At 42.1% G+C, this 277,610-nt stretch overlaps 12 protein-coding genes and 2 long non-coding RNA genes across 34 annotated transcripts; 5 read left to right on the top strand and 9 right to left on the bottom strand.

Moving 5' to 3' along the window:
* Window positions 1–18,672: 18,672 nt before the first annotated feature.
* Window positions 18,673–21,972, bottom strand: LOC143527130 (uncharacterized). Its single transcript, XM_077022116.1, has 6 exons — window positions 21,817–21,972; window positions 21,648–21,731; window positions 21,352–21,474; window positions 19,458–20,981; window positions 19,318–19,380; window positions 18,673–18,853 (listed from the first exon to the last, which is right to left on the bottom strand). Exons 1-6 carry the CDS (start codon window positions 21,884–21,886, stop codon window positions 18,777–18,779), a joined length of 1,941 nt encoding a protein of 646 aa, XP_076878231.1. The 5' UTR covers window positions 21,887–21,972; the 3' UTR covers window positions 18,673–18,776.
* Window positions 21,973–33,152: 11,180 nt separating this feature from the next.
* LOC143527129 (solute carrier family 23 member 2) lies at window positions 33,153–64,869 on the top strand. 3 transcript variants are annotated; one of them, XR_013134038.1, is made up of 14 exons: window positions 33,153–33,281; window positions 33,365–33,451; window positions 37,033–37,173; window positions 40,314–40,471; window positions 41,457–41,628; window positions 44,169–44,350; window positions 50,355–50,472; window positions 51,211–51,367; window positions 53,585–53,838; window positions 56,090–56,254; window positions 61,487–61,595; window positions 62,268–62,434; window positions 62,974–63,069; window positions 63,353–63,384. XR_013134038.1 is itself a non-coding variant. In XM_077022114.1 (13 exons), the coding sequence occupies exons 3-13, from the start codon at window positions 37,057–37,059 to the stop codon at window positions 63,538–63,540; spliced, it is 1,716 nt and encodes a 571-aa protein (XP_076878229.1). In that variant the 5' UTR covers window positions 33,153–33,281; window positions 33,365–33,451; window positions 37,033–37,056; the 3' UTR covers window positions 63,541–64,869. The 3 variants fall into 3 exon arrangements, 2 of the variants coding, with proteins under 2 accessions (XP_076878229.1, XP_076878230.1); XM_077022114.1 differs by lacking the exon at window positions 62,268–62,434 and having other exon boundaries at window positions 63,353–64,869; XM_077022115.1 differs by lacking the exons at window positions 61,487–61,595; window positions 62,268–62,434; window positions 62,974–63,069; window positions 63,353–63,384 and adding an exon at window positions 56,993–57,441.
* A 16,432-nt stretch (window positions 64,870–81,301) lies between these two features.
* On the top strand, window positions 81,302–100,563 carry kitlga (kit ligand a). Of its 2 annotated transcripts, none has more exons than XM_077022113.1 (10): window positions 81,302–81,535; window positions 91,449–91,556; window positions 93,118–93,174; window positions 93,262–93,417; window positions 95,690–95,888; window positions 96,496–96,531; window positions 96,998–97,098; window positions 97,223–97,332; window positions 97,462–97,509; window positions 97,622–100,563. In XM_077022113.1, exons 1-9 carry the CDS (start codon window positions 81,521–81,523, stop codon window positions 97,487–97,489), a joined length of 810 nt encoding a protein of 269 aa, XP_076878228.1. In that variant the 5' UTR covers window positions 81,302–81,520; the 3' UTR covers window positions 97,490–97,509; window positions 97,622–100,563. The 2 variants fall into 2 exon arrangements, with proteins under 2 accessions (XP_076878228.1, XP_076878227.1); XM_077022112.1 differs by having other exon boundaries at window positions 96,496–96,564; window positions 97,622–100,562.
* On the bottom strand, window positions 88,295–95,702 carry LOC143527128 (uncharacterized). The gene is made up of 3 exons (XR_013134037.1): window positions 94,913–95,702; window positions 92,602–92,702; window positions 88,295–90,113 (listed from the first exon to the last, which is right to left on the bottom strand). It is a non-coding gene; the product is annotated as an uncharacterized LOC143527128 (long non-coding RNA).
* Window positions 100,564–118,626: 18,063 nt separating the features above from the next.
* On the bottom strand, window positions 118,627–140,368 carry tmtc3 (transmembrane O-mannosyltransferase targeting cadherins 3). Its single transcript, XM_077022107.1, has 14 exons — window positions 140,024–140,368; window positions 139,181–139,394; window positions 138,482–138,700; window positions 136,634–136,733; window positions 133,698–133,813; window positions 131,393–131,565; window positions 129,698–129,950; window positions 126,993–127,141; window positions 126,625–126,745; window positions 126,370–126,481; window positions 125,213–125,316; window positions 123,641–123,810; window positions 122,740–122,966; window positions 118,627–121,558 (listed from the first exon to the last, which is right to left on the bottom strand). The coding sequence occupies exons 2-14, from the start codon at window positions 139,370–139,372 to the stop codon at window positions 120,693–120,695; spliced, it is 2,802 nt and encodes a 933-aa protein (XP_076878222.1). The 5' UTR covers window positions 139,373–139,394; window positions 140,024–140,368; the 3' UTR covers window positions 118,627–120,692.
* On the top strand, window positions 140,298–165,860 carry cep290 (centrosomal protein 290). Of its 7 annotated transcripts, XM_077022101.1 has the most exons (54): window positions 140,298–141,022; window positions 141,158–141,277; window positions 142,648–142,725; window positions 143,926–143,995; window positions 144,094–144,140; window positions 144,533–144,676; window positions 146,299–146,352; window positions 146,683–146,703; window positions 146,886–147,032; window positions 147,303–147,485; window positions 147,595–147,684; window positions 148,120–148,242; window positions 148,867–148,990; window positions 149,340–149,512; window positions 149,813–149,975; window positions 150,097–150,197; window positions 150,529–150,595; window positions 150,842–150,960; window positions 151,104–151,188; window positions 151,302–151,432; window positions 151,868–152,032; window positions 152,225–152,374; window positions 152,479–152,594; window positions 152,682–152,784; window positions 152,926–153,156; window positions 153,263–153,436; window positions 153,519–153,627; window positions 153,878–154,083; window positions 154,179–154,330; window positions 154,440–154,551; window positions 154,772–155,227; window positions 155,458–155,622; window positions 155,875–155,982; window positions 157,351–157,485; window positions 157,656–157,919; window positions 158,477–158,584; window positions 158,921–159,120; window positions 159,438–159,651; window positions 159,912–160,049; window positions 160,311–160,532; window positions 160,871–161,002; window positions 161,343–161,488; window positions 161,626–161,781; window positions 161,948–162,071; window positions 163,316–163,450; window positions 163,543–163,629; window positions 163,741–163,905; window positions 163,971–164,093; window positions 164,210–164,367; window positions 164,539–164,680; window positions 164,757–164,830; window positions 164,950–165,044; window positions 165,115–165,173; window positions 165,256–165,860. In XM_077022101.1, the coding sequence occupies exons 2-54, from the start codon at window positions 141,185–141,187 to the stop codon at window positions 165,442–165,444; spliced, it is 7,326 nt and encodes a 2,441-aa protein (XP_076878216.1). In that variant the 5' UTR covers window positions 140,298–141,022; window positions 141,158–141,184; the 3' UTR covers window positions 165,445–165,860. The 7 variants fall into 7 exon arrangements, 6 of the variants coding, with proteins under 6 accessions (XP_076878216.1, XP_076878219.1, XP_076878218.1 ...); XM_077022104.1 differs by lacking the exon at window positions 142,648–142,725; XM_077022103.1 differs by having other exon boundaries at window positions 140,298–141,277; window positions 143,926–143,974.
* Window positions 165,627–168,550, bottom strand: rlig1 (RNA 5'-phosphate and 3'-OH ligase 1). Of its 3 annotated transcripts, none has more exons than XR_013134036.1 (8): window positions 168,269–168,550; window positions 167,968–168,085; window positions 167,651–167,746; window positions 167,415–167,531; window positions 166,884–167,081; window positions 166,636–166,805; window positions 166,096–166,403; window positions 165,627–166,002 (listed from the first exon to the last, which is right to left on the bottom strand). XR_013134036.1 is itself a non-coding variant. In XM_077022109.1 (8 exons), the coding sequence occupies exons 1-7, from the start codon at window positions 168,356–168,358 to the stop codon at window positions 166,209–166,211; spliced, it is 984 nt and encodes a 327-aa protein (XP_076878224.1). In that variant the 5' UTR covers window positions 168,359–168,550; the 3' UTR covers window positions 165,627–166,002; window positions 166,206–166,208. The 3 variants fall into 3 exon arrangements, 2 of the variants coding, with proteins under 2 accessions (XP_076878224.1, XP_076878223.1); XM_077022109.1 differs by having other exon boundaries at window positions 166,206–166,403; XM_077022108.1 differs by having other exon boundaries at window positions 165,627–166,403; window positions 168,269–168,549.
* A 158-nt stretch (window positions 168,551–168,708) lies between these two features.
* Window positions 168,709–171,398, bottom strand: borcs5 (BLOC-1 related complex subunit 5). Its single transcript, XM_077022111.1, has 5 exons — window positions 171,039–171,398; window positions 170,760–170,828; window positions 170,049–170,192; window positions 169,631–169,788; window positions 168,709–169,365 (listed from the first exon to the last, which is right to left on the bottom strand). Exons 2-5 carry the CDS (start codon window positions 170,815–170,817, stop codon window positions 169,138–169,140), a joined length of 588 nt encoding a protein of 195 aa, XP_076878226.1. The 5' UTR covers window positions 170,818–170,828; window positions 171,039–171,398; the 3' UTR covers window positions 168,709–169,137.
* A 1,341-nt stretch (window positions 171,399–172,739) lies between these two features.
* Window positions 172,740–184,430, top strand: bmal1a (basic helix-loop-helix ARNT like 1a). 3 transcript variants are annotated; one of them, XM_077022100.1, is made up of 19 exons: window positions 172,740–172,878; window positions 176,317–176,368; window positions 176,743–176,887; window positions 177,058–177,078; window positions 177,997–178,035; window positions 178,121–178,159; window positions 178,433–178,590; window positions 178,709–178,788; window positions 178,892–178,984; window positions 179,073–179,190; window positions 179,434–179,583; window positions 179,916–180,162; window positions 180,660–180,766; window positions 180,888–181,038; window positions 182,201–182,289; window positions 182,531–182,639; window positions 182,745–182,838; window positions 183,155–183,248; window positions 183,720–184,430. In XM_077022100.1, the coding sequence occupies exons 2-19, from the start codon at window positions 176,356–176,358 to the stop codon at window positions 183,875–183,877; spliced, it is 1,905 nt and encodes a 634-aa protein (XP_076878215.1). In that variant the 5' UTR covers window positions 172,740–172,878; window positions 176,317–176,355; the 3' UTR covers window positions 183,878–184,430. The 3 variants fall into 3 exon arrangements, with proteins under 3 accessions (XP_076878215.1, XP_076878214.1, XP_076878213.1); XM_077022099.1 differs by having other exon boundaries at window positions 176,740–176,887; XM_077022098.1 differs by lacking the exon at window positions 176,317–176,368 and having other exon boundaries at window positions 172,752–172,878; window positions 176,740–176,887.
* Window positions 184,431–184,871: 441 nt separating this feature from the next.
* Window positions 184,872–195,602, bottom strand: btbd10a (BTB (POZ) domain containing 10a). Of its 5 annotated transcripts, none has more exons than XM_077022095.1 (9): window positions 195,445–195,602; window positions 194,678–194,833; window positions 189,499–189,707; window positions 189,134–189,371; window positions 188,924–189,026; window positions 187,872–187,992; window positions 186,667–186,864; window positions 186,370–186,480; window positions 184,872–186,129 (listed from the first exon to the last, which is right to left on the bottom strand). In XM_077022095.1, exons 2-9 carry the CDS (start codon window positions 194,788–194,790, stop codon window positions 185,813–185,815), a joined length of 1,410 nt encoding a protein of 469 aa, XP_076878210.1. In that variant the 5' UTR covers window positions 194,791–194,833; window positions 195,445–195,602; the 3' UTR covers window positions 184,872–185,812. The 5 variants fall into 5 exon arrangements, with proteins under 5 accessions (XP_076878210.1, XP_076878212.1, XP_076878211.1 ...); XM_077022097.1 differs by having other exon boundaries at window positions 189,499–189,704; XM_077022096.1 differs by having other exon boundaries at window positions 195,492–195,599.
* Window positions 195,603–195,769: 167 nt separating this feature from the next.
* LOC143527652 (uncharacterized) lies at window positions 195,770–197,499 on the bottom strand. 2 transcript variants are annotated; one of them, XR_013134209.1, is made up of 4 exons: window positions 197,359–197,499; window positions 196,924–197,218; window positions 196,630–196,730; window positions 195,770–196,513 (listed from the first exon to the last, which is right to left on the bottom strand). It is a non-coding gene; the product is annotated as an uncharacterized LOC143527652 (long non-coding RNA). The 2 variants fall into 2 exon arrangements; XR_013134208.1 differs by having other exon boundaries at window positions 196,924–197,490.
* A 4,478-nt stretch (window positions 197,500–201,977) lies between these two features.
* Window positions 201,978–204,756, top strand: LOC143527117 (uncharacterized). Of its 2 annotated transcripts, none has more exons than XM_077022091.1 (4): window positions 201,978–202,276; window positions 203,014–204,049; window positions 204,142–204,215; window positions 204,554–204,756. In XM_077022091.1, exons 2-3 carry the CDS (start codon window positions 203,017–203,019, stop codon window positions 204,198–204,200), a joined length of 1,092 nt encoding a protein of 363 aa, XP_076878206.1. In that variant the 5' UTR covers window positions 201,978–202,276; window positions 203,014–203,016; the 3' UTR covers window positions 204,201–204,215; window positions 204,554–204,756. The 2 variants fall into 2 exon arrangements, 1 of the variants encoding a protein (XP_076878206.1); XR_013134032.1 differs by having other exon boundaries at window positions 201,988–202,276; window positions 203,014–203,963.
* LOC143527118 (phosphatidylinositol N-acetylglucosaminyltransferase subunit Y-like) lies at window positions 204,466–204,727 on the bottom strand. Its single transcript, XM_077022092.1, has one exon. It carries the CDS (start codon window positions 204,725–204,727, stop codon window positions 204,512–204,514), a length of 216 nt encoding a protein of 71 aa, XP_076878207.1. The 3' UTR covers window positions 204,466–204,511.
* A 4,176-nt stretch (window positions 204,757–208,932) lies between the features above and the next one.
* Window positions 208,933–260,063, bottom strand: galnt18a (UDP-N-acetyl-alpha-D-galactosamine:polypeptide N-acetylgalactosaminyltransferase 18a). 2 transcript variants are annotated; one of them, XM_077022089.1, is made up of 11 exons: window positions 259,560–260,059; window positions 233,155–233,350; window positions 232,330–232,496; window positions 231,110–231,293; window positions 229,946–230,143; window positions 229,161–229,275; window positions 225,511–225,696; window positions 224,882–225,019; window positions 224,245–224,340; window positions 213,330–213,494; window positions 208,933–210,066 (listed from the first exon to the last, which is right to left on the bottom strand). In XM_077022089.1, the coding sequence occupies exons 1-11, from the start codon at window positions 259,792–259,794 to the stop codon at window positions 209,920–209,922; spliced, it is 1,827 nt and encodes a 608-aa protein (XP_076878204.1). In that variant the 5' UTR covers window positions 259,795–260,059; the 3' UTR covers window positions 208,933–209,919. The 2 variants fall into 2 exon arrangements, with proteins under 2 accessions (XP_076878204.1, XP_076878205.1); XM_077022090.1 differs by lacking the exons at window positions 208,933–210,066; window positions 213,330–213,494 and adding an exon at window positions 216,314–219,848 and having other exon boundaries at window positions 259,560–260,063.
* Between the last annotated feature and the right edge of the window lie 17,547 nt (window positions 260,064–277,610).

Genomic DNA, 277,610 nt, shown 5'->3' with positions numbered 1-277,610 from the left:
AGAGAAAGAAGAGAATGGCAGTTTTTTTTTTTTTTTTTTTTTTTTTTTTTTTTAAATGGACTTTCAAAACTACTTAAAATTGCTTTGTACCCTAGCTAGTACTGTGGAGTCCAAGATTCCATTGAATTAGGTTACTGCTAGACGCAAGAGTCAATGCTGATACCTAGAAAGAATTACAAAATGAGAATGGTACAATACGAAAAAGTCCATACACGACTAACAATATAAGGGTATATTTTAATCAAGAAAAGTGTAATGTGTCCTTAGATGTTGGATAAGTGGTCATTTAAGTGACAGCGGTTTAGTTTTAGAACTCCCCTTCTCTGCCTGTACTTATGTAGAACCTATTTGTATACTATAATAGACTCCTTGACACGTGTGTGTGTGTATAGAATACTGGCCTAAACGTGTTTTTATCAAAGTCTTTCTATCAGCTAGTAAACCCCACCTCCTGTGGCTTCCCTGAGACTGTTTCAGTTGAAAAATATGACGAGTTTGCTATATTTTTTTAGGGACAAGATTACTAGTATAAGGCAGAACATGGCAACAAGCCCTAATAGACCATCAACCCTTACATCAGTTACTCAGCCTAACTTTAATATGTCTTATTTCCAAGAAGTTGACATGGTAACACTACTTGATGTGATCTCATCACTAAAATCCTCTACTTGTGAACTGGACCCTTTACCAACATGCTTTTTCAAACAGGTTCTGAGCTCATTAGCAAATGAAGTTCTAACGATTGTTAATCAGTCTCTGCAATTGGGTGAATTCCCTAAAATTCTTAAAACTGCAATGGTTAAACCATTATTAAAGAACAGAAATCTTGATCCCACAGTTCTTAATAATTATCGACCTATATCTAACCTTTCCTTTCTTAGCAAAATAATTGAAAAAGTAGCGTCAATCCAGTTGAATGACTATGTCAAAGTAAATCAAATAAATGACACTTTTCAATCTGGTTTCAGAGCTCTCCACAGCACTGAAACAGCCCTAGTTAAGGTAGTAAATGACTTGAGATTGAATAAGGATGCAGGCAAACTCTCAGTCCTTTTTCTGCTAGATTTAAGTGCCGCTTTTGACACCGTTGATCATGAAATACTTCTTGATCGACTACATAGCTGGGCAGGCCTTAGTGGCTTAGTTTTAGACTGGTTTAGATCGTACCTAACTGGGCGTGATTACTATGTAGCATTAGGTACCTCTTCCTCCACACGTCAAAAAATAACTTGTGGCGTCCCCCAAATATCAATTCTTGGGCCGTTACTAATTAACCTATATATGCTTCCGTTACCACACATCATTAATAAACATGGTATTAGTTATCATCAATATGCAGATGACACTCAACTTTATATTTTGCTAGAACCTAAAGCCCTAAAATCAATTTGCTCACTGTTTGACTGCATAGATGATATACAGACATGGATGTCTGACAATTTTCTGCAGTTAAATAAACAGAAGACAGAGGTTCTTGTTCTTGGCAGTGATTCACAAAGGAATGATGTCCAGACTTATTTAAATCAAATGAATCTGAATGCCAGACAATGTGTCAAGAACCTGGGCGTCACCTTTGATAATGAGCTCAGCTTCAAATCACACATCATGACTACATGCAAGACAGCTTACTTTCATCTTCGAAACATTGCTAAGGTCCGAGATATGCTTTCTCCTGCTGACAGTGAAAAACTTGTCCATGCATTTATCACATCAAGGCTAGATTATTGTAACGATGTTCTATCTGCTCTTCCAAAGAGCTCTATTTCGCACCTACAGCGAGTTCAGAACGCGGCTGCAAGGGTTCTGACCCACAGGAGAAAGAGAGATCATATTACACCTGCACTCCACTCACTGCACTGGTTACCTGTCAGCTTTAGAATAGATTTTAAGGTTCTAGTCATGGTTTTTAAATGTCTTCATGGTCTTGCCCCTCTTTACCTGAGTGAAATGATGGTTAGATATGTTCCAGTCAGGTCTCTCAGGTCTTCAAACAGTAATCTACTGATGATTCCTAAAAGCCGATTAAAGATTGGCGAGGGTGCTTTTAGCCACTATGGGCCAAAGCTCTGGAATTCTCTTCCTGAAGAGCTCAGAGGCATTTCATCCCTGCATAGTTTTAAGAGCAGTCTCAAAACATTCCTGTTTAGATCCGCTTTTAGTTAAGAAACTCTATCTTAATAGTTTTATCTTATTTACTTTACTTTTTATTATCTTATTTACTTTACTTTTTTACTTTTTATGTTATTTTAATATTTTTATCTTTAATTTCTTTTAACATTTTCTTTTTGTCTTATCTCCTTTTAATGTTTCTTTTTATTTATACTGTAAAGTACTTTGAGTTACATGTATGTATGAAAGGTGCTATACAAATAAAGATTGTTATTATTATTATTATATTACCTACCTGGTCCTGGAATCCATGTGCTTAGAATGGAGGCGAGTAGTGGTTTGTAGTAGTTGGCTTTTTGTGACATTTTAGTATACATTTACTACACTTGCATATTAGTATACATTTATTACACATATTAATTGCCAATCATTCACAAATGGAAAACTGTGATGCTCATCTGACAAGAATGTGAACCTGTTTTTATGCATCAGCGATTGTTGCTTGAATGTGATATATACTGATATATAGGCCTATATATAATATGAGAGATCGATATAACGAATGTGATCAGAGTTGGGCCGGAGATTAGTGTGTCGTTCGCGAACGATTCGTTCAAATGAATGAATCATTTGAGTGAACAAACTGAATCGAATCACTTCCTCAGCTGATTCGTTCCTTTTTCAGTTCAGTAGTTGAGCTCAGCAGTGACCGTGCAGGCCGGCAGGGGAACTGCTGTGTGGTCTGCGAATCTGGAGGCGGAGACATTCATTGCGAGGGAACTGCACATGTATGGTGTGATTTTTGTTTCAATAGTTCCACAAAAGCAAAAGTAAATCCAAAAGCAGAAAGTATATGTTATGAATGCAAAACAGAAAAAAATATATCAAAAGTATATATTTTTTATATAATTGGTTATTTGAAACTTATTTTCGTTTGCATTTTGACAAGTTTTTGGTTCCATTGTTTTTGTTTTTTTGGATTTTCCCAGTAAGGTCTTTTGCTTCTGGAATCTCTCTTTGCTTCTGCTTCGTTTTTTGCTTCTGACTTTTGGAACACATTTCACGTGTGGGAGGGTCTTAGATGAAGGCGTTCCTCTGCAATCTCCATTGGTCACTGATTATACCACAGGGATTTTCTTGAGTTTGTGCTTGAGCCCTTTGTTGCAGGATACCTGAGTGAAGATGAAAAAAAAACTGAAAAACAGAACTGGAAGTTCCAATGCACCGGTTTATTAAGTCCACCGTGAAGAGTGCCTTCAAAAACCCAACATACATTAATAAAGAAAGGGGAAAAAAAGAAAACAAGTCAACATAAACTAATCAACTCAGTACACATGTATGAACAAGGCCCTAAAACCCATCTTCACTCCAAGCCAGCTCTCTCTCTAATCACTCTCTAATCAGAGTTCTACCTTTTACAATCCCATTGCAATCCCATTACAAGCCCATTGGCTTCAACCACCCACAAGTTTTAAAATGTACAAGTTCTAATTACATGTATCTATTTTAACTTAACTTAAACATTTTATTAATTTAATTTAACTTAAACATTTTATTATTTAATTGATAATAAATTTTATTACATTTCATTTTAGTATGAATATAAAACATTTAATATAAAAACATTCATGCTGGAAACTTAACCCCTTTAAACCCGGAACCATAAAAGCAGGTCCTCTCCCTCAGGCTCAAACATGGGAAATGGAACATTCCACTTAGCACAACCTCAAGACTACATTACCCATCAACCCCCTGGGCTCAGGTCCTTTGACCTGTAGGAGGCTGCCAGCATGCTGGAGCAAACAGGGAAGTTTAACTAATTTCAAAACCCACAATAAACAGTTAAATATGCATGGAATATACTAATCCTCTACACTATCAGTTGGCCACCCTGAATAGTGCAAGATAATCACAGTTGTTTATTTGTTTTTCAGAGTCCTGACAAGGTCCAACTAGTGTTTGCCACTGCAGCCCTGTGGGTACCAATAACAGAGTCTTTAAAACTTTGAGGTTGTCCTGTGATTCTGTCCATTACAATATCTCACAGAATGGGTGAGATACAGGGTGTAACGGACGAGAGCTCCGTTACACCCTTCCTGCAAATATTATTAGAGAGACAGTTTTAATGAGCTAATATATTTACAAAACATATATACATTTTCAAAGTAACATAAAATTTCATTGAACAATGTCTAATTATGGACAAAGTTTAGAATATGGGAATACATAGAAATTTTCTCTCACTAGAATAATAGACAAATTGACAAACAAATCTTCATTTCCACAAAACCTACGGTATTTGGCCAGCATAACAAATGGTTTTCAAGTGGCTGGTGACATTGGCGATGGTCGGTGCCACTTCTGAGAGGCCGGTTACATTTGTGGTTGCCACTTCTAATCGGCACACGATTGCTGATCGGCATGTGCCGATTACGGGTGACGCGTAGCAGGTGCCGATTGTATTCAGCGGTGCTACTCGCTCACAGTGGTTTATAATACGCTGATAGCATGAATAATATTAGCCAGGGCCGGTGTTCTGTCGAGTTGTGCTACTTTGTCGAAAAATGCTTGCAGTTGTGCGTTTCCCATAAAATATAGCCTAACTCAGTATTATGACGCATTGTAATTATAAAATCAAGTACGTGCACTGTATGTATGGCCAAATCCATGGATTTAAATCCATTATAGCTTCCTTATTAACATTTTACATGGATAGCATATCTCGATAGGCTGATATCATACATCGAATAATGCTTCCCTTATCAAATCATGCTTCCAGTACAGACCCATGCACATGCTTGCTAACAAAAACATAATAAAAAAAGATTTATCTTTTCAAAAGATTTAAGTTATCACCTGAACGTAAACTCGACAGAAAGTTAGCATAGCGTGGAAACAAATGACAAGCATGATTTGAATGTTGCGCATGCGCAAAACCGCAAACGAGCACAACTCGATGCAAAGCACAATTCGACAGAACACCGGCGCCACGGGGGGGGCGAATGGGGGCGTCGCCCCCTCAGGCGAGGTGTCCCGCCCCCTCAATGTAAAAAATAAGACCCATTTATTTTACAACAATCGCTACATGGTGCCCCCTCGGCCGCTCGACAATCGTTACACGCACCCCCCCCGCTCAACAACTTACGTTCGCCACCCCCCACTCAACAACTTACGTTCGCCCCCCCGAAATTTTCTGACGCCCCCTCATTGTATATGTTCTGGCGCCGGCCCTGACATGAGCATACACCGAGAAATATAATAAATCCAGTAATATATAATGTCTTCGTTAATTGTTACATTTGTAGTGGCCACTTCTAATCGGCACATGCCGATTGCTGATCGGCATGTGCCGATTACGGGTGACGCGTAGCAGGTGCAGATTCAGCGGTGCTACTCGCTCGCAGTGGTTTATAATACGCTGATAGCATGAATAACATGAGCATACACCGAGATATATAATAAATCCTTTAATATATAATGCTTTCGTTAACTGTTACCAGTGTAGCACACTATATTCCAACTTCGACATGATATCGTTAAACAACATAAAACTCTTAATTTAGAGCTAGATAGCCGGATATCGGCTAGAATCGTTCACCAAACATAAAACGAATGCCAAAATCGAGTGGCACTAGCCACACTAAGTGCCACGATTTTGTGGCACATGCCATTTCTAATCGGCATGTGCCAATGCTGATCAGCATGTGCCGATTGCGGATGACGTATTTTGTGGCACATGCCGCTAGGTGTCACTTCCTGTTGCCACATGCCAAACAAGGACTGAACCCTTACTGCAAAAACAGGGGAAGGAACACTTACTTGACCAATTTTAATGTTGCTTTGTGTTTCAGGTTTGAAAAGTGCTGGAATTTAGGCTAAAGTACTTGAAAATGCTTGAAATTGTAACTACTTCGTTTCACAACAAATAGCTGTCTGACTGTACAGTTCTCCTGTATTACGTTAACAAATACAAGCCTCTTGTAATTCCAGGATGAAACATGAGAACGCGAAGATGTTAAGATTCGGCGTTTTGAAAATAAACAACCATTAAATAATGTGAATAAAAAGCGAATTATTTTGAATCATTTCGAGTATATGTATAAATATTAGTGGTGGGCCATTAATGGCGTTAACGGCGGTCGTTAATTTGATACTCTTATCGGGCGATATAAAAATTATCGCCGTTAATCTATTCTTAAAGTTGGGTTGGGAACTGGGTCAAAATGGGTAAGCAAACTATGATGACTTTCAACTTGATAGTTTAGCTCGGCTGTATTCTTAACCAAATTGCACAGTAGGGGCGAGAACGAGTTTGCAAACCTGTGAATTACAAATCGTACGTGTGTTTACATGGATGCAGCCACTAAGTCGCCAGGTTTGCTTCATGGAAAATTCATTTTTAGGAACGTAAAGTGTTACCGGAGCGGAGCTCAGAGCGGTCGTTTTCTGCATGGTCCTAGCGCTAGATTCGTCGCTATTTAAATATTTCTTTTTAACCGTTAAAACTGCAGAGGACCAAAACTGACTTTTGAAAATTACGTCCGTGAGGTTAAATGTACTAAATGTTGGCTTACATTTCAAATATCATGTTTAGCTGAATAAACATGTTATCAACCCCTTTTAATGTACAGTATGTAGGCTTACAAATTCATGTTTAACTGAATAAATTTTATTGAGCTTGTTTTTTTTTCTTCAAGTAGCCTATCAAAGTAGAACAGCAGTCACAGAAGCAGTCATTGATGCATTTTGGAAACAGGAGATGAGCCCCTGGTCTAATGCACCCTGTAGCGGACCACTTGGATTAATCACAAAAAACAATGCTCGGAGCTTCGACTGGTGTATCTTTATTCTCTCCTCCTTTTCGCTACCGACATTTGACACCATGAAAACTACAAAATGTGGCAAAAAAATAATAATAAACACAAATGCCCTAGCACCATACCTCACAGATAATACGTAGAACAGGGTCCAAACTTTAAATGCGTCAAACTTGCACATGAACTCAACTTTATGTTATGAGCCGCAGCACTTACTGAAACAAAAACAACAATCACATCTCCCTTCGTTTTAAATTAAACAAATCACTCTTTAAGTTAATACAATTTTTCTTCCTACCTCCTTCTGCTTCCAATGGCGCTAAGTTTGAAACTTTGTTTTTACATTTGACATACAACAACACAAAAAACAAAACGAAGCAAACTACAGTAATATATAACAAGGAATATAACAAGTAATTCGTTTGTTCTTGTGTTTTTTCAAACTCTGGAGCAACGTACATCGAACTCGCACAGAAGAACTCGCGCTGAAGAGCTCGCGCTGAAAGTCTCGCGCTGAAAGTTTAGTTCAGCGAAAACAGGAGGTAGCAGAATAAGCAAATATTCAATAACAAACAAACAAACAAATAAATAAATAAGTAAGGCTGTCATTTACACTCCCACCAAATCCTGCTACAATGAATGAAAGAATACACCAACAAACTAAATGAGTTGTACAGGATTTCTTGACTTCTAATAAATGACTCACATTAAACTATCAGAAGTATACAGGCGAACTATACATCACAAACAAACTAAATGAGTTGTACAGGATTTCTCGACTCTAATAAATGACTCACATTAAACTATCAAGTGGTGTGTTTGCTTAAATCAATTCTCAAGGAGAAGTACTAATTTTTGTATAGGCCTCTCAATAACTGAAGGTTTAGAGTGAGGATCTTGTTTTCTGTGAGGCCTTCGTTCTCCTACTTGGACCTTGACTCGGCGGACCAAGCCGTCACTTTCTTGAACAGTCTCCACCACCCGTCCTAGTTGCCAATGATTTCTCGGGAGGTTGTCATCTTTAATAATGACAATGTCATCAACTTTGAGGTTGCGCTGAGGTAAGTGCCATTTTTGTCTCGTGGATATGTTGAGTAGAAACTCCCTTTTCCAACGACACCAGAATTGTTCAATGAGATACTGAACTCTCCTCCATCTCTTTGTGGCATACAAATCCTCCTTAACAAATACTCCAGGGGGAGGAAGGGCAATTTTCGATTTCATCGTGATGAGATGATTTGGCGTTAAAGGTTCCATCGCTTGAGGATCATTTATTCCATCTACTGTTAGTGGACGGCTGTTAACGATAGCCATGGCTTCATAGAACAGTGTTCTGAGAGAAGCGTCATCAAGTCGACCTGGACACTGTACAAAGGTAGCATTTAGCACGTTTCTAATGGTTCTAATTTGCCGTTCCCACACACCACCTGCGTGGCTGGCAGAGGGGGAATTAAAGACAAATTCGCACTGCCTTTCAGTCAGAAAGATTTACAGTAGTTTGGTGTCACACTGTTTAAGTGCTTCCTTAAATTCATTTCTGGCGCCAATGAAGTTAGAGCCTTGGAAGTTAGAGCTCCTCTGAGACTGATGAAGCATCTCAATGCGTTGATGAACGAGTCTGTCGACAAATCTTCAAGCATCTCAATATGGACAGCTCTAGAGTACAGACATGTGAAAATAAGTCCATATCTTTTGGATTCTTTGCGGGCTTTTTTGATAATAAATGGTCCAAAGCAATCCATGCCACTATACGTGAACGGTGCTGAGGCTTCAAGACGCTCTCTAGGTAGTTCAGCCATTTGCTGGTTCTCTGTCTGTCGTCGAAGTTCCTACAAAGCACACAGGTTCGTATCAGCTTACTGACCAGCTTGCTCCCACCAATGACCCAGAATCCATTGGCCCTAAGCTCCATTTGTGTCTGATTTCGACCTTGATGGCATGTCTTAGCATGGTAGTGAGACACTATAAGCTTAGTTGCATGACTATTGTTTGGTAAAATGACTGGGTGCTTGACTTTGTGACAGAGAGATGACTGTTTTAATCTCCCACCAACACAGAGTAGTCCTTCAGACCAGATAGGATTAAGATTGAAGAGAGAGCTTGAGTTTGGAAGTTCCTTTTTGCCTTGAAGCATTTTTATCTCCTGGGGAAAGGCTTGCTGTTGAACAATCCTAATCACGGTCTCTGCAGCCTTCTTACGCTCTTCTACAGTTACATGTTCACTATGTTGTTTTTGTTTAGACCCCAGTCTCTTGATTCTTGCAACCACCTTTACAAGTGTTGTCCATGAGGAAAACCGACTCAGACGCTTGAGGATGTCATTGCAGTTATTGGTCTCAGTTGCAAGAACCTGAATTGTTTTTACTTCAGAATCACCAACAAGTAAGTCTGCTGGACTCCTAGGTGTTATTTGTAATTCACGCTCCCAGAGAAATTTTGGTCCTCGTAGCCAGTTCGCTAAGTGAATGTCTGAAGCATGAATACCTCGAGATGCGTGATCGGCTGGGTTTTCCGAGGTGTCCACATAATGCCATTGATTAGGATCACTGTTATCTCTGATCAGTTGAACACGGTTTGCAACAAATATGTGGAACCTACGAGCATCATTGTTGATGTACCCGAGTACAACTTGCGAATCAGTCCAGAAGAATTCTTGATCTATTTTCATATCAAGCTCACCCTTTAACACGACGCTTGCTTTAGCAGAAACCACTGCCGCTGCAAGTTCCAATCTTGGGATACTTGTGACCTTTGAAGGTGCTACCCTTGCCTTTGCCATCACGAGACTGCAATGTACTTCATCCTTGTCATTTTTATACCTGAGATAGGAACATGCACCATATCCAATGCAGCTGGCATCTGAAAAATGGTGTAGTTCTACTCTGTTAATGTTATGGAAGTCATGTGGGTGATAACATCTTGGGATTGTGACCTCCTTTAGCCTGAGAAGACCTTTTATCCATTCCTCCCACCGTGGCTTTACATCTTCGGGGAGTGGGTCATCCCATTCGATGCCTCTCTGGCAAAGCTCTTGAAGGATAAGTTTTCCACTTAGGCTGAAGGGAGCAATGAATCCGAGTGGATCATAAAGAGAGGCGATGACAGACAAACAACCACGACGGGTTGAGGGCTGATCTTTCAAGCTGATGTTAAAGCTGAAAGTGTCATCTTTTATCAACCACTGAATGCCAAGAGCACTTTGTGATGAGGTTGGATCCCATCGACTAACCCATCGTCAACATAAAAATTTTTCTCTACAAATGCTGATGCCAGAGGATAGTTAGCTTTGTGTTGTCGTGCTAAATGCTTCAGACCAAAATTGGCACATCCTGGAGATGAAGCAGCTCCGAAGAGGTGGACAGTCATTCTGTACTCCTGTGGTTCCTTCTCCAAATCTCCACCTTTCCACCACAGGAACTTTAGATAATTCTTGGATTCAGGCGTGACAGAAAACTGATAAAACATCCGTTCAATATCACAGATAATGGCTACAGCTTCTTTTCTGAAGCGACAAAGTACTCCTACCAGTGGATTGATCAAATCAGGCCCAGTAAGCAGGGTGTCATTCAGAGAAATACCACGGAATTTGGCAGAACAATCAAAAACAACTCTCAGCTTATCCGGTTTTCTGGGGTGGTAGATACCATGATGCGGAAGGTACCACTCTGTCTCTCCCTCAGATGTTGTAGGAGCAGGCTCTGCATCACCCTTGTTAATAGTTTCCTCCATGAATGTTTTGTACTGATCGTAGTATTGTTTGTTGGCTTTTAATTTTTTCTTAAGACACTGTAGGCGAACTGTGGCTTACCTCTTGTTGTTTGGTAGGTTGGGTGGACTTTTGCCTTTGAAAGGGAGGGGCATCTCATAATGCCCATCCTTTTTCTGCCTATTGTGGTCACTGAGGAACTGTATGAAATGAACATCGTCTTGTGACACATATTTGTCCTCATAAGTTCTCTCATTAAAATCTGACTCCAAAGTCTTTAGAACATCTGTTGCTGATGGAACTGGCAGTTCTTTTACTGTTAGCCAATGTACGAAGCTTTGACTTCCTTGTCTGTCTAGGTGGGGGTTTGTTGAGCCTATTATACTCCATCCTAGTTCTGATCTCTGCGCAAACGGCTGATTTTTGTCACCTAAGACAACTTCAAGAGGAGCTAGTGCTGAAGGACAATCATATCCTATTAGGAGCCCTACATCACAGTCTTGAAGGGGTGGCAACTTGTCTGCCAAGTTTCTGAGATGAGGTCACCGAGATGCTGTTTCTTTCGTTGGAATGTAAGACTTATCCACTGGGATGAAGTCACGACTATAGGCCTGCTGTAGTTGAATACAACTCTCAGAGTAGAGTCCTCGAACCTGTAGACCATGAACACTCTTGCTCGATATAATTGTGTCATGGTACTAAGTTTCAGCTTTACTGGCTGGACATCTACATTGAGTTCATCAAGTACATCTTCTAGAACAAATGATGAGTCACTCTGTGTGTCAAGTATTGCATATGTAAGTATCTCTCTGTGTGGTTCTTGTACTGAAGACACAAAGACTGGAACAATACTTGAGGTGGCAGAAGAGTGTTGTGTCGATGCATGGGACAAGACCGTGTGCATTTCTTGGCTTGCATGTTCTTCTGTGGAAGTGGAGCTGTTTGTTATTGTTTCCACAGGTCTTTGGTTCCTGTCTTCATGTAAGCAGGTTGGGTGACGACGATTGCATGTGTTGCACGTGTGTCGCCTCTTGCAATCCTTGGTCATATGACCCTTTCTTAAGCATCCAAAGCAGAGCCGATTTTCATGAATGAATGCCCTTTTATCTTCAACACTCTTTGCTGTGAAGGTGGGACACCTTGTGATGCCATGAGTTTCACTTTTGCAGACAGAACAAGGCAATTTTGGTTTACTGCTGTTAGTTTCTTGTTTCTCTTTGGGACAACTATTTGGTTGTATGCTTGTGTTGAAAGCTTTGGCTCTCTTTGGGATTCTATCATCTACAGGTTTGAAATTTATCACTAGTGGAGAAGCAATAGGGTTACAAGCTATCCGTGCCTCTCTGCTAAGGAACTTTGTGAAGCATGCAAAATCTGGATAGTTGCCAGATGTGTTAAGTTCATCTACAACAATTCGACTCCACTTTCGAACAATCCATTCTGGCAGTTTTCTGAGCATCTTGTGGTTTTCCTCACAGTCGTTAAGAATAGCTAATCCTTTGACGTGTGGCATTGCCTCAGTGCAGCTTTGGAGGAAGTCGGCAAAATCTCGTAGCGCTAGCGGGTCATTTGTGCTGATCCTTTGCCATTTCATGAGCTTATCACGGAAAGCTTTCTGTATGATGAAAGGGTTACCATATCTGTCTTGTAAAACATTCCATGCTCCATTGTATGCATCCTCTGAATCTCTATAAAAGAAACCTTCAACAGAACTTACGGGCCTCTCCAGCAAGATAATTTTTAAGATAAAAAAATTTCTCACTTGCTGGAAGTGGTTTTCTGTCGATCAGAGTTATGAATGACATTTTCCAATCTGTAAACTTTAAAGGGTCACCACTAAATGTGGTGGGTTCAGGGACTGGCAAGCGGTTCATACTCAATGAACTAGCAATTGCTTGTGCTAAACTGGTAGACTCTTGGGTCACAGTTACCTCGGGCACTGCTTGGTGAGGTCGGAATGAGGCAGCGTCTGGATCCAACCGAGGGTGTGTTCTGTAACGAGCTGAGCTAGTTCTGTTGTCAATTTCTTCTTCACAACTGTCATACGCTCGCACACGAGCTGCAGCTATAGCTACCTCTTTTGTTGCTTGCAACTGCTGCAGTTTTGCTCTCTCTCATTCCAACTGTTGTTGTACTTCCACTTCTCTTTGTTTAATTTCTGACAACATTTTTGTCTCTAAGTTTCCATTCACTTTCTAACTTGTGGAGATGTGCTCGTTGTGCTTGAATTTCTTCCATGGCTTTTGACTGTTCTAGCTTAGCAGCAAGCTCTGCTTCTGCATCTACTCTACTGTTATGGATACTGGCTGAGCTGGAGAGTTTGCTTGATTTCTCTGTTGACTCTGATGAACTTACAGTTTCAGTTTTAGTTAAGCCAAACACAGACCCATATTCTTTTTTGTTCAACATTTCTCTTACTCTTTCTTTTTCAAGTTGATCATTATAAACTTCATCAATAGTTTCTAGACGGTTGCTTATGAGGTCAGAGATTTCTTTTGTCAGCACGACACAGGCGTCCATTTTTTTGACAATCTCTGGCGTGGTGTTACAGTTACGTAGAATAGGGTCATACTGCAGTTTTACAGCATCATGCCTTGCTTGAACATCTTCATGTAGTTTATTGAGATCTCCTAATGAACAGAAAGTTTTTAATTTTGTCCTAATCTCCCTTGCTGCTAGCTTCCAAGAGTCATAGGCCTTGTTAAATGTTTTTACACGTTTTTTAGTATCTTGGTCATACATTTCTTGACCTTTCTCTGTTAGCTTTCTTTCTCGTGAGCTAGACCTGAGTGGCGTGTCTATGGGATTGTCTGTCACTTCTGTTGGGAGTGACATCTTGTTTGTTTGTGCAACTGTTTCAAGTCTAGCGTGGCTTTGAATACCCTATGCTTGAATTCACACCTATGAGCTGTAGTTATCTTTACCACAGAGTAAAATCTATATCAAGCATTTACAAATTATGAACATTCAAAGGAATTTTAGCATGAAACAGTAACAAGTGTCATAAATAATCATAAATATATATATATATATATATGAAGAGTTTGGTTCCAAAATGCTATAAATCCATTTTGATGAATTTGAGTAAAAATGTGTTTTCTTTAGCAAGAAAGTGGTAGGCTGAAAACCACTGTTTTCTGTTTCAAACTATCAAATACCATACTAAGGTTAAAAAAACACAAACAAATCAAATCAAGATTTTAATATTTAAAGATTTATTTTTAAAAAACAATTCGTTTTTTCGCAAAACGCAATAAATTCATGCCATGTTTTTTTTCAAAATGTCTTGTATATCCTTTGGCATCAATAGAACATTTTTTTTGACTGAAAATGTGTAAAATACAATAACAAATAACTGTAAATTGTACATCTTAATATAATAGTTTGACCATTGGGCCTAAAAACACAAATTTCAAAACATTTCATTAACGAAAAAGACATTGTCACGCTACAGCCCCGAACTCCTCTCTTCGAGCGTGTGTTAATGTCCGTGTCTTTATATGTACGTCCGTTGGTGTGTGTGTGTGTTCACTTGTCTCGTTAAGACTAATGTTTCACGCGGTGCTTGTTAGGCTACGTGTATATAGTGTGTGTGTTTGTATCGTTTGGTGCTCGTCTTTAACGTGACATTCGTTGTGTGTGTTAAACCGTGTCAGCACGCCGTGAGCGTGTACTGTGTAGTGTATTCTACTGGTGTTATGATGCGCCGTGAGCGTTTACTGTTCAGTGTGATTGACAGCTGTTTCAAGACGCCGTGAGTGTGTCCAGCGTCAAGCTCAATAAACGTCGCCTTTGAACGCACCTCGTCTCTGCATCCTCGACTCTCTCGCACCCGTTACAGACATAAATAGTAAAATAGTATAACTATTAACATAAATAGTATAACTGCTATACGAACAGGCTCCTCTATACTATCAAAACCGTTCATTTTCGCGGATTTTGAGAGTGAAAAACGAGATATATTTTAACAAAGTAGGCTACAAGAAATGCCGGGCGGCTCAACAGGTCGCGTTCTGTGGTGTTTCCATATGTGGTGGTGCGCTGTGGTTGGATGAGTGGAAGACGTGGCGTTCTGTGGGAAATCAGGAGTGGCGTTTGTTGCATTTTGGAAAGAAAGAGAGAAAGCAGGGCAGTATTACACGGCGAATGGGGCGTTTTGATCAAAATTAAATATTGGCTTTTCAAGAGTGGTCACATACCATTCTGATTCCGGCTCTAACTCATTTTTTTTTAAAATGGCGTTTATCGCGTCAAACTCTATATATATATATTAAACAGACATATCATACATTTTTAATCCATAAACACATACTATTTGTAAAGAGTTCGCGTTTGCTCTTCAGCACTCAATGTCCTTTTTCAGAATCAGTAATTGGACTTGTGCTGTCCCTTTTTAATCTTGCCTGTGCAGGATATTGGTGCGAGCAGAATCAGCTGGCTGGTATCAGTTTGGTAGCTGGATTTCGGATGAGATGTCAGCTTCTCTGCGGTGTTGGTCTGTTGTAGCCAAGGAGTTTTCACTGTAGCGGACCACTTGGATTAATCACAAAAAACAATGCTCGGAGCTTCGACTGGTGTATCTTTATTCTCTCCTCCTTTTCGCCACCGACATTTGACACCGTGAAAACTACAAAATGTGTTAAAAAATAAAAAATAAACACAAATGCCCTAGCACCATACCTCACAGATAATACGTAGAACAGGGTCCAAACTTTAAATGCGTCAAACTTGCACATGAACTCAACTTTATGTTATGAGCCGCAGCTCTTACTGAAACAAAAACAACAATCACATCTCCCTTCGTTTTAAATTAAACAAATCACTCTTTAAGTGAATACAATTTTTCTTCCTACCTCCATCTGCTTCCAAGGGCGCTAAGTTTGAAACTTTGTTTTTACATTTGACATACAACAACACAAAAAACAAAACGAAGCAAACTACAGTAAAATATAACAAGGAATATAACAAGTAATTCGTTTGTTCTTGTGTTTCTTCAAACTCTGGAGCAACGTACATCGAACTCGCACAGAATAACTCGCGCTGAAGAGCTCGCGCTGAAAGTTTAGTTCAGCGATAACAGGAGGTAGCAGAATAAGCAAATATTCAATAACAAACAAATAAATAAATAAATAAGTAAGGCTGTCATTTACACACCCTCTGTATTAAGAAACCCTATCTCAAAGACTGACTTTTGGGTAGCACGCATATGAGCCATTTTAAATATAGATTAATCTAGATTAATTTCAAGATTTCAGTGAGATTAATCTAGATAAAAAAATGAATCTATGCCCACCCCTAATAAATATTTAACTTAATTAAGTTTAACGTGCTGGGAAATATAGAAATGGACCTTGAAAGTGACATACAAATGCTTGTAAAGGTGTATGAACCCGGCACACATGACTTTGTTAATTGCGCTGAAGCGCGGCGCACGCGAAGTTACAAACTTCGAGAGGTGTGTTGTGTTGCCTGCTTAATCTAATAAAACCACGTCCAGACTCCACGACTGACTGCTCAACCCTCTTTATTCTCTTCGCGCTCTATGTTTTGCTTAGTTAACAATGGCATTCATTGCCCCCTAGTGGTCAATAAATCTTACTACAGTGGTACCTCGAGTTACGAGTTTAATCCGTTCCAGACCCGTGCTCGTATCTCGAACTGCTCGGTTCTCGAAGCAATTTAACAATGTAAAGTATTGTAATTGGTTCCGGTCCTTAAAAAAGTCACAAAACTAGCGTAAATGTGGAAAAAAGACATGTTCTTTATTAATAAAGGCACACGCAACATGTATAATTAAACAATACGCACAGTAACTTCACCGGTACACACGTACGTACATGCTGAACAATAGAAATTACCGTAACAGAGAACATGTTTAAACTGTAAAAATTACGTACACACATCACATTACCTAAACTTAAAAAGTTGCTTAAACACTCACTCGTTGGTTTTAGGCCTTTTGGGTGAACTTTCGGCATGTTCACTCAGATCTGTTTTTTTTTTCCATTAAAAATCTGTCCAACGAGGTTTGTTTCTTTGCGAGGAGTAGTCGCTACAACAGTATTGAAATATAGTACTGTACTGCCACCTAGTGGTTCATGCTCGTATCTCGAGCGTGCACTCGTATGTCGAACAGAAATTTTGCTCGTCTCGGTGCTCGTATCTTGGATTGCTCGTATGTAGAGCAGCTCGTATCTCGAGGTACCACTGTATATACTTTACTTAACTCAGTAACACAGTTTGGAATATGTGTAACTGAGTTATAGAGAACGTTCCTGGGTGATACGAAATGCCTCTTGGGGCGCTGTAGTGTGTTCGGCCGGTTCTTGAAAAGAAAAGAAGAAAAAGTTTTTTTTTTTTTTTTTTTGCTGCTGTTTTATTGTCTAATTTTTCTGTGATTTGTTTGTGTGATTATCGTTCTGGAATGTTATAAACAGGGACGTTTATATTTGGGGGGGGGACGTATGTAACTGAGTTATAGAGAACGTTCCTGGGTGATACGAAATGCCTCTTGGGGCGCTGTAGTGTGTTCGGCCGGTTCTTGAAAAGAAAAGAAGAAAAAGTTTTTTTTTTGTGGTGGAGAGAATAAAACAGAGAATGGTGCAATGTTCATACTTGTGTCTTCCAAGTTAATTTGTTTTACACTGCGACTCGAACCCCCGAGAAGCTCGGTTACATATGTATTCAAACATTACAAGGTGCACGACTTCGCGAAGAGACAGCGCACGAGGCCCCAGTGTTGTCAACTCCTCAGTAAGGAAAGTAGCTATTGGTTGTCCTAAAAGTCGCTAGAAGTCGCTAAATGACATCACCAAATTTGCATAATATAGGGTGACCGAACGTCCGTATTCTCCCCCCCCCCCCCCCCTCAACTTACGTTCGCCACCCCGAACGTGGGGGATGAAGGTGAGGAGGAAGAGGAGTTTAAGGAGGGTTCACTGTGGGATGAAGGTGAGGGCACTTGGGCAATCGACATTGGGTAGGGTAGTTGACAGTGCTGGGAGCGTTACTTTAAAAAAGTAATTAGTTATAGATTAAGGTAGAGAAGTAGTTTTTCCTTGCTGATTTCACTTCACTGTTGTAATTCTGCAATGTTGTTTTATAAATATCAAAATGTACTTGCAATTTTGACCTTCGCCAGCATCTCTCAGCCTGCCTACAATCTTGCCTGAATTTTATAATAGATGGAGTGTTTCTCCAGGGCATCTTAATTCTATCGGAGATAATTTTAGTTAACATGGTTAGCATCCCGATGGCTAACATGGTATGTTGTGGTGCTCAATTTCTGCTACTCTAGTTGAGGCAAGAGCTTCATCTCCATTACCTACAAGAATGTTCTGTTCTTGAGATGGCTGCACTGGTTTCTGCTGCGTTCCTTCCCCCCGAACAAGAATCCAGCCCTTTTTGTTAACGGGATTAGGAGTTGAGCTTAGGCTTTGCCCCAGTACAACCTAGCGACAATGCAGAGAAGACGTCTTTCTTTGTCACCGGGACAGTTCTCAGCAGTTTGCGTGGCAAGAATAGAGTCCAGATATTCTTCATCCTCCCTTAGAGTGTAAGGTATGGATTTTTTCCTGAAGTTCAATAAACCTTTGAGACAATTTGATACACAGAGCAAATAGATGTGGAAGCATGAGCCATAATCGAAACAATATAAAAAGCACTGGGCACACAAGGCTCAAATATTCAAACTAAGATTCCAAAATGCAAAAATGATACCCAAGAAGTTCTGGCAGGTATGTCACAGCTGGGAACTATCAGCCGCTGACAAAACTATACTATTCACATAAAAAATAATCAAGGTTGAGGCGCAAAAAACAGGTCACTTGCAGTGTCGGAATGTCAAAAATGCCAAATGATCCTTTATAGATGAATTTTAAAAAGCTTAACAAGTGAAGTAATGAATCCCTTTAACTTGTAGATATAACTCAAATGAATAAACTGTATAGAACAAGCAGAGCTAGCAAAAAAGCATCTGTACAGCAGGAAAGCATGAAGTGCTAGATGCCCCATCTATCCACCAACTCAAAGCATACAGCATTCACAGTTCTCTCTTTTATTGTTCAAAATGGTCAGCCAGATCACATAAAATACTAGTTTACATTTGCATGGTTAAGTTCTTGGCCAATCCAAATATGTAAAGCTCAGACCACCTGTTGACCTGGATCTGCCAAGCTGAAACCCTCATCTTCCAGATCAGAAATCAGCGACAGCAGATGCCCTAGAAGAGAAAGTAAATACAAAGTCTTCAAATGCATGCCAGCTCACCACTTTTTGGAGCACAAAGAACTTGTACCCTCAACAGCCTTGAAGTTGAACACTTCAGAGCAACCTCAATCACATTAGCATAAGGTTTCACAGGATTCAATGCAAACTGATCTGAACAAGACCTGGACCCAGGGAGTTGCAATATCCCAGAACCACCATGCACATGGACAAGTGTGGACATGAATTTAACTGCCAAAAGTGTGGTACACCTCCAGGTGTCCGTGGTTGGATAAGGGCAGTAAGGGGTGGCAATTGGACCTAGCAAGAGACATTTTAGCAGCTGTGGTTGAAGTGTGCAGAGAATGTGGAGGTGCAGGGATGCAGACAGTGGCCTACACCTACACCAGTTGAGGGATTTAACAATTTACGACACGCACACAGTTCAACGTCACCATCCGTTTGAGGCACAGTTCTCACCTTGTACAGATGGTTCTACAGATCCAGTAGACTGGGCCTGGAATTCTTCACTCTCAGGAGACACTGTTGGGGAAAGCAGGGAATGTTTGATGGATCAAGAGGCAGGTATTCCAGAGAAGTTGTGCAGACAGTAATCTTACCATTTCTAGAAGGGTTTCCCTGATTATTTTGGCAGCTGGACATCACAGATGGACTCGACACATTCAAATGGACAGGAGGGTTACTTTGCATAGATAAAGTTGCAGAGTTAGACTCCGATGCATTGGCCCCATTCACATCTGCAGGAAACTTCACCTTTCCAGGAGAATCTTGAGAAATGGGTGTCACCGAGTGATTGGATTGAGAAATGGTAGTTCCATTTGAATTTCCAGTAGAGTTCACATCCCCAGCGCCAGGGACATCACCTGAGCCTTCAACAACATAGGGTTCCATTGTAGAGCTAAACAGTGACTCTGCCGTGGTGGCGGCCGCCGCTTCCTCCTTCGGGGCTGCAGCTGGGCTTGCCGTGGCGGCGGCGGCCGCCGCTTCCTCCTTCGGGGCTGCAGCTGGGCTTGCCGTGGTGGCGGCGGCCGCTTCCTCCTTCGGTGCTGCAGCTGGGCTTGCCGTGGTGGCGGCGGCCGCTTCCTCCTTCGGTGCTGCAGCTGGGCTTGCCGTGGTGGCGGCGGCCGCTTCCTCCTTCGGTGCTGCAGCTGGGCTTGCCGTGGTGGCGGCGGCCGCTTCCTCCTTCGGTGCTGCAGCTGGGCTTGCCGTGGTGGCGGCGGCCGCTTCCTCCTTCGGTGCTGCAGCTGGGCTTGCCGTGGTGGCGGCGGCCGCTTCCTCCTTCGGTGCTGCAGCTGGGCTTGCCGTGGTGGCGGCGGCCGCTTCCTCCTTCGGTGCTGCAGCTGGGCTTGCCGTGGTGGCGGCGGCCGCTTCCTCCTTCGGTGCTGCAGCTGGGCTTGCCGTGGTGGCGGCGGCCGCTTCCTCCTTCGGTGCTGCAGCTGGGCTTGCCGTGGTGGCGGCGGCCGCTTCCTCCTTCGGTGCTGCAGCTGGGCTTGCCGTGGTGGCGGCGGCCGCTTCCTCCTTCGGTGCTGCAGCTGGGCTTGCCGTGGTGGCGGCGGCCGCTTCCTCCTTCGGTGCTGCAGCTGGGCTTGCCGTGGTGGCGGCGGCCGCTTCCTCCTTCGGGGCTGCAGCTGGGCTTGCCGTGGTGGCGGCGGCCGCTTCCTCCTTCGGGGCTGCAGCTGGGCTTGCCGTGGTGGCGGCGGCCGCTTCCTCCTTCGGGGCTGCAGCTGGGCTTGCCGTGGTGGCGGCGGCCGCTTCCTCCTTCGGGGCTGCAGCTGGGCTTGCCGTGGTGGCGGCGGCCGCTTCCTCCTTCGGTGCTGCAGCTGGGCTTGCCGTGGTGGTGGTGGTGGCCGCTTCCTCCTTCAGTGCTGCAGCTGGGCTTGCCGTGGTAGTCACTTTCTCACATGGTTCTTGTGTGGCAGTCGTCACCTGGACTGCAGTCAGTGCTGGGCCCACAGTTGTAACCAGGCTAGGCCTTGGTCCAGTAGCATTAGCCTTGCTTGAAGATGTTGCATTCCCAGAAGCACCACCACCAACATGAGGCCTAGCAGTCTTCACCTTCTCTTGAGATAAAGCTCCACCATTAGTGATCTCTTCAAGCAACATGCCTTCAGCTTCCATGTATACTAGAAGAAAAAAAAAAAAGTCTAGTTTAATACAGCAATGGAAGTTGTTTCCATTTTAATACATTAAAAAAACAATCATTTAAGCTCATTAGATACTACACAGTCTCAACATTCGTGCAATGTTCGTAGCATTTTTAGCACACCTTTTAATAATCTGAAGTGTTTCAAGTCTTTGGTTTAGTTGTAAAGCTGAGGCAGCTCCACAGTCTCAAGAACACTTGACTACATCAGTTTGGATCACAACAGGTGCTTTTGTTTTCAAATCATAGTGATCAGTAAAGCAGTTCGAAACTGTACCCAATCATTAAAAGGAGTAGGTACTAAACATGGGACATGAGGTAAAAGGTGTCAATTAAGAGCATATCTGCACCTTTCCGTGCTTTCATAGGATCAGAAACGCTTTCCATTGTCAGCACTACAGCCAAGACGTCCACCACAGTTGATGAATTTTTATTTCTTCCATTAGTTTGAACAGCACCAGCCAATGAAATACCTGGGGTGTTTGAGAACAGATAGAATATTTAGCAAACATAGGTAGGCAAACCTACTCTGTTCAATTAAATTAAATTCTTTATAGTTATCTGTTCAATTAAATTAAATTCTTTATAGTTACAAGACCCAATGTTATACGTTCAAAGAAACTAAACTGAAGAAATCATTGCAAACCTTCGTATTCGGTTCTGTTCAATTGCACGTCACGTTTGCCTGGTTGTGATACGGCTGACTGTTGTCTCATCGGAGAACTGTGTGCTACGAAATTAAATTACGAGTTAAAATGGGTTAGAACGAGACATGAGATTCAAACAAATATTATTCAAATTGAAGTCTAACAAACCTTGGTTTAGCCACAGGCATAACAATACTGAACCGATTATCTTCAAAGACCCCATGCTGACAATACTCATTCAGCCTACGCGAAGACCTTTTAAAACCAATTTGTGAACGCATGAAATAGAGGTCATCTGAATCTTATCAGCGTTGAACGATCTCCGTTTAGGACCTTGAACAAGGCAAATTACCAATCAGAACTGAGATACAAGCCAGTTTATTAAGCCATTTTTTCGAAATTTCTACATATGATATTAATGATTAGTTATTTTAATTGCATATAATTTGAAAAAGACATCTGCTTATTAATGTGTGTGGACATCATTAGAATAAGTGATTAAGCATCGTAAATTATTCATAATTATCATAACAGTGTCTGTGTCTTTTTCTTGTAATGCAGCTGAAGACCTCCTGGGCCTGGACCAACTACAACTCAGTAGTCAGAGAAATGAAGCTCCCACTTCTCCTACTGTTCACCCTTTGCTGTCTTCTGAGGGCACAGCTTTCACTTTTTTCCTCCTTTCTACTTCTACTAAGCACAAATCAAAGGTTTACCCCCTGAAAATCTTCTACAAAGTTTACAGTTAACTACCTTGGAAGAAATAATGCGAAGTCAGTTACGAACTTCCAGAAAAATCCCGATAGACGCGGAAGTAATGATCAGATTTATTTATTTATTTGTGATCAATTTCCAAGTTGAACTATAGCCTCAATGAGTCAAGCAACAAAAACCTACCTGTTTATGTTAAAAGATCAATGATGAACAATTAGCATAAATATTCACATGAACTACTAAATATGTTCCATACGTTTTAAAAATCAAATCTTGTGATTATGTAAGCGTATTGTCTTAGTTTTTAATTCGCATAGTTTTTATTCATTTTTTGTTAGTTTGCATTCACAAAGACTACTTTGTGCTACAATGTTATTCACTATACGGTGTTTTGAATGTATCAAATGACTTGAATTTATTGTAAAGATGTGCTTTCTCTAATTTGACAGTTAATGACTTTTTCAGTTGACACACATAGCAGATTTGTGTGGGTCTACTCCACATTTCTGTCCTATGGAGTCAAATTAGGGACTTTAATGGTGACGAAAAAAAAATAATATCGCAAATATAAGATTAGCATTTTGCATTTTACGTTCCTAATTTGTTTCTGCAATACTTTCTCCCTTTTGCGTTTCTTTCTTTTGTTTGCGCGTCACTGCTTTTCTTTGCGTCTCGCATTTTACGTTCATAATTTTTTTTGCGCTTCTCTTTTCTTTGCTCCGGTTTTACCCTCTGTGTGGGGGCGGGGAAAGAGGCGTGGCCAAGAGCGAAAGGCGTGCTGTGAACGTTCAGCGTCATCAGTTGAACCGTCACACAGCGCGGCAATTTGGTTACTGGTATCATGGCAGACGGTCGCCCAGCTGGACCACAGGTATATGCGTGCAGACATAGACATCAGGTGCTAAAGCACCACCAACTCTGCCCTTTAAAAACTTCGTTTAAAAATATATTATTATTATTATTATTATTAACATTTTACTGAGGTCGGTTTGAAATGATCTTTTGAAAACCTGAGCGAATAAAAACAATGCCCTGAAATGCGCCACCACCTCGCACACACCCCATAGACATATATACATAGACGCCTCATGGAACGCTGAGTCGTACGTAAATGCGTCCGCCATATTGGTGAGGGCAGAAGAGCGATCGGAGAAGCAGCGAAAGATGCCTCGCTCATGCTCTGCGTATAACTGCACCAACCGCTTTTCAACTGAAACAAGATCAATTGGCATAACCTTTCACAGGTAAGAATGTAAATGTATTAATGCTTCTATTTGTCCATTACGGAGTCATTTTACGTACAGATTTTCCTGATTTTGTGTTCAATACTGTTCATCACGGACGTAATACTGTGATTTCCCGCGGTGAAACCAGTCTCAGAACAAACAAAGAAAGTATATTTTTACTAAATTCGACCGAAGTAGGTACTCTGATTATTGTGATTTGTTTAGCAAACGTTTGTCATACTATGTAGGTTTCCAAAAGATAGAGATCTCAAAAGTTTCGCCAAAGATTTGTTATGATTTTTGTTCCCATAAGTTCTCTCTTGGGAGTTGTATTGTTCTGTTATTTTACTGATAAAGCAATTCCCTTTGAAGGTACCTATCTGTAATGGGATTCATCATCAACATCGACACCCTGATGCTGATGATTCCAGAGCTGCTTCAGTGTCAGCGGTACATCTGCACTTATCGCTTTAGCCAGGATCACTTGGAGCTCCTCTTTAATTCAATCAGAGCATCGGGTACAGAGCTGAGATTCTTCTTTCCTCTGAAGATGAGCTTTGTCTTTTTGTCTGCATGTTGTCAGGTTAACTGCATATGTAAGTGTTTGTGTGCATGTTTTCAGGGGGCTGGAATAACAACCCCTCAGCCAACCAGTTCCAGGCCATCTTCAGGCATCTGATGGTGCGGTGCGGTGTGTCTCCAAGTTCATCAGGAAATGTGGTAGCACAGGATGAGACCGTGTCCCAGCCAGCTCTTGAGATGTCCTCTTCTCCAGCAGTAGAAGAAACTGAAGTGCACCCCTCCCCCTTTGTCAACATCTCTGCTTTAGTGTGTGACCATACATATCTACCAACCCGCTTTGGTGCACTGGTTGATAATGCACTGGTGTACATCTCAGGGTTTGTTGTCAGGCAAATTCTTACAAAGCTGTCCTGTGATGTGTGCCGTGGTAGTTTGGTTACTGATGCTACACCTGCATCATTTGATCAGAGCTATCACCTGCTCACATTAAAAAACAAAGGAGGACTGATGATTCCTTCTGAGGGCACAGTGAGGGTGGTCAGATCAGCTGAGCGCTTCATTCGTCAGACGAGGTCAGAACAAGTGGTCAAAGTGGCCTTGATCTGTCAGTTGGTTCGTGCAGAGATTGGGTCTGAGGATGTATTTTTTCTGGGGGGGCACATTCAAGAAACACAATTTGGAATTGACAACCACCATTTCATGTTGATGTCTCAAGTTGTGTCTGTCTTCCACAAACTGAGACTGCACCATATTGCCAAGCTGAACACTCTTAAGTTGCAGAGTGGTAACACACGGAAAAAGCTGTGCAAGACTGTTCTTTTCCAAGGGTATTAGCTTCAAACAATAGAGATCCCAGTATATACAGAGATAGATATAGATCGATATATAGACATATATATAGATATATATATATATATATATATATATATATATATATATATATATATATATATATATATAGATATATAGATATTAATGTGTACATATATATAGATATTAATGTGTACATATAGATATAGACATTAATGTGTACATATATAGATAGATAGATATTAATGTGTACATATAGATATAGATATTAATGTGTATATATATATATATATATATATATATATATATATAGATATAGATATATATATATATATATAGATATAGATATTAATGTGTACATATATAAATAGATATTTTATTTATTATTTCATATATTGATGATGTGTGTGTACATATGTTCATAAATGTTAATTACTGTAAATATAAAAACGGAATCAATTGTATCATAGGTTGACATTTTTTTATTCAGAAATTACAATTAAAATATAATGAAAAGTCATAAATGTTGTCTTTGGTGATTGTTTAATTTCCAAATATATTAACGTTTATATGTGAGTGGGTCGATGACGAACATTAGCTAAAAATACTTTGTAGAAGAGCACTTTCTGAAGTTCGCTCCATTCACTTGCATTAGCCTTACTGGCACATATGCCCTCACCAATATGGCGGACGCTGTTACGTATCGCAGCAGCGGGCTGCCCCACTCGATGAGGCGTCTATGTATATATGTCTATGACACACCCGACCCCTCTCTTCCTTTAACACCAGATGCGCTGCAGCAGCAGTTCAGTTCAGCGAGTGGAAGGAAGCTGAACTGACGCTGAACGTTCACAGCACGCCTTTCGCTCTTGGCCACGCCTCTTTCCCGGCCCCCACACAGAGGGTAAAACCGGAGCAAAGAAAAGAGAGAAGCGCAAAAAAAAATTATGAACGTAAAATGCGAGACGCAAAGAAAAGCAGTGACGCGCAAACAAAAGAAAGAAACGCAAAAGGGAGAAAGTATTGCAAAACAAAAGCAGCAACATAAAATGTGAAACGCAAAGAAAATAAAGAAACGCAAAAGAGGGAAAGTATTGCAGAAACAAATTAGGAACGTAAAATGCAAAATGCTAATCTTATATTTGCGATATTATTTTTTTTTTCGTCACCATTAAAGACCCTAATTTGACTCCATACTGTCCTGCCCCTTTTGAAGACCACATCCATCTTCTTTTTTACGATGTGTTCCTGTCCATGTCCAAGTCAGGATGAGTGGATCTATTCTGTGAGTTGTGTAGGCATCGGGCATCCTCTGGCTACTGCAATAAGTTTATATGGAAACTAGTGGTGGGACTTTAACGCGTTAATTTCGATTAATTAATTACAGGGAAAATAACGAACTAAAAAAATTAACGCATGAGACTTTCGCACCGTGGATTCTCAGTGCACGAGTTCCAGGCGTACACATTATCGCACAATAAGATGAGCATGTTAGAGATGACTGAAGAGGCTACGCTGGTGGATTGGAAATAAATATAAGAAACTTCCAGATGGAAGTACAAACAAAAATAGTGTTATTTGCACTTTATGCAGGAAAGAGTTCGCTTATCACAGGAGCACTTCCTCCAGTAGCGGTATTAACACGGAAAGGCATCGGCATCTTACGTAAAGGTTACGCTGGCATATGCCATTGACATCGGCCTCTCTCGTACAGATGTCAGTGGCATGTGCCACTGACATCGGCATCTTACGTACAGATGTCAGTGGCATATGCCACTGTTATTGGCACAGGTGACAGTGGCACATGACACTCACATCGACATCTTACGTTTAGGTGCAGAGGTGGGTAGGGACGCGTTACACAAAAATGTACTTGTAGGAGTAGTTTTAATATGAAAGACTTCTACTTTTACTTGAGTAAATATGTGATGAGAAAAACGCGACTTTTACTCCGTTACAATCGGATTTGCGCCGCGCTACCGTTACTTTCGTTTTGTAAATAATTCAATCAAATGAAGCCGGTCAATCACGTGATCACATACGCAAACTTTCTCCACCGTAGTAAGAAAGTGACAGAAAAACCTCCCGAGCATCCCTGACCTCACATACAGCCAATGTTTACATTAAAAATGTGTAAAAAGGACAGCTATATAATGCGCTGCAGGGTTGCCAAGTTTCAGGGCCGGCGCCACGGGGGGGCGAATGGGGGCGTCGCCCCCTCAGGCGAGGTGTCCCGCCCCCTCAATGTAAAAAATAAGACCCATTTATTTTACAACAATCGCTACATGGTGCTCCCTCGGCCGCTCGACAATCGTTACACGCATTGTGTAACCCCCCCCGCTCAACAACTTACGTTCGCCCCCCCGAATTTTTCTGACGCCCCCTCACTGTATATGTTCTGGCGCCGGCCCTGCCAAGTTTTCAAGATCTCTTTTAGTGAGATTTAGACCGGGGTGGGGGGTGGGGGTTTGGGTGGTGAACGTAAATTGTTGACGGGGGGGGGGGGGGGGGGGGGGGTGTAAAATGGAAACAAATTAAGTGTTATATCGCGATCGATCGATCGTCAGTGGTTGGCGCCAGAGCGAACTAGTAACTCATTGAATCATAAATATGGATAAGAGGTAAATCGTAGGATGTGTTGTGAAAAGCGCTATACAAATACACTTTGATTGATTGAGGTAAATAAACTAGATTTTGTTCGGCGTGAGAAATCGGATGTGTGGCGTGTAAGCGCGTGAAGACAGTCAAATGCGTGTGTCTCACACTCAATGCGTGAGAGTTTGCAACCTTAGCGCTGCCAATCGTGTCTGCAAACGTGTGGACATTTCAGCCTACAAGAACTCAACATCAAATGAGGAAACACGATGCGATAAGTTTGCTGTATGTATAATTTTGTGTAATGCTATATCTCTGAGGCATAACGTTTGTATGATGTAATTATTAAATGTAACGCAGTGCAATACTACAAACCAGTGTATAGAGTGTATACACTAGCAATATATGATGATTAAGTCTGCTACAAATTGATTCAGTTGGTGTCAAGTTGTAGCTACACGTATTGGCTGACAGTCTCATCAGTTAGTGCCTTTGTGGAACACATTAAAGTTACACAGGCCTAATAATTAGGAACAAACAAAAATACATATTATTTATAAATAATTTATATATATAATATTTATTCAGTGATGGCTAAGTTACCTTGAAAAAGTAATCTGATTACAGATTACTCCTTTTAAAAGTAACTTAGTTACGTTACTGATTACTTGATTTTAAAATCTACGTTAGATTACAAGTTACTTTAATAGTTATATTCTGCAGCAAAATACATTTTTCCAATACTCACTTTATTGAAAGTCCATTTTTAACAGTAACAATGCATTGAAGCAGGTTCGGTAACCGAGGCAGAAATTGCTTAGTCCAAAAATCCAGAGGAGGGAAATTTTATTGGCAACGCTGGCGCGCGTCGTCGCCCCCCCCCCCCCCCCCCCCCCCAGTGTCACTTAAAGGGCAAGACCCGCCGTGAGGAGTAGTAGTCGCTACAGTATTTCCTGACTTTACGTTTGTGTAGCTGCGCGGTATTATTTGTAAATTTATTTGTAAACGTAATACAAGCGAACTGTTCAGTCAAACAGCTTGTGAAACGAAATACCATTACAATTTCAAGCATTTTAAAGTAGGCTACGTTAGTCAAAATTCCAGCACTTTTCAAACGTGGAACACAAAGCAACATTAAAATTCATCAGGTAAATGTTCCTTCCCCTGTTTTTAAGGGGTGTTTCTTTATACTACCACATATCGTTTCGGGAGGACACTGCAAAAAATGACTTGTAAAATGTGCTCGCGCTTTCACAGGGTCGAGCGCTACGGTCAGACGCAAAAGTAGAACTGAGCCAAGAACTTATTAGAACTTATTTGGATAAGTAACTTTAATCTGATTACTGGACTGGAAATAGTAACGCGTTATATTACTCGTTACCGAAAAAAGTGGTAAGATTAGAGTAACGCGTTACTGACATCACTATTTATAATAAATTATTTTTATCATTAAAAGTCATTGTTTCCCGTAATTCAATTTCCCATGATGTAATTTACTGACACAAGACAGTACTCATGCATTTACTCACTACTTGAGTAGCTTTTAATCAAAGTACTTTTTAACTTTTACTCAAGTAATTTTTTGGGATGCATACTTTTACTTTTACTTGAGTAACATTTGGTTCAAGTAACTGTACTTTTACTTGAGTAAAATTGTTGAATACTCTACCCACCTCTGTTTAGGTGTGACCGACATATAACGTATGAAAACGTTCTGAAAAACTTCGGTAAAGTTGGTTTCACATTCGCACATTCGGAATTCTTTCGGAAGATTAGTAAAAGTGCCAAAATATGTAAATTTTTATTTCTGGCAACCAAAACAAACACATACAACTTTGTTTAAGTCAGAAACAGACGCATTTTAAATAGTAGACAACACGTTTTAAATGCACTAATTTCGCCGCTGCAACGCCTTGTGGCCTCCAGGCACCGTCTACAAATGACCTTAACACGGACGAAAGTGGAGGTCATAAAGGCTCCAGAGCACTGCGCATTCTTTTTTTTGCAATAATTTCAATAGCTTTTAAACGGTCCTTCATAAGACCACCAAACAAGTTGTATTACATAAAGTGCATGATGTACGACAATCTCCAACTCTTAGCTGGGTATTTATACCTTGCACCAGAGCCGGAGTGGCTAATCGGGAGATTCGGGAGGATTCCCGATGGGCCGGCTCATGTCAGTCTCTAGTTTGGGCCGATTGGGAGGGAAAAATAATTTTGGGCCGTATTTGGGCATGAAACTCCCGGGCTGAAAAAGTGTCCCACTCCGGCCCTGCCTTGCACCTATTTGTGGTGGTCAGTTAATATCTATTTCAATAGCTTTTAAACGGTCTGTCATAAGTCCACAAACAAATTGTATTAGACTACATAAAGTGCATCTTAAACAACCTACAACTATTTGGTGTGTATGTATACCTTATTTATACATTTCAGTAGCTTTGAATGTTTGTATTTTTATTGAAAATATGCTAGTGATGTTGAGCTCATACTTATATTAAAGGGGACCCCTTTCCATAGGCAAGAATGTGTGTTGAATTGAATCAATGGCAATGGAAATTTTTTAACAAAAACTGCCAACCACAAATAGAGATAAAAGTTATTAATACCAATTCAAGAGGTTGTTGTTTAGGATGTACGTAAATTAAAACAACTTGTTTGGTGGTCTTATGATAGACGGTTTAAAAGCTAATGAAAAAACGCAGTGCTCTGGGGCCTTTACGACCGCCACTTTCGTCCGTGTTAAGGTTTTTGCAAAGAAACAACGTAAATCGCAAATATCATCTGTAGCGTCTTTAAGTGCGTTTAAACGAGGGGAGACGGACTCTGCAGAGGAGTATGAATTCGGCACAACACCGGCATCATCTAATATGGTCCGGAGGTCCATAAACAATGTGGCGACTTACTTTCTACTGGCACCTATAAATGACTTTCAGTAGTTTTCATAACTTTTCAGCAGCGTAAACATCTGTGTGCAAGCTAAACGTAGGCACAAAGTCAAATGACACAAGCATAGGCACGTGCCAGTGTCTGAAAACAAAATGTCGATGTCATGTGCCACTGACATCTGTACGTAAAATGCCGATGCCACTGACATCTGTACGTAAGATGCCGATGCCAATGGCACATGCCACTGACATCTGTACGTGAGATGCCGATGTCAAAGGCATATGCCAGCGTAACCTTTATGTAGGATGCCGATGCCTTTCCGTGTTAATACTGCCTCTCACTTCCACCCTTCGTTACCACCTTAACGCAAAATATGTTGGGGCTAACGCGCAGGTCAGTAATAATAACTTAGCTGCTAAATGTATTCCTAGTATGAGTAAACATGTCAGGGGTCAAATTAAGAAACAAAATGTCAAAGTCCACGTCAGACAAATTGACCAATTCACTGGCGAGATGGATTGCTGAGGACTGTAGACCGCTGTCTGTGGTCGGCTTAATTAAGACGCAGCAAGTTTAATTAAACGCCTCCGCCGTTCGCGCGAGGTGGGCGGAGTCGCGCGCTACTCGTGAAAGTATAATCCAGGCTTTACAAGAAGTGCTGCATACTGCGTCAGCTGATGCAAGTTACGAACTGCCGTCCAGAAAGAAAATGTCGAAGAAAATCCAGCAGCTGTATGATGAGAAAAGGGAAGTAAAACAGGTTATTGTGAAGAGTGCCACAAATGTGGCTCTGACTGGGGATCACTGGACCCCTGTTAGCAACAAGAATTATCTTGGTGTGACAGCTCATATTATAGATGATGAATGGAAGATCCAGTCATTTGCTTTGAGCATGCAGAAGACCACTTCTAGGCACTATGGAGATGCCTTTGGCAGAGGCCTGGGAAATTAAAGAAAAAGTATACCATCTAAAATGGTATTAAAAAAACATCTTCTGATTTACTTCAGTTCTTCTTATTCTTCCTATATCCTGAGCAAAACTCCCAAAATTAAACAACATTTTTGGTCAGAATTTCCAGTGTTCTAAAAACTGTTTTTTTCTGTTTTCTGCACTCATCTTATTGGTCTGTAGTAGACTGGTGGAAAAATAAACAAGATGTTGAAGTTTATGATTATGTTCATTGATTCATTCATCATTCAAACTTAAATTAATATTCCTCATGTTAAATACTGAAATGCGATTAAAATGTGATTAATTTCGATTAATTAATTACAAAGCTTCTAATTAATTCGATTAATTTTTTTAATTGCATCCCACCCCAAATCGAAACCTGCTTCCAATTACATTGACAGGTCTCATTCACCGTCACTAATGCAGCCTTTCTAATGTGTTGTTAGTTCACCTGTGTGTCTGGGTAGTGCTGCACAGCTATGAGTCAGCTAACTTCAGCCCATACAACCCTGACCAAATTGTCATATTGTGTAAAACACAAGCTCTGTATATAATGCATGGCCCAAAGTTACATTATATGGTAAAAGCAGCTGTCTTCGCTGCAGGGCTGTGCTAGTGCTTAAAAACATAAACACCCACATTCCCAGGAGACAAGATGACACATTAAACCAGGACCAGCACTTTTAACCCTGTATGCCCCCACTAGCTCAGGAACATATGTCCTAAGGCAATCAGGCACACACTGTCTAAAAGCAAAAAGGACATAGAGGTGCTAAGGGATTGAGACGTCAATGTCTGCTGCAGTTTTGAAACAAATGATTTAGCATCCTTTAAAGTTCTATTTAGCAAAGACAGGCAGATGTCACACATGCTTCTATAAGTTTATTATATGTGGTGTTAAATTCCATTAGTTGATTGATTTTATTTGAAAATAGCCTTTGTTAAAACAATAAAAATTTGTAATAATTTAAAAATTGGAATGAACTATTTTAAACAGTTGGGAAGTGTCTACATATACAAATCATGAAATCCCTTTCCAAAAAATAAAGCAACTAAAAAGAATATCCGTGTCTAATAGTACAGTGGCAAATTTACCAACTATTGCTGGTATCAAAAGTGTAGAGGTACATCCTCTGAAGTGTCTAAAAGGATTTATGAAACTGAATAAAAGCTTGGATCCAAAGCCATGTCTTTGTACTATTTTTCTGACGTATGGTTGGGTTCAGTAATTGTGCTAAAATGCTGAGTCACAAGCTGAGTCTGCTCACAGGCTTCCTGGTCAAGACTTTTGTGGGATGATACTTTTCAAGAGGATCTGTGAAATTGTACCATTTCAAAGCTATTATACTACTGAAACCAATACCAAAATGCTAAAAATGCTAAAGATCTGAAAGAGCAAGAAAATTGCCAGATAATCACATGCAACTTGCTACTACGTTTCCATTCCATGCCAGGGATTGTAGATAGGTGTATATAGGCTGACAGTCTGAGTGGTGGTTTCTGTTACCTTCTACTTTTTCAGTGTTCAATTTACAAAGTGTTGACACTCTTAGCAGAAATGCCACATACTGTATAAAAGCTCGGTGATAGATGATAGAGAATGTACTACATCATCTATTGTAACAACTTTTGTAACATTATTTTTAAATATCTGTAATGACAGACGCCATGTTAAGCACCGGCTCCATGTGGACGCTGTACCTGACAAAGGTGTTTTCCTTTTCTTCTTGTCTTTTTTTCTCCCCCTTTTGCCTGTCAACACAAACATCCCTCCACAGTCCACTAAGCACTCAAAAAGGAGTGCTTATCCAGACACGTGACGTAGGGGGGGAAAAAAGAAAAAATCCAGCTCAGAAGGATCATGGTCAGGGTGGTGATTCTAATAACACTTTAGTGAACCTTGAGAACCAGCTCAACATAGCCTCTGTAAGCTCCAAAGTCCAGGCTCACTTAGAACGTCTCCCCAAAGTGGAAGCCAAAAAGCTACATGCCTCCTCTGTCTTTTCTAGGCCAAGCCAGGCATTCGTCCCGCTCCAGACGTCCAGGAGGTAGGGGCTGTACCGAGGGGAGCTGGAGCCGCAGTGCTGGCGTTTGAAGTAGGTACAGTAGTCAGTTACACTGCCATTCACACCAAAAAAATGCAAACTCGTGCCAGCTTGCTAGAATTACCCAGAGAAATGTAATAGAAGTTTTAAATCATTCAGCTTGTTTCAATGTGTGATTCATTTTCAGTCTGTTAAAGACAAGAATTGAGAGAGCAGCATGTTTATTAAGTTGATTTCTACATATAGTACATCTGGTCTTTTTATTTGTGAAGGATACTTGATAACCCTTATTCTTCATCATGGTAATAAAGTATTGTTCAGATTATATTGTATGCAGTATGTAGTTTAGTAGTGCTTTAATTACTATATCATGTTATGTATATATATATATATATATATATATATATATATATATATATATATATATATATATATATATATATATATATATGCCAGACATATCCGAGTGTTGAGACTGTGCAGACATCATACTCACAAAAACAAAGGTGATCTCAAATTTGTTGGGTTTATTTTTTGGGAGTGCATCCAAATAGAAGAACTGTGCGCACAACTTATTGCTTTTCTTGAGCTTTTTCTGGATCTACACTGAGCATGAAGAATGCCCTCTTTCAGGTCAGTAAATGGGAGCTAATTCCAATAGATAAGATGTTTCCCTTCAGACTGAAAAGGCCCATTTTCCTTCTTCAGGAATAAGGTTACATATAAGTTGCCATGTAGCTTTAGGCTCCAGTAAGGATGGACAACATGGTCATTTGTGTCCTGTAGATTGTAATATAACCAGCAAGGAATTTGTAATAATAATTAAGTTACTTTTTAAACTAGTTCATACTAGAATTTGCCCCTTTCTACCGCATGACATATGACGTATTTCCATGTAACTGGTCATGCACTTTAAAATGCTTCTAAACACTTAATCCTCTTCACTCTGAATCTGCAGCTTCTAAAGCTTGTAGGCTACTGCTTGGGGTAAAAGTGGAATCATCCGACGCAAATTCAAGAGCTAATGAAGAAATGTCTGACATTTAAACAAGTCCCTCTGCAGCTTGTTGTCACATTAGAATTGACAGAATAGTTGAACAGCAACATGAAATAGACATGTTAACATTCATGTACCCTCGCTGAACTTGCTTATTACAAAGCAGCAACACGTTTTACTGCACAACTGTGGTTTTTACTGTACTGTGTTTTAATGTCGTTAGAGAAGGCATTATGCAGTTTATGTTGCCGGTGCCCAATGGTACCACTTCAAATGCACCACCCCATAAGGCTGGCAGCCCCTCCCAACACTTCCCACTCACCTGTTTCGCATTATCCTTTGTGGGTGAAACCTTTTAAATCAGTAGGTTAGGGTTGGCATATGTTGGAAGTTGTAACACACAATACCTTTGCTTTATTTCGGCATGGTAGGAGCTAAGTAGTTTTATCTAGCAGAGCAAATAACGAGAGCCTTCAAACTACAGCTAACCCTCTTCTTTTAACAGGAAGCCTCTTTAATCTCTACAACATTCAAAAAATTTTTTAAGGTGCAGTGGATTGTATTTGCATGTTAACCACAGACGATAATCTTAAAGTGGCTGAAGTCATTAAAATGTCCTGTCCTGGAGCAGTCCTAGTCATATTCTTCAAAGTGCTGGAAAAACAAAAGAATCATATCGCTGACTGTGGCCGCAGCATCTGTGTGCCATGTGCGGAGTGATTCCGTCTCCCGCCAACTTTAGCATAAAAGAGTCGTTTTTAGCATGCAAGCACCTGGAATGCATCAACAGCAGAAGTTTGGACTCCTCCGGTGCTTTACGAGAATCACGGCTACAGAATAATAAATATCACTTATGTGCATCGTGGCCTGCTGGGTGCTGGATAGCGCAGTGGTGTTCCGTGGTCGGTGCATAACAAAGGCCCGGAGCGCATAGCTTTTATGGACTTGTTCTCAATTAGCCAGGCTAAAACCCAAGTTCAAACACTTGCACACGCATATATATGGGTGCGCATTCGCACAAATACACGGACGTCGTTAGTGGAGAGTTTTAATCTCATTTTACAGTGGCAGATACATTAGGACAAGGTTAATACATATTGTGTCGTCGCTATGTGGTTTGAGCTGTAGTCCATTCAAGGCTACTGAAGGGGGTGCTCATGTAATGCCATACCTCTCTCCAACAGATTATTTAATTAAAAATATGTTTCAATTTGTTAAAAACTTCAGAACAACAGATAGTGATAGCTATGTGTACTATCTGAGGCGGTTGTCTATCTGAGGCATGTCTAAATAAACGGGACGATCACTTTTTTCTTTGCACTTTTTTTTTAAAAAGACGGCATTCTCTGAACCTCCTGATCAAGTTACAATAAATATATAAACAACATAATCCATAATTAAAAGTAGCGGGTTTTATTAACAAGATAACTGTGGCAAATAGACCAACAGCCAGCAGTCAATTTAGTCGCATTTTTAAAATATGTTAAAATATGTCTCAATCACGCCAGGGATTATAAGCAGTGGACACCACTACATTTTCTCTCGTTTTAATCAATTAAGATGATTCGAAATATGTACATGAAGAGAGACGTTTTCGATTACATTTTTAAGATTTCATATTGCAGTCTACATCCAGTGGGTTTGAGTTATTTTAGCAGCCCTGTCATTTTTCACCAATAGATGGCAGTGTATGCTAGGTAGATTTTAAGAAATCCGCTAAGTGAATTATTGATGGCGTGTGTAAGTGTTGGATGTGTCAGCTTGTGCACAGGCGTGCGAATATATGATTGTGTATGAATTATTATTACCATATGAAAAGGTTCTGGTAACTGCATTGCCAATGTACCTCAAAGAACTAACAAGTAGGCTACATATAAGAAACTGGTTTTGTACATAATGAGCAGATTAGCACAAAACATAAAACACGAAACATCCAGTTAAGCTGTTTTACAATTATCATAATTATCTCAATAAAGATTAATGACTGTAGGCAGCTATGGATACACATGGCAGATAACTGTTCCCTTTCATCTCAGTCGCCATAACCACAGGATAAATTAGAAGACTATGACTACTCATATTATCGTTAATCACAAAACTGTAAACATTAGCCTATTTTAAAGAAATCTTAATCATGGTCTCGTCTGCTGCCAGTGATTCTTTCTGAAAAGTCGTATAATGTGCTGATCATGGAAGAGGGCCACCGGCTGGTAACTTGAATGCTGTCATTAGGAACGTGTCATTTTGTGCCTGTCCCCTCTGTGTTAAGATGAGTGACTGGTTTCTCCTAGCTATCATGTGTTCCCGGTGAGCCCCGATGACCTAGTTTACCTTCATGACATGTTATTGACTGAACGAGCACTGTTAAAAGACCCCCGTTTATTTTAGGAAAGAACGATGTGAGAAAATGACACTGAGCCTGCTTCATAATCACAGTTCTTTGCACAATGGGAGATGATGGTCAGTTGAGAAGATTGCTTTAATGCTTTGGGCAAGACTCAACAACTCTACGTTACTGAAACATGCAAACATGCATTATGCCACTTCTGTCTGTCTTACTTTTGATCACTTAGTAAAAGGTGGTGATTTTATATTTACTGGCTGTGTACGTGTGGACTTGATCTTTCTTCCACAGATTTCAGCTGGCAGTCACATTGTCATGGATGAGCTGCAAACTGACAGCCCTCAGAGGCTCGACCCACAGCCCGGAGCAAAGCTCATCTACTCTGTCAACGAGCGCCCACCCTGGTACCTCTGCTTGCTCCTGGGCCTCCAGGTGAGAAACAATCCTTATGTTTGTTGGGCTTTTTTCAAAGAAACGGCCTTATTCTGCAGGAGAGATCATAGCCCAGTATCACACCCACAAATCCGGCTGAATATCCACATTGTGTGTCATTCATTGTGTGTTTAACACTGCTGACTAAGCTAATGAAAATCTGTAGTAGGCATAGCATCTGAAAGCTTGTGCAAGGTGTGTTAAATTAGGGCAGGAACAGAGCTCAACGGGTGGCCTGCTTTAGAGAGATATGTGGCCAGTGATAGCCAGGCGGGGCATGGCAGTCATGTATTTACTGCCACCTTCATATCTGGTGCAGTCCATCCATAATTAATTGGACAGTGACATCGTTTTGTTGTTTTGTATTCCAGCATGGAGTAAAAAAATAGTCTACACAGCCTCCATGTCTCCATGTGTGTGTGTGTGTGTGTGTGTGTGTGTATTTTTTTACTCCATACTGGAATACAAAACAACAAAATGATGTCACTGTCCAATTAATTATGGACTGCACTTGGATAAATGGATAGATAGATAGATAGATAGATAGATAGATAGATAGATAGATAGATAGATAGATAGATAGATAGATAGATAGATAGATAGATAGATAGACAGCAAATATACACATCTGTTTGTAAAAAATACAGGACATTTTGCAGGCAGTTTCAAAGTGAAAGTCAATTTATTTATACTGCGTTTTTTACAACACACATTGTCACAGGGCAATTGTACAAAAGTTTTAATACGTTAGATTTAGCACATAAAATGAGCCTAATATTGCCCAGCTGTCAGTGACCACCCTCGCGTTTATGCGCCTCCCTCTACAGGGTGCAGAAAGCCTAGCTGCTCTCGGAGGATTCGCGCGCCGCCATGCTATGGGCTCCGCTCTGATTAAACCGCGTGCTTAGTCATTTACCACAACAGCGAACGCTCTAGCCACGCTCGAGTCTAGGCTGTAGACAGCCTTCCTTTACTGTGCCAATTTAATGATTTATTATGAGTTATCAAAATTCCATGTACATTATGTAAAAAGCACAGTTAAGTATGGTTATGTATAGCAGTTATTTCAAAACTTTCTAGTAAACTATACAAAAAACAAGAAAAAACCCCAACTCAAAACCATACTTCTCAGAATTTACATAAATAGGGGATAATCGTTTTCAGTACAAAATTTTACTAACAAAGTACCGTATAACCAAAGCTTGGCCTGTTCTGTTATATACAGTGCCAGTGACATAAAGTTTGGACACACCTAGCTCTTTGTTGATTTTTACTGTTTTCTACATTAAAAAATTGAGAATGTATCAAACCAGTAAAATGTGTCATTGTGCTGTGCTAAATATTTACTATTGCAGACTTTCAATTCGCCAGAGTAACTCTCCTACTCTGTAGGCTTCTCCAGCTCTTCGTGCTCTCTGAGCCATGGGACACCCCCGTCCCCCGTGATGTTCCTCCATCAGTCCTGAAGACATTCTCACATATGCACAGCACTTGTAGTTCTCAAAGAAAACTATGTGCTGAGGGTGCATCTAAATCTGTGTGTGTGTTTTCAAAATTATTTCATATATAGGCTAACACCTTTCCCCAATTACGTTTGTCTTAGAACTTAGATTCATTAGATTAAAATGCCTTCATTACAATTAAAAACATTCATTCGGCCAGCTGGTACTGTGTAAGATATGTTCCAGTGTGTCATTGTATGCAAGTTCAATGTTACATACATTGTTTATTTATTTTTTCATTGCTGAGTTTTCGGTGCTGAGCATGTTTTGTACAGCAGGACATTTGCCCTTTGCCTGTAGGTTGCCAAGGAAACACAATATTGCATTGCTGCTGAAACAAACCATGTGTTTAAAGCATGTGAGTGCAAAGTGGATTTAACTTCATGCTTGTTTTGTTCATGCAAGGCAGCGGGTTCAGGTACAGTCTTCCCCCTTGTGCTTGGACAGTGTTTGGGCAGGAGCTGCACATAGCATGCTACGTCTGGCTACAACAGAGGCAAAATGAACTAAATAAGAGCAGATAAACATGACTGGATAAAAATTAAAGATGACTCTAAAATGTAAACATTTAGAAAGGGGTCTGAAGGTAATGCCACTCAACACAGCCTATTCTTAACAAGGGTTTTTAATACTGTGTGATAACTCTGCTTTTTAAAGCCGAGCATATAAAAATGAAAGCAAACCCTTGTGGTGCTGCAGAGCACATTACTCTGCACTGTTCTCCAGTCTGTGGGGAACAGAACACGAGCCAGGCCTTCTCACTCTCTCAGCTGTGGAGCGGATGACATCAAAGAGGAGTCGGGGAGGGGAGGGAGGGAGGGAGTGTGGGGTGTGGAGAGGGAGGGAGTGGGAGGAGAGGGTGGGGAGGGGTAGGGGGTGTGGGGAGGAGAGGGTGTGGTGAGCTGCATCAACATGTGAAGCGTGGCGAGATGTGGCACAAACACAGAGGAGCAAAATGAGGTCTTACTCCTCCCAACAGCCTCGCTTTCATCACTGAAGCAGCATGGAGGGGAGGATAAAGGAGGTGCAGAGCAGGTATTTCAAGTCAGCGCGGGACTCCCGAAGGGCTAGCAGCATCTCTTTCGCTCTTTGGAATAGTGTGTTTATTTGACACCATGTTTTAGTGTCATAAAATATTGTTTTCTGCTTCATAAAACACTTGTATGCTACAGCTTTCCAAATCAAACAGGGCTCATAGAATACAATATTATACTCAAAACTGGGGTGCCAGGAGTGGTCAAGGCATCAAGGCAAACGTCTGACTGCATTCCTCCCCAGCCCCGAGAATCTTTCTTTGGTGTGTCATCTGAGTTTCTTTATTGCGAACCCATGTCGAACCAGACTTGGCCCAATCTGAAGGTTTCCTCATGCCGGCCCCATCACCTCTTCACCTCAACAAATTTATGGATCTTGTTGTTGAGAGAAAAGGGACTATCAATTCATAACAGATTGCCCCACATCTGCCTTCCATTTCTTCCTGTCTCTACGAGTCACTTGACTGGAGCATAAGACTTCAGCTCCATCTTGTTGTGTTCACCTCCTTGCCTACATGCCTTACTTGCAAGGTGTTTCTCAACAAAGCTCTGGTTGGTATGATCCATCTTTCCTTTCCCGACTCTCTGTCTCCTGTACTGGAAGCACTACATCCTGGCGTTCGGTGGCATCCTCTCCATCCCTCTCATACTGGCCGAACCACTCTGCATCAAGGACAACCCTGCAGCCCAGAGCCAACTCATCTCCACCATCTTCTTTGTGTCTGGGATCTGCACCATGCTCCAGACCACCTTAGGAACCAGGTAGGCCAAAAACCTCATTCACTACAGCAGATCTGGATCCTCTTGTGAATATCCTGCCATCTGTCACATGCTCCAACATGTATTGGATCAATGCTAATCTAATTGCGTGCTTTATTTCTTTAGCAAAATACCTTGAGAAATAAATGAGAAATAAATTAGGTGTACATATTCAGAGTGCAGTGTTATTTAAAGTTTATTCATACAATATTCATACATCATGTTGCTTTCTATTTCAACAAAACATAGTCTTTGATTAGACGCAACTGATGTTAGGAACATATCCCCACAACTTTCCGAAATGTCTGATTTTGGCTCCACTATTTTTCATACTCTGAATAATAGAGCATTAGTGTGAAGCAAAAGCACAATCGTTCAAATGAAATATGTTTTTGTCATTAAAACATAATGTATTAAGTGCCTAATGAGAGAAATTCAGTTTTAACTTTGCTCACACGTTGCTGATATAATAAATGTGAAACAATTGACATTTTGAGAAACGAAACAAATAATTCTTATCAAAATAAACGGAAAATAATTGTACTACAAATGTATTTTAAATCAGAGCACTGACAGCATACATCTTGTATTAGTCAGTGATAATAAGCTTACAAACATGACCATAACACTTTTCATGAACTCTTCCTTTCAGTGTCTGCACTAATTTTGTTTCAGTGAATTGTCATGTCTGAGGACTTGATTTCTTAAAGGGAATGTGAATTTGAGGGGCAGCTGAATTAAACGCAACGTCCCGGCCAGCATTCTTCTCTGCAGTTTTCAAAGCAAAGTTACGCCCATGAATCTTTGTAAGATTAATGGGGTGTCTTGTGTCCAGGAGAATATTTCCTCTTTGTGAAGTGGCTACCAAGGGAACATGATATTACATCGCCGCTGAACCAAAACATCTGTTTAAAGTATGTTAGGCTTCATGTAGGTGTAATGTTTAACACTAATGAACGCATCTTCTGAGGAGCTCTCATCCCCTCAGGCTGCCGATCCTGCAGGGTGGAACGTTTACCTTCATCACACCGACGTTAGCCATCCTGGCTCTGCCCAAGTGGAAGTGCCCAGAGGAGGGCCTGACCCCTGACCCTAATTGCACGCTGGTGCCTGCCTCCCTCTTAGACCCTGAGGAAGCGTGGAAGGTTCGCATGCGTGAGGTACTGTATGGGACATCCCACCGTGCACACCGCCCTATGTCAGCAGAACTGAACACCTCTTCACTCTGCGGTTAGTTATCTTACAGGAGTCAGTGTGTCGCATTTTGTTGTGAGATTTAAAAAAGGAGTCATCAACTCACTCCACCATTTCACAAGTTGATGAAGCATATCTGAGATGCTTTGAGAATGAAGAGAAAATCGTTCATTCATTAGTTGAACTTCATTTCAGTAGTGAAATTACAGGAGTATTGAAATATTTCTTTAGTCAAATGCTCACTAAATGCAGTCAGTCATCTAAATGCATTATTTGACTAAAAGAATGCCATTCCATAAAAATACTTATGATGTATTTTAAATGTTGACTTCATAGGATATTATAAAAGAATATCTTAGGGTCAAAAAGGAAAATAATTTATTCTAGCTATTTAGAATCATATATTAGCTCAAGCTAGTAGGTATAACAAGTAAAATTCACATCAATTTATAATGATGGACCCTAACAAATAATAAAGCTAATCGGCGTCTAATAACTTTTTGATTATAAAAAATTATAGCATTGCTTCATAGACATTAATAATGTTTCAGTTTGAATTGAACCATTTACTTCTACAGCTTTGAAATATTAAAATGTAGATTACCACTGAGATCATTCTAATCATTCTGACTCTTTTTTACCAGTTCATTGGGAAATTCTGTGACACAGAGATGCTCAGAAAACATGTCCTGTGTTATATTTACATGCTTCAGTAAGTCTCTACATGCCTCTCAAAGTTTGAATAGGACCTCTCAGTGTCTTATCTGTGTCGAGGACTATTCTTCATAAGTAAGCTTGTCACTGCATCTACCTAGAATACTACTTAATTTTAATAAGGAACTGCAGGAGAATACCACAGTTTATATTATTCATGTTGATGTAAGTATTACAATAGGCCAATCCATCAATGTAAATGTTCAACAGTTCAAAAATGTACCGTATTTATTCATAGGTACTATGAATACTTCAAACTATTAGCTAATAATTGTGCTTTTAATCCATCAAGCTTTGTTTATTGTGAAATCATTTTGGTGATAAAATCCAGGAATTGTACCTTTTGAGTCATATCCTGCACACCTCTTCTGTATCTTGTAAACTGAGCTGGATTTCTGACATGCCTGGATAACGTAAGACAACAGTGAAGATAGCAGAAGGGGAGGTAGAGTCATATCGACTGGTAGGTCTTCATTTTTGGTTAACCAGCATGCAAAAAAATATTGCTGTATGAAATTCTCTGGTGCTCTGCTGCTGAGTAGGACCAGCTAATCACAGATCTGACATGCTGTTGCCTGACAGGTTCTTTACTTGATAGTGTTGATTCCTCAGAAATCCCTTGAGAAAAGTTCCGTAATGCGAGACAGCCATCGTCTGTCTTCAGTTATTGTTGTCTGGGATCTGCAACAGTTCTTGCAGCATATAATTCATTTATAATTTATAGGACCTGCTACTACCTCCATCCTCTGACGTCACCTACCCGGTATGCACCAGCTTAACATTGCTGGAGAGGGAAGATCTATATCTCTAAACTAAAATGCTATAATGTGAACACTGAAGTTTGAGGACCCATTCCTGTACACCATAAAACTCCCCTAACAAATACAGCGCACATAACTGACCCATTAATTGGAATATCTCAATTGATTTCAATATTTTTCAAAAAATTTTGTTTAATTCTCAAAAGTTTTACATAGTTTACATATTTTTATGTAACTGTCGTGGAAATTTCCTGAAAATAGAAGAGGACTCATGGACGTGGTTAAAAGTTTTATTACAAGAGCAAAAAAGCATGAGAGTCTCGTCTAGAACAAGAACTCTGAGGAGAGAGGGCAGTCCAATCTTCTTTAATCCTTTGTTATCACATGTATACAATACATTTGGGCACACTGAGAAACTGAGGGGGCAGAATGCACAGTAGACAGCTTTCGTCTCACATGTGCATTCCCCCTAATATGGATCTTTCCTGTTTCTAGCAGAACACAGAAAGAGCTGATGGTCAGCAGAGGGATGACAGACATAACCTAGTACTTTCTGTCTCTACACATTCTCCTGACGCACAAAACAGGGACATGATTACAAATGAATCACTGAACCGAATCACTGATCAACCTTATTCACAGTTTTTCTGCTAATGTACTACTAAATCACAATGTTCTTATGTGATCTTAAATGACATTAGCAAATTTCTCTCACAGTAACCTAAGGATTTTATAGAGTTTATAACTACAAAACCTCTAGAGAAATCCGGCAAGCAATTCAAATGCAGCCATTTTCTCTTTTGGAACTCTGTCATCTGGACCCCCAATCTTTTTAAAGAACTGGGGGTCCTATATTAACTAGCCATGATAAATAAGTAATTCAAACTCTATTATTGCTGGTTATAACATATCTGAACAACAACAGCCATTAAGTGAGCTATGAGCTAAACCATGAGGTGTATTGGATTTGGCATCATGGCATATTATGTTTTCCCCAGCCATGCTAATAACAATGTGGGTTCTCTTCCCAGATCCAGGGGGCAATTTTGGTGGCGTCATTGCTCCAGGTGACATTGGGGTTCTCGGGCCTGGTGGGGTTGGTTTTGAAGTTCATCGGACCGCTGGCTATTGCTCCCACCATCAGTTTAATCGGACTGTCGCTGTTCATCCAGGCAGGGCAGAAAGCAGGTGCTCACTGGGGCATCTCAGCTTTGTAAGTCCTTCTGCCTCCTTGTTGCAGAATCTGTAGAATCTGTAAAGAGTTTGTATAGAGTCTATAGGGCTTGTCTTAGGGTTTGTCTGTAGGGTTTGTCTGTAGAGTCTGCATGGAGTCTGTAGTCTTTATGGTTTGTAGAGTTTTTATAGAGTCTGTATGGTGTCTGTAGGGTTTGTTGTATAGAGTCTGAAGGGTTGTCTATGGAGTCTCTATAGAGTCTGTATGCTTTGTCTGTAGAGTCTATATACAGTCTACACTCACCGGCCACTTTATTAGGTACACCTGTCCAACTGCTCATTAACGCAAATGTCGAATCAGCCAATCACATGGCAGCAACTCAATGCATTTAGGCATGTAGACATGGCCAAGACTACATGGCTACAGTTCAAACCGATCATCAGAATGGGAAAGAAAGCCGATTTAAGTAACTTTGAATGTGGCATAGTTGTTGGTGCCAGACGGGCTGGTCTGAGTATTTCAGAAACTGCTGATATACTGGGATTTTCACGCACAGCCATCTCTAGGGTTTACAGAGAATGGTCTGAAAAAGAGAAAATATCCAGTGAGCAGCAGTTCTGTGGGCACAGATGCCTTGTTGATGTTTCAGAGTTCAGAAAAGAATAGCCAGACTGGTTCGAGCTGATAGAACGGCAACAGGAACACACATAACCAGTCGTTACAACCAAGGGATGCAGAAGACAACATGTCAAACCTTGAAGCGGATGGGCTACAGCAGAAGACCACACCGGGTGCCATTCCTGTCAGCTAAGAACACGAAACGGAGGCTACAATTTGCACAGGCTCAACAAAATTGGACAGTAGAAGATTAGAAAAATGTTGAAGAGTCTCTATTTCTGCTGCGACATTTGGTTGGTAGGGTCAGAATTTGGCGTCAGCAACATGAAAGCATGGATCCATCCTGACTTGTATCAACGGTTCAGGCTGGTGGTGCAATGGCAGTGGTGAATGAAGTACACAGACCACATACTTGAGTAAAAGTACAGATACCCAAGTTAACATATTACTCCACTACAAGTAGAAGTCCTTCCTTTAGACTTCTACTAGAGTAAAAGTACAAAAGTATTGGCCTTCAAATGTACTTAATTACTGAAAGTAACATTCCATCAGTTAGGCTCTGCCAATAAGGCTTTAATATCCTGTTATCTCTATACCTTGACTCTTGCATAATCAACTAATTCATGTGGACAGGCTCGACACTTTGTACACAAATATTTTAATATTAATTCTATGATTATAGTGGGGTTTTTTTGTTTATTAAAATTATCATAAGCAGAAAACAAAAAAGGCATGTAATTTCTATTTGGTAGGACCAAGTGGCTATGAAGTAACTTTGTGCGAACAAGCAATGTTTTGGTTAAAGATTTATTTGCAATTGCAAATTCAGATATCAATCTCCTTCTATTTGATGAATAAAATAAACATTTCCTGTATTTTACTGCACCAGCCAAATAGGATACAGAATACTTTAGTTATTGCTGTTTTAGCACCATGCTCTGCATGTAAAACCTACTAAATATAATTTGTTTTCTGACGTAAAGTGCTATGTTTAAATGTTTATTATTTAACAATATCAATGCATTTAGCTGCAAGTTCCAAATACTATGAACTACGATAAAACAAATAATTAGCTAGCTAACTTAGCTAGCTACATACCGAGTGCGTTGCTAAGGCAGTTTGAGTATACTAGCAATAGCCTACTTAGCTAGCTAACTAACCATGTATACAATGACAGGGTTGCCAACTTTTCAAGATGACTTGGAGTGATATTTGAACCTGGAGGGAGTGGGGAGTGTAAATGGCTGATGGGGGGGGGGGGGGGGGGGGGGGGTAATTGTTACCGGGGCAGTGTAAAATGGTATTTAAAAAATTAAGTATTATATTGCGATCAATCGATCGCCATTGGTTGTCGCCAGAGCAAACTAGTAGCTCATTGAATCCTAGATATGGATCAGAGGTAAATAAACTCGTTTTTTTTTTTCGGCATGAGAAATCGGATGTGTGGCATGAGAGCGTGTGAAGACAGTCAAATGCGTGTGTCTCACGCTCAATGCGTGAGAGTTGGCAACCCTGCAATGATGTCGGACTTATATTAACATACACAAAGAAACGTTTTGCTGCAAGACATTGTTACATTTCTCATTAAGATAAATTACCAGTAGGCCTAAGAAATTATCTTACCTCTACATACTTCCTTAAATTAGATGGGGAATTTTTGAAAGAAGAAATCGTATGATACTGTGGTAGGCAGAGAAGGCACTTGAAAATGAATGAGTCTTTTTTCCTCGACTACTTCAAAAAAAGGCCATGGATTGTGTGGCGCATACATCAGTAGATTCATCCATTTTAAATAGGTATGTTTTCTTTCAAACTTGTGTGTTAGAAATTCCGAAACCCTTAAATGGTGAGCACAATAAAAGTCAGAAGCAGTTGGGTAAGATAATAAAGTAGAATGATTTATTTTAATCGCCGTAGTCCGATTATTTTAATTTATTTAAATTTATATCGCCGTAGTCCCTTCCAAGTAGAGATTTGGCATCTCCAGCGAGGTCAGTTTTGGGAACACCAGAGGAACATCAGATTAGGCCTCAGCCGAGGCCAGAGAACACACAAACACACATCTGAGGCCTACTGAAGTCACGAGAATGGCTTCAGTGCCATGATTAACACACGTATATGTAAAAAGATCTCTAACCCCTATATCTAATGTGTTTAATGTATACTAAGAAAGCCTGACATAAATGGAAATCACCAAATTTCCACCACACTTGTATGCTGTTGCATACAGCGTGCAGCGCCATTGAACCCAACGCTGATTGGTGCACGTGCTTTGCGCTTCTTTTGTTTTGATGTTACTTTGTTGAACACATGAAGCCTGAAGTAACGACAGCTTTCACATAATGTAGTGGAGTTATAAGTAAGATATTTCACTTTCAAATGTAGTGGAGTAAAAGTAAAAGTTACAAAAAGGGAAATACTTGAGTAAAGTAAAAAAAGCTCAAAAAATTTACTTAAGTACAGTAACGAATTACAATTACTTCGTTACTGTCCACCATTGCAATGATGTGGGGGATACTAGTACCAATTGAGCATTGTGTCAATGCCACAGCCTACTTGAGTATTGTTGCTGACCATGTCCATCCCTTTATGACCACAGTGTACCCATCTTCTGATGGCTACTTCCAGCAGGATAACACACTGTCATAAAGTGCAAATCATCTCAGACTGATTTCTTGAACACGACAATGAGTTCACTGTACTCAAATGGCCTCCACAGTCACCAGATCAATCCAATAGAGCACCTTTGAGATGTGGTGGAACAAGAGATTCACATCATGGATGTGCAGCCGACAAATCTGCAGCATCTGTGTGATACTATCATGTCAATGTGGACCAGACTCTGAGGAATGTTTCCAGTACCTTGTTGAATCTATGCCATGAAAGATTAAGGCAATTCTGAAGGCAAAAGTGGTCCAACCCGGTACTAGCAAGGTGTACCTAATAAAGTGGCCGGTGAGTGTATATAGCTTCTGTATAGAGTTTTATCTGTAGAGTCTGTAGAGTGTGTATAGAGTTTGTAGAGTATGTCTGTATAGTCTGTATAGAATCTGTAAGGTTTGTCTGTAAAGTCTCTATAGAGTCCGTAGTGTTTTTTTGTAGAATCTCTACAGAGCAGTGGCGGATCTAGGATTTTTCTGAGTAAGGAGCCATCAAGGGGCCACAATATTCATAGAGGGGCCAAGTATTTGTCCAACATCCTTGCACACAATCACACACAGTCAATTGTTAATATCCCTCAACTTTTAACTTTCATGGCATTCAGTAACAGTAAGTGAATGAGTGCATAATTCACTGAAATTTAAAGACCATTTACAGAATGAAAAGCATACCATCAGGTCCTACTGGAGCAGAACAATCATTTGACGTCTGCACAGGATTCTGTGCACCACACTGGAAGATGTCTGAAAGCAGCAAATGACAAATTATTTAACATACGCCTAGTGTCACGATACACACGCAATCAGTTATTACTTTCCAAGATAGCCTCTTACCATCAGATCCTGTAGGATCTGCACTGATTGGTGACTCTGGTGGCTCAGTAGAATGGGGGGAGGGGGGGGGGGGGTTAAGTCATCAACTTCTCTCTGCTTGTCCTTATCAGAGAGAGTCCTGTCCCAGTTTGTGGCTAAAACACAAATATATGTCACAAACTATTCAGCAGAAACCATGTTGTCTACAAGAGACCACATTATTATTTATTTAAAACTGAAGGAAAGACTTGAAAGCTTAAAATATAAAGTGAGTTGTGGTAGATGTGGTGATATACGAACCAATAAAAATTTAAGCCATTATATTAAAGTTATGGTAAATCATCACTATGAGGTGTACGAATTCAGTGAACTTATGTGCCATTCTCCTGACCAGCCTCTGGTCTACAGTCTTCTGCTGCCAACCAACTCCTCAAAAGTGCCATCGGTTGTAGATAGAAAAACTTTCTCTGCGGGATCGTGCAAATCTTCTGTAAGCTTTATTCACGCTGGACATTCCGATTTGGCGCCACTAGTGTTTGGGTATGGAATTGCATCCACCTATAATCTAATGATCATCGCTCTCGGGCAAAGGACAGATGAGTGACAGGACAGGGGCACTTCAGGGGGCCAATCATATTTCAGCTGGGGCCAATGCCCCTGTGGCCCCGCCCCTAGAACCACCACTGCTACAGAGTTTGTAGGGTTGGTCTGTAGAGTCTGTATAGAGTGTAGATTTTATCCAGTCTGTCTGTAGACTCTGTACAGTCAGGGGTGACTTTTACTGTCTCTAGTCTGATTTGATCTAGTAATGGCCAAATGAGCACTTAAGTCCTTCCAGCTGCGTGTGAAGCGGCACCAGTGCTTTTACAACCCAGCAGGAACCACGTTGCTCCAGCTGTGTTCTCACACGTGTGTACGGCTCTATGTGTGTGCATGCATTTGCATATATTGATGTCTGTGCATGTACGTGTGTGTGTGTGTGTGTGTGTATGTCTGTTTGTGTGTGTGTGTGTGTGTGTGTGCATTTTTATTCTTGGTGTAAACTTCCGCCACACAAATAGAACACCATTAACTAGACCCAATTGATGTACAAATCCATCTCCTTGACTACTGCTTGGCTAGTGCAGTAATAGTGCAGCAACAGACAGCAGGATAAGACAGTAAAGTTGCCTACTAACAGAGACAGTTACGATACTTTCCTGTTACTGACAGAGACAGTTAGGATAGTTCCCTGTTACTGACAGGGACAGGTAGGATAGTTCCCCGTTACTGACAGAGACAGTTAGGATAGTTCCCTGTTACTCACAGGGACAGGTAGGAGAGTTAATTGTTACAGACAGGGACAGGTAGGATAGTTCCCCGTTACTGACAGAGACAGTTAGAATAGTTCCCTGTTACTCACAGGGACAGGTAGGAGAGTTAATTGTTACAGACAGGGACAGGTAGGATAGTTCCCTGTTACTGACAGGGACAGGTAGGAGAGTTAATTGTTACAGACAGGGACAGGTAGGAGAGTTCTCTATTACTGACAGGGACAAGTAGGAGAGTTAATTGTTACTGACAGGGACAGGTAAGAGAGTTGCCTGTTACTGACAGGGACAGGTAGGATAGTTCCCTGTTACTGATGGGAACAGGCTGGGGGTTTGTAGTTTGTGGATTGTACTTATAGACATGCTGCGCTGTATCCTTACTTCATCATCACCACTAAAATCAGTTGGATTGCTTTAAGTGGTTAAACACACTAGGTATAAATGCAAATAACACATGCATTGGAACAGTTATAAATGCAGCTGTATTTCCTATAGAAATATTGAAGGCAATACATACAATCTAAATATTATAGATTCTCTGTCTGTCTGCCTTGACAGCAGAAAGTTTAAATGATTGAACTATGACAATGTGAAAGGAGTGATAATCTCTTAATGACAGCATGTTTGATCTTTTGTCTGCAGGACCGTGTGCCTTATCTTTCTCTTCTCTCAGTATTTAAGCAAAGTTGATGTTCCTCTAGTCACTTTCAAGGACAAGAAGTGGAAGGTTTTTCGGTACCCTCTATTTAAACTTTTTTCGGTAAGGTTTTTTTTTAAATGCATGGTTACAAGCTGAGGAATCTCTCATCCTTAACTGCATTGTTAAGTGGTATTATGTTATTGTGAATTGTGATAACGGGACAGTCGTCTGTACACAAGGTGCTTTCCCCCCTCAATGTATTTTTACTTGTTTTACTTCAGTTCTTATTTGTGTTGACAGAATTAGGATTGTTTCAAGCAGTTTTAGTAAATAAAACCAGACAATGAAAGCTGATGTAGAGACCTCAGTTTCCTGCTGAATGCCATTTGATTTGAATCAGATCAGTGGATTACAGGCAGTCAGAAAGCCTTGTGTGCAATAAAGGTCTGCCTGTAACTATCAGGAGAAATTTACAAGAGTTTAGGTGATTTAAAAACAAAAGGCCTGCTGGAATTTTTTTTTACAGTGCCTTTGTAACTAAAGCCGTCTGTCAGGGTTTGGAGGAATGTTCAGTGATCTCTGTCAACTCATTCCCCCAAGCTGCAGTAAAACCCTCGATCACCCTAGGCCACTGGCTGCTGCTACGCTCACCACGTTTTACATGTTGTATTATACATTAGAAAGACACTGTTTTGTTGTAGAGCAATATCTGGAGCGTCACACTCGCTGTCCCATTGGGGTCTTTTGTGTGTACACATGGATGTCACAACGGTCGCACAGTAGGGGAGTTAGAAATGTCCCTGTTAAAGAGCGGCAAAATAATGCAGGCGGCTGCTGTTGTTTTGGTCTCATTGGCAGGCTCTGTTTGGGATGTGCGGGGCTTGGCTTCTGTGTTTCCTCCTGACACACTTCAACACTCTGCCCATTTCCCCTGCTGACTATGGCTACAAGGCCAGGACCGACATCAACCTAGACGCAGTCACTAGTGCTGCATGGTTCCTTGTGCCCTATCCAGGTGAGTGTTTGTAACAGGACCTCAAACACCCACGTCTGTCCACAGCTTCTAGTGAACATTCCATCAATGGATTGCATTAACTTTCGGTTGTTTATTACACATTCTGGCAAATTTTGTTGAGAATGAGAATTTTGAGGGGCGGCATGGTGGTGTGGTGGTTAGCACTGTCGCCTCACAGCAAGGCGGTCTGGGTTCGATTCTCGGTCTGGGCTGCTCTGTGTGGACTTTGCATGTTCTCCCTGTGCCTGCGTGGGTTTCCTCCGGGTACTCCGGTTTCCTCCCACAGTCCAAAGACATGCGTGTTAGGTTGATTGATCACTCTAAATTGCCCGTAGGTGTGAGTGCGTGCGTGTGTTGGCCATGCGGTGGACTGGCGACCTGCCCATGGTGTACCCTGCCTTCGCCCGGAGATGCTGGGATTGGCTCCAGCCCCACCGTGACCCCGACTAGCGGGATTAAGCGGTTCAGATAATGGATGGATGGATGGAGAATTTTGAGAAATTTGTAAATACATATATATGTTCAAAGCAGAATGCTACCAGAAAACAGATTTACGATTATGTGAGGCAAGATGTATTTGAAGAGATGAGCAACTTTAACTGTAGGCAAAACCCAAATCATGAGCCATAACCTAGTCTGTGTTCACAGAGCAGACACCACCATGCTGCTCCAGAGTCCTGCCCTCTAGAATCAGAGCCATTCATCCTGGTCTAAAATAAGAACTGTTCTAAAAATAGTGGTGATAACTAATGCTGTGTACACCAGATATGTCTCTCATTAGTCTGGGTGCTTTTCAGAGATCCTTGTGGATGGTACAGTGAGGGAAGTGTGGGCCTTATTTGGTGTAGTTCATGAAGGATCCAGGGACGGTGTAGTTTCAGCTTTCTTGGTACATCTAGATCCTATCAACATTTTCATTCAAATTCAACATGCTTGTCAACATGAAATTGTGATGATTTGGATTCCCTCTCTTTCAGAGCACATTCTCAACAACTAAAAAGCCTGTGTAACCTCTTGAAACAAGTTTGACCAAATAATTAACATTCAAGGAGTTACATTGACAAATGACAAACGTGAGGGCCATTGAATCTCTGGCTCTTGCAGGCCGCATCAAGGAACAGCATTTTGAAAACGTCCCAAAAGGGATGTAAATATATTTGTAAAATTAGCTAGCTAGTTTGTTTTTTCAACAAGATGGCCCTGAAAAACATATAGCTGCTAAGGTTTGGTAAGGTAAAAGATGTATTACAAAGTCATTTTTAATTTCAGGAAACGTAGACTGACTCCCTTTTTGCAGGCTGGCATGGCACAAATAGTCAGGACAAAACTTTACAAAGGTCACACTGTATTTTTGAACAATTGTCAGGTTTTTACAACACAACAATGTTAAAATTTTTCAGTCTGACCTCAGCTATATTTGCCACTCACTGATAAACATCTACATGTCATACATTTTTCTAGACAGTTTAGAGGAATTGAGAATGTTTATCAGAACACTTGCTGTTCCGTTTCCCAGTTAAAATGACCACCTAGTAATCCTGTCAGCTGGAGGCAGAGCTTGTCTTTGCATGTTGGCTTTTGGTTTATGTTTACAAGCCACATGCCAAACTTCTCTTAAATACCCTTATACACTGTGCAGCGTTTGAAGATCTACAACACACACATTGTTGCATTTAACACACCCAAGTCCATGAGCACAAGCATGAAGGTCACTCTCCCCAGAATTACCCCAGGTGTAAATCACAGCATTAGTGAGTTCTGTCTCTGTTGTTGATGGTGGGAAGTGATTGTACCCAAACCTCTAATGTGACCTCAGAAGATTCCTTTATCCACCACAGTGTACTTGATCTTTGTTGCTGTGTTGGCAACACAGTCAGTCTAACCAGTTATGCAGTAACACACACACACACACACACACACACACACACACACACACACACACACACACACACACACAGTCAGTCTAACCAGTTATGCAGTAACACACACACACACACACACACACACACACACACACACACACACACATACACACACACGGTCACCCTAACCAGTTAGCTATATCTGCAGCATCAAGGTCAAGTTAATTTTTACAGGTAACAAGACTTCTTGTGACTCCTGCCATGAGATGCGCGGTAAGCATCCCCTTGACTTGATTACATGTGCGTCCCACATTTTAAGCGCAGTTTGTGGCTCTTTATCCCCTAAACCTCACAGGGCAGTGGGGTCTTCCAACTGTAAGCCTCTCCTCAGTCCTTGGCATGATGGCGGGGGCCCTGGCCTCCACCATAGAGTCTATAGGGGATTACTACGCCTGTGCACGCCTATCTGGTGCTCCACCCCCCCCGACCCACGCCGTTAACCGCGGCATTGCTGTGGAGGGCCTCGGCTGCATCCTGGCTGCTCTTTGGGGCAGTGGCAATGGGACAACATCGTACAGCCAGAACATCGCTGCCCTGGGGATCACTAGGGTAGGTGTGATTTCACTCTCTGTCAACGGTCAACGGTAAGAACGTGTCCTGTCACGTGTGTTCTAACTGTCATCTGTGTTGTCCTGTTTTGTTTTGTTTTGTTTTTTTTGACTTTCAATTTAAACACCCATTCAACAAATGACAGCATGTTCTTTGCTTGTGTAAATACATAAATCTTGTCACATAAAGGTAACGTGTGGTTACAATACTGCTTAAACAGTCTTGTCTAATGTGAAATTATTAAGGTCTAACAGCTATTTGGTGCATGCAAAAACCCAAAAGAAAAATGTGACACTACCATGGCAAGAAGCATCTCAGGTATGGTTAGAGTTTGGGATTCAAACTGTGAAAACAGCACAGTCAAACTACTGTGCAGTAGGGCAGACTATTTGACTAACTAGGTGACAATAGTACATTAAGTGGGCCAGTATTCACTGATATGCAGTACTGGCATGTCTACATTTTACTCTTTGGCGTGCCATGACTTTGTCTTGCATACCAGCACGTCTCACAAGCTCACCCTACTCTTTTATGCCCTCTGTATATCAGGCTCTGGGCGATTCCTAATGACCCTATGTAAACTATATTACCCAGGGGGCAGTAGGTTACACACACCTGTTTCTGTCCTCTCTAGAAATCTAGTAAAAGACGAGTACTGTTAATGATGGACAAGACGAGCTGCGTCAAAGTTAGTTTAATTAATGTTATTGCTAAATAACGATGTTGGCCTGTCTCCAAAAGGACACAAAGAGAACACGTGAGTCAGACAACACAACAGAGCGAAACGCAGGCCGGGATCAGCGGGCTAACGTTAGAGCCACTCCTAGCAGCAGGTGCCTGTGAATGTAGTGTCAGCAAAAACACCCAAAGATACACAGCCAACCATGACACTAATGATAACATCAATATAGACAAACCAGCTGTTGGTCAAGGTGTCTTACACATGCAAGTATTATACATATGTTTAAATTATTGTATAACCTGTTATTATAAATGATGATGCAAATAGTTTGGCAAGTGGTTGTCACTTTGAAATCAATTTAAATAAATGTATGTTGTGAACATCAATGATTTTCCATAGTATGTTTTATTCACTATAGAAATTCAGATTGTAGTATTTAACGTTTCTGATGCTGGCACAGACTGATGTACGTGCCAGTGGGTTTTTTTTTTAGCACCCCTCATCTCCGATCTTTACACCTCACCCATATAATGGTGTAAAGACAAATGTTGCTCCTGGAGATGGAGATTCTCAGACTCCCTGCAGGCAGGGGAATCCAGAGAGAGCTACAGAGCTACTGACGAGAGTCATAAAGCCAGTTGAGTGATAGGATGCAAGCTGGCAATAAAGTAACTAATAGTCATACTAAATCTGAGATATTATGTAACTACTACTGTTATGGTACGGTACTGCAATACAGCATGTAATATCGTGTTTATTTCTCAGGCTCTAGAATGGAAAACTCCAATTAGTTAATGGGCGGGGCCCTGGGGTATACTAGAGGGGGGAATCAGAGGCATGAGGAGTTTCTCTTTTCCCTCTCTTTGATGTTTGTAACCTGGGGGAGATTGAGTCAGGCCAGAGGGAGTCACTCTGACTCTAAGAGTGATTTATTTCATTCACTGCCCGAGGCTGCTTGAGGAATCCAGCAAGAGTTAATACCTACCTAGTTTTTCGAAACTGCTTCCATGGAAACCTTTCCACCTGTTTTTAAAAATGTTTTTATAACTTTTAACACGAATGATATAAAAGAGTAATGAAAACCCTTTTTGCACTGGATTTCTGGTGGGGAGAAATCTTACTATACCTTTGGGATCCCACATCTCTTGTTGCCTGATCAACAAGCACCTGAACATGTGAGCCACTCCTTGATATACTTGATTGTAAACTGAAATATACTCTAGTGTAAACTGAAATATACTCTAGTATGAACTGAAATATAGTGTAGTGTACTGTGGCTCCATCCTAACTTCCTTTTCTCCATCTACACATGGGGAACTTGCCTTTTTATCTGTCTGTTGGGTATGCTACATAGAAATGACTTGGAGCGAATTCTAAATCTCTTCCTATGTTGGTTATGATTTTGTTGCAGATAAGATACCTGAAAAATGTTTAAGTATATACATGCAAACACAGTCTGCACTGCCGTTATTTTTAATACATTCTGGAAAGTGTGTTTGATTTGATACCCCTGAATATGACATGCATGTGGCGTGATTAATAACAGGAGGCACCCGACGTTTTACCCAGGTCGGCAGCAGGCTGGTTCTGCAGACCACTGGCCTTCTCATGGTCATACTGGGGCTTTTTGGGAAGTTCAGCGCCGTGTTCATCACCATTCCAGATCCGGTCATTGGAGGCATGTTCCTGGTGATGTTTGGAATGATCGCTGCTGTGGGAATATCAAACCTGCAGGTAATGGACATATTTCCACTCTGGGGAATTGATTGCATAGCATCTTAAAATAGTTCTCTAAAATGAGTTTAGCAGTAGTTTCTAGCAGTAAAATAAACTGCACTACATGTGTTCAGAATTTGTGAAAGTGCTTGTTTACTGGTATAAATTTTTTGTGCTTTTATAGGTAAATGAAATGTAAGGTGGTCTATAGGTTAAAGGTTAATGCAATGGAAGGTGCTCTAAAGGTTAATGGTTAATGGAATGGCTTTCATTAGAAAACCACTCATGGCTGTGAGTACAAGGACGAATCCACATGTCTATTAGTATACCGATAGTATACTGTTAGTAAACTAATAATGTATGCAAGCGGACGTGTATGGCCCAAAACGTTTAGCATGGCACTGAAATAACAGCAATTACCAGTCCTATTAGGATGGGTTTTGTGTTATGTGGGGTTGTAGGGTACTGTAATTATGTCCACATTCTTCTGTGATTTTGGTCCCCTTTTAATCTGGAATGTCAGTCATTTTAATGGACTGTGCATTGTGCATTCCAGTGCCAATTGGTCATAAATACTACAAAGGTCTTGTGATAAAATGACTTTATGGACATTTGTCGGGAAAACTCGTCCTGTCTGAAAAATATTCCTAACTACTTGGGTTTCTTAACACATTAGATTAATTTAAGTTGCTGTATTTATACTTGACGCTGCAGTGAGACACAAGTCCTGGTTTGGACCGTCTTTATTTTCCGTAGCGCACAGACAGACACAAGAGCACAGAGGTGATCTGGCCAAAGCAAACAGAAACACAAGTGTTACTGGCAGTAGGACTGGAGGCGTTGTGACCCAGCAGAGTAGCAGTCCTAGCAGAAAGCTGGCAGGAAAGTGGGGGCGTCGTCTAGAACACTGCAGCGAGGAACAATGTTTAACGCTGGGTGAGTGCTCCTGTGGGCTTAAATAAGTGAACAAAGTGTCAAATAGGGTACAGGTGCAGATGATCAATAACCCGGAGATTGGAAGTGGAGAAGGAGAGGTGGGTGTGTGTGTGTGTGTGTGTTGTGTGTGTGTGTGTGTGTGTGTGTGTGTGTGTGTGTGTGTGTGTGTGTGTGTGTGTGTGTGAGAGAGAGAGAGAGAGACATTGTCTGATTTCCCCATCAGTGTGTGTGTGTGTGTGTGTGTGTGTGTGTGTGTGTGTGTGTGTGTGTGGGGACCCACCCGAAGGTCTTGTTGACCTCTAACAGCAGGTGACAGGGAGCTGGCTTGAAGATCTGCGCCTGATGGAAGAAGGTCAGCAGCATCTGCAAGGCTCCTCCCAGCTTCTCTCCTGCTGGCTGTGCACCTCCTGATTCACGAGGTGCAGCAGCGTTCTCCTCCACCTACTCAAGTCCACTGAACCCCCTATACCGGGTTCTAAGGCATGGAAAACCGACGATAACCCCTACACCAGGTTCAGAGGGGTAGAAAATCAACGGTCACATCGTTGATGCTACTGAGACGTTGGCTAGATTTCAAGCCGGGTACCATCGGGCCATGCTTGGTTCCACATCAAAATCAGCCCCTGGGTTTTGTAGATGGGGGGGGGGGGGGGGGGGGGGGGGGGGGGGGGGGGGCATGCATTGTGCATTTAATTCCCAGTACACGTGATTTCAGCACACCTTGTTATTTTAAACTGGCTGACGCAGGTGAGGTTGAGAGGCAGCTGTAACATGGAGCAAAACTTGCTATATATAGTGCTCCATCACCTGCTTTTCTTCCTGGGACAGTGAGTCTGTACCTGGTGGTGGTGGTGGGGGGGGCCCTCCTTTGGGCTGATGGCGTATTTGTGGTGAGGAGGTGGCCTTGGCAGGGCTAAATACTTCTGCTAGGTCCCAGTAGGGGGCAGGGATGAGGAAGCATGCTGTGTGCTTCATGTCTCTCCACCCAGGTGGACAGGTAAGGCACAGCCCCATTCTGGAGGCATTGCTGTTGGCAGGAGCATGCCTGCTGTGCAATCTGATTAAGGGATCATGAGATGCATGGGTCATGTGTGCATAACCAGGGGAGGCACTCACATGACAAGATGGAGAATGATGGATGGAGTGAAATACATTAAAAAAGAAATGTGTTCAGTGCGGGCTGTGTCCATTTGTATCCGGATGAGCGGAGTGACATGTGTCATGTGTCCCGTGCCCACAGGACCTCTGTCTAGTGCGTGCATGTGCACCAGGGTTCGCAGGGCAGTCAGCCAGATCCCCAGGATCTTGGCAGAGCTCCGGCCCATCAGGTTGCCTGCCACTCCGGAGTCAAACAGGGCTGAAAGGAGGGGAGAGCGATCCATGTGTGACACCGTCACGACATGCAAAACATCGATGAGGTGAGAGCGGCCCTCACCTTTTCTATTCTCGCAAGGCCTGGTTCAGACTCCGCCTCCTCCCAAAGGCGCTCCTGCCTTTCTCTTCCAGGAAGCAGTCGGGTGAACCATAGCGTTCAGGGTTACTGCCTTCTCTGCAGCTCTCTTCGAAGCCCCGTATTTTCAAGGCACCAATGAGAACTGGTTCATTCTAGTATGTAGCAGGAGAAGGAGTCCTGATCTCCGTAGGATACGCCAAGTAGGAGCTCTGTCTTAGGCCCAGCAGGGCCTGTGACCACCAACCTTACCCTGATGTGGATGGTGGTGTAATGCCTTCAGCTTCTAGACAAAGTCAGTGTTGTCTGACAGCAATGGAGAGGAGCCGAACACCAGCACGGTCCCCCGGTACACAGCCCTCACACTGAACTGCTAGCCCATCGCAGCCTTTACGGTCCACACCACAGACTTCAGAAGTGGCAAGGTGACACTGCGCATGCTCAGAAGCCAAAGTGGCCTGGGTAGCAAGACCTTCAGAGAGGCTCTGCACAAAGCAGGTATGGCAGTCGAGCACAGAACAATGTTCACCTCACCGAGAGCAGTAGCCTGGAAGATCTGGACCTCAGCCCGGTCCGGAGCTCTCACTGCGCTCACCTCTGGTGGCTGCTCATGTAGTCAGGACAGCAGGGAGGCAGTGAGATGCAGGTTTGGATCGTTTTTATTCTCCATATTGCACAGACAGACACAAGAGCACAGCGGTGATCTGGCCAAAGCAAACAAACACAAGCGTTACTGGCAGTAGGACTGGAGGCGTTGTGACCCAGCAGAGTAGCAGTCCTAGCAGAACGCTGGCAGTAAAGTCGGGGTGTCGTCTAGAACACTGCAGCGAGGAACAATGTTTAACGCTGGGCAAGCGCTCCTGTGGGCTTAAATAAGAGAACAAAGTGTCACAAAGGTTCAAGTGATCAATAACCAGAAGATTGGGAGTGGAGAAGGAGTGGTGTGTGTGTGTGTGTGTGAAAGAGAGAAGTGAGTGCACACACACGCACATGCATGCCTGTTTTTGTGTGTGTTTTGTCTCACATTGACAAGTTAAATGGATGAGTCATCTCTCTCTCTCTCTCTCTCTCTCTCTCTCTCTCTCTCTCTCTCTGTGTAAATGTGCCATATTTTGTCAATTGTGATTTTTCACTGCAATCGAAATTTGTCCTCCGCTTTTTACCCATCTGTGCAGTTAACACACCCAAACTAGTGATTACTAGGGGGCTGTGGATCACACGTGCCCAGAGCGGTGGGCAGCCCTAGCCCGGCGCTCGGGGAGCAGTTTGGTCTGGGAATTGAATCCATGACCCTTCGGTCACAAGACCAGTTCCCTACCACCAGGCCATGACTGCCCCGTGTGTGTGTGTGTGTGTGTGTGTGTGTGTGTGTGTGTGTGTGTGTGTGTGTGTGTGTGTGTGTGTGTGTGAGTGAGTGAGTGAGTGAGTGAGTGAGTGAGTGAGAAAGAGAGAGAGAGAGAGAGAGAGAGAGAGAGAGAGAGAGAGAGAGTGAGTGAGAGTGAGAGACATTGTCTGACTTCCCCATCAGTAGAACTTGTACAGTCTTCTGTTTTCTTTTTCACTTACTCTCACTCATGCTTTGGCTGCATAGGTTCACAATATTTATGATTTATTCATTTTAAAGGCATATAAAAGTGAATAATTAATAATCTAATAATGAATACTTTTGGCTCTATGGTAATCCAGGAAAGATTGTAGAATCCCTGTTTCCTTTGTCTTCTCTCTCTCTCTCTCTCTCTTACTTTCTACTTGTTTTGTATCTGTTTCTATATATTTTTCTCTTTTCACTCCTGTTCCCTGTTTATTTTCTGATTTCTCATGTTCTATACATTTCAATAATATCATTACATGTGTATTGTACATGTGGAATAATTCCTTTGAGACAAAACTGCATGTGAATTATGCAATTTTGTTTTTGCAGCTCATGCTAGCAATACAAGCATACAAAATGAGCAGTGCCCCCTTTGGCTATGACCCATGCCTTTGCTTCTGTGGTCTATTATGTGTTAAGTGGTTATAAGTGCCTAGCCCTTAAATGTATGCATTAATACCAGCATAGTGTGATTTTCTACTGCTATCTCCATGTAGTGATCAAGGAAACTCACTGAGAATGGCTTTGACTGAAAATGTTAGATGCTCCAGTGATTGGGAAGATTCAGAGGCATTGTGGGAATTGTAGTACCTGTAGTGAATTCGCATGGTGATAATGTTTGTTAATGTGATTGTTACTGTGATTTAAAAAATAGCTCACATAGCCCATCCGTATCTCCAAGCAACCTGCATGTCCAGTCAGGTGGCAAGAACATCTGCCCCCCCCCCCACCCCCCCACCCCCGCCCAGATCAGGTTACAAGAAACACCCCTCTGCAACAACCCCACCCAGGGCCACTGGCACTGGCCAGCAGCTTCCCAACATGCTTTCAAGCCACAACTTACTAAGGCCTCCATGACAAATCAGGTATTTCTGAGCAGAAAAAATAAGTACCCCCCTCAAAAAAAGCTCTGCAGCCCACAAGCGACAGTCAGGAGAAAAAAAAGGCAACTTGTTTAATCTCGGCTTACAGCCAGAGGTCATCAAGAGCCTAAGTGTTCAAATGGGAGTGTGCCTCATTTTCTCTTCACACCATGTTTAACCTTTTAACTTAAACGAAAATGATTTTTCTCACTGATCTGTGCATTGTGATTTGGAGGCTCTGTATTGCCAAGCACAGAGAGAACCATTAGGGGGCCATTAATGTGCCATCTGAGTCTAAGGACCAGAGGTGCCCTTGTGTGGTTGTTCACAAATTAACAGCATTTTACAACTCTGTAATCTTATGTCCTAACCAAATGCCAAATCTTACAAAAAAAGGTTGCTTTTTGCAGTACGTCGACTTGAACTCTTCCAGGAATCTGCTGATCCTTGGCTTTTCAACCTTCAGTGGACTTGTGCTGCCAACATGGTTTCATTCAAACCCAGACATGATTAACACAGGTAAAAATTAACTGATCTTGAACTTTCTAAGCCTCTACAGGCCCTTGAATTCAATAACAGGAATACCATCTATCCATTGTCATACCTGAACAGTCCCGGAAGAGAACTCTTTCAGAGCATAACAATGTGCACAAGATGGAATGTGTGCCCTGAACTGGGATCCTCTTGGTGTCTTATCGCAGGAACCCCAGGCCAGGGTGCTGTCCAGCTTACATCATCATCTTTAGCTACTTTAGTTACTGAGTGTGACAATATGTTAAAATTATTTCTTTACCTGCAGAAATGAGCATGATATGCTAGCAACCCAATATACGTCTTACCATTTAGACATTTCACACTAACTGTCTTACTTAAAGCTGTTGGATGTTTTTTTCTGTGGGATGTGTGGCACATATTAGAGGCAACACGAAGATGGATACACTTGCAGATGTGCGTTGTTAAATGCAGGAGCACAAACTCCCTGCATGACATGTGTTTGCCTGTCCTCGTACGTCCTTCCAGGAATGAAATGCAAACAAATGAGCCAACCTCATCTTCATTCTTAAAACAGCAATGGCTATTTGCCAAAAAGATTGAATGCTAGTTTCCTGAACATGAATTGGTTGCAATTCTGTTGCAATTCCAGTATTTACTTCCATGTTCGTGTTTCTTTGTAAATGTTTGTCATTCCAGGAAGGGGCAGGTATGGGTTGCCCATAGCTTCCATAAGGGATTTGGGAGACGTTTATGTGGGTCATGGCCCTGATAATCATGGTGGTAATGATGGGTCACCCGGTTCAAGTAGTCCCGTCAGCACAGGCTTGATTGCAGAAGACAGGAGCATTGTGTGAACGTTTAAGGTCAGGCCTGATTATCTGCCAATCCTCTTTAGAAGTCTTGGCTTGACTGTAATCTCCTTACTTCATTTAGGAATGAACCTGCTCTGAACATTTTTGACATCAGTTCCACCTGCCCTCTTAGTGACCTATGGCCTATATTTTCTTTGACTGCCTTGCAAACAGTACTTAAAGGGGCTTCACCTTAAATGAAAGTGTCCTTAATAAGAGGTGCTTAAGCATATTGTAATCAGTTTCTTGACCTTAGCTCCCCAAGCTAAGGAACCCCTGACCACCTGGTTGCATGAAATACTGATCAGGGGGCCAATAATCAGCATCCAAAGGCATTTAACCAGCTTTTTGCATGCATGCATGCATGCATGCGTGCACACACACACACACACACACACACACACACACACACACACACACACACACACACACACAAACTCTTTATGCTCGATGTATGCTTGATGGCTTTTGTGTGTGTGTGTGTGTGTGTGTGTGTGTGTGTGTGTGTGTGTGTGTGTGTGTGTGTGTGTGTGTGTGTGTGTTTTTAACAGGCATAACAGAATTAGATCAACTAATCATGATACTCTTCACCACTCACATGTTCATTGGTGGGTTCTTTGGATTTATTCTGGATAACACAATTCCAGGTAAACCAAATATCTCATAGGCTTTAAAGATTGAAAAACAAACAAAAAACGTACTTTAATAACCTGGAAAACCTGTATTGCCAGATCCGTGTTTCTCTCAAGGAAGATTTTTTCTAAATTCTTACTTCAATACTGGCTTGATTTTCCAAACACAGCCACAGGCTTATTTTCAATCATGAATCACCATGAATTGAATAATGTGAAATAATCTGTAGTCTGGAAACCATCGATTCAACTAAACAAGGCATTGTTTTCCCCCCCTTTCCCTTCTTTCTGTGCACAGGTTCAGATGAGGAGAGAGGGATTAAACGCTGGAGGGAGAATCTCCATGATGGCACCAGCCTTTACTCCACTGACCAGTCGTGCTATGACCTGCCTTTCTGCATGCCCTTTCTTTACAGATACAGGTTCCTCCAGCACCTCCCATTTCTCCCAGTCCTTAAGTCTCAGGACGAGGGGACAGACCTCTAAGAACTGTGACACCATGAACTTCTCAAATAATAAGCAATGTTCTGGTATTACATTTAAACAATTTTTTAGGCCGTTTATTTTTATTTTGTGTTTTCATTAAACTCTCTGCCTATTAAAAGATAGTTTTTACATTTTAGTTTACAAATGTGAACAACTGCAAGATATGTTTTCATATATGTTGAAAATATACAGTATATATATACAATATATATGTAATATATAATATACTGTATGTTGAAAGCTACACGTTTCTGCTTAAAATAATTAATAGTTACAAGTATAAATACAGTAACTTTATCCTGGTTCGTTCTAATATCACTGTTTTCTTAACATTTTCTACAGATTGCTGTATAAGGGATGATGAGGGCAGTCCTTATGATATGTTCTTATTTGCATATCATAAGAAGTTAGCAGACCAAAATTATAATAATGTACAGCACTTTGTACATAACAGACATCTATATTTTAATCCAGATGAATAAAATGGATAATTTTGCCTTTAGTTCTTTATGCATCTGTCGCCTATGGTTTAATCTAGAGATTGTATGTGTTGCATGTCAACATTTCAAAATAGAAAACTTAAAAACGTCACATAAAATTGGTCTCTAGTCAATTGCAGCGTGAAAGCAGTTTATGGGAGTTTTTTACAGGTTGCTTTTGTACTAATCCAGATATTTTTCTCCTTAATGTCTCACCCAAACCAAATTCATGTCTTAATGCAAACATATTCCTTGCCAGAGAAATGGATATTTTAAGTATTTCAAGATTTCAAATCATAAACATCCATATGTTTTGCTTGAGAGAGTTTCAACTGTATTTTTCTGGCTTTAGGTTCTGTTCTTCCTCGGTGTCTCAGTACCAAGTCTCACGTATGTTTCTGATTAGCGCTATCCATTGTGAATGGCTTGCTGAAATAGTGTGAACTGTTGCATTATGTGACCATTTATATGTTTGTGTCCAAATTTACATGGTAAACCAATACATTAAAAATAGAATCATTAATGACCTTTTCCATTTTTTTATACATGGACACACCACAAAGACATTTTTGGAAAGAAAATAATTCTCTCAGTGGACATTCTTACATTTAAACATGACCTTATTGTGGATTTTTGTAAGGCTATCTATAGTTTTATCAAACGAATTTCTTCTCAAAGACCATTATTTAAGCATATACGCAGCTAATGAATTACAAATTAAACTTTATTTATTTGATCAGAGTTTACATATGGAAGTGGGGCTTTGCACTTGCACTTGTGTTTGCAATTGTCACAGCTGTGAATACTCACTATGCTGATTCTGAATTAGGGGAATAAAACCATGAACCACTTTGGGTTGAGTGATTCGTCTCTTTTACTCACACAAATGAAACATTGTGAAAAGCCCATTTCAGTCACATTTCATTCTTCTGCATTCCTTCACTTGAATATTGTGTTCTGATTCTTGGTGTTTAGAGATTTGCTTTTAAGAAGCTTTACTAAGCCTGTAACTGCTCTGACAAATTATTTGGCTTATGTTTGGCTCATTTCTTTCTGATTTTCTGTGTTGTAAGTCTGTTTAAATAATTTCAGCTGATGTTGATATGCCCTGCTGAATAAAAGACCTTTAACCAAAACCCTACACAAGTCTTTGGGATTCAGTTTGGCACAGATGAGGTACATGTCATTACATTTGTAAAAATAAAGGGCTAAATTGTTGTTGAAGAATCCCTTCACAAATTCACAAACTGGATTAAGTTATACTTGTTCAAAATTAAAAGTGCAAAAATATACAGTATATATCATACTTAAGCAGAGACGTAAAGAAATGTTGTTGTGAAGGGTTGAGGATGAAGGGGATTACGCACTATATGACCTTACTTTGCTTTATTCATTTTCCATTATGTCCATTCTGTTTCCACTGTAATTTTCATCAACACCTTCAGCAGATTGCAGGACATGGAGCACTGTGATGTTTGAGTCAGATGGAATTATAACACCATGAGTCCTGTGACATTTGTTTCAGTGGCATACAGGAATATCTTAGTTAATGTGTTCCAAAATCTCAGGAATGTTTTCATTTGTGGAATAGAAAGAAAGCTAAAGTCTGGCAAACCAATTGCCAGTGAACCACATGACATCTTTCGATTTTACTTCAGATCAACAGATACTTCAATTTCTTCATAAGCATTTTTTTACTTCTGGGTACCTTTGGTTAAGTTTCCAATGCCATCGAAACAAACCACAGCAGTAATGCAATAATCAATAATCTACGGTACACTCACACACAGGTTAAGACAACAATGATCCACACCTGTGCCTTGTTTGACTGTAATTAATGTCTATGTATAAACAAGTTGGTTAGCACTTGTGAAATGTTTGGTTGTTTCATCCAGGGCTGTGGTGACTTTGATGGTTACTGGAGCATAGGGAATGCAAAAGACCTGTCAAAGTACATTTGAATAAAGACACTTCATGCAGCAGAAGAAGTATATGAAAAAGATGTTTGAAAATGCCAATGAGCTCGAACTCTGGTCAAGAAGTGGAAAATGATGGGTTCTGTTAATACTAATCCTTGATCGTGTAAATCAAGAAAGACTTCAGATAGAACTGCCAGTGAAAATTGTCAGAATGCGAAGAGAATCCACAGGCGACTTTGTCTGAAGACCACTCATGTGTGGAACAAAGTGTTGTGGTGGAGCCTGCATGATAAGGAGGTTCTTGAACAAAAAAAGAGAGATGCCAGAAAAAAGTCCTTTGCTGCTCCAGAACAGTTTGGTTATAGTTCAAACAGCAACCAGAGGAGCCTCCACACTTCTGGAACAAAATGTATTGAGCGTGATGAGACCAAAATAGAACTTTATGGTCACAACCATAAATGCTACAATTTAAAAGAAACTGTGATTCTCTGCTGCTTTGGGGGTGTATATGTGAATTACAATGTCACAGAGAATTTCATCAACATTGATGGAAGAATGAATGCAGAATTTTATTTTAAAATATTTGAGGAGAATTTGCTTTCATCTGCCAGGAAGCTGTGTGTGATGCATAATGTTAAGAACGAAGGGTGTGCAAACTTTAATGGGACCATTTTATTTTCTTTATTGCTATGGTTTGTTTAATGATTGTGGTATTCTGTGATGCATAATATTTAATTTGAAATGCATTAAAAACAAGTTTTGATCACTCATGTTTTGTCCAGAAAAGGGACACGCTGTGCAAATTCCGCCAGCCTAACTTATGAGCACAACTGTATATTCTTTTTCTTTCTGAGAACAATTATCATGTTGGTCGGGGATGCTGGGATTCCATTCTGGGAAGTGATGCCTTTTTCTCGTTTGGGAAAGTGACATGCAGAGCCACAGACCAGCCAAATCAGGCTTTTCAGAGTCAAGATTGACGTCTGGATGATGCACGTCCAGGTGAGCTCTAGCAAGCTCAACCTATGTGGTGACTCAAGCCTTGTCAGATAAAAAATATTCACAAGGAGGATAAAATAATTGTATTTTTTGATCATTGCTAAAAGTAGATGTATCAGAATGTTATTTTTCCAATTTTTAACATATTAATTTGCATGTGTTCCATTGTTTAGCTATTCTAATAAGTGAAATAATAGTTCTGTGAAGAGATGTCATAAATGTAACCGCATTCCCCTTCAGTCTCTTAATCTGAGTTGGACTGACAGGATTGGGCACTATTAGCAGATGTATAGGCCAACTAAGCTACAGATCTCCTGGTGAGTCGTAAACACTGTGTACGCAACGTGAGGCCTTAGAGAAAGTCTGTCTCTCCTCGCCCTGCCAAGATCGTTTCTGTGCCAGAGTTGTAGAGACATTATATACAACCAGACCCTGAACAAAAGTCGGGCGTTATGTCAATAGGTGCCGTCTGGCCATCATCCCCCAATGATATCTTGTGTTTGTGCCAGTGTCTGAGGATGCTTTCGGTCTCCTGTTCTCCGCATGTGTGCGAAGTGACAATGACAATATCGTCAACATCTTGCTGTCAAAGCCACCATGTCAACCACCTTTGCCTCTTGAGCACCAGACGCTTTGAGCTGGACTGTTGGCGCTGGTTCTGAGATTTCAGACCTAATCAGAGTATTTAGACCAGGGTACATCACGTTGTGTTAGTGCCATCGGCAAACCCGAGGCCAGACACCTGGTGTTTTGCCTCCCTGGATGGGTCAGCGCATTTGTCATAGCTGTACAACCCCCGTCATCGGTCCGGTAACGGGATGGTTCTACTCTAACTCCCCATTCTAGTAAGAGTTATGAGATGCTAACCATCTCTGGACTCTGTCACACTCTTCAACATTCCCACTGCAGTCAGTTACTTGCTCTTTTATCTTGATTTATGGTTGTTGAGAAAATAAAGTGCTACACAATCCATGAAATGAACACCTAAATAACGTAAAACAGTTTAATTTGTGGTAAATATACTGTATATGTATGCTAATGCATCAAGGGGTCAAATGTAGGCTGAAATGTTTCGTGGATGCTCTAATCATTTCATTTCTGCAAAGCTTCTTCCCCACTGGAACCAATAGCCTCTGGACCATCTTCCTTCCATTCTGTACCTTCCTACTGGAGCATAATGTATTTAAAAAGGGGGCTTGTCAAGGACGCCATCACTGCACAAGCCTGGGGCTCTGACGCCCGTATGCAGTTAACACAGTCATCATCTTTTACAAGTGTTCATCTTCACCACCTAGCTCAGTGACCTCATTTCTAATTTAAACCTGTCCTTCACAACATGTAGAAGCTGTTCTAGTTTTAAAAGCTGTGTTATTATGGGCGCTGGCTTTTCCTGTGTTAATTACTTTTTAAATACCAAATCCTTAAAGTAACTATGCTTTGCCTTTATGAGCAACCCGACCGCGAGCACAAAGGCAAAAAGATAACTAGTTAGCTAGGTACAGCTCTTACAAACACATAAAACCACTCAGCTTATCATTTGGGTTATGTATTAAGGTGTTGGCCTATTAACAGTAGTATATGAGGCCTCAGAAAAAGGTGAATCACTGTTGAAACTGTGTTTTGTTTGAGTGTATAAAAGATTTAGAGAACATTAAAATGTTTGTATCATAGGGAAGACTCACAAGATGACATCTGTCTGGCCCTGTCCTATTACTCTCACCCGTGCATCCCTCGTTTGCACACAAACACTTAAATGTGCAAAGCTGTAGAATGACCTGTTTCTTTAATCTTCCCAAGTATGGGTGCTTGTGGGTGCCTCCTATAAGCACTTGATGTTCCCATCTTGTAAGTCCGCATCAGACCCAGCTGCCACATCAGACCATGTTTTCATGAATGTAAATACCCATGTTCCACTGTTATGTGATGATATGTGACCAACTATAAATATCCCAAAAGCTGAAAAAAGCCCACAAAAAATCTGTGTAAGTGGAAACCTTTTACCTTTTTCATTGTCAGGATTGGCAAGGTTTGTGTGTCTGAAAATTGGGAAGTTAGGGAATACCTCTTCTCCTGCCAACCTGCACACACCGTCATCTTTGCTTACACGCTTTAAGAGTCTATTGAAAAGTGTTCTGAGTAAACAGGCACTGAGTGCATGAGGGTAAATTATGAGACTGGTGAGAATTGAAAACGAAACTCTCTTGCTGTGACGTTAAAGGAATAATCTCAGTGTTTACAAGACTCTTAAGATATTCAACAAGCAAGAGATGCAGGCTTATTAAATAATGATGAGCACACGGTGCTGAATCTTCATTCCAATTATGCCAAAATCGGATCTAACTGCTAGTGACGCTATAGGCAAAGGCAAGCATGTACAAGCACATTCAGCAAATAAGGCATCTGACATAGGATATCTGTATTTTAATTTGCAGGTCATCCTCTTCACATTTGTGGTACATGGCAAAATTGAGATCTGGGAGAAGTCTGTCTGCTTTGATGTCTCCAAATATGTTTGCTGGTGATGTTCCTGGAGGTGACAGAGGACTTTCTGTTGGTTTTTTGTTGTTTTTTTGGCTTTGACTCTGGTATGTAAACTGTAGCCTATGTGTAAACTGGAACCTGATCTAGTGTTTTACCTTTCCAAGACAGTGATCACATCTCAAAGGTGACATTTTGATGAACTACTATTGTGTATTTATGTGATTGAATTGTCAGAAGTGCATCTGTGGGCTCGTAGACCCTTTTCCCACACTGAAGGCTGAGGGGGAAAACTGAACCAGAGACATGGGGGTTAATTGAACCATTGGTGCATCTGGTCTCTTCAGGCTTATGTGAAGTTAAGTCAGATATTTAGTGTTTATAGTTGTGTTACATCCTAACAAGGAATGACAATATATTGCATATATTTTAGCTGCTGTGTCTGAACAGCTCACATGCCAAACATCTAATTACAGATGAAAAGCAGACAGGGGCCCCACATCCCTGGGGAACAACACTTCATACTTCCCAGCAACCTGCTTGCATGGAATGTTGAATAATGTCTATAATTTTCTATGACAGATTGCTGTCATAACCAAGTAGGCCTAATTAAAAAAAGGCTAAAATGTTATATGTTGTTATTTCATACATATAGTGTACACTGAAACACAAATAATCTGGGGATGTTCCTCAACAAAAATAAGTTTGATTCCGTTTAAAAGTGTCATGTCTGTTTTTTAACCCTAAAGACTTGGCAAACCATCTTTCAGATCTTTCTACTTTTAGAACTGTAAAACTGTAGACAAATTGATGTCTAATGAATATTTATTTAATGGATGGCAGTGTTACAATTAATTATTAATTACAATATTTAGAATTATAGTGGTGTGAAAAGTGTTTTCCTATTTTTTGCATGTTTGTCACACTTTTGTGTTTTGGAACATCAAAACAATTTTAATATTCATCAATGACAACACAAGTAAACACAAAATGCAGTTTTAAAATGAAGGTGTTTATTATGTTTATGTTTATTATGTATTTTTATGTATAATAAATCCAGATCTACATGGCCCTGTGTGAAAAAGTGAGTGCCCCTCTTTGTTAAAACATAACTTAATTATGGTTTATCACACCTGGGTTAACTGTCTCTAGCCACACCTAGGCCTGATTATTGCCACACCTGTTCTCAATCAAGACATCACTTAAATAAGACTTACCTGACAAAGTGAAGTGCACCAAAAGATCCTTAAAAACTACACATCACGCTGAGAATTCAGCAACAATTGAGAAAAAAAAGTAATTGTAGGTAGTAACTGTTTTCTCTGATGGCTCAACTATCAGGGTAGCCTGTCCAGCTGGATCAGCTTACCCCTAACATGGCTGTGTTGAGCTCAGGACCACTTTTTTGGGGACCTGATATTGTTTTCCTTGTTTGAATCAGGTATATCGCTAAGGTTTAAGTCGATGGCACACACCTTGAAGTGTTATATGCAGTAGGTTTATCCCTCTCTCATTTTCCCTTGGCTATAGGTGGACTTAAGTAAAAAACAATCCATTTTGCTTCAGTTCCTCCTCTCTAACTTCCCTTTGGTGATTAATAAAGTGCTATTCTATGCTCCCTTTTACTATTTGAATACTATGAGAATGCCTTATGTCCATCAGTATAATTAGACCCTGCCCATGTCTGCTATGCCTCCTGTCCATAAGTAGGCCTATAATCAGATCCTGCCCATGTCTGCTATGCCTCCTGTCCATAAGTAGGCCTATAATCAGATCCTGCCCATGTCTGCTATGCCTCTAGTCCATGAGTATAATCAGACCCTGCCCATGTATGCTATGCCTCTTGTCCATGAGTATAATCAGACCCTGCCCATGTATCCTATGCCTCTTGTCCACGAGTATAATCAGACTATGCCTTAGCTGCTTTCCTCTGCTCTCCAGGACCTCACACCCACCCCACAGCCCCTCACCACACCAGCATGTGCTGCCGCATATGTAATAAATCAGGCCATGTTATTGGGAACATGTGGCAGAAGCTCACAAGAATGCAACGCTGTCTTAAAATAACACAATTTATTAAAAAACAAATAGCTAAACCCTGTGTTTAGTAGTGTTTGGTAGGAGTTGAACAGCAACAAATTATAACTGGAAAAAAGTTTTACTTCTGTTTGGTGCCCCACCTTCCTGTTCACAGATTGACTTTATTAAAGTGAGCAGAATTGAAATGCCTTTCTGGTTTGGCTATTGGTGGACTAGATACAAAACAGGACAAAAACATGGAATGACTTCCATGGGTCTTTAGGTTGAGGTTCATTACATCCTCTGTTTTATGTTAATTTGGTTAAGGTGGTCAAGAATTTTGGGCAGTAGTGCCAGAGGTTTGGTCCAATTAGTCATTTAATACTGGGAAAAAAGATACAGAGTACATCTTATCTTATTCATTTTTCACTGGCTGCCTAATGAGTTTTGCATCATTTACAAAGTAACATTTGACATTTAAAGCCCTTTTTGGCATAGGCCCCCATCTCTGTTTTTTCCCATTAGCTGAAGATCCTATTGCTAATTACTAGAATCACTTTTCCATATTGTAATATATATATATATATATATATATATATATATATATATATATATATATATATATATATATATATATATATATATATATATATATATTCATTAATGTATTAATGTCCTTCATCATGTTTGCTTTTTTTTCAGTTTTATTTTTTCTTTCACTATTTCACTATTACTTTGAAAATGGTTAGTTTTCTTTTTATTCAACAGTGCAGCATGACCACATTCACAATAATTCTTGGAGTGAGGGACACTAGGGCCTGGGGGATGTGCAGCTGCCGCACAAGAGCCCTGAAACCTGAAACACTGGAGTCTGAAAGATTTAAATGTTTGAGCGATCCTGAATAACGCTGCTTTGCTAAAATCTCAACCATATTTTGTCGCGCAGAGTGTGAGTCAGAGTATCTCTGTGTCATAATCTTCCTGGAGACTGTGTTATTTCAACACAAAGTAAAGAAAATATGTAATTTGAACGTTATTTCTACGTTTTATTTGTCTTAAAAGCTCATGGAGTAGCAGGGGAACCCCGATGATTGATGAATAAATATTAACGTTACATAACATTGGTTTGATAGTATTTCCTACTTTGAAAATAACTAAACAATTATTGAGAAGTACAGTTTTCTTTTGACAAATGTCATCCGGGTTATTAAAAATGAAAAAAGTACAAAGCAAAAGCACTTTAGATTGCAACAGTTTATAAGACTATAGCTTATGCAATTTATCATGGGTTAACAGTCATGGGATATTTTAGTTTCGTGCTTTTTTCATAAAGGATACCTTTTTGTGGTTATTTTAGTTATTTTTCTGGAGGCTTAGCCCTTATTTATAAATTATGATATATAGTGATGCTGTAAATATAAGATGAAGTAGCTAGCCATGTCTGTTTCACATCACATTATGATGTGTCTTAGCTACTTCTACAATTAAATACCCTTCAATGCATCTCAGAAATGATCAGTGTTCTCATGTTGGTTATCATGCTGATGTGTTTTAGATTTTAATGTTTGATATATATATATAATGAGATTTTATAAATATGTAGGCCTATGTGTAATATGGATGCAATATGTTATGGGTATTGAACTCCTTTGGCTCTAGTTTGGCACCATTGATAACCCTTCCATAACCTATACCTAGTCTTTTCAAGGTCAATGCTATCAGACGTACTAGTTCAGTATCAAAGTAATCTACAACGATTCTGCTCTACAACGATTCCGCTGTGGAGCTAGAGGGGGGAGGCAGCTGTTTTTATGGTTTCTTTGACGATCCAGATGTGACCTCTACACCACCTGACAATGATCTCTGAGGTTCAAATTTTATATAATGTTATAATTATAATGTTCATATATAAAATATCAAAAGTCTAAAACTATTTAGTGTTTGTAAGGGATGACAGTTCTGAAATCGGGAGGTGGTTAAGTATGACTTTTTAGGGTGCATTATAGGTATAAGACTTGTCCCCAACTAATGCCAGATGTAGTAGTATTTCAGATGACAGTTACAGATTTAGTGTTAGATACAGATTATTCTACAAAATGATTTTGTACATGAGAGTAACGGTTTTAAAACCACTAAAAGGACTTTCTGGATAATCAGAGTGAGTAATTCGAGGGCTATGGCAGAGTAGTTCGTTTATAGATGCAACATTACATTAAGACAGGGGTGTACGGCCAGTGGCGGAGCTAGACTTTTTTTCAAGGAGTGGCCAAAGGGTGAGCAAGGTTTTATCAGAGGGGTCCATATACAAATGATGAACGAAAGGAAACACACATTTTCTCTTAAAATGACCATGTCCAGTGGGGTGGCACTAGGGGTGGCAAGGGCTCTGTTGGGGGTGGCGATTGCCTCCCCTGCCCCCCCTTTGGCTCCGCCACTGTGTACGGCTCCCCATCTGGAACGTCCAAACACTTCAGCCAGACTTCTGTTTGCAGACTTTTCCTCGGCTTTCAACACCCTCCAGCCTCACATCCTGGCCCACAAACTCTCATCCCACTTTCAGTTGGAGGACCAGCTTATTCTATGGTTACTGGACTTCCTAACACACAGAACACAAAGAGTACTTGTAAATACTGTCCACTCCAACCTACAATACACCTCAACTGGCTCTCCACAAGGCTGTGTCCTTTCTCCACTGCTTTTCATCTTATACACCAATGACTGCAGATCCACCCAACCTAATAACCTTCTGATCAAATACGCAGATGACACAGTTCTCCTCTCCATGCCCTTAGGCTCATCACAGTCTCATGGTCCAGCCCTCCAGGAGTTTGTTGACTGGTGTGACAACTCATGCCTCAAGCTGAATGTCAGCAAAACTAAGGAGATGGTGATAACATTCTCCAAAAAACAGCTTGTTCTGACACCATCTGTCACCACCTCTATCCATGGCATGTCTGTTGAAATACCTGGGTACCATCTTTGATAGCCACCTGAATTTCTCAGCTAACACAGAAGAGATTCTCAAAAAATGTCATCAGAGTACCTCCTCAGGAAGCTCAACTCCTTTGGCGTGAAAAAAGAGATCATGCAAACTTTTTATTACTCCTTCATTGAGAGTATCACCACCTTCTCAATCACCTGCTGGTTTTACTCAACCAGCCTCCAGAACAGGAACCGTCTGCAAAGGAACACCACGTTATGTGGAAAAATCATTGGACTGCCACTCAGGAATCTGTCTGCAGTAAATGACCATTTAACACAGAGGTTGGCATACCGCATCACCCAGGAACCCTCCCACGCCCTCTACACTGCATTTGAATGGCTACCTTCAGGACGCCGGCTTCGCTGTCCAGCTTGTAAGACACAGAGGAGAAGGGCGACCTTTGTGCCCAGAGCTGTCCAACTCCTCAACACACAGCCCTTCCATTCAAAAACTTCCCCACACCATCAGTCTGACAGATAGTGGACTCACACCAATTCTGACATTACGTACATAGACATACATACATGTACACGCACTTACGCACACACACACACACACACACTCACACACTCACACAATGCACTGCTACCTCACTGTAACTGTAATTTGTAAGTACAAGAACACTCAGTCACTTTATACCTGTACATACTTGAAACTCTGTCACTTTACACATATATAGATATTCTTCTTTATTATTTATCATATTCACCTACATTGTATTTATTTCTTATGTTACTGCTGCTCTGTGTGCCCCTCAATTGCCCCCCGGGGATGAATAAAGTTTTCTGAATCTGAATCTGAATCTGAATCTACAGACTCAAAGTTTGAAAAACAAAGATTACATCTTTAAACATTCATTCATCCACAGAATTTTTGAAACAGGCAATTCAATTAACCAAAGATAATAGCCTATATCAAGATAATGTATAAATGTGCGTGTTTCTGTTGGTTAAAACATGCTTCTTTTCTGCTTGTAGAATTATAATGCATATACGCAGGCATTTAGGTTTAATAAAGTCCTTCAAATATACAAGTGTGGAAGATAATATTGTGTGCAGCAATACTGGTGGCATCTAGTCCTTATAGTCCACCGAGCCTGTGTGTCAGCACGCTTTCCCTGAATTCAGAATCAGAGGTGAGCATTCCAGGTTCAGAAAGTAAAGAAAGTAAGAAACTCCTTCCCAGGATTTTATTCAAGCTTGCTGGATTTTCTCATTTGTGGCAGGTAAAATTAGTGGAATCAACACAATCCAGGAAGCCTGAGCAAAATCCTGGTGAGGACTTTTACTTTCTGAACCTGGAATGCCCGCCTCTGGAAAACAAAACATTACCTATAAGAAATACGTTGTACGTAATTTGTGGTCATTTTAATTTCTTTCACTTTCACTACAAAATGCCTGCGAACAAATTAAACCTATCGCATTAAAAAACAGATTTTTGGTCCATCAGCTAAGTTGTTTGGTTGACCACACTGTTGTTGCTTTTTACAGAGAATTACTATGTGATTTCTGAGAACACCGTAATTGATTTTACTGGGACTACGTTTACAGTTTTGTGTATTTGATTCTATGTATATATATTTTTGTAGCGTGTAAAAATTCAGTTTTTGTAAACTGAATCTTTGTTCATAGCTAGAAACATTATTCATGTTTAAACAACCTAAATCCTTGATTTATTTGAGACGGTGCATTAAAATTAGAATCTGATTCCTTGGCTGATTTAATGTAAATATCATGTGAATATCTGAGTTCAGCAATGGAAATGAATAGAATGCAATTTATTATACATTATAACTTTTAATGAGAGTGTGTAACCCGATGTCCCTTTATGTTGTGCTGTAGGCCTACAGCCTTCTCTATGTGCCACCCCAAGATATTCATGTGCCCCATCTGGCCCTCTCATTAAATATCTCCACTGCCTATCCATAGTCATCATCTATCATCATCTATCCATAGTCTAGCTATTGTTTATTTGCTTTCTTGCACAGTGGTCTGCAATTAACATGTAAAAACCCCCTTATTTATTTATGGATTGTTTTAAACATCAACACAAATTGTATTTTGTATTTGTACTTTGGCTTGTGAGGTTTCTATGCAACTGCCTATATTTGCCTGAGGCAAAGACTGTTCCTGGGTTATTGTAAGATCATAAAATATTCAGATCAGCAACAGCTCATGTGGTGCTAAATCATTAACTGAACTAAATCATTAACTGAAGTAACTCATTAACTGAACTAATTCATTAACTGATTCATCCTTCTGTTGTGCTTCCTTCCATGTACATTGCCTTCCATGTACATAAAATAAACAGAAGCCGCTTTTTGGAGTCTTGAAAACGCCAGATGAAAATGCCAGATCTAGCGATAACTGAAAACTGCTTCCTTATTTCTCAAGGCTAAAAACTATGTAAAAAATCTAGAAGTCCAAAAAAAATCCAGTGTCTGCAAAATAGCATTCTGTCACCTTTGTAATATCCCTCAGGTCTGTGACATTCTTGCCACCACTAACTGTGAGAAACTTGCACAGGCTTTTGTGTGCGGTAGAATAGATTACGGCACAGCTTTCTTATCTGCCATACCCAGGAGGTCTATTACAAATTTACGACAAGTTCAGGACATGCTGCCAGAATACAGACACACACCAGAATGAGGGATCACATTTCCCATGATCCTAAATTTCTTCATTGCTTACCTGTATCATTCTAGACCTGTGTTGAAGGTCCTTTTTTTCAACTTTTGCCCTCCTTGTGTGTACACACTCTAGGTGCGCAGTTAGAGTCATTGGGGCAGTTAGAGTCATTGGGGCAGTTAGAGTTTGTTCTACCCCAATGCTACATGTGAAAGAGTTGGTGTTTGCTGGAAGACACAGAGCAGGTTTATTTCTGTCTTCATATCTTCTCTGACAGATGAAGTGATGACAAAAGAAAGGCCAGCATGTTTGTGTTGTGGTTCAGTGTTGCATGTTAATGTTTATTTGATTGTTTGGTTTAGTTATAATTATTATTGCATATATCAAAGCTAATAGTAGGACATATACAGTATATACCAAGTAACATTATTGCTCTGTATAATTAACTATTGGATTCATGCTCACTGAATGTACCATAGATGTGAATATGAGCATAAACAAGATGATTTTAGTGTTTAATGCAACTGAATACAGATAAGTGTCTCTTCATTTCATTTCTTTGTTATTGTTGTTTTTATTATTCGATCATTATTAAATTAAGTTGCTCATGACATATTACTGCAGCTGTGAATGATTTATTCCAGTGCAGGTTTCATTTGAGCATGTGTACAGGATAATAAAGCTGTTACTGGCTGGAATCAATGACTCTCAAATGATTCTCTTGCAAAAACATTAATAAAATAAATAGATGAATGTTGTTAAAATAATGGCATTGTTCTTACAACAGCACACTGGTGAGTCTTTTGTTTGATTCACTGAGAAAAAGCAAATGCCAAGGGGAGTGGAGAACAAATTTGGACATATAGACACTACACTGAAAACCGCAAAAATCTGAAGTACACTGTTGACTTCACTGCTCAGTTATGGTACTGTTATTGTACACCAAAAGATGCTAATGACCCATGGCAGAAGTGTGCAACAACAGGAAAGTGGAGGAAGCTGAAATAGTGGTGAAATAGTGATTAGAGAGATGTGACAAAGCACACCCACATGGAACATCTGGCCATGTTTGCAAGAAGAATACAGAGATCAAAACGGAGAAACACCTAACACCTTTTTGTGAGGGACAACAAGCTGTTGATGGTATTAAACTGAAATTAACTGTCTTCCTGATGTTTCCAAAGCCGCTGCCAAATGTCATAAATGTAGATGATAGTCTAACACTACACTTTTGGGTGGGGAAATCTGAAATGTGAACTTTTAAGAATTTCTTGCATCTTACAGATGTGTAATACAGTACAAATGCATAGAGATTTTATTCCCTTGCTACATCTACTTACCTCTTTTCCAAATGTGTGTCCAGATCATTTTTATTCTTAGGGAAATAACACACATGGATAATCTAAAACTCAGAGTGGTGGTTTTCTCAGGCCTTTCAGGGTCTCCAGAAAAACCAGACACAGAAATAAAACTGCAAAAGCACTTGTTTAAATGTTAGGCATATAGTCATGTACAGTTAACTATGTAGAACACTGTAGAGTGAATCGTTTCCTGTTCTTCTCTCTAGCCACTCAGGAGCCAGGAGACCCTCACAGAGTCGCCGTCTCTTACTAACACCAAATATATGGTGAGGGCACATTCCATATGCTACTGCTTAGAGCTTCCATTATGGCTCTAGAAAAATGCACCCAGATGTTATTTCTGGGTCACAAAATTCTTCTTCTTTTTTTTATGGGTGGGAGGACTTAGGAGAGCCTGGTGCTGGGGCTGGGGGGTGGGGGGGGGGGGTTGTTGAAAGTGCAGTGTGAGTTGCCTACAGCAGCGGGTCTAACAGTTCCCCAGAGCCTTCGTATTCGTACAGGCTTCATACAAGCTGAGCATAGCCCATGGCAGAGGCAAAGAATTCAGCAATGATTCTGTGGGCCTGGGTGGAGCTCTGTGTCCACTGCTGTGCTGGGTACACGGTGAAGAGTCTGGCAGGACTGTCACGGGTCCCTCTACAGATGCTTTGGGTCATCGATGGAGGGAGTGGCAGTGAAGCTTTTCCTGGGGCCTTTTCCTGTGACTGAGGCTGGGAACTGCTTTGAGAATGTGGATATGGACTATGCCACTAAATAGCCTGTGGCATATGCGGTCTCCAAACAAAATGGTGTCACCATGACAGAGGTGCTGCAGCAGAGAGTCTTCTGTTGGTCCAGTGTGTGCAAGAAGCTACGCAGGGACAGACCTTCATGTGGCAGGTCACGTTGGAGATGAAGAAAACGATGCCAATTCATTTACATAGTGATGGGCTGGTGGAGCTGGTGGAGCTGATACCACCCAGCTGCCCATCATAACTGGCTGCCATTAACAAGACTGTAACTGAGCACAGCCTCGAGCGATGTGGGTTTGGCACATGGCAGCCCAGGAGACCATTGGTTTAGCACCGACCAATAGGGTGCGAGCTATGGATCCCTATGTGCTTAATATTTCTGCAGTCCCATGATTTGGAGGGACAAATTAAGAAGTATGTTGTTAGACTACACAAGGCGATGAAGGTGGTGCATCAGATCACCCATCAAAAACACAGCATAGTCGGCATGCAACGAAACCAGGTGCCTGAGACCAAGTTTCAACGGTAACCACCAGGCATGAGGACATGGCTGTTCAACTCAAGTGGAGAAAGGGTGACTCCCACAAAGCCCAGTCCTCATGGGACAGGTCATGTGAGGCAGTGGCAATTTGGTCGGAGGTGGCATACTGGATCCACGGCAATGGTGGTGCATTGTTACCACCTCACCCCCTACTGGCCATATGAGGATGAAGCTGTTGCCAGTGTTATTGTGCAGGGACCATGCAGTAGCCAGCACACCCCTGGATACCTTCAAGACCCTGTGCTCAAGTGACTCTTTATTATCATCATGTAGTGTATGTCAAAGTGGTAGATGTGAGTGTGAGAGAAGCAGAGGGCGTGGCTTCAGGCTGGACCACGTACCAGTAGCCCTTGCATCCTCAGAAAGAGATTTGGTTCATTTTCACTAATTGTGTGTAAACGTTGTGTTGACGTTTATGTATTGGTGTGTAGTTTAGGAATCATGATGTGTAGTTTTGAGGAAATGTGTGATCCACTAGTATTATGTGTATCCCTGGGAAACACCACCAAACAAACAGACAGTATGATGTGTGGAACTGCACTGCTTGTTAAAGACTGTTTAACCTTCTCTGTCCTCAAAGATCAATAAAGATAAAGAACATAATAGACTTTTCCCTATTTCTGTGCATATCCAGTGACACAATATATTGGTGCCTAACGAATGGAATGCAAATTTCATTTACTACGTCCTGTACGTCCTAAAGGTCTGTTGGACAGTCATTGTTGCCAGTATTGTCCTATGTCCAAGACTGACTGCCTCTGTTTCCTTGTGCTAACATTACTATTTGCTTTGTTTGGCACTTTCGTCAGGCTTTGCACGCCTTTCTTGATGACTCTGATATCAACTACCTCACCAGACTTTTATGTTCAAATTATTTGCTTTACACGAGTTAACAAAGCCCTATAATGACAAAACACATTGTGACAAGCATCTAGGCTACATTAAACGCAGATGGTCGTTTTGGAGCATTTGGGTGCTGAGACATAGACAGACTGTAATATTTATGCACCAAATTACATGAAGTTCGTCACATTCATTTATTTGTGTATTTTAATTATATAGCTGCAGTAATGCATCGGTATACGGTCATATAGGGTACATTTGACATGTTTCTAGCATGTAGTCAGGACGTCAATTACGGACATCAAGTTGGAAAAGTTGAATTCGCATTATTCATGACATTAAATAGTTTTAAGATGCCTAAGTGCAAATGACAAAGATCTGATCAATACTCTTGTGCACAATAAAGAACCCAAAAATACGTCTGCTGCTCAAATGCGTTTCTACCACGTTTTAAAATAGCTACAAATTCTCATAGCGCGTTTGTCTGATATTATTGTCTTGATGTATGATTATGGCTTATAAGAGCATTAGTGTTTCCACCGCAATTTGTACCTCGGTGTGTACAGACACTGAGGTATACATCAGCCAACGAAATTTGCAGGTAAACAGTCTCCTTAGTCTCCAAAGTTGGACATAAAACCTCGACGTACAACCATGTCGCTTCGGTGATTGTGAAATCAATGACTGCAGCAGCGCGCTTTGACTGGGGATTCAGCGCAGTAAAACAGCGGTGGGCGGGCAGCTCGCAGTCACGCAATAAAAAGGGTTGAGCTTGAAAAAACACTCTCGCTGTGTGAGTTTTGCAGTCTTCGCTCCAACGTGCGTTATGAAGAGTGTACCTGGATAATTACTGTGACCGCAAAGTGTCTTTCTTCAGTTTGGATTCTATTTATAATGATTTTGGATATGTGCAAACGGGATGAAGAAAGCTCTTTCCCTGTCCGCCGAAGTAAAATAAAATAGGGTTTCGTTTACGTTGGAGTTAATTCTCTCATTCCCTATGAAGAAGTCAAACGTAAGTAGCTATTTCTTTCTACCAAGGGCAGTAGTTTTAACGAATGTCAGTCCGATGGTGTGGTAGGCGAGTAGATTATTCACACAAGTGAAGTGCTTTGCGTTTGCCTTGTATACTGTGCCGTGAATAGTTGTATGAAAGTGAGATTGTTTTAGTGACAGGTCTGGAGTACACAGTTTAGATTTTAAACTGTGCGTTGGATTCAACTGGCTTTAAAACTAACAATAAAGACATCATGCATCCATGGCAAATCCGATCTATAGGAACTCGGAAAAGTTCCTTGTACGTGTTGTGTCGGCAGCAGCGAAAACGGTTTAATATTAATATTGCTGCGGATCCAGTAGCAACGCCTGACACGTCCTGTCCGTTAGAGCGACAGTCTTCTGTCCATCTCGTGTTGCCAAGCCTGTGGACACTTCTGGGGACATGACAAGTGATTTGGGATGAACTGATTTATTCAACCTACTGACTCATTCAACATTTAGTAGTATATCCTCATGTTAGATTGATCTGGTTTAATTAGAAGAGATGTTTTGTAGAACAGCTCATGTGTTCCAAGGGAAAGTGCTTTGAGCAGCGTAACAGAAACGTGCGGTCTTCTGCAATCCGTGATACTTGTACATCAACGCATCATGCAATAAACTGAAATTAAATAAAGCGAAATAAAATACTCAGGCGGGATCAAACAGACAAATACTCATTTACAGAGAAATATTAGCCAAATTATATATATAATATATGGCAATTTTTTTACATTTATATTATGGGGTTTAATGAATTTGAAAGACATGAGAAAATCTGCACAGCTATATGGAACTTGACATATATCTGAATCAAACGTTAAAAATAAACTTTTTTAGACATATTAAACGGCGTATTCGAACTGATTTCGAATATCAGTGAATATCAGTGGGATATCTTGTACTATGAACTGATCTGCTGAATTTTACGTGAACTCTATATCAGACTTTGAACAAAAGGAGCCAGGAGGAGAAAAAATAACGTGAATTACAGTTCAGGAGCTCCACCGCAAATCACATTTAAGGAACTTAAGGAACTGTTATGCACTCTTCAGACCAGTAACAACCCTTGTGAACTGAAGACTACAAGGCGGTTGTCTTTCCTGATATTGCGCAAGGTTACACGCTCTCTCTCTCTCTCTCTCTCTCTCTCTCTCTCGCCCCCCCTCTCTCGATCTACTATTCTGGCATCTTCAGCCTTCGTTGACAGTAGTCTACGTCTCTGCGACTTTTTTCGACTTTGGCCTCAGGGACTATGTAAAGCTGCAGAAAACATTTTGCTATTCGCTTGATGTTTAATGGTGACGAGAGACTGCGACCCACCGAGAATTCTGGAATGATGCGACGCACAGAATCGTCACACTGTGAACGGCAGTGGTTTCCAAACACAGCAAATTTGTTTCTTTCTGAAATGCTTTTGTGACGGGGTGATAAAGGCAATGACCTTATAAAAGGAACAGGAAAGGTTGGGATGACTGAAAATTAGCTTGACCGTGGCGTCTGAGCTAGAGCCTGGAGCATATTGAGTCTGAAAAAATCTGGAAAAAATCCACAATGCTGTATTTCCTGAACATTAATGAGCAGGTCCAACAATCTTTGGATTCTGTACTGTAAATAAAGACAACTGCTGTCATGCCATGATTTAGACCCACGGCTAAATAAAACTCGACATCCTAAAAAATAAATTCATCACATCTTAATGGATTTATCCATTTAAAGATTCAATAGGTTTTTCAGTCCTTTCACGAGCTGCTAAAGTAACAAGGTGGCACTAAGGAGAGGAAATCCCACGTGGTCTGTAAATCAGTGCACGCTTCTGAAAATGGATCTTTTCTGCATCGTCATAGCCTTCTGCAACCCGTTGTTAATAGTGACCTTTTATTACTGGGGTTAGTCATTGGCCAAAGAAGGGAAAATAAAATGCTCGTGGATGACACCTTGATCTTCAAATAGAAACGTGTGTTTGAAATGTTTAAATATACATTTTGAAAATACATTTGCTAGTCTGCTGTTGCATAATTTTGGTTGTATAGTTTGTATGTTTTTATTCCTGCGCATTACAGTAGGTTTTATGGTGTAATTGACAGGTTGCAGAAGGTAAAGCCCCTATCCCTGATTTGTGATTCTGAGAGGCATTAGCCTGGGGCAGGGGGCAAAAAATGCACTGGGGTATTTATGCAAATGTCTTAGGCAGAGATATGAATCAGTTCAATTCAACATACAAGTATGCGGAAGTGCAGGACAGATTGTGATATCTGCCAGATCCGGGGCTTGCTTCGGTGCTTGTGACATGTTTCCTCCTTATGTATCACTAATCTAAGATTGCTGTGACATATGTTCTTCTGACGTCCTGGACCCAAATGACGGCTAATTATAAAGCAACTATTGTAGCATGTAATCTGAAGCAGATGAGGAATTAATGCATTCTAAAGCACAATGTTTAGATATATATTTGCTTGGGAAAATGTTTATTGCTTTGGGGGCTTCCTTTTATATTAACCAGAAAAGAAAGACCCAAGGAAGAGTTCATATTACATGTAATTCTGCTTTATTCTTATTAATTTTGTAATCTAGTTTATGTTTATACAGTTCCCTTGCATGCTCTCTGAGCTTTGCATTCAGTCTGCAGACAGCTGTCCAGCAGTATACTTGAACTACAGATGGCATGTTACGTATACCTTCAACCACTAAAGTGCAGGAAAGGGGACGTTAGTGTGACATTTCTGCTGGAGAACCTACACATACTCTTCCAGTATACTCTTTCAGTATACTCTTCCAGTATACTTGAAGCTGTAAAATTATATTATATATTATATATATCTTCATCTTAAAGATCTTGGATTGTCTAGGCTCGAAAACAAAGAACTGCAGTCAGAGAATTTGTTTTGTTTTTTAGAAATGTTACATAAAACATTTTCATTCTGTTTAGTGTCTTTTTATTGTCTTCATAGATAATTTATGAAGACTTAATGTGTTTCATTAACCATGCTGTCATGACACTTTCTGCTGTTGTTTTCTGAGTAGTTCTGCCTCTTCTAATAAATGGTTCTTCTGAAAATCTCTTTTTAGTACTTGATTTAGTCCTAATCTGTCTGGGAATTCAGTCTGGGAATTAAATCCTCTATATATTTAATAAATCCGAAAAACAGTTTACTCACACTACAAGTAATGGCTTTATGTAGGTCTTAGCAAAGCAAGAGACGGTGTGTAAAAGTACACAAGCTACTGTGAGCCACCACTTGTTTTGGATTATGATTGGGACTGGGATTTGGGTTGAGGCTAGGTTGGGATTGGGAGTTTGAGGTTAGGATTTGGATTGGGGGTTGAGGTTAGGATTGGGGTTGAGATTGGGGTTGAGGTTAGGATTGGGATTGAGATTGAAGTTAGGATTGGGGTTGGGATTGGGGTTGAGGTTAGGATTGGGATTGAGATTGGGGTAGATTTTGGTTTGGGACTGGGGTGGATAGTTGTGCTATTAAAAGTGGTGTGTTAGGCTCGTTAACAAGAAGTGATTTGCTCATTTGAAATGTTAAGAAAATTATTTTAGACTCATAATGCTTTCTGCTATCTCATAGGAAGATAAATAACACAATCAAGACTTTGTTTGTTTCTGTTGTTGTTTCTGTTATCGAGGTCTGACAAGGAATGTGTTGGCCATGACTGGGAACACTGAAGTGGCAGAGCCAACCTAACTCGACTTTAACATCCAACAATCACTAGCAGTGGAAAGGCTTCTAAAGTCTCAATTTTATGTATCTCTTAAATGTTAAAGGAATTAATTAAGACCGAGTATAGTGGGCTATCATGTTGTTTTGCGATTTCAACAGTAGTCAAGTTCCAGTCAAAATTCCAGAAAGATACTTAACACCCAGATGGTCAGACTTAAGCAGATGTTGGCAAAAGGTTCAAAGTTTGTAGCTTACCAATATTCAGCTTTCATAAACTTTAGAAGTTTTCTCCTTTTTCTCTCAGATCTGAATTTCGTGTAATTTAACCGCATCAGAGAGTTGTTTGACTGCCATGTGCATCTATGTACTATTTAGTAATAGAAAGGGCCCCTGTTTCCATATGAAGATGATCTATTAGACTGTTTTTGCTATAGTCTGTTCTTCATCTTCGTCTTCATCTGGTAACCAGAATGCATTCTACTTGACTCATCTTAAAACACTAATCATGAGGCTTTGGAAGAAGTGATATGTTTTAATGTTTAATTACATGTTAAAAGTTATCGGATAAATTGGATAATTTCTGCAGGCTTATAGAAAGTATTTGCTTTCACTAATTTATTATTAAACATCATTGATTAATTAGTAAATTAATTCACAAAAATAATTAGCTTTTAGCTTCATTGGCTTTTACAGCAGCTTTGTTTTGGATGTTTTTCTGTTGTATTCTGATTTCCTGTTTTCTTTTTTTGATGTGTTCAGTGTGGTATTTCTTTATGGCTTTATCCTTTAAGTTTAAGCCTTCCTCTCATACTACGGCCACATACATTTGATTTGTTTGTGGTGTTTTCTTTCATGGGCAATGTGTGAAAGCGTGTAGCAATGGTCAGGACATGCGATACCGTAATGTCTGTAGTGTTCATTCGGTTAGTTGTAGACCCAGTAAGTGCACCTGAATTAAAATGGACAGACTGAGTGCAATTTGCAGCAGGAAATTCGATTTGGGCCCTTCTTGAGCCGAGGCGGGATTCTTCCTACGTCTCCAAGGCTGAAATGATTATGCCATTTTTCCGGCTGTTGATGATGCTGCTGTCTTGCTGCTCTTTGACCCACAGTTTGATGAACCTTCTTTCCACCCACAGAGTCCCCCGAGTCCCTCCGGCTTAAAGAATTGCGTCAAATGCACAAACATAGTTGTATTATGCATCAGCACAAGATGCTTAAAATGAGCTAGAGCACGAGTAAAAAAAATGTCTGTTTTACTAGCATGTACGTTGCTGGTGCATTCATCATGGATGGCTTGGTTGTCATCGGTCATAGAAAACCAGGCTGAAAATTTTCAGCTAGATTTCCCATCAAAGTAACATCTTTGCAAACATTAAAAGAAGTTTAAGACTCTTTGTAAAACAAATGGATTATGAACTGGTTTGTGGCAGTAGGGTTTTGCCAGTCTCTGTTTTTTGTCAATGTGATTATGAAATGAATGAAGCATTGTTCTGTCTGAATCCAGTGCCTGTATCTGGACCGCCCGTTAAGTTAATGATCCTGAATGATCAAAGTGTTTTTTGCTGTGCACGAATTAAGCAGTTATCTGGTTCAGGAGTACGCAGGATTACTGCTGAACATCATCTTACAGGTGGACAAAGGACGGAAAGTGAAACTCTTTCATATTATCTCCGGCAGCAGCACGGCATTCAGCTTAGCTGTTAGATCCCTGGGCTGAGATACCACTAGGCCTTTGTTATGCCCAATTTGAGCCGAAGTCGTCGTAGAAAAAGGGAGCAAATAAAAAAAAAAAAAACAGAAAAGCAACACACAAGATCACACATCTTTTATTTTTCTGATTACTTTCAGATTTCAGCCAGCACATAATTTCTTAGAGCTGTCTGAAGTCTCAAGCTGTGTCCATATATTTCATACATTTGATATTCTGAATCAGACCATCATGTTATTCAGAAAATATCATGCGTGAGGAGGCAAAGCCATTTGGACGATTAAATTACATTTCATGGCATTGGATAGTAAACTGTGGCCATTATATAGAGCTGAGGAAATGTTTGTGTGCCTATGATAGATAGAATGTACACTAATCATCTATCTAACAAGTTGAATATCCACCCAACCATTCATCATTGAACCCAGAGAAAGAGATTACATCTCAGGCTTTTTGTCATTCCTCACTTTCCATATAATGGCAGAAGTCAGACTGACTTGAACAAATGATGTAGCACACTTATTTAAATGGGCTCCAGAATGACCAATTAACAGATTAAAATAAGGACACTAAAGGGGTTTCAGAAAATACTTGATAAACAAAACAGCTTAGTGGAAAGCAAGCTCAAATCACAATGTTTCAGAAATCAATAGCTAGACTAAAATAACAAACACAAACGTAAGCTGTGTAAAATACATCAAGGGTGTAGAGAAACGTGACGTGCAGACATGGGAAGCGGCGGGGGCAAAACACATGGATCAGCGTAGTGTGGTGCCAAGAGCTGACGGAGGACTGAGACTTAAGTAGTGGAGATGATAGAGGATTGTGTAGTGGAGTTGATGGAGGATTGAGTAGTGAAGATGATGGAGGATTTAGTAGTGGAGATGATGGATGAAGGAGTAGTGGAGAGGATGGAGAATTCAGTAGTGGAGATGATGGAGGATTCAGTAGTGGAGATGATGGAGTATTGAGTAGTGGAGATGATGGAGGATTCAGTTGTGGAGATGATGGAGGTTTGAGTAGTGGAGATGATGGAGGATTGAGTAGTGAAGATGATGAAGGATTCAGTAGTGGAGATGATGGAGGATTCAGTAGTGGAGATGACGAGCAGGTAATGACAATCAGCTGTTCATCCTCAGACTATGCAGAACATTGGGTTTGCAGAGGGTGTGGTGTGGCAGCGGCACAGAGAGATGGCCGGGACCCATTATACCCGTGGCAAATTAAACCCTGTGGGTAGTGGAAATCCTAAATGATATCCTTAAAAAATAATTTAAAATTTAAAATTTTATCAACCAAAAAATTTCACAAGGCTCCTGAATGGTATGGGCCCATGTGCTGGTGAGTGTGAGTGTTTGGAATGCGAAAGAATTCCAGAGATACACCATGCAGTTCCTGCAGTCAAACGGCTGACAGATGCAGCCTGTTTTAGATTCACCCTCACCCGGAGTTTGCGACTCCGGACACAGACATGCTAGCAGTCGTATAACACACCATTCAGGAATCATCCTGTGCTTTAACGTTAGACTCTTCCGACAGTAATTGCCTTGTGTTTTAAGAAATGTTCAGGCCATATTTGAAAACGCTGCCCAAATCTATAGCAGATGTGTCGTTGCTGGTCTCACTTGAGGGTTGAAGGAATAGAATCACTGATCATAGATAATGTTTACCCGTTCATCAGGCATGCATCTGGTTCTTATGCAGGAAAGCCCACACCACTGCTTGCCTCCTTCCTATACAACAGAGTCTAACTGGGATTAAGCCAGAGTCAAGTCTGTAGGAGAGTTTAAGCTTCTATTACAACTTTCTTGGCATTTACACATATATAGTTGCACTCACAGGCAGGATTGGTTTGTGCTCCTAATTCCATTGACCACCACTGAATCTGTGTTTTTATTCTGTATAGGCTCGTATGTCTGTGGTTTCATTGCTTGGGTTTCATTGCCCCAGTGTTAGCTCTGCATGTTTATGTTTTGCGTGTTCTTGTGCTTTTTGCATGGCTTGACTGCTAATGAAACCCTGGCGCTTTAGACACAACAAAAGCAGAAATTGAATGCAAGCTTTTAATGTATAGTGTTTACTACTATTTATTTATTTATTTATGGAGTGCAGGATATTGATTATAAAAATAATATTTGTCAGGTTGACCACAACTCCACTCCCCGCCCCCCCTTTACATTCATTTAATGCAAAGAATAAGCCAAGCAAACCCCAGTCCAAAACAAGAGTGAAATTTAATGCATATTGGAACGAACACCTATTGGCTGTTCCCCAACCAAAGCATGTTGGAATGAACATCTATTGGCTGTTCCCCAACCAACGCATGTTGTGCTCATGAATGCAGTACAGCATCATGGTTTCATTTCATCAGACGCCACACATGAAAGCTTGGACAGGCTCCCCATGACTATAAGACTTTGGCTTTGGCACTACACAAGATGGTTTGCATTTCGCCCCCAGACTTAGATCTAAGCCCATAACAGATTCATTGTCATCGTGAATTTGAACACTAAGTCTTCCCTATTAATGGATATCTGTACCGCAAAGTCATTTTTACTGCTCTTGGATTTCCCAGTACATAGCATGATTTGCAAATGAACAAATTAATATAGCAGAAGACATGGAAAAAAAAAATCAGAATTTACTCATCTTTGTAACAAGTGATTTATATGTATTTTAATAGCAGACTGATATAATGAGGTGAAATTGTAGTATTGTGTGTTTGGTACAAAAGTCATCTTGATTCAAGACCCAGTGTGAATGGCTGCTGCTCTGTTGGATGAAAAGCATACTGCATAACTGTTAGCGTGATAAGATGTTGTGACTTCAGACACATTGAAGGGATGTGCAAGACTTCCTCTGAGACTGGTGGTGGTGTTACAGGACAATTACATAATGAGAAATATTTTCACTGAATAAGCAAAAATGTTGTAAAACAGCAGTGTCCTCAATGTTGGTAAATGGGTTGCAGGCTAGAGTCCGCAAGAAAATAACTGAAATTGTTTAAGAAGAGAAATATTCAACATGAAACAGCTCCAGTGAACATTGTTGATTTAATATGTGAACCTATAACCAGCAGCAGGCACTGAGGAGGCTGTGTCAGCAGTAAGAAATGCTATGGTCACAGCTTGGTCTCTTCAGATGGCCATCTTCAGTGAACACGCCTCGTTTGCTGCCAACTGGAAGATTAAAAACAAGGAATTCTCCATTGAAAACCTGTCCATGTGTGTAACAGAAAAAGGAAGAAGGAAACAGCCCATAACCCCCAGCAGGAACTGTGTTGTCTCTGTGACTCAGTGACTGAACTGTATTCACTTAATGTCAATGGAGTGTTCCAAACATGTCAAATTTATTTGAATACGATTTTTTTTATTGCCTCACATGTAAACTAACCACACACGATGGCCCTAGAAGGGCTAAGCTAAGCTACTTTTTTCACCTACTTTCAATGGTAGAACACAATGTAGAGATTCAGTGGACATTTGGATCTGAGAAAGTGGAAGTGGGCAGACCTGAATAAACAGCATGCAAACATGGATGGTTTGACGGGACAATGTCTCAGCAGTTACCCCTAGGAATCTTATACCTCTACTGTTCTCCAAACTTCCCATTGTTAGAGTTATCTCTACTATGATTGGTCTTTTGATTGACCTTAATTAATATACAAAGATGCACTCGGAAGTCCAGACTTCCTGCTTGTTCTCTGTGACTAGTTTCAGCGTATGTAGTTAGTAAACCACACATTTTAAGATTAATACATAGAAAACAAATTTCATAGATTGAATGCTCAGTGTGGATTAGCCGGAGCAGGGCCACTGTCACACCAGAGCTGGCAGTGTTTCTGCATGCAACACTTTGAATGGAGCTGATTAATGCTTTGGTGGCTGTCCAGTTGTTATATGAAAGGTTCTGTTGTTGCAGTTCTCAGAACTGGCAAGGTTCCCCTCAGTGGTTGTGTGATTATGTGTGCAAACAAAGGCTCATGGAACTTTGCTCATTGAAATGGCTTGCTTGCTGTTCTCTGGGCTTCTCCAGTCCTGCTTTGGGGGTCTTGTCACAATGCTAAAATTGAGTCACCTTCTTTTGTGCTAGGATCTGAAGTATGTATCTCTTTACTTAATCTAGGTTAAGACAAAATCTGTTCCATAATGATGTGAAATGGTCAAACTGTGAGGTGCAGAAACAGCGGAGGGTTATTCACCCCCAAAATGCTGCAATCATGCTTTAACAAATTCAACACCATCAGTAGGCTGGACCAAACCCACCAGTGATTAAACAGACCCAGTTTTCTGTTTATACTTGCGTACATTTTTTTCACTATATATATATATATATATTTTTTTTTTTAATTATTATTTTTTTTTCACATTATACATGCTTCTATATTTCTCCCCAAATAGTTAATAATGCCTGCTGTGTTTGCTTTACATATGGTGATGATCCCATTAAGCTTTTGATCAGCTGACCAGATGTGTTCAAGTGTTTTACTTTGTGTTCTGTTTTGCTGTTTGCAGATTTGGATACGTAGCTGTGTCCATTTATTGCTTTACATCACAGTTGCTGCTTATTCCAGTGAAATCGGAAATCCCATAACAGATGACATCAGGAAAATTTCATTGCTGGTAAGAGTTAAACATTGGGTTCAGTGTTTCAAGCATATCTGTTTTTTTTCTTTTGTAAAAAGGAAGTGACATAAGTGGGTGCTTTAGCGAGTGTGCCCATGTGTACATCTAACAGATAACTTGAATTCTTTTCATATGTTACAAACAAAAGGTATGGATCCTGTTGCAGTCAAGTAGGATAACTGTAACAGATATGGAGCTAATGTATGAAGCACAAAAGCTATGCCGAAAATGACCCTGGTTTTCTGAGAAAATCAGGACTTCTCTGGAGCATTTGTGCTATTAAAGCACTGACAATATAAAAAGGGAAAGCTAAAACTAAAAAAAGATTCTGCATCAATAGTGTGGTAGCGTATGTCTCTGTAATCCAAGGTGAGATTTAGTGAATGTTTCTCAGTTCCTTTTCTAGTGAACATGCTTCCCAATAGCATATTCTGTTCCACTCTTTGATGTGGGTTTCATACCTGCCTTCCCTTCAAATGAACTGCTTATTCTTTTGATATAATCCCTATGTATTGCTAATTCTCTTAATATTTTTAGCCCTAGATAGCTTCTGATGACATTGTTGTCTTATTTAATGCTACATGAGGCCATAGTATCTGATCTTTCTTATCCTGATATAGGTTCTCCCTCAAACATCAGCCTTTTCTGTTTTAACGATTAACGTTACAGGACGCGATCGCATTCTGTCGCACCCCTGTCATTCACAGACACTCTTATCCAGAAGCAACTCGCATATTAATCAGTATGATAGTGCGTGTGGTCTCTGGGAATCAAACCCACGACCTTGGAGTTACTAGCACTATGCCCCACATGTCCCACCAGCTGTGCTGCGGGATCACTGACCGGACAGTATTGGACAATTAATTTTCATGCTTTCTCTATTTGTCGGGGCACTTTACTGCTTACATAACAGCAAAACCAATTAGAACTACTTAGTTATCAGCATTAGTTAATAGCAGTTAGTCCAACTGCTATCGACAGAACCTTTTTCTGTCAAATGTTTTAAGCATGTTTAAACATTTAAACGTCATCATAAACCTACCTTCATCCATTGAGGTTTCTCAGCCAGGATGTTTTTTGTCCTCACAAACAGGTGGGGCAGACAGTTATGGATTTCAATATATATTGCAATATTTTTTTTTCCTGAAATACAAGGAACATGATACATAGTATTTAATCTGAAATATTTATCTGAAAACATTCAGTTTATGCCTTTATTATAGAAATTGGTTTATATACTTTTTATTTTCCTGGGCACTATTCAACTGCTAGGCTACTGCTGTTGAGCAGGACAGATACCTGAGTTAAGTGAAATATGGTCATTTGTGATATCAGCATGATAATACTTTGAGAAAACAGGTGTTGACCATAAAGTTCTTAATTCTTTCAAGAAAATCAATAAAAGCATTTGTTTAATGAAACTGTTAAGAGCTTTCTGAAGTTTCTACAGAGTAATAGAACCCCCCCTAATCTTTTGTAACTTTTAGTGTTGAATATTGTGCTTGCTGAATCGTAACAGTATTAACAATATGTTACTGTTGTTGTTTCTTTCTTTTAGAAGCAGAATATACCAAAAGATTACAAAATTACTGTACATTATTTACCAAAAGAAGTGGTAAGTCATTATGCTTTATTAGTCCAAATGTCACATCAGTTACAGCTGTTTTTAAAGGGGCTATACAAGTTTGCTTCTGTCCTACAGAGTGGTATGTGTTGGGTGAAGCTAAACGTGTTCCACCTGGAGGAGAGCTTAAAACTCCTGGCCGAGAAGTTTGGGAATATTTCCTCCAACAAAGATAATATAGGGACCTTTGTCCAAATGTTGCGTGAGATACGCTATCACATCGGAAATGGCCTGGTGAGTCCCCACTTTTCTTGAAACTCTCAAACGCCTCCTCCACATCTAACATCCAAAGGATTTTTGACATTTTCTTTTGCCACTTTCCTTGAACTTGATTCTTTTTTTGATCTCTTTTTCTGCCGATACTCGGAATTATTTCTGCTTGTACTCACTTTTCTTGGTAATTATGCATTATTAGACCGTATCATCAGAGGATCTGCATAATAGCGCACTGAAGTACTGCGACTTGCATTGTGTGCAGCTTAACAATACACACTGTCACCCAAGAGAACAGATTTCCCATTTGACTAGTTGCTTCAGAATGACAACAAGCTCACGAATTTTGCTTCACTGTAGATTTGGTTTCTTTAATATGTCTGGGATATATTGCTGTCTAGATCATGACTCATGAAATCTTTATTGCTAGAAACGTTCCTAGGAGGAAGGGGTTTGAGACTGCATTATGACATGTGGTCAGATGCAGAAGTTGTCAGTGCATCTGTTCATGATGTGACAGTATTAAAATACTAGACAGCATAATGGTTTGCTCTGTTGCTCGCACAATAACATCTTAAGGGAACGCATCTTGAAAGCTTAGAGTATGTTAGCAATGACACGTATACAAAGGGGGCACAGAGTTGTTTATGACTTTTCCAAAAATACGGAATTCAGGAAGGTAGGTCTTTGTCTAGTGCCTGTAGGGAGTAATCTGCATATACACAAGTATTTCCTGTACCACTGGCAGTCATGGTTCACAGCACATTCATCTTACTGGACTATAACCTTCATGCATGTATCCTTCAGAGCAGATATACATTTGAACAGATATACATAAAGTTATCAATACTCCTTTCCATTCTCATCTACCTAGCACAGACCCTCTAGGAGTTCTCCATTAAATATAGTTTCATCGCACATTTGATTAGAAACACTTATTGAATCTGTACTTTACACTTGTAGGTTAACTTTATGCAATAGTAATAGTGTATGCTGCCCCTGAATCAGAGCATGCTCTCACAGTGCTACTGGAATGGTAGCAGCATGACTGTGGTGTTGTAAAGGCAGCATGCCACCCAGTAAACTAACAGCAGTCCTGTGGACATAACCACTGAGTTCATGGCTGACAACTAGGATTTAGTCTGTACACCGGCCAAAAGGTGATTCTAAAGTGTTTGGAGATCACAATATAGTTTTCAAGATTACACATCTTAGACTGAGGCTATTTCTACGACGACAGGATTTGTGTTACTAAAGTGGTTGTTAGATTAGGTCAGATAACTTTGTTAGATAATGCACAAGTGTGCAAATCAGCTGCAGTCTTTGGAAGTATTTCACCCTTATACACGTCCTTGCAAGTATGTGCAACAAGTTATGCAGACAGGATTCTTAAGGCTCATTAGTAACGTTGCAGAGAAAATAGCTTGGAGGACAGAATGACAAACTTCATTCTGGCTTTGCTGGTTCAGGCAAAATAGTTGTTCAAAAAGATCGGCAGAGGGTGAAAATGTTTTACCTGTTGCTGAGGGGGAAGATGTAATTCGTTGCTGGAACAGTAAAAGACTTGAAAGACTTTCTCTTCAAGCAATTTGTGGATGCAAACAGTTGTAATTTAAACTCCTTGCTTGTTACAATTTCCTGTGTAATAACCAAAAACAAGCATTTGACTTCAAGTATAATCATAGTACAATGCAAAGCAGAACCAGACATCCTATGCTCAATGTGTTATTTATCAGTGCGTGAAATGTCTGCAGGTCTGGGTTATCTTGCAGCACAATGCAAGGTTGAGGAACTATTCTTACCCTTAAGAAGTAATCGCCAAAAACACTGTGTACAGCAACACATAGACATTGTGTTCCGTTGTGTAGCATATTAATCAGATTAATCAACCTTTAGTAGCAATAGCATTTGGGTGACATATTGATTTGATATTGCATTGTGGAGGTCTACTGATGATTATATATGAGCAATACTGCAGAAGGTCATCTCTAAAAGCATGTCTACTCCATGCTGCAGTCTTGGAAGACATACTTAAGATACCGTAGTAATTTTTACCATTCCTCAGAATGGGACTTTGGACTTTGACTGTGCAGCTTAGTTTACTGCTCTGAAATCAGAGCTTACTTGTAAACATGTCAAACTTGTTTAAGTAAAATGCGTTTAGCGTTTGAATGAAAAATGAACCAATGATGCACAATGAGGTGATTTTATCTTAAATTTTTCATGGTCACGTACAATCCAAAATACTTCCTGCCTGGTGTGAATGAGCATTGATTTCCCTGTCTGTTTTCAGGAAAATGCCATGTTTGATTTTGAGTGCCACTACAGAGAAGTGAAATGGCTCACAGGACGCTACTTTGAGTTTGTGGAAGACTTTTTCAATACTGCCAATTCTTCGCGGGAAGATGTGGACTGTGAACCTCCACCATGTCCGACGATAATAAAAACATCACCAACCCCAACACTGGCGTCAGCACAGCATCATTCAAAAGGTAAAGAATGCCTGAGGTTTTCAGTCATACCAAAGAAATGTGTAGTGCTGAAATTCTCTCAGGCACCACAGCCTGAGACCAGTCGTTTGTTTACTTTTGACATTTTTGACAGGAAAAACATGTATTCCAAATTTTCTGAGTCATTATCTGTTGAGGTGTGGTTGCATTTGCACTCGTATCTGCTGGCGAGTATGTTTGAGGAACTTTTCACAAAAATCTGCAGGACAGGACATAAAATGCAATAGTTTTATTTATTTCATTTTTTTTGGTGAGCCCCATTATGACTGATAAGCTGAACTTGAAATCCTTGATACGTTCCCTAGAGGACCACTTGACAAGAAGAAGGGAGACAACACACAATTGGCAGTGTGTTGATTACAGATCTTCAGGTCCCAAGCCTGGGCTGTCTCTCTCTCAGATGGCAGACACATCAGATCTTTTGTGAGACAGAAATAAAAGGAGCCGCGATTGACTCTTTACCGTCTCACAATGAAGCGTTTTCATCTACGTGTATTAACACTCCACCCTTTCTTTTCTCTCTCTCTCTCTCTCTCTCTCTCTCTCTCTCTCTCTCTCTCTCTCTCTCTCTCTCTCTCTCTCTCTCCAGATAGTTCGCCTGAATGGAACAGTACTGAAAAAGAAGGTGAGACATTACGTAAAGCTGAAAGTGAAAATGGTGAGTTTTAGACATGTTATGGTCATAGACTTGTAACGTCTGACCACAACTTGCTATGTGGGAATGCTCAAAGCTCAGGGCTACAAGTTTGTATTCTGTATAGGATGTAGCCAGGAGTTATGAAATCATGTGCAGAACATAAAATATTGTGGTTAACAGATGATAGACCTGTGGCCAAAGCATGTTAAGCATGAAAAAAGGCAGTTGCTTAATTGTAGAGTATATGTTCACTTGGGCATTTGGGCACTAACATTCAGGCCATGTCCACCTTACGTGCCTGCACGGTTGATACGTGTTTCATCTGCCAAAGAAAGTCAACCTATCTGTCACCTTTCTCTCCACCTCTGATCTTCTTATAAGATTTGTAGAGAAACCCAGGAGTAGCTGAGACGGTGATACTGAAACACTGAAATACTGAACACTTTGTTTACAGAAAGCAGGACTCCGAGGTTCCTTCCAGAGACTTTGGAGAGGGGCCTCTTGTCACTTCTCTTCATACCTCTCATTGCTGTGGGCTTCCTGCTCATCTGGAAGGTCTGACATCTTCTCATGTCCTTTTCATGCTTCATAAAGGTGTGGAGAGTGGGCAGAAATTAAATGGCAAAGAGATCATACATTAAAAAACTTATTTCTCATCATTTTTACTTTGGATGTCCAGGTGAAATCCAGAAGAACTGCCCCCCAGTTGCAGAGGGGTACAGATGGCCCACCACTGTTTATTGGAGTGGAAGCCAGTACTCCAACATTAGAGGATGAAATGTCTGAAAAGTAAGGATAGCTAATACCTGGGTAACACCTAAAATACTGAACATAGTGCAGGTTTCTGCTTCCTGCTGGTTCTGTTTTACCTGTTGTTGCTTGCATTTCCTTTAACTTTATATTTGTGTGTGTGTGTAGGAACAGATTAAACATCGGGGCAGTCTAAGCCATCCTTATCACTACCAGGTGAGATGTTTGTTAAGATATTAACACCCACATATCCATACAGCTTGCAAAACAAACACCTTATCTCTTTATTCTTCTCATCCTGTTTCTCATGTTGTCTGTGTCCTTACAGATTGTGGGGCAGAATAAACGCAGCAAGGCACAAGCACAAAAAGCCACAAACACACATCTTCCTCACACACACACCTCTTCCTCACACACACCTCTTCATCACACACACCTCTTCCTCACACAACACATCCTCTCACACACTTCCTCTCAGCTGTGACGGACAAGTACTGGCTGAAAACAAAGAACTGCCCACTGAGCTCCAACGCTCTTTCTAAGAACATTGATTGGACCATTGTTTGGAAGGGGGGGAGGGGGACGGTGGAGATGGGAAAGGTTCAAGGTTGTTCCAACAGAGAACTGATGCTTAGCACTTTTTGAGGCCTACACGTGGCTGGCAAGGCTTCTCCTTTAGTCCTGGAGATTACTGACCACCGCAAAGTATGCAAAGAGACTGCACAGGAGGATCACAGTGCCAGCCAATGGGTTTCGGGTCCGTCCTGAAAGGCCTATCAGAACTGAGCGCACCAGTCCCAGTCCATCACGGAGACAACCGATAGATCCTAACGAAGTTGGAGGGAGTGAAGCAGATGAAGTTCCAGTGAGGGAGTGAAAGCAGAGTTGACTACCTCCAGTTGCAATGGTCACCTTTCCTCCGGCTTCTGTTCTTAGAGTTCTCTCTCTCTCTATCACTCTCTCCCACTCTGCCTCATACTCTCTCTCTCTCTCTGTCACTCTCTTGCTCTCTCTGGTTTTGGGCATCCAGCTAAAAAACACTGCTTCATCTCTTGAGTGGTTTTAATCAGTAAAATTATTCTTCAATTGTATCATCTGAATTGTGTATCATTTTTATTGTCGTTTAACTGGTGGTGTGGAATTAATTTATTTATTGTTGGAATGTAACATGATAGCAAGAGTTCTGCTCCTGCAAGGAAATGAATAGTCATTGAGATGATTTTTTTAAATGTTACATGCCGTAATCCTAACCCTGCACCTGTGCTGCAGTCACAAAACTAACCCTAGGCCCTGATAAAGGGTCTTGTAGTTTTTGTTTAACCCTTTTTCCTGTTAAAACCTGGTCATGCCATTTATGGAATTTGACATAATAGAAATATCAGAAATACAGTGTATCGTTTCTACAGACCAGGGGTCTATTTTCAGTGTTTAAAATGTATTTAGTGAAAGCAAATCTCCAGGGAATGCTCATCTTACAGGACCACCGGCATTTTATTTAGCAGAACTGATCCAGAGATTTGTTTCTAATAGCTGAATGATTGAATTTGTGACATGTTACATGTTAAACAGATCATGAAAGCAAGAAAGGACCTAAAAGCACTATAAGCAGTTGTGTTGCTCTGCAGCAAGTGTGTTGAGTTGCAGCACCAGGACTGTGTGACAAAGACATTGTGCATAGTTAAACGCCACAACGATTAACCACTGTGTGTAAGAAAACAATTCAGAAATCCTCTGTAGCTATATGAGGATTCTGTAGTCTACACGGCATTCCAGATCACAAGACGAAGAATAATGTGAGTCCGATATTACATTAGGCTGTTGTCATCATTTTGCGCCTTTTGTAAAAAAAAAAAATGTTCCCAATATAACATTCATGGATAATCAGCCATATATTTATTCCAGAACGTTCTGTGATTTTTTTTTTTTTGCGCGTAATTAAAAGTGTTGCACTAGTTATGTAAGAATAAAATGATTTCAATTAGTTCTCTTAAAAGTTTTGAATAGTTATAGGTAAATCACAACATGCTCAGAATGGGTTTGAGTCTCAGCTGCACACATTTTCGTTCTACTACTCTGTTGCTCACTAATCTGCACATGTAGATTTTGTATTAGCTGTGGTCAGTGTAGGCAGGTGATACATTTCAGATGGAGCTCTGAGATCACAGCGTTTCTGCTCATTTCTGCTTTTACCAAGCGGTTGTAATCATCAGTGTGGCTCACCGGCTGTCTGCTCGCTGCCCTGTTCCACTTTGGTGACTTTTACCCTGATCAAATGTACAAAAAATGTTTCCTCTCAAGCCAAAATACAACTTGGGGCAAATCAGACAGTCTTGAATGTTTACAGCCTTTCATCGTGGCAGGGGCAGAAAGAATTTGTGCATATGTTTTAAAACTATTTCTCTACCAACACATCTCTGGTGAACCAATAGATCAGTGATACAAAGTAATCAATTTATTGATCTCTGTATTAGTACTAGATATGTTACAATTCATGAGCTGTTATTGCATATTATTTGTCTCTTTTATGTGGAAACAGGTTTAAACTGTGAAATGTAGGGTGGCATGTCCCCTTTTCTTTCCAGCCACCTAAGAGCCTCCGATCTCACACCTGTAGATGGTATTGACACAGTGAGAAGCCATAGATATGATACAACAGTCCAGAACAACCCCCTCCTCCCACCCACCCACTCATTGCCAGTGTCACTTAGAAGGGGCCCGATAATGTGATTTCTGGTCAGGCACATCTTAGGTCTGGAGTGACTGATTTCTACATACATTTCCATATGTTTTTCCACATGTATTTCCATATATACTTGGGTTAATTCGTATCAGATGCCTGATGTAGAAGAAGCCTTTCTGTATCACTCTAAACATGTATATAAAAGGCAAACATAGATCTTCGCACACACACTACGAGATGTTTGATACACACAACTCCAGGAAAGTGAAACATGGGATTTTTGACACTTCCCATCTGCCGTAATCAGGTCCACCTGTCTTGTTCCTGCAGATTGCGATGCTAATATCTCAAGGCTCTTAGTCAGGAAAACAGTCAGGGTGCCTAAAGCAAAAAAGAGTAATTGTGGCCCAGTTGCTATCTGGGTGACAGTCTACTGTATTCTGCATTTTATATGAATATATGCATATAATGAAAATATATGTATGAGATGTAAATAAAGTACATTTATCCAACAAGCCTGCATGGCTTGCTTGTAGAACTGTTCTGTGATTTGTTTTTGACCTTTAACCTCAGGAGGCTAAAGAATCCAATAGCTGTTGGTCTGTTTGACAGTCACTTATGTGGTTGCCATGGTGCAGCTCCTCTTAAGTAGCTTATATATCTTTTTTCACGATTAATTTAATTACATAAAAAATGAATAATTACATAACTGCCTCATTTGTTATTGTTCTCTGCAAGACATATAGAAATCCATAGACTCTTCTCTGAACCTAGTGTTTGCTGTATAACTCTCATATTTGCATGAGAAATGAAGATCATGTTTGAAGATCAACTATGTCAGAATAAAACTACAAAACAACAACAACAAAACAATAATAATAATATGATAATATCAACCATGCTTCTTAAAATAACTGCCAAATAAGCAAGCTTTTGAAGTCAGACTGTTTTCATATTTTCCAGGTAATATGGGAGGAGTTGCTCAGTGTGACTACATTATTAGGTAATTAAATATATGAAATAAAAAGTTGTAATCATTAGCAGATAACAAAACAATACATTTTCCCAGTTTCCATCTAGGGTTTCAGTACTCCATCTATGTTGTCTGTAGTGATCTACATGGGTGGAAGAGGCAGTGTTAAGTGTACCACCTCCCTGAAACAGGGTAAAGGGTGAAGCCATTCTATTATGCATGATGGTGTAATGTTAATAATGTATAATGGTAATCCTATAAGACTTTATAGACTATAGTAAATGTCAAGTTTGCTATCTATTTCCTCATGTTTGGCACCAGTCATAATAAGCACCAGTGCCATTAAGTTCACGTAGCATCCGGCGGCTACATCTTTTTCCCGCACCTTCACCGAGGATGGAGGAGGTGCTGTGGGTGTGCAGGAACACACTGTGGCCTGCCAGAGCTCCAGGTGCTCTTTCACCAGGAACCTCCTCAGAGGCCTTTATCATATTCGCACCGCAGAACATTCGTGATGTTTATATGCAGAGTCCTCTAGATGAGTGCCTGTGTATTAGCTTGTGTAAGCCAGAGAGAGGGTTCATGAGAGCTCATTTCTGAGATCTTACGAATGAAATGTACATTAGTCGTGCGTGTCTGATGTACAGAGAACAACGGCATACACCCACACACAGACCTAATGTGTTCAATGCACCTCTCCATTAAGACATTTATGCAGTCAACATATATGCAAATAGTAAGTATACTTTTTCAGTGGTTCTAAACCCAATTCCATTAACTATCATTACCTTTTAAGGCATAGAATTTAGATTTCACAGGTAAAAATAAATGGACTTGCATAAGTGTTTCTGTCTCAGACCCCTTGACACTGCTTTCGCTGTCAGCATTAGTCAGAGTGCTGTGGCAGTATCTGTGTGGGCAGGCAGCCTCGTTAAGAGTCCAGGCAGATGAGACTAAAAGCTTCTCCCCTGAAATCCAGCCTCTCCTGTGACAGTCATACATTAGCAAAAAAAAAAAGCATTATCCCTCACTTTTGAATGTGTGACAAAGGTCTTTATAAATTTAAACTGTGTGCATTCCCCTGAATCCCTCCCTGCCCCCAACAGCAGTGGGAATCAGCACAGGACCTTAGTCACAGGTCATGTGGTTTAAAGTTACTAATAGCTCCCACCAATGGCCTTGTGCTGCCTTGTCTTGTACGCTTTTTGCCCTTTTAGAAGCCCTTCCCCGCAGTGGCAGAGAAAGCCCTCACCCCCAGGTGGGGAGTGGAGGCGGACAAGGCTGCTCCCTGGAGGCCGTAACTGGAGGCTTATCAGTGCCTGGCGCTGTTCTGTAATACTCCTGTGAAAGGCCTCCCCCAGCGCCTCCCAATAGCCACCCCTTCGGACAGTAGGCTGAATGGGAGAACGCCATGGCCTCACTACAGCCCACGCAGGAAAGGACGAGGGGGTGGGAGCTCGGCAGAGAAGGGGAGAAGCCTCAGGAGTGAAGCTACTTGCAGTGAAGTGAAAGAGTCAGAGAGTAAGAGAGAGAGAGAGAGTCATTGAGGGAGAGTGGGGGGGAGAGAGAGTGGTGGGTGTGGGAGAAAGAAAGAGAAAAAAGAAACAGGAAAATAAGCAAGGAAAATAAGTGCAAACAAGAGAGAGAAAGACAGTGCAAGAGCATGAAATAATAAAGTGAATAAAGCTGGGGGAGAGAGAGAGAGAGAGACAGAGAGAGACAGAGAGGTGGTAGTGGTTGTGTGGGCGTGTCAAAGTAAAAGGCGGAGTGAGTCATAGAGGTGGAGAACAGGCCCCGGCTCTTTTCTGGGGTCCCTACACTGCGAATCATCTCCCTGGCGGGGGCACGGGGGGAGGGGGGGGACACGCCCCGACATTTGAGCACAGCTGCCTTTTTGCACGGTCTCAGTGGGGCACAGGGCTGTGGCTCAGAGACACCGCACAAAGCCAAAGCAGGTCACTCCAGTTCACCAGCATTCAGCCCTCGTCACCACAGCATTCTGGATAAGCAGCAAGGCTTTATTTGATACAACTAAGACAAAAAAAAACAACAACTCAATATCAGTGGCATACTTCTAAATCAACAGGCCACTGACTAAGTCTTCCAAGTACCACATAGCAGTCCTTCTTTACTGTTATAATAGTCAATAATAGTCAACTGTTCTAGGTGATTCCAGCACTTTCAAAATGAAGATCTTTGTGTCTGACTGCACTGAAAAGGTCTAAAAACCTGTCTTTCTCCCGTGTCTGACTGTACTGAAAAGCTATCTTTCTCCTGTGTCTGATTGTATTAAAAAGCTGTCTTTCTCATGTGTCTGATTGTACTAAAAAGCTATCTTTCTCATGTGTCTGTACTGAAAAGCTGTCTTTCTCCTGTGTGTGAGATTGGACTTTGGGTAGGATCTGCCAACTTGGAGACATCAAAAGGGGGAAAGGCTGAGAGCCAAAATTGTTCAGTTCAGTTGGATGTCTTTGCTGATCAAAGCCCCCTTTGAATAAAATGTACTTCAAACCTTAATTTAACACTACGTTTAACACATAATTTACATAGGTTTGTTGCAAGAAAAACACGTAATACACATTGTAAATAAGTAGGCTATAAATACACAGTGTAACTAGGCTACTCAAGATTTTAGACAACGTGTTACACAACGACATCACAAATTGAGATTTATTCTAACTGTGCTGTCATGACAGTATAATCACAACATAACATATTCATCATAACAGCACGGGTTTTTACAACTAAACTGTATTCGATTAATTTTATTCACACAGCCCATACAATGGATAACTTTTTCACCTGTAGCACATTTGAAGCGAGTGACTGCAGACGCACAGCAAATAACTCTGAAAACGTTTATGTCCACCACTGTGACAGCAGGGTTGCCAACTCTCACGCAATGAGCGTGAGACACACGCATTTGACCGTCTTCACACGCTCACACGCCATTCATCCGATTTCTTACGCTGAAAAAATCTAGTTTATTTAGCACTGATCTACATCTATGAGTCAATGAGTTACTAGTTCGCCAACCACTGGCGATCGATCGATCGCGATATAATACTTAATTTGTGTCCATTTTACACCCCCCCCCCCCGCTAAAACCATATTAAAACCATATATAAACCATATTAAATAGCTAAATTATTTAATTATTACTATGCATTTTTGTGCTTTCATTCATTTATTTTCACTTTCATTTCCAACTAACGTTATTTGGTAGTGCTATAAACCTTTTTTGCCTTTCATGCTCTACTGGGCAAGCGGTTGTTACTGTCTGTTCGTAGCATCAAGCCATTCTCTATGGGACTACTTTTGGGGGAGGATTTAAAAGGTATTTAATATTTTTCTACGACCCAATCACAATGGTGATGTTATTCGCGAGCACGCTCCCTGTCGTGTTCTATTGCTTAATTCACAATTATTATCCCTCCATGTGGCAATTTGCAAGAAAAGCATCATTCCTGAAAACATGTTTGCTCAGGTTTTGAGAATCATGCCAACTCCCAAACCTTGTTTTAGGAGCATATAGGGTATGGTATAAATGATATATCCTTACTCTCGATTGGTAAAAAGCTTTCCGAGACACAATGAACTATCAGTTAACCATTTGGTCGCCGTTTGCACTGTGTAGGGCAGTTTGGTATCATATATTCAAGTCTCGTCTTGCGAGCTACACATTAGTGCAGCTCGTGACAGCTTATAAAAGACTCCGTGGTTGTTCTTGGCTGTGACTGATGGTGTGACTCATATGTACCCCCATGTTTGAAAAGGTAAGTCAGTAAGCCTGAAACAGAATTGGCCTACTGGGTTCTTATTAAAGCCAAAAGCCACTGTAATGTGGGGGTGGGGGGAATCTATGTGAATATTTATTAAGGTTTTTAAGATGTATTCCAGTTACATGAATGAAAAGTGAAATGACTTATGAATGAAAAGTGAAACAACAGTTCTACTACTGAATTTCTGCAATTCATGAAAAGTAAATCCCAGCTCAGAACATGCATCATCCATATTAGATATCAAAAGGTGAAATTCTTAAATAAAGGAATAACTTACTGGATCATCACAATGTAGGCCTCTTAAAGTTTATGTAAACAGTGAATGTGTACCAGAATAACAGTAAAGCATTCATCCGCAAGTAGAGTTCATTTTGTAATTTTTTTTTTTTAAGTGGGGAAAATTGAAATGACCAAACAAACAACCATGAAAACCACCTGGGTTTCATCTGAATGTTATTATTATTATTATTTCATGAAGCATTGGAAAACTGTTCATGGAACAGCTTCACTGAGCCCTCTTTGAGATATGAAATAACCATATTCATACAGACGCCCATGTATGAGCACTTGACCTTAACACTCATCAGTTTAAACATTCACTTGGAGTTCGGCTCCAGTTCCAATGAAAAAAACTCTGGAGTTTATTTTGAAGGTGTGGCTGAGAACTTGGCCCAGTTCCCAGACCAGGGGCAGCCGCTGGAACAGGGAAAAGCTGTTGAAAGGTACACCCTTGCACACACACACACACACACACACACACACACACACACACACACACACACATACTGCAATAAAAAATTAATTTTTTATCAGGACATTTTTCTGAAGAAAGAGTGGAACAGATAAGCATAATAAAATTGATTATACTGATGTGGTAAAATATCTGGACAATGCAGGCATGCAACCGTGGTTCGAGTCTAATACCCAGTTTCTCCAACAATCACTCAGGTTCACATCCGCTGTCTAGATCACATCAGCTGCTCTAAACTGAAAACAACAAAATCAGCCTCACAGATCATTACGAGAGATGAGGCACAATGGCTTTTAAACTCCATAGCAATCAGCAACGAAAACTACAGCTCTTGCTTGGCCATGTTTTCACAGGCTGTTCGATTTATTTGTGGTTTTGGAGACAATAAACAAGCTTTTGTACCACTTCAAACATCTTAGGTTATGCATGATTGATGTATTGACACTGCAGTCTTCTCTTTGGAGACTCTTAACCCGGCTCCCCGCATGCTCTAACCTGACAGTGCGAAACACAGTGAAAGGGAGAGGGAGATAGAGGCTAAAACCTCTACAGTTACACAACAGTTTGTCTGACTCTCTAACCTTTTTTTATGTAATTTTGAGTACAGAACATCTACAATTCTCTTTTCTTTCCAAGACTGAGCTGTCCAAGTTGAACTGGCCAAAGCCTGCACACAGATGAAGGCACGGAGGCCTGAGATATAAATGTTTACAAAGGAACACTTGCACATTCTTTGAAATACCTGGACTTCTCCGTAAATGGCAGCTAGAATGTGACATTGATATATATTAGTAAGACAATGATAAATACATTTTAAACAGTTTTATCAAACAACAAACACATTTATGCAATATTTGTGGAATTAAAGTCAATGCTATACAAATATGTAAAACGTGTAAACTTGTAAACCCCTTTCTAACTACCTGAACCCTCTTTAGTGGTAATAGTGTCAGCAAAACAATTTCTATAGACTCTGTCCTAAACAGTAATTATGAGGTATTTTGGCATATTCTCATATACAAGACAGCTTCAGTTTATTAATAATTACTTTGGAATCCCTTACTTAAATGGACTGCTTCACATGACATTCCCACATATATTTAGGGCAGAGGGCAGGTATCTGATTTTATCTTTTCAAACTACAGATTTTTTTATTAGAGCCATACTACATTAGCTTTGCTTGTGCTTTTTGAATTCTGTGTCAAACTGCATTTCCCAAACTCTTTGGAGTTCATATCAGGTCCTCTGACATTCTCCCTCAGAACTTCTTCCACTTGGACTTCACTAGTCTCTGAACCTCTTTGATCTGTCCACAACCTGAGGATGTTCTGCAGTCCTACGGCTGTAGATTCACACCATTGGACTTCTCAGTTGCGATGAAATATTGATGCTTGGTAGTATGCAATGTGTAATATCCAGTTTTCCCAAATATAATTCCACCTTTTGTCTCATGGGCCCACAGAGCAGTGGCATGCACCACTACAGATGATAACAATCCAGCTCATCTTTAGAAAACTTGGGAAAGGCAGCAAAGGTTTTTCTTTTCCTTTTGGAGGACCCATAATCTCAGATGTTATCACATGGAGGGGATGCCTTCAGTTTCTTTGTAGTCACTCTAGGGACTTCACGTGCGTGAGCTTCTTGTGTGCACTGATCTTGGTAGGATGCCCTCTGTTTTGCAGATTAGCAATGGTGCTGATTTTTTTTCCATTGGCTGCCTGACTTTGGACTGAAAGAGGCCAAAGTCTTTAGAAATCACTTTGTAACTTCCAGTCTTATTAATTTCAACGTTCTCTAAAATCTCTTTTGATATGCACCATTTTATATCTATCTATGTATCTATCTGTAGAGATAAAAACATTTAGTCAAGTACACAAAGCACAAAGCAAAGTGCTTCTGATTTAATATGAGGAGGAATCAGTTTATATATGCAAATGTAGATGTTTAAATCACCACATTCATTCCATGGGGTTCTAAAGTTCCAGTAGTGTAGATCTATTTCTATTCTATCTATTTCAGTTCTATTTCTTTGAATTTCCTAATTTCATTGCTGCCATAGCTACAACTGGCTATACAAAGAGATATGTAGTTAATACAATGTCCATTAGTATTAAAATGCCTTGACACTGGAAACGACATAACGACATATCCTTAATCCTGATGGTACCATGAACTAATACTGTAGAGGTCCAAGTCTTTAGAAATCACTTTGTAACTTTCAGTATTATAAGTTTCAACCTTTTTTTTAAGTTCTCAAAAATCTCTTTTAATTTAGTGCACCATTTTGGAGATAGTAGTACAGAAAACCTTTGTGAAGTGTAACCAATTTAATCAATCAATAGATCGATCGATCTATCTATCTATCTATCTATCTACAGTATATATGATTTGAACATTCATTCATTCATATTATTGAAAGCCATTTATGCAGACTTATCAGACCTATCATGTCTTAGCATAATGATAGAAGGCACCAATAAATGTTTGTGTGCATGTACCTTTTATATCAGGGTTGGGGAATATATTCCACAAAAGACCAGAAATCGAAGAGGAGCTTCATTTTGTGCTTTGTGTATGTATCCCACAGAGCTCATAAATACCACCATAGTTATCACAACCCCAAGAACCTCATTTACCCTCTCTACATGATGTCCATGGTCAAAGCCCGATCCGTGCCGCGAGCACTCCGTATCTCAAGCATGGCTCGACTCAAAACTCCATGTTTAAAGTCTCACAGAAGACAAGAAGACAAAACTCCAGACTATTCTCTGTCCTGGCTCAAAGATGGTGGAACAATCTTCTATTAGCTGCTCGGACTGCAGAATCTCTTGCCGTTTTCAAACGTAGACTGAAGACTCACCTATTTGTTGAGTTCTTAAATTAGCGCTAACTCAGCAGATAGCACTTGTTGTCGTTCTTAAATTGTATGTCTACCCATCTAAGGTTATTTGCGCTTCTTGGTAAAAGTTTAACTACTGCTTAAGTGAGCTTGTTTCAATCAAAGCAATAGGTAATGACATTGATTCCTGTAGTTTAGTAATAGTCTGGCTCAAGGGTATCTTGAATTCTGACCTATCTGTGCTATTATCTAGGACGAATTTTGTGAACAGATGCAAAGCTCTTTGTAAGTCGCTCTGGATAAGAGCGACTGCTAAATGCCCTAAATGTAAATGAGCAGTAATCAGGTGCTTCTGCTTGGGTTGAAGCACAAACCTGTGAGTTATCTTCTACTCCACCATTTCCTCACTGCTGGAAGGGATAAAAACGGCATAATTCACAACATGGTGCAAAGAGCATTTCTATAACCGTGTGCAAACACCACAAAAACAAAGGAGATTAGCGGCAGAAAATAAGCGAGACTTTATCTGTGGAGCATGACCGAGATGCCATGATTGACCTTCTTAGACTTTTCATTGCGCACCAGAATTCTGAACTACTTGTTGAACTGATGTTTATCCAATATGTTCTCTCTTGTTATCTCATCTTTCACTCCAGACGTTAGTGACACTCAACATAAGGTTCATGAGCCTGCAGGAGATTTAAAGCGCTTGATGAAATTGAGATCAACACTATGGTTTATTCTACTCACTTTTAATTAGGATATCCTTGTAGTTGACATTTACAACAAAATCCATCACATCCTGTCACATGAGAGGACGATGAGACTGCATGTTTGTTATTTTTCACAGAAGGCTGAGAAGGGCGGTTGCAGGGAGGAGGATGCCAAGAAATCAGCTCCGAACATACTTTAATGCAAAGGACTGATTCCACACACAAAACGGAGAGGAGAGGAACCACGGCGCTGCTCGGAGTGGTTCAAAGCAGCCTTTCAATATACTGGGCACAAACAAGATCGGCTCTCAGAATTATTACCTTCAGTTACAACAGAGGAAAAAGGCCCATGTGATCTGATGCAAAGCAAGAGCAGAGTTTCATTTGCATGAAATCTTTATAAAGTCCTTGATAAAGGAGATTATATATGATGGTGTGAACGTCTTTTGTCTCATTGTAGTACATGTGGATCTAATATACCGGTAGTTCTTGTAACAAATAGGTGCAGAACACCATTTTACAAAGTGACGATGAATATATTTGCTCATTTGTTGTATCACCTAGACTGAATGTGTTCAGAAAGCTATCTAATGGACCCACTGTCATAAAATCCTCATTTCCATGTGAAAGCTGGGCCATGAAGGCCCAGCAAGTAAAGCGGGTTAAAGGGTTTGAGCTGCTTGCTCTAAGGCCAGCCGTGCTCCGCATACCAGAGAACATGCAGCAAATAAGCATGGCAGGAGCTCGAGGATGGCGGCACAAAAGGCAGAAAGGATCTGTGCAGTGTACGAGACTATGAGCCTTTCAGCAGATAGCAAGGGGCACTTTCTGTAACAATGGTGGTAGTATCGGATCTTTTGCGGAGTTTACAGTTTTGAACATGTTCCACACATAAACAATAACAAGCCCATAAAGCCAGGATGAGGATACCTAGGATGCATGTAGTACAGCTTTAAAAATCAAACAGCTGCTCTCTGCTCATTTTGGTGGTTCCCAGACAGCAAGTAATCAAAAGATGTATCATTTGTAGCATCCTTTGAAGCTGCAGAGATCTAGAATTAAAAGTTACTTAGATTTTTCGCTCATGCTTAATCTGTATTTCCTTATATCATAATGAGAATGGTCTAACAAACTTTTAATTCTAGAAAATCATAATAATGACAAGATTGTAATGCGTTATCCAGCCAATAGTAAAGGTACATGGACACGGCCCTTCCTACATCTTATCCAATTAAGCACCTGTAACTGTCAGTACATGTAAATGTAAATGTCACAAAAATTTAACAAATACCTCCTCTTGAGAAACATTTATGCTTGCTTGTCTGTGAAACAAATTCACATGAAGCTAAAATCAAGTGTTTGTCTTCTGAGCAAAACCAATCGTTTAATTTCTGACCAGCAGTTTAATGAGAGTAGCACCAATTAGGTTTTCAAGTTGGGATGCAAGGGCTTGATGGCATGCACAGGAAGCCCTGACCGGGAATAAATTACAGCTGTCAACCCTGGAGATGGAGAAGGAAACCGAACAATCACCTTTGTGACCTCCCTAGAGAGAAAATACTGTGAACGTTGAAGAGGAGAAATCTGAATGATTGAGTCACGTTTTGAAACATGATTTGTGAATGACAGCTTGTCATCCAATATGACACCAAGGTTTCTTGCATTTTGTGATAGAGTGATCAATGAGTTTTCAAAAGAGAGACAAGATTCCTGTGAGGACTGAATGCTCCGGGGATGTGTAGCAACTTGGTCTTGCTGGGATTCAGCTTTAGGTGGTTGGCTGACATCCCTGATGAGATATCAGTCAAATATGCAGAGATTCAACTAGAAACTTGCCTGACAGCAGGTGTAAAGGACGGGATTAGTTGGGTATCGCCAGCATAGTAATGGTAGGAGAATCCATGGGAGGAGATTATTTCACCAAGAGAGTGTAGAGAGACGACCCAACACTGAGCTTTGTGGGACTCTGAGAATTTCCAAGGAGAGGATTTGTAGCACTAATAACCAAACAACATCAGCTGTTTCTAATGTGGTTCTTAGTGCCCCCTGTCCCTGTTGAATCTGCCTCCAGGTATTTAGTGAATAAAAATATGGCTATATATGAGCAATTCCACTGATCGGATTGGAAAACACTGGTCAAAATATTGCAATGGAAAAGGCTCAAACTGCTTTTGGTAAAAAAAAAAACAATTTAGCTGGACACACAAAGCCAACTCTTCCGTCCTGCAGAGCCCAACGTTCACCTGTCATTCACACTACACTAGATAACTACACAGCATTTCTCATATTGAAATTAAACCAGTGAGAGACGGCTGTGTTCAGTAGAAAAATCATGAGCTAAATGCATAAACAATGAATCTAAATTAGTGGTGAGAGTCACCTAAGACCAGATGTTGGAGAAAGGCGTATTTGAATGTAAGCCCCATTAAGTCTTAAGTTACTACTTAAGACTCTACATCTCAACATCGAGCCTTCACCACTGCCTTCAAGATTTAAGATACATGTGATAAATTATATCTGAAAGCCTGCGATATTCCATTCTTAAATGTGACTCGTCACACTTCACACGTCACGAATTCCGCTCTGACATTAATAAAGTGATTGATCTATCTATGTACCTTGGGGAAAATGACTTCCTAATGTGTACAGTAGCACTGCTTTCCTTCTTAGACCTAAAAGGTCTTTTAGGCGTATGATGACTTAAGACTAATTAGTGGTGGAAAATACTAGTTCTTCTGGCCAATGGTTAGGGTTCTTTGAGTTTTCTTTTGGAGAATATTCAACCACTAAATGTGTTTTTTTGTTTGGGCTGTATGTTTCAGCATCTCCAGTTACAGATTAGTTATAGATGTTGCTGTAGGTGTGAGTTTTCAGTCATTCAGCCATTGAACGTGGCTTTTAAGGATGGGAAATGGACTAGTGGTGCAAGCGGTGGCATAAGTTCAAGATGACACGAAGAGCCCTGGGTGTGACTGGGAGAAATAGTTGCAGGTGGCAAATCTCCAGCCAGATGTCAGTGACTGCCTCACCCCACATAAACATGCTGTTGTTGATGGATCAGCTGAAGTGGTTCTACCAGACAGTCCTGCGACATGGGAACTGTACTGCACTCTCTCTCAGTTTAAGTGGCCAACATAGAAATGAGCCTCATGGCAGAACTATGCTTGACTGCTAGGTAGCTGGAACACTGTCTTAAGGTCTGTGCTAACTGATGGGCAATAAGCCAAGATGCGACTGTTCCTCTTAATCTGGTTAATCTGATCTAAGTTGTTAATGAAGTTCCTGTCAGCACAATGTCTCGTTTAGCTCTGCTCTCATTGGACAGCAATGTTGAGGGATAATAACCCAAAACACAAAGTCAAGGTAACCTAATAGTTTAATGGGATAAAAAAACAAGGCTTTTAAAAATTTCAAATTCAATCCAGCATTAATTTGACTTAAAGACAGAGTTCATAACTAGCAATATAACAAATAGCACAGGCAATGTATATTTATTTCTCAAAGAGATGTACTGAGAAATTTATGATATGTCCTTGCATCTGACATGAACAGGCCAGAACAGACCCTGTGATTCTCATAAAATGCAAAAATTTTATTTACACATAGAAAAAAAAGACAAGTACCGTACAATGTTGACTGGAAACTGTCAAATCATCTTTTACTCATCCTGCAAACATATTTCCTGTGCTCACAATTATGAGAGACACTGAATTTGAAAATGTTAAAAGGGTTTTCACTGCAATAAATTCTAGATCTTAAACATTGTGTGAGCAACAGGACAGATTTGAAGGTCTTGCCGGTCAGTGAATATATTCACTTACTATGAATTTACACTGGAATCTGTAAAAAAAACTAAATTGCATAAAAAAATTCTCAAATTATTTAAAATCTAAAAGGCTTTAAAGGTTGCAGGTCAGTTTTGCACTGACCAAAATGTTGAATGGGAAAGAGAAAGAGAATTTTACTCATTGTCTTTAAAAGTAGCAATCCAAGAGAACCAGAGAGAACCATTGTAGCACAAACCTAACAATAATAATAATAATTTTACTGATTTTCAGCACCTATTATGGCAAAGCTGAAGTCTTTGTGAAGGTCTTTCTGAAGTCTTTCTGAAGGTGTTTCTTAAGATGCCGGGTAGACAATTTTCAATTATTACCATTTTTGCTAATAACTTGTTCTTGAATGTTATCGCTATAATCACTAGCCATGCTATTTTCACATTTATATTACTTGTATTATAGTCTCATCAGTAGAAGCAAGACTGCATCTGCAGACCTGCAACATGTTATAAACAGGAACCAGACAGCACACATGCTGGCCCGCAGGCCCACACATTAACAGTGCAGTTGTGGAAATCCAGATGCTAGCAAAACGCTTAGCGCGTAACCGTTGGGAGAAAGTCTGCACATCAAAACACGATAACTGAAATGCCATTGAGCCAAATTAGTTGCATAAAAACAGCTCAATGGCTTGAGAAAATGTTAGCATTTTAGAATATATTATTGTGGCATTTGCACGACTTGTTTACACCATGCTGAAATGTGAACATGTGAACCTCAAATTAAAGCAGTACTTCACCCACGATGCTAACGCAGCTGACAACCAAGGAATGCTTGTGAAGATCACTAGTGTCAACTCAACAGCACAGCACTAAATGGTTCCGGGTGGCTTTTTGTTGATTTGCCATTTTAGGTGAAGGATCTCTGATTATGCCAAAACTATTAATAATCTTCATTGACATTTAGCACAGCCTCACAGTTTCTTATCATATACCATAGGGGTTTTCAATGAGACAAAAGACACAAAACACTAATATAACAGGATTTTTGTCATCTCATGACCAAACATGTGAATGCGTGTGAACTAAGACACCCATATGACCTCAGGGGCTGAAACCATTACTTAACGCAATTTTTTTTTCTTTCACTTTCAGAGATCTACACACAAGTCGTCTACCCAGTCTGACCCCCTCTTTAGTCCAGTATGTGAAAACAGTTCTCATGCAAATGAACTCCTCATGAGGAATTCTGACTGGTGTGTGGTGCAGGACACAGATGCTAACCATTTAACCCTGAACATCCTAACACCTTTTCCAGCGCAGACAAAAATTTTTACACAGAGGGCAAAGGTCATCTTGATGTCTCCATTTTGAGTGTTAAACCTTATATCTGATCACAGGATTACTTAACTCTAAGGGGAAGTCTGTTTAGTCTCTGGGTATTTACAGTCCAAAGGCACCGATGGAGTCAGCTAACAATACAGTTAAAACACAGCAACTGAATTAACAGTGGCTGAAATGCCTGACGTTTCTGCTGACGAGAGTAACTAAAGAACGAATGACGCACTGTTTTTTCCAAAGACTGATGATAGGGGGTGGGGTGGGCAGTCATGGGTTTTGGTGAAATTACATTTGCATTGAGGGTAAATATAAAATGTGATTTATGCCCTAAGGATGTGCATGTCACCAGATTATACACATTAGAGCAAAAGTCATGTGTATCCCTGTCTGCTTGGGACATCAAAGTGTACGGTTCCTTTTTTGGCTGGGCAGAGAAGTCATTCAGATGCCGTAAAAAGGCGATCTTGCTCTCAGGGTCCACTGGCTGCACAAACATACTAACAAATTCAAAAGGGTAACTTATAAACATAATCTACAGCTGGATTTATGAGACAGACCTTGCACGTTCTTGTTACATTGTTGCATTTGTATGAGATTCAGTCAAAGAGCTATTTAAAGCAATGGCATGTTTCTGGAACCCTTCAATGAGTCATGTGGGATTCCAGCTAGATATGCCAAAAGTTCAGATAAACTCTTGCTTTTTGCATGCAAAACCATCCAGTTTGATGGCTGCTACCCCTGCCAGTGGGGGCATCGTTGTGATTGGCTGGTTATTTATAGGTATGGAAACACATCATATGCAATGACAAACTGGCTGAACTCTGTGCTACACTGGGGCGTTTGGAAGGTGATAGGACAAGAGCAATCAAGCCTAAGCACATGGTTAATGGCCAAGTGTGTGCCTCCGAAGGCCCTATGCGCTGCCAATAGTCCTTACTGCCACAAGTCTCCATCTACAGCTGTGGCAGAGCTATGGAGGCAGAGTCTAAATGCCGGCATGCAGACTCCCAGCGTGCACCCCTGGGGAATTCCCACAATTGTTCTGGTGAAGGTCCTTACATCGTTGTTTACAAGACCCTCTAGTGACCATACTGCCAAAAATAACTGTCCTCAGTTCAAATGCAGGAAATTGTCACGGACGCTCCAGCACTGATGCAAATGACGTTGACTACGCTGAACAATAACATGAATTCACAACGTACTGCTCGTCAGCGTTCACGGGGATTTTTTGGGTTGCCGACGAGTCGTCAGACGAAAAGCACTTGATCTAAAATTGTCTTGTGACATAATCACAGGCAGTTGTTCATGTTTCCCACGCGCAGCTGAATACATCTTATGTATCACAATGCATCATTTCTATCAGTCGCAATACAGGACTTGAAAAATAGCACAATGACACAAGATTTATGCTTTTCATTAGACTATCAATCTATTCACAATTAAACTGATTTAGAACGTGTTATATTTCATTTCTATGTTTGTTAAGTTTTTACTATTATTGCTTGGGTGTGGACGAGGTTTCAGGACTGTGAGAAAGAAAAGATATCTTGGCCCAAGCTAGATTAAAATAAAGAAAAATGCTAAAATAAAAAAATTAAAAAACACACCCATGTGATCAATCACTTTATTGAATCAGACATCACGGGTGCTTGGAGATTACAAATCATCTTGTGATTTTTGAACAGTGTAAAGAAAGAAATGAAAGAAAAATCTCAGAAGAAATTTCATCCTCAAATCCCTCTACCAAGAATACTTCATTCATTTTGTGACCAAATGATCCTTTTACATTTTTATTATGTTCATATGGCTGTCTGTGAGGTCTATTTTTCTTAAAAGATATGAGGCACACTGGGAGATCTCCTACATTCACAAACCTCTCAACAGAAGAAACAGACCACTATATTCTTTCCCTAATAGGCACAGTGTCTTTTTAAATACAGCAAGTTATGTAAAAATGCCATCTCATCCATATCAACATCTCCAACTGACAAACATCTCTGCTCCGTGTGCATGTATCATTTTTCACAAGATATGTTTCAACATCACTTAACACATTTTCACCATATCAGGATCCATCACACAGCTGTCACCAGCCCAGACAGTTGGCAAGACTTCTTTCAGATGCACAAGCAACTGTGCCTGTGTCTATCAGCCACGTACCAGAGCCTTGCACAGCCTGCAGCTGAAATATTAAAAATGTTTTACAAGTAATACAATTACAGCTGATAAAACAGTTAGGTTTTCCACTGGGAGTGTAGCTGGAACACTGACAGCTGTCAAGAGAGAATCACTAAAAGATCAATATTTTGCATGTACTTTGGAACCGCCACCTTCTGTGTGGATCCCGAAACCAAACATACCATTTCCGTCCCACCATCATCACTCATCCAGCGTTGGAGAGGAACCAGACACGTACCTTCGCGGAGGCCTTTCAACAACAAGCGTGTTCTGGAACACTAATTACACACTGGAGATTCCTATTGGTTCCATTTATGTAGGAAAATAAATTCCAAAAGCCTTCTTCATCGGCAGCATGTGCTGTGCAATAAGAAAGGCCTCAAACAAATCGACTCGAACTAATCCCACTGTTCTTTCAATTACAAACGACATAAACAGACCTAGTAGGACTATGTGATCTCTGATATCGGGAAACAGGAAACTCGAATGAACTTCCTATTAATGAAAGTGCACTTCAAATACAGTTTTGTACGTCGATTGGATCCTAGTGTTTATCATGCATGTTTGAACTGCATGCCGACTCATTACAACAGTGTGTTATGCTAGCATGAGGACAACGCCCCCTATAGGAGCAGTTCCATCACATTCTGCCAACACTTACACTTTTCTTCTTTACATGTGAGCACGTGCGCACACAGGCGCACACACACACACACACACACACACAATCCTTATGTTGAAACAACTACCGTCATTTGTGTTTGAAGTAAGGGCAGGGCAACACAGAATGACACATACTTAAGACATGCGACTAGAAGAACACACGTCAGTCGCTGGGACATCAGATGGGTGTGAAGGTGGTAGCGAAGACTCAGACTTCACGCGTCTCATAAACAAACACAGAATGGTCACCCATGAATACCAATCCGTCACCTGACGGGGGCTCCATCAGAGGAGCAGGCAGAGGCTTGCTAGCCCTCCCCACTGAATACACAAACACTGCCTTCATTAATACCTGACAAACTCATGTTGAAAAGAAAGTTCCTGAATTGTCACTCAAACATGAAATTACCTGTTCTGGTCTTGTTTCCAGCAGCAAGGCAACTGCTAATAACTTGCTTTATTTAAAAAATTGTCATTAAACAGGTGCATTTAGATGGTATGGAGGATAAGGAGGGTGTAGATGGTAAAGTTAATTGTTAACAGCCTACTACAAACAGCAAGAAAACAGTTACTGCTGGTTACTCTGGCATATATTAACATGATCTTGTAATAAGCTTCAACAGCTCTTTTTAGCTGTTTAGCTGGATTAATCTGGACCCGTGAAGCTCTTAAAATTTCAATGGTTTTATATTCACTATTTATATTATTTATATTTACTAAAATTAAAGAATCTTTGTCATAAATCAAACCCCCAAAGGCAAAAAAGAAAACAGACTAAAAAGCTACACATCTATGATGTCCAATTGGCTCAAGCTACAGTGCATATTGTATACATCCTCACCAGACTAATCCCCACAGACCCCTATTGTATACGACCTCACCAGACTAATCCCCACAGACCCCTATTGTATACGACCTCACCAGACTAATCCCTACTGCCCAGTATTGTGTACCTTGCCAGACTAATCCCTACAGCACCTAAACTGTAAAGGACACTGACAGACTAATCCCCATTACCACTCATTGCACATACATTAGGAGAGTAATCCCCACAGTCCTGTATCGTAAAGGACGTCAGCAGACAAAAACATCACACCATTCAAATATATATATATTTGCTGAGGATTACCAAAGTCACTCCTGTGACTGTTCCTGGGAGTACCTGCCAGTGCATCTGTATCATTTTGACCTTCTTTCAGAGGTTTAATGATGCCATCTTCTTGATGGCTTGACTAGGAGATAAGTAAGTAAATAATGTTGTATTAAGAAAACATCTTAACGTTTCACGTTCAATGATGCAATTGAAAATTAGGCAAGAGATTGTCTTTCGATTGTCTTTTCACTGAAAAGTTTGAGTGATCCTTAAAATGTGCAACCCAGATGTACAAGCATGCTGCCTCCGAGCCACTTCCTGGGAGCTGCACTCTCTGCTTTCTGCCGTACACAACCCTTAAATCAACATGCTGCACTCGCCCCTCTGCTGAATGAAAGGCAGGCAGGATTTTCCAGGCAAACACAACCACACAGAGTGAACCCGGCGTCCTACCCAAAAGGCCATTCATTTATTCACACGCAGAGTGGCCAGCCCTTTCTAATGAGGAGGGCCCCAACAGTGACACTGCAGAGGGCATCCTGTTGGCAATTTTCTTTATTGAGGAAATCTGTAAGCTCAGACACCAATGACACTCTGGTTTACAAGAGAAAGAAAGTAAGTGTTAAATCACTTGGATAAAAAAAAAAAAAGCTAACAAAAACAAAGAAAACAACTACCAACTCCCAAAAACTAACGCACACACACCCACATGCACACGCACACCCACATGCACACACACGCACACACACGTACACACATACACACTCACGCACACAAAATAGTGGTTTTGGTGACAGTACAGTGAGTGAGTGAAGCCATTGTTTTAGACCTCTGGGGCAGGACATCCTTAAAGGAGGCCCTGAATATGTTTACTGACAAAATAGCACACATTCCCAGGAGTCACCCTTAGGTAAGAGGAGTACAAAGATGACTGGTAGCATTTTCATGGCTGCCGACTGGCTTTACAGTAAATTGGTGCATAATACACTCGGTGAAATGACGTGGGTAGTACTGTAGAAACAGTGCATATAATAAACACAATCAGTACAAATCAATTTAAAATTACTTTTATACGCTGTCAAACAAGAGCAACTAAACTTCTGTCAGGCCATATTGTGGATACAGTGGAACGGGATTCCATAGGGAACATTTTACCACAGGTCCTTCACTGAAGGATGATGGTGTAAGATTCGGCGCCTGGTCCAGTGTGTGCAGTAGTGGACGACCTTCTGTGTAGCCTGCTTGTCCTCCCGTGGTTCAGCTGCAGCCGGGCCCCATCAGGTGTAGCCAGAAGGGGTTAGTGTTAACCTCACTGTTCACACTGCACAAACACGTCATCGCGGCAATCACTAACGATCTGATATGAACGTGGCAGTAAATGGAGATATGAGTAATGAGGTGGGTGAACTCCAGCAATGTCAACTTGGTTCTGCTCCGCAGTGGGAGTGTGTGAACAGGAGAGTGAGAGTGTCTCCACTGGCCAAGCCTATTAAGATCCCATTTGAGTTTGGCAACATATAGTTCTTTATGATACAGTAATAGAGGAAAAGGGAAATCAAAAGCAATTTTAATCAATGAATGATTCCAAAAAAAGAGAGACACAACCCTAGGTTGTCTGCTCTTTCCCAGCATACCAATGACTTATTCACACACTGGTCTGGTGAGTAAGCATAGTACCTGAAAATGCCACAAGGGCTGTAGATGAAAGCGCTGTCAAACACTTCCACTCACCACTACGGAAGGTGACTGCTTCTCCCTCAGTGCCTCATTGTGAGCGGGTGTTTGATGTGAGCAGTGAGAACAAAGCAGCAGTTGCGAGCCCTGCGACACCCAGGCCGCACCGCCCCAGTCCGAGGGTGTGCCGGCAGGGCGTGTCCGCGCTGTGAAAGCCGGCGAACACGGGATCAGAGAGGCACGCAGGCGGCTCGCTTCAGGCCCGCGGGGCCAGCGACCCGAGCGCGCGTCAGGGCGGCTGACCCCGAACGGCGGCGAGATGAATGTGCTCGGTGATGTCGGAGCGGCAGGATTAAAAGTCTCGATAGCGCGCGAGGCGTGGCAGGGCAAAGGCACGAGACAAAACAGCAGGCGAAGAGGTGGAGAGGAAACGCGTGGGTGGGGGTGGGGGAGCTGCGCAGGCCACCAGAACCCTGCCCACCACGGGCCTGCATCAACTCACTTCCTGGAATTGTCTGTGATCCTGATTAATCAGGCTTCCACTGCCACTTATCAACATGTATTAATGTCTTCCCAGTTTCAAAAAGTAATCCAGTGATTTAAAAAAACAAAAAAAAAAACCCCCACTAACACGTTCAGGGAAAAATGTCTGCAGCCATGATTCCAACTCCATTTAAGAAGCAGTGCAAGATTTTCTGCTTTGTTCTCTCGACACACTGGGTTTGCACGACTAAGACTTCCTTATTCAAGCCATAAGAATTGTGTACCTCACAGTAAAAACACACAAAAACAAAAAACAGTAAACAAAAACAAAGCACAGCTTCCTCTCTCGGAGTCATTACACACATGCATAAACAAGGTGTCGTTTGGAACCCTGCGGGGCCTTTTCCTGTGCTTCAGACGGCTGGAGAAGCTCTACAGGTAAACAGAGAGGTTAATCGCTGCTTAATATACGCTCGATCTCCTCCAGCCTTTTCAAGGCAGCCTCCCGTTTCTCTTCGATGTCTTTAATCTCTTTCGGGGATTTGTTCTTAGTCCGCTTTTCAGCCTGGCCCGCGTCCAGCCTCGCCTGCTGGACCTGGGCAGGGCGGCCAGAGCCGTTAGCAGGGGAGGATTTCCGCAAATTCTTCTCCCTCCCGGCCCCATCCCCTGTTCCCGCCTTGGCTGGTTGCTCTTCATCCTCCTCCTCCTCCTCCTCCTCTTCTCCTCCGTGGCCCCGAAGCCGTCGCTCATCGGCGCCCCCTGCTGGCGGCGGCCGGCCCGCCGCGCTGGCGGCCGCCATCTTGCCGCGGACGATGCGGAGGTGTCTGCGCACGTACTCCTCGTGGGGCGCCATGGCCAGCGTCTCCTCCAGGCAGCGCTCGGCTCCCGCCAGGTCGCGCTCCTCGAAGTGCACCACGCACAGGTTGTGCTTGGCCTGCACGTTGCCGGGGTCGGTCCGCAGTATGCGCTGGAAACAGGCCCGGGCGCCGCGCGTGTCCTTGCGGTGGTTCATGAGGATGTCGCCCTTGAGGATGAGGCCCTTGACGTGCTCGGGGTGGTGGCGCAGGAGCTCGTCCAGCACGGGCAGCGCGGCCAGCTCCCGCCCCCACTGCGAGAACAGCAGCGCCAGGTTGAAGAGGGCACTGCGGAAGCCCGGCTGCAGACTGATGGCCCGACGCATCCAGCGCTCCGCCTCCTCGTTCTCGTTGGCGTCCATGGCCAGCATGCCCAGGTTGAAGTAGCCGTTGGCGTCGTCCGGCTCCTCCTTGACGTAAGCGAGGAACCGCCGGTTGGCTTCGGGCCGAAGTTTGGCCTCGCCTGCAACACGGGAGCGTGAACTCAGTGCTCAAACTCTCATGATTAATTAATGTTTGCAAATCTACCCATCATCGCGGTAATCCGTGACAACGGTGGTCACAGACGGTACAAAAGGATATACTCCAAAACCACTTTCGCTACAGCAACACAAGTCTATAAGCCAATGTTTGGCAAATTTACATAGTAAATATTTACAGTGACAGATCATCCCAGATCCTGCCCATACAACTCCCAACACAATAAAAGTAAAGCTGGGTAAATCAAAGTCATGTAAACCGAGAGACAAAAGCACCGTTGTTTTCACATTACTTGCATTATGACAGCGTGGGCGTGTGAATGCTGAGCAAACGACAAAGTCATGAAAGCTAAAGCCCCCTACAAAACAGAAATCCATCCAGTCTTTCAGGCCTTCACAAAGAGGCATGCATCTCTGAGCCGCCGAACCACCGTTTACACTCGTGTGACTACTGCTGGATCAATAGGTAGCATTCCAAATGGGGGGGGGGGGGACATACATACACACACTAGAGGCTGCATGCTGGTGTTATTTTGCCATTTTAGCATTTGTTTCATCCTGTCTGGATTACTGCAGTACGTCTTTAACTTGCATTAGTAAAGGAGCTCTGGGAAAACACTTGGTCGAGAACGATGCTGCACAGTGTTTAACTAGGTGTACTGATCACATTAGTACAGTTCTAGCATTACTCTGTTGGCTGCTTAGGGTGGATTTAAAATGTCTGGTGATGTGGCAGAATATATCAGCAAATTGTTGATGCATATAAGCACCAGCAATTTGAGCGAAGGGGTGTGTGCAGTTGCAGTGCGAACTGAATGCAGGGGTGATGGTGTTTTTACTGTAAGTGTTTTCAGACTCTAGCAAAATTTCTTAAACCTTATTTGTACACCCAAGTTTTTATGGAGCATGTGCTAACTGTACGCTAAAGTTTCATTACTTTATTACACAGAAACATCCCATAATTTGACTCAGGACATCCCATCAATCAAAAAACAAACCAAATCAAACCTCGCCATCGGCAGTAATGTGAGGACGTGTAATGCCACACATGTTGGTTATCTCTCCATTTTGCACATATAAAGGTTCTGCCGTTTAAGCAGGATTAAGCTTAATGGAAAGTTGCACAAGAACTTTAATGAGCGTCAGTGTCAACGGCTTCACCTACCAGATTCCTGCATGAGAAGAGCAGAGTTGAAGAGGGAGAGTTTGTGCCGCGGGTTCAGCTCCAGCGCCCGGTTGAAGTTTCTCAGAGCCTCAGACGGTTCTTTCATCTCAATGTTGACGATGGCCAGGTTGTACCACAGGTCGGCGTTGGTACGGTCCAACTCTAATGCCCGCAAGTAAGCATCCTTCGCCTCGCTGGGTTTATTCATCTTCAGAAGGAGCTCTCCTCTGCACGCAAGGTGAAGAGAAGGATAAGAACCACACAACAGTGACTTCAGAGATCCAAGCTGCTTTTTCCAATACTTTGTGACCTATAAGATCCAATGAATAATGCATTGACAACAGGCTTGGAGCTTAAACAAGTCAGTTTCACAACAAATAAAAAACAAGATTCAACTCCATAATATAAAGTTTTAAAAAACCCAACAATAAAACACAAATGACCTATAATTAATGATTTACATAATCACATTCCAATGTAAAAATATTGTAATATAATATGTTCAAATTATTGTGACCTTGATGTCTGAAGATGCTTTGTAAAAACCTGTCCAACAAACCAGCGAGTTCAAGAATAAAGAAGAATAAAGACATAGAATAAAGACATCGGCATGCTTACATATGACGGCAAGCACACAGACTACCCAGACAAAAGATGACCATTCTTATTTTAAAATCACTCTGGTTTACAAGTTGGATGTCCCTTGTTCAATGTTCAATGAATGCAATCCACTCCACATTACAGCCATCCCTCCCCCTTCACGGCACTACCTGGCTGACACGCGAATATCAATGTTTAAACCATCCTCAGCACTTCAGCCATTGAGAAGAGGAGGCTAAATTTGTGGCTGAGAAACTCCTCTTGTACAGATGGTCTTATCTGAGCGGGTCAGGGGACTTGCCTGCTAATGTACGCCTGTTTGAAGTCGGGTCTCATGCTAATGGCCTGCCTGTAGAGCTGATCAGCTTCCTCCAGGCGGGAGTCACTGGCCCTGATCAGGTTAGCCAGGTTGATGTAGACGTTCAGGTGGTTAGGTGCCACACGAGTAGCATACTTCTTCCCTGGAATGACCTGGTACACCAGAGGTCAAGTAAGGAAATGGTTGTATTAATTATTTTATTTATAGTGTAGTTGACACTGTTTAATAATGAAAGCACAATATTATGGCTGGCAGATAATACAAGTCAAAACAACAGCACAAAACCTAAAAGAAAAACTTGCAAAACTAGATAGCTCATTCTGCAAGACACCTGAAAATCAGATTCTGCAAACATTACAACACCTACCTCCATGCATGGCTTCAGGCTACTGGAACAAAACATCTACTATTCTGTACTGACAGAAACTTAACTTTTCTATGGTTTAATCTAAACAAAAGTTGATGCACTAATATATAAGGACCTCTGGCACTCGTGTTCTTTCTCGTTTCTCGATTGTGTACGAGAGGTTATAGCGCAGTTGACCTCCAGCACTGGAGCTCAAGAACACTGCCATGAGGTTTATTTAGAGACGTTCTTCTCTAGGAACAACATGGTGAAACAGTGGCTGTATATCACTAAGAGGCCAACGACATTAGCTCTGGAACAAAGACATGCCTGTTGTTGTCAAGAGAGGGGAAACTTAATCAATTACAGAATTAGCACTGCTCCAACACTGTTGTTGTTGCTGCGTCTGAAGATCTCTCCCACTCCTTTATGCCTGATTTCCACGAGGCTGTATTTCACAACCAAGAAAGAGTGAAACATTATTTATTTTGGCAAAAAATAATGTTTGTTATGTGTTGATGCCAAGCGCCTGCTCACCACTCACATCTGCAAAATTGTTAAATATCAGAAATAATATTTTGTTACTAAATAACGATTTGGCTTTTTTGTAAATTTTCTTCCAATTGGCTTCTTACTTTTGGAGTTTAATTTGCTTTACAAAGTTAATTTAGTTTGCTTTATGGTCAGCTTAAAAGTTACACTAGCAATATTATTAAGTAACTGAAGGATAGTCATTTGACATAACCTTTAAATTCTTTCAGGAACTCTTTAGCATACATTTTCTTTGAACATAGAAGGCAATAAATAAATCTAAGAAACAAAAGAAAACGTACTAATGTCACAGTAATTGCCCCTGACTCATGTATTTCTTTGCATTTGTGTGTTCATCCGTGTTTTATCTCTCCTGTCTCTTGTCTCATTATCGTTATGTGTTGCACTCGTGTCTTGTTAATGTTTACGTATAAAAGTCTGTGTTACATGTCGTCGGTCAGTCGTTGTCCGACTTGGACCCGTAATTTGTTACGTGCTCCTTATTCTTGAAAATAAATGTTATATGAACTGCTCTTGCCTCGGCATTCAGCCTGATTCTCACTCGGTTATAACGAACAGTCCCCCCCCGTTTAACATTTCTCTGGAAGAACTGTAATTCAACTTCCAGTCAGGTTCACAAAATATGATTTCCACACTACCACGAGGGTGTCTCGTACCTGTGGCATGAGAGATTTGGCAACCAGATATGCCTCCTCAGCCTCTTTGGATCGATTCAGGTTCTTGTACGTTCTTCCAACATTCATATGGGCTCCAATGTCATCTTCAAAGAGACAGGGACATTTAGTCAAAATTCACGTCACGCCAGAGCAGTTCAGGAGTTATGTAGCTTGATTTTCTGTCCAGTTCCCATATTTGTAAAATCAAAGGATAAGTGATATACAGGAAATGGCAATGATAGGACAAGAATAGCAGTTAATCACTTCAGGTGTGCAGACCTTGAGCAACCATTAGTGTGAAACCTGGTTTGGATGACTTTTACATTGGAGAAGTTGATCCTTGTAAACCCAATATAAGTCACAACCCAATTTTGCCAAAGTAAGAGTTTCATGCATATCTTAAATCAGTAAGCCCACAACTCTTTTCAGAGTACCTCCTCTTGCCTCTCCGCTGGACTGAAGCCAATTAAAGTCAAATATTGTTAAAAGAAAACTGACACAAAGATAACTGTGTTACAGGAGATCCTCAACCTGTAATTATTTTGCAGGGTTCATCTTAGGAAAACAACCAGTGGGAGTCGAAGCACTGTGGCCTCAGCTATCTCAAGAAAGTACAAACATCTTTCAGCACAGAATGTCTAATGTGTGTGGAGATTAGCCGAAGAGAGACCGGTCCACCCAGGTAGCCACACTGAGGTCATACGCAAAGGATTTAAGACATGTTTTAAGCAAGCTCCAAAAACATATTCATCTGAGCGAAAAAGTCAATGTTTTTCTAACGCTGCATGAAATTCCAAACAGACTACTTTCTGTTTAGTTTCTCCACAGTGTTGGATGCTAGTCACGTTACATTTTCATATTACCAAAATCATTTTTGTAAAGGCACAGTATGGAACATGTTCCAAAAACAACAACTTGAGTATTTTGTTGCGTACAAGATGTTTTCTTTTAAATATTTAAGATTTCAGAAAGCAGCAAAAAACAAAAATTTACTAATGTCAGAATATACAATCTGTTCACCATTATGTGTTGTTCAAGACAGCTTAGTTGCTTTGGACCTTGGAAACATTACCATGAAAGACCTTCAAAGCAAATGGGTCCGACATGCTTTTACAACCCTAGTCGAATATGAGAGAAGATGCACGTATGAATCATACCTGGTTGTACTCTTGTGGCCTGAAGGAAATATTGCAGTGCTCTCTCATAATTATTCTGGTTTTCCAGAGCATGGCCAACATTATTCCAAAGTTTAGCATTGTTTCTGTTTACCTGAAGAGAGACAATTTAGACACATTAGTGCACTTCAGGCTTTGAAACGCTATTATTATTACTACTGTGGAATTGGGTGTCGTAAGCCGATTATGTAGATACGATATTATCTGTGACGCAAGTTTCTTTGGAAACCTTCATACTTTTAAAGCAGAAGTGAAAAGTGTGTACTCCGACTCCCAGTCCCAGCTTCTGTTGAAGGTCTTCACGGCATGCATCAATAAAAGAAGAACCATGAAGAACCAGGAGATTCTCTTCAGACCCCTACACAACAGGTATGGGTCAAATGTCTCATTTTTCCATGGATATTTAGATCAATATATGATATTTATGATCATGATCAGCTGTGCTGAAACGTTCAGAGGCATTGAGAGAGAGAGAGAGAGAGAGAGAGAGAGAGAGAGAGAGAGAGAGAGAGAGAGAGAGAGAGAGAGAGAGAGAGAGAGAGAGAGAGAGAGAGAGAGAGAGAGAGAGAGAGAGAGAGAGAGAGAGAGAGAGAATATAATCTTACCATCGTAAGGACAGGCTCCTGAAGCCATGGGCCACCAGCACGCAGAAGCCCATGCTGGGCACATACAGCACTCTCTCTGCCACCACGAAGCCAACGGGGAAGAAGAGGTTGGAGGCAGGTACAAATGGCAGGACCATCAGAGAGAGAGCCTGGGAAAGACCACGAGAGGCAGGATACACTGGGCAGAATTTAACCTCCAGGTATTTGGCTAAACACATATGAATTCAATAGCAGGCATATGCCAGACAGTCACAGTAAGCAAACACTACCAAGAACACAAAATGCACCAGGAAAAAGTCTCGCTCACTGAGAAAAATGAACAATGCTAAAATCGATGCTAAACAATGCTAAAATCCCATTTATACATTTTATAATAGGCTATTTGTTTAATAATATACAGTGACAGCACGAGTTTACACTTGACAAAAAAAACCTGGATTAACTTCATGTGCCAACATGATGTAGTTAATTGGCAAATATAAACAGCCAAGTTTGAAACAGCCGTCACAGAGCGGGCCGCCTCATTCTTGCTTGCATTACACAGCAAGACAAATGAAATTATCCTCTGTAGCCTTTTTAAAGGAAATGGCAGGCCCAGTCGGTCTTGAATCAAGTCTGGGTTCAGCCAGAGAAGTGGCTCTCATGTCCAATGGACCTCAAGCAAAGGCTGCAGCTGTGTGCAGTGGTGCAGGAAAACACTCTAATTGTTCGGGTTCAAGCAGCCTGGGTTGCGTTGAGTGCTAATCACTCCAGTCGGCCATGTTTTTTTTTTTGGCACAGCTTTGTCTGAATCCTGGGTCCACGAGGACAACTAATCTCAGAACAAAGCCAACCAAATCAGATGACCTTAAACGGGAGGGTGGGACCTCCTGCACAAGAACGCGCAAGAACGTGCACGAGACCGCACGAGATCCTCTCCGAGTGTTAAATCACACATGCTTAAAGGGAAAAAGGACGTGTCGCTGCAGTTCTCTTCAAACATTGTCTTTTGTCAGACGCTGTGCATAACTATACCTTACACAATGAAATCCAGGCCAATAGTTCGTAGTGCTAGGATTAAGGGTATTATTGATTCAAAGTGCGCCTTTGACAGTATGATAAATCTTTGGTTTCTGCAATGCTGAATGCCTCAAGGGGCGAAGCTATCCACTTGTGAGCCCTCATTTGATACACCACTCTGAAAAATAGCCTGTTCTGTTATGTCTGGCTACAGAAAGCCTCACCTTTTACAAACAGCACAAGCACCTTCCGCAATTTTGCAAAATGTATAAGTTTATTCAACCATGGGGTGCTAAATGGAATTTTTGGTATAGCTTTCCCATAACCGGGGCATTCATCTGTTGGGATGTTGTCTCAAAAGTGCACAGCAAGATTAGTTTTGGCAGAAACTTCAGAGGAACGCTGAAAATAAAACCACCAGGAGGTGCTTGAGAAGGGCGGACTGGGCAGAGCCGAAACACACATAGGTGCAAAGGAGCAAACAACTTCATCGTCACCCCGACCGCTCATTGTTTGCCCAGCCCAGAGCAGCCCAGATGAAAGACGCAGTTGTTAAAGCCTTTATACGCCTTCAGGAAAAATTCACGAGCTGCATGCTGCACCATGGCCGCAGCAAGAGCCACGCTACGTGACACCGGGCCCAACTTTCAGAACCGTCAGTAATGTTTTATGTTTACACAGAATGAGTGTTGAAGGTCTGCAGACTGAAGCAGGGCGAATTCTGTCCGGCTGACTTGCTGTGCGTGCGTTAAGAGCACACAAGCCTCATCCAATAAAGATGATCAGCGGTCCGGTTGTCTCAGGAGGACACGGTTACTGCCAGCGGATTGAGGTAGCTCACCAAACCCTGCAGACTCCAGAGAGGGACAGAGATGCACAATTCACAAAGAGCTGAACTTTTGCACCCCACCCCCACCCCCCTCTTCCGAACACACAAGATGAGCCCAAGGATTTGAAAGCGGTGACATTCTGAACTTCTGCAAGCGAGGAAGCTGTTAAAGGCCAAACATACGTGGCCAACAATGATGAAGAGCTGGGCTATCAGATGGGGGGAAAAAATCCCCAACAACAGAGGAACTGGACAAGGAAAACAAAAACTGCTCTTTCTTGAATGCAAATCGAGAAAATCGAGGTGGTTCACAGACTAATGTGAAACACAAAGAGCTGGAAAAAACAGAGGGAGAAATGTATAGCAGAAATCCATCAAATCACTGCCTGATTAAGCAACTTCCAAAAGTTTTTCTTTAACTGTCATGGGGCAAATCCATTAACATTAATGTGGGACAAATTTAAAATGCTTGTCCATAGGCCAGATGCAAATAATTACAATATGGTCAGTTCCCTGAAAGAAAGAAAAAAGAAAGAAAGAACATTGTAAAATATTACACGCTCCTTCAGATATGCTCAACGAAAATGTCAGATACCAGTAGAACTGGGTGGTGGGGAAAAGTACTGAAGCAAAACTGCCCCAGTCCCTAAACACTGTGACCCAGGCAGCAGCTTTTGTTTCAAACAATTTTTAAAAGACAACAGCCTGAGGTTACAGGCCTACACTGTCCAGGTCGCCAAGTCCCGCAAAGTACTGGCATTTAAAGAGAACAAGAACCCACACACTCCAGCACCCTTATTTTCACATTTCCTCGTTCAGCTCTTGAAACTGTTCGGACACACTAAACTAAACAGACAAACTAAAGCTGCAGCCTTACCATGACGACGGTCTTGGCCGAGGTGTGGGTGTGGCGAAGGCTGTGATAGGCCAGCAGTCCGAGCAGAGTGTAGAAAGCCAGGGTTGCCAGATTGCGTGGGTCCAGTGCAGACTCCACCAGGGGGATGGTGCCCATGGTCCAGTCACAGCACAGCTCAGACGGGTTGAGCAGGAGCCAGCCGTTCACGGGCAGCAGGTAGTTGAAGGTGAGCTGTCTGGTGGGCGTGTCACTGACTGCCGCTGGGTTATCAAACCTGCCCAGACCAGACGGGGGTCAGATGAACTCCTACAGTTGCGCAATAATCTTGTGTGGTGTTTGGGTGCCGTGGCCCAAAGGAAACAGCCGGGACGTGTATTCTGAAGCTGAAGAGCTGCTATAAGAGAAGCTTCAAGTCTTTTTGAATTCAGTCCGGCATTACCTGAAGCAAACAACTTACTAACGACCAAATCCAAGACCCAACACCAAAAAACCTGAAACCGTGCTGTTCATAATCAAGAAATGACATTCACACATACAATTACACGTCTGGAAATTGTGACAGAGGTATGTGGCCAAAATTCCAAACTGAGCCCTTAAACTTTTGTTTGAGAAAATGTGTTCTCTATACAGTACAATTTCAATGGTGTGATGTTTTTGTGTGTGTAAAGCACATGGTGCCAGGAAAGAAAGCAGTACACTCAAACACTCCAAATATGTTATCAGTATTTGCCAGTGGTTCAACATTTACTCGTCTTGAAATGAAAATCACACTGAAGAAACTTTTGCAATTTTGCAATGGGGCTGGAGAAAAAAAAAAAGATCCACACAAAACGTCCTTTATTGGATCAATGCTGCATTTTGGATTCCACTTCAGGTCTATAATATTTTGCAATCAAATGGAAGGAGAAAACACAAAAGCTCATGCTAATCCTGGGCATCGCATGTCCAGTGGTTTGTCTGATAAGAGACCTTTCGGCCCCAGCCCTGGAGGAAGAATGCAAATTACGTCTGGGGAATTAGAGATCACTTCTTTAACGAATCCAGAAGACATCTCTCCTCGGATCTGGACTAAGCATGGCTGTGGAGAGTCACAGAGCCTTTGATGAGGATGTGGCTTTACATTTCTCTGCAGCCCTACACACACAGCCGGTGTCACAAAGATGGCCGCCCTGATGCTCCCGTCATCAGACCATCAAGGCGACTCCAGATAAGACTGCACATATTTCAGAGGATCTGACCACTGGAGTACTTCATTTATTACATTATTTTATTTAGTTACATTTATTATTTTTTTTTTATATTTGTGCCATCTTATTTACTTTATTACATTATTTTATCCATTATTTTAATAATTTATAATTTTATTACATTATTTTATTGTTTGTTTCCTTTTTATCTTTAAGTTATTTTAATGGTTTTTATTTTTGCTTCCTCTTAATGTTTAGTTTCATTTATTCTATAAAGCCCCTTGAGTTGCATGTATGTATGAAAGGTGCTATACAAATAATAATAATTATTATATTATTATTATTATTACCTGAAGCAGACAGCAGTGCCAAGAATCCCATTTCTTTATGACCTAATCTGACTAAAGTGGATCTACCAGGATCTACTGGGACATTGGCAAATGAAGGCAGGTCCAAATGAGTCACATACAATCGTTTGCAACAGGCTTTAGTGTCGGGCTGTAGCGGCTCCTCGTTTGTGACGGCTCACCTGGTGAAGACGGGGAGCTGAGACTGGATCACCTGGACCCGCACGATGACCAGCAGCAGCGTGCTGATGACCAGCACCACCAGCTTGAGGAGAGTCTGCAGCAGGGTGTAGGGGAAGCCATCCTTACCCCGCACCACCTGCACCACCGTCTCAGCCAGCATGGGCAATGTGAACTGCCCTCACAAACAGACATGCATACAGCGCGCGCACACACACACACACACACACACACACACACACACACACACACACACACACAGAGAGAGGTGATTTTTTTTTTTTTTTTTACACAGCTCGAAAATAAAATGCTTGTAATTAAGCCAATCGCTCAATTGCAACCCACACATTATCAACAGTCTATGGATGGAATCCCACATACAGACAGTGAGGCTTTCAGTTGGAGTCCGCTTTCATGATCATGAGCGGTCTGGTACAGGCGGCACTGGAGCCACAGGGGGAGCGTGGAGCCATTAAGAGTGGGGGACAGGGAGAGAGAGGGGGAGACAGGGAGAGAGAGGGGGAGACAGGGAGAGAGAGGGGGGGACAGGGAGAGAGAGGGGGGGGACAGGGAGAGAGAGGGGGGGACAGGGAGAGAGGGGGGGGGACAGGGAGAGAGAGGGGGGGACAGGGAGAGAGAGGGGGGGACAGGGAGAGAGAGGGGGGACAGGGAGAGAGAGCGGGGGACAGGGAGAGAGAGCGGGGGACAGGGAGAGAGAGCGGGGGACAGGGAGAGAGAGCGGGGGACAGGGAGAGAGAGCGGGGGACAGGGAGAGAGAGCGGGGGACAGGGAGAGAGCGGGGGGACAGGGAGAGAGAGGGGGGACAGGGAGAGAGAGGGGGGACAGGGAGAGAGAGGGGGGACAGGGAGAGAGAGGGGGACAGGGAGAGAGAGGGGGGACAGGGAGAGAGAGGGGGGACAGGGAGAGAGAGGGGGGACAGGGAGAGAGAGGGGGGACAGGGAGAGAGAGGGGGGACGACAGGGAGAGAGAGGGGGGACAGGGAGAGAGCGGAGCCGTTGGGGGACAGGGAGAGAGCGGAGCCGTTGGGGGACAGGGAGAGAGCGGAGCCGTTGGGGGACAGGGAGAGAGCGGAGCCGTTGGGGGACAGGGAGAGAGAGGGGCCGTTGAGAGCGGGGGACAGGGAGAGAGCGCGGGGGACAGGGAGAGAGCGCGGGGGACAGGGAGAGAGCGCGGGGGACAGGGAGAGAGAGCGGGGGACAGGGAGAGAGAGCGGGGGACAGGGAGAGAGAGGGGGGGACAGGGAGAGAGAGGGGGGCAGGGAGAGAGAGCGGGGGACAGGGAGAGAGAGCGGGGGACAGGGAGAGAGAGGGGGGACAGGGAGAGAGAGGGGGGACAGGGAGAGAGAGGGGGGACAGGGAGAGAGAGGGGGGACAGGGAGAGAGCGGGGGGACAGGGAGAGAGCGGGGGGACAGGGAGAGAGCGGGGGGACAGGGAGAGAGCGGGGGGACAGGGAGAGAGCGGGGGGACAGGGAGAGAGAGCGGGGGACAGGGAGAGAGCGGGGGGCAGGGAGAGAGCGGGGGACAGGGAGAGAGCGGGGGACAGGGAGAGAGAGGGGGACAGGGAGAGAGAGGGGACAGGGGGAGAGAGCGGGGGACCGGGGAGAGAGCGGGGGACAGGGAGAGAGAGCGGGGGACAGGGAGAGAGAGCGGGGGACGGGAGAGAGCGGGGGGACGGGGAGACCGAGCCCGGGGGCAGGCAACGACCGGGTGACAGCCCGGGGGGGGACGGGGACGAGAGCGGGGGACAGGGAGAGAGCGGGGGTTAAGCACTTCCCCTTCTGAGGCCAAGGCCCCTCGGCTCCAACCTACTCACTCCCTTCAGCAGCTGCTGAACATAAGAGGATTACAGCAGGGCCCAGTTACGTAAAAAGACAGCCTGACTGCATAAGTGAAAAAGTACGATGGGCTGCCACAAGAAAACAAGGCCCCAATGTGGCCATGAACTCTCAAGCCCCATGATGAACAGCCCCCTAACACCCCATCCCGGTGCACTCGTTAGCTTCCCAGAGCGAGGGCGCTCACTGTCGGCCGTCTCAGCGTAGAGTCCGACAACATTAGGCACGGTGAAAAGGCAAGGTGCTATTAAAGGACACAAAGACAATGCTCAAGTACTGCACGCTTGCATGCAAAGACGTGATCTCTGTCACTCGGCTATTCACCCTTGCCCTTTTCATTACTGGCAGAGTGAGTACTTTCCCCTGGGGATAAGCAGCTGTCACGTGCAATTAAATGTGGATTAAGGAGCATAATTACTGGACGCAGTGCAGTGAGGGTGGATGGTCTTACCCCTTGAGCAACAAACACCTCGTACACGCAACAGATCCCAATGACAGTGATGCCCTGCTCCTTACATAGTGTGGCGATGGCTACGAGGAACACAGTCAAAACCATGGGGCTCCACACTAAAAAAAAAACACACAAAAATTAAACATACTCAATAAAAGATGATTGTCGTGCTGGTCATTATTTTATTGATGTCCAGAACCTCGTCTCCCTGTCTATCACTGAGTTCTTTTACCATCCAGACAGATAAAAACACATACGTGCTAATATTCCCCAAACACCAAAGTTTCTTTGGAGAACGTGTGTTTGTGTTTTGCACTATTCTAAAGTTTGACATTTTCAATATTTCTGCTGACAACTGGGTTAAATATCCCTGTATGTCCTGTTTTTTTCAGGACAAAAAGATTTTAAAATGGTTCTAATTAAACAAAACAGAGATTCTGTGGAATGGTTTAGTTAAAAAAAATTGCACTACTCACAAAAACTTGAGATATTTGGCTTTTGGGAGAAATTTATGGAAAAAATAAAAAGTTCATGCTACCGTGATGAAAGGTTATTGATGTCTCAATAACTTGTCATGTGCCCTTGAGTATCGATTGCAGCTTGACAATGATGTCTCAAGCTGTTCACAAGTCGACTTATTGTCTGCTGAGGCATGGCATCCAACTCTTCTTGAAGAGTCCTCGGGTCATTGAGGTTCTGGTATACAGAGTTACAGAGCTGATCTTAAGGTTTTCAATGGGATTCAGGTCTGGAGAGAGTGCAGGCCACTACATCTGAGGTACCCCAGTCTCCACCAGACGTTCCCTAATGATGCGACCTCCATGAGTTGGAGCACTGTCATCCATGAAGATGAAATTAGGCCCATGTTGTTCATGCAGAGGCACAATGACTGGATTAATGATGTTGTTCAAATATTATGGGCTTGTCTCAAAGTGTAGGGAAGTGCTGTATTGACTAGACACACCTGCCCACACTGTAACACCATCACCACCAAAGGCTCGCCTGGCGACAACAGTGGGTGATGCGTAGCGCTCTCCATAACGTCTCCAACATCATAGCGCTCTCCATGACATCTCCTACATTATTGGCAGCCATAATTTCTGCTCAGGGCAAATGGAGCTTTCATCAGTGAACTGGACAGAGGCTGCTCTCTCAGGGCACTGTTCACAATGAAGCGGTCATCATTGTGGGATATGGCAAAAGGACGTCCACTTCTATGCCTTTCTGTGATTCTTCCAGGCTCACTGTATCTTTGTTGCAACCTGCTGATGACACTCCGTGACACTCTGAGCTCAGTAGCCATTTCTGTGTGAGAACAGCCTGTTCGAAGCCTCACAATGACAATGAAATGTTGATCAAATGTTATGTGTAGCCTTGGTCTTATTATGTCAAAAAAATTATCATAATAATAAAAAACTAACCTGGAAATGTATTGGTCGATTCACCTGTTGTAATTTTTTCCATTAAGCTACTTGTCTGAGAACAGAAAGTTGTGGAAAAAGTACTGAATTACATAACAGTTCAACATTCTTTTTTAAATGTTTAGAGAAGGTCATATTAAGTTCACATGTAAAGATTAGGGTGCATTTTAGGTGCATCCTGAAAATTCACACAAAAGCCAAATATCCCTAACTGTGTGTAGTGTGTTTCCTTGATAAGAAGCTGAGATAAAGAAACTATTATGAACTATGTGCAAACACTTAAAGATCTGTTCACTGATGTGATGTATAAAAGCATTCATAACTAACACCAAGACAAAAAAAAACAAGACAGAAGAGAATGCATACTGGCAAACTGATCACATCAGGCCTTTCAAACATTATCATTTCAAACATCAAAACAACAACAAAAAAAGAACCCCCCCCCCCCCCCCCCCCCAAAAAAAAAAAAAAGGTCTGGGTTTTTGGCTTACTACATTTGTGCACAATTTGGCTAGTAGAGGTTAGCCGTTTCATTACAAACCCTTTACATTAAAAAAAAAAGACTTTTCTCATTTTCAGCAGTTTACAGAAACCATAAGAGGGCTGACGGGGAGGGTCGGTGATGGTCCTCATTACAAGACAGCATGAGCACTGGCAGCTGCCGCACCGCGTCACGTTAACTCCCACACGTGTCCCGCATGCACTGGGGTGGTAGTTCACGCGGGACATTACCATTCACCAGACACGATTTGATGATTTTAACTGGCATGTTTTAAACACGCGAAAACCAGTCTAAGCAAAAAAATTATACAAACATTTTTTTTTATGCATGCATGACTTAACTTCACTATTATTTGGAGCTTTTTTGTTGCGACATGTTTACAACAATCCAGACATGTAAAGGATCCATCTGCCCACACACATACTGGTAGAAAACCCACTTATTTTACATTTACTGTTACTTCCTGTTGACAGGTTAGGGGAAATCTGGCATTTGTTTTATTACTTCCTTTAACACAACAACATTGATGTGCTTGAACATGTTTGAGTAGGGGCTCCTTATCCTGGGCTGGGATTGAATAACATTGCAGATAATGTGCAAGATACCATAACCCAAGCACCCCTCTTTTTCTTTTGGTCCTTGTGTTTTGTTTGGTTTGGTTGTTATCTCTGTTGTGATTTGTACTTGACAAAGACATGATAAAAAAAATAAAAAGGTTACTGCCATGCGGGAGAGTATTCAGCACGTCAACGCGGCAAAAATACCAGATGTCTTGGGGGTGGGTTTAGGATTTGAGCGTCAGCACAGCAGAAACTACGTCATCAGTCATGAAGATCCAAAGTGTGGTCTGACGCTTGAACTACTTTACCTGAGCATTTAAGGAATAGAAGGACTAAGCCAGCGCGGAGCCGTGCACCAGCGCAGAGCTGTGCACCAGCGCAGAGCCGTGCACCAGCGCGTACGGTCACGCCACACGGCCCTGACGGCTGGAGAGTGATGGCGAGCATGCTCACCCACGGAGTCGTCCGAGCCTTTCGATTTGGTGTAGGCCAGGAAGGCAGCCAGCAGGAAGATGGAAGACAGCAGCTCAGCACGGCCAACTACGCCTGTAACCTGGGAGACGAGAGAGGGAGGTCAAGCGTCACTCTCCAAGCGCAGGACACTAGCGTGGAGAACAAACACTGGAGGTCCATCTGCAGCCTGAATAAGAAGAATCGATGCACTGTAAATTACAAATAACTATTTTGATTGGAATGTCACTGACAGGAACATTAAATCTATGCCACATGCAACAACCAACTTCAATTTTCTGCTCAGAAAAAAATATTTTTTTTTTGTTTTTTTTTTTACCAAGAATGATTTTGTAGACTTCCTGACCAACGGGAACAGAAGACCAGAGTTTTGGGGTGTAACTGCATTTCTAATATTTCGTTGCGTGGGCATTTCATTCAAAACAGTAGCTATATAAAGCAAAATTGAAACAACAGCTAAGTTAAAAGGGGATACATGAAAAAAGGTGGGCAAGTTTCTTGGGATTTGGCTGTATGCCTAACAATTCACATGAATTACTCAGAAACAACAAGCTATCTCTTACTGCCACCACATGGAGGTGTCTGCAACAGCAGTGACAAGGGATCATCTCAGAGAGAGGGAACCACTTCATGTGCAGGTCATTACTCCAGCATATAACTACATTACACTGAAGGTTGCAATAAGAACAATGACAGGATGCCTTTCTCTAATTAAGATGATGCAATTTATTTATTTACACCAAATTCATTGTAGCACTCAGCTGTCCACTAAATGAAGGACAAGCTTATAAACACATGCGCACACACACACACACACACACACACACACACACACACACACACACACACACACACACAGGAAGTCATGAACAGAACGGCGCTCTGTCTGTATATTCTCACACAAGGCAACTCCATGCACAAGTCTCGATTAATTTAGGCAGACATCTTCCAGACACCACAGGGCTTGCGGGCACTCGATGGCTGCAGCTAAAGCCAGTTTTGTGCAGAGATGAAAAAGCACTCATGGCACATTCATAAGAGACAAGGCAGCCTTTATCAGAGCCTTCAGCAGGAAGAAAAGCCCCAGCAGATGCAGCCCGTGCTCTCGCCACCCAATAAGGTAAATGGTTCACTAACACACTGTCTTAATTCACGAGTGTTAGAAAGCGCACTTTGGTTCTGGAAAAGCTCAGTTCCTGTTGAGTTAATTTCACGTACACAGTAGGAAAAAGGAAAAAGAACAAAAGTGCAGAAAACACAAATAACAGATAACCCTAAAGAGACAGTTAAACACCTACATCACGTCCATTGAGGATGTCCAAGACTACAATGACAATGCTAACAAAAGTCAGCTCCCCACCCATTTAGCAGTTTAATCTTTACATCTGAAGGAATTAAAAAAATCAATGGATTCTTTTGGGAGGATGGAGTGATGAATGAAAGGATAGAATGGATAGATGGATGAGTGGCATTGGTTTAATGTGCAGTATGGTGACTGGATCATCGGTAAGGCAAATGTAAAATGTATTTTTATCGTTAAAGCTGAAGGAATTAAAAATAAGTTGATTTTCAAGGAAGCAGAAAAGGGTGTAGGGGTGGAGGGATGAAAAAGGATGAAAATAAAATTACAGTGTTCAAGTAAATCAAAGATGGAGCCATTTTCAATAGAGAGAGAGAACATCTTCAGAACAGGATAGTTTTGAAAAAGACTTTGAAGGGAGTGGACCAAAAATGTGTAGAGAAATTGAAAGGCTAAGGTGGTAACAACAAGTGCTTAATATTGCATTCCTGGAGTTTGTAGTCAGCAACTGCACTACATGTTGTACCCACCGCTTCCGTGTGGACGGGGTGCACCGCGAACAGCAACGCTGCCACCAGGCTTGTCGTGTGATCGAGGAGCAGCCGGCAGAGACGCAGGAAGAGCACGCAGACGCCGGCATGCAGGAGCACATTGAGCAGGTGGTAGGAGGCGGGCTGCAGCTCGCTCAGCAGGTAGTTGAGCCGGAAGGTGAGGACGGTGAGCGGCCGGTAGGATTTATGGCTCCTCTCCTGCACACATTAGGGAGAAGAGTCAGACAGACAGCCATTAGGGAGAAGAGTCAGACAGACGTGCTCCAGCCCATACAACACAACCTGTCGTCCTGCTTGAGTGGAGCTCTGACCTCAGACTTCAAATGAGCGATGCACCACATCAGGCACCAGGTGCATCACAATAATAACCAAGGGGCCAACATTAAATTAGCTCTGAAAGCAGGTTAATAATGAATAATGAGAACTTGGCATGGACCACATCTTCAGTTCACCGGTTAATTACAACCTGACATGCTCCTGCAGGAATTGTACTTACAACTGAAAACAAAAACACACCCTAGCTGACAGGCTACATGTCAAAACTGATTCAACCTTTTAATCACAGTCCAGCCAACAGACAGCTGCTTCATTGTATATAAATTTTGCATAAATTTATAGCACAACAGAATTCCAGCTGGTCGTTTAATCGCAATCCAATTTGCCAAGTAGGCATTCTACCTCTGACATGGGGGTCCCCCAAAAATCATTGAGAAACAGGTTCTGAATGGGTGTTGAGGGACGAAGGTCCTTGTTATCCAAGATGGCCGAGACATCATCGAATACAAAGCCACACAATAGACTGTTCCAGTAACAGCCCACCACCAGTCCAGTCAGTAGCCCAATCTCCTTCCATGACACTATAGCCATCATTGATGTGAGACCTCATTGAGCACTGTAGATATGAGAGACACATGTGAAAACCAAGTCATCTGCTCAAGCTTACAAACTTACAAAATCACAATATTACAGTGATAATATCACAGTCAGAACTTGATATTTAGTTAGAAATTCAGGCAACGAATGAGTAATTTTTTTAACACTAGTGGTCGGTGAAGAAAAAAATCATACTAAAAATCTTCAATAAATCTTAGACTAGCATAACAATGTTGCCAAGTTTGATAAAAAAAAAACACACCCATTGCTAAACTACTTCTACGCATTGAATTAATTTCATGCGTCAACTTAAGCTTCTCATCAATATTTATTTTTTTATGCCTAACTTATTCTGTTTAATCTCAACACGCAATCCATTCACACATCTAGTCATTATCTCAAGAGGCTGTAATTGAGCTCAATCAATACCATTATCGAAAAGTGTGAAATCATCCAGACAGGCACCTGTGTGAAAGGGACGATTGAACTGCCTAGCAACTAAACCCAAGTTTAGTCCAGCTAGCTGGATTAGATAAGTTAGCTAACTACCTAGCTAGCTCGTTGGTACTGCTAATGGCCCTTAAAGAAAATGTACTCAGATAAGCTGTTTGTAAACGCTTTCTTTTATGGCATATATTTAAAACTCACCTTGACATTGCTTTAGGAAACTATTCGGAAAGAGAATATTCAGATGATATATTTTAGGCAGAAGGCAAAGTATTATTTGATAACGGCACCGAGATGTTCATGCTAGGTGGCTAGCTAACATTTTTTCAGTTGAGTGATAAACATTGCTTCCGGGTCACAAAAAAATCAGTGCGCTCCAGCTAGCTGGTTAGAAATTCTTTCGCAGATGTGGTATTTATCTTTTAAAGTCAGGTTTCGGAAGAAATGAACTGGTTTGTCCTTTAAAATCTACATCAGTAGCAATGTGCACATTTTTGAACGAGGTGTAACTGCTGAATCCTCAAGAAATTTCAGAAGTTGATAGCTAAGAATTTTACGAGATGTCGTAAATACATTCATTACGACATTTGAAATACGACTGTTTTCAATGGTAGCCTAGCAACAGCCTGAGAAGCTGGGACGTTAGCACTTGCTAGCTAGATACATAGATGAGCTTTTGCTAACTGATTGGTTAGCAAATTGCTTACTATATTACTGTTAGATTACTGACAAATACTGCAAAGTGCAAATGTTGAACATTTAAAAGTACTAGCTAAATTTGTGTCGGCATCTTTATTATCGGTTTGCTAGAAATGCCATTGCTTTTGCTAACTATATCTCAATTTAAGCATGCAATAATGAATTAGCTTTAGCTAATATTGGGGTAACTGGAAAGTAAAAAATAAGCAATTCTGCTGAATAAACTTTTAGTTACCTATGTTGGTTAGCTTCGCGACTTGCTAGCTTTATAAAATATTACCTATTTATAAAATAGTGGAGTTCATTTATTGTCTTTTTTACTTGCTAACTGGCAAGCTTGGTAGCTAGCTAACTAGTTAGACAGCGGTTGGACATTTGCACTTGTACCAGCTGGAATGGTAGAACTGCTGTGGTGCCACTGAATTATTTATGTTGGCCAAACAATCAAACTAGCTCAGTTAGCTGTTTTACTTGTGTTATGACTCAGCATCTGCACATAAGGTAATTCATGTGCTTTACTTTATCACGCAAGTCATCACGTTTCACTCTATAACTTTGGAAGTTAAAATGTATGAAAGTAGTCAGAAGACACTTGGTGCTTGGCTAGATAGTTTGATAATTGTGTAGCTTTGTCAGCATTTTGGACGCCTCGGCAAAAGCAAGATGCTCCCTGCGACAGACTGGATATTACTGATGGGGCTTGATCCCGAGATTTTGGGAAATGAAGAAGAAAAGATCAACAATTTGTTTATGCGGGTAAACTTAAAAATACTCACTTCCATAAACTGTAGCTGTTTAGGTAGTGTATTATTGAATCTCTCGTTTATTGAATGTGTTAAACAAATTTAAAAGCTTCACAGATTTGTCAGAAGTAAAAAGATTAGTCAGAAGTCTAAAAAATTATTTCATAGTTCAGACGTGATTTGTGCTTAACTAACGTTCCATATTGTTCCTACAGTAGACTATAGACATGGTAAGTGGGAACACTTTTTTTGAGGATTTTCTGCGCATTTTTAGATTTGGGTCAAATTTCAGTATATGCATGGAAATTCTGTTGTTGAAATAGGTGTTTTTTTATATTTGAAATCCAATTCAGTGTAGGTTATGTGCTATATCCTCATTACAAATTAAGTCAATAAGTCATCCCATTTACACATCTACATAGTGAAGCACAATAGTGTTTCTCTATTGCGTCATTGCACGTGTTGATAGCAGAACTGAATAAGAGAAGAAAATCAATGTACTGAAGGACGACACACTGTACAATTAGACAAGAGACAGCACCGTATATAGAATAAAGTGATGTTTGTGAAATTAAGATTAGTCTCCAACTAAGAATTCATATTTGTGCCTGAGCACCTGGCCAGAGTGAAGGACACATGAAACATTTACATTATATTTACATTTACGGCATTTAGCAGACGCTCTTATCCAGACCGACTTACAAAGTGCTTTGCATCTGATCACAGAATTCATCCTAGGTAATAGTACGGATAGGCCAGAATTCAAAATACCAAACTACAGGAGTCAATGTCACCTAGTGTTTTGCAAGTTAGACGTTTGCCAAGAAGCACAAATAACCATAGACAGACATACAATTTAAGAACAACAGCAAGTGGTGTCAGCTGAGTTAGTGCTCTGGTAAGAACTCAACAAACAGGTGGATCTTTAGTCTACGCTTGAAGATAGCAATAGACTCTGCAGCCCTAGCAGCTAATGGAAGATCGTTCCACCTTCTTGGAGCCAGGACGGAGAATAGTCTGCAGCTTTATCTTCCATGAGACTTTAAGCATGGAGTTTCGAGTTGAGCCAAGCTTGAGGTTCTGAGTGTTCGCTGTACGGATCGGCTTTTGACCATGGACATCGTGTAGGGAGGGGCCAGTCCATTTTTGGCTTTGTAAGCAAGCATCAAGGTTTTATATCTGATGCGTGCCGCTACTGGAAGCCAGTGAAGAGAGCGTAGCAGAGGAGTCACATCTGAGAACTTGGGGAGATTGAAGACCAGTCGTGCTGCAGCATTCTGAATTAGTTGTAGGGGTCTGATGACCCGTGTAGGGGTCTGATGACACCTACACCTGGCATATCTATGCCTGAGTGTCACTGATCAACATGCTTGTATTCTGCAGATTGACCCTCGGCAGCTGAAAGAGAATGAAACAGAGAAAATGATTCAACTGTTGAGAATCTCACAGACCTTAATAAAGGTACACACACACACACACACACACACACACACACCAAATTAAGTACCTGAAATGCTGCTGGTAGTGCTGTGAATGCAGCACTACAGATGATCACTATGATCACTGCTGGTCAACCAGCTGATGTACAGCAGCAGTGATACTTGAAATGCTCGACTGTTAGATGCTCATAATCAGGGAGCAGCATCCTCTGTGGAGAAGAAGGTTGGAAGACGGAGGTCAAGAAAATGGCAGTAGAAGTTACCCACCAATCAGAACTGCATAAAGTTGCCCGCCTGAAGAAGTACAAAAGAGAAGTAGAAGCCAGAAAATGAAATAGGATGTGTGCTCTCAGTGGCAGGGTAATGGTGTTAGACAGTACTACATGGAGGCATCACACATCAATGTCCTGTGGCTACTTACATTGAGTATGGACATGGCTTAATACATGAGCTGGGCCCGAAACGGCATTTCCGAGAACACCAGAGGAGCCGCACACCAGCTACTGGTGGATAAAAGAGTAACTTGAGACGCTGAGTTCAGAAACCTGTGCAATGCCTATTTGACTACAAGAAAGCCCATGATTCAGTACTCCACACATAAATCCTGCAGTTCTGTATAACATCAACAGGACACCCAAGAGCTTTCAGAGTACAAGATCAATACAGGCTGGGATTTAATACACAAGGCTGGACCCCAGATACAGGCTGCACATAGATGTCCTAGAGACAATCCAGGACATAACAGCAAGATTATAACAGCAGGCAGAACGTACATGGGACGCCATAACCAAGAGGCTAGCATAGCATAAATGAACATCAGTGCTGAGTACAGGCTAGAAATTTGAAGGTCAAATGGGGATTAACTCCCCAAAGATGGTGGAGAATAACTGAGCTGAGATCCTGTGGGACATCCAGATATAGACTGACAAAATGGCACTGACTAACCGACCGGACATAGTAGTGATGGACAAACTGGATCAGAGCAACAGATTAGTAATCCCAAGTGACTGCAACACCAGGAACAAGGAATGCAAAACACTTGAGAAATAAAGAGTTAAAATACTGTGCAGGATCATCAAACTCCAAGTTCTATGGTAGAGGACCCAAGGTCTTCTATCAGAGTCATATCTTAGCTGTTCCCAGGACTGCACTCTTCTGGTTAGAGCTCATGGGTGTTGTTGATATTATTAACATAGTCTAACAGATGTAATTTGTTATGCAGATGAAGATGGAGGAAATAGCCTGTGCTTACGAAGTCGTCAACAATGCCGGTACAGAACAAGCAAAAATTGGTATTTCAGCTTTTTCCAGCTGATAAAAGATCATTTAGAGAAAGATTTGAAACATGGCCTGTGACAAAGTTTATTAACATTTCTCTGCCATTAAACAGAATCAGAATTCAAAGAAAAGATACGGCAGTTGGAAAATGACCTTGAGGTAAGCATGTGGACAGAACAATTGAAATGTTCTACAACCAAAATCACTTGATTACAATTTTAACATTAACAGCTAGGCTACTAGGATAAACCAGGACACCATTCGACTCACTGGCCTTTTATTGTTCAGTGTTATGAGCAGAAGCTAGAGAGAGAAACACTTAAGAAGATTAGCTGTCTAATCCCCTTTGGCTGCAAGTTGTTGCCACTTTACGTCTATGTACCTTCTTTTTATCTTATAGAGAGACTCTACCATATTTGACATGCTATGTTAATTGTAAGGATAAATGAACCTCAAGGTAGAGTACAAAGGCCTGTGAATAACACCTCTCGAGGGAGTTCTAGGGTCTGTTGTGCATTGCTGGAAGCTTCTTCACTCCTGTGGTTGGACAGATGGCGCAGCGTTCGACGGGGGGCCGAGACACCCGCTTCCTCAGAGATGAAATCCGCCAGTTGGAGAGTCACTTGGAACGCAAGGAGAAGGAGCTGGTCCAGCTGGAGAAGGAGATGAGCAAAGAGAGGAAAACCAACGAGGAGGTACGACCTGACGGCTCCGTCCTGCTCACACAGTTTGTGCTCCTGTGTAGTCTGTAGAGCAGCACAGACTAAACTCTGTCATTGTTTCAGTCAACCACATTTCTTTAGTAACATTTCCCTAGTGTAAAACTGATCTCACAACAACTCGATATCCTTATCTATTTACCTGTATAAATATAATGGAGAGAGTTTTGAAACTTTCATTTAAATATTTTTTAAACAATTAGAAATTCAATTTCTGCTGCATTGCACACTGATTCATACTTTCTAAGCTCAATCAATTGCTTACCATGTTCTACACACCCTGTTTCGGATCAGGTATATTTTGCATTAACAGCATTATGCACTGAGGAAGGTCACTTTTGTTTGAAATACTTTCCTGTTGAAGGTCTCTCAAACCTCTATTTCACAACCTGTTTTTTGTGTGTTTTTTTTTTTTGTGGGGTTTTTTATGTAGGGTCTCTTCAGACATACACTATTGCCAAAAGTATTCGCTCACCTTCCTTGACTGACATACTGCTGTTGGACGAGAAGGCCTGGCTCTCAGTCTCCACTCTAATTCATCCCAAAGGTGTTATATCGGGTTGAGGTGCAGGCCAGTCAAGTTCATCTACACCAGACTCTGCCATCCATGTCTTTATGGACCTTGCTTTGTGCACTGGTGCACAGTCATGTTGAAATATGAAGGGGCTAGCTCCACTGTTCCCACAAAGTTGGGAGCAAGGAATTGTCTAAAATGCTGAAGCATTCAGAGTTCCTTTCACTGGAACTAAAAGGCCAAGCCCAGCTCCTGAAAAACAACCCCACACCATAATTTCCCCTCCACCAAACTTTACACTCGGCACAATGCAGTCAGACAAGTACCATTCTCCTGGCAACCACCCAACCCAGACTCGTCCATCAGATTTCCAGATGGAGAAGCGTGATTCGTCACTCCAGAGAACACGCCTCTACTGCTCTAGAGTCCAGTGGTGGTGTGCTTTACACCACTGCATCCAGTGCTTTGCGTTGCACTTAGTGATGTATGGCTTGGATGCAGCTGCTCGCCCATGGAAACCCATTGAAGCTCTCTGCACACTGTTCTTGAGCTAAACTGAAGTGCCACATGAAGTTTGGATGTCTGTAGTGATTAACCCTGCAGAAAGTGGGCGACCTCTTCGCACTATGCACTTCAGCATCTGCTGACCCCGCTCCATCAGTTTACGTGGTCTACCACTTTGTGGCTGAGTTGCTGTCGTTCCCAAACACTTCCATTTTCTTATAGTACAGCTGACAGCTGAGCGAGGAAGTTTCATGACTGGATGTGTTGCACAGGTGGTATCCTAACACAGTTCCACGCTGGAATTCACCGAGCTCCTGAGAGCGACCCATTCTTTCACACTGTTTGTAAAAACATCTTCATGAATGTCTTCATGCCCATGTGCTTGACACCTTTTTTAGACACCTGTGGCCATGTAAGTGTTTGGAATACCTGATTCCGATAATTTGGATGGGTGAGCGAATGATTTTGGCAAAATTTTGGCATCTGCAGTAGCTACAGACCAATATGGGTATAAGAGTATTGTTCTGTGACAGAAGGTCATCAAACCCATTGACTGTTCTGATCATTTTGAATGCTTTAGCTGTGTCAGCGAGCCGAGGAGGCTGAAGAAGACAACAGAAAGATGAAAAGAGAGGTAGACACAGGCCACTTTCTATCTGCACGTTCTCCTGTATGTATGCATGGATACATTTAACAATGTTTGAATAAGCTCCTCGGATGGTACTGTAGTTCCATGGGGAGATCTCTGCAAAAATGTCTAGATCCTTCGGTCATTTCTTTCCTTAACCGTCTACCTCTAGCTCTGAATTAACCTTAATATGTGCTTTGTTCTTTTGCAGTTTTTATTTCTCTCTCCTAAGTACGTTTTTGTTTGCATGTTGCATGTCGCCTTATTTCTTTCTGTGCATGTTGCTCACCACTCCCCCCAATCACGTCTCCTGCACGCTTTGCTCACCTCACCAAGATAAAACAGCTTAGGAAGAAGGTAAGATGGCCAAAGTCACGGGAGCCAGACTTTCTCTCAGCGAGCAGAATTTCACAAAAATCAAAAAGCTTGCATAAGAGAAGAAATCAGTAACAGGAATTCAGTGTTCCGAGTCATCTGTGATGTCTCAGCCGTAGATGGTCCTGTTCAGTGTTCTCGCTATTTGTTTTCCTTGACTGTAGATTGAACAGCTCCATCAAGATGTGGAGTTCTACAGAAAAGAGCTGGAGCAAAAGGATGCTCTCCAGACCAGAGAGGAGAGCACCGAGACACAAAAAAGACTCAACAAAGCCAACCAGCAGCTCTACCAGTGCATGGAGGACCTGCAGGTCAAACATATTAATCCCATTCCTGCTGTAATCTGTTCTCCATTATCTGTACTCTTTTCAACTACATAAATATGTGGCCATGCCAAAAAGAATGGTGTTTGTCTATAGGCATAATTATTTAAATAATAGCTTTGTTAATAATGGCTTTTTTTGCTCTTTGTACATGTTTATATACTGTTATGATCTATATTGCTATGTAATTATCATTACTTTGTTTATTCTAATTTTATGAAGACATTGTGGTTCTCACCTCACTCCTTCACTGTACAGCATGCGGAGGATATGACTGCCAACCTGAAGAGTGAAAACCAGTACCTGCAGAAGCACCTGGAGGAATCGGTCAGGGAGATGGAGAAGATGACCGACGAGTATAACAAGATGAAAATTGTAGTCCAGCAGACGGATGGCGTCATGGATCAGCTGAGGAAGGAGAGGGACCAGGCCAATCTGCAGGTTTCTTTCTCTGACATCTCATGAAAACATTTGTGATGCTAGATCACTTATCTTCCATTCTTCATTCACTTTAACTTTGCCGTGTGCCTGATGGATTGGTCTTCTGTAGGTGAGAGAGCTAACGGAGCAGATCCGAGCCCGGGCTGAAGAAGATGATCCAGTGATGGCTGCAGTCAGTGCTAAAGTGGAAGAGTGGAAGGTAACATAGTGTGTGTATGTGTGTATGTGTGTGTGTGTGTGAGTATTTGTGTGCGCACATATGTTGGTTTGCACAGTTTATTAAATCATGCGTTTTGTCCATGGAAATCAGGTTGTTCATATTAGTCTCTTCTAGTTGCACTTGTTTTCTTGTGGGCTTTTGGTGTAAAGAAATGCATTCTGTATTGGATCTGTATCTTCAGTCAGAGTGCTTGTGACTGCTGTGTTCAGTCAGAGTGCTTGTGACAGGTAAATTGCCTTAGTTTTCTGGCAGAAGGCACTGCCTGACAGGCATTTCAGCAACTGGCGTTTGAAAATGTCAAATAACTTGATACAGCCTTTCAATTGCAGGCATAATTTATTTAATCTCCCCATGGCTTCCTGCGTATTCTATAATGATCTGTGTTTATGTCTGTGTGTGCGTGTACATATGCAGAGTGTGTTATCAGGGAAAGATGCAGAAATCCTGGAGTACCAGCAGATGATTCGGGAGCTTCGAGAGAAGCTGAGAGCCGCTCAGATGGATTCAGACAAAAGCAACATCCTCGCCCTGCAGCAGGTCTGGTGCAACGCGCGGAGCCTCGCGGTTCTCACACTGTGGGCCAAACATGCAAGGCCCCATAACAGTGGTGTTTTGGAGTACAGAAAATAAAAAGCAGAAATTCAATCCCTTGAGATTTCAAGCAGAGTAAGGGCAGAAACTAGGGCAATGACTCAGGCACTCACACAAAAATGCTTGGCCAAACCTTCACTTCTCACACTGTGGTCGGCTAGTTTGGGCTCGATTTTCTCTCCACTCTTCTCAGTCTTTTTTTTTTTTTTAGTTGTTTCATACTTTCAAACCTCTCTCATTTTTCCTTCCCCTCTGAGGCTCGTTACTTATGTACTCCAGATCATTTGCGTACTCTGCGGTTTAAGTATCCTTGTTTTAACACATGTCTTTAATTTAACCTTTTTAAGTTGATCAACAAACCAGTATTTATCTTCCCATCTCTATAATTTACCTTTTGTATTTCACATTACTTTCTCACATTATTCTTTGTCTGTTCTGTGTCATTTACAATTTATAGTCTGTGCTTACTTACTGAATAAAAATGTCAGTCTGCGTGTGTGTGTGCATGTGTGTGTGGTCGCGCTTGTGTGATTGTATGCAATCACGTGTGTGTGCATCTGCCTTCCAAAGGCTGTACAAGAGAGAGACCATCAGATCAAGCTGCTGTCTGAACGCCTGGAGCAGTACACTGGGGAGATGGAGAGGAATGCTTTGCTGATAGAGGAACTCAAGAAGCCAGTAAAAAAAGACAAGGGTATGCTTCTGCCATTGACAGGGGCAACATGTGAAGCCCCTCCCACCTCCTCCCTTTTGTTGTTATTGACATTGTCATTGTTGATAATGCCCAGGTCTAAAGTTGTGAATGAATGTCCCAGAGACCTACATCAAGTCATGTTCTGCATGGCGAGGTGTTAAAGGCTCTGAGCACGCTGAATTGCTCAGCTGTGCTGCCCTACCGATGGTGCCAGGTGTGCCGAGGGGCTTCGCACGCTCCCCGTGGAAAACACCCGCATTGGCCACCTTCCCATGCTGCTTTCTGGCCATGCCAGAAAGAAAAACCGACCCGCTGCTCTCATTCGGCTTTTACGACTGGGTCCCTGCAGGTCTGGGCTCCGGTCTGCAGCAGCGGAAGCTGGAGGAACTGACCCTGCGGCTGAAGGCGGCGGAGCAGCGGGCGCAGCAGGCCGAGAAGGCCGCCCGCCTGGCCGAGGTGGACGCCCGCCACAAGGACGTGGAGCTGAGCGAAAGTCTCGGCCGCATCCGCCTTTACGAGTCGGTGAGCGGACCGCTGGAGCCAGGCTGGAACGAGGGGTCGGCCAAATTGGGATTAGTGCAGGGTGGGCTCTGTAATGGATGCTTACAAACCTGATGCAGCCATGAAACACTCTGGGTGGGGCTTGACGGCCAAGTTTAAGCAGCGTTAAGGAAACACAGAAGTGTCAGCCTCCAAACTCATTCACCTGACGCTTCACTGTGATGCTTGATGGGCACACAAATGTTTCCTTTTCTTCGAAGCACGTTTTCTCCTCCGGTTTGCAGCTGGACAGAAATGCTTGTGTGTGGGGCTCTCTTCCAGGGCACGGCCGGGCTTGAGTCTGCCGTAGCCGAGATCAAAGACTGCAAAAACCAGGTGAGGATGCGGGACCGGGAGATAGAGGCCATGACCAGGGAGATCAACCAACTGGAGCTGAAGATCAATGACCTCCTGGATGAAAACGAGGAACTACGGGAGCGCCTGGGTCAGTCCTGTGCCGTACATTCATCCCGCCATCCTCTCTGTATTTGCATTCCACACATTCCTCTGCCTCTCAGGATGGAGTCTCCACTGATTTATATTTGGGCCTATTGTCTCTGTATCAGGGCTAAATGCAAAAGAAGAAGTGGATTTGACTGAGTTTCGGAGATCAAAGGCACTAAAACAGAGGCAGTACAGAGCAGAGAATCAGGTCCTGCTGAAGGAGGTAGTGAGACGTTTACACATTCACACCAACTTTATGCAAATATTCATTATGCAATTTGCAGGTCATCATGCACATATTCTTGAGGATAAGTACGACATCCTTAATTCCAAGCTAATAAGGGATTTTGGTACTCACTACCTGAAGGTTGAGAACATTAGTATTTGTTCCAATAGTTCTTATTCTACACAATACGGTTCTGATTATAAATTTCAGAATGGACAGCTGTAATCCATTCTTTACTTCACATCCATTGTCCAACTACAGTGTGTGTCTTTTGAAATCAACTTGTGTAGTGTGTAAGCTTCTCTAACTCTAGAGAGCTCTCTGGTAGATTGAACGTCTTGAGGAGGAGAGGCTGGAGATGAAACAGCGTATCCGTAGCCTGGTGAAGGAGAAAGGTAAAGTCCACACAGGGCTGAACCATCTCCACCAGGCCATTTTGGGCTTCCTATAATCCTTTTACATATGCTGTAAGTCAAATGTGTTTATACAGCAGCATGTCCATTGACAAATTGGGTCTTTTGAATACCACAGAAATAATTGGCCCAGGAATGGTTTGTGGCTAGATTTTATTATATAGGCATTCTTACAATGCCTGAACCCAGAGCACAGCTGTTCATGCTGGACCTATGTATGTACTGCAGGAATCAAAGTGGTCAGTAGTACACTGCTTGGTGGAGATGATGACGATGATGAAGAACATAGTAGGTCCATTAGGGAGAGACCCGTCCTCCACTGTACTCATGAGGAGGTCAAGCAGAAGGTGAGTGGTGGTGAGGATGTTTAATGAAGCAGTAGCATGAAGTGCTTCTCCTTCGTCTGAGAATGATGAATAACCACGCAGCAATTTGATATTGACTAATAACCTCAGCCATCATCGCCGGGCTTTGTTTCCCCCCCCGCCAGAATGATGTCCTGCAGAAGGAAGTGAACAGCAAAGACAAACAGTTGGAGCTGAAGACGGCAGAGTCCTCCCAGCTCAAGGCCAAACGTAGGCATCACACCGGCATTCCCGTGGCAGCTCCAATACTCCGCATTCGTTTTCTGCACTCCCCCTCCTTTTTTCTCATTTCGCGTCCCTCATCATGGTTTCCTCCTCTGCAGTGAACGAGGTGATGAAGGAGAATGTGCAGCTGGAGCAGGGTATGAAGGAGATCCTGCAGGCCATTCAGGGGTCACAGGGTCCAGCTCCGTCTAGCACCCTCAGCATCCCGAGCCTGGAGCGACTCGTCAGCGTACGTTCATCCGCTTCACCCCATAGAGGCCCGTTTGGAGCCTGCGTGAACGTGCTGTACACTGACGTTTTAACTTCATAGACGTTGCTGAGCTACGCTGGACAACAGAGAAGATACCTGAATTACAAATATATATATTTGTTACATTTTTTTATCTTTTAAGTCTGCTTTTAGCCCCTTGTAACAGGTATTCAGGTCGATTGTAATAACTTACAATAACACAGGTGATATCACACAGGTTAACTAATTGCCATTTGCAAAAAATAATAAGATACAATGAGAAATAAGATGTGGTAAGATAGGATTAGTCCCATGTTATAGAAGTTAATAGAAAGAACGCCAGATTTTTGTGCTCTTCTAAAATTGACTCTTCAACGTTGGCTGTTGTAAATGTGCTGGAGGTGTACTGTAATCCCTCCACTTTGCTGTGTGCAGGCCCTGGAGATGAAGCACTCCGAGGGGAAGGCCAGTCTAGGTGTCCATCTGAGGGCTCAGCTGGATCAGCTGACTGGCCGGAACGAGGAGCTGCGGCAGGAAATGAAGGCAGCCAGACAGGAAGCAGCCAGCTCGCTCAGTCAGCTGGCCAAAGCCCAGGAAAAGGTCCAGCCAATACGGTTTCGTTCTTTACTTTTTGGTGCACCTGATAACTGGGGAAATGTAGAAAGGCAGAGGGTTGTTCATTAGCCACAGGTCTGAGATTCATTTAGAGCATAATTGTTCTAGAGAGATAGTTTCAATAATGAAGCGTATTAGAGTAAGTGCTGGATTATTTTCCCTGTGTCTCCTGGGTAGATTGTGCGTTTGGAGGGCGAGGTTGAGGCGGCGAGGGTGTCTGCGGGCACAGCTGTCCTCCCCAGGACTCTCCCATTACCCGAGGCAATGGCGCCATCAAGTGTGCAGGTCATCAACTCTCTCAACGAGTTCATTATCCAGCTGTTACAGGTGGGCACCAAACCAGCCCCAACACGTCACTCTGACAACTGAGCAAAACAGTCTTCATTTCTCCAAAGATTGATTAAAATCTGAAAGGCCCAAATGACTTTCAGGAGATTAAAAATAAAGAAGAAACTGTGAAGCAGCTCGATGTGGCCTTGGAGGGGTACAAGAGGAAGTTTGCCGTTTCACGTCATCAACAGGGGCTACTGTATAAAGAGTACCAAAGGTTTGTGCTGCCTGTGTGGTAAAAATTTGTGAAAGGGCTAAATATCGTTTCTTCTTTCAACGTGAACATTGACCACTTTTGCTTCAGTGAGAAGGAGTCTTGGGAGAAGGAGAGAGACTCGTTTGTTGAGAAGAAAGTCAAAATGGAGGAGCAAAAGGAGCTGGATGCGGTGAAGATCACAGAGTATAATGTAAGATATTTCATATGAACCTTATTCCTTTGTACAATTTCTGGCTTTGTTATTGGATGTTTACTTTGGGCATATGTTTTAGTTCAACAGTATATGATCGGTTCGATTCACTCCCCCTGTTGTTTATTTGTGGAACTGCAGCACTGGCTCGAGACACTGCAGCAGGACCCGGCTGAGATCCGCAGACAGGTGTCCGAGGCTGCCCGAAAGATAACCGTGCTGCGAGTGAATGAGAAGACCCTGACCCGTCGCTACACTACGCTGATGGAGCAGGAGCAGCACCTGAGGAAGGAGATTAACAGGTTGAAGGACGACTTCGTCCAAATGGAGGTCGCAGTCACGGAGAGGGTTGGCTACCTCCAGAGGTTCAAGGTGCAACAGCTAGTTTTTAATAACACCAGCCACTGTTCTCATCTTTTTTAACCCCCATTTTTGTTTTTGGACAGTTAACTACAATTGACTATGTTGACTTTGGCAGGAGATGGCTGCATTCAAAATGGCAAAGCTCCAGAAATCTCTGGATGATAGCGTTCCATTGTCAGAGTTGGAAAGGGCGAACAAGCAATATAACGAGCTTACAGTCAAATATAGAGACCTCCTTCAAAAAGACAACCTCCTGGTTCAGAGGACCACCACTATGGACCATCTGCAGGTATGGGCTTTGTTGTTGTTGTTTTCTTTTGCAGGTGACAACAGGAAGCCTCTTACACCATCTGCCGTCTCATGTGTTTCAGAGTGAGAACATCTCCCTCCGTGAGCACATCAACTCGGTCATCAAAGAGCTTGAGATCACCAAGGAGAAACTGCACACTCTAGAACAAGCCTGGGAGAATAACACTGCTGGTACACCCTACTTACGCACTTCCTGACAGTGACCTATAGCTGAGTGACGTAACTCCTAATTGTGCCTTTTAGCTCATAATAACTGCAGCTGTAATACCAAAGGAAAGTGGTTCCTAAATCAGTACTAAGAGCCTCTTGCTAACTTCGGACCACCCTTAGAGCGAGAGGGAGTGTCTGTGGAACACTCCAGTTGGGGCCAGGTGCAGGAAGACGGGCCTCGCTGAGCCGACGTGCACTCGTGCGTTCGCAGGTGGAGATGGCTGCATGAACAAGGAGGCGAAGGCTCTGGCCAACGGCGAGCTTGCGGCCGTCTCCAAGCGCATCACCACCCTGGAGATGAAGGAGCTGAATGAGAGGCAGCGAGCTGAGCATGCCCAGAAGATGTACGAGCACCTGAGGAGTTCCCTGGCACAGGTGGAGGAGCGCAACTCCGAGCTGGAGGCCAAGTTTGCCCAGGTGCGATTAATCATCACAGACGAACAAAACAAAAGTGCCATCACTCCCCCCCCCCCTCCTGTAAATGTTCTCTAACGTATGCGCGTACTTTAAAGATGGCAAAGCAGAATCTGGAAGCCCAGCGGGTTGAGCGGGAGCTTCGAGACGAGCTCGCCAACGGCGTTAGCAAAGAGGTCAGTGACGCGGACCGACGGCGCATCGCAGAGCTGGAGAGAAACGAGGCGCAGCTCAGGGTGGAGGTGTCCAAGTAAGCTCCGCCTTCCCCTTGCGGGCCACGCCCCGCATCTCATTAGCGAAAGCTGCAGCACTCCTGTGTAGGGCGGGCCGCTGGTGCTGACTGAACACGTTGTGCTCAGGTTGCGCGAGGTTTCAGATGTGGCCAAAATGCAGGTTTCTGCACTGGAAGCCAGGCAGAAGTCTAGGGAGAAGGAGATGGAGAGTCTCAGGAGGCAGGTGCTTGACTATCAAGTAAGACATTTGTTTTGTATGCATGCTTGAAAGACAATGTTAAATATGTGCATCTAGTCCATTAGGTTTGCTTGTGTCACTGATTCTGCTGTATTATCAGTAGTCAAATCCTGTGAATGTGTTACGTATATATGTAGAATGTCCTGATATTTTAAGGAGTGTTTTACAGATTAAAGAGAAGTCGTTTATTTCAGTACATTATGCTGGGTTCCTTCACCAGGCTCAATCTGACGAGAAGGCTCTCATCGCCAAGCTCCACCAGCACATCGTGGCCCTGCAGCTGAGCGAGACGGCCGCTGTGGCCAGACTGGAGGCCTCGTCTGGCCGTCTGCGCGCGCTGGAGGCCCAGAAGCTGCGGGCGGAGCAGCAGCTGGACGCCCACCAGCAGGCTCTGTGGCAGGCTCGGCAGGAGGGACGCCAACGCGCCCGCCACCTCCGCCACGCCCTGCAGGCGCTGCGCAGGCAGTTCTCCGGGGCCCTGCCCCTCAGCCAGCAGGAGAAGTTCTCCAGCACCATGCTGCAGCTGCAGGAGGACAGGCTGAGGGCCTGCGAGGAGGCGCGAGTGGCTCAGGAGGTGCGCAGGACAGCTGAGGGGAAGGCCCATGAGCTGGAACTCAGGCTGAAGGGCCTGGAGGATCTCATGGCCACGTTGAAGGACACTAAAGGAGCGCAGAAGGTGCACTTGAACAACAACCATGGATGGGTTCAAGTGTTAATTTATGTGTTTGTTGACATTTTTGGTGGCAATTAATGCAATTACAGTGTAGTTCAGAAATGATTAGTGTAATTTCTAAATAGTTTTCATTAAAGTTTTATTAAAATTTTCATAAAAGTCAGGTGATTGTTCTTGGGGGCATCTGCTTTTAAAAGTGTGAGTGTCATCTGAGCTCCTTGCGTCCCGCCCAGGTGAGTGAGTGGCATAAGAAGCTAGAGGAGGCTCGCCTGCAGGAGTTGAGGAAGAACCGTGAGCTGGTGGCCCAGCGAGAGGAGATCCGCTACCTGAAGAACATGGTTGCTGAGCAGGAGCACACCATGAAGAGCCTGGAGGAGGAGCTGGTGCAGCAGAGCAACGTGAGACTAGCTTGGTGCAAAACACCTGTGATTGGTATTTTAAAAACAGATGTTATGTCACAAAATGGACTTCATTAAGGATGCAAAGCTTGAATGGACTTTCCACTTTTTTTTAAAGTTAGATGTGCTAGATGTGATGTGTACCCAGAAAAATGCCTTTTCTCTTTATAGCAGATCTTCGAAACATTGACTGTATTGGTTTTGGGTTTGCGATGACAGCAGTATAACAGGAGTTTGATTGTTGCCATGCAGATGCTGGAGGAGCACCAGTTGTCCTGGGATCAGAGGGAAGTGGAACTTGAGCGGCAGCTGGAAACCTATGAGAAGCAGCAGAGCCAAATCATTGGCTCTGCCCAGAAGGTACCGCCAACTAGTCCCCCCTGTAGCCAACCACATCGCATCTGCGTCATGTTTAATGTGAAGTTATTGGTTCCCTGGGTGTTTTGCATGCGCCGCATCTAATCCTGTCGTTTCGGATATTACAGTGTCTTGCGAAATTTTTTTGGCCCCCTTGAACTTTTCAACCTTTTGCCACATTTCAGGCTTTCAGTGCAGCAAACTCACTCCAGAAGCTCAGTGGGGATCTCTGAATGATCCAATGTTGTCCTAAATGACTGATGATAAATAAATCTTACTGCGTGTAATCACACATATAAATGCACCTGCTCTGTGATGGTCTCAGGGTTCTGTTTAACATCAAATCAAATATATTTGTGTAGCGCTTTTCACAACATATGTTTTTACAAAGCGCTTGTGACATGTGACATGCAGAGAACATCATGAAGACCAAGGAACACACTAGGCAGGTCTGAGATACTGTTGTGGAGAAGTATGAAGCTTAAAGGAAGTTTAAAGGATTTCCTAAACTGAGGTGGGATCAATCAGTCATACACTGCACAGATCTGGCTAGTACGGAAGAGTGGCATGAAGAAAGCCATTTCTCAAAGATATTCATAAAAAGTCTCGTTTAAAGTTGGCCACAAGCCACCTGAGGGACACGCCAAACATGTGGAAGAAGGTGCTCTGGTCAGATGAAACCAAAATCAAACTTTTTGGCCACAATGCAAAACGATATGTTTGCCGTAAAAGCAACAGAGCTCATCACCCTGAACACTCAATCCCCACTGTCAAACATGGTGGTGGCAGCATAATGGTTTGGGCCTGCTGTCTACAGCAGGGACATGATTAAAATTGATGGGAAGATGGATGGAGCCAAATACAGGACTATTCTGGAAGAAAACCTTTTGGAGTCTTCAAAAGACCCGAGACTGGGATGTCGTCCAACAAGACAATGATCCAAAACATAAAGCAAAATCTACAATGGAATGGCTCTCAAATAAACGTATCCAGGTGTTAGAATGGCCAAGTCAAAGTCCAGACCTGAATCCAATCGAGAATCAGTGGAAAGAGCTGAAAACTGCTATTCACCAATGCTCTCCATCCAACCTCACTAAGCTTGAGCTGTTTTGCAAGGAAGAATGGGCAAGAATTTCAGTCTCTCTATGTGCAAAACTGATGGAGACATACCCCAAGCGACTTGTAGCTGTAATCGCAGCAAAAGGTGGCACTACAATATGGCAAAAGGTTGACAAGTTCAAGAGGGCCAAATACTTTCGCAAGGCACTGTATTTTTTTTGGTGATGTTAGTTTTCTTTCGGTTACTTCAGGTTACTGAAATAGCTGTTTAGTAAAAAAAACGTCTGTGTGTGTTTGGATGGTTGGTTTTAGTTTGAAGAAGCCACAGCTTCACTGCCAGACCCCAGCCAGCCCTTGGCCCACCAGCTGGACCACGCTCTGAGTAAAATTAAGGAGCATGTTCGCACCATCCTGGAGACACAAGCCACTTGCAAAACGTTGGAGGAGGTAAAGCAGTCAGTCGTATTATACTGTGTAGTAATTTAAAAAATCAGAGGCGTTCTGCCTATGTTTAGATGGTATTCAAAACCACACAATGCATGACTCACAACCTCAAAACATGACTCAAATGTGCCATTTGGTGGTGTGTAAAAGGACTGTGTTTCCTGTATGAGCAGAGGCTGAAAGAGAAGGAGGCGGCACTCTGGCGGGCAGAGCAGAATGTGTTGTCACGGGACCGCGTCATCAACGAGCTGAGGCTCCGCCTCCCGGCTGCTGCAGAGAGGGAGAGGCTTCTTGCCGACCTCACTATGCATGAGGAGTTGGACAGCCAGGCAGGGCTGAAGGTCGCCCACCAGACCATCAGCAACCTGCAGAGTCGACTGGACCAGAAAGAGGAGGTCCTCAAGAAATACCAGACCCTTCTAGCCAAAGCTAGAAAGGTACTTCATATATTTGCATAATGGTCACAATTTTTATCAATCATTTGTCACAATAATTTTTGGTGATGTTCTTATTATAACATGGGCTTAAAAACCTCAGTTGGTCTATAACAATATCAGCAATCTGAACAACTGCTACTGATAGGATCAGTTAGCTAAAATCAAACAAAACTATTGCCTAAACAGTACATCCTTTACATGTAAGTTTTTACATATTTGCTTGCTACACTTGACTTATCAGGGCCCTGTTTTCCAAAAGCATTATAGTATTAATTAAATCATCTTGAAAGAGGGAGGAAGTGATCAGTGTGATGCTCTTACCATTTAACAATGAGCTTTTTGTTATAAAGCTTTTGGGACAGCCTGCACAGATAGCTTTGTTAAAGGAAATGTATGTTAACTGCACCTTTATCCAGAAACTGCACTTTGCCCATAGTATTGTTAAGCCAGTTGATCTGGAAAATCTGCAAAGTAAAAAGAATTAGCATAGCCAGAGTGTGCACACCTCAGCATATCCGTCTCCTTCACTTCCTGTCTTACCTCCTGTGGGGTAACAGGAGCAGGAAGACACGGGCAAAAGGCATGGGGAGGAACTGAAGAGCCTGCACCAGAAGCTGGACGTGCAGACAGACACGTCTCTGAAGAGCTTCAGACAAACCGCTCTGGTGAGCATATGCTCCCACCCTTGAAGATGAGCTCATGTCCCACACAACGTGCGCTTCATGCCTTCACAGGAACATTTCATGTGCAGCTACTCAGAAAAGCTAAGAAAAAACACTTGTGTCCCTACTCAAGCCAAATGTTGAAATCCATCATTGCTTCTAATTACATGCACAAAAAAGTACACAGTTTCCCCTTCAAACCAAATAGTACATTTCATATAACGGCAGTATTTCAAAAAGAAAAGTGTGTGTTCTTCACATGAGGAAGAGTTAACCGGTTGAAAGATCTGAATCAAGACTATCCATCAGATCAGCCACACTAACGACTGCATTCTGTAGGACCTAATGAAGAAGCCCACCATCTCTGTGCCAACCACGAAGCAGCTGGCACGTCTAGCTGAAATGGAGCAGACGGTAGCGGAGCAGGACGCGTCTCTCTCGTCCTTGACGTTCAAGCTGAAAGCACTGACTGCTGAACTGGACAAAGAGAGACGACTCACAGCTTCACAGGCCCAAGAACACATGAGACAACTGTCCAAGTGAGTCAGACTGTCAGTAGGGTGGCACAAGACAGCAGCCCACACCATGCACCGTCAGGACCATGACCAAAAGTGACGTATTACAAGATTACAAAATTATTCAAATCAGTAGTCACTGACGTACATCAACAAATATGCTACACCTTAAAAAGATAATTTCACAATAAAAAGATGATTGCATCAGTTGTTAAACTTCATTAAGTTTGTTTTTTTTTCTTTACATCCCCGTTATACTGTACTTGCCTCCATGCACTATGTAGAGTCTGTGCCCCGAGTCTGATTTCGCACCCACAGATTCCTTCACTTTGCTTCTGCAGGCTGGAGGACAAACATGCGTCTCAGATGAAGACGGTGTCTCTGCAAGCAGAGGAGATGAGAGCCCAGGTGTCTCGGTTGGAGCAAGAGCTGCACTTCCTGCACACTGAGCTGGAAGCCCAGAAAGAGGCTAACGTGCGCTCACCCAGCAACACGATGAAGAACCTGGTTGAGCGGCTAAAGGCCCAGCTGGCCCTCAAGGAGAAGCAGCAGAAGGTACCAAGATCGTTTAGCTCTTATGATGAACAGAGACATTAACTCAAATGGAATGTCAGTGGTGATTCACTATTGAATCTCCTTTTTAGTTTTGGTTTAGGATTATTTCTGGTTAGGGAAACCAGCTTGTTGTCACTTTTTAAAAGAGAGGAAATGTGTTTCGCATTTGACACTGTTTTTCTCTGGTTACCACAACATGCATGTTTGTATAAAGCAGTCCCAGCTGTCAGTGGATGTTTGATGTTTTCCTCCGTGTGCAGGCCCTCAGCAAAGCCCTGCTGGAGCTACGGACGGAGATGACATCCCACGCTGAGCAGCAGATTATTGCAAAGGCAGCCCAGAAGGAGGAGGCCCTCAACATCCAGCAGCTTGTGGACAAGCAAACCAAAGAGCTCACGGTCAGCATTCTGAAACCTCATATGCAGAGCACACACACTGAGGCCCTAGGCACTTGCCCTAAAAACACTGGTCAACCATACTTACCATACTACATGAAAAGGTGAAACCACTGGTTACAAAATAACACTCAGAACTTTATTACTGCACCCCCCCCCCCCCCCCCCCCCCCAAAAAAAAAAAATCTTTATCGTATTATGTTGAATTGTTTGGATGTATAATTGATTTGTTTTTTTTTGTCTTGTACATTTTGTACATGGCAGAGTCGAGTGAAGGAACAGAGTGAGGAGCTCCACAGCATGAAGGAGAACCTGCGGGCAGTGAAGGCTCGAGAGAGCTCCCTGAAGGAGCAGCTGGAGAACCTCAGCAAGGAGCTGCAGAGGAACCAGAAGAACCAGAGCAGGCTGCAGAAAGAGAAAGAAGCTCTGGAAGAACAGCTGGACGAGCTCAGGCACAAAGTGAAGAGGCTCAGCAGTGGTCTTCAGGTCTGGGGGAGAAGGTCTTCTTTGTTCTGGGACACTCTGCTGACCGTTAAAGATCTAGGCCAAAAAAAAAAAAAAAACTTAACAGGACTAGGCTAACATAGGTCAGACCTTGTTTGTGTTGTACATATGAGCTACATATGAGTATAGAGGGCTGGTGCAGCAGTGTAAGTGGTTTCCTAAGAGTGGCATGTTAAGGGAGATGGCACCAGGAAGATACCAATATCCAGAGCAAAACCCTGTCTGCATTATGTTTGCTACTTGAAGTGTTTCTGAAAAGGGAATTGGATTAGTTACATACCAACATATTGTGTGTGTGTGTGTGTGTGTGTGTGCTGTAGGGTCAAACTGAAAGTGAGGTTAAAGGCCCCTCTGTAGAGGTTCTACAGAAGAAGATCCACAGGTTGGAGATGGAGCTTGACAAGAAGAGTGCACCAGAGCCTGCTGAGAAGAAAGATGGGAAAGATGACAAGGTGAGCAAAAGATCAAAATCAACTATTAATGCCACTTTAGGGAAGGATAAACTTAACAGTGTGTTTGGGAGAGACTCTGAAATACATACTGACATACTTCATGATGTACCACGGTACTAGCTATAAACCAGTATTATGTGTCATCGCATCAAAGACTGCATATTCTATGTAAACACAATGCTAACTTTTAGCTCAAAATAAGAAGTATTCAGTTATGACCAAATAATTATCCTGATTCCAAAATTTATTTTTTTAATACACACATAAGCTTACCACAAGGTTGAGGGTGTAGAATTTTCCAGCCAGACATTTGTGGATGATTGAGTGTGTTTTCTTGCAGACCCATAAAGAAGAGCTGGTGAGGTGGGAAGAGGGTAAGAAATGGCAGGCCAAAATGGAGAAAGTCCGGAACATTCTGAAAGAGAAGGAAAAAGAGACCGACTCTCTCTCCAAACAGCTGACCACCCTGAAAGAGCTCTACGGAAGGTCAGTGACACTCACACACAAGACAAGCTCTGCATTCTCGCTCAAAAAAATAACATGAAGCGACTCGACTTGTGGAAAAGCGGATGTTTGAGATTTGGCTGTTGGCAATGCTGAGGCTTGTGTATCGTACTATGCAGGCTGGAGCAAGACAAAGTGACCCTGCAGAAGAAGCTGAAAAGTCGCGGTGTGACAGCAGATCAGGTGGTGGGTACACGGACCCTTGAGGCTCATAAGGAGATCGATGTGCTGAAGAAAAGGAACTTTGAGCTGGAACAGCAGATTGAGATAATTAAGTATGTTTCTCCTTCACACCTTGGTCTTCTTTTTTTATTGTATTCTGAGACTAGTTAAATGATTGTGGTCCAGTCCACAGTGACATCTGTGTCAGTGTTAGCATAATATGAAAAACAGGTTTGAGTGGGAATTAAAGTTTTTTTTTCTGCTCTCTGTGCTTTTCAGACAGCAACAAGCGTTACCTCGGGATGCTGCAATGGAAGACATGAACCTTAGGAATCTCTATCTGGAGGAGAAGCTCCACTCTATGGAGGGTCAGCTGGCAAAAGAGTCATCATCAAGGCCATCTGTAAGTAGATTTTTATCTCTTTGTAACAATGTCTCAAATATGGTTCATATGCCCAGATCAACTTGCATCCTGGACGAATTTGTTCTGTGACCTTTGAGGTCACACAAATCACCCATGCACAAGAAGGTTAGGAGGAGATTATGGCTGATGCGTACACCCCCTCAAACCAAATTGCCAACTCGTACAATTGCTACCAAACTATCACTGTACTGTATAGGAGGCAGGTCTGGAGGAGAATGGAGATGAAGGAGAACAGATGCATCCTTGAAAGAGCAAATGATGCGTTCCTAGATTTAAGCTGTGTGTTGGGGACCAATGGAGTTGAAGAGGAGGTTAAAGATAAAGATGTTGAGAGGTAGTGAGGGAACATGAGACACTGAAGCAAAGCAAGAAGGAGGAGTGGATATAATATATGACCAAGACAGCAAGTCTGATGTTGAGACAGAAATGACAGATTCTGAGAATGAAGAGAAAAAGACAATGAACGCTGCGCCCACAAGGCAGAGCTCAGATGTGGCTCAAACAAAGGACGAGCTCCATAAAGGCAGAGCAGAAACAAAGAGGAATTGGCTCTCAAACGTCTGAAAATGCCTCTGCTCTCAAAGAGAAATTGAGAGGCTAGAGGAGGAGACGAAAGACAAAAAGAACATAAGTTAAAGTTACGAGAAACAGAGCAAGAGCAGAGTTAAACGGTGACAGGAACATTTTTGACTGAGTCTGCACTGTTGCACGTTTGCACTAAAACGTGACTTCCAGAGGTCTGTGGGGCTTCGTAGTTGTAAAATGGAAGACCCATTAGCTGCCAAACCATTGGAGGATGGGATCACATCTGAAGAGCCAGCTATGGAGACAGCTGGAGAGATGATTATCATAGAACCAGACAGGGAAGGGGGGGGGGGGGACATGGTTAACAGAGACATCCAAAGCCCTTTGGCAAAGCAGTGTGACACTGATGATGCACCTAAGAGCAAGTGTACTTCTAAAAACAGAGGTCTTGAATTATTGTTATAAAGATCTGGTGTGGCTGGTGGAAGTAAACAGAGTGGCGAAACAAAATGAGAGACCCAGTGGAAAAGAACACAGTTCCCAAATGTCCCAGATTCTGTTTCCTTCCATTCTCCCAAAATTGTGCTGTGCTGTAGCACGCACGTATTTCTGCCAAAGTCTGGTCCTTGACTGTTAGTTATTCACTTTATTTACTTGAATGTGTCGTCTCTTAAAATGTGATGTCATTTACTGCATAGACATCTGGCAGGGGCTCTGGTTCCCCGTCACAGAGAGAGCATGAGCTGCAGAAAGAGAACCTCAAGCTCTCCACAGAGAACCTGGAGCTTCGCTTTCAGCTAGAGCAGGCCAACAAAGACCTGCCACGTCTGAAGGTATGGGCCTCACCTTAAAACGGGACGCACTGCTTACTCGCGTGTTTTGGATATAGAACAGAGGCACAATCAGGGCCATTCTTCTTCACCAGGCTCAGGTGTCTGACCTGAAGGAGATGTGTGATGTGCTAAAAAAGGAAAAAGCAGAGGTGGATAAGAAGTTGGGTCATGTCCGTGGGGTAGGTAGTGGAATCCATCACTCTGCAACGTAATGCAGAAAGAAAACACAGTATTTTCCAATTTCCCTTTAAGAGCATCTGGCTTCAGCATTTTGGCTCAATTGTGTGCAGTCCGGACGGAGCGGAAAGACCGTTCCTGAGCTGGAAAAGACCATCGCACTGATGAAGAGAGTAGTGGAGAAGGTGCAGAGAGAGAACGAGAGTATGAAAAAGAACTCTGCCAGCAACACTCAAGAGCAGCTTACCACTTTAGAAAAGGAACATGAAAAACTCAAGGTAAACTTTAACCCCACGTTATAGATACATTTTGTTTTTGTATTCGTTACAAAATATATTTACAGGCCGAGTATGACGGGATGAAGGAGAAAATGGAGGCTCAGCTGACATCAAAGCTTGAATCAAAAACTAAAGGAGTGGAGAAAATTGTCCTTGAAAATGAGCGACTGCGCAAGGATATTAAAAAGGTTCATGACACTAATCAGACTGTGCAACGTACTTACCACACAAAAGCCCATTCAAAATTCATAACACATTAACCTGTATTTCTGATTGTATGAAGGTGTTGTGTATTCCATTACAGGAATCCGAGGTTACGGAGAAACTGAAAGTAGAAAAGGCTACGCTGGAGGTGAAGAACGAGAACCTGAGGAAGGAGCTTGAAGCCATAATGGCCCAGTCCAAGGGGCCGTCCTCGCAGGGCACGGACAGCAAGAATGGGAAATCTATGGTTGTAACAAGGTAGTGAACTAACTCCAGCTCATTTTCCTTTATTACAGAATCAGCATGTTATTTTAAAAAATATTATTCTTCAAATAACCATGATGGATTGATGGCAACATCAAATGTATGTTTGAAGGCATCCCAGTTTATGCACAAAAAAAGAAACTCATCAAACTGTTTATCCTGCAGGTTATTTGAAAATAAAATAAAAGTCCTCGAGAGTGAAAACGCCAAGAAAGACACGCATGTCTCCGAGCTCAAAGTCCAGCTAACCGAGGCACATGATAACGAACAGAAAATGCGGCGTGTGATCACCCAGTTAAAAGAACAAGTGTGTATAAGCAAACCACTCACCACTGCCTGTTTTTACATGAGCAACTTTACACCTGTACGTTTATTACTTGCAGGTCGAACTCTTAAAAAATATCCCCACTGAAGCAACTACAGATGAGGGACTCGCTAAGGAGTTTCAGACTGTTAGGTGATGTGAACTTAAGACACAATGGCGGAGTGGGGTTGACTAAAAGAGCCCATTGAAATTAATTTCATGACTTTTGTAAATATATAAATCAGAGACTCTCTATCACCTTTACTTTTCAGACTTGCAAACCATCAACTGGAAAAGGAGAAGGCACACCTTTTTCACAAGATCCAGAAATACGAAGAGCAGTATGGAACCAGCATGGCTGGATCAGGTATGATTATACTGAATAAAGTCAAATGTTCAGGCTTACAAGACCAACTCATCCCGTGACCTCTCACTAGGACACCCAGACTTTCACGCAGAGCTGGAGGCGGCCAAAGCAGAAAAGTATCAGCTACAGGTATCTTCACATTTAATATGGTGTTAATCACAGTGTTATGGTGCACACTACATTAATGAGACCCATAATTACTGTTTTATAGGACAGAGTGAGAAAAATGAGCAAAGAGCTGGCAAATTTTGACCCGGCATTCTTTGAGGAGCTTGAAGATCTGAAGTTCAATTATAATGTGGAGGTGAAGAAAAACATAATTCTGGAGGAACAGCTGAAAAAACTTTCAGAGCAGTTTGGCGTGCCAGTAGATATCCCATCACATGGTTCGCTCAGCTAATGCAGAACATGTGTGGCTTTCAAATGCACATCTGTAAAAACTTGGTACATAGAATGTATAGGAGCTGGATGACACTGTAATGTTTTTACAGTCACTTTATTTTTATGTGGAAGTATATCTATGTGCATCAAGTCTTTTTTTTTTACAAGACAGAATGATGCATGAATGTTTTTCTATGGCGGTCATTTGTGGCCTTGTTCATTAGCTTCAGTGTATATAGTAATTTACAGCTAATAGGTCTGTTACACATGTAGTACTATAACAACTGTTGCCTCAGAGTCAGACTGAAGAAAGCCAGTCTGACTCAAAGTTGTTTTCTTTTCAACTTCTCACTTTTAAATGAATATAAAACAATTGTAGAACTTCAAACTGTTAGAACAACTTTATAACATGTAGTAAATGGCTTGGTTAATTTACACATTTCCTGTAAACAGTATTGTCACAACACCATACTCATCAAATCTATACCCCCTCTATACCCCACCTCTTCCCCTTCCGACTTTCATGCATCTGCTCCATCAGCTGGGAATGCAGACGGTTTCCAGCTGAGCTTCCGTCCTGTAATTTAGAGTGAATGAGTCCATCATGTGTCTGGCAATAATTGCTTTTATTTATATGCACTAGTGTTTTGTGAGGAATTGCAATAGGCACCTTTCACATCTTGGAAATGTTTAAGGGTTGGCAAAGATCACCAATAACTGCTGTAAATGAACAATGAACCGTATGGAGGAATGTTATGCATTTCCTTGGTCCACCTTAACTGATTAGGCTTCAAACTGGATCTCCCGTATGGAGTTGAAATGGTGTCCGTTGAAGCTGGAAAGGGCACTGAGTAAGTTCTGTGAATCAGACCAACTGTCCTCTTTATACTCCAGCATGTCCATGTGAATAACAACAGGTCGAGAGTTAAGGAAGGAATTTCCATTAGGCCATTTGAGACCCAAGTGGTGCCGATGAACCTGGAACAACAGGCAGCATCAGATAACACGACAATAAAAAACTTTAAAACCAAAGAACTGTACAGAGTATCGAGTCCGAGATGAAGTACAAAATATTCAAAATGTTTTTTTGTTTTTTAAATGAGTCAACAAACGTTCTATCGCTAAACCAAACGGATGTGTGTCAAAAGGCTCTAGAACTGTCTGGTCTCGAAAAAAAACAAGCCCATATACTGAGGGATCACAACACTACCTTGACGAGAGTCCCATCATTACAGTGCCACACTATGCCCTCCACACGGCCTTCACTGCATTCCTGGAACCAGGAGCTGAGCTGCCGGTATTCTGCTGGTGGGGCGTTCCTCACCCGCAGGACCCCGTGGGGCACCAGAACATGCAGCGGGTGCTTCTTGCTGCCCAAGCCTATTACACAGTTACACTTCCGTGTTCGAAAGAGAAGACCGATTACACAGCAGATGGGTGGAGTGGGATTATTCTTACCGTACGGATTCCCGTTGACGTTCGTCCCAATGAGTTCCAGCGTCTGCTCCATCAAGTCCGTCAGGGGAACACTGGTGATCTCCAGCAAATCTTCATCCTCAGAGAAGGGCCTCAGAACGAGAGCTACTTCGGCATTGTAATCGACTACGGAGGCATGCCAACAGTATTGCTTGTTGGTTTTGTCGACTGGGACCCATCCTATAATACCAAAAGCAAAACACAGTTGTAGCCATCACTGCTGTCTCTCAATGAAACAAATCAAATGACCCAGTCATTTGAATTCAGCTACAGCAACACTGGAAGCTGACCTGTATCTACATCCAGATCAGCCATTAATGATGTCAGACTGATTATGTTAAACTTAGCTTCCTGTTCATTTATTTCCAGGTCTATCAAAAATTGTTATATTCGCTATATTAAAATTGTTAATTATTTTATGTACTTTTATTTTAGTCCATCCACCACGAACAAATGACTTAAAAGCTTTACAAGAGATTCCTAAAAGACTGTACACTTCTATTACTGGTGTACCAGGGATGTGCCCGTGTTCATCAGGGACTGGATGGCCATTTTTGTGCTGAACCCGATGTGCTGGGATCCAGGAGTCAGGCACAGCTTTGAAATCTTCTTCAACGTTCCATGTGAAACCTAGTGAGAAAGAAAACATAAACCAAATGGTTCTCTGGGAGAAGAGAGCAGAAACATCTGACGTGGAAAGAATAACACTGGGATGATGAATTATGTTGAGTGTGGAGATAAAAGAATACCTTTACAGGTCTTCTGGGAGTACTGGTATTTTTTTAACCTCTTGTCTGCCTGCTTGGTGGGCTTCCGATCTAAGCGGGCCCAGAGGTGTGGTTTACCTTCAAAGCAAGCATAACCAGTTAAGCTGAAACTTGTTTTTAAGAGTCACCGAGTGCAACATTAGTTCTTAAATCTACTTTGTTGTTTTAACATCCTCACTGTCCCCGACATTACATGATGATATAATATACCACGTGACCTCATTGCCTTGGGCTGTCAGCATTTCATTTACATCAGCGCAATGTAGAAACGCAGCGTGGTTTCTTTTAACAACATGTACCTTTGTAAGCCGTGACATAGCAACACGTGCCATCCACCTTTTCAGTCGCAATTGCACAGTCGACGTTGGACTCCAGAGCGACTGGGTTCACGGTTTCAGTGGCGACTACCTGGAATTGCTGAACACATCATCAACGTCAACACGTGCAACGTGTTAATTACGTGCAACGTTTCTGCTGCCGTCACGGAGCTCGCGAGCAGCCCCGTATAACGTCACTGTCGCGCGCACACGCAGCGTGACTTATAAAATACACCTTCAAAAACAGCATGTGAGCGCGAGGCAGCGTTTACGTTCCACTCACCTGACAGTCGCGCTTTCTGGATGGTTCTTCTCTTACCTCCGTCAAAAAGACGCAAGGCATTTTTTGCTGCACTGAACCCAGGCGCCGCATTTTGTTTGCGTGTAATGTCCACTTCGCCCAAGACAGTGAAACTATTCCACAATCGTCCGGGATAAAATAAATTAGTAGACAAGATTATATACCTAGTCGGCTGGTAACATACCCAGGTGCGTCACCCGCACATCAATCTTTTCTTGTATTTTCCACAATGCAGAGCTGACTGCAAATTGAGTCAGTTGCTCTTTGCTGCCACCTTCTGGATTGGAGTAATATATTACTGAAAGTTGAAATGATCAAAGACGAATCAAATGAATCTTAATTGCAATAGGAAAACACACGTGGTATTAATTCTAGTCTGCACTAAAAGTCAATGCGGTAGGAAATCGCTCATAACAATGAAATCCCAACGAAAAGTGTTTTATTTGTTCAATCATATCCTGGAAACAAAGCAGCAACTCATATTCGCATGTGGATTTCACATAAAAAAGACACTCAAATAAAACATCTAAATGTAATACAGTGTACAAACTGTAAAAAAGCCTCAAACTGCATAAAGGTCTACTTAAAAGATGTCATCTTTATTTACTTATTTACACATGATTCTCATTGGTCTTGGCATCCACACACATTGCAAGTCTCACTTTATCAATGTGTACAATTACGCACCTTTTATAGTCCTTCTATAGCAACTTCCTGTCCCAGGCTCACAGCGCATGCATCATACACACTTCCTGCATGACCTCTGCTGAAAATCCAGGATAAGCATGTCACAGTTCTCTCCATCCCAGGGAAACAGCTGTGAGCCCTGGGGCAGCGTGTCCTGTACGGGTCTACTTGATATCTCCGTCGGGCTTCATGCTGAAGGGCTCCAGGCGCTCGCTCTCGGGCAGCAGGTTGTTGAGCCGCTCCATCAGAGGCACGGTCTGGTCAATGCCCATCTGGATCCGCCGTAGGATCATCGACATCTCGTTCACCTTCTGGATCTGCTCTGCGTATTTGGCGTAGCGCTTCTGCCTGTCCTGCATGATGCTGAACAGCGCCTCCACCGACAGGTCCATCTGCGGGCAGAGCAGATGGAGGCACTGAAATACATACTGGAGATGGAGGCATTTACAACATGTTGAGTGTCAAAAGATGTTCAGCTCTACATGCTTTCCCCAAACCATTTCAGACAGCCAATCAAAGGGTTTATTTATAATTAATTAATAAATGATTCTGTTTGATTGATCCAAACTGGACAGTCAATTTGGGGTTTCAGCATGCACGCAAGCGAACATCACTGGTTGTGTGAAGGGCGATGCAGGAGTTTGATCCTCTGAGCACCTCTTTGATCCTCTTCACCAGAGCGTTCTGGTCGAAGGCCACGGCCTCTGCGCACTGGTGGAGGTGGTCCTGATAGCGCATGCACAGCTGCAGCACCTGCGTGGAGTCCAGCTTCTCCAGAGACACGGTGCTAGGTGACGTCTGTCCACTCAGGACACCTGAGAAGATCAGACCTTCTGTTTCCAGCTATATCACACATGCTCTTTCATTGTGTGAGACAGAGGGATCCCATAAGGATCCAAAGAAATCGAACACTGTGTTCAAATTATGCCATGTAGTGTCAAAGCAAAACCCGACGGATATACATATTTTTCAGTTGTATCTAGAAAGTTACACAAAGGTCAATGATTGATTGGTTGTTTTGCCAGGCCACATAGTTGAGAGCTGAAGCACTGCAGCCAATCAGATGAAGTCTTACCCTTCAGCAGAGGTTGAAACGTGGGGATCTCTTGAAGTTTGATGACATCTGGGTCATTATGGATGTTACGTAATGGATGCGTTCCTTGAGTAACCACCACTATGTCATCCATCTTTGCCCTTTGTTTTGCTGGTGAGGGTACAACTAACACAATAAAAAATAACAATCATAAAAAATTACAAGAGTAAATCATTCAGAATAGTATATCAGTGTATTTTCTGTCAATTAAATTCTGTATTGTACTGTGAAAATTCTAGGTCTCAAATTAGATCCACCAGATTCCACTAAATAAAGTGCAATTCTAGTAAAACCGGACGATAAACATATACACTCACTTTATTCGTTTTTAGGAATTGGTGACTTGTAGGTGTACAGTCAGAGCCAATGGCCCAAATGACAACCCACCCTAAATGTCTTAAAGATGTACAGATTTCTGACCAGTTCCCTGCTGTAGTGACCAAGATGTAAAAACTCTTGCAAGATATGGATGCAGAGGGAGGCTGTCAAATGGTGCATAGCAACAGGACTAAATCTGTAATTGTACATCTATATAATCTCTCTGTAAGAAATGACATAATGAAGTGGCCCGAGTGCAAAATGAGTAAGTGTATAAATTCGGATCTTATGTACAAATAGTGGTTGATTACACGCAAAAATTGGGAAGCCGTAAGGTAAATCCTAATGAACTTTGACCTTGTGTAACAAACGTACCTGAGGAACTGTAGTCGGAGTGTTTGTGCTCGGCATCGCCACTTTGTTCCGCACCCATGATGTAGTTTCCTGTGAAACAACCGAGATCCGACACACAGTCGCTTTATTATTCTTGATCCTCAGCTATAAACAGGCTGTGCACGTTTGAAAACCCGTGATATCGAAAACTGAAGCAATAAAGGCTCTACCAACTGTTCATCTAACTATAATGTACACTGCGTTTCTTTGGGGTGATTTAACAGCACAATCCGAAAGGTTGTGGTAACAATAACGACTCACCGTGATGCTCTTTAATTGTAGATAGACGTGCCAATGTAAATCACCAGCGCGAAGGTTTTCTGACCACTTTGCTAACCCAGCTACCCAAACGTCAACAAGACGCCGACCTGCTTCTCTCTGCTGAACGACTTCGTTACATTCGTTTCTCTTTTGTCATTTCGGCGACATTGTTAGTCTAGTTCCCTTCACCGGAGTTGGGCTGCAACCACAAATCAACGTCCGTGCGACCTCAAAGGTGTAAGACTGCGAGGAACTGGTGCAACTTTAGAGAGTAGAGACGTCAGCTAGTCCGCCTCACAGCTTGGATTAGCAGAGACGCAGAATGATGACCAAACCGCTTGATGTATGACGTAAACCACCCCCCCCTCGAAAAATACACAAATAACATACAATTAAAATGTGTTACATTTCTTATTGCTGGTAAATTTCTATTGCAGGTAAATGAATAAATGCGTACATTCATAAATAATCTCCCTAGCACGAACGGCCACATTCGAAGACAAATCTAGTGTCATGAGTTCAGAATGCTACATTCAAATATGACAGATATGCAGTTATGAAGGCATTTGTCAGGAAGGTAAAATTACATTTTAAATATAATTATTTAGGTTTTGCTATGCATAAAGCAATACGCAATGACGGCAGTGGTAGAGCTAATAAGGAGATGTATTCGTTAAAGTAAAGAGGTATGTACAATGTTTTTCTACAAACATTTTAGTGAGCCCACATGGATGCGTGTTGTCAAAAATCACACGCTCTACTCTTCCTGTTTCAGAGATATGATGCCACAATCTGATTTTATTATATTCAGCCATTAATTGCCTGTCATATCTGTCTGCCATCCGGAAGAAACAAAAACACACTTAAATTCTATGTGCAAATGACCATCTTACACCACACTACATAAATGTTAGGTTTTATAATATCATTTTCAACTTTACGTGTGATTAATAATTCCTGTTATTGACAAACACGCTTTTAATTTCATTTTTTCTCTTTCATGGTTGCTTTTCATTTCTGTATTGTGTCGATAAGGTCCGTAATTCGCTCTAAATATTTTAAGTAAAGAGGTATGTACAATGTTTTTCTACAAACATTTTAGTGAGCCCACATGGATGCGTGTTGTCAAAAATCACACGCTCTACTCTTCCTGTTTCAGAGATATGATGCCACAATCTGATTTTATTATATTCAGCCATTAATTGCCTGTCATATCTGTCTGCCATCCGGAAGAAACAAAAACACACTTAAATTCTATGTGCAAATGACCATCTTACACCACACTACATAAATGTTAGGTTTTATAATATCATTTTCAACTTTACGTGTGATTAATAATTCCTGTTATTGACAAACACGCTTTTAATTTCATTTTTTCTCTTTCATGGTTGCTTTTCATTTCTGTATTGTGTCGATAAGGTCCGTAATTCGCTCTAAATATTTTAAACATGTAATACAAAAGTGATCGCAACAACTATTCTGAAATATTAATATGAGCTATAATGTAACACCGTGTAATTACATTTCTACACTGTAAAAACACCCATACCATGTTGGAACCGTCGGCCATGTCTCTAAATCGTGATGACCAGTGTGACCTCTGATTGGCTAATACATGTGTCAATTTCCCAGTTGTGGTTCGTAAACTCCTTCTTGATTGGTCGAAGAAACTGCATAGCTCATTCCAGCGACGTAATTGGTGGAAAATGTAGGTTAGTGGCCCGACAGTCACACGAAAAGAAGAAAAGTAGGTCACAGACTGATTCCGTTTATGTCATAGTTCCTCATCCACGAACCGTCAAGCGAGCAGAATTAAGTGTAATGCTGTTTTATTTCTCTGGTAAGTAACTTGTGTTTATATGTAATCATTATCTCACGTTGATATGTAGTGTTGCCGGGTCTTGTCGTTTGGCCTGTGTTTTTTCCCGCATGGTATCTCTAGGTATTGATTTTTGGGAGGAGGGGCGTTAGGGACATTTCTCTGGCAAGCGTTACCTAAGGAGAACAACCCTACAAAAATGTGACCGCTTCCTTGTCTTGCATTTTGTTAAAATATTTGGATAAAATATTGGCAAAAATGATTTTATGGTCGAATCATAATGTGGCGCACCTTCCGCGCAACACACGAAACTGATGGAGGGTTCTGGTGTAAATCAAGCCGGGTTAATGGACTGACTGGTGACCGCACCGTGACTACATGTATGACCGGGTCCACCCAACGTAGGAAATACAACATTTTATAACGGCTTATATTTCACTGGGGTCAAAACCACATAAGTAACGTTAGCTAACTTGTATTCGTGTCCTGTCAATTCGTGTGTGTGTGTGTGTGTGTGTGTGTGTGTGTGTGTGTGTGAGAGAGAGAGAGAGAGACGTGTCCCGGTCCGGTCCAGTGGGGACACGCTGTCCTAAGCAGCGCGCGTCACCGTGGTTGTCCCGCCCTCGGGCTGCGCTCTTCACGCGGGTTCGGTGCACTTACAGACGGACCCGTGTTGGCACGCTTATGTAAACATAAATAAATAAAGAAACTTTTTGTTGTAGTTTCGTGATGAATTTTAGTATACGCTTATTAATAGTTCATGTAAAAAAGGAGTGACGTATCGGTTTCAGTCGTGAATGGGCAGTTCTTATTAAACAGCCCTTCTTGAGTATCCTAAATGTTGGACTAGTTAAAGAGCCCACCCCTCCACGCTGTTAATACTGTCGTCGCCTATGCGTTGAACTTCCTCAGACTGTTCTCAGGGTGTGAACACATTCTCTGATGACTTGTTTTATAAGGTTGTCTCCCTACCACTGATTCATCCCTGCTCCTGTTTCCTTTACACGACATAAGCTCAACACTCCCAGCTACTTCAGAAGGAATGCTGTACTTGTACTCACTGGTCACTTTAGGTACACCTGTTTTTATAGGCGTGCTCTATGCGTGTAAGTGTGGCATGCAGAGTTTGTCATCTTCCACTCCATCCATATTGTCACTGGTCAGTTTCTAATGACAGAACTGCTGTGGACTGAATCTAATTCGCATGGTGGGCAATTCTCCACACAGCATTTACAGTGATAATATGCACCGTGGTTGTGGGTGTTTGGCTAGTTTAGGATTGTCAGACACGTTTGAACGTGTCAGTGGCACTGCTGCCTTTAGAGCAGTCTCCCACTCAGAATGATCCAGCCTGTAGTACTGCATTGGTAAGAAACAGACCATTGATGAAAGCCTAGAGGATGGCTTGTGTACAATGTGAATGACAACAAATGGGCTACAGAGTCTAACTCTGCGACTTGGTGTACCTGGAAATGTTTCTGTAAAAGTGAACCGCTGTACCTGCAACAGTGTCGGCTTGTGTTTTCTTGTTTTTAAAAGAACTGGCAGACAGAATTTAATTAATAAGTCCATGAACTGTGAAGGTTGAAAAGATTTCAGTGGGAAACAAACACACTCTGCATTCTTATTGTTTGGGCTTGTGGTAGTCCGTGGATCTTGGCGTAAAACTGATATTTTCAGTAGGTGGTTATCTTGTGCATTCGTTTCAGGATGCCAGGGAATCCTTCAGACTTTTTCCCCATCCACAATATAATTGCTTTACCAGCAATTTTGGGGTGACCTAGTTTTAGTGTCCTTTCTCCTACTTTCTGTGTCTGTTTACTTTTTCTCACACTTGAATATATAAAAGTAGTCCAAGTGTCAAAGTGGATTAAGACTAGGCCTATATTTAGAGTGTGACAATTCAGGCTATTTAGATAACATGTCAATTGAAATAGGCAGCTAATATTCATAAATCACACCTAATATGGTTTGTGGAAAACTGCTGACATTTAACTTTGAAAACCAGGCTTATAGTGGCCACGTGTACCGATTTAAATATGGAGATGTATGGAAGTGCTGGGACTTGTGTCGCATGTGGTTGAGCTCATGCTTTAGGTACCGTATATGAAGTCTTTACCCAGCATTTTTGCCACGGTTTGTTTTGGTGCTATGAGATAGTGGCACTTTCTTCCGCTTATCTAAATGTGTCCTAGATTACACGCTTTCCAGGAAATGTGCTGGCAGCCAAAGAGCTTTGCTGATGAACTGACCTCTGTGTGTCCAGCCAGATCCATTCAGAGTGTCTGTAGGAGAGGCCTGGTGCTACGCTCACATGCTCCCCCACACACACCGCAACATTCAGGCCATCCAAACCGTGGGCAAACGTTTGGAGTCGGTCATTAAAAATGTAGTATGTCCAGTTCACATAGTGGTGTAAGCAAGAAGAAGAATGCTTGGAGCATTGTCTGGAACACCAGAACAGGTTTATTTTTGTTTACATGAATAAAAATCCTTTATTGATAAAAGATATTTTACATTTATGATACAAATAAACTTGACAAATGAACATTTGTGTAAGAAAACAGGCTATGTGCTTTGGTTTTGGTAAATTTAAAGATTGTTTGCTTAATATCTTTAAGCAGTGAACTTTAAGCTACAGTTTAATGGAATTTAGGATCTGGTTTATCCTTCAACACCAAAGTGCTCTACACTGAAACATCCTATTGCTGTGTCTCCTGGAGGGTCAGTGCTGATGGAGGATCAGCCTTTGTGACCAACTTGATCACATTAAACAGCTGAATAATCTGGTCCTGGGTCAGTTTGCAGGTACTTTGTGACTGACCAGTCCTCATTCTAATGTGGCCATATGTTCATATGGACAGAGGCCCACAAGCCAAACACAGAGGCTGTCCACCTTGTCCACCTGACATTGCTGTTTGACTTGGTGGACACTGCCACGTTTGAGGGACAGAATCAGCAGTCCTGAGTGCAGAGACTGTAGGCCTACACAGCATGTTTCTTTGTTGTAAAACTGTCCATTCAAATGAGTCCCTGAGCTTCATGACCAACCCCACATGCATTTGTAAACATTCACACTATCCAACAAATGTATAAAATAAAATAGAACCACTCCATTAACCATGTCTCAACAGATGAGCACTGTCTTTTGAATTTATTGCAAGGAATATCACAGCCTCAATAGGTTGCAGTGTAGTTGTTATAAGCCTGTTGTCATTCCTGGCTAGGGGTGTGACTACCATGCAGACTACCTCTATATTGACAACTGCCTTTGGGCAATAGATGAAAATTGAATTAAGATGAACAAGGAAAAGCCCACAAGGTCCATGTGGGTGGCTACTCAGCTAGCATGCACACAGGGGCCCTCCTGAGAGTCACGCTCCCTCCAGCTACCCATGATGCTTTGCTGGTTGTAAGCATTGTCACTCTCTCAAGAGCTCCCTCTCCGTCTGATTCCAGGACATTGCTGCTGTATGTGTGTTGAAAACAGCTGTCTGGATGAATCTGTGTGGTGAGTGTGTCGAGCTCACATTACACTCAGGAATCAGGATGCTATTGTGTTCTCACTGCAGTGAGGTCACAGCTCCCTGGTCAAATTGTTGATTGCCTCTATTTTGAAATGTAATATCGGATACACCTAAATTATTGCTGTGCTTATTATCAGGAATGAAAAATATTTTTTTTGTTGTGTTTTTAACATTTAGTATTTACACAATGAACTTGTCCTTAGCAAATCAATCTGAAGCAGTGTGGTGCAGACAAATGCCCTCATCCTGGAGTGACACTCCTGAACAAAATAACCTGTACATACATTTAGTGTGTATGCATTCGCCTGTATAACTAAAGGGCTGGTTTTATATGAATGTGACTGTCTGTCCCCAGAAGATCTAATGGCAGACCAAAGAATGGACATCTCCTCCACCATGAACGAGTTCATGTCTCCCAGTTCCAGAGACCTGATCAGTAGCTCTGTGGGCACACCAGGCCTGGACTACACACGCAAGAGGAAGGGGAGCACCACAGAGTACCAGTGAGTGCGCGCAAGCACCACCCACAAGCACCACCCACAAGCACCACCCACAAGCACCTGCTCTGCCAGTAATGGCCACTAGCACACGTATGCATCACTGATGCACAGTTCTCATTGTGTCACATTTTTTGTAACCCTATCTTATTTTGTTTTAACCCCATCTTTTCCAGGATTGATGGATTTTCCTTTGAGTGAGTATAAATATTTCTCATTATCTCCTCTTTTGTTTTCCCATACAGTCATGGGCATGTATTTATCCAATGTTTAAGATAAAGAGTGCTGATCTGGGATCAGGTGTTGCCTTTTAAATTGCTGCTGAATGTGGACAGAGGGAACCTAGCTTTAGAACATGACTGTTGTGTTGTAATCTGAGACTAAATCTAGACAGGTACTCGGTGTGTCTCTCTCTCTCTCTCTCTCTCTCTCTCTCTCTCTCTCTCTCTCTCTCTCTCTCTCTCTCTCTCTCTCTCTCTCTCTCTCTCTTCACTGCTCCCCACACAGTGTGTGTGCACACACACAGCTGAATTTGGTTCTTTAGCATCTTTAAGCACTGTGAAAATGACATCATGTCATACAAACACAACCATGTTGCATATTTCACAAACTCAGAACAGCTTCTGTACACCAAAAGTCCATAATGAATAAATGGAGTTAACCGGGCTCAAATCACACGGTAATACATTGAGTATCGTATGAATTACTCGGCTAATTCAACAAGACGATCAATGAGTGAGTGGGACGCATGCTAGTGCCTTCCTCAGTTGACATTAACTAACAACAAACGGGCTCAGATGAGAGTTGCACAAACGCAGTAGTTCATCCATGGCCAAATAAACGCTTGTAAATCAGGGCTCCAGACACACCTTCACACGCACGGTCTGCGTTAAAACGCTTCCTTTCCCCATGTGCAAACTACAGTAGCACACAGAGATGGTGACAATATTATATGTCAGCATTTACACAGTCATAAATTCACACATTTGCATACAATTAGCAAATATTGTATTAAGTTATGCATGCGTAGCCCAAGCCATACCAATGTCAAAACGGTTCAAATACGTCATGCATCCGCCATTCCTGGTCATTTTTATACATCTTTACTTTCACAGTGACAGTATGGACACAGATAAGGAAAAACAACTCGGAAGGTAAATTGCCAAACACTCGTCCCTTTAATTTCACATTCATTTTTCGGATGAACATTTTTCGGCTGACACAAACCCGTTCTTCTAGTTCCACAGACGACCAGCAAGGCCGGGTGAAAAACGCCAGGTGAGCCCATGGGACACCCGTGCGCAGAGAGCACATGCCTCTCCTCATTGCACAGACGCACAAATGCCTGCAGGACCAGGAAGCTCTTCTGCACCGCCTCCTTCCTGCCAGGCAGTCGCCTTGAGCCCTCACCTCTCACTTACTTCGTATCCCTGGGGAGGAGGTGGTGGTGGTGGTTTGGTTCGTCGTCTGTCTGTCTCCGTCATTTTGCGTGTTTGTTTTCGAAGTCATGAGCAAGTGCGGCCCCCCGAGCGACTGTGCGCTGTGTTCCAGGGAGGCCCACAGTCAGATTGAGAAGAGGCGCAGGGACAAGATGAACAGCTTCATCGACGAGCTGGCGTCGCTGGTGCCCACCTGCAACGCCATGTCCCGCAAGCTGGACAAGCTGACGGTCCTGCGCATGGCCGTGCAGCACATGAAGACGCTCCGAGGTGGGTGGACGTCCTGCCGTGCCCTCCGACCTCTGGAAGGCAGCCGGCTCCACATTCTTGCCCTCTTTGCCTGTCGTCGTTTTCGCATTTGTTGAAGTGCTTTCTCCGTTCTTCATAGGGGCAACGAATCCGTACACGGAAGCCAACTATAAACCAGCATTCTTATCAGATGATGAGCTGAAGCATTTGATATTGAGGGTAGGTTTGCTGCTGTGTTTGGGCTGGGGCGTAGCTGTTGTGTACAGGATGCATGATTAACCCTGGCGTCACCCCCTGTGTAACCACATCCCCCCCCACACAGGCTGCCGATGGCTTCCTCTTTGTTGTGGGCTGTGATCGTGGCAAAATTCTCTTCGTGTCAGAATCGGTTTATAAAATTCTCAACTACAGTCAGGTGTGTTTTTAACGAGCTTCTACGTCTGTGTCGTACACACGTTTTATTACTGTTCGGCAACATTACGTGATCTTTGTTTGTTTGTTAGAACGACCTGATAGGCCAGAGTCTCTTTGACTACCTGCATCCCAAGGACATCGCCAAAGTGAAGGAGCAACTGTCATCATCCGATACAGCGCCACGGGAACGGCTCATCGATGCCAAAAGTATGGGCATATCTCATATTCCACCACGTCGTAAGACACAGAGTAAAGTGAGATGGGGTAAAGTGAGACGCAGAACGTTTAGCGACTGCTGTGAGGGCTGCTGGGAACTGATCAGCAGTTCCCCTTCATCTTACACCAAGGCCAACATTATAAAACCTTAGTTCAGAGAAGAAATTAAAAGTTTGGGCTGATAAATAATGTGTGCGCCCTCTTTCTTACACACTCTCTCACACACACACACAGCTGGTCTACCGGTGAAGACGGACATCACTCCAGGGCCCTCCAGGCTGTGTTCGGGAGCCCGCCGCTCCTTCTTCTGCAGGATGAAGTGTAACCGGCCCTCGGTCAAACTGGAGGACAAGGACTTCCCCTCCACCTGCTCCAAGAAGAAAGGTAGCCCTGCTCTCCTTAGAAGGACTGGGATGAGGGAGGGGCCAGGGGAGAGGCCAGGGCGGGAGCCGACCAGGCAGCCGCGCATAAGTCCGGCTGACAGCTCAACCACGCAGCTGCCACGTTTCAGTGCAAAACGTGTGAAAGAGTGAAAAGTGAGAGTCACAAATAAATGCATGTGTGTATGTTCCTGTCCAAGCATCTTTGGACAGATGGACACTCATGTCGACCTGACGGCAGGGCGTGTGTGCTCCAACCGTGCATATATATAGTGCATATATATTTTTTATTACTTTTTTAAATATATAACCTCACGCTCTTCTCCTCCCGTGCAGCCGACCGCAAGTGCTTCTGCACCATCCACAGCACGGGCTACCTGAAGAGCTGGCCCCCCACCAAGATGGGCCTGGACGAGGACGGCGAGCCCGACAACGAGGGCTGCAACCTCAGCTGCCTGGTGGCCATCGGACGCCTGCACCCCCACATCGCGGCCCAGCCCCTGAACGGCGACATCCGCGTCAAGCCCACCGAGTACGTCTCCCGCCACGCCATCGACGGCAAGTTTGTCTTCGTGGACCAGAGGTGAGGGCTCTTTCCCTGTGGTGCAGCTGTACCACCTAAAAACAGATGTTAGTAATGCTAATCACCAGAGTTGTATAATCCAGGTTCAGAAAGTAAAAGTCCTCACCAGGATTTTGCTCAAGCTTGCTAGATTTCTAATTAGTGCAATCCAGGTAAAATTAGTGGAATCAACACAATCCAGGAAGCCTGAGCAAAATCCTGGTGAGGACTTTTACTTTCTGAACCTGGATTCTACAACTCTCCTAATCACTGACTTGTCCAACATACTGCCATGATGAGTACATGGTCTCCATTGGGAAGACCTCTTAAGTGTGTGGTACAGGTTTTTTTTTTTGGCACTTGCTTACGGTTCATCACTCTAGAAGCTACCACATAATTTTTACTAGGATTATACCAGTAGGCTGCACACTTCTCACTCCTTGAAGATGTATTGCTTCCTGTTGGTATTAAATAATTAATGTAGATATGAATGAATGTGTATGAATGCTTCTTTTCAGAGCTACTGCCATTCTAGGATATTTACCCCAGGAGCTACTGGGAACTTCCTTCTACGAGTATTTCCATCAGGATGACATCAGTCATCTCGCGGAGTGCCACAGGCAAGGTGTGTGTGCTGTTCAGATAATGAATCATTCATCTGCTGTCAGGTTTGTTCCCTAAAATGAGGCATTGCCTTAGGCTGCCAAAGCAGGACGTCAAAGTAAACACGCTTGTGTTGCTCCTAGTTCTACAGATGAGGGAAAAGATTAACACAAACTGCTACAAGTTTAAGATCAAAGACGGTTCCTTCATCACTCTGCGAAGCCGATGGTTCAGCTTCATGAACCCCTGGACCAAAGAGGTGGAGTACATCGTCTCCACCAACACGGTGGTGTCGTAAGTACCTTCTGTTTACGTCCTTCCGCAGTGACCCCAACGTTTCGCATGCCCTTTCACACGCAGCACTGACCCACACACTGGACGGGGTGGCAGTATGCTGTATGTGTGTGGTGGTTCTCTCCCTGCTGTTCTCTGTGCTGTGTGTGATTTGTGGTTCTCTCCCTGCTGTTCTCTGTCCTGTGTGTGATTGGTGGTTCTCTCCCTGCTGTTCTCTGTGCTGTGTGTGATTGGTGGTTCTCTCCCTGCTGTTCTCTGTGCTGTGTGTGATTGGTGGTTCTCTCCCTGCTGTTCTCTGTGCTGTGTGTGATTGGTGGTTCTCTCCCTGCTGTTCTCTGTACTGTGTGTGATTGGTGGTTCTCTCCCTGCTGTTCTCTGTCCTGTGTGTGATTGGTGGTTCTCTCCCTGCTGTTCTCTGTGCTGTATGTGTGTGGTGGTTCTCTCCCTGCTGTTCTCTGTGCTGTGTGTGATTGGTGGTTCTCTCCCTGCTGTTCTCTGTGCTGTGTGTGATTGGTGGTTCTCTCCCTGCTGTTCTCTGTGCTGTGTGTGATTGGTGGTTCTCTCCCTGCTGTTCTCTGTACTGTGTGTGATTGGTGGTTCTCTCCCTGCTGTTCTCTGTCCTGTGTGTGATTGGTGGTTCTCTCCCTGCTGTTCTCTGTGCTGTGTGTAATTTGTGGTTCTCTCCCTGCTGTTCTCTGTGCTGTGTGATTGGTGGTTCTCTCCCTGCTGTTCTCTGTGCTGTGTGATTGGTGGTTTTCTGTACTGTGTGTGATTTTGTGGTTCTCTCCCTGCTGTTCTCTGTGCTGTGTGTGATTGGTGGTTCTCTCCCTGCTGTTCTCTGTGCTGTGTGTGATTGGTGGTTCTCTCCCTGCTGTTCTCTGTGCTGTGTGTGTGATTGGTGGTTCTCTCCCTGCTGTTCTCTGTGCTGTATGTGTGTGGTGGTTCTCTCCCTGCTGTTCTCTGTGCTGTGTGTGATTGGTGGTTCTCTCCCTGCTGTTCTCTGTGCTGTGTGTGATTGGTGGTTCTCTCCCTGCTGTTCTCTGTGCTGTATGTGTGTGGTGGTTCTCTCCCTGCTGTTCTCTGTGCTGTGTGTGATTGGTGGTTCTCTCCCTGCTGTTCTTTGTGCTGTGTGTGATTGGTGGTTCTCTCTCTGCTGTTCCAGAGGCGGTATGCTGGAAGGAGGCGACCCCGGCTACCCGCAGTCAGCCGTCTCCCCGCAGAACATGGACAGTGTGCTCACGTCTGGAGACGGTCAGTTCTCTTTTTGCAGCAAGACGGGGGTGACAGCTGGGGGCTTACAACTCTGGTCTTTACTCTTGTGGCTACTGGTTTTTCCAAAAAAAGAGGAGGTTGAACAGTTTGTAGCCTTAACACGTGTGGGATTGTGTCATCCTGTAAAGAGCACAAACAGTGGAGTTGGCAGGGAAAAGCCATTTCGGCTGCGTAGATGAGCAATGTTCGTTGAAGTGAGGAAGTGTGTGTGTGTGTGCAGGTGGAGGAAAGCGTGCCCTCCAGACAGTCCCGGGCATCCCTGGCGGGACACGAGCTGGAGCAGGCAAAATCGGCCGCATGATCGCTGAGGAGGTGATGGAGATCCAGAGGTGAACACACACATGCACACACTCTCTCTCTCTCTCACACACACACACACGTTTTGTCCTCCGATTCTCTTTTTCCTGTCCTCTGACCCTCTTGTTGTTCTTCAGGATCCGGGGCTCCTCCCCCTCCAGCTGTGGTTCCAGCCCCCTCAACATCACAAGTACTCCCCCACCAGACACCTGCTCTCCAGGGGGCAAGAAAGTAATGGAACATCCATATCTCTCCTGTCTTTTTCTCTCTGTCTGTTTCTGTCTCTCTCTAATGTTTTGATCTCATCACACCATGTTGATCTGTTTTCTCTCAGCTAATAAACTTGATAAACTCCTACACGAATTAGTAACATTAGTGAAAATTATCAGCTTCCAGGTTTCCTTCCTTTTAAAATGTGCTGTTGACTTGTAACTGAATTGTGGAGCAGATGTTCCTGTCTTCAGTTTACACATTGTTAATTAAAGCAATGAGATATTTCTAATGAGATATTTCTAATGAGATATTTCTAATGCTGTTTCCTTTGTAGATTCAAAATGGAATTACTGCAGACTTGTCGTCCACTGTAATCGTGCCTGGACCAGACTCCGTAGGATACCCGTACTCCAACAACTCCATAATGAGTACGTTTTTAACTGTGTTAAATGAGTACCATAACTGTGGCATATGACCGTATGTTAAGAACTTGGTAGCAGAGTATTCTTCATCTGCACAGCAGCGTTTTTTTGTTAAACATTCAGGACTAGGAAAAAAGGATTTTGTTACAAAACTAAGCACAATAATTAGGAGGTATTTAGGATTGTGTTTTGTGTGCTCATCTGTTGACCTGCTCTGGCAGAGCGATGCAGTCTAATATTATTGGACTCTGAGAGAATATAAAGCTGTGACTGATACTGTATACCAGGGCATGAGAATTCTAAGGCTGCCCAGCCCCGTCTGCCCAGTGTCGCTGCAGCATTCTGCTGTATTTTTGTGCTTCACCACTTTTTCTAGTAGATAGAAAACATACATGTTGTCATGTGAAATTTGTGTCCGAACTCCAGGGCTCCTGGACATTTACTTTGGTCTATTAGTAAGTCTTTGCTTTGCCGTAGGCGATAACTCCCATCTAAGCATCGACATCATGGACGAGCCCGGCTCCAGCAGCCCCAGCAACGACGAGGCCGCCATGGCCGTCATCATGAGCCTCCTGGAGGCCGACGCGGGCCTGGGCGGACCCGTGGACTTCAGCGACCTGCCCTGGCCCTTGTGAAACCAGCACAGCACCATTCAGCTGACTCACGGTGCTGCCCCAAACCCCACCCACCTGGGGGTTCAATGCTCCAAACCCCAGCCAGCTGGAGTTCGTGCCCACCCCCTGACCCCCAAACGCTGGCCTCTTCACTTCAGTCTCTCTACAGGGAAGGATGGAGCAGGAATCACACTATAGCACCAGAGCAGTGGAGTGCAGAGACAAACAGCTCCACCTCTGTCTAAATATAGACCCTCCCACTCACACACACACGGTTCAGCTCCACACCGTCCTCCTCCGTTTCAGCACTTATCCAGCACGCACATCTCTGTATATACTGCACTTGTCAGTATGGTACCTGGTTCTCATACAAAAAAAGATATGTATACTTTTTCTTTTTTTGTGGTCTTGATGTTTTTACACTACAAATGTTATAAATGTTTAAATATTACATATGCAGATTGTAACAAATACTGTAATTCTATTATGTAATAATTCTTTATGCAAAAATATATATGGTAAAGATGTATTGTAACAACAGTGAATATTTTTAAAATAAAATAAAAAAAACTTATCAGGAGTGTTCTGCATCTCAGATTAGGCTCACCAAATGTAGCCAAGCGATTATAATCTTCTTCAGGGTTGGAAGTTGATGGGGAGCACACTGATTTTGTGAGATGCTCAATAGGTGAGGCTGTACTGCTGTGGGCTGAGTCACAGTGTGACGTTAAGTGGCGTGTTCACTCCATTTCTTTTGCTGACATCGCTCTCCTCCGCTCTCCATTGGTCCAAAGCCATGATATTTTTGTTCTATGTTGCCATCCAGTGGCAGAATCTTAGAAAAAATAATTAATTCATTGCAGCAGAGATGGGGGGAGGGGGGTGTAGTGTGAACTCCTGTGTGGCGGGGACATTCGCCCGATGAAAAGCAGCAAGTTGTACATGAAGATTCGTCACATGCCAGCAGAACTATAGCGTACATAAAGTAACGTCAATAACTTGAGAACAAAGCAGCCTGATTTAAATACTTTTATTAAAATAACATTTCTTAAGCAATAAAAACCAAGTTACTATAAAAAAAGTCTTCCATGGCGCTGTGGCAGCCCACCCACTGCTACAAATTAAACAAGAACACAAGGATGGTATACCAGATCATCACTCGTGCACGCCCCCCAGTACCGCGGATGCCACACGAGTGGGTCACTCAGCCATTTTTCAGTCTGAGCAGAAGCATGGCACATAAATCTATACAGATATCTATACAGTCCAACAGCCAGGCAGTGGTCCCTGTTCCTTCTCAGGGCTGGTGTGGAAGCAGCTTTCGAACCCAACACGAACACAGGATTGTGAAACTGTCGCTAAGATGCGAGTTAGTTACTGCTTCTATCATTCTGGGTCCCTTGTGTATGCAAGATTAGATGCCCCTGCATTAAATGGACAAAACCACTTTGTAGAGAACCTGAAATGTTTGGATTATCGTTGCTTCAGTCATCTGCCTAAGATACGGCATAGGCTGCGTGATGAATGATTGTGTTCACATCCCTTGTGTTTGCATTGTTTCCGGGGAGTCTATAACTCTAAACTGCAGCATCTTGCTCTGTAAGAACTCCACAACTGCGATTGTGCGTAAATAATATCCAGCAATTCTCTATGAGGTGACATTCCTCTTTAAACACATCAAAGGAGCAAACATGGCTACATTTCAGGTATACGGCCTGCTGTGGGGGGAGGGGGGGACCAAAACTGCCTGAACTCTATATGCTAAACCACCATGAAAGAAACACACCGCGTACTCTCTGCTCCTCCGCCACGCTGGAAGGCAGGTCTCTGAAGCTCATAAGGCAGAAGGACAGCTCCGAAAGGCAACGTGGTTGTGTCTGCCAGTCTGGGGTGGCTCCTCACTGCAGTGGGGGGGGGGGGGGGGGAATCGTGGGAACGGAGTGGAGAGTCCGGAGGTCAGACAGCCGGGGACGGAGCATCTGGATCGGGCTCGTAGTGGTGACTTGGCTGGGGATTGTGGCTGGGGAGGATGTCCAGTTCGTCCACCTGAGGCCCGGGGTGCAGGACCACCAGCTGGTCCTGAGGAATGTCCGCCGCGGCCGCCGCCAGGTTGGTGGTGGACTTGCTCTTCACGCACTGGAAGTCCACGTGGCGGCTCTTGCCCTCCTCCTTCTCCCAGGACATGCGGATGAAGGGCCTCTGCACGTAGTTGTAGATCACCTCGGGCCTGCCGCCCGGACGCTTCTTCACCTTCTCTTTGTAGGTGGGGTAACCTGAGAGGGGGCGGAGCAAAGTGGGAATTTCAATTGGGTGGAGAAAAGCAAGTGGCTTTCTCTTTCTTTTTTAACTGCAACAATAACATCATTTCTAATGCTGCGTGTGAGAAATCCCGTCCAAATGGGAAATGGAGTGTTGGTAGTAGTACTGGGGATCCAGTTTCAATAAATTGCTGTAAGTACATTAGCATTGCATTGCAAGCACCATTCTCAACCACCGGTAACCTAATCTCCTACCTTCAATGCCTAGTCTGATTTTCTTCAGGCCTCTCTCCTTTAAGACCGCCTTGGCTACATCTCGATTCTCAATGTATTTGAAGAACCGATACAGTTTCGTGCTGTAGATAACTACACAAAAGTCACAAGATTATTCACCACAATAAATTTTTTTTTTTTTTTTCTCACAGCTATGAAGCTTAAACCAAAATAACACTATTGTATTGCTTACTGTAGGTCTATATGGATCTACATTACAGACTAATTTAGGCCCTAAATTAGAGCTGTATAAACAAGAGCACTGCTAGAAGCACTGACTCTGGGAGTATTCCTCGCCCATCTGCGGTGGGTACTCTTCGTCCCAGTCCACCACGTCGTCGTCGGTCAGCACCACCACGTGACACTCTCTCTCTCCACTCTGGGCGCTGGCTACCATTAATGGCAACACCATCTCCTCCAGGTAGGATTCAAACTGCCGTCGCGCGCCGTCGTTGGACAGCTCGTGCATGAGGGCACCTGGCCAAGAAAACACCCGATCACCCCCCATCCAAATAACCCATCAGACCCCATCCAAATACCCCATCCAAATAACCCATCAGACCCCATCCAAATAACCCATCCAAATAACCCATCAGACCCCATCCAAATACCCAATCAGACCCCATCCAAATAACCCATCAGACCCCATCCAAATACCCCATCAGACCCCATCCAAATACCCCATCAGATCCCATCCAAATACCCCATCCAAATAACCCATCAGACCCCATCCAAATAACCCATCAGACCCCATCCAAATACCCCATCAGACCCCATCCAAATAACTCATCAGACCCCATCCAAATAACCCATCAGACCCCATCCAAATACCCCATCAGCCCCCATTCAATATACCCCATCAGACCCCATCCAAATAACCTATCAAATATACCCCATCCAAATAACCCTTCACACCCTATCCAATCTGCGTGAGAATCTGGCTGCCCAACATAAAGTGAACACAAACAAGAAACAGGAATCAAGTTTTATCTACAGAGGCAAAAACATAAGAAACAAATCAATTATTTTACACAGTGACATAATACTAGTGGCTGCAGAGACATATTAATGCATCATTGGTAGTTAGACACTGATTCTTTAAATAGAGCTATTAGATAACACATTAGTCAGCTCTTCAAATTCACACACATGCATCTTGAAGGCAGAGACAGGCAGGTAAAGCATCTCTCTCCATAATCCTCACTGACATGCGAATAGAAAGGTCAGAGAGGGGCATAAATTAACACTCAAGACAACCCAATCAATAAGCACAGCAGCCAGCGACCCATATCATACCAGCGCGCCAGAAGCTACTGACCTATTTCCACTCCCTCCAGGAATGGTGCGGGAGCCGCAGACGTTCGGGAGACCAACGCTAACAGCCAGAACCAGCAGGCACGGGGCCATCAGCTCTCCCCACCAGCCCCCCCACTTTCACTCAGGAACGACTGCTCAGATCTCGACGCCCGTTAATAAACACTCACTCAGGTCCCTGCACTTGATGGTGCTGCAGTCGAAGGAGATGCAGAGGTAGTCACAAGCCTCCCTCAGCTCGGGGATGGAGATCCCATCCGGGCAGCGGATTATGCCAGATTTGTAGTAATCCTGTCGAGCAAAAGAGAGAGACAGGGGAGAAACAGACGGGCGGCCATTACTGCAGCGGAACTGCGCGCACACACACTCTCTCTCACACACACACACGCGCGCGCAAGCGGAGCAAACGACTCATCAGCTGCGTGACTCTGCCCCGCCCCCTCATGCACGCTCACGCGTTCTAAACGTGCCAGAAAGAGGAACTCAGTCATGTGTGCGAAACAGCACAGACACGGAGACCCGCTCTGGATGGCCGGAGTGCTTCCTTACTGGCTGTTTCTCCCAATGAGTGTTTCTCCCAGTCCCACTAATTATGCATACTTGTACACAAACCATGAGTGAAATGAAATAATAAACAAATTAATTAATAAATCGAAGCATAAATGGTCCAAATAGACCTGACAATCTATAAATAAATACACAAAATAAATACACAGGGCTGCATTTATTGTAGGCTGGCTGTACTGAAAGGCCAAAAACGCTCTTATAGAAAACGCTCCTAACGTCTCAAATCCAAGGGTAGGTGCAAGCTAATTGGTTTGTGTGAGTGCAAGAAGCAGCAGCAAATTACTTAAATATCTTGATTTCTCGCAACTAAGCCCTAATCGGCATCCACAGAAATGCATTAAAGAATCACATCGCCTTAAAAAAGTACAAGCAGCTAAACTTGGGCTTAGGGCATGCTACAAGCAGGGATGTCAGATAAACAGATTTCAAATACAAGAACCCTAGAGTGTACCGACTGTGCCATGGACACCACAGAGGTTTGGTCTTGGGTAAGAGTCTCCTTTAAATATACAACGTATGAAACACTGTAGTAAACAACATTTCTATGCTGAAGTCATGACCCTTGCAAAATCGAACATTTAACCGATGTACCACAAACACAGCCAGTCTATGATATTCAAAACCTCAATGAGAAGACTGTTTCTGAAGCACTCACCAGAATGGCTCGGAAGACTGTGGAGCTGATGCCTTCAGCGACTTCGTACTCTCCCTTGTCGTTGGGCCGTGTGAAGTTGTACTCCCGCCCGGCTCCAAACATCCTATGGAGACAAAATGACGCGCGTGTGAGGTGCGCAGCCACCTAACCAACGAGTTCTGCTCCTAACTGCGGGAGAAGACACAAGTTAAAGCGGTGGGTGATCCTCACCTGCCAAGCATGGTGTTGGGCTGGGCAGTGAAGATGGCAGGGTCCACCACAAACCGCGTGTTGTCCACGATGAGGGTGACCCTCTCCGCTGGCCGGATACTGCGGGAGCCCTCCTTGGCACTTTCGTAGACGTAGATCATATCAGAGCCGTGAATTTTCCCATAGGAGGCGGGAGAGCAGCTCTTCTGAGCTCTGGGGCTGGCGGACCTCAACCAAGATCCTGCCTCCCTCTCGCGATCTGTGTTACGCACAAGAAAAAACACTTTAAATGCACACTACTCACGGTAAGAAATACTGCGCTGTCCATGTGGTAATGGGCCGATATATATTACATGTACACATGAAACATGTGAGGCCCGTCTCACCGCTGAGCTGTTGGCGTGTGGGTGAGGTGACGTTCCTGATGCAGGGGGTGAGGTGTCCCTCCACTCTTTCGTGGGACGAGTCCCTGGAGCGGTCTCCAGAGCGCCGTCTCTCCCTGCTGCCCTCCAGGCTCCCAGCGCCACCGCCGGCCCTGTGCACGCTCATCCTCACCGCCCCGGCCTCCCGCTGAGACCCACGCGGCTGGCTGCTGCTGGAGAAACAGGCGTGCGGACACACACACACACACACACACACACACAGTCAGGAGTGAGTGGAAACAAAATAATGTAGCAGGTAACTATCCACCAACACACACGTGCGCGCAAACGTACACATATGCACGCAGGTAATGAGAAAGCAGAAAGTTACTGAGTGCAAAGCTTCAGCCCAGACGTCCCAGTGAAAGTCTGCAGTAAACTGGAATGAACTGTACTGCTCCAAATAAATGCAAGAGCTCCGTCTGCTGAGGACAGCAAGAGTGGGGACAGTGAAATACAGTTCTACAAAGACTGGACGCTTCAAAGTCTGCTAAAAATATAATGGATCAAAAACCGATATAGAGACAAAGATGGAGGCTGGAGCCTAGTGGTTAAGGACCTGACCTCCTGTGACCTTGAGGACGTCTAGACCATAAACAGACTGCACTGCAGCCGTCTGCTGGGAGGATAAAGATCATAAAGACAAGACAATGTGCACTGCAGTTGAATATTGAAAAATGAAAAACATTTTCCCAATTGGCTCAATTTTAGCCATTTCGCTCTGCTTCTGTTTCAGTAATGCTGCATACATTAATTAGGGCTACGCTGTCACTTTAAGCAAACAACTGATGCCACAAATGGTTCAGCATGAGATACACGCCCAGATGAGAACTTTATTTTTTAGGATAATCCCCAAAAGAGCAACTGCACTTTCCTATTTAATAAAAAGACAACTCCCTCTTTAGGGAACAAATCAGAACATCTAATGATGCTTTTGACCCAGTGAAAAGGACACAGGGGAGCAGGAGAACAGAGCGGAACCAGGCTGCTCCGCCAACGAGATCCCAGCTCCCTGTTCTCATGTGCTCAGAGACGCGCGCATCTGTTGGGTTCTGCTCTGGCTACCACTACTGCTAGCTTACTGTGAACCCACTCAACTGTTCAGGAGACCCAGTTTTTCTGCTGGTTGAATAAATGAATGGGCTGAAAGCAATATTAGTGGGAGTGAGAGTCTCTCCACACATGGATTCCAGGGATCCTGCTTCCTCTGACGGAAGAACCAGCCAACTGCCACTTAATCCTATTAACCAACATAAGTTTTCATACAGCAACTCACCTGTGCTCACAGGAGTTATATTTTATATTCCACAACAGTGTTTTAAAATATTAATACGGGTGTGTATGTATACATATTTTTTTCCTCTGTAAAAAGCCACAGGACTTGCTAACCTCTTTAATTACAAATAGTTCAAATTCTCCATCAGTGATTTACCACAACCCTTTCATGTACAGTGAAAAGTGATGCTTTGTATACGAGACTGAAATGGTGTTTTCTTTCACACTGCCAATTATCCGACGCACAGCTAACATAAATCACCCTTAAACCATTCAGTCTCCTTCCCTTCCAACTACCATTTAGAAACCTCAGCTCATGACGCATTTCATACAAATCACAGCACTCTAGAAGTCTAACGTTTGCATGTTAAACGTGGCGGACAGAAACAACAAAAGGACTGGGTACACTGTAACTGACGCTGCTCCCGAGTGCGTGTCCAACACCACTGCCTCCTAATAAAACAAGTCGCGCGCCCCCCTTGTTACTACTTATAGGAATGTGCCGCGACGCCCTCGCGCGCTGCTCCTGTCTCCGCCCTCAAGGTGTCAAAGTCGCACTAAGTGAGAGTGACCCGACTGGGACCTATTTGTCATTCCACATTTTGCAATTATCAGCAATAGAGATCGGTTAAAGCCATAAGAACTGCGGTTTTATTAGGATGTTATTTACGCGCGCAGTAATATTTTTCGGATCAGCAAAAAAACCTAAATGTATTCTGTTACTTAAAGAGAAAGTATCATCAATAATTAATCGGACCGTTGGGTTTACTGTTCTTAATGCTCAGCGGATCGACCGAGAGCGTCCAGACGAGGATTAAACCAGTGAAAAGAACACAGAGCGTCAATAATTAATTTTACTAGGAAATGTGTGTTTGGGGGATACAGTTGTTTATTTCTACATGCCACGATAGCGTATTTATTTTAAATACATACGAAACTGGATAGAAATTAGCATGCGAGCAATACAGTCTTTCTTGGGAGGTAAAGCATCGCCTTTGTTTCTTACACACAAAAGAATCCGCGTGCACCTACCCGTCCGTCTCGCGCGGCAAATTAAAGACAAAGCAGCAAGGAAGAAGCTGCGGGATGAAAGCACAAAGGACTCGCGCTCCTTCACACAACGAAGGCTTCTCAGCCTCAGAAGCCTTGGGCATTACTTTCAAACTTCAGCATATTTCGAGTACTCCCAATTTAACTTGCTGGGGGAACACAGCCCGAGATTGCGTTTCCAAATGACTCCCCGTAGCATCGGCGCGAGACGTTGAACAAGTCGTTCAATGGCATAGTAACCTGACTGAGAGGCTGGAGCATGAATGGCTGTTCGCTTTTTCCGCTCCTGTGACACGGATAGCAGCCTTGCTGACGTAGTCCGACCCCTAAAACATCTCCTGACACTGTAGCACCACTAACATTCCGCATGACAACGGGATACGACACGCTGATAATGAAAAGGCAAGGTTGTCGGCGCAGGGCGGAGAAATGGCACGGATGGGAATCACCGTTTAAGAATGCATCTCTGCACAGCCATTTTGTGCGCGCGAGGGTCAAGGAAGTTGATAGAATAAAACAAAGAGAGAACAAAAGAAAGCTCGAGCTCTAATTAAGTCATTAATGTCTAGTGATCAAAGGGATGCGGAATAAAACTTAACTGGGACTAAGAGAAACAGTGCCATTAGATAATAGGATGGCCCAGACTTTGCAATGTCACTAGTCAAGGTCAATAATGTCTTTGTCTTTTAATGAATAAGGAGCCAGGCCGGGCACACATCTACATGTCTTCAGAGCTTCACAGTAGTGGTAATAAAAACTCTTTCATGGGACAGTAAATCAAACAATATGACCTTGAAGTTTACACACTTAAGTTTGCTACATTACAAACTTTACCATTATCATTCTGTTACAGTGGTGGGTCAATCTAGTACAGGTGTCTTCATTAGGCAAACTGAAGCATTGTAAAGATGTCCATAAGAAATACATGATTTTGCACTATAAACTGCAAGCCATATATAGAGTTTGTTGATATATTAACTGGATATATTACCTCCGAAATATATGTAAAAGCTAATCACAAAGGACAAGCATTTTCAAATATGCAAAAGCCAAGTCACAATAATGAACAAAAATGCTCCCCAAAGCATACAGAAAGTCACAGAATGTTACAGTATATTGGTTACAGTATAGCACCACTAAATAAAAAATTTGAGTTTCTTTTCATTAAAAATATTTTGTGATTGTTTTATTTTTAATGCAAAAAAAATTCCAAAATACCTCAATATAAAATGCATGATCAGATACCAAAACTGAATAAAAAAAAACCTAACAAATCAAAGCTTTGGCCAATTCTGACAAGCCTAGCCGAGTAGTCAGCAGGTGGCAGTGTTGGGTCTACATTATAAAGAAGACACCAACAACACCTAAACAGTCTGAACGAAAGCGTGAACAGCCTATTCTTCACCAGTGTTTACTCTGCTCAAACATGCAACAAAAATTATTAAAGTTGCCCTTCCATATGTAATCCTGTAGGAATGACGATCTATCAATTTTAGAGGACCAAGTCATTGGACCATTGACTGTACAGGTATGTTTTGCCTATGTGTTTCTATGAATTGTTAGTACATGCAGAAGAGAGCTATGAAATGCTCAGCCTGTAGCTACTGATTATATAGTGATTCTTCAAAGTCTTATATTTTCCCCTAAAACTGTCCTCCAATTTTTTTTAAGTTTTGTCTAAGATATGTTAGCACATGAAGTCACATTTGAAATGTCCCATTATAGCTGAGATCACACTAAGCCACACTTCAGGTGCAATGGAGTGGTGTTCTTCAAGGTGGAGTAGTCCAGAGAGCTCTAGGCTGTAAATATTTGCTATATCCAGGTCATACTCTGTACACTATAATACGCTGCTATTAGTGAAACAACTACTTAAACTGGGTCACAGAATAAGAAAGTGAAATGCAGATATGGATATAAAGATGGTTCAGAGAGGAGTGAGAACCTGAGTGTAGGAAAAATAAGAGCAATAACATGCTGCTTCAATTCCTTATTAATGTATCATTAGAAGCCATATTTTAAAAAATCTAATGACATTTTTTAAAAGACTGGTCAGCTTGGCTTGTGAACTGGCACATTATCACCACTGTTGTAATGTACTTCTAGATGTGCAACATGCTATAAAACATTTCAAATGCAAATATCTCCACAAACCTCCCAAAACAGGCTCTGCAATGGTTTTACACAAAACTATCAAAATAATGGCATCAACATACACTCTTTATTTACTACAAAACAGTGACTCACCAAAACTGGCATATGCATGTCCGTATCTCGTGAATTTTATTGCATTGTACTTACTTGCACCATACGCTTTACAACAGTGCATTATGCCCTATACCTGATGTGGTACACTGCCACAATATGTTAACCTAAATATTTACTGGTCAGTCACCTCTTAGTACTAATGAATAAACCTTTCTTTACACCCCAGTTCATAGTTAAAAAGTCAGCTAAACTGAAGGCAAAAGAGTGTCTGTGAGTGAAATGAATGGAAGATGTGGTAAAGACAGTATGTATACATCCACAGAACCTTCAAACATAGTGTTATTACTCAAGACGTCCTTGGTAGAGGAATTAAAAAGGCTGATCTGAATTTCATGGGATCATATGTGGACTACTCTGAAAATTCAAGAAGTGAAACTGCTTCAACAAATAGGAAATTGTTTCACAATGTTGATGTAAATAATCAAAATCTTCTGTAGTAACAAATAACAGGTTCTTCAACCCACGTTTTGGAATGGACTTGGGTGAGGAACGTCAGCTAGATGAACAATTTACATCCCAAATGATGGCGAACGTTAAGCCATCTTCTTACCTTGAATGCCTGTAAACTCGACGAGCTCTACAACTCGTTCTTTGATCACAATTTTCAGTGTCACTGGAGTTGCTGTCATAAGAGACGGGGCGTGCGGCCATGTCTTCCCACATAAAACGGTCTTATTGCAGAGATCGTGTCAACAACGGTCATACCCTATCAATAACAGAGAAACACAGCTCAATGGTAACTAGTTGGTCATATGTCCGCGGTCACACTTATGTCTAAATTGTCTAAATAGACAAGCTGGCTAGGTAGCTAATTAACAAACTCTGCATCAACATTCACCAACGGGCCCCAAATAACAAACATATAGTTAGTTAACGAACACATGCAGTTAGTTCCACAACAACATTTTAAAAACCAATTTGTCAGCTAGCTAAGCAGCAAAGCTTAATAATGTTCTCTCTCTAGCTAGTCAACTTTTACGTAAACTTTTACAACTAGCGGTGTAACTTACAGCAATTAGCTAGGTTAGCTGTAGCAGACATGTATTTAGCTATTTTATGTAACCAATCTGCACTTTTGTAAAAAAAAAAAACAAACCATATGAACATGCACACATATGTGCAACACAAGGCCCAGGCTAGCTAGGGAGGTCACTAGAGTCTAAAACACATAGTTGTGCTAGCTAACGTAAACAAGCTAGTCAGGTCAGATAGGACTGCGGCTAATGTCACTACGAACTTGTATTAACAAGCTAGCAAACCAGCTTGAAATAAACATACATTTTCTATTTTTTCCCTCGGAAAGGTGCAAAACCTCACCTGAAATGTCGAATGAAAGCATAAAGCCGGTCAATGCGCTAAATTACCTGAGTGTTTTTTTCAGCACACCTCGACTTTACCGGATAAATATAAAGGCTAGCAAGCTTCTGTCGCTAACAGACCGAGGTGCAACACGCATGCGTATTCCGCGAGGCACTACGCACGCTACTATAGTAACCGTCTCGCTCCAAGCAGCTTCTGAAGTATAAAATGAGCCATAAGAAACAATTCAAGGATAATTATGTAGCTAGCAATTTGTTGTCCGTTTGCTGACGTTCGTTTTTCAATTCTACATTTGACAAGTAAACATGAGAAATACGACTGAAAACATTTTCAAATAGTTTCTTTTTATTTCATGGGTCATATTAATGAAAAAAAGACCACAGGAATAATACAAATGTGTAGACAAAAACCCACTATCTTCAACCAATGTGCATAATCCAATACACTGTACCCTCCACTGTACCCTTACAAATACCTGTTTGTTTTAAAGCTACTATAGGACACCTTTCCTTACCATATTCAAACATGCCTGAGTCAAAAAGACTGTAGGCCTACATGGCTGGCAGTTTTTCTGAAAAGAAAACATTTTGGCCCTGTTCTACTTTTTGCCTGCTTAGATTCAGCATATTGTTTTCAGTTTTTTCTAACCCTATTTAAAAGTTCCTAAAGTAAAAAAAACACAGTAAAATTGATAAAAGTGCTTTCAAGTTCTTTCTCTTACGAAAGAGTATGCGTTTTATACTGTATAAATATTTAAATAGAAAAATAAATAGCAGTAACGTGGAATATTTAGAGAGATACACCCCGGGGCGAACGGTCCAGTGTTCATTCCGAACTGAGCTTGTCCAAGATATTCAATATATATGCAAGTTCACTTGATGTGATGTCCTTCAACTCCGGTATATCTTCAGCAAGTCGCCGCGTGGTCACGCTGTCGCCGCTCTCCGCGTTTCTGAGCGTGGCAGTGTGAAGATCCCGCATCTTCGCCTCGAGCCAGTCCTGCCGCTCCTGCACGTGCTTGCGCACTCCGACGTTATGCATCAGCTGAACCTCACTAATGGATCGCCTGATAATGTTAAAACATGATGAGATGTCAACCATTAAAGTAAAGTTGGTAGGCTACTTAAGAGAGATAAAAAATAGAAACGGTGATTGGGGATCATTAGAATATAAATCACTAACCTTAGTGGTCTGCAGTCTCCATGTATTGTGTGGTACATAATGCAGAAAGACAAAAACACTATCGTTTTGTCCACACTTTTGACTGAAACCATTTTTAGAACCTGTGAAAACAGAATGATGAGTTTAACCAACATGCTTTATTGTTTATATTCCCGTGAATAAAATAGTATAATACACTGAAGCGCATTAATATTCCACAACACAAATAGTTCACATTAATCTTAAATGATTCCCCTAATGAAATCACGGTCTAATCTGAAACCGATATTAATGGACTTATAAAAGTTTACTTACTGTTGTTGGTACAGTCCTTTCCTGTTAAAAGGTATGGACTACACTAACGTGTTGTCTCTTAGAGATGTAAAATCCAGTTTGAGCCCATCAGTTGAGATTAGTGTTATCTCCTTTTATAGCTCTCTGTCCATTGATGAGACGCCTTTATTATTGGTATTGATGTCACCCCTCTTTCCCTGGTCAGAAGTAGGCATGCGCGGGAACACTTTAGCAGCGCACCCTAGAATTCAGCTTTCGTCACCTTTACGTAGGAGCTCCGCCCGAATTTGAATTTCTCGTTTTTTTTAAGGAATGCCTAACCAGTCCCACAAGAGACAAAACGGAGTGGAATAAAGAGACAGTGATTATTCACGAAGGGGAACAAAACGATTCTGAGAGGACCATACTATAGGTACTGGTTATGTGTCTGGAAAATTTATTTTCTGTTAAACATACGTGACACCATTTTAGGCAATTTAGTTTCCCCAGTTGCGATAAAATGCAGTTATGTCAATTGTCAACCCAGTTCTGCTTCTGCCACTTTCAGTATAAAAGTAGCCCAATCATATCAAGGAGAGGTATCCGCTTTTCCAGCGAACGATTTAGTTTGATCGTTCCAAATGAAGCACCTTTAGTACCTCCAGATGAAGTAATTGATTATTTAAAACAATACGTTAATTAACAAGTGGGTATGAGTGGATGATTTTAATTCACATTCCGCACAGCTGGGAACTAACTGGATTGCACTTCCTGGTCGCGCGTCGAAGGAAGGTCTTAGGACACATGCCTGTGTTTTCAATATAGACTCACCAGTGAGGTCTTGAAGAAACCAAGCACTTTCATGAGCCATGCTTTTATTTCTGCCTCCCTAATTTATAGGCTAGTAAAATCAAATATTGTATGTGTCACAATTAGAGCTCAATGTGTTTATATACAGGTGACACACTTGGGGGGGCCTGCTATAGTCACAGGTGGCCAAGAGGTGCATGAAAAGTTATACAGTTTGGTCTGACCTTTACTGATGCTTACAAGCTGACACATTAGCTAAGAGCAAAGCTTTCTAAATGTGGAACTGGAATGACTGTCATGACACAGTGAGCACATCTGAAGGAGGACCCAAACAGGTCCTACCTATAGATCTTACCTCATGGTGAGGTTAGGGTTTCTCTCTGGGCTGTGGAGCACGTGTGGGGAAGAAAGAAGACGATGGCTGAGAGCAGACAGTTCAGTGACGTCACATGAAGCCTCAGCAACTTCTCAAGTTCTCAGAGGGGACCTGTCAATTCTGTAATTGTAGTTCTCATTGCCTTGTACTTAACCAACAAAAGTTATGTCATGTTTAACATGCATGGGAATTCAGGTGGGATTTAAATAAGAAATCCAACATAAAACCACCAACTGCAGTCACTCAGTTCTGGCACAAATCTGTAAAATGTGTCAAGGTATGTGTACAATAAGCAAGTGACAGAGTACATTAAGCTCAACTGTATAGTTATGATTAAAAAAAAATATTCATAGGTGTGTGATTGGTCATGTAAGACTTGTACCTGTGTTAAAGTTGTAAAGGGGTATCTTGAAAGGCACTATATAAATTGAACATTAATTCATTCATCCATATTAAAGGCATTAAAATATTTTAATGCAAATAATAATCTTAGGTTGTCATTTGTCATGTAAATTAGGCATATTAAATACATGAATGTGTAAAATTCACAAATCAGCACTCTTATGAAGAAATAATTTGGCACTGCAAATTTTACCATTAGTGATTTTAATACTGATTAGCCATAACATTAAAACTACCTGCCTAATATTGTGTAGGTGACCCCTATAACCACCATAACACCTCTGGCATGGACTCCACAAGCCCTCTGAAGGCCTCCTGTGGTGTCTGGCACCAAGACATTAGCAGCAGATCCTTGAAGTCCTGCATGTTGTGATGTGAGGTTTCTGTGCATCAGACTTCATACATATCAAAATAACACTCAGATGAATGCCAATACCTAAAGCTTCCCAGCAGAACATTGCCCAGAACATCACATTTTTTTAACATTCACATTTACATTTTTTGTCATTAAGTAGACTCTCCAGAATGGCTTACAAACGTGCTTTGTCATCTTCTCATAGAACGTATCCTGGCCAGTACAATAGGTTAGAGTTCAGAATATGGTTGAACTAGAATACTGCTAAATACAGAAATCAATGCCGCCCTAGAAGAGGTGCAAAATAAGCACGAGAGTGCATTCCCCAAACAGTGAGTGCCAGCATGTTCATCACATTGCCTGTGCTGTCTTGCCTTTTTCCCACAGTGAAATCTGGTCCCATCTCTTCTCCATGTAAGCTACCAACACACATCTGGACACCTACATAACATAAAAGATGTGATCAGACCAGGTCACTGTCTTCCTTTGCTTCATGGTCCAGTCCTGATGCTCACATCTCCATTATAGGCACTTTTGTCAGAGAACAGTAGTCAGCATGAGCACTCTGACCAGCCTGCTTCTAACACAACAAACTCAACAACTGACTGTTAGTTAACAGACTGATTAATTTATTCCACTTCTTGACAGGTGTGATTGTGACAAGATGGTCTATGTCATTCATGTCACATTAGTGGTTTTAATGTTGTGGCTGATATACATATATGTAACATTATCTACCAAAAAGACAGGAAGTGGATTGAGGGCGTCTTATAACATTCAACATTGTTCACATAATTTAAGGCCCATATTGACAATGAGAGGATATGCCCAACTTCCCTGAACATCATGGAGGTTGCTCAGCAAAATCAAAATAATGTCTTGCTGTGCAGATATAAAATGACGAACTACTCGCGCATTGCTTTGGCAAGATTCAAGCATGAGCAAGCAAAAATAACATTGCTTTGTCCGGGAAATCTTTGAAAAACTCCACTTCCTCTGAGTCAGATGAGGCTTAAAGTCCAGCAACTTTGCAGATATTCTCAATGTCTTCATGTTCATTGTCGGTCCAATTGGCAAGGCTCCTCCTGGGAGGGTCCTGTGATTTCCAGAAGCACTAAGGACTAGATGTCACCTTCCAGTAAGCTCTATCTGGCTCATAAGTAATGTCTGTCTTTAAATAACATGAAATGAGATTGAGTTGATTGAATACACACCTATGTAATTTTATGTAATTCAATGCAGATCTCCAATGGCTAAATATGTCTTGTGTGTATGAGTGATTGTCACTTATATGGCATTGTGAGCATACACTATTCTGCACACACTTACAGACAGATGAATAATGCTAATGACACCCTGTGCACCAGACCATGGACTGACGGTTTCCATGTGGACAAGTAGTGTCTGTGATGTTTGAAGTGAATATAGAACTTCACAACTGAAAGCTGTCAGAAGACTATGAAAATATGCCCCTGTAGGCAATAATATTTCCAGACATAAGAGTTGTCACAGATGTTGTAGAAGAGTGTGAAAAGTATTGTGGATATGCTATAAACAAATATTTAATTAAGTTGTATGTATTAATGAACAAATAATAGCCCAAACATTTTCTTGTAATAACACTTTGAAATAAATGTATAAATAAAACAGAAAAATTGGCATAGCCACTAGTTATTAGTGCTTTTGACATATAAAACACTGAAAAACCTTAAAGCCTTTTCATTATGACCCAGTCTGACAGAACAAGGTGTGATGGAATTTAGGAAAAAGGCATAATATAGGCCTTAAAGAAATAGGGCATCAGGAGTGGAAAATAGATTAAAATCTCCATCTGAAATAAAACATGCTAGACAACCAGTCAGGCATTAGTATCTAAATGTGAATGAATTTGATTCTGAATGTGATTCAGTGCATTGGGAATTTTAATCTGAAGGGAAAAACCTGAATCCACATGTAATGAATTCATAGTAAAATATATTATTTATGCAAAGTAGATTTGATGAATGATGTACAAAAATGTATAACACTGCACAAATAAAGATTCTACATGTGTTCCATAGGTGAATTTCAGGAATGCAATGGGCCTTTCCATCTTCATACAGTACTTTTCTCATTTGGTTGCCGTGCAGAACATAATATAGAAGTACCTAAGCCCTCTACTTTTTGCAAAGAATTCTGGGACACCCACCTGGAACTACGCATTTTGACGACACACAGGCTGTAATCTTAAATCTACTTGACATCACCCACACAAAGCACCGTGGTGATGTCTGCCAACAGCACAGCACAAAGACCATCTTAGGTGAGTCTGCAGCCTACAGTCATCTGTGCGCAGAGAACACCTCAGCAACCGAATTCAATGCAGACATAAATATCCAGCTTCCATACCGTACACATAACAATGAAACTATTCATACTTGGATAATCATATTGTTTGTTTCCTGCAACAATCTGGAAGGATATAACGTGCTTGCATTCATATATGTATACATGATGGTGTTTACAGCTAATTGTAATTGTGTAATTATATTGTGTTCAGTATTAATCTGGTACTGAAAATCCATATATTTCTGTGAGGGCAATCAAAACAAATAAACAAGCAGTGCTATCAAGTGTGACTGAACATTAACGTTAATTTATCAAATTTATCCAGTAATATCTGGTACAGTTTTGTTTTTTGAGAGAGGTAATGAGATAGGTAATAGATTTGAATTCACTGGACTTTTAATATGAATATCACAAAACAATATTGCTTTAAGAATTTAATAAATTTTTTTTACCGGTTGGTCCCATCAGCAAACATTTTAGTCGTTAATAAACCTTGTGACATTACCAAATATAAATTAGTATTTTTTTTTCACTCTGATTGTGACCATTGCAGACATCCGTTATAACTCTCAGTGTGTCTGGGACATGTATTTTCAATGCGATATCTTCACTGAACCCCGCCTTAAAAGGGGTTAGAAATCACACTGACTATTGTTTGCTGACGTGATACAGCTCAAAGAGGTTTTAAGACGTTTTCCCACAACAAACCTCAAAAGGGAGGGTGCCCCCTTTTGTGAGAAAATGCATGTCTCAGTCAGGAAACATTGTCGACCCTCTAGTGACGCAAAGAGGACTCTAGCGCTGATTCAGAGGGCAAAGGGAGTTCATGTAATTACCCATTATTACCCTGGCAACCGTGTGAATAGACATTAGGGGGATTAATGGACAAAATTACCCTTTACGTTATTTTCCACATAAACTAGCCTGCTGACATCACCTACACAGCGGTACCGCCATACTGCTATACGTTATCTTTTGGATTCGTTTCTTTAGGCTTATTATAGCACACGGCTGCAATGAGCATGCGCAAACTGTCCTGACCAAAAAGGAGCAGTGCGTGACAATTAATCAATACGAAAGGAGAGTTAGACGATTGTCCAGGCAATTTCTTGTTTCTTCATCTGGTAAAAATAATTAAAAGTTTTACACAGCTACTTAGAACATATTTCACACGTTGCGTTAAGTTAAGAAGTTTACATTTTTTCGTTTTTTTACACGCAACGTAACCATTGCTAGCATTCCGAGTCAATTTAGGCGCGTTAGCTAGCAAATGTTACATAACTAACGTTACTTCTTTTTGTTAATTTCCTACTAACAACAGAATAGTGAAACTCTAAAACTGAAGTTAATATCTTGTGGCAATTTATTGTTGTAATGTAATCCTAAAATGCGGAACTGTTAAACCATAACCTTAGGTTAGCTAGCTAACGGTGATCATTTTTATATTCAAGTGATCGTTCACCGGGTTTCCAAAGCCTTTCACACACAACTGGACACATTTTAACATATTAAATATACTGTTAACTTAAGACGCAATCTGCATGTGGTTAAGCTTTAACAGTAAAAGCCACAAGATAACATAGTATTTTGAGCATTTATTTTGTCACAGCGCTTATTTATATGCTGAATATCTTCAATATGGTAGCATTTAATTTAGCTTAGGACGCCAGGAATAACGCATTTCAAACTATTAATTGTGGTTAGTGTGTGTGTGAGTTTTTAGTTATTTTATTTAACCTAAAAGTGAGTATAATGTGAGTAAAATTGTATAACGATGAAAATATTACTAACACGACATACTACAAATCAGAAATAGCTGGAAAAATTAACACTGTCTACAAAACTTGGTTATATCTTTCAGAAGATGGCTTCCATGAGAGAAGTAGGGGTCGTTCTGTCAGCTAACACTTTTGAAGACACCAAAAAGCGCAAAAGTGCTAAGAAAAAGTCCAAGAAATCAAAAAAAGAAAAGTTGGATAAAGACAGATTACTGACAAAATATCAAAAGTGCCTGAAAGATGACAGTGGCTGTGAGTCAAACATCTTCACACAAATTCCTGTGACTAAGAAGAGAAAAGAGAAGAAGAAAAAAAACTTAAAACTGACTGAAGACCTTCAATTGTTGCTGACTCAGCATAAGAAGCTACAATCCCCAAAACGACACAGGCAGCCAAAGGACAGGTGTCATTCTGTGGACATTCACAAGCTTGAGTTTGCTGTCCAACAAGCATCAATTAAGCAGGAGCCCATGCAGCCAACTGTAGGTAAATATCACAAAAGCTTAACATCAGAAGTCAATGTCAGAAAAAAGAAGAGAGTTATATTCAACCTATTTCCAGAAGAAATGAATCCTAAATGTCAGACGTGGCAAAATTCTTTATCAGTACCTGATGCCGTTAAAGCACAATCCTCCAGAGACAAACTTCCCTGTTTTTATCCTGTGTGCGCTGGCAGCGAAAGCCGTAGCAAGCCACCATTTGAAGGAAATGGTGTGGAATCCCAAAGTACAGCAGAGGACATCAACAGCCAAGATCTGTTCATCACACAGAAGTCCATCTCTGATCCATATGTAGACATCTCCTGCAGTGCCAGCACGAATGATGATGCTGCTGTTCCAGCATACCAGCACAACATGTCCTGCAGGTCATTACCACCAGAGAAACTATCATGCAAGCAGACAGCTGAAGCTTCAACTCAGACAGAAAACTTCTTCACCGCAGTGGTTGCAACCTCCTTCAGGCTTCATAATCAAAACAAAGGGTCCGTGTGCACGGAGGAAGCATTGGACCTGAGCTTACGTAACAGATCCAGGCAAGAACACGGCCTACATCAGTACAACAGTAAACCTGCCAAAGACCTAGGTCATCCAGAAATTAAGATAGCAGATGTTACATCAAGTAATGACAATGATGTTCCTTCAAAGGCCAAAGCTGACCTGACCCAACTGAAGGTGGTTCAGACACGCCTTAATGAATCTTTTTTCTTTAAGGTAAAGGGAGAGGGGGATCTGCCCAAGCCAAGATCACCTTTAATGAAGCGCATTCATGAGAAGAATTCAAAGAAGTAAGCACATTGGTGTGACGTAGTGGCACCAATCCAAACTTCAAGGTTGTGCATTTGTTTAAGAAAAAACGTTTCAACTGCTAGTTGCTTGAACTTTCGTGTTTTTACTGTTTTCAACACACAAACACAATTATTTTATATATTTAAAATAATTTCTTGTATAACCTTAAATGATTCAGTGTAATTTCTTCTTTATTAGTTAACTTATATGGCTTGATGTACATAAGAATGCAAGTTTGACTACCTGTCATGATGTTTAGATAAACCTTTATTTATGTCTTATTAAACCAAATACTTTAATTGTGTCGGAAAAGCTTGATTCCCATCCATTTCCACAGATGGAAAAAAACATACACAGGAATAGTGACAGGCAGCAAGAGGCTATAAAAACAGACACTGCTTGTGCTCGTGCAACCTTGGGGGAAACTGTCATCCACACTCGCAGAGTACAGGAGTCCAAATAAGGACAGAACTGGTACTAGTACAGTGACAGTGGAGAGAGAAAACAGCATTGTGGTGGGTGTGTGTATATTTTTTTGTTTGGTTTGAAAAAATAAAACGGGCCAGTGTTGTAAATCCACCTAAGACTGAATGGGTTCTTCAGGTGCCTCAGTCTTCTTGATCAAACGTGCATCTTGAGGAATCATATTAGGAATACCATTACTTATGGGATACGCGATGCCAAGTTCTTCGTTGATTAGTTCATTTGTTGCTTCCTCATACCTACAAACGACCAGTCATATTAAAATGTAAATTTCTCCAATTGCTAAACACATTCATGTGCAAGCAGTAAATTTAAGCTAAACATTCAACATTTAGTGTAAATATGTATTTTAGCTTTAGCTGTTTTTAACCAAAAAGTACATGTAAACTTAAGCATTATAATCTTTACCACAACTAGCCTTTTGAATGTAGGATTTAGTCTGTACTACATGAAGGCTTTGTCTATTATTAATAATACACAATAAAATGCAAGTAATCTTAGAGCTAAATGTGCCAAGGTTTAAGAAACAATCATATCATCCGTCCGACGTATTTTAAACGACTGAATTTGAATGTTAGCATCGTGTAAGGATCATACCTGAGAGGCTTTTTGGAGAGAGGACATACAAGGAATTCAAGCAAAGAAACGTCGAAAGGTTTATTGTCTTTCACCCCAGCGTCACTGAACTTTCTTTTGTAATTAAGGAGGGGACGGGCCGTTCGCAAAAATGGCCCGACACTCAGAACTGTTTTATACCTACAAATTTCTGTAGCCAATATCCTTACTACATTCTGAGACATGTCCAAAACGGCTTTTTTAAAAGCAGAACGAATCCAGTTAAACCTGCTTTCAGTCAGCGTTCATCCTACCGGAAAACTACGAGGTGCATCTGAAGAATTGTTCCTGAATGATAAAAATCCCAGTACAGAAACGTTCCTGTTATGCAGAAATGTGTATATAGAAAAGGATACGGAGAGCAGATTAAGTTACAACAGTATTTTATAAGATCATTACAGGTTTTCCAAAAATATATAGTCTACACAAAAAAATGCTGTAATGTAATTTAGATTAATCCTTTACCATAGATGTGGCGATTTCTTATAGAGACCACTAGGTGCCAGTGACACTACATTTTCTGACCACAAGCTAAATGCTAAGTAAGACTTCAAATGTATGAGCATCGGGACCTTGTTGTCTAAATTTAGGTGTATGTATTAAGGCAAAACCATTATGCCCTGTTAAATATGCTTTATTAATGCGTCATTTGATAATCTGATTTTTATTTAGCTGTCCCCCCCTTGCAGGAAACAGCTAAGTGACGATGCTATTCACAATTATAGGTAATAGCATCACCTTTTATAAAGTTTTATATTGTTGAAGAAATTACCATACGTAATTATGTACCAGTCATATTAGAACATTGAGATACATCTTGTGAAATCTTGATTTATATCCTTTATCACATATCACGTGGATATTTCTCATAACCCATCAAAAAGGCCAGGCTCTCCTTGCACTCTAGAAGAAACCTCCACTAAAACTAAAGATGTTTCACATTTCACTTCTGTGCTTCTGGACTCCGCATGCATCATCATTTGCAAATACTTACAGCACAGTTGCTGCTCCCATTCCAAACAACTTAGACCCATAGCAGCAAGTCTAATAAATGGCTTAGAGGAAGTAAATGGGTCTGGGGTGGTTATGTGATTGCCATTGGAGAGCACTGGGCATTCAGGAGTTCTCCAAATTTCAGTTTTTCAAGTGAATTTTGACTCTTGAAACATTTATTTATTTTTTTGTTTCTTTGTTTAGTGTTTGGACTCATGTATTTGCTATGTCACCAATAAATGCAATTTTTTTTACAAGACTTACAAGAGTATACCTTGGCACTAAATATAGTCATGTAATGTACAATCATGTTGACTGACCAGGCACTTTACTAAAAACACTTACTTTGTACTTAAATTCTACTAAGCACATCTATTAAGTACACCTAAAAGTGCATTTTGTACAATTTCCAAACTGTGGGTGTGTGTGCTTTAAGAGCTGTGCACATTTAGCATCAATCCATCACTGTTTCAGTCTTCTGTGCACATTTAGTTGCGTGTTTTAGGCATTGTCTTGGTATAAGATTATCAGACAGCAACTGTTTTGTAGTTATTTGTTTATTTTTACACATATTGGTGAGAATGTACCACACCCCTGCAGTGGTCCCACGGACAAAAGTAGGTCAACAGGCTTTGTTAATAATTAAGTGGGTAGTGTTTTGTGGTTCACACCACGTTTACTATAATACATTACATGATGAATACTGTGAACTGAGTAGGCTAAGCAAAATGCTGTGTTTCCTGAAAGTTATTGCCTTGCTGATATATGAGGTTGAAAGGTTGATAATGTATTTTTTTGTGTTCACTATAATTCTTAATTTCTTTGCCCCATCAGCAGAGCTGCATACAGTAGATGAAATCACACGTGCTTTCTGGAAAATGCTCCATGTTTATTAATGTTAGGTGGTCACGTCTCTTCTCTGCTTCTTATTACTTCCAAGTTAGCAACTGCTGACCCAACATTTCACTGGAACGGTAACAATCACTTAAGAGGCTCCTGACTCCTACTTGTGAAAAACATTTTAATGCCATCATCAAATAAACAGAGAAATGGAGGTGCTTCTTTCCCAGTAACCTTGACTTATAATGGTCCTCAGAATTAACAAGCAAGGGGCATAAATAAAAACGGGGAAGTCACCAATAAAACACAGTCCAGTTTAGATATAGCTTAACATTGTCCTCGTCAGGGCAGACACAAGGTCCAGATCTGGTCCTTGGCCCAATCAGTACTAATTGTACCCAATGAAAAATAACCTTGCTTAGTGATCAACAACTGAGTATGTAAATATTTGAAGTCTCTATCTCCTTTGATCTTAGCATTGCGGGCATTTTTGCAGATTACCTTTAGAATTGTCTTTTTCTGTCTACCTTTACATCTATACACATCATAGTCTTACTGTCTGAGTCAACTAAAGCCTACAACACACCATCCCATCCCTCTCCAGTGAGCACAAATTTTGGCTTTGTGGACCTGTGTGTTTCTTGGGAAGCCTTTAGAATATTCTCCACCATTAAGATGTTTTTGTAACATTGTAATGTTCTAACATTTGAAGCTTAGTTCGAATTGTGCTGGCCTTAAGAGGTCAAACCGCCCTGCGTGGAAAGTGCATTTTCCACAAATACAAAAGTAGAATCTCTTGGAATCACGGGGGAGTGTACATGTACTTTAAACCTTTGACACAGCTGAAAGGTCTTCTGTGTGTTTTAGCTCTGAATGAGGCATTACCGCACCAGTGGCCTTCAACATGATGACGATCCATTTCTGGTTTTAGTTCTTCATCTTCAGGATCTGTCAGGATAAATGTGAATTTTTCATTTCAGCTGTGAAGTTTTATATAAATGATGAAGAATGTAGAATCGGTAAGAAAGCTTGCAGAAATTCTCCTTTGCATTGGTATGATTTGAAATGTTTCACTTTCACAGAGTACTGTGTAAAGAAATTCATATGCAGGGTATTACTTTCAGAGTGAACCTATAGGACACTGACACCATGAAAATAGACATTAGTGGAACTGTCTGGAAAAATATCAATAATAAAAAGATGCACCTCAATATATGACTAGATAGACATTACAGAGACCTAGTCTTGCTCAACAAGATCATTAGAGCAAGACAAATATAATGACTAGGAACACAGGTCCAGACATTTAGAAGGTTGCAGAAAAAAAGCACTGCAGCGTTAATAGACATTCCATCAGTACAGACGGTGATTATCCATGGAGGGGCACCTCCCTGTCACACGATGCTGGGTACTGGTCATCATCGAGAAGCACTCACCTTCTCATTCTCCAGGAAATGGGTGCTTGTCAGGATTCAGCCTTCAGCAGTGCTTTGAACATGTTTGACTTAGGTCTGCAAAACCATCTGATGGTGCCATGATGTATTCAGGTTCTAATTCACAAAGTTCCATGTTCCAAGTTCCGTCCCTGTCCTTGAAGTTGTTTCTGGATACAAGCATTATTCTGAGGGCAGCCCTATATACAAATATTGTACTCTTTTTCATGCAACACCCCCCCCCCCCCCCCCCAATTGCTCTCATTGCCTTGGTTTCACAAGTTAGCTGACAGATTAAATGACTCTACTGCGTATTTATTTTCACAGAAAGTGCTCAAAGTCATTCGTGCTTTACCATCTTCTAATGCTCTTTATGCTAGAATGCATGGGTTAAAGCCTCCATTAGGCATATGACCCCATAGTTACTTTTGATTAATGTAGAAGGTTTATCCCCAGGGTGTTAGAGCAGGAGAACCAGGTGCAGTGAGAGAGCTGCTATTATCACTGTGCAGAAAATGACTTTGTCTGCACTGTTAAGAAGGATCTTTAATCTCTGCCGATCACAAAGCTCCTTATATGGGTGTTAAAGCACCAGGCTTACAGGCTTAGAACAAAGATATATAAAACTAAAACACCATAGTAAAGAAGGTCCTAACGTTTCTCTTTCAACATTTTTATTAAAGTTCTTATAAATACTATTTACATTTACAAAATATCATTTAGTGACATAAGCCTCTTAAAATGGTAGAACTGAATTACATAATATGCATTAGCCACACAGACAAATAACATGAGAATGGAAACAATGCAAGCACATGCTACACAGTAGCAAGAACGCTCAACCAGTACCAGCATTTGACATACAACCTTAAAATACTTTCAAGCAATTCTGAAACCAACCACTACTTGCTCTAAATCAATTATGTAACAGATTTTGAACATTTTTTTCAGATGATGGACAAAAACATCAAGGTGCTTACAGGTTCCAGTAGCATAAAATAATATTTGTCAGCCATCAAGGCCATGTTTAGACAGAGGACCACTATGCTTAGATTTGTTTTTTCTTCTATTATGACTGGATTTGTGTTTACATAAAGCATGTTATCCTTTGTCGGAAGGGTTGTTTTAGCATAATTGCTACTGAGCTCAAGAGCTAATTCTATGTCACATTTTACTGTCTAGAATTCAAGATACACACAGCACTTACTGGATATGGGAAAAAATTAACAGACTATACTTCCTGTCTAAACATGGCCTTGGTATATAAAGGGAGGAAAGTTTACTTAACTTGTTTAATCGTGAATCCAGTGATTTATGATGATTCAGCAGTGTCACAATCTCAGAGAACTTTGCCAGTCAGTATGTTGGTAATGGTCCATTTTTGGTCATTGCATTTCTGTAGGGCAAGCTTATAACCGTAGTCTGCATTGCCGCTCTGGACCGCCTCGAGACAGCGGCTCGACTCCCTGTTCTGGATGGATCCTCCCTAAAAGAGACAGAAAACCTGATAAGGTCACCATGCTTCAGTCGTTATCACGGTGGCCATGTTTCAGGAGGAAGGTTGAGGCCACTGTGAGCCACAGTGAGCAAGAGAGATCTTATTTATTCAGAACTGACTGCTGGCCTAACCTTACTGTGTCATTAGTTGTCAAACCATCAATAAAAAGGAGTTTACAGAACTAGCAATATTTGAACATGAATCTACTACAGCATGATAGTGTAACCATGCGTCCGTTTTCTGTGAAATCACTCTAATGGTTAGGGTATAACTGAAAATATCGAGTCATATCGAAACCTTGTCTAAATGTATGGACAGTAAATACTGCATGAATTGCAACAGAACCTTTTGAAAACCCAAGTTTTAAAATCATGGAATCCTTAGCCCTGTAGAGAATAATGCCAGAAGATCAGTGAAGCTTCTGCATAACCGTTCGAACGAGAACCTTCAAGTATCCTTTACCTTCCCCTACTCAGGGGGCCTCACCGGACGGCACAGAGATGAAAGCCAGGCCTACGGGCGAAGCTGCTACCACATCTACAACCAACTCCTGGAAAGACATGAGCGTTCCCCCTGCCTTACTCACTCGGCAATAGTGCGGTTGAAGAGCTAAAACACGACGGTTTCAAGATCAATTATCCATATGAAGGAATATTAACTTTGTCCAAAGTTTGTATCTTCAATTTTTAACACTGGAGCTATGAGGCAAATGTAGTCGATAAGGGAAACATTGACTATATCCACCAGTTTAGCACTGAACCAAACTGCTTGCTGAATTCATGAGCTTCATTCAAGACATTATGGGGTTAATGACATTTGTAATAAAGAGCTTCATATAACAGTTTAGAAACAAAACAGTGATATTAACAATGTTTAACTATGCAGCATTATAAATGTATTACTGATGGATTGTTACTCATTAACATAAGTTAGCCTTGTACTTCCACTGCAAAATTAAAGAAGGAAACATTTGGACACCAGACCTCTCTAATTGGTTCAAGTAAGAAAAAAATACTGAAATATTATCCTAAAAATAGCTGTTACCTGTTTAGGACCACACCACGACCATTGATATAACGTAATAATTACCACTAATAATATGAAATAATCAAATATGGACAGTGAATGAATGCTAACATATAAATAGTCTGGATACCCCTATTCCTCTCTCTGTTTAGCAGTCAGTAACCATCCTCATATCATTAAAACACAAGTGAGGGATGGAGCCACACATGCCCCATTAAAACCCCTGCATTGATTCTTCTGCGTAATTATGCTGACGGCATTAATCCAAAGCTCTAGTCACATTCAGTGCAACAGGGGTTTCATCCTCATCTAGGCTGCATTAATGCATGATCACCTCATACATAGTCTTCTTTAATGGAATCAAATAAACGTGCTTTGTGTTGAAACGTAACACCCAAGGCTTTCGATATAAGAAACGGTAACTGTTCATGAATAATTAAATTAAATTTAAGGTGGATTAGTTTTAAATGGAACTGGGAAATTTTGAGGCCACAGTTTGCTATATAATACATAATAAAATATATTCCCTTCAAATCAATCAACGCATATACAGACTGTATATGCCGAACCTAATGTTATTCAAGTGACCTGACCATAATAAAACATAAAATAATTTTTTTTTACCTCAGTCCAAAAGTGTCAAAAATGTACCTTGAGTAACATGGCTGACAGCTGTTCTGAGCTGACCTATGTAAAACACGTTGTCAACACCACACCTGTCTAAGGCTATACTTAGCTCAGTGCACGAGTAGCATGTCATAACTTTACATCACGCACGCTGACGCTGCTCCTCGGGGCAACCTAGCTTCAAATGTAACACACACCTGCTGCTCCACTGCTGTGTGAGGTGCATATATAACATTCAGTTCAACATCACTCTTTAAACGAATCCGATCCCCATTACTGTGTCACCCGGATGCAGTACCCAGTGTTCTAAAATAGCCCTTCAACTAAATATCAGAGCAGAGAACCTGTCTGTTAAGTGAACTCAATTATATTTTTGGGTGCAAAGTGAAGTGAAGCAGAAACACATGCGTAGACATTAGATGAAAGCGGACCGAGCCGCACCCTTTTGGAGTCTGTCCCTCGGCTCCGGATTCTACTCGCTCTTTCTCACTGGCTCCCTTTAGCAACAGTTCACAGTCTGGGATCGGTCCCCGTTCCTCCACCTTCAGCCCCCCCCCCCCCCCCCCCCCCCCCCCCCCCAGACCTCCCGACCCTCCCGTCTGTCTGCTGTGTTGTGGACCTGGCTGCGATCATCAGTATTGGTGTGCAGGACAGTGCCGGCCCCTGGCGCATGCACACTGCCTCCTCTCTTAAGATGATGGTTGCAATAACCAGCGGGGCTGCAGTGCACACCCTCGAGATGACACTTCCACTTGTGCAGGCTGGCATACTAATCCGTGCCTCATACCCAATAAAGGGATCAAGAACTATTCCGCTCGCGTCACTGAAGGGAAATAGATGAGAGGCAAACAGAGGAAGCGGAGATGTCTGCAACATTCGAGACCGGAATGGGAATTTAATTAGATGAGGTATAGAGAGCATGGCACTAGCACATGGAATGCACACTGGAATTTGACACACTTAATATCTGACAGACATCTAAGTGAGTCTCGTGTTTTGTGTTTCATCTTGACATGAGTGATAACAGTTGGTATAAACAAACCACAGTCTATAGGAGCAAATTATTACCATTTGGAACATTCACAACACCTTTCTGACTTGCACAGTGTTCCACATTTAGTATGATTAACTAAAGCAGTGGTCTAACGACGACCAGACGTGGCCGGCAGCAGTGTGTAAGGAGGCAGTCGTCCACTGAAGAATAATGGGCTTTAATGTGAAGAGGATGCTGATGACCTTTTGGAATAAAAATATTGACTGCAGGTCAAGTGCAGAGACTGGCCACGCACAGCACCCCTTAAACATGGACAATTTATCACTAGCTTTTAGTTTCCTTGGTACCTACTCTGGAGAGTACAGCTCTTCATTAGAGTTCTGAGTTAAAATTATAGTTCTGAGTTGTACGGGGAGTACAACTCAGAAAAACAAAATTTTGTTTTTGAACTGCTTATGTTCTTTCTACTTTCCTTTGTCTAATGAGATCCAACTACAGTGAGCCATGCATGGGTGTGTCAGCTGAGCGCGTCACAGCATGCCACCGCCCCACAGCGGATCTCAAATGCAGGAGCGGAGCAGGGGATTGTGGGCTGGGAGCAGACCTGAGTGAAGAGCCAAGCCAGCTTCATGTGCTTGTTCCTGGCGTAGCTGCACTCGAGGAGCCGCGGACGCCCATTCACATCCACTAGACACTTGTTGTCGTCGTCATCGACGGTTGGGCTCAACGTGCCTACACGTAACTGCCGGGAACTGGTGTAGTACACATTCTGAAACGATACAGGAAAGCATTTCTAAATTATCTGGCTTAAAGGCATTACATGCATACCTATAGATGTAGGAAAGTATGTTTTAAAAAAAATACGCATGTGAATGTGAAGATGTGTTTCTGTATGAACATTTTAAAAAATATAGCTAGTGGCTTATCCATTATACAACTGTGCAACATGGAAAGGAGTGACTTGTCTGATTAAGTTTTCCATCTCGATGCTACAGTACTCACCTCACCGTCACTAAGAGGCTTATGAGGGAATGATTGTTCCAGACAGCTTACATTTATCAAATGATAACGTTAATTCCCTTACGTGTCCTCTAGATCATAATCAGAACACTGTCTTCACCAGTGCCTTTTAGACTGAAATATAACACCTGTTCTTGGATGAAAATATCTTACAAAAACAGATGCTAAAATTACTATGGAATTAGCTGCCTTGCGTGTTAATGAAAACATCTGAGGAGCTCCGTGTGGTGACAGTAGCTGGAAGCATAAAAACATCCTTTAACATGCTGTGTGCTTTGGATCATTAATGCAAATATCAACCTGCTAAGCCTCTTAAATCATTGACAACGATACTTTAATCCATGTACCAATTGGAAAACAAGGCTCTTCTGGGAGAATTCAGGCTAGTCAGTATATTTAAAGCCTTGTCAGGATATTCAGGCTAGTCAGTATATTTAAAGCTTTGTGTTGTTAAAGGAGACTTCATTAGGTTTCATGGCACTAGATTCACTGATCATCTGACCAGTTCTATGCATATTTTGCACTGTTTTCCCAGAGGCATTAGAGCAATAATCTTGGCTGTGAGAGTGCTCAAAATTAAATAATAGTGAGTCTACCACGCTGCCACCAAATGTTCATTTTGATGATGATTTTGGGAAAGGAGCTCACATATGCAAAAGAGTCAAATCTGTGGATTTTGTTCATTAAACACAGTCACCGAAAATATGAAGCAATGCTAAGAATTGCTGTCTAAAAACAGCTGCATGGTAGTTTCTGGGCAGAGTGCTCTCCTTGACAGGAGTGAGTCGATATTGATCTCGGTGTCTCTACAGGCAGAATATGCTTTCTGCAATACTTGCAATGGAATGCTATTTTTAACAGCAGATGTTCAGCACTCTCTCCGTCCCCTGAGAATTGTTTAAATCTGTGGGCTCTGGAAAGGTACGAATTTGACTTAAAAGGGGGCTTTTAAGGGGAAAAGATCCTGTGGACATGAAGAATAAATTACAGCAAAACAGTGTGTTCACAAAATGAACAGCGTTTATCCTTCTCAGCCTTTCACAAACACGGAGGAATAGAACAATGGGCAAAGAAGTGAACAAGACATCAAGAAACAGAGAGAAAAGACAGAAACAAAGAAAAAAAGACAGAAACAGAGAAAAGTATGTTTCTGTGCCTTATAGGAAGAGGCTTCGTGCTCAGGGCCACAGTGCCACACTCCTGCTAAACTAATGGAAGACACGACAGGATGTGAAAGGGAGATCACTGTCTGCTGACAGACAAGATAAATGTTGTTCATTAGTTGTCTACCAATAAAGGTTTTTCAAAGCCAATTTTTTAAATCACTGTGAATGATATGATAAACATTATATAGCAGGGGTTCTTAACCTTTTTCACTGTGCGACCCCCTTTTAGGCTCCGGTAAATTTCGCGACCCCCCCCCCCCCCCCCGTTTACGTTCTAAACACTCCACAGCTTTTGATTGCAAACTCGAATGCTTCGTCTGCAAATGGCGTAGCAACTTGGAGGGCCTGAGACTTTCCTTGGCTAGCACTTCGCCACAAACAAGACACCAGGGTTGCCAACTCTCACGCATTGAGCCTGAGACACACGAATTTGACTATTTTCACACGCTCTCACGCCACACATCCGATTTCTCACGGCGAAAAAAAACTAGTTTATTTACCTCTGATCCATATCTATGATTCAATGAGTTACTAGTTCGCTCTGGCACCAATCACCGGTGATCGATCGATCGCGATATAACACTTAATTTGTGTCCATTGTACACCCGCCCGGTAACAATTTACACTCGCCACCCCCTCCAGGTTCAAATCTCACTCCAAGCGATCTTGAAAAGTTGGCAACCCTGAACACACTGCGGTCGTGCATCCCCTCCTTCGCTTGTCTGCGTAAATCCATATTCTAAGTACTTTTCATATTTTCTCACTTTCTTCGTTTTTTTCTGTTCTGAAGTTCCTGGAAGTGGGCGTTTTGCATCCCCACTTTCAGTTCGACGTTCTACAAAACGCTCCATGTTAATCCAGCCTGGACGAGCGGAGCCACAATGAGGCAGTTTGATTCAATAAACTTTACTGAATCAACCTGCCTCATTCTGAGTCTTGATTCAGGTTCGCGCATGCACGTTGTGGCTACGCTTGTCCAGGCTGAGTAAAGAACAACAAAATTTAGCTCCGAACCTGATTCGTCGCACATTTAACTCAGAAAACACCTTATTTTGTGTCACATTCGCGACCCCCTTGGAAGTACGTCGCGACCCCCAGGGGGGTCGCGACCCCCAGGTTAAGAACCCCTGTTATATAGCTTTCATCAGTGCCTATTAGTCTGAAATATAAGACCTGTTCTAAAATTATTTCAAGAAATCAGAATGTCCTAACACTACAATTAGCTTATTAGATTAGGCAGATTATTGCAGATTAGAAGCATTACAAATTAACTATACACAACAAACTGTTACTAATATCATTACAAAAGAAATAAGGAACAAGATATGAAGCCCAGCCTCAAATACCGTTCTGTCCTTACATCTGAAACAGCAGTACAAACCAAAAAAGGACATCAGCGTTTTACTTAGACCAGGCTGTCATTCCACAGACTCTTACAGTCCAGCCACACTGGGACTTCCATGAATCAGAGTCTGAACATTTCACCTGGATGTGTGACCAACAGTGACTCAACGATACTTGAAATGCAAGATTGCTATAAGAGAACTCTTCAATTTAGAAAGAGGTACAGTGCAGCGAGTATAACACTCAAGACCAAAGGTCTGCTGAGTATGGGAAAGACTTACAGCACATTGTAAGTCAATGTCACTCTCCATCAGCCATTAGTTAAGTAATTCCTTTCAAATATGATTTGAGAGAGCAGCAAAATAAAGAAAAAGTTCATAGAGAATTGATTTTATTAGGTACACCTTGCTAGTACCGGGTTGGACACCCTTTTGCCTTCAAAACTGCCTTAATCCTTCATGGCATAGATTCAACAAGGTACTGGAAACATTCCTCAGAGTCTGGTCCACATTGACATGATAGCATCACACAGTTGCTGCAGATTTGTCGGCTGTACGTCCATGATGTGAAACACCTGTTCCACCACATCCCAAAGGTGCTCTATTGGATTGAGATCTGGTGAATGTGGAGGCCATTAGAGTACTGTGAACTCATTGTTGTGTTCAAGATACCAGTCTGAGATGATTTGCGCTTTATGACATGGCGTGTTATCCTGCTGAAAGTAGCCATCAGTAGATGGGTACACTGTGGTCATAAAGGGATGGACATGGACAGCAACAATACTTAGGTAGGCTGTGGGGTTGACACGATACTCAGTTGGTACTAATGGGCCAAAGCTCAGAGGCATTTCATCCCTGCATAGTTTTAAGAGCAGTCTCAAAACATTCCTGTTTAGATCCGCTTTTAGTTGAGAAACTCTCAATCTTATTTACTTTATTACATTATGTTGTCTATTATTTTCTAAATCTAATTATCTTAATAGTTTTATCTTATTTACTTTACTTTTTATTATCTTATTTACTTTAATCAATCAATCAATCAATCAAAGTTTATTTGTATAGCGCTTTTCACAACACATGTTGTCACAAAGCGCCTTACAGGATTTAAAAGGTTAACAATACTACGGGTCCAGAACCCTAATGAGCAAGCCAAGGGCGACAGTGGCGAGGAAAAACTCCCTAAGATAGTGGGGAATAGGAAGAAACCTCGGGAGAACCAAGACTCAAAAGGGAACCCATCCTCCATTGGGCGGCCCGTTAACACACAGATTACACAAAATACAGACAAATACACAAGTCACACACAAATCACACAATCAGACTAAGTAAAGGTAAAAATGAAAGTTCTGGGTTATGATATTGTCACTGTAAATGTCTGTTGATGAACGCCAGGCTTTCATTCCGTGTCGGAGCAGCGATGCTGGTATTGTAGGCTCCGACTGCAATGTTACTCTCCAGGTGAACCTCGGAGAAAAGATACGAGATGTAGTAAATATGTAACAGATTAATCAAAGGCCAAACTAAACAGATGAGTCTTTAATCGAGTTTTAAACATTGAGACTGTGTCTGAGTCCCGAATAGAGGCAGGAAGATTATTCCACAATTGTGGAGCTTTAAAAGAAAAGGCTCTTCCACCTGCTGTGATCTTTTTGATCCTAGGAACAGTTAATAACCCTGCGTCCTGCGAGCGAAGTGAACGCGCTGGGTTATATTGTTCAATAAGTTCACTAAGATAGTCTGGAGCTAAGCCATGCAGCGTTTTATATGTTAATAAAAGTATTTTATAGTCAATACGGAATCTAATTGGCAGCCAGTTTAATGACGATAGTACGGGACTAATGTGATCAAACTTTTTAGTTTTTGTTAAAACTCGTGCTGCTGCGTTCTGAACCAGCTGGAGTTTGTTTATCGATTTACCAGAACATCCAGCTAGGAGACTGTTGCAATAATCTAAACGAGAGGATATGAATGCATGGATTAGTTTTTCTGCATCACTAATATTTACTATGTTTCTAATTTTGGCAATGTTGCGCAAGTGAAAGAACGCTACCCTAGTTATATTATTAATATGTGTATCGAACGAGAGATCTGGGTCTATTGTGACGCCCAAGTTCTTTACCTCTGCGCTGGGGGTTATAGTAAAAGAATGTAGATTCAATGCTGCATTATGTATCTTGTCTCTCGCAGCCCTAGACCCAACTATTATCAATTCTGTTTTATCGGCATTTAGTGCTAGAAAGTTACATGCCATCCAATGTTTTATCTCTTCTACACATTTCTCAATCTTACTGTTTGCGCCTAAATCATCGGGTTTTGCCGATAAATATAGCTGAGTGTCGTCTGCGTAGGAATGGAAACTGATGTCATGCTTATGCATAATTTCGCCTAAGGGTAACATGTACAGTGTGAATAGAAGTGGTCCTAGGACTGTCCCTTGTGGGACACCATATTTAACCTGCACAGATTTAGAGGTTTTATTATTAACACTTACACATTGGAAGCGGTCAGTTAAATATGATCTAAACCAGGAGAGTGCGACTCCTTTAATACCTACTGTGTTTTCTAGTCTATCCAGCAAAATGTTGTGGTCTACAGTATCAAAAGCTGCACTAAGATCCAACAGTATAAGGAACGAGACGAGCCCATTATCGGCCGATATTAGTAGATCATTCACTACCCTGAGTAAAGCTGTTTCAGTGCTGTGGTTTGGTCTAAATCCTGATTGGAACTTTTCATGGATACTATTTGATTGGAGATAGTGGTTTAACTGATTGGAAACTGCTTTTTCTAAAATTTTAGAGATAAATGGGAGATCAGAAATGGGTCTATAGTTGGCTAAAATCTGCGGATCGAGATTCTGTTTTTTAATCAAGGGTCTAATTACGGCGCATTTTAATTGTTTGGGCATGTAACCTAGGTTAAGGGAGGAGTTAATCATATTAAGTAAGGGCCCTGCAGTGGCTGGGAGTAGGTCTTTAAATAGACGGGTTGGAACTGGGTCAAATATACATGATGTAGGCTTAGACGAATTAATCAATGTTGTGAGCTCTTTTTACTTTTTATGTTATTTTAATATTTTTATCTTTAATTTCTTTTAACATTTTCTTTTTGTCTTATCTCCTTTTAATGTTTCTTTTTATTTATACTGTAAAGCACTTTGAGTTGCATGTATGTATGAAAGGTGCTATACAAATAAAGATTATTATTATTATTATTATAAAGGGTGCCAAGAAAATATCCCCCACACCATTTCTCCACCACCAGCATTGATACAAGGCAGCAATGGTAGCTTGGTGGTTAGCCTGTTTGCCTCTCAGCACTGGGGTTAGGTAAATTGGCAGTCCCTGACAAATTCTCCCTGACTGTGTCTGTGTCTCTTCATGTTCAATAAAAAAGCAGTTTGTCTGTGCATGAATGTGTGTCTGCTTGTATGCCCAGTGGTGGATGGTGCTCTGTCACTAGGGTCTGTCCTCTCTCACCCTTCCAGCACCCCATTCAGTCCCCCAGGGGGCTGTAGATCCCGGTAGAGAGTACGCTGTGCGCAATTGGCTGCCGCTTCTCACCGGTGTGTGATTGGTTGTGGAAGAGTCGTACCTGTGTTAAAATTGTAAAGTGACCTTGGGTATCTTGAAAGGCGTCATATAAAATTGAACATTCATTCATGCTTTCATGTTGTTGAAGCCAAATTCTGACCCTACCATCCGAATGCTTCGAGATGCTCTTCTGCATGCCTCGGTTGTAACGACTGGTTATTTGCATTACTGTTGTCGTTCTATCAGCTCAAACCAGTCTGGCCATTCTCCTCTGGCATCAACAAGGCATTTGCACCAACAAAACTGCCACTCACTGGATATTTTCTCTTTTTCGGTTGATTCCCTGTAAACCCTAGAGATGATTGTGCGTGAAAATCCCAGTAGGTCAGCAGTTTATGAAATACTCAGACCAGCCCGTCTGGCACCAACAACGATGCCACGTTCAAAGTAACTTAAATCACCTTTCTTCCCCACTCTGATGCTCGGTTTGAACTGCAGTAGATCGTCTTGGCCATGTCTACATTGAGGTGCTGCCATGTGATTAGCTGATTCGACATTTGCATTAATGAGCAGTTGGACATGGGTAACCCTAATAAGGTGGCCGGCGAGTGTGCTTGATGTATTAGCCTGTTAATATATCGGTCAAACTATTCATGTTACATTTAGCTGTGCAATATTTTTAAATCCCATGGCCATTTGTCTTTCAGAGCAAACATGGTCAACTCAGGATCTGAAGTTGATGCATTGAAATAAATCATTCAGCACTGAGTACTTGCTGAGAAGGAGACAAACACCATGCAATCTCCTAAATGAGAAGAACACAAGTCACAGTGTACATCTCTCCAATAATGCTTCTGTCTGTACATGCCATGCACACAACCACACAAGCACAGGGAGGCTAACCGTAGCTGTTGTAGGCTGCAGTGAGGACAGAATTGGTGGACTAAGCTGGACTGTGGCACAAGCTACACATATGATGCAAGATATGTTTCAAAAGCTGTTAGCTGGCTGCAGTTCTACCGCAGTGCACCGCCTGGCACCACTGTGACTCCTGCATGTGTGTAGATGTAGGCATGAAATCAGTAGGTGGGACCATTTCTGCTGAGTAGTCAAAATCATTCTGACAACCTCTCTCTCTCTCTCTCTCTCTGCCACACTAGACATCTAGTTCCCACTGATTTCCTGGTCAAACAATGGCTGCTGGCTGTGGTCCATTAACATGGAAGCAGTGTTGGGACTCATCATCTACAGTCATTAGTGTTAACTCTCATTCTACAGTATATATATGAGAGGGCACACTCTCACATGATGGGGTTTTACAAGGTTGCCAACTCTCACGCATTGAGCGTGAGACACACGCATTTGACTGTCTTCACACGCTCTCACGCCACACATCCGATTTCTCATGCCGGAAAAAATAAATCTAGTTTATTTACCTCTGATCCATATCTATGATTCAATGAGATACTAGTTTGGTCTGGCGATCGATCGCGATATAATACCAAATTATTATATTATACCCCCCCCTCCCCCAGCAATTTACGTTCTCAAACCCCCCGTCAACAATTTACACTCGCCACCCCCTCCAGGTTCAAATGTCACTCCAGGTGATCTTGAAAAGTTGGCAACCCTGGTTTTATGATACTATATCCTGGATTACCAAGCAGCATAAAACAGCATTAGGATACCAGGGGAGTTTCACTGACAAATAGTGAACTGTTTTGACAAATAGTGGGTCTGTTTCAGCAACAGTTTCACGAACGATTAGTGCTCTGTGAAATAGCCAATAATTAACAAATTACCATTAAAATACAGATTAATAATAAATTACGTGCTCAGATAGAAGCTACAGTATGCATTAGTCTTATTCAGAAACAGCAATATTAGCAAACAAACTATTAACAAAAAAATGCAAATATTACTGCATGGTGTCTTATGTAAAATACAAACCAAACAAAACCCTAATGCTAATGTTAAGATATGTGATTTTATGCACTATCCATAGAATAATTTATGTGGTTTTCACACATTTGTTTGAGGAACTTTAAAACCCTTCTGGGAGAATTTTAGTATGTTGTTATTGTTTTTTTATTTTAAGATGGGGTGCTATTTCTATTAATGTTCACAGTGCAAAATATTTGAACATTTTTAAATTAAGGAAAACATTTAAAAACAAATTAAAAGGCTTGCAGTGGCCTTATATAATTTAGCTATAAATCAAATGGAAAGCTCCTACTAAAAGCTTACAACAATCTAAACTTAGCAGTTGTAAAATCTTAGCTCCAGAACCACCTCTAAAACAGCTAGCTAGCTAACGTAAGCCAGCTACTAACTAGCTAAACAAGTTAGGCAATGCTAGCTAACCCAGCTCAATTCACCAGAACAAACATTTGATTTATATTCAGCTAACTAACCTAGGGTTCACTTGCTTACTTCATTTGTACTATGAATGACAAATTTCCACAGAAATACACATGACTAGCCAGCCAGCTATAGCAAACTATTCAGCAGCGTGTAATTTCTCTACAAGTTATCTGAAATGGATTTTTGTCAAGTTGATTTTATTGAATTTGGTTGAGCCAAATTGGGAGTCTTGATGAATCGGCAAAGCCTACTATGATGGACGACCCTACCCCACCACTCACTGAAAAGCGAGAAGAAACTAACTACAAAGCTAATTTCCCCCTAGTATATTTTGTATATTTTAAAGGATTGTGCATTTTATAAGAACAGCAATGCCTAAAATAAGGTACTTATTGATAAAAAAAAATATTTATAAAAAAAAAAGAAAAAAGAAAATATCAACAATTTCGACCAGGGATGGCATCGCCCCAGCGCCCTATCTTGGCCAGCCACCAAGAAGACATAGTGAACTGTAGAACGAGAGTGGACTGCTTTATGGATTAAAATGAAAGGAGACCTGTCTTTCTGTTGTGTTGTTACCCTAACAAGGCTATAGACAACAGGCAGGCTGTCACCCGCAGCAGAGAAAAGAGACATGTATGGAGACATACACTTTCTCCCTTAATGTCTCTAAATGCTGCACAGCTGGTTCAGGATAATTCGCCTGGCAGGATAATTCTTTTCATGATTAGTGACAACATTACATCAGTACGTAGTCAGAAGGCAGTAGAAACAGACACCCTGAATGTACAGCCGAAAGCATATATTCTCTGTAATCACTCCAGATAATAAATAGCACACTTTTGAGTTCAGTTCATTAGTTAGGGTTTATCTTACACTTACGGTTCTGTGCAGTTTCCTTATGCCATGTCATTTGCCTATGATACCTATATTAAATCCTTATGGAGTATCCCTATACGACATGGCTTAAAATAACCCGCAAGCTCACAGATGAGGCTTGCGTGGGCCAGTGCAATCTAGTGACAGGTACAGCAGGTTGTATCATTTCTGTTCCCATCATAATATATTCCAACTAATATGTTTAGCATGGAAATAACTAAGCATTCGTGTACTTCCAATCATTCAGAATTAATGTGAGTATATGTTTATGACTGAACGGTACCAAGAGTATGATGAAATATAGAAAACAAAACAACAGCCTTTCACAAACACGGAAACACTTGATTTGAGAATCCAAAGCCAAATTTTTGTCTAACCCAACCACGGAGGATTATGAATTCTGAAGCCATTTCTCCCATTCTGCCTGCTAATGACCAATATGCTATCCAGAAGGCCCTGGAGCTTATACACACAGACCTTCACTGGAGGTGGACCGAATAATGATTGCACAGTAGCTCAAATACACAAAGACCAAGAAGGACAGTTTAAAAACCATTTAAAACTGGGTGCAACATCCATGTCTAAATGGTACCTTCCAATCAGAGAACAGGAACCTACAGAGTCAGCCAATAGGACTGAAATGAACAACATTTGAAATGAACAACATCTAGCTGTTACTTGGTTCTTACAAGAATTGAAAGAAAGATCATCTTGACCCCACAGAGCCAAAAATAAATGACAAACCACCACCGCCAGTCAAACCACAACCATTTTTAACTCCATAAAAGATATGAAGCATTATTCCCTTCAACCCTGATGTAAACCATTGTGCTGAATAACAATGGTTTAAAATGAAGTGTGGATTTAAATTCTCTAGTCATCAAGTGTTGCTGGTTTCACATTTTTCTAGTTTTTGACCCTTCGAAGCATCTTGGTGGACATTGAAGTGCCACTAGATCACTTTGACAGATATATGTTCAGTCATTTGAAATCCATGCAGTCAATTCACATTCAATTGTGGCTTTCTGCATGTAGCTTGATGATGGCACTGCAAAACCAGCAATTTTCTACATCTGCGATCTGCTGAGCACAATTAGAATTGAGAGTGACACCCAGATCAGCCAAAGAAAGTGCCCAAAAATGGAGCAGCAGCAAATCATTGGCCATACAGAGGGGTCAGGGGGCGGGCCATTCAGAAGTGACTGACCACTAACCTGAGGAGTCATGCCATGACAGAGGTACAGGATAGGAACATTGTCTGAGTCAGGCCCTTGGTCCACACACAGATCGGGCCTCAACCCATTCTTCAGCTGTGGACACACACACACACACACACACACACACACACACACACACACACACACACACACACACACACACACACACACACACACACACACACAGACACAAACAATCATCAGGCCAATTCTGTTTATCCACAAAAACCAGGGAGAAAAAGGCAGATTATGAATTCTGAAGCCATTTCTCTCATTCTGCCTGCTAATGGCCAATATGCTCCTCAGAAAGCCCTGGAGCTTAGCCTGGCTTTGTGCACACTGTAGACTTCTTAATTATTCTACTTCACAAAAGAGCTTCTCTGCCAGCCAGCGATTGGAACAAATGGAGGAACTACAAATGTTAATAGAGCTTGCCTTGAGACAGGACTGCATTATTTAATACCAATTTTTATATACACTATTAGGAAAGAAAATTTATTTGGCACCACAATGGTTTAAACAAGTCTACGATGTCTAGGCTCTTGAAAGTGGGAAGGAACTGAATAGAACAGATATCCTTACTGCCCACTTATATAACACATCATTGTTCAGAGACATGAAAGCACACCCTCACCATGCCATAGGCGATGGTGTCGCTGTATGTTCTCATTTCGGAGTAAATATTCTGGAGGAACCAGTGGAAGGGCTTACACTTCAGCCTCTCCCTCAGGAGCTTTCTCTTTGTGATATCGCCAATGCTGATTCCTGAGTCCTACACACACACACACACACGCACACACACACACACACACACACACACACACACACACACACACACACACACACACACACACACACACACACACACACACACACACACACACACACACACACACAGAGTTATGAACACGTTTGAATTTCTTCCAAAGTTCAGCCTTTAAATCATGAAGAGTGCAGAAAGAGGCAAACTCTCATATTATAACTTTGAAAAATCGTTTAGCCTCCCAAGTCCTCAGTTGAGCCGAGGTCATAACTCACTTCCTCAACGAGACAAGCAGCACAAGAACCAACAGAAGCTTCCACACTGCCAAAATGGCTAGATCAAATACAAACCACATCATCCATTAATAACATGATCACATCTCATGATAAAACCACAAACCAACACCGATCGCTCTAGCGCTGTCCACGATAAGAGTCGGATTGAGGGCCGAAGTGCAGCAGGGGCTGCTGAGGCTCGTTTGAGTGCTTGGCTAGTGTTACCTGGAGTGGAATGTTCCAGGCCATGTAGACGTGGTCCTTAAACTCGTCCATCCACACTTCAGCAACACGCAGTGCATTTCTACGCATGTGGGTGGCCAGGTCCCCCGTGTAGGGTTTGTGAGCGCGCTCAATGTGGGCTATTCTAGAACAGGGAAGAACCTCCACACTGCCACCACACAGCCAGACCTAGTGTAACACACACACACACACACACACACACACACACACACACACACACACACACAAACACACAGTTATTACTTGGTCTTGAAATAATTTTGCAAAACACTCCCTTCCTGGTACAAGAAATTCATCATCGGCAGAAACCAGATTAACTCATCATAAAAGAAACATCATGTATACGGGGCGTAACACAGGAGAGGCAAGCAGGAAGTCAGGGCCATCAGGAACTCATGAGCAGAGAGCTAGAACAGCTGAGCAGTGCATTATAACAACGACCTTACACCAAGGAAGACAAATGCAGTAGGCAAGTTCCAAGCCCACTGTTGAGGGGACACATGGCACTCTTCAACCACTGAAGGTGAGTGAAGGTTTGTACACTGTTTTGGGCAGGGCCGTACGTGCCGTGTCATGCGGTGTGACCGCAGCTCTTCCTGGTGAAGCGTGGGGGCGGGGTTTCGGCCCAGCCACGGCAGTGAGCCGCAGGAACACAGTCAAGCCCGCAGCGCTTTCAGGCATTACAGCACATTTGCACAGAGATTTGCCGAATTAGGCTTGAAGGAGACATTTTGCAGCACAAAAGGTAAAGTCGCAGCGCTCGTTTGAGTGTGTGTGTGTGTATCGTTCTGCTTCCCTTTTCTGTCCTCGTTTTGACTACAGTCATCTAAGACTGGCCTCTTAGTTCAGACATTACATTCTTTATCAATCTCTCTCTCTTTCTGACACACATACAGACACACACACACACACACACACAGAGACACACATTTTCACTTCTTCCATCACTCACACCTACTTCATATGTCTCTCAAAGTTCCCCTCACTGCGATTGGACAGGCCAGGCTGTTTGGTACATGTTATTGAAGTAAGTGAAAATACCCATAGAACATACATTTAAAGGATTACACACAAGGTCAAATGAACTAATGGAGAGTTCCTTATACTGTATGAGGCAGTAAACCAGCCTACTGCAGGAACTGAACCAGGCCAACAGGAGGAGGAGTGTGATAGATAAGACCACAGCAGTGCACAGAAACTGTTAGACATATTTATAACTCATATCTGCATGAACAGAAAACATGATTTAAAGCCAACTATTCATTATGCAAAAATAAAACAGGGAGGGGTCACATGTGTGCTGCTCTGATTCGCCAGTACAATTTGTAATTTGCATAACAATGCTGATTATTCAATTCTGATGATGAATAATGTTTTTGATTTTACAAAACGCATGTTCATAGAAACGTATTCATCATCTTCATCCTCACTTTTATTTGTATTGCACAGCTAGAAAAGTGGAGAGTGCTTTGGGTCCACCTCCATTAGAGTTGTGGTTTCACCCAGACTGTTTCCATCTCTCTTCCCTCCAGTTCAGCTTTAACTATTAATTAATCACCTAAATTCAGCATAAGCATAGGTGTCATTGTATTGCACAAATTGCGTCAATCAATAAACAACAGGAAGTCAGACACACATTCACTGTACACCACAGTGTCACATATGCTCTGATGGACGAGTCTTTACTGTCTCAGCTTCTTGTCTTTGTGCCATCTCTCTGACGTCTCTATGCTAACACCATGCCTGGTATGTTGGTCTACTGCTCTCCTCTTGACGCTGCGCAGCAGGAGACGGAGCAAACGTGGCCCCATCAGACCAGGAGGAGCTGGGGAGTTGCAGGTGGTGTTTCAGCACGGCGGGCAGGAGTGGTGCGGTAGGAGCACGGAGCTTTAGACAGAGGCCACAGCTGGAAGCATCCCAACCAAGGGTCATTATCCTCTCACTGCTAAATCCCTCTGCGCTCTCTCTCTCTCACACACACACACACACACACACACACACACACACACACACACACACAGCCTACCATGGCTAACAGAATCGCCTCTTCCCCTGTCCTCTGAGAAGCAAGCAAACGATGCGGGTGTGTCCTATGAATGCTGAGAAGTAATCCTCACTCCACATCAGCCAAGGAACCCAGCATCACGCAGACTGGCCAACAAGAGGCCGTGTGTCACCGCAGACACCATGTGTCACCATGAATACCATGTATCACCATGAATACCATGTGTCACCATGAATACCATGTGTCACCACAAAGTCTGTGTGGCTCTGACCAGTGACATTTCTGCTTACCTCCACTGGCTTAGCAGCAGATAAAACACTTAAGCAAAGTTGTGAAAAATGGTGTGTTATAGACATGTAGCATAACTACCCATATGACATTACTGGCTAGTCTTGTTTGGTACCATAGGACAATGTGGACACCGCATAACATCAGGGCACAGTTATGCTCACTTGCTGTGACCAGATGGCTGTTCTTTGGTCTAGATTGGAATTGTGTGTGTGTGTGTGTGTGTGTGTGTGTGTGTGTGTGTGTGTATGTGTCTATGTGTATGTGCATGCATGAGCATGTTATATCTCTGACAGATTCTATTTAGACTGTGTTTGGTAATTACAATGTCAGTAGGACAACACAGAGATTAACAGTCTTGCTGTGGGGTGGAGATTGCAGTTAGTCTACTGTAGCATCACTGCTGTGCCCTCTACATGTACACACACACACACACACACACACACACACGTATGTACGCACACATGCACATGCACACGCACACACACACACACACACACACACACACACACACACACACACACTTAAAATACCTAATTTAATTAAACCTAAAAGGCTTGATCTTGCACAGTGCTTAATGCTTCATCTTTCACCCAGTGTAAAAACTGCAGAGCTACCCAGTCCATTAAACCATTCCTGTGCCCCAACAGGGAAAATAACATCTCTTCAAAACAACCATAACTTTCTATAATGGCTAACACATAGAAATTGCTCAGCCTTGTTGCTGCAGAGACCAGTGATGAGCACACATAGAGGCTGCTAAAGGTTACCTCAGTAACACAGCGTTTATGTCCTTTTTACATTTCATTTTGGCCCATACACCGTATGATTATTGTCTTGTAAATGTGCCTTTCTTGTGACAAAACAACATCTTTGACAACAAAGAAAGCAAAATATTCAAAATTGTGCATCTGACTTCATATGTAAGAAGTTATTGTGGAGAGAAAACAAACAAACAAATTTTTACATGAAATCTCATAATCAAGAGCAGAAGCTTCTATATGGGACTTATCAGATGAGGGGCAGAGAGGTAGATCTACTTTCTAAACTAAAGTGATCAGAACACCATGACCAGCTTTAATACTAATTCACTTTTACATTCAAAAACAAACACACGCACACACAAGCACATGCACACGTGCACACACACACCTTGCTCTTATTCCTGTACTGTAGCAGATGTACCAATCTCCCCTTCTCTGCTGCTAAATCAAACAGCACTGCAGAACGGCCCACCTAGATGCATTAGTATTACACCCTATCAAAGCATCAGCAAGACCCAGGATCTCTGCACAACTACAGGTCCGTCAGCGTCCCGCCTGTGGCAGACGTCTCTCACCCGGATTCCCAGCTCCACGTTCTCTCCTCCGTAGACCTCCATGCCTTCATCCAGCAGACCAATCTCCTCAAAGAACTTCCGCTCCACAACAAAACAGCCAATCAGGGCCGGACTCCTGTGAAGTCCAGGAAGAGAAGAGGACAATGACTCGTCAGCTTTTGCTCTGATGAACGTCAGGGGAAGGCTGCTATGTGCTCAGAGAGACATCTTTAAATAACACCACGGGAAGAGCTCAGGACTGACTTCATTAATCATGCACAGAGGCAACATAAAGTCCAGACTGTCATCTTTAGTCTCATTGTAAAGCAAAGCTATTATCAGCAAGTCTAAACGTGTCCTTCAGAAAAATGCTGCCTTTCTCATCAAAATATCACCAAAAAGAGCAAAGTCTTCAAACTGGCAGGAGCTCACACTGGTACTGACAGTGTATTTATCTCTAAACAACACGATAATAGTGAAAAACTCTTTTATAAAATATTCTAATTGATATTTGTGTAAAATGATGAAAAGGGTGAAACATGAATAACAAATGAATTTGAAGTTTTTTATTAAGAGATTAACTATCTTACCAGCACCCTGCAGGTCAACATACTGATCCTATTTCTGGCTTCTATTTTTTCTTTCAGCTAGACCTATTTAGTGAAACTGTACTATTGCTATGTAAGTTAACATCCTTCAAGGCATCCTGTTCCCAGTACCATATATCATCTGAGGTTCTGTTGCAGTGTGTTTGCTGCATTAGACTGGGCTTTCTCATTCAGATCAGACCGCACTGTTGCTCCCACCGGATGGGCGCGGTGTGGCTCTTCTGTGTCCACCAGGTCCGGGGCGGGTTCAGGTAACGACACCACAGCTCCCAGTCAAAGCCCTGTGCTGACAGAGGATACTCCTCCACTTCGAACGTGTCGTATTTGATGTTGTCGAAGGAAGGGGAGATGATTCGTGTGCGGTCCTCCTGGATCCTGTAAAGGATGGGCTCTGCCCTGTGGAACACCAACACATCCACACACAGTGTGTACACACACGCCTGCTGGGGGAGACGTTTGCAAGGCTGAGGTCATGGGTTCTATCCCCACAAAGCACACATGCATCTACAGCACTGGGCAGAAGTTCTTACCGAGAGGAGCTGAAATATTTATAAGCATAACAGTACACGTATTCTCTAGGAATCAAAGTCTTACGAGGAACATGTGATACACGGGCTAACGCAGGTGTGACAGGAGCGACAGCCTGATGTTAAACGATTTTTAATATATAGCTGTGTGCCATTTTAAAATAAGGTGACATGAATAATAAAGTTTCTTTCAAAAAGTGAAAGTGCTAAAGTAATCAGGGTCTTGACTGCACTACATGGCATTTGTGATTTCAGTTCAGTCAGAACATCTGCACCCCTCACGACCAGCTCACAAGTGGTCTGGAACCTAGCCAGATGCTTGAGAGGTTTTTAGAGGCATCTCAATGACAGGTGGAGGAGAATATAATTAACAAGCACATTAACTCTTTAGGAGGGATGACAGCTAGGATTCAGTCATTAATCCCAAGACATGTCAAAGCAACCTTTGGTGCTAACATGAGATGGAGTAGCCTCAGTCTCTCCATAGCACTGTGGTGAAAGCTATCTCGGTTTGTTATGCTCCAACAGAGTCCGCTTTCAGTGGACATGGACAGTTGTTGCAATTGACTGCAATCAAGCGATTCCATATTGCGTAAATACAGACGGCACCACACGATCATCAGTTTGGTTTGAGAAAAACAATACTCACAATAATATTTACAGATCGGAAGCACTGAAATGGGTTACTGAGTTGCACGCTTTTCCCGGCACACCAACAGACAGTTACAGTGTTCTTCAAGGAGAACCTTTAGCCTTAGTGCTAGAAAGCAGCTGGCACGAAGCAGTGAAGTTCTCTCTGTTGAAGTGTAAATGCACATAGTATGCTGGTACTCACCAGCCCACGTTAAACTCCACATGGGCATCAAACAGGGCCACCACAGGAGCAGTGGCAGCCCTCCACCCACTGATGCGGGCGCGGATCAGACCCTCCCGTTTGGCATGACGCACCACCTTAATGAAGTCGGGATGACGCTGGTTCGTTTCATCAACAAACCTCTGCAAGTTTTCCCTTAGCTCATCTGGGAGAAGAAGAGAAAGAGAGAAAGATAAAGAAGGAGAGAAAATGCAGAGCATATTTACAGGGAAACGGAAGAGAGTTCCACACAGACTGGAGAGAGCCAAGATGTTGACCCTTCATGCACATATGTTCACATCGCACCAGAGGCTTCATGGAAATTCACACATGCGTCCTACTGAAATCTGCCATTTGAATGCTTATGAAAACTGATGGGGTGATGGGAATTGGCTTGACCGCTTTTATTACATTTTTAATATAAATTCTTCTGCGATCTCCTCTCTCGAGGACTGTTTACTCCAGCAGAAGCTCCATCACTCACTGCCATTTGGCCAAGTCAGTGCCCCTTTATTGGAATCTGGGTGAAGGCCCATGACTGCTCCTCTCCCATCTGCCCGCCGGACCGCTCCTGCTGTTTATTACATGTGCGGACATCGCCATGCTGAGGAGCACAGACGTGGTCCTACCGACAGACAGAGACAGACAGACAGACTGGCCTGAGCCTCAACTTGTCGAGAGTTGATCCACTCTCTATCACCCCCACCTCCTTCTGCGCTTTAACATTCACTAAACCTACTACATCTAAAAATCGAATGCTGGTTCTGACAGCACAGGACGCCTGCTCATCATTTACACTAATGCTGGACAGCAGCTCCATAATCCATCCTGTGTCCTGCTCGCTACGTAATGAAACACTGGGGGGCTTGATGAGCATCGGCAGCAAAATCCCTAGCAGCTAGACACAACGTGAGCAAATGCAGGATCGAGTGGGGGATGCTAATATGCATGTGTAACCTGATTTGCTATGCAGACAACACGACGCCTTGTCTATCCGCAGTCTTCCTTCTGTCACAAGAATATCCCGTCGCAAGTCACAGGGAGGACACGTGTCCGTCCTAATAATGCACACGACGCTGCACTTGTCAGACAAACAGGTACCACCCTAGCATTGTAATAAGGGCTGAGTGTGACCGCACATATATTGCCACATCTCGTGTCCCTGGGAAGGGGGGGTCATGTGAAAGGGGGTGGGGCTGTACCGCTGTCGCTGCTGTCGTCCACCAATACGATCTCTTTCAGAAGATGGGAGGGAGTCGTCCGCATGGCTGAGCGAACAGAGCGGAGGATGACGGACAAGGCCTCGTTGACGAAGATGAAGACAATGCTGACTTGGGGAAGGTCAATGGGGTAGGAGATGTTTCTGCACCTGGGGGGAGGGTAGAAGGATATAATGAAATCAGAGAAGAGGTTTCCTCATCACTTGGCCTGCTCTGAGTCAGCTGGAGGCTGTTTCGGAAGCCTCTGATATGGCCCATCTTCCAGCTCTCTGCTGGCCTGATGGAAAATGACAATTTGCTTGCCGTGTTGGAGAAGACTGAATACAAATGGGCCAGAGAGAGAAGGGCGTAGGACTAGAGAGGCAGCGGTGTCCGTGCGGTCGGGGTGGGAGTGTGGCCGTGCAGTTGGGGAGGGAGTGCTGGCTGGGCACCAGCTGGACACAGGGGCTGGTTCCAGCTGGACATGGCGGCTAGTTCCAGCTGATAATGCTGCTGATAACACCGACACCCTGCATAAGTGCCAAGCTGCTTCAAGGTTACTGGCATCTGTAAGTCATTATAAGGAAAGATGCCAGATAAACGATATGATATGACAGAGAGAGAGAGAGAGAGAGAGAGAGAGAGAGAGAGAGAGAGAGAGAGAGAGAGAGAGAGAGAGAGAGAGAGATAGAGAGCAATACAAAGAGTAAGAGAGTAATACAGGGAGAGGAACAGAGGTGGAGGCGAAGCGTGTGATTTCCAGGATCAGGTTGGTAAAAGATGTGAGAGAAGTGAGAAACAGCAGCACAGGTTCTATGAGTCATTTACCCGTCTGGTCTAAGGTCAGGAATGGTCCTGTCCAGGGAGAGCCGGTCGCTGAGGTAGCCGTTATAACCGTAGTACTGGAACTTCTGCAGCGCTGCGCGGCGGCTTTCCGGGCCCAGGTCGTGACCCCAGCGTGAGAACAAAGGAGAGGCCAAGACAGAAAGCTCCCCCACGTCCTCGCCGTCTTTCAGAGGTTTCTCTGAAGAGCAGAGAATAAAAAAGCATAAATGTTAGCCTCAAGCCCTCTGAGTGGGTGCCATGTCTTTCTTAATGTCTTCAAAGAGTCTTGACAGTGAGACTACACTGAGGGCAACTGTTACCTAACATTCATCACAGAGAAGTGTGAAGGCATTTTCTTTAAAAAAAAGGTTCATCTGCATATTTATTTATTGTTATATTAATTCACTGCCCACTTCTTTGGCAATACCTTCCTTTCACCAGAAACTGCGTTAGATTCACACCTCTTACACACAACTCTGTTCACACCTCTTTCAGGCACATTTCATTGATGTACAATTGTACTGCAGGACATCTGTATACAACACATTTACTATTTCAGCATTTGGCAGACACTTAGTCCCTATCCAGAGGGACTTACATGTTCATCTGTGTCACAGTACACAGGTCCCTGGGGACTAAACTTTAATATTGCTAGAACCGAGCACTAGCAGCTCTACCTGGTGAGCTATGGGATCTGGGATCTCATATTGCTTGCTGCCCGGTCTGCAAGTGGTCAGTTTCTCACCACAGCACCACTGTGTATTTCTTTGGCAGAGGAATGCTCCCAACAGCAGTGACACTGACATGGTGCAGGCCTGCTAGTGGGTGTTGTGTTTGTACAGGTGTAACAAGCACAACAGTGTTGTTGGGGTTTTCATGCGTCAGTGGCACTGCTGGGTTGCTGGGTCTGTCACCCAAAACGATCCATTCATGCAGAAGCTCTGTTGTCTGAAAATGACCACTGGTGAAGAGCTAGAGGAGGGCCGATTTATACATGGCAAATCATCGAATCTATGCACCATCACCTACAGGGTGAATAAATAGTGACTTCAATAAAGTGGGTGAGCATCATCACTTGATGTTTCCTGGATTATTTATTGGAATTATTTCTTGCCTGCGAATCACAAAGTGATTCACAAAACAAGCAAAATTTTGTTTGCCTTCCACCATCACAGTCTTAACTCTCGTTTCGTGCTTTGAGAAGGTGCCTCGGCTTGCATTTTGCACTGTTTGCAGTGGGACTGAAAACCTTTGAAACATCAACAATGAATCATAATTGGCAAAAATGAGCTCGTAATCTGGTGACGCCGATGCCGTCTGTGCTTCAGGGATGAGAACAGAGGATTGCGGGCTGTTAGCGCTACCGCCGTCCCCCTGCCATGCCAGGGAACAGTGCCCTGGCAACCTGGCGCCCACAGTGAGAGGCTGATGCAGGTAATTAAGAGATGCTAATTAACAGCAGAGGTTATTTAATTTTAGCCTGCACACACAGATGCCTCGGAGCCTGGTCGTTTGTCTTTGCCTTGCTACCGACAGTGAGCTAGAGCCCAACTCCGTGGTGGTCGTAGCCTCCACCTACGGCTGACATAGAGCGGCTGTGTACCACTGTTCCTGCACATGGTATTCTGTTTCAAGCTGTTTTTGTCCTAATATTTTGTCAAATTGTACAATGTGTTTTATACACCAATTTTTGCAAAAAGATAAAACGTAACTTACCCTAACCCCTAACCTCTAATGCTAACTCCACTAAAGTGTGATGAGGAAGGGGAACTCCCATTTCTTCCCACCACATGCTTCGCAGACAGACATCTAATGAAGCTTGGTCTTGGCATGATATGGACCTTCACTGAAGCACCCTAGTTTGTTGTGTGTGTGTGTGTGTGTGTGTGTGTGTGTGTGTGTGTGTGTGTGTGTGTGTGTGTGTGTGTGTGTGTGTGGAAAACGTTCCTCTAAAACCCCAAAAACCTTACAAAATGGGGATTCAGTACACCTGGCAGACGGTTTGGCCTTTACCTCAGAACATTTCCAGCAAAGCCTACAAGACTGCAATCCAAGCGGTTGCTTTATTAATCTCAGCAGTACACCTGAAGTAGCAAGAATACCATTTTACCTTGGTTCATGATAGTTTGCCTCTCTGCTCATAATGATGCCAATTGATCTGGATGACTATGTCCACTGTTTAGTCAATATCATTGTATTGTACAAAGAGGTTAGGACCAATCAATGAGCTGGAGATGAATTGAGATGAGAAAACAACAATGCAGCCCCCGGTATTAAATGGATCTGTACTGGCCCGCTCAGAGGGGACGTGTCTTCTCAAGAGGATTAGGGGACGAAATTGCGTTGAAAATCTCTTTGTATTGGGGGGATTTGTATGGGAGAAAGTTTAATTAAGCAGAAGTTAATCCAAACCTCTAAAAGTCTATTTGGGCCAAAAGTAAGCCGTTAATTTGACATCGCTTTGGAAATTCAGGGGGTGCATCACAAGCAGCATCGCAAGCATTGCTAGTGAACAGAGAGAAAATTACTTTAGTTCTACAAGCGGAGTAACATATATTGTATTTCTACACTGCAAGATACCCAACTGAATTCTATTATCTTTCCATGCAAACACCTTGAAGAAATATTCTCTTTATCTAAGACCAGAAGCTTCCCTTGTGCATTTTCTTGAAACATGGAGCTCCAGCACCCAGAGGGCTGGATGACAGCTCCACCCATGTGTCCCCCTCCAGAGTGTAGTCTTACCTGCTGAGGAACAATCTGAAGCAGGCTAACGGTCCACCCACTCTGTGGGCTGAAGTGCTGTTTACTCTCAAAGAGGATAAAAGTGCCGTTCAATGCAAAGCAGGATATGAGCACTGTTCATTCTGAACCAGGACAAATGTCCAGTTCACTATAAAGCAGGATATGAGCACTGTTCATTCTGAACCTGGCTGAGTGACTGAACCATGCTCAGGAGCACGAGATGGCACCATGACCAGGAGCATCATGCCCAGGAGCACGAGGTGGCACCATGCCCAGGAGCACAAGGTGGCACCATGCCCAGTAGCACCATGCCCAGGAGCACGAGGTGGCAAGCTGCATTCGTGATCGTGGCAGCACTGATTATTAGCTGACATGCATGAGTGCAATATGCCCTTTTAATGAGATAATAACATATTTTAGAGGAAATACCCAAGCAATCAACACTTAACAATCAGATGTATTTCTAAAGAACCCGAATGCAATTCATTCTTAATTACTGGGCTTAGTGATATAGTAAGAAGTATAATAACAAATAACTGCAATTCATTACAGTGACAGTGTGATATTGTTATTATTTATGGTTATTCTCTTCCCCTTACAGAGCCAGGACACCACACCATTACTTTGCCGAGCCATCCTCAAGGTTAAAATGCCATTTTTTATAGAGCGCGTCATGATTAGTTGCAATAATTATTTTTGGTGTGCCACCAAGTGTACAGTGGATTTGTATGAAAACTCGACACACCTAACAAATTCATTGACCAAGGATGAAAGACAAGGTGCTGAAATGTAAAATGCATAAAGAAAAATGTTCCCACATTAGCTCTGTCTGACCTCCTCAGTGCCGCACTTGATGGGCAGTGTAGGATAAGAGGACATCCGTCAACTTCTCCAGGCAGGATGGCCACTAGAGGCTGAAGTCACGACAGACAGTTGGCACTGAGGCCCAGGCTTAAAGGCTCTTGGATGTTGATCCGTTCTGTCTCAGAGAGCTTTATTTAATACATGTGCGGCCTGTGACCCAGACCACTGAATCCTGGAGACTACAGCATGCATAAATATCAGAGTCATAATGTCATCTTTGCCAAACAAAAGCATACAATTCTTTGTCATTAAAATAAGGCTCTGGAATGTTAGTTAGTGCCTTTGTGTGTATATGTGAGAGTGTGTGTGTGTGTGTGTGTGTGTGTGAGAGAGAGAGAGAGAGAGAGAGATTGCAATGCTTCAATGCCCTCTTTCTGTGTCTTGTAGTGGATAGGAAAGCAGTGAGCTTCATGCCATAGGGCTAATGGGGCTCATTGCTGATCTGATGTTACTCCATTACTTGGAATAACATTATCCACGGTTGTGTAAGATCCCCGACCACAGCTTTAACTGAATCTCCACAATAGTTCTCCAGCTTTAGCTGTGGAGCCACTGAGTCCAGATCATAGCTAAGCCAAAGAGTCTTTATTTATAAAGAGGGTTATCTTAAATATTTCTAATATCTAATATGAAAATAATATATTCCCTAATATATAGGGAATATATATATATATATATATATATATATATATATATATATATATATATATATATATATATATATAAAATAATATATTCCCTAATATCCTCTATCATGGATTTGCAGCATCAGAAAGTGGAGGAAGGTCGCCTGCTAGGCTGTTGTAGACGTGTTGTTCCACTGGGTGCAGGAAGATCGCCTGCTAGGCTGTTGTAGACGTGTTGTTCCACTGGGTGCAGGAAGGTCGACTGCTAGGCTGTTGTAGACGTGTTGTTCCACTGGGTGCAGGAAGGTCGCCTACTAGGCTGTTGTAGACGTGTTGTTCCACTGGGTGCAGGAAGATCGCCTGCTAGGCTGTTGTAGACGTGTTGTTCCACTGGGTGCAAGAAGGTCGCCTGCTAGGCTGTTGTAGACGTGTTGTTCCACTGTGTGCAGGAAGGTCGTCTGCTAGGCTGTTGTAGACGTGTTGTTCCACTGGGTGCAGGAAGGTCGACTGCTAGGCTGTTGTAGACGCGTTGTTCCACTGGGTGCAAGAAGGTCGCCTGCTAGGCTGTTGTAGACGTGTTGTTCCACTGGGTGCAGGAAGGTTGTCTGCTAGGCTGTTGTAGACGTGTTGTTCCACTGGGTGCAGGAAAGTTGCCTGCTAGGCTGTTGTAGACGTGTTGTTCCACTGGGTGCAGGAAGATCGCCTGCTAGGCTGTTGTAGACGTGTTGTTCCACTGGGTGCAGGAAGGTCGACTGCTAGGCTGTTGTAGACGTGTTGTTCCACTGGGTGCAAGAAGGTCGCCTGCTAGGCTGTTGTAGACGTGTTGTTCCACTGGGTGCAGGAAGGTTGTCTGCTAGGCTGTTGTAGACGTGTTGTTCCACTGGGTGCAGGAAAGTTGCCTGCTAGGCTGTTGTAGACGTGTTATTCCACTGGGTGCAGGAAGGTCGCCTGCTAGGCTGTTGTAGACGTGTTGTTCCACTGGGTGCAGGAAGGTCGCCTGCTAGGCTGTTGTGCATCCTCCCGTTCTCAGCATGCCAGAGTAAATATTTGCCATTGGGGTCGCCAACAGTGAAATTATTCCACATGCCGCAGAGTTAAGCCATACATTTACTCTTCTCTCCAAATATGTTCCCTTCTCACCGTTTCTCTTCTTCTGAGCTGTGGATCACCACTCTCTGCAAATACACGGCCCTCGATGTGCATCGCGTGAGGAGATTAAACCTGAAGGCTTTTTTAGATATTTCAAAGTAGCCCCTCATCACAATCCAGCAAATTCACCTGCCCACAGCTGTACCTGCACACCCACGATGCAGCTGGGTTCAACCACAGAGACGAGATGCCTATAGCAACCTGAGAGATTACATTCTACACACAACCTGGGAGATTACCTTCTACACACAACCTGGGAGATTATGTTCTACACACAACCTGGGAGATTATGTTCTACACACAACCTGGGAGATTACCTTCTACACACAACCTGGGATATTATGTTCTACACACAACCTGGGAGATTATGTTCTACACACTACCTGTGAGATTACCCTCTACACACAACCTGGGAGATTATGTTCTACACACAACCTGGGAGATTATGTTCTACACACAACCTGGGAGATTATGTTCTACACACAACCTGGGAGATTACCCTCTACATACAACCTGGGAGATTATGTTCTACACACAACCTTCATTTTGGCCTGGCGTTTTGCTTTGCATCATAAGTATATTGATTCTTGAGTTCCCAGCAACATACCTATATCTGATATTACATAATTAGCATGTAAAACAATATTTTAGAGAACTGTAATGTACTGCCAAACTAAACAACTTGTTATTTAGATGAAAAAATGCCAAAGTTCATAAGCTCATAGAAAAAGTTGTTTAGCCACATGGCCAAATATTTTACACACATTGAAGTGCTAAACTATGGAATTAAAATTAAAATATCTTTATCATACTGATTTAATATATTCTGTCATCAAGATTTGTTGTTCAATATTGTGTGTTAAAGTGTATTTATTCTACAGATATGTAAGTGTGCAGTACATACATTGATTAAATTAATTGATTAAAAATATGTTTATAATAAACCTGTATATTAACACAAAATATTCCAAAGCTGCCTGCCCCAGTGCAAAAAAGGTTTGTGTTGCAGCTACAGCAGAATTACACTTGTGAATGTGTATAATTATGTGAATGTGTGCAATGTGTGCACCTTTCTATATTATGCCTGCTCCTAGTATCTGTTTATTTAGTATAAATTCTGCTGCTGTAGCAATGGAGATTTCCCCAGGAGGGGTAATGAAGCCTCACCATACCTTATCTTATACAACAAATAAATGAAATGTCTTATGAAAAGCCTTACACAGCATATCAGAGACTCTTGGAAGATGGAAGATACAAGGTAGGGTGTCATTAATACAGTTTTACAATGTTTCAACCATAATTTTGTTTTAGTTCTTTAACACTGTATTGAAAGTAATGACACTTAATTTTAAAAAGACCCACTATTTCCTTTCCCTGCCTTTAAAATGTGTAAATTTTTAGACAAACTGTGACTTTCCAGCTGGCTTCAGAGAAACAAGTCTAGACCGAAACCCACTAAGCAGTAATTAACCCCTCTCAGTTGGTCAAGACTTCTCTGGGTTGGTCTAAATTTACACTAAGTGCAAGGCAGCACAATCTCATGGCCACTTCCAACACAGTTAACCAGCACAAGCTCACAGAATCACTACTGCAGATCCAGAGCAATAACATAGCTTTAACTGCTATTTCAATTGCTTTTGTCTTCAGTTCTATAGAGTTTGTCAGAAGCTGTTCAAGTGTTCTTTACACCGAAACACCAAATCACATTTAATTGTTACCTTGTTAAGCTAAGGGGCAAAGAACAATACAAACCAGAATATCTTATCGGTCTCTACACCAAGCCCTGCGAACTGAAAAGAATTTCATTAGCAACTCATTATGCTCAGGAAAACAGGAGATGCAAAAGGAGTGTGCCCAGCAACGGTTGTCAGAGGAAAGTCGTCAAGAGGAAACTGCATGTACTGCATTCTCAACAGTCCTCTCAATTGGTCAGGAATCCTGTTCAGCATTACGAAATTCACCAGAAAGGACAATCTGGTCCTGGTCCCTGGCAGTTCAGTAAGTGACTTCATGTGGGCGGATTTTCTGTGTCGAAACCAAACTGATGCTCTGCGCGCATATGCCACGGTGAAGTAGGAATGTTCTGAGACGAAGGTGATGTAGGCGGAAGGATGAATGGATAAAGGGGCAAAGTTCAAGGGTTACAGACGCCTACATGACAAAAATAGATAATTGGAATATTTGGGAAAGAAGAAAGAAAAAAACATCCCTAAAACAGAAAGGATTAATGATTTGCCTGCTGTGTTGCATGTAGGATGACCCATCACTTATTTATATTCAACGCTTATACTGGTGGCCAACTAAATGTATATTTATGATGATTTAGATTGGAAAGATCTCCTCAAAACAACAAATAGTCAAAATAGGTTGTGTGAGGACTGCCACCTAAGGCCTTTATGAGGACTCCTAACTGAGGCCTTTATGAGGACTGCTACCTGAGGCCTTTATGAGGACATGCTAACTGAGGCCTTTATGAGGACATGCTAACTGAGGCCTTTATGAGGACTGCTACCTGAGGCCTTTATGAGGACATGCTAGCTGAGGCTTTTATAAGGACTGCCACCTGAGGCCTTTATGAGGACATGCTAGCTGAGGTCATGTGACGTCTGCCAGCTGAGGTCATGTATTGAACCGTATATTGAGCTTGCAGAGACTCCATATCCCTTGAGGGGCGAAATGCTCCATTTGCACACACATGTGCTCTTCAACTGCTGCGTCACTGCTTGTGAGGTCCCTGTCTGAGCTACTCATTCACACAGCAGCTCGATGGTGGGTGCAAGAATAATAAAAAAAAATAAATTCAACTCTTTCCTCACAGAGGCTTGCTCTAGAGAAAAATTCTCGGAGAAAAATCGAGAGAGAAACAAAGAGGATAAAGAGGGGCTATAGGAGTAGCAGAGCAATTGATTTACTGACCCAGTGGCCTCCAAGCCAGGACCAAGGTGAACAGGATGGAATACCATCTGGTTGCCCATGTGCCAGAGCAAGGCTCCAAAGTGGAGGCATGCCTGCTGTGGTGTTGGTGGAGTTGGTGGGGTTAGTAGGGTGGAGTGGAGAGTGCGCAAACAATACTGAATCCACTTAATGTAAATCCATGTCTTCATATAAATAATTGGTTGCTGGGTCCTACAGAAGGGCAATGAACTGTGAATTCTAAACAAAATGACCCTAAATACACACAAATGAACGTTACACGAACCCTAAAGACAATCTTTAGGTGATATGAAGCTTCACAGAGTTAAAAATACACAACACAATCAGGCCTTCTCACCTGTCTGTATGTCTGTGGCAGAAGGAATGGCTGTGAAGTGATTCTGTCGTCAGTGAAGGTTACTATCCTGGGTCATCTCATCAGGAGCTGTTATGAAAGTGCATGCCAGGCCTATCAAAAAGCCTTTTGAGAAGTCATAGAGAACACAGTGAATGGGCTCTCTAGGGGTTCAGTTAGACTGCAGCAGTTCACTCCATTACATTGTTTTTTTTTTGCATGTAGCCGACACGTCCACTCAAGTATGGCTTATTTCAGACAACTATAGAGACAGTACATGAAGATTGAAGGTTATACTGAATCCATGATATTCTATTCAGTCACTGCTGTTTCCTGACTTACACAACACTATATTACCCTACTGTAACATACTCTAGTTTAGACTGTACCACCCTACTCTATCATAAGCTACTCTACATTATACTACCCTACTGTAACATACTCTACACAAGGGGTCGGCAAGCTATGGCATGCGTGCCACCGTTGGCACGCCGAGGCATAATCAGTGGCACGCGACACGCTGGATCAGCATCAGCAAAAAAAAATTATAATAAAAAATCTCAGACAGAGAGCACGATCCTCCAATCAAAATCGCTCCTCAACGCTCTGCTCAGCAGAAGCGTTTATACTTGGTGATCGATCGCGATATAATACTTCATTTGTGTCCATTTACACCCCCGCCTCCCCCGAACAATTTAAACTCGCTACTCGGCACACTCATTGACTAGACATGTTAAAGTTGGCACTCCATGTCTCAAAGGTTGCCGACCCCTGCTCTACACTATATTACCCTACTGTAACATACTCTAGAGCAGGCGTACTCAACTAAATTTGTCCGCGGTCCAATTTTGGCAGATACCTGTGCCCTGAGGTCCGGTGCGGCGGGGGTGGCGAACGTAAGTTGTTGAGCGGGGGGGGGGGTACGGTGCGCGAACGGTGGAGGTGTTTATACTTTCGCGAGCGTCACTGCAGTGTTCTCCGAAACGATAGGCATTTTGTCCGATACGATATGTGGTAGAAACACCCCTCAAAACAGGGGAATGAACATTTACCTGACCAATTTTAATGTTGCTATATGTTTCAGGTTTGAAAAGTGCTGGAATTTAGGTTAAAGTACTTTAAAATGCTTGAAATTGTAACTACTTGGTTTCACAACAAATAGCTGTCTGACTGAATAGTTCTCTTGTATTAGGTTAACAAATACGAGCCTCTTGTAATTCCAGGACGAAACATGAGAGAACGTGAAGACGTGAAGATTGGGCGTTTTTTAAATAAACAACCATTAAATAATGTGATAAAAAAGCGAATTATTTCGAGTATATGTATAAATATTTAACTTAATTATGTTTAACATGCTGGGAAATATTGAAATGGACCTTGAAAGTGACGTACAAGTGCTTTAATTCCACCTTATAAAGGTGTATGAACCCTGAAAACGTGACTTTGTTCATTGCGCTGAAGCGCGGCGCAAAGTTACAAAATTCGAGAGATGCACGACCTCTCGAACCGACAGCGCGCGAGACACTCGCGCACACGCGTAGCCACAGCGATTACGTCATTTTCGCCGCGCGGACCCTCGCGCCGCTCGCGAAGCGTCAACCAGGCAGGCTTGTTGTAGAGCGGGGTGGCGAACGTAAGTTGTTGAGCGGGGGTGGCAAACGTAACACTCGTGACGGAGTGTTTTTTCAATAGCCCTGAAATAAATGCTACGGTTTTGTTTTGGTCCGTATCCAGTTAATCAGGAATGAGATTGGGTCCGGACAGGACTGCGTTCGGGTCCGGATCCGGACCGCGGTCCGCCAGTTGAGTACCCCTGCTCTAGAGTCTAGACTGTACCACCCTACTCTAGCATAACCTACTCTACATTATACTAACCTAATGTAACATACTCTAGAGTCTAAACCCAAACGTTTTCTAAAACAATGTAAATACAGCTATGTCTCAATTTGTAAAGCAGACCTTCCAAATAAGGGACACACAGAAATCATTATTTATTCAACAAAAATAATTTCTCTCTCAATTTCATTCTACTGAGCTAAAGTTTCACTGAAATGCTTTGGGTCATTGTCTTGTTACATAATCCATTTGGATCCAGCTGGAATCTTTTGGAGATGGTCATGTTGCTTTGACCAGATTTATGGGCCAGATTTATTGACCAGATTTATATCTTCTTCCTGATGTCCTCAGATGTTTCTTTTCCTCTCAGCATTGTTGACCTGTGTGCTTTATGCCTTGGCACGACAGTGGTTTGGTTGGTTTCCTCTCCATTTTAGTGTTTCTCAATCAAAGTCTCATTTGAGACTTAATTGATTAATTGAGCCCTCACATGTGTTTCATCTGAGTCTTTTACCTAATTGACTTTACCAATGCAGCTGTGGTTCATTTACTTTTGCACATGCTCTGACTCCATGTTTCATGTAATTGCTGGTACTCACACATTCCCTCAAAACAAGTAAACTGAACTGATGAACATAAACCTGACCTTTCATTTATAAATACAGTTGATGAAATAAAAAATTGTGGTAAAACAACAGAAAAATCTAAACTACTGCACCCTATCATATGCCACTACAATGTACCCAACTCTACTTGACCATACCCAACCCTGTGAGACCTAACGAAACTCTTCCATGCTATGCCATGCCCTGTTGTGTCCAATGTTACTGTATGCTACTCTACTAGGGCTGGGTATCGATTCAAATTCCAAAAATCGATCCGATTCCGATTCTGAAGATTAAGAATCGATTTATTTCGATTTAATCCGATTTAATCGATTTGATCCAATTCGATCCAATTCGGGGTTTAGTGTTATTAAAAATGTATTTGAGCTGTTTCCTGACAATGTACAGAAGCAACATGTTAAAACTAGTATTATATCGATATTAATCAGCAAATAGTTACTGGTAGTTGGTAGTTACTGATGGCTGAAAGACTGGTGAAAAGGGTAATCATAAATCTACCTTCAAGAAAGGTAATCCAGGACAATAAACAGAGGACATCTTTGAGGTGTCTATGTGTAGAGGATGGGAAATTACAGGAACCTTTACTTCTAAACCTTTCTAATACTGTGTTGTGTTTGGTCAGTAGAGCCTCTGACCAATAAGAGCTTTTGGGGAGGCGGGACGAGAGAGGGGAGAGAAGGTAAAGGAGAAGAACCGCGCGCTGATAAGAGCGATAAGCTGCATTTTTTTCTGGAAAGAAATATAAAAAAAAAGCCCAAACTCTGGAGAGAACCGAAAGTGGTTTTCTAGTCGGTTTAAGAGTACAACCGGACTTTCACTACGAGAGAGCCCAGTCTTTTTCTGTCGCATGCAGAGTGGTGTGTCGGGAGAGAAGGAAAAAAGTGGGGTGAGCAGCGTGCGTGAGTAGAGGGGGACATTTTTTTTGTGTTTAATGTCTCCCTGAGTTGCAAGCGAGACCGTTTGGTGCATTTTTTTGCAGGTGTTACGAGTTTGGGATTACGTTCAGTGACGCAAAGTTGTGCAGAGCTTGGGTGTTCGCCCATTAAGCCTCATGATATTTCTGTGTGTTTTTTTAGTTGAAAAAGGCATAGTCCGTTCGTGTTAAGACGACTGCATACTGTTTTTTTTGGGTCTTTTCTGCATATATCTGGAATTTTTGCTCCGTGCACGGTTGTCACGCTGGCGGACTGTGGAGCTGGGCTGCAGGTCGAACAGGAGAAGAACTGTCGAGAGTTTAATTTTGCCGCGAGTGACTGAGAGAGCCTCGTGGGGGAGGGCCTCTGCCTGCGCCATCTCCCCGTGTATGCGGCCGTTAGGGAGTGGGAGCCGGAGCACCGCTGCTTCTCATCTTCTGACCCGTTTTAAAGTCTAAGGTACCCTGCAACACAGACATCTTCCAGCATCTGTCCAAGTAATACAGACTGGCCACCGTCATTTAAATTCTCTAAGGAAGGAGTTTTTTTTTGTGTTATTAAGTGAGAGACTGAGTTATTGCATTATTGGGAAGAGACTATTTTTTTGTATCTGTTGATTCAGTATAACTGTTCTTCATATTTTTGAACAGTTTGGAGAGTAAAGCAATCTTCCAAGTTCTGAGGTTAAGGGTGTGTTACCTTACTGTGATTCATAATATTGTTGTTCGTTTCTGTGCTAAAAGGGAAGGTTATATAGGCTTATTTTTATTTCATTCTACACTGTATGGTCATTGAATATATTTTCTTTCTTATTTTCCTGGACTCAAACAGAGATACTTGAACTTAAAATATATATATATAACTGAGAATAAATTGTCACAATTGTTTCACCTTTAATCGCCTACTTTGGGTGAGTATTTACCTAGGGGTAGGGGCGTCTCTCCTTCCCTGCTAGATTTGGGAGGCGGGTCTAACACAACACCTTTAGTTCACATTCAGATTGTGTTTTGCACTTCAGGGGGCTACCGTGGTACTGATATTTCCTGAAGCCCACCTCACCACCTCTTACATATTAACATTCATTCTCTAATGCAACAGGGGGGGCACAAACATACTTGCTAAGGTGAGTATTGAGACTAAAATTATCAGGAGTGGGGACACAGATCCCGGCACCTCCTCGATTATCCTAGGTAAAGTACTGGAAGCTTATCCCCTACTAGGTGGGAAAAACCCCGCCTATATATGTCTGCAACAGTGGACTCCTACTGGGACACGAACCAGTGCATTATTATTATGATTGAAATAATTAAGAATTCACCCAAAAGCTGTTGCTACCAAATGGATTTTTATTTTAAAAGTGCTCACACTTAATAAACTGAAAGTATAAAATGTAAACGTGTATTTTTCTTTAAAGTGAGAATATAAGAACAGAACTGTCACGTTACGGTCCCTGACCCCTCCCTGTTGGGCGTGTGTTTACGATGTCTGCGTCTGTGGATCTCCGTGGGTGCGGGTACGTCTTGTGATAATCCGTCTCACCTGTGGCTCTCGTCATCACGTGGAGTTTATGTGGTTTGTCTACTTAATGTGCGTTCGCGCAGCGTCCTGTGCTCGTCGTTGTTTGAGTCACACATGTTCTATGTAAACGTGTTTTATGTGCGCTGTCTGCGCTTCGGTAAATGTAATAAACGTAACGATTTGGAAAGTGCAAAGGATTCTGTCTCGTCCATCACCTTGCGCCCAACGTTACAAGAACATTTTTAACTTTTTTAAACTGTAAAAACACTGGGTAAACTGTCAGTGACATGGACTAACTGTAAATAGTCACTGACACTGGATAAACTGTCCTTCTGTTTTTAGATTGCCGATTTGACTATCGTCGTTACCGGCACTGTCCGATGCCATGTTGTTTTACAGTTAGTTAGATCGAGCACGCCTGCGTGAATTCAGTGACGAGGCGGGGGTAAAAGTTCACAAAAAAATCGATCTTTGGACGTACGAATCAATTATTAGATCGTCATATGCGAATCGATTCTGAATCGGAAAATCGATTTTTTCAACACAGGCCTATACTCTACCCTATCGTATCCTGTCCAGCCCTGTAATACCCAACCCAACCTAACCTTACTCTCCTCTGCTGTGATGAACTCAACTGTACTCTGGTCAGTTCTATCCTGCTGTACTCCATATGATACAGTTCTAACCTTTCATGCTCAATCCTCCTCGACGTGATGTATGATAAAACTTAAGGACTTAAAAAGTTCAAGATGAAGACCACATGGCAGCAGGCTGCATCGAGAGTGAATTTTGTGTACCACAAGGCAAGTGTGTGCCCTCCGCTGATCTGAGATCCTCTTGATGTTTGCGATTGTCACGGTGCCACTGACGAAATCAAAATGCAACGCCTCCAGACTTCGTCTGAACCTGGAGTGAGAGAGAGCTGCACTCAGTGACACACCCCTGAGAAAAAGCCAGACGATGCCACAGCCCAGACAGATCCCATTCTGTCAGTCACCGCATCAGCTCTTGTGAGAACTATTTGAGACGGAGTGTCCACGATTTCCATTACACATGTTCGTGAGAGGCCTCCCTCTAACGAGTCAGCGGGGGAGCTGCGGAACTCTGCAGGTAGTCGGGGAGACGTTGCACAAAGTCAAAGGGGGGTTAACAAGTGTCATTTCTTAGAGGTTGCCTAATTGAAAAAAGAGCATGAGTCATGGTAGCAAGAGGCCAATCAGGGGTCAGGGGCTGCCTGTAGACCAGTATAGTGCACATACAACCTAGCTGCATAAAACTGTTTCCTTTTATTTTATTCCTTCTATTTTCTAGTTTTTGGTGTGCTATTTTGTTAGGACATGTTCAAAGCAAAGTAATTTCACAAAATATTTCACAAAATAGTGAAATAATGCAATGATATACAAATTTTTCAGTTGCCCGAATAGTTAACTCATATTACTCAGAAACCCTGACGGTCTTCCACTCAATTTTCTGGTTAAACTGATTCTGACAGGGATCATGACATTTGGTTGTCAAAAATTGTAAAACATCCCTTCTGAGACTACATTCCTGAAAAAGTTTCACTATGTGAGTGAATAATGAAAATAAACTGTATTACTTGTGTGTAATGGAAAGCATGCCACTGAAAACCTTACCATTTAAATGCATCCAGTTCCCAATTTATACAGCGGTACTGAGAGAAATGTCAGTCTGCAATTATAAGGTAATTTATTCCATGATACCCGATAGGTTTAATCATTAGTCTAGTCACACAAATTTATTTCAGTTTTCCACAAATTTCTTCCAAAAGCCTCATAACTCAAAAAATCATTAATATTCCATATACCACAGAGGGGCTGGGGGTTGTTTTTGTTGGCTTGTGCTAAACTTGGTAAGAGTTTGAACACAGGCCACCCACACCTGCAGTGATTACTGACTGCTCACCACAGTTATAATTACATTGGCAGGTGGGTCTATGACCCCTAATTTATTTAATGTATGCTAAACGTATGCTTACATGGACAGTGTCATGCTGTCGGTAGCAATCTGTGCAAAAGGCGGGTCTGAGCAGAGATGACATTGAACGATGTTGGCAAGGGCCATTCCCATGATGCATTTGGGAAACACTGCTTTAAAGGAATCTACGGCTTTCTTCCAAACATTCATAAACCAAACCCACACCATTTTACATCTCAAAGGCAAAAGCGTACTGGGAAAAGAGAGAGAGAGAGAGAAAAGAGAGAGAGAGAGAAAGAGAGAGCGTTCCTTCTGTTGCCCTTCATAAATCCAACCTCTCTTCTTTTTACACATTTGTTTGGCTCTGGCTTTTCTTCGTTTTTCCTCTTTCCTAAATGTTTATGCATTACTGAAGTATAAAGGAGGCGCAGGCCTGTGAAGCTTCACTCAGGGGCTCTGAGTCCCCAAATGCAGCTCGGCTCATACAGGCCCAAGAGGCAGAGCTGATGTACCCAACACAGGGCAAAACACCTAATGTGGAGTCTCCCCCTTCAGAACAGCAGACTCATCTTTATATGACATTGCCTCTGACATCCCTGTGGATCCTGTGTGCAGGCTAACATACCATAGGATGAGCTGAAAGTAACACCAATATAGACAAACTATTCAAGTATTCGGAGTTGGTGAAAGTGCAACTGTAGCTTACCTGGTAATGCAGGCGGTGCTAGCAACATCTTGGCCATCACAGGTTTGATGCCCAGGAAAGAACATTTGCAGTCTTATGATAAATGTATGCAAATTGCGTTCTGGATAAGAGCGCATGTCAGATGTGGAAAACGTAAATATAGGGTGGAGTGAGTGGATGCTTCTGCCTAATCTTTTTCACATTAAACCAAGCACAATGCATCACAGCAATGCTTCAAAGACTCCTCTGTCTTATTTAAGTCAATTCTGCCTGAGCCTTTAATGGCATCAGGTGCAATTATGCACATGAAATATTTACAAATGAATGCAAAGCATTAAAAAGCCTGTTCAGGCAACATAATAGAAATAGATGAGTAGAACAGCTGCAGAATATATAAACATACGTCACATTCATGATTAAAAGATAAACAACTTCTAATTCTCCCCAATTCTCTCCCTATTCTTCTAACTCCTCTCCCTCTCTCTCTGAAGTCCATCAAGCTTCAAATCTTCTCTCCATTCAATGAATCATGAATTACAGTCCATTGTCTCTAATTTCTACAGTATATGCTGTCCATAATACATTAGACAACCTGATAATAATAGCCCTGTGCACTTTAGTCTCCTGTTCAGAGCACAGGAGAAACGCTTCAGTGAAGTCACCTTGGGTAACTTTCCAACTGTGAAGTAGCAGAAGTTACATTTTACATTACATTTCAAAGGCATGCAGAGTTGAAATGAGGATGCTCACTCTGTGCACTACCGGCCAAAGTCGACATCATTACCATCATTATGTACATCAATGAGAACAGTTAGTTCCAGCATCCATTATGGACTTGCGTTGCACACACCCCCTCGCAAACCCTGGCCAAAAGAACACACACGCACACAAACATACACACACACACACACACACGCACACACGCGCACACACACACACGCGCGCACACACACACACACACACACACACACACACACACACACACACACACACACACACACACACGCGCGCGCGCGCGCGCACACACACACACACACACACACACACACACACACACACACACACACACACACACACACACACACACACACACACACACACAGTACTCCATTAATTTTCTATGAGCCAAGTCTAATAGAATTAGTGAAAGCAACAAGACAGCATACAGAAAGGTACTGAATGTTCAGCAGTATTCTGCTCATATGGGTACTGAATGTTCAGCAGTACTGATTTCATATGAAGAATCAGACAAGAGCAGCCCAGCGAGTTTGAGTCACAACAGAAGATCGGGAGTGTCTCTCTCTCACTCATCTCTGTTTGTGTCTCTCCATCTCTCTCTCTCTCTCTCTCTCTCTCTCTCTCTCTCTCTGTCTCTCTCTTTGTCTCCATCTCTCTCTGTCTCTTTGTCTCTCTCTGTGTCTCTTACTTTTTGTCTGTCTCTCACTTTCTGTGTCTCTGTCTCTCTCTCTCTCACTCTTTGTCTCTGTCTCTCTCTCACTGTGCCGTGACAGCCCTTCTCTTCTCTGCGATGCACACTTCATATTGCAGAGGCGGTGTTAAAATGCCACCATCTGTGATCCTGTTTAGATCTTTATGAAGCATTATGAAGTATGCTAATTACTGGCACTCCCTCAACCCGCCCGACAGATAATAACAACCTCCCACAAATGGCCATCACAATGGTGAGAGCAGCACCAGGAATAATTAAATAAGCAAGTGGAACTTCCAGGTTTTAAACTAATCAGGTCCCACTAAAGGTAACAAGGCCTGCGTGACTAAGAAAAGTGCAAAAATGTAAACATGAAGAGAAAGAATTTTAAAAGATATCTGCTTATTTATACTTCAGATATTTAAACTCTCAGAAATGTTCCATACATTGTGCAAATATATTAAAAATCTAATAAATTAGAAACAGAATAATTTCCAATTCTTTCTAAGTTCAATAACTAGACAAGAAACTGACTGACCGATCTTCATCTTGAAGGATTTTTTTTTTTGTATTTTTGTAGATCTCCTCGAATCATGTAGCTTTAGAGACATATCTGCCACACACACACACGCACACACACGCACACACACGCACACGCACACACACGCGCACACACGCATGCACACACACGCATGCACACACACGTATGCACACACACGCACACACACGCACACACACACACACACACACAATTACAACTTCTCCTAACTTCTCTTAATAAATAAATATATGATTGAATAAACAGGAGCTCCATGGTGAGATTTGCTTCGAGCCCCTTGGGGTGACCTGTATGATCACCTGTATGATCACCTGTATGATCACCCTGATCATGCTGGATCATCACGAGTCTCCACACAGGCCAAGCCATGAAACGTGTGTACATGACAGGCAGTTGCATGTCTCCTTGTATTATCAAATATGCTTTTTTCTTGCTAAAGCGTTTCCCTTTCTATGGCCAAGGACTGAATCTGCTTCTCTGCAAAGTTGCAGCATGCAAGGCTCAGAAAAAACTGCAGTGTTCGGGTATTTCTTCACAATGAACAAATGAGCAGATTGGTCATGTATTATGATCAGCGAAGCTCTCTGCAAACTATTACGAGCTACAAACTCACAAATAACAAAGGAGAATACAGGAGCAGGTATCCCTCACTCAGCCGCTATGCACTTGTACAGAAGAGCAGGGCTGAATGACTACGGCTTCTGGAATTATGGTTTCTTCATCAGGGTTGACAAAAACACAAAAGTTACAGTCCACTGCCCAAAGGCTGAACTCCTGCCTCCTCTGAACCATACCAGTATCAGTTTAACCCATCCAGTTATTCATTTTACTCTATGTAAGGCATTAAAATCTCTTATGAACCAGTCAGTCGCTGAACTGAGGAGGAATATAGAGGCAAAGTCAACATATTCTGGCCCTGCGGGTTCTCTGTGCCCAGGCTTCTAACTCTGGTATTGACGTTCCCTCCACTTGACCGACTACTGCTGCCCCTGCTAAGGAGTAATTACACTGATCAATTTCTCTTCCTAAGTTTCTGTAGAGATCAACAGCATAGGAATGGAAAAAAGATCCATGCCAGTAAAAAATTACTTCAACAAGTTTCATCTCAGAGGAGCAACATGAAAGGATTCTAGAATATATCAATAAAAGCTTAGCAACACTCCACTCACTGATAATACATTGAAAACAGAAAAGATTGTAATTAAAAGGTCAGTATAATGCAACCCCAAATGATCTATTTATTTAGTGGGAATATTAAAAGAGGGAACATTACTGTCCATGCCACACAGTCCCTATCGAAACTGAATCAACTTCAAACATGGAATTACAAACAGGTTAATAATGCAGAGGCACTGTCTGAACAGCTGTCTGTTCTGTGCCGTTAGCTGTGGTGCGAAATGGTTAGAAGCTGCAACAAAGGAAGAAGATAAACGTTTGTACATAGCCTCCAGGGATCCAGATCCATCATGGTTCGCATCTTTACTTCAGGACGGGTTTCATTAGAGCAAATACATCTTGGCTAAATCGAACACACTGAAACATGAGAGTGTGTTCGATTTAGTGTGATAGGGAGCATTTGGTCATCATTAACATCTTTTAATGAGGCTAATCCATATTCTGACATGTCTGCCACATTCTGAAGCTACGTGAGGGAAGAGGAGCGGAGATCCTGCAGCATTACCCAGCAGCCCTGCTCTGACCCAGTTCCACTAAAGCGGAATCTTCTGTGAGCCAATCGCGAGGAGCTGATTTACATATTATCATCACAATATTTCCAAATCACAAAAGAGAAGACATTGTATTGTAAGCCAGTTTGTCCTATTTCTGATCTAATAGGAAGAGCTATTATTATCTATATTCTCAGATAATCCTAATGACCACCTTATCCTTAATAACATTATGACAAATAATGTCTTTCTTTTAATATACAATGTATTTATTTATGCACAAGGGTGAACTAGTTTCCATTGAGTATTTTAAACTCAAATTGATCACCTTAACCATGAGAGCAGTGGTACATAATACAAAAGCAGGTAATGCTGTTTGTAATTTAATAGTTAACTAATGTGCAATGCAGATTTTCCAACCTCTTTAACTAGAAGACATTTGAGATGACAAAGGATTGTGATGACAGTCAGGACACTAACTGTTCATTTTACTACAAAATCCTGGACTTCTGTGGTCTGCTAGAGGCCTGTGATTGTGCCATCTTCTGATCATCAGTACTAATGATGCATTTGAAGACACAAGCACTAGATCACACAGCCAGTGTAGTAGACCAAGCATGCTAAACTCTCCTTTCTTCTCCAGTCACCATCAGACTGGACTATTGAGAATTACATGACTTCTGCTGAATCTAATCTCAAATCCATTCTTTTGATTGAAGGTCACATTGGGAGGATTAGTATGGCTTCAGTCTGATTACACACTGATCTCTCCTCTCTGGAGATCAGACATCAGCCAGATGGACAGCTACAACTGAGAGACTCAAAACTGATACATCTACTGTTAAGCAAACAAGACACACTGATTACCAGTATCTAGTCTCCATGCTAGTAGCTGCAAGTCCTGGACCTGATCCAGTTTCACTGTGGAAATGAGAGGAATGGAGATCTGAGTATGAGTGGCACAGTAATTCATTAGAAGCCAATTAACTTGTATTCAAAATGAGATCTCTTCAATCTGAAAGGGGGAAACTGGTTCCTGTGCAGTAGCAAATGGAGCCAAGATGGTCCTTCTGCATGGAAATTGAGGCTAATCACATGTGATGTGTCCAGGCAAGTCCCAAAAAAAAATCTTTACTGCAGGGCCATAAGTAAATTACTGCAACATGATGCCAATCAATTTGAGATTACACTGTAAGCATTTCCTGTGATCCATGTCTAGGCCTGTACAGTCTTAAGTACCGCATGTCACTCACTCCTAAATGTCACTCTTTAATCTAAAATTTCAACCATCAACTACAACCATCACTGCATTATTAGTTCATACTGGCTCTGCTTTGCACTTTATAATCATAATTTCAATCCATGGATCGTATGTTTACTGAAATGTCTTATTGTTGTGTTATTGTTCGCGTCAAATGTCACCCTTCTTGCTTCAGCTTCTCTCTAGATGTGCCGTCAGCTCGGGCTGTGCCATATATGTACACGCGCGTCCTGTGCCTGGGTCCAGGAAAAAGTCTTTTTCATCTCACTGTGTACTGCACACTGTATATGGATGCGATGCCAGTAAAGATCCACCTATCTCCACTACTTCATTATCCAGAATCCATGCAGCCTGCTGCAAGTTTCTCTTCAGAAAAGTAAATTCTGCTAAAACAACCAGTACACACATGACTAATCCATTTGGGAGATCAGATAAAATATGCCAAACATTTAATCAGAACAATCTGATGGATTACTCAGGAAATACCATCCTCAATTAGTGCAACATAAGAGAGAGGTAATTAAAATAGTCAGGGGAAAACCAGAAGCAGAAGGAGAGCAACTTCAAACATAAATACCAGGATCTCTCTCTTCAAACATAAACACCAGGATCTCTCTCTTCAAACATAAACACCAGGATCTCTCTCTTCAAACATAAACACCAGGATCCCTCTCTTCAAACATAAACACCAGGATCTCTCTCTTCAAACATAAATACCAGGATCTCTCTCTTCAAACATAAACACCAGGATCTCTCTCTTCAAACATAAACACCAGGATCTCTCTCTTCAAACATAAACACCAGGATCCCTCTCTTCAAACATAAACACCAGGATCTCTCTCTTCAAACATAAACACCAGGATCCCTCTCTTCAAACATAAACACCAGGATCTCTCTCTTCAAACATAAACACCAGGATCTCTCTCTTCAAACATAAACACCAGGATCCCTCTCTTCAAACATAAACACCAGGATCCCTCTCTTCAAACATAAACACCAGGATCTCTCTCTTCAAACATAAATACCAGGATCTCTCTCTTCAAACATAAATACCAGGATCTCTCTCTTCAAACATAAACACCAGGATCTCTCTCTTCAAACATAAACACCAGGATAGAGTCCCTGGGTTTCCTCCCATCTGCTGCTCTTTATTGAGCTACCAAAGCACGATATTAACAGTAGACCTTCTGGGTCCTAAAACAAATACAGACTGTTAAAAATAACAATAATAAAACAAAAATCACCTTGAGACATGTTACTAGATCCATCAGAAAACTTACGACTATGCACAAAAAACAAACATCCAGACTCAATTATCAAATGAGAGGTCTATAATGAAGAAAACCAGAATAAATCAACCTGGTTGAGGTGACCGTGCAGGTTTATGGGAGGAGAGAACACAGTGTGAGTGCTATAGCATTGCAACATGAGCTGAACCCAGCACTGCTGTGTGAGGAAGTGCAGAGAGGATGAATAAGTTATTTCATGTTGGCAGTGCATAGTCTGTTCTCTACAGTCAGACACCAAAACACTGGTCACCCTCTGCAGTCGACACAAAACATTCAATCTCCATTTTCAGAATGTTCCAGGTGTGTCAAAGCTCCAGCTTTAAACAAGACAAACGCTAGTCAACTCTAAACTTTCTGAAATGATTTTAAGCTATAATTATGTGTTGGAAACAGATAAAGTTTTTCTTCTTTCCTAAAAGGTTGCTTGGAAGTTTCCTCGTGGTTGCACAGTTCTCACACCTGTTCTGAATCCCTTCACGCTCCACATTTACACAGCGCCTGCCTGCAGGACTCATGAGCCAGTGAGATAAAGTTCTACAGCAGTCAAGACGTGTTGATAAAAGTACTAGACCACCACAAGATAATTCTGCATTTCTCAGTTGTAATATTCTCAGATACCCAATTATGTGTAGTGTTTCCTAAATATCTCACAAATGTAACTGGTAGATGTTTGATCACTTTTTTCTGTTTAATTTTAATGTGTATATCAATAAATAAATGACTAAAAGAAGAAAATACAAAATCCCAATGATGACAAATGCATTGGAAAATTATCAAGACAACTTAAATTAGAGAGTAAATTACTGCCAAAATGTGATTCTCCAAGCAGGAGCCATTAGAACATATAAATACATATCAAGCCTGCCTCAGACTACTTTCCTGCAGTTACTGATCACTTGGCTCAGGTGTGAACAGAGCTGTGACCAAATACAAATAAGGACCAGCATCAGGTTCTTGAGGGGTACAATGGAGACCTTGCAGTTTACAAGCTCATAAATATGGAGCACTATTGTACAAGACAGCAGTTCAGTCCAGCAAGCTGATATTCCATCGATGTTCTCCCTGCTAGGGAGATGGTGTGAGTTTAATGATCAAAGGAGTAGTTATTGTAGCCTGCTCTCCTTTGCCCAGAGCACTCATGTGCACCTTTCACTGTGACTCTGACCTGAATGACAAAATGAAGAAGGTGATATTTGGCAGTGCAAGATCAATTTCAGCACTGACACAGATGATGGCATTTCAGAGTACTGTGTTTGCTTTGTAGCTCTCCAGTAGAACTGAAACAGTTAAAGGAGCAAGTGGCCCAAGGACAATTACACTTTACACGTTGTCCTACTCAGGTACTGTTTTAGACATTCTCTCATTTTTACTCTTGTTCTCTCTGTTGTGCTGTGCCCTCTACACCCCTCTCTTTCTCTCACTCACTCACTCTCTCTCTCTCTCTTTCTCTCTCTCACGCTTTCTTTCTCTCTCTGTCTCTCACTCAATCACTCACTCTATCTCTCTGTCTCTCACTCACTCACTCTCTCTATTTCTCTCTCTCTCTCTCTCTCTCTCACACTCTCTCTCTCTCCCCAGCCACTGCTGGCTCAGAAGTAGTACTCACACTGATTCTCAGCAGCCATTGTGTTACCACGGTGACCTTACACCCAATACCATTTACTTCCACTAATTAGGTAGCGATGTAAGGGCACGGTGAGTGGAGACATGACGGATCTGTTCATGCGGTTTGCCCGGCCTTCACTGGTATACCCCACTGTGGCCAGTCTTGAAGCAGAGCGCAGTGCAAGTGTCTGTTTCCTTAAACAACGATATAATCAATCTGTTCAGATGAGTGTGAAATCCAGAAATTCTGGTTTCAAACGGGTTCTGGAAGAAGGAGCTTCATGCCAGCATTATATGGTGTGGCGTCAGGGGGCAGGGAGCCTGCATGACTGCTGTCTCTCACCCTTCCCTTGCAGAGAGAGCACGCTGGCTGGGTCTCGACCACGCGCCTCGCAAAAGCAATCATTCAGACAGGCAGGGGAAGCACAGGGCGCGGCAAAACATAAATCAGTCGCCAGCACGGCCCAAGATGGACAAAGCAACAGAGGCCTTACACTTGGAAGCTTGGCTCTTATATTTACATCATCAGCTTGTGGAAAGAAATGCGTCAACCTGACCAATGACCAATGAAATGCTTCAACCTGACCAATGACCAATGAAATGCTTCAACCTGACCAATGAAATGTGTCAACCTGACCAATGACCAATGAAATGCTTCAACCTGACCAATGAAATGTGTCAACCTGACCAATGAAATGCTTCAACCTGACCAATGACCAATGAAATGTGTTAACCTGACCAATGACCAATGAAATGCTTCAACCTGACCAATGACCAATGAAATGTGTTAACCTGACCAATGACCAATGCAATTTTTAACCAATTTTCTTTTTTGTCCTGTGGATGCAGTACATTAGTCTGTTTCTAAGCAACATTCTCCTTGGTTCAGTCTTAGCCTCTTACCTGCTCCACGTGACTTTAAAGCATTAGCTTAATGGAATGGAGAAGTACACAAAACCATGTATTTGAGAGATAACCGCTGGTTTAGGTGCAGCTTAGCGCTGGAATATTCCTTTAAGGCCCTAAACCATGCATGGATCTGGCTTGGATTTTACCTCACTCGTTCAGTACAGATTCACTGGCCAATGGCAGATGACTGGTGCTGTTGTAGGCTGGCACATATTCTCTTTTCAAATGTCTTGTTGACACCAGCCTCTTTTCTTGGTGCCTCATCATGTCTGGATAAGACTGTTCAGCTGACTGAAACAATGTGCTTCACCAAGGGACCCACTGCATGACACACTCTTAAGTATTTTCTCTGCTCTTTCCACATCATGAGGTAATTACCTCATGAGTCCAATCTCCCTCGAGTCTTATTGTAAAGTTGATGTCACTCAAAGTTAAGAATGCACATAAATATAACTTAAACACATTGGTGTTCTATGATTCTTGTATGTCTGGTGCATTAAGTCTCATTAACGCCATCTGAATGCAACCGATGTGCTCTGGTAACAAGGTATGCATTTGAAGGCGGTTTTTACTCAAGGTATCACTCACGGTGCCCATGGTGACATGTTAGTGCCTAGCTTGGCCTCTGTGTCTGTCCAGCAATGTGTGACACCAGCTGGGGGATTAATGTTCACACCAAGGACTTTGCCAAGTGCTAAATTTAATCTGATGAGTGCCATGACCAACTCAACCTGCATCACCCCTGCATGTTCAGAGAAATGCTAGAGAATAAGACTTCGAGTTAACTCAAGATTGTATATTGTGACTGTGGGTACCTTTTAGAGTCTGAGTGCTCCACCTTACAATCCATGTTATCATTCCTCACTCCTTATATGTTTCAGCATACTAACTACTGTGATTTGTAATAATTAATTAAAATACGCATCACAATTAATAGCTAAATAATAGACCTGGAGTTTTAAAATGTTAAGAACAGAGTAACTGTCAGAAAACTGTAAGAGATGCATTACTCTCTACCAGGGGCGCAGATGGAAATTCTGAAGTGAGGGGGACCAAGCTGTACAATATATACGTTTATGCTTGTAGATGCTAGATTTTGGATGGGGTCAATATAAATCTGGAGGGGACATGTCCCCCCCGTCCCCAGTGCCATCTGCGCCCCTGCTCTCTACATCATGTGCAGTGTGCAATATCTTAAGTCCTATTCTAGAGTACAGCGTTGATCTACGTCTGCACGAAGTCCCTCCTAACAAGTCCTGTGGACGTCTGCTGATCCAAAAGAATATTTCCGATGAGTAAGTTTTAAAGTGAATAAATAAATTACACTTCAATAATTACTTTAAGCTTATTGTGCAGCGTTGTTCCCTGTGTAAACGTTTCTTAAATCATTTTCCCTTAGATCTATACAATTCAGTGGCAACAGAGTATTGCCGAAAATAATCAAATGAAATGAAAGAACACTTCACTAACACACGAATGACACCTCGTTTTAATCGCTTTATCTTGGTTGTGTTGGTTGTTACCTTGGATGTGCTGATTAACAACATTCTCGAGTCTGTCCAGTCTTTCAATGATCCGCAGCGTGTCTCCTTTATCCTCGTCAAACTTTCTCTCCGGAACCCTCTCTGGAACTTTGATGTGCACGTTTGAAACATAATTCGTGATCCACCCGACGTAAAGCAGACACACGATGTTTGTCATGCCGCTTAAGATCACGCATGTTGACACCAAAGTTTTCGTTCTTCTAGCGCATGCCATCGTAACATCCCCGCGTGCCGCGTTCCGAAATCACGCAGAATCCCTTCAAGCCCGAGGGCAGTTTTTATAACAAAAATGCAACATCCCGGTTTTAGAACAGCAAACGATACCTTTACGTTCCTATTTTGTGTCCCCGGTGGGTTGCGCATGCAGCCATACCAGCTATTTTGGTATCTCTATCTCTCACTACGCTCGCGGCGCAAGTGAATTATTGCTGTCTTACCGCTTTGGCACTGTAGAGACAACCGCGCGCACGGGCTAAAACTGACAGCGTCAAACCAAGGACACGCGCAGCATGTTGTACAGCGTGTCGTCGGCAGCCTTTAAAATGCTTGTATAACGTGCATTCGGTGGAAGTTTATGTTACCGTTTGACAAATGAAGTCCATAGAAGAGTTCTTGATAAAGATAGCTAACTCTTTTTGTGGAAGACAGGCTCAATACTATTTTTGAAGCATGAAGCTAATGATTGATCAATTATAAGATGACTATAATCACGCGCAGATATGAATATGCAGCAACAATGTTGCAACAGAATTTAATTGGCTCTCTTTACAGTAACGTTAGTGCACAGCTGTATGTAGGCACGAGGGTGTTGTTACCGTTCAGTTTTCTTCCCTCTAACAGCAAAACCAAAAATATTGTTACTTTGTTTACAAATAAGGCATACCGAATGTCGTAAAAATAAATAACTGAAACATGAAAAATTATAAGAAATGTCAAATATCAAGCAGGGTTTGCGTGTTTTGTAATCTGTGTCACACGTTGCGTTCTTATACGTGTGCTCTGAAAATTCTTAACGCGCGTCGCAGCGTTCTGCGCGTGCAGCTAGGATCGCTGTAACGACTGAGTCTGCCTGCTTCGGTCTGCATTCTCACGTAGTTATCATATGTGAACCTTACGTCTTACCTTTGCTGACTACAGTTTCTTACCTCCACGTGAACACGAGTGTGTTCGCTGATCATGTACAAGGAAGCTGAAGAATTACTGAGTGAGTGTAAGCCAAGCATTATATTCATGAGTAGTTTAATAGTTGTAATAATAATTGACCTGGAGTCCCGTCTTTTTTGGTTGTCGTTTTTAAATGCAGGCGTGCAAATTAGCGAGCAAGCAAAATGATACAGACTACCTTTTAAAAGTCCACTAATGCACTAACGCATACATTTTCAAACCCACAATAGCTTTTTATTTAATTGTTCTTAAGCGCTTCGTCACTTTTTATGTGCATGGTGTGGGTACAGATAAGACATGTCTTACAATCTTGCAAAAGCACCATTAACCAGTCTTCACAATATTTTCCCTTCTTTTTTTGTGATCGACATTTTTTTGTATTTTAGAACATAAGAAGTTACAGAAACATTTAATGTGATCATGTAAACATATATGGTCTTGTGACCAGAGGTGTGGGTTTGATACCCGGGCTCAAGGCCATGATTGAAGTGCCCTTGAGCAAGACACTTAACCCCAACTGCTGCCCTGACACTAGGCACTAGGGTACCACAGCCTTCTAGTGATCACTAGTGTGTACTTTGTAAATCTCTCTAGATAAGAGTGTCTGCTAAACGCCCTAAATGTAAATGTACATATACAACTTAAAACGGAGGACTAAGAAAATGTTATAATAAAGAAAGGTGGAATGCAGATGAGAATACAAAACAGGTTGTGTTGATGATTGGGCCAGGTGGGGAAGCACAGTGTGTACATGTTTGTGTGTAGATGGAAGGGAGTTAAAAACAACAGTTTGCCTTTATCTTTCTATTTTCCAGAAATAGCGATCTGTCATGCCCAGCAGACAGGACACCTGTTCATATGCTGCCTCTTATGAATCAATCTGTGTCTCCCCTGCGTTTGATTCAGTTTGGTTGTGATTCTCATAGAATCCTTTAACAGAATTACTTATGTCAGTAGTACTTCTATGTGGTACACCACGTTGGTCCCGATCCACAGGGATAATACTCTGTGCTTCTTGTTGCTTGATATGACTGGCCAGCATACACCCTTTATCACCTTCTTCAAAAAAGTGCTGTCAAGCCCTGAACAGAGAAACCTCCACTCTCTGGGACAGTAGTGTTATATTTATCCTTAAACTGAGAACGTCTCCACAGGCTGTCACCAGATATTCTATCTTTGAAACTCTTCTTGGCTACCTTTACCTCTTTTTCAAGGTTAAAAAACGAGTGGTTTAGATTCTAACCTACCAAAGAAAGCTGGATCGTCTTGGTTGAAGTATATATTTTGAAAACTATTGCAGGATTTTGGTTTCATTAACAATCATTCTCCCATTATCAACTGTAAACGTTCTACTGCTTTGGGGCTGTAAATTTGTACCGGAATTGCTACACTACATCTGTTACTCGCACGTATTGTTACTTTGATTGCTCTGAGAGTTCTGAGTATATTCTTTTTTACCAGTTGGTCCATACCCTTTATATTCCAGCTACAAATCCTTGGCAAGCCTAATGTAATCATGCTTGCTCATATATTGACAAAAAGCCTAGATATAGCACAGCCTCAAAGTGAACAAAATTGCCAACGCTAAAGACAAATCCCAAAATTTGTACTACAAAATGTACAAAAATAAATCTGTAGAGAAAGCATTCCATCAAGAGTTCATTAACAACTGTCTCTAAAACACAAACCCAAACGTCAGTGAAGCACTCTCTTTCAGGGCCACTCGACTACTACAGCGGCAAACCCGAGAAGGAGCCCACACGGTTACCAAGCGACAGAGCTAACGATGCTATATGAAAGGCAGCCATGACACAGTCAGAGTAAATATATACACAAAAGCCTTCACTTACGGTAACGGTGAACTCCTTACTCTTACCACTGTTGCCAAGGTGTGTATACTATACTATGCAGCCACTGCTCATACTAAAAAAGTAGTAAATAATGTAGTTCATTCATATAGTTTCAAACATAGAACTGTACATAGTTTTGGTGAAATGTCTAACATTAGCTGCCTTAATTAATGACCAGACAAAGAGAGGAAACCATGAATAACAGTCTGTCAACTGTCTCTTATGTCCCACAAAGGTGGAGAATAAGGTAGATAAAAGTCCTGCTTTTGAATCCAACATATAACAAAGCAAAATAAAGCTATGCATCACTTACTGCTGTGCTGTCACAACAGTCATTTCACCGTAGTACTATTTGAGACGAGAGCAGTAAAATTGTAAGTAGAGAGCTTCCGAATCCAGATGCCTGGTTGGGTAATCGGACATGCCCATAATGAACTGAAGTGTCCATCATCCAGCAGGTGACCAGCGGGTGACTCTACAGTCACAGCTTGTTCATGAGTTGTTTTCTGGTCATCAGATCACTGCCCTGATCCACTGCCTGAAACGATTTGAACAACAGCCAGGTGAATTTCACCCCTCACTCATGGAGTCTTAAATTACATTCTCAAAACGTTTAGCGCTGCATGTCTCTGGTGCCATCAAGAATAATCATGTTTTTGTGGTCCCTCTCACTGCACATTGTTTCAAAGACTCGAAAAACACAGAGACTTTGTAATGATAGCCCTCACTGATTGGCTGCCTTGATGGGGAGACATGGTGTGTTGTGGCCCTTCAGTGACGAGACCCCTCAGGAAGTCAGTTCCCAACAAATACAGCATTAGTTTCCCCATAAATTTCTGGTGCATGCTCGCAGTTTCAGCAGGAGGTGTGTCCTCAGAATGGAGACACCATGTTATTCATTATCCTCCCTGTATTTTTCATCAGCATGTTCACTGTTTTTCGTGTTGCTGCTCTATCTTCCGGGTCGGACATGACGCGGTTCCATATACGTCAGCAATAATGGCCATCGCTACGAAATGTGCAGGATATGCGAAGTAAAACAGAATAAATGATAGTGTTGCCAACGGCTCTCGGTCTAAGCGGCTATCCACCTGGAAGTGTTACGAAACCTTGAATTTCACCTTTTAAATGTGGGACCCATAAACCACCGAGCTTAGGTCCTTAGGTCGTGTGAAGGTTGGTTGCTGGAGGCTGGACGCAAGTGCGGATAGTTGAGAGATTTATTAATAAAACAACAACAAATCTACACAGAGCAGAGACATGGCACAAAGACAAACCAAACAACACTAATGGCAAACACTAATACATAGAACCGGGGAAAGATGTATGCTAAAGATAACCAAATACATAAATAAGCAAATAAGCAAGAGAGAAACAATGACGAACAGTACTTACAAGTACTTACAATGATAAAGCAAACGACCAAACACAGGACTTCAATACAGACTAAACAAGGAACCAAACAAGACACAGCTGGAAACACTGACGAGGGGGCGGAGTTACAAATGACAGGGGCTTGGCAGGGGAACAAATGAGGAAACCAAAGCATGAACACATGGAGAACAAAACAAAGACATGATTGACAAGAGGGAGGCGGAACCAGATGTGACACACCTTCACTTTTATGAACATAGTGTAGAACGCAGTGTATCTCTGTCTTACACATATCCGGCCAGGACGTACAGGCCACACCAGTGCCACCATCTGCCCCACACCATGCACTCTATTCCCACACACCACACAAAACAATTTATCAACACGAAGGTACTTTGTTATTAATGAGAGCAGAGAGAATGGGTCCTGGGTGTATGATGAGTCAATATATTCAGGCTGAAGAGCGTAGCCTACTCTAAATTATGCAGTGAAGAGCTGAGAAGATATGCATTTGCACCAGGAGCTTCCATAACGCTGCAGTCAGCATTAGAACAGAGTGCTGTGGGGGTGTGGAGGTTTGCCCCACATTAATAGACAGCGTTATGAAAAAGAGGCTTTGGTCTTTGTCTTTGCTGCTGTAAACCTCAGACCTGTTCCTGGGCAGATCCGAAACCTCACTGCCAAAGGGCGAGAGGGGCTGACTGATTTTATGAAATATGAATGATGACCACTGAAATATTAAAGGATGGAAGACTCTGTCTGTGGGGATGCGGCACTGATAATTACACCTGAGAGTTGCTTGGGGTTAGTAAGAGGGACCCATGAATGATTGATTCTTAAAGAAAAAATGGCAGCATTCATTTTTGGCACAATTCATTAATGCAAGTGACATAATTGCTTTCGATAGGTGGGTTCACTGAAGACTGTTGTCTTACCTTCGGTGTAGTAGTTATACACTGCACGCTGTGTCATGATAAAGTGCTTGGTGAGAATAGAGCAGCGCTGAGCTGACCGCCCTGTGCGCGTGTGCATGTAGCAGAGATGCAGCTCCAGTCTCTGCCCTCTTCCTCTGCCTTTTCATTGGATTTTTTGCACCAACAGCATTCAGAACATGAATGACTGAATGAGCTCCACACAGAGGAAGCTGACTCTAACAGACCCCTGCAAGTAGGAATTTCACCTTCCAATGTGATGCTATGTCTCCCATACCATTGTACAAAGAAAACACAAGATATTTGAGTATTTAAGCATGTTTAAGTGGATCATAATATCAGTGACAGAACCCAGTTGGTGCTCTCTGCGGTCCCGTGCCCCACTGCAGAGAGATATTATTGAACTGTAATTTACACTGAGAGGTTTGAGGTGTTTCGGCGCTGTAGCCGAGACAACGACTAGAATATCAATAGCTGTAGGCTTTCTCTCCCATAGACACACAGAGCTATGGGGAATTCACTTAATCAAATGAGACAAAGCAGAATTCAGATGATGCATTAATCTGATTAGGTTTAGTATTAGATCTAGAGTGTAAGTGCAAAGTGAATTCATTTGAGCTGTGCTACCGGCTGTGTAACATGACGCAGAGTTACAAAGAAGCATTGTAATGTGATTTGCTTTTTCACCATGATTTACTGACTATGCGTGATTTACTTTTTGGCAAAAGCATTCAAGTAGAATAATCAATAACATCCCGTGTCTGTATGTTTTTGACTATTGCTGTGGAAACAGCATTATCTCTATTGCTTATGAGGTCACTGGGTATTGTATGAAAACACACAGTGTCTGTAACTTAATATATGAGGCCCATTAGGTTCTGGCAGTCATGAATCAATGGTCTTACTTGGGCATTTATTAAAAACTAATGTCAGTTCAGTAAATAGTGATGAATTTAGAAGATTGTATTATTCCAGTGACAATATAACACATTATAGCACGTTTTAAACAACATCCAATCAGTGGCAATGTGATGTAATTGAAACAGTCTACAAAAAATACTTAAATAGCTCAAAGGAAAATAGCGGTCATGACTTTTTTCAGAGGAGAATGTACAGTGCTGGCCAAAAGTATTGGCACCCCTGCAATTCTGTCAGTTAATACTCAATTTCTTCCAGAAAATGATTGCAATCACAAATGCTTTGGTATTAATATCTTCATTTATTTTGCTTGCAATGAAAAAACACAAAAGAGAATGAAAAAAGTCAAATCAATTATCATTTTTCACAAAACTCCAAAAATGGGCCGGACAAAAGTATTGGCACCCAAGCTAATACTTGGTAGCGCAAACTTTAGACAAAATAACTGTGAACAACCACTTCCGGTAACCATCAGTGAGTTTCTCACAATGCTCTGCTGGAATTTTAGACCATTCTTCTGTGGCAAACTGCTCCAGGTCCCTGAGATTTGAAGGGTGCCTTCTCTAAACTGCCATTTTGAGATCTCTCCACAGGTGTTCTATGGGATTCAGGTCTGGACTCATTGCTGGCCACTTTAGAAGTCTCCAGTGGTTTCTCTCAAACCATTTTCTAGTGATTTTTGAAGTGTGTTTTGGGTCATTGTCCTGCTGGAAGACCCATGACCTCTGAGGGAGAACCAGCTTTCTCACACTAGGCCCTACATTATGCTGCATAATTTGTTGGTAGTCTTCAGACTTCATAATGTCATGCACATGGTCAAGCAGTCCAGTACTAGAGGCAGCAAAGCAACCCAAAAACATCAGGGAACCTCTGCCATATTTGACTGTAGGGACCGTGTTCTTTTCTTTGAAGGCCTCGTTTTTTTTCCTGTAAACTATGTTGACGCCTTTTCCCAAAAAGCTCTACTTTTGTCTCATCGGTCCAGTGAACATTCTTCCAAAACATTTTTGACTTTCTCAGGTACGTTTTGGCAAACTCCAGCCTGGCTTTTTTATGTCTCTTGGTCAGAAGTGGGGTCTTGCTGGGTATCCTACCATGGAGTCCCTTTTCATTCAGACGCCGATGGATAGTATGGGTTGACACTGTTGTACTCTCGGACTGCAGGGCAGCTTGAACTTGTTTGGATGTTAGTCGAGGTTCTTTATCCACCATCCGCACAATCTTTCGTATAAATCTCTTGTAATTTTTTCTTTTCCATCCACATCTAGGGAGGTTAGCCACAGTGCCAAGGGCTTTAAACTTCTTGATAACACTGCGCACGGTAGACACAGGAACATTCAGGTCTTTGGAGATGGACTTGTAGCTTTGAGATTGCCCATGCTTCCTTACAATTTTGCTTCTCAAGTCCTCAGACAGTTCTTCTTTCTTTTCTCCATGCTCAATGTGGTACACACAAGGACACAGGACAGAGGACAGAGGTTGAGTCAACTTTAATCCATTTTAACTGGCTGCAAGTGTGATTGTTATTGCCACCACCTGTTATGTGCCACAGGTAAGTAACAGGTGCTGTTAATTACACAAATTAGAGACGCATCACATGATTTTTCAAAGGGTGCCAATACTTTTGTCCACCCCTTTTGATGTTTGGTGTGGAATTATATCCAATTTGGCTTTTTGACAATTCTTTTTGTGGTTTTCCATTGAAGTTAAAATTAAATGAACATTTTAATATCCAAGCATTTTTCATTTTCTGTGCAAAATTGAGCATTATCTGCCAGAATTTCTGGGGTGCCAATACTTTTGGCCAGCACTGTAAATGACACTCAGCTGGGAGAGAGGGAAGAAAGAGAGGGAGAGAAAGTAAGAAAATGAGGGAAAGAAAGAGGGAGAGAAAAAGAAAGGGCAAGAAAGAGGAAAATAATGTGACTGTACATATGTCTACATGATTACCCTATGATCAGCAATTTAAATCAGCAATTTTGACTGAGTTAATCAATCAGGAAACCTCTCCAACCATCTGTAGCTTTCAGTTAGTTTGTATATACAGCATATGGATGTGCAATGTATTCATGTTCCTGGAGGAAGGGGCTTTGGGGAAAGGGGTGGGGACAGTGCACTGAAGAGCGGGATTAGAGTCCTCTTGTGGCTACATCTGCCAAAGTTAGCAAGACCAATACACTGCAGCTTTAATGAATGTATTGATTTTATCACCTAGATCCCATTTAAATTCTCCTAGGTCCACTTGCACAAAGTTGTTGAAGGAACTAACCAGGGAGGTTATTCCAAACACTTTGGAGATCTAATCAGATATCTTCTGTGGATGTAGGCTTGCTCAAATCCTTCAGTCTCTTCATGTAATTCCAGACAGTGTCAATGATGTTAAGATCAGTGCTCCGTGGGGACCATAGTGGGGGACCATCACTTCCAGGTATCTTTGTTTTACAATGAAGGTAGTTCTTAATGACAGTGGCTGTATATTTGGAGTCATTGTCCTACTACAGAATCAATTTGGAGCAAACCATATGCATCCTTGATGGTTCTGCATGATGGATAAGTATCTGCATCTATTTCTCAGCATCAAAGATACAATTAATTCTGCTCAAATCCAATACTCCATTTCCTGAAATCCAGCCCTAAACCTCCATCATGCTTCACTGTTGCCTGCAGACACTCATTACTGTACCTCTGTCCAGACTATTTTAAACAAAACTCTTAGTCAGATTATTCAAATTTTGATTCATCACCAGAACCTGGTGCCATTTTCTGTATGCCAACTTTTTGCCTGCAGTTGTTGTATGAAGACTTCCAAACATTACATCGTGTATCTGGGACCCACTGATTTCTGCCACTTCTAAGCTGTTGTAACTGCTGGACATCCCATTGGGAAAGGACGGAATGATTTGTCTTTTATCTGCTGCACTGTGTCCTTGGCTGACCACACCATCTACTGTCCTCTAACCACAGCGTCTACAGTCCTACTGTCTCTACAGTCCTCTAACCACAGCGTCTACAGTCCTACTGTGTCTACAGTCCTCTAACCACAGCGTCTACAGTGCTCTAACCACAGCATCTACAGTCCTCTGACCACTGCGTCTACAGTCTTCTGACCACAGCGTCTACAGTCCTCTAACCACTGTGTCTACAGTCCTCTAACCACAGTGTCTACAGTCCTCTAACCACTGTGTCTACAGTCCTCTAACCACAGCATCTACAGTCCTCTAACCACTGCGTTTACAGTCCTCTAACCACAACGTCTACAGTCCTCTAACCACTGCGTCTACAGTCCTCTAACCACAGCATCTACAGTCCTCTAACCACTGTGTCTGCAGTCCTCTGACCACTGCGTCTACAGTCCTCGAACCACTGCGACTACAGTCCTCTAACCACAGCATCTACAGTCCTCTAGCCACTGTGTCTACAGTCATCTGACCATTGCGTCTGCAGTCCTCTAACCACTGCGTCTGCAGTCCTCTAACCACAGCATCTACAGTCCTCTAATCACTGCGTTTACAGTCCTCTAACCACGTCCTCGAACCACTGTGTCCACAGTCCTCTGACCACTGTGTCTACAGTCCTCTGACCACTGTGTCTACAGTCCTCTAACCACAGCGTCTACAGTTCTCTGACCACTGTGTCTACAGTCCTCTAACCACTGTGTCTACAGTACTCTAACCACTGTGTCTACAGTCCTCTAACCACTGTGTCTACAGTCCTCTAACCACAGCGTCTACAGTCCTCTGACCACTGTGTCTACAGTCCTCTAACCACAGCGTCTAGTTCTCTGACAACTGTGTCTACAGTCCTCTGACCCCTGTGTCTACAGTACTCTAACCATCTATGGTACTCTGACCACTGTGTCTCCAGTCCTCTTACCACTGCGTCTACAGTCCTCTGACCACTGCGTCTATGGTCCTCTGACCACTGCGTCTACAGTCCTCTGTACCACTGTATCTATCTATATCTTCTTAGTTTCTTTGTGCTTCTTCAAAAGAACTTGTACAGCAACTCTTGAAATCCCAGCATACTTTGAAATCTTTGCCTGGGAGAGACCTTGCTCATACAGTAGAACTACCTTCTTCCTAATGCTGTGCCTAGTTTTGCAACAGTGTATGCCCTATGACAAGAAAATGTCTTCCACAAACTCACCCTGTTTGGCTGTTTAAATACTACTACACAGCGGTTTCTGTTTCAGTTAATGACTGTGTTTCAGTATTAGACAAACATGATCACTGTTTCATATGCCTGACTTTAATCCTACAAATACCTTAGTTTGATTCAAATAGAACTGATGCTGTTTTGAAGGCAATTTGTTGATCACACCAAATATTGATTTGATTTAGATTTCTGTTTTTGCTCATTTACTTTGCATTTCATTAAGCAAAAAAAACTGTTACCAATTTAATTTTTGGAGAGCGTTTATTCATTACATTTATATGATCACCCTGATTTATCAGTCCAATCTGCTTTACAGTAGGCTGTAGTCTCTAATACAATATTTAAACAGCCAGAGATAATACATAAAAAGATTTCTTATACAACCCTCACTCTCTTTCTTGTAAACATGTAATTGACTTTCAGACATTTTGAGATTTGCCAGATTTGGTGATATGATCATAAAAGGATTTTTAGTTGTGGAAGCTTTTCCGTTATTACCTGACCGTCTGGAAACCAAAGAGTAGAAGCTGGATGCGTTCCAATACTTTATATATTCTTTCATATTGTGAGATTGACAACATCTGGTCACAATTGAATTTGTATGTTAAAATGTAGTCGGATTCCTTTTAAAAATGATTTCCCAGCGCCCCAGAGGAACACCTGTCTTTCTTCCCCTGGGTAGATTTATTCATGAGTTCATTTCAGTACAGATCTGGAGCAGACACTAGGCAGATCGCTGCTTTATTGCTTGAGGAGCTATTTGAAAACACGGTTTTGTTTTAATGGTGCTTTCAAAGGCTGAAGCAACTACTCTGTACTGGGGGGGGGGGGGGGGGGGGGGGGGTATTTTCAGAAAGCTGAGAACCAGTAATGGTGACTGAGGTGTTAACTGTGCTAAAATATTCTGTAATAATGATCATAAGATGCAGACATCTTGCCTCACGGTATGAGAATGAACATCATTATACCACCTTACTAAAGAGCCTTGCTTTATTTCCACTGTACACCTTCATGAACACCTTTGAAGTAGCCGCTGTTTCTTCCACCAGGATGTGTTCTCTGTAAGCAGCAGAAAACTACGCTGAACTGAAATCTTTAGGTCCCATTTAATAATGATATATGAGTCATTACTGCAGTTAAATCGCAGGGAAGAATTTATCTATTTTCCACAGACCTTGATTTCATGATGTGTGTTTATTTTTCAACTCTCAAGGCAAAGGGCTAAGATCTACGTTTTAAAACTATTTTCAAGGAACTAAGATTTTAAGTGTCTGAGCAAGATGAAGGTGTGAACTTCAAGGAAAACGAAGATCCCAAACACTTGACAGAATTTTAATTTTTTTACTTAACTTGTTTTACAGCACTGTAAAGTATTGGTTCAAACCAAATATTGGTCATTATTGAAGCTCTGCAGTGTCTACATATTTAGCTCTGTATTGGGTTATCATCAGCAATAAGTTGCACCACACTATGTCACATAGAACATATAATAATTTATATTCATACCACAGTTAGGTGATTAAAACAGATATTGTTTATACATCTTCAAGTACAAACATCTGAAAAACACACACACTTGAGCCACAGTTAAAAGGGCAATTGCTTGGTTAATAAGTTCTGAGATTACAAAAGGCTAAAATATGAAAGTCACTATCCATGCCTCAGGGCTGTAACTAAACATGTTAAAGGCTATTTGGAATAGAGAATTAAAATGACTTTTTGAGTTGAAATGACTTTTGTAGCAAACAAGAGTGTCTAAAAATATGTGTACTTAAACTATGGTGAATACTGTGGTGGATTTAAAGCTCTTGCATTTGGTTTCTGTTAATTCTTCACATGATTCTTCAAATCAGCCGCCCTTTATAACACACATCTGTGTTTGCATGTGTGTGTGTGTGTGTGTGGAGAGCTAGCTTAAGGCCAGTATTATAGAAGATGTTCACTCACTGCAGAGTGGGAGGCAGATGCAGTAAAGCAGGTTGATGGATTGCACCTAGAAATCATTCCAGAGCTCCTGTTAAATGAGTCTAAACGTGCTCAGGTACTTGTTTCTAGAAGGAAATGACAGAGACCTGTGTCAGAGTCCCTGGCAAACCAGCCAACACCAGGTCAGCCTTCGTCTTCTCGGAGAAGTGGGATAAATGCACCTCTCATGGCACAAATCCCGTCTTGAACATAAGTCCCTAAGTCCTCTCTCGAGTCTGATAGCAATTACTGAACTGAAATAAATAAGTTGATTTCCACACACACACAGAGAGAGAGAGAGAGGCAGAGAGAAGAATGGAGGGAAAGAAGGAAGGATATGGGGAAGAGATGTTGTAGTCCAAATGTTTTCATGTGTATGAAGAAACGTGCATCTCGAATGGAGCACTGAAGTGTCACTATTTCATCCACTATGTAATTAACTCCATATGCATATTAAACATACTACATCACACAAAACCCTGTATACTATACTCCTGAATGTTAAACATACTACATCAAACAAAACCTACATGACAACATCTATATTCATGAACAAATTCTTACAGAGCTCATATGTGTCCACATGGAAACCATCCCATCTGTTAGATCATCACCAGTTATGATGCAAAACTAATATTGTCCCCATATTCTTGTTTATTACTCCAGCCAACGAATAAAATAAAAAACATACTACTGCTTAAAGTGAGTTACTAGTGCTTTAGTTTTAGAGATTGCATGACAGTCCCCTGAAATAGGTTCAACATCTCAGCTTCATGTGCAGGACCATCCATTCCAAAACAGATTACTGGTTAATCTGCTGAGAGACGGGCCAACAGCTTGTCTGGTTCTTCGACTGTTTGAGATACTGAAGAAGCCCAGCAGAGTGCTGTGAGCTCTTGGAGGAGACGATCACAGCTGCCCCGCTCTTATCTCAAAGGCTGGTCTTCTACAGCCTTAAAGTTCCACTCGTGAGGTGGAGTCTGTGTATGGAGCCATGGTGATAATATTTTATCAGGCATTACAGAGATTATGAACTACATATAGTGATTTAGATACTATGGATTGAATCTCTTGTTTCTTTTAGGAGAGAATGTGAAATAGAAGTATGCATTACAAAGATAATGCCATAATCTTTAATGCCGTAATCTTTATAAGCATACACACACAAACACACGCACACACACATACACACGGTTGCAACACATTAGATATTTCATAAACCCACCACCATAATTTGACTCTCTCCACCATATCCACACACACACACACACACACACACACACACACACACACACACACACACACACACACACACACACACACACACACACACACACACATCATGAGCCAAATTACCTGGAACAAAAAACACCACTATCACAAAAACATCACTATCTTCACCTTCCACGCACGCACACACACACACACACACACACACACACACACACACACACACACACACACACTCCATGGTTCCTCTCAGGCAGCTGATTAATTAATTGCTTTTACAACCACTTCAGGTCTGTAGCAGATTTATTGCATGTATGCAGGAGAGGAGAGTTGGTCATTCAGACCTGGTCTCCTCTCCCTATTCACACCACACCAGAGTCCATACAGTACTCCGTACAGTACTCCATACAGTACTTCAGTACTCCATACAGTAGCGGCGACCTGATCGCACACTGCTTTGGCCCTGTCTGGAGCCCAGGCTTGTTTGGAGAGAAAATGGCCACAGTAGATTTACAGTTTTTGACGACTGCTAACGTGCGTTTGTCCAATCTGTAGTCACATTTTCAAAACTCCAAACACAGTGAACACAACATCAGTTTTCAGTGGCTATACTATTAGTTCAATTCATGTTGTTATAGCACAAAATGCAGTCATTTTACATGTTTTTATAATGCTTAAATTTTCTATACACACAAGGTTATCCAATAACAAAATTCTGGATCGTTTTTGTCTTATTTACAATTGCTTGTACACAGCATGCCAAAAATGAAAACCTAAGGTTCAAAACCTTAAATATCGTATAAAATGCCAAGTTCATTGATCTATATGTGCAAAAAATGTGTACAACAGTTATTACTGTTGTACACATTTTTTGCACATATAGATCAATGAAATAAAATGAAGTACAGTAATGTACTGGGTCAGAGAGGAGCAAATATAACAATTTGTCCTGCAATCTCAAGTGCTGGTTTGGTCCTTCATAAATGCCAGATTGGTCCCTATAACAGTGACCTCCTTCTTTCGTTTTTGAATGAACTCTACCAACAACTGGTTCCAGAAGCAGAAAGGGAACAGGTGGGAGGAAACACGAGGACATTTGTAATGGGACGATGTAGCATTTTGTCATTCTCATGTCATCACAAACTGGTTTATAGACCACCCAAGAGTGATGTCCCTTTTCCTCCCGCCCATCTCGCCTTTCCTCAACCCCACTAAGGAACTTTTTTCAGTCTGGAGGTGGAAGGTGTATGATCATCGGCCCCATGACCAAATGTCCCTCCTGGATGCAATGGATCCCGGCTGCAGAGACATTTCAGCTGAAGACTGCCAGGGGTGAATAAGGCATACCAAGCTTTTCTTTCCCAGGTCCATGGCAAGGGCCAACATCAGATGTGATGTAGATGAAAACATGTGGCCAACTGCTGAAGGCGTTTAGATTAGACCTAACAAGACTGTTCAGTTTTATATTCTGTTTTTCCCCCTTGTGTGGCTTTTTTTGTATATGTGTATTTTTACACATATGGGACCATGGGTAATTATGTTTACAATTACGATAATTATTTTTTGGGTTAGGCCACAATTTACAGTAATGTCCCTAATACAGTAAAATATACCCTTTACTGCAAAACTGTTACTGACTACTTTTTTGTCTAATCTACATTCCATATAGTACCTAACAGTAAATATCACTCATTGTGTAGACAGTATGTTGCCAAAAATGCACACATTTGAAAAAAAAGTCCAAATGAAGCAGATTACAGTAAAAATGAACTGACTAAGAAAACAACAGATGTTACTGTAAAATGTCTGTTGTTTGCTGGGAGAGGGTAAAATATTACATGTAATACTGTTTCTGTATTGCCATCAAATGTTAGTTTTTTTACAGTGGTTGTGCAGTGATTGACTATGTTCATCTCGAAAAGAGAATATGTGCTAGTGTTTGAAAGAATGATTGGATACTGAACCAGGTTTGCTGTGTTTTAACAAAGTTGTTTGCATTGTGAAATGCAGAGTTGTTATTTAGTTAAGAAAATGTGCTTTTGAACACGATATTAACTATTTGGCTATTTGTGTGAGGTCAATGTGTTGCTGTGTTTAGAGTTTTGACAATATATCACAAGTATTGGGAAATGCACGTTAGCAGTCGTCAAAAACTGTAAGAGCAGGAAATGACATAGGACTGTCTGACATCACAGAGGTTGGGCGGCTGCCAGTGGGCTGATTGGCCACTGAGTGGAGAGGGAGAATCATTGCAGTGCTTCACAATCAGTGTCCTACACCAAAGTCAGGAGTGTCCCATGTTCACACTTCCCTTCCTGTTCCAAACATCAGAGTCCTACAGTTAAACAGACTTTCTGATAGGTTTGCTGTCTTGCTGACAGATAGTGTGTGTTATTATATATTTTTAATCTGTTGGCTGACCTTATACTTGTTATAACAGGGTTTACCTTTGCTCACACTTTCTCTGCTGACCTTATCTGAAAACCATTAACTTTATTCCAAGCCCCAAGTTGAAGTGTAGATCTAATAAGCACAGGTCGTTTAAGGCCTGCTCCACTCTCCCCTTTACCTCTAGCCAATCTGATCTCCTCACAGTCTAATACCCAGTTCTCAACAAATTAGAGATCTTGGGAATAGCATTATTATGGATTACCTTTTACCTGCAAGAGTTGCTGAGAGGTCTCTGACATCTCTTACTGTCGGTCTGATTGTATTTTAGTGTGTGTGTGTGAAGTTATCACTAGACAAGACCACACACACACACACACACACACACACACACACACACACACACACACACACACACACACACACACACACACACACACACACACCCCAGTTCTCTGGACCGATGGACAAGGATAGCAATATATCTGCAGCTCAAGGTGAGGGTGTGAGTGAGTGAGTGATAAGGTCTGTATGAATATATGAACTCATGCCACTGCATGTCCTGATCTGCTACTGATGGGCTTTATACCTCTGGAGAAACGTTGCAACATCACACCACCAGGCAACTCTACAGAGAGAGGAGGACCGTTTGAGCCTTCAATTCTGAAGCATTTGAACATTTGAAGCATTTACTGTAAATTCTTAGGCATTCGAGTGGGATCTGTTCATTTGAGGGTGATTTCCTCAGTGTGATTCACTGAGTGTGATTCATTGTGTTTTATGTAAATGCATACCCACTCACCTTTTTAAGGTGACTATTAAGGACCAGGCTAAGACTTAAGTTGTACTCTTTGCTCAAGGAACACGCAACTCTGATCAACTTTGTCCCTCTGCATTTTACCACAACTCAACCCTTTTACATTTGATCTCAGAGCTGCCAGTTAAACCTGCTTTTGTACATTCTACTGCAAATGGTTAAAAAAACAAACAAATTTGGCCAGACTGTTTAAAAATCGTTTGTACTTGAAGAACAGATGCACTAGAGTTAGAAGACAGCAGGTACACACTCTGAGAGCAGTGTCAGACCTTAGTCTGTGTCTTCCCACCAAGTGAAAATGACCTGACGTTAGAACAACAGCAAAAGCAAACCTCACCACCGACAGAGCCAATGAAGGAAGCATCTACAGCAAAAAAAAACCTCCCTGTGAGGAAGCAATTCAAGCAGGCAGACTGCAGACACCCCTAAACACAGGTATTTATGACACACACACACAGTAGATGGGGAGCAATCCACTACAGGCCACGTCTTGCTACGCTTGGTTTGTGTTTTACACCTTTCAGCATTACATCAGTTGCCAGTTTCTCACCATAGCAATGGTTGCCTGGATATGTTTGGGGGTGCACAGCTGTGACACTCACATGTATAAACATGCCAGCAACACCACTGCAACCAAAGAACTCCACCAACACGGACAAGCACACCACCGCCAAGCCGGTGTCCCTGCTGTGTTAAGAATGGCCTGCCACCTAATTAGAACACTGCCACCAGTCCTGTGGTCAGGGGGAGCTGTGTGGTGATGTATGGAGAATGGCTGACGAAACAAGCACGACTACAGATCGACTGCAGTCAGTGATTAAGCATCTTTGAAGATCACCCATAGAAGAGGTCAATCTGATACAGTAGTGTGATTTTTTAAGTCATTATTATAAAGCACTAAGAATGAAATCAAATAAAGTTGTGCTGAGAAAATTGAAGGGGACAGTAGCAGGATTTTCTAACCTGTTTTTACCAGGCGTGGTGGTTTTATCTTACCTGTCGTAAATCACCACAAAGCACTGACTGCCATATGAACTTGCATGAATATGTTTGTTCTAGAATGATTTCATCACTTGTATTTGAAATGTGTAAAAACATTGAATATCATTTTAGCAAACTAATGTAGGCTGCTCTTTCACTGAAGAATTATTCTAAAAGAAGTTCAAGAAAACCAGTTTAATGGATCACCAGGCTTTCCATAGCTTCTCCACTTCCTGAGAGCTCATGGCACATCTTT

This window comes from Brachyhypopomus gauderio, chromosome 11, assembly GCF_052324685.1.
Source record: "Brachyhypopomus gauderio isolate BG-103 chromosome 11, BGAUD_0.2, whole genome shotgun sequence".
NCBI classification, from domain to species: Eukaryota; Metazoa; Chordata; class Actinopteri; order Gymnotiformes; family Hypopomidae; genus Brachyhypopomus; species Brachyhypopomus gauderio.
Note: the sequence above shows the minus strand (reverse complement) of the source record. Positions and strands in the feature narration are given on the sequence as shown.

Excerpts from the sequence above, each read along its gene's own strand:
- LOC143527130 (XM_077022116.1), bottom strand. The coding sequence starts at position 21,886 with ATGAGTATTGTCAGCATGGGGTCTTTGAAGATAATCGGTTCAGTATTG. Across the intron at positions 21,475-21,647 it reads GAACAGAACCGAATACGAAG|GTATTTCATTGGCTGGTGCT; the intron begins GTTTGCAATGAT and ends CAAACACCCCAG. Across the intron at positions 20,982-21,351 it reads TCCTATGAAAGCACGGAAAG|TATACATGGAAGCTGAAGGC; the intron begins GTGCAGATATGC and ends TTTTTCTTCTAG.
- LOC143527129 (XM_077022114.1), top strand. The coding sequence starts at position 37,057 with ATGGATGAGCTGCAAACTGACAGCCCTCAGAGGCTCGACCCACAGCCC. Across the intron at positions 40,472-41,456 it reads CAGACCACCTTAGGAACCAG|GCTGCCGATCCTGCAGGGTG; the intron begins GTAGGCCAAAAA and ends TCATCCCCTCAG. Across the intron at positions 41,629-44,168 it reads GGAAGGTTCGCATGCGTGAG|ATCCAGGGGGCAATTTTGGT; the intron begins GTACTGTATGGG and ends TTCTCTTCCCAG.
- kitlga (XM_077022112.1), top strand. Across the intron at positions 91,557-93,117 it reads TCAGGAAAATTTCATTGCTG|AAGCAGAATATACCAAAAGA; the intron begins GTAAGAGTTAAA and ends TCTTTCTTTTAG. Across the intron at positions 96,565-96,997 it reads TAAAGCTGAAAGTGAAAATG|AAAGCAGGACTCCGAGGTTC; the intron begins GTGAGTTTTAGA and ends CTTTGTTTACAG.
- tmtc3 (XM_077022107.1), bottom strand. The coding sequence starts at position 139,372 with ATGATGGCTATAGTGTCATGGAAGGAGATTGGGCTACTGACTGGACTG. Across the intron at positions 138,701-139,180 it reads GGGGGACCCCCATGTCAGAG|GAGAGGAGCCATAAATCCTA; the intron begins GTAGAATGCCTA and ends TAATGTGTGCAG. Across the intron at positions 133,814-136,633 it reads AGGCTCGGACGACTCCGTGG|TGTGGAGCCCCATGGTTTTG; the intron begins GTGAGCATGCTC and ends TTTTTTTTTTAG.
- cep290 (XM_077022101.1), top strand. The coding sequence starts at position 141,185 with ATGCTCCCTGCGACAGACTGGATATTACTGATGGGGCTTGATCCCGAG. Across the intron at positions 143,996-144,093 it reads TACAGAACAAGCAAAAATTG|AATCAGAATTCAAAGAAAAG; the intron begins GTATTTCAGCTT and ends GCCATTAAACAG. Across the intron at positions 161,489-161,625 it reads CTGAAAGAGCTCTACGGAAG|GCTGGAGCAAGACAAAGTGA; the intron begins GTCAGTGACACT and ends CGTACTATGCAG.
- rlig1 (XM_077022109.1), bottom strand. The coding sequence starts at position 168,358 with ATGCGGCGCCTGGGTTCAGTGCAGCAAAAAATGCCTTGCGTCTTTTTG. Across the intron at positions 167,747-167,967 it reads CTATGTCACGGCTTACAAAG|GTAAACCACACCTCTGGGCC; the intron begins GTACATGTTGTT and ends CTTGCTTTGAAG. Across the intron at positions 166,806-166,883 it reads CGTCAACGGGAATCCGTACG|GCTTGGGCAGCAAGAAGCAC; the intron begins GTAAGAATAATC and ends ACTGTGTAATAG.
- borcs5 (XM_077022111.1), bottom strand. The coding sequence starts at position 170,817 with ATGGGTGCGGAACAAAGTGGCGATGCCGAGCACAAACACTCCGACTAC. Across the intron at positions 169,789-170,048 it reads GTTTCAACCTCTGCTGAAGG|GTGTCCTGAGTGGACAGACG; the intron begins GTAAGACTTCAT and ends TGATCTTCTCAG. Across the intron at positions 169,366-169,630 it reads TGGTGAAGAGGATCAAAGAG|ATGGACCTGTCGGTGGAGGC; the intron begins GTGCTCAGAGGA and ends CTCTGCCCGCAG.
- bmal1a (XM_077022098.1), top strand. Across the intron at positions 182,290-182,530 it reads TGTGCTCACGTCTGGAGACG|GTGGAGGAAAGCGTGCCCTC; the intron begins GTCAGTTCTCTT and ends GTGTGTGTGCAG. Across the intron at positions 182,640-182,744 it reads GAGGTGATGGAGATCCAGAG|GATCCGGGGCTCCTCCCCCT; the intron begins GTGAACACACAC and ends GTTGTTCTTCAG.
- btbd10a (XM_077022093.1), bottom strand. The coding sequence starts at position 191,963 with ATGCCCAAGGCTTCTGAGGCTGAGAAGCCTTCGTTGTGTGAAGGAGCG. Across the intron at positions 189,027-189,133 it reads CCCAACACCATGCTTGGCAG|GATGTTTGGAGCCGGGCGGG; the intron begins GTGAGGATCACC and ends TTGTCTCCATAG. Across the intron at positions 186,130-186,369 it reads AATCAGACTAGGCATTGAAG|GTTACCCCACCTACAAAGAG; the intron begins GTAGGAGATTAG and ends GCCCCCTCTCAG.
- LOC143527117 (XM_077022091.1), top strand. The coding sequence starts at position 203,017 with ATGGCTTCCATGAGAGAAGTAGGGGTCGTTCTGTCAGCTAACACTTTT. Across the intron at positions 204,050-204,141 it reads GATAGCAGATGTTACATCAA|GTAAAGGGAGAGGGGGATCT; the intron begins GTAATGACAATG and ends TTTTTCTTTAAG.
- LOC143527118 (XM_077022092.1), bottom strand. The coding sequence starts at position 204,727 with ATGCTGTTTTCTCTCTCCACTGTCACTGTACTAGTACCAGTTCTGTCC.
- galnt18a (XM_077022089.1), bottom strand. The coding sequence starts at position 259,794 with ATGGCATGCGCTAGAAGAACGAAAACTTTGGTGTCAACATGCGTGATC. Across the intron at positions 231,294-232,329 it reads GGACGACAGCAGCGACAGCG|ATGAGCTAAGGGAAAACTTG; the intron begins GTACAGCCCCAC and ends TTCTTCTCCCAG. Across the intron at positions 213,495-224,244 it reads GTCATGGCATGACTCCTCAG|AATGTGTACTACACCAGTTC; the intron begins GTTAGTGGTCAG and ends GTATCGTTTCAG.